Source organism: Strongylocentrotus purpuratus, unplaced genomic scaffold (genome assembly GCF_000002235.5).
Source record: "Strongylocentrotus purpuratus isolate Spur 01 unplaced genomic scaffold, Spur_5.0 spur5_scaffold_17, whole genome shotgun sequence".
NCBI classification, from domain to species: Eukaryota; Metazoa; Echinodermata; class Echinoidea; order Camarodonta; family Strongylocentrotidae; genus Strongylocentrotus; species Strongylocentrotus purpuratus.
Window position 1 is genome coordinate 17,560,110 of NW_022145602.1, and position 241,080 is coordinate 17,801,189.

At 37.5% G+C, this 241,080-nt stretch overlaps 6 protein-coding genes and 1 long non-coding RNA gene across 9 annotated transcripts; 2 read left to right on the forward strand and 5 right to left on the reverse strand.

The window, feature by feature from the left end:
• Window positions 1–5,340: 5,340 nt before the first annotated feature.
• Window positions 5,341–20,533, reverse strand: LOC115925092 (deleted in malignant brain tumors 1 protein-like). The gene is given in 19 exon segments (XM_030988270.1): window positions 5,341–5,675; window positions 5,996–6,340; window positions 6,646–6,883; window positions 6,885–6,967; window positions 7,292–7,622; window positions 7,947–8,257; window positions 8,582–8,902; window positions 9,227–9,523; window positions 9,526–9,546; window positions 9,869–10,189; window positions 10,512–10,694; window positions 10,697–10,831; window positions 11,155–11,475; window positions 11,801–12,161; window positions 13,439–13,686; window positions 13,788–13,935; window positions 14,384–14,539; window positions 15,131–15,306; window positions 20,323–20,533. Coding segments are annotated over 19 exon segments (4,401 nt in total). The 5' UTR covers window positions 20,393–20,533.
• A 14,711-nt stretch (window positions 20,534–35,244) lies between these two features.
• LOC591602 (protein O-mannosyl-transferase TMTC3-like) lies at window positions 35,245–50,086 on the reverse strand. The gene is made up of 8 exons (XM_030988271.1): window positions 49,976–50,086; window positions 48,285–48,433; window positions 47,365–47,448; window positions 43,932–44,069; window positions 43,172–43,388; window positions 39,566–39,720; window positions 36,517–36,637; window positions 35,245–35,466 (listed from the first exon to the last, which is right to left on the reverse strand). Exons 1-8 carry the CDS (start codon window positions 50,084–50,086, stop codon window positions 35,245–35,247), a joined length of 1,197 nt encoding a protein of 398 aa, XP_030844131.1.
• A 7-nt stretch (window positions 50,087–50,093) lies between these two features.
• LOC115925093 (protein O-mannosyl-transferase TMTC3-like) lies at window positions 50,094–56,273 on the reverse strand. Its single transcript, XM_030988272.1, has 6 exons — window positions 56,076–56,273; window positions 55,891–56,025; window positions 54,528–54,746; window positions 54,072–54,171; window positions 53,461–53,576; window positions 50,094–50,204 (listed from the first exon to the last, which is right to left on the reverse strand). Exons 1-6 carry the CDS (start codon window positions 56,271–56,273, stop codon window positions 50,094–50,096), a joined length of 879 nt encoding a protein of 292 aa, XP_030844132.1.
• Window positions 56,274–63,795: 7,522 nt separating this feature from the next.
• LOC105447546 lies at window positions 63,796–72,213 on the reverse strand. The gene is made up of 5 exons (XM_030987830.1): window positions 70,842–72,213; window positions 69,684–69,959; window positions 68,781–68,882; window positions 67,549–67,770; window positions 63,796–64,622 (listed from the first exon to the last, which is right to left on the reverse strand). The coding sequence occupies exons 1-5, from the start codon at window positions 71,752–71,754 to the stop codon at window positions 64,441–64,443; spliced, it is 1,695 nt and encodes a 564-aa protein (XP_030843690.1). The 5' UTR covers window positions 71,755–72,213; the 3' UTR covers window positions 63,796–64,440.
• Window positions 72,214–76,139: 3,926 nt separating this feature from the next.
• LOC577607 (galactosylceramide sulfotransferase) lies at window positions 76,140–89,467 on the forward strand. Its single transcript, XM_777822.5, has 2 exons — window positions 76,140–76,378; window positions 87,672–89,467. Exons 1-2 carry the CDS (start codon window positions 76,239–76,241, stop codon window positions 89,140–89,142), a joined length of 1,611 nt encoding a protein of 536 aa, XP_782915.4. The 5' UTR covers window positions 76,140–76,238; the 3' UTR covers window positions 89,143–89,467.
• A 12,771-nt stretch (window positions 89,468–102,238) lies between these two features.
• LOC105447545 (ubiquitin carboxyl-terminal hydrolase 47) lies at window positions 102,239–142,663 on the reverse strand. 2 transcript variants are annotated; one of them, XM_030987832.1, is made up of 27 exons: window positions 142,490–142,663; window positions 135,565–135,771; window positions 131,965–132,078; window positions 131,320–131,488; window positions 129,183–129,279; window positions 127,678–127,823; window positions 126,893–127,032; window positions 126,383–126,472; window positions 125,465–125,658; window positions 124,755–124,851; window positions 123,863–124,113; window positions 123,066–123,253; window positions 121,887–121,999; window positions 120,965–121,069; window positions 119,666–119,873; window positions 119,079–119,194; window positions 118,064–118,183; window positions 117,209–117,335; window positions 115,476–116,342; window positions 114,370–114,461; window positions 113,395–113,559; window positions 112,437–112,552; window positions 111,849–111,967; window positions 111,145–111,275; window positions 108,812–108,990; window positions 107,630–107,701; window positions 102,239–106,530 (listed from the first exon to the last, which is right to left on the reverse strand). In XM_030987832.1, the coding sequence occupies exons 1-27, from the start codon at window positions 142,526–142,528 to the stop codon at window positions 106,431–106,433; spliced, it is 4,362 nt and encodes a 1,453-aa protein (XP_030843692.1). In that variant the 5' UTR covers window positions 142,529–142,663; the 3' UTR covers window positions 102,239–106,430. The 2 variants fall into 2 exon arrangements, with proteins under 2 accessions (XP_030843692.1, XP_030843691.1); XM_030987831.1 differs by having other exon boundaries at window positions 115,476–116,345.
• Window positions 142,664–148,303: 5,640 nt separating this feature from the next.
• LOC577041 lies at window positions 148,304–155,473 on the forward strand. 2 transcript variants are annotated; one of them, XR_004064482.1, is made up of 3 exons: window positions 148,304–148,503; window positions 150,723–150,797; window positions 153,385–155,473. It is a non-coding gene; the product is annotated as an uncharacterized LOC577041 (long non-coding RNA). The 2 variants fall into 2 exon arrangements; XR_143681.3 differs by having other exon boundaries at window positions 148,306–148,506; window positions 150,725–150,797.
• Window positions 155,474–241,080: the final 85,607 nt, after the last annotated feature.

The following is a 241,080-nucleotide window of genomic DNA, read 5'->3' on the forward strand; positions in this document are numbered from 1 at the left end:
TGTGAAATCACGTTATTCATCATATCTTCATGATGCATAAGCAAAGGTCATTCATTTTCATATCACATATATTTCTGGTGAAGGGTCAGCAGGTCATGTTATCAAAGGTCACATAAAGGTCACGAAGCGCGCGTACGTGCGCGTCAAAATTTAAAAATGCTCAAAATCACTTAACTATTAAACGAGAGTACGAATCAGGTCATTTTAAGCATTTCAAAATTTTCCGTCCGTACGTGTCCACGCGCGCGTGTTGCGCGCGGTCACAACGCGCGGAAAAGGTCAAATTCAAATTTTTTACATGATTTAGATTTCTCTTACCGTAAATGACAATTTACACTAATTTCAGTCACCCTTGACCTTTCATAAGGCCATGAGCGCGCGTCAAAGTTCAAAATCCGCGCGTGCTGCTATGGGCAATATAATGCAAATTAGATCAAAAACATCCCATTTTAAAAATCAAGATACCTCTTCAGAAAGTCAATTGACCCCAACTTTTATATCATGGTTCAAAAAAGCATGAGTTGGAGATATGATTTCGTGTGTCATTTTACCCTCAATTAACTTATGACGTCATCATAATGGCCTCCGAACTCATAATTTTAATTTGCATATTATGACGTCAGCAGATTTTTGGAAAATTTATTGTATCTCTGTAAATATTGATCAATTTTCTTTCAAATTTTGATATGTTCTACCTGAGAATATTCTCTACAAATGCAGTTGTCACGATATTTCATTTTGACAATGGTATCATGGCGTATTTTCGCGATTAAAGGAGGCATGTCAATTTTTCACATTTTGCGTGTATTCTCTATGGGACATGACTTTTTCTCAAGACTGGATTCTACATTCTCGTCTTTCGCGAGCAATATCTCTGTCGTGTTATCTTTGTTTACGCTGAGCTTTAAGTATGTTGTAGCTGAGAAAATAAGCTATCACAAATGTGCCCTTCATTTTTCGATCAGATGCCGGGATCATGCTCATGTTTCACTTACAATGTGGGATTTGATAATTCCATTTTCCGTTTACGTGTAATCTCTATGGGAAATGTTTTGGTATATCGGTAACGCACTTGACTTCCGACCTCGAGGTTTTTTTTCTTCACTTTTTTTTCTTTTTGACCTTTCACTCTACCATCTCCTTTGAATTTAAAAACACGTACAATCGCAAATAATGTAATAAACAACCATATTTACTTTATTATTACCCTATTATCACTAGATCCATTACTTTTGGCGTGTAATCCTTATGGGAGATGACTTTTTCTCAAATCTGGATTCTACATTCTTGTCTTTTGCGAGCAATATCGCCGTTATTTCGGCTTGTTTTTGTTGATTTTTTAGTATGTTGTAGCTGAGACTATACGCTATCTAAATGTTCTTTAAATTTTGTTCAGTCTGATGTCATCGTGGTCTGTTGATGATAATCATCAACATCATCATGATGATCATCATCATCATCATCGTCATCAACATTACTATCAAGATCATCATCATGATCATCATGATGATCATCATTTTTTACATGTCTATATAACTTCTCCCTTTCTCAATATTATATTGAGAAAGGGAGAAGTTATATTATATTGAGAAAGGGAGAAGTTATATAGACATGTAAACAATGATGATCATCATGATAATCATGATGATGATCTTGATAGTAATAGTAAATATTATAATCTCTCATAAGACTTGAAGACAGACCACCTAATTCGTCCCCATGACGATTTAAATTTCTAGTTTTTCTTATTTCTAACCACTTTTTTGTGGACAAGATAACTTGGAAATGGCTGAAACAAATGCCTTGAAATTTGGCACACATATGTATAGGCATATGTACAAAGCAAAATAACTTTTTCGACATTGACCTGAACTGATGACGTCATCTAGGCGCCATTTTGTAAAATTTTACGAAAATCAATTCATGATCATATCTTCATAACCAAAACCTATTTACCATTCATATTTATCATAATAAAGGTTAATATCCGTCCGGTCAATTTCAGGTCAAAGAACGCGCGCGTGCGCGTACGTCCGCGCGTCAATGCGCGCGCAAAATTTGAAAAGGCTCAAAATCGTCTCAAAATCATTTTGCATACGTTTTAGGCCATTCTAAGCATTTTATAAAAATTCGCGCACACGCGCCTGCGCGCGCGTTTTCGCGCGTACAACTATTACACAACAATTTGCATATTATGATGTCAGCATATTTATGTAAACTTGATTGTATCTCTGTAAATATTGATCGATTTTCTTCAAAATTTTGATATGTTCTAGCTGAAACAATTTTCTACAATTTTTTTTTTTTTTTCATTTTGACAAAGGCATCATGGCGTATTTTTGCGATTAAAGGAGGCATGTCAATTTTTTCACATTTGACGTGTATTCTCTATGGAACATGACTTTTTCTACAAACTTGATTCTACATTCCCGTCTTTCGCGAGCAATATCTACGTCGTTTTAGCTTCATTTACACTGACCTTTGAGTATGTTGTAGCTGAGACAAAAAGCTATCGCAAATGTACCCTTCATTTTGTCTCAATTTTTTGTTGGATCGGCCCACCTATACTTGTTCCAAACAAGTATTACAAATCTAGTTATAACTGTTTTCCTATCTATTAGTCAAACAACTCAATGGTAATTTACGGAAACCTTGGATTACGCAAATAATATTGAATTCAGTGAAACGTTAACATAGATTATATGAAAATAGCTTAAAAAGGCCTAGTGTCAATCATGAAAGAAAATATTTAGATTATAAAAATAAATTAACAAATATCATAAGAGCGTCAAAGTGGAAATATTACGAGTCTTTGTTTTATAACTTAAAGAATGATATGAAAAAACATAGTCGCAGATCAATATAATACTTGGTAAAAGGAAACAGAATAAACTACCTGTAATGTGTTATGCGCTATAAAAGAACTGAGTATTATTATTATTATTATTACCTCAAAATATGTATCACGGAAATATAAAATTGAGTAGTAGGAAAGATATTGCAAAAGAGTTTAATACATTTTTTATTGACATAGGTAAAAAAAAACTATCAAAATCGATTCAAACACCTAATTACTCTCATGATAAATACCTTGTTAACCCAAATTTAAATTCATTTTATGTTAAATCAACAAGTATTCATGAAATTATCAAATTGTCTTCTCTGTTAAAAATAGAAAAGTCAAGTGGACCTGACTGCATTTCACCTAAAGTTAATAAAAATTGTATTTATTATTTTGTTAATCCATTGTGTGACATATTTAATAAATCTTTGAATAGTGGAATCGTCCCAGATAAATTAAAAGTTGCCAAAACTGTACCCTTATACAAAACAAATGATGTTAAAAATATAGAAAATTATAGACCCATAGCCTTGCTTTCTCTAATGCATGAAAGGTTGTATGATTATTTACTAAAACATAATGTTCTTTTTTCAGAGCAGTTTGGTTTTCGTAAAAACTATAGCACTGATCTGAGTATTGTAAATTTTACTAAAAATATTCTACATGAAATTAATAATGGAATGTTTTGTTATGAATTTGTTATATACCTTGAATATACCTTGAAGTCCACACCTCGCCATCGTGGTGATGAAGATCCCGTAGAAAGTGTAGTGTGGCAAGGTTAAGGGGGTCTCATGGGACCCATTTAAAAACCCAGGTTGGATAGTTGTTGTTGAAGCTTAGGAGTGTGGAGCTTATGGATCTATCTATGGCATTTGACACCATCGACCACCATATTTTACTTAAAAAACTGTACCATTACGGTATACGCGGTATACCTCATTAGTGGTTTTCTGATTATTTCTATAATAGAAAACAATATGTGGTGGTCGATGGTGTCGAATCTGATTATATGGATGTAAATACTGGAGTTCCGCAAGGATCGGTTCTCGGACCACTTTTATTTAATCAGCTCATCCAAATTACTTATGTTTTCATTATTTGCTGATGATACGGTTGTATATTATTCTCATTATAATGCAGCACACTTAATTTCTATTTTAAATGATAATTTAATACAATGGAATGATTGGTTTAAATGTAATAAATTATTTTTGAATTATGAAAAAACTAAATATGTAATTTTTCACACAAAGAAAAAGAAAGTTCCAAATGACACCAATCCCGTTAGAATAGCGAATGTAACTATTGAACGAGAACTAAGTGTTATTTTTGTAGGAACTAATATTGAAGAAACTCTAGATTTGAAATGTCATATTGATTATGTTCTAAAATTTCTATAAGTATTGGTGTCTTGTCTAGACTAAAGAATTTTCTCCCAAGAAACATATTAATGAATATTTACAATGCAACACTTCTTCCCCACTTAAATTATTGCAATATCATTTGGGTAATACTTACAAAACGAAACTGTTCAAGATTTATATGTTACAGAAACGTGCAGCTCGGTTAATAACAAATAGTCTTTATATGTCTCCAAGTTTACCATTATATATTAAACTGAAAATTATTCCTGTATATGATTTGATCAAACTTAATACAAGTATATTTATGTTTAAATTTCATTAAAAAAACCTGTTACCATCTGTTTTTAATAATATGTTCCAAACAAATTATTCTATTCAGAATTACCCCACTCGTCAAAGTCTAAACATACATCACCCACTCTGTCGTTCAACTTCACTGTATAATTATTTATCATTTGTTGGGGTACGGGAATGGAATTCCTTGAATCATGACCTAAGATCCAGTTCTACAATTACCAGATTTAAATCAATGTATAAAAAAAAAGTATTTTTCAATCCATGGTTAAGTAAGTACTTCTCTTTCCCATCTTCTTTCTACTTTTATCTCTTCCTGTCCTATTTTTCGCTCCTTTCTATTCTTTCTCTGTAACCTTCTTTATGGATGTGTGTGTGTGTTAATGTACGGGCGCGTACTTGTATTATTCAAGTCTTTTACTTTTTATTGTTAATTTATAATTTGCATTATCTTGTTATTGTTTGTTTGCAGGGCCTCGATTACAAGCAGATTTCTGCTTCTTAGGGGTCCTAACCATTATGTTGTATATTGCACATTGTATTTTCATTGTAAATTGTTTTTTATACTGGTTGAATGAAATGAAATGAAATGAAATATATTACTCAACATGTCATACAGAACGCAGGAATTGCATTTAAAGTTTACTTTGCGGAATCAACCAAAATGCATTCAAAGTTTACTTTGCGGAATCAATCACCACAAGTTGCTCCACTCAGATTTCTCGATGAACTAATAATTATCACTATAATGATACTCAACATGACATATGGAACACATAAATCACATTAGAAGTTTTACTTTACAAAACTGACCAATATGACTTCTTTAACAATAACTCATTTAAACATACCGTCAAGCACTAGACAACGAACTCCAGCATCTTCATAATGGCCACAGTTATTGACTCCAAGTCCTAGATGCGAGCATTCAAAGAGACTCGATTCGTTTCGAAAGCAATTGACGTCATCGAGGACGATGGTTCCAGTGCCTGGGCCGAATCCAGCTGATGATACAGCTTCAAGAGCACCAGCAAAACCGAGAGATCGACAAACCACGATGGCATCGTTTGTATCCCAACCATCATCACAAACAGTTCCCCATTCTCCGTTGTAGCTCACCTCTACACGGCCTTCAGAATCCGAGGTGCCTCCCACAAGACGTACCTCACCATCTGTAACAAGAGGAATTTATTTATTCTTATTGACTTTTATTTTCTTTAAAAAAATTATAATTCAGATAATCATTGCAACTTTCAATTGTTTTATCTGAATGATATATATTCCTAATCATCACTGTAATGAGCGTACGCGTTTATGAAAAGTCCAGAACTACTACATTTACATAAATTACTTCATTCAGATTCGTGATATAATAAGAAATATAACTATCATGATACTCAACATGTCATATAGAACGCAGGAATTACATTCAAAGTTTACTTTGCGGAATCATCCAAAATGACTTTATAACCAATAAGTCATCTAAACATACCTTCAGGCACAAGACAACGAACTCCAGCATCTTCTGAATGGCTACAGTTATTCACCCCAAGGCCTTGATTCGAGCATTCAGAGAGACTGGATTCAATTCCAGAGCAATTGACGTCATCAAGGACGATGGTTCCAGTGCCTTGGCCGAATCCAGCCGATGATACAGCTTCAAGAGCACCAGCAAAACCGAGAGATCGACAGACCACGATGGCATCGTTTGTATCCCAACCATCATCACAAACAGTTCCCCATTCTCCATTGTATCTGACCTCTACACGGCCTTCAGAATCCGAGGTGCCTCCCACAAGACGGACTTCACCATATGTAACAAGAGGAAATATTTGTTCTTATTGACTTTTATTTCCTTTAAAAAAAAAATTATAATTAAGATAATCATTGCAACTTTCGGTTGTTTTATCTGAATGATGTATATTCATAATCATTACTGTTACGAACGTATACGTTAGAGAAAACTCCAGAACTACCTCTTTTACTACAAATTACTCCACTCAGATTTCGTGATATACTAAAAAAAATTACTTTCATTATACTGAACATGTCATATAGAACGCATGAATTGCATTAAAAGTTTCACTTTACGAAACGGACCAAAATGATTTTTTTTTTTAACAATAACTCATTTTAACATACCTTCAAGCATTAGACAACGAACTCCAGCATCTTCTGAATGGCCACAGTTATTGACTCCAAGACCTCGATTCGAGCACTCAAAGATACTCGATTCGATTCCAAAGCAATTAACGTCATCAAGGACGATGGTTCCAGTGCCTTGGCCGAATCCAGCCGATGATAAAGCTTCAAGAGCACCAGCAAAACCGAGAGATCGACAGACCACGCTGGCATCGTTTGTATCCCAACCATCATCACAAAACAGTTCCCCATTCTCCGTTGTAGCTCACCTCTACACGGCCTTCAGAATCCGAGGTGCCTCCCACAAGACGTACCTCACCATCTGTAACAAGAGGAAATCATTTGTTCTTATTGACTTTTATTTCCTTAAAAAAAAAATTATAATTAAGATAATCATTGCAACTTTCGATTGTTTCATATGAATGATGTATTTTCATAATCATCACTGTTAAGAACGAACACGTTAATGAAAAGTCCAGAACTACCACTTTTACCATGAGTTACTCCATACAGATTTCGTGGAATACTAAGAAATATAACTACCATGTTACTCAACATGTCTTATAGAACGTAAGAATTACATTCAAAGTATACTTTGGGAAATCAACCAACTTGACTTCATTAACAAAAAATCATCTATGCATACCTTCAAGTACCGGACAACGAACTCCAGCATCTTCTGAATGGCCACAGTTATTGACTCCAAGACCTCGATGCGAGCATTCAAAGAGACTCGATTCTTCTCCAGAGCAATTGACGTCATCAAGGACGATGGTTCCAGTGCCTTGGCCGAATCCAGCCGATGATACAGCTTCAAGAGCACCAGCAAAACCGAGAGATCGACAGACCACGCTGGCATCGTTTGTATCCCAACCATCATCACAAACAGTTCCCCATTCTCCGTTGTAGCTCACCTCTACACGGCCTTCAGAATCCGAGGTGCCTCCCACAAGACGTACCTCACCATCTGTAACAAGAGGAAATTATTTGTTCTTATGACTTTTATTTCTCTCTTTTTTAAAATTATAATTCAGATAATCATTGTATCTTTCGATTGTTTTATATGAATGATGTATATTCATACACATCACTGTTAAAAACGTACACGTTTATAAAAAGTCCAGAACTACCTCTTTTACCACAAGTTACTCCACTCAAATTTAATGAAATACTAAGAAATATAACTACCATGATACTCAACATATCATATAGAACGCAGGAATTACATTCAAAATATACTTTGCGAAATCAACCAACTTGACTTTATTAACAATAACTCATCTAAATATACCTTCAATTACCGGACAACGAACTCCAGCATCTTCTGAATGGCCACAGTTATTGACTCCAAGTCCTCGATGCGAGCATTCAAAGAGACTCGATTCGTTTCCAGAGCAATTGACGTCATCAAGGACGATGGTTCCAGTGCCTTGGCCGAATCCAGCCGATAATACAGCTTCAAGAGCACCAGCAAAACCGAGTGATTGACAGACCACGCTGGCATCGTTTGTATCCCAACCATCATCACAAACAGTTCCCCATTCTCCGTTGTAGCTTACCTCTACACGGCCTTCAGAATCCGAGGTGCCTCCCACAAGACGTACCTCACCATCTGTAACAAGAGGAAATTATTTGTTCTTATTGACTTTTATTTCCATTTTTTAAAAATTATAACTCACATATCATTGCAACTTTCGATTGTTTTATCTGAATGATGTACATTCATAATCATCACTGTTAAGAACGTACACGTTTATAGAAAGTCCAGAACTACCACTTTTACCACAAGTTACCCCACTCAGATTTCGTGGAATACTAAGAAATATAACTATCATGATACTCAACATGTCATATAGAACGCATGAATTGCATTAAAAGTTTCACTTTACGAAACGGACCAAAATGACTTTTTTAACAATAACTCATTTTAACATACCTTCAAGCACTAGACAACGAACTCCAGCATCTTCTGAATGGCCACAGTTATTGACTCCAAGACCTCGATTCGAGCACTCAAAGATACTCGATTCGATTCCAAAGCAATTAACGTCATCAAAAACGATGGTTCCAGTGCCTTGGCCGAATGAAGCTGATGAGACTGCTTCCAGAGCACCACCAAAACCGAGTGATTGACAGACCACGCTGGCATCGTTTGTATCCCAACCATCATCACAAACAGTTCCCCATTCTCCGTTGTAGCTTACCTCTACACGGCCTTCAGAATCCGAGGTGCCTCCCACAAGACGTACCTCACCATCTGTAACAAGAGGAAATCATTTGTTCTTATTGACTTTAATTTCCTTTAAAAAAAAATTATAATTAAGATAATCATTGCAACTTTCGATTGTTTCCTATGAATGATGTATTTTCATAATCATCACTGTTAAGAACGAACACATTTATGAAAAATCCAGAACTACCACTTTTACCATGAGTTACTCCATACAGATTTCGTGGAATACTAAGAAATATAACTACCATGTTACTCAACATGTCATATAGAACGTAGGAATTACATTCAAAGTATACTTTGCGAAATCAACCAACTTGACTTTATTAACAATAACTCATCTACACATACCTTCAAGTACCGGACAACGAACTCCAGCATCTTCTGAATGGCCACAGTTATTGACTCCAAGGTCTCGATGCGAGCATTCAAAGAGACTCGATTCGTTTCCAGAGCAATTGACGTCATCAAGGACGATGGTTCCAGTGCCTTGGCCGAATCCAGCCGATGATACAGCTTCAAGAGCACCAGCAAAACCGAGAGATCGACAGACCACGCTGGCATCGTTTGTATCCCAACCATCATCACAAACAGTTCCCCATTCTCCGTTGTAGCTTACCTCTACACGGCCTTCAGAATCCGAGGTGCCCCCACAAGACGTACCTCACCATCTGTAACAAGAGGAAATTACTTGTTCTTATTGACTTTTATTTCCTTTAAAAAAAAATTATAATTTAGATAATCATTGCAACTTTCGATTGTTTCATATGAATGATGTATTTTCATAATCATCACTGTTAAGAACGAATACGTTTATGAAAAGTCCAGAACTACCACTTTTACCATGAGTTACTTCATACAGATTTCGTGGAATACTTAAATATAGCTACCATGTTACTCAACATGTCATATAGAACGTAGGAATTACATTCAAAGTATACTTTGCGAAATCAACCAACTTGACTTTATTAACAATAACTCATCTATACATACCTTCAAGTACCGGACAACGAACTCCAGCATCTTCTGAATGGCCACAGTTATTGACTCCAAGACCTCGATGCGAGCATTCAAAAAGACTCGATTCGTTTCCAGAGCAATTGACGTCATCAAGGACGATGGTTCCAGTGCCTTGGCCGAATCCAGCCGATGATACAGCTTCAAGAGCACCAGCAAAACCGAGAGATCGACAGACCACGCTGGCATCGTTTGTATCCCAACCATCATCACAAACAGTTCCCCATTCTCCGTTGTAGCTCACCTCTACACGGCCTTCAGAATCTGAGGTGCCTCCTACAAGACGTACCTCACCATCTGTAACAAGAGGAAATGATTTGTTCTTATTAATTTTATTTCCTTTAAAAAAAAAATTATAATTAAGATAATCATTGCAACTCCATTGTTTCGTATGAATGATGTATTTTCATAATCATCACTGTTAAGAACGAACACGTTTATGAAAAGTCCAGAACTACCACTTTTACCATGAGTGACTTTATATAGATTTCGTGGAATACTAAGAAATATAACTACCATGTTACTCAACATGTCTTATAGAACGTAGGAATTACATTCAAAGTATACTTTTCGAAATCAACCAACTTGACTTTATTAACAATAACTCATCTATACATACCTTCAAGTACCGGACAACGAACTCCAGCATCTTCTGAATGGCCACAGTTATTGACTCCAAGACCTCGATGCGAGCATTCAAAGAGAATCGATTCGTTTCCAGAGCAATTGACGTCATCAAGGACGATGGTTCCAGTGCCTTGGCCGAATCCAGCCGATGACACAGCTTCAAGAGCACCAGCAAACCGAGAGATCGACAGACCACGATGGCATCGTTTGTATCCCAACCATCATCACAAACAGTTCCCCATTCTCCGTTGTAGCTGACCTCTACACGGCCTTCAGAAACCGAGGTGCCTCCCACAAGACGTATTTCACCATCTGTAACAAGAGGAAATGATTTGTTTTTATTGACTTTTATTTCCTTGTTTTTAAATTTTAATTCAAATAATCACTGGAACTTTCGATTGTTTTATCTGAATGACATATATTCATAACCTTTATAGTTAATAACGTACATGTGTATGTCAAGTTTAGGACTACCATTTTCACCACAAGTTGCTCCACTCAGATTCTCGATGAAATAATAATTATCACTATCATGATACTCAACATGTCATATAGAACACAGAAATCACATCAAAAGTTTTACTTTACGAAACTGACCAATATGACTTTTTTAACAATAACTCATTTAAACATACCTTCAAGCACTTGACAACGAACTCCAGCATCTTCTGAATGGCCACAGGTATTGACTCCAAGACCTCGATTCGAGCACTCAAAGAGATTCGATTCGTTTCCAGAGCAATTGACGTAATCAAGGACGATGGTTCCAGTGCCTTGGCCGAATCCAGCCCATGATACAGCTTCAAGAGCACCAGCAAAACCGAGAGATCGACAGACCACGCTGGCATCGTTTATATCCCAACCATCATCACAAACAGTTCCCCATTCTCTGTTGTAGCTGACCTCTACACGGCCTTCATAATCCGAGGTGCCTCCCACAAGACGTACCTCACCATCTGTAACAAGAGGGAATTACTTGTTCTTATTGACTTTTATTTCTTCTTTTTTAAAATTATAATTCAGATAATCATTGCAACTTTCAAGTGTTTTATCTGAATGATGTATATTCATAATCGTTACTGTAAATAACGTACATGTTTATGAAAAGTCCAGAACTACCACTTTTACCACAAGTTACTCCACTCAGATTTTGTGATATACTGGGAATATATAACTATCATGATACTCAATATGACATATAGAACGCAGGAATTACATTCAAAGTTTACTTTGCGGAATCAACCAAAATGACTTTATAAACAATGATTCATTTAAATATACCTCCAAGCACTAGACAACGAACTCCAGCATCTTCTGAATGGCCACAGTTATTGACTCCAAGACCTAGATTCGAGCATTCAAAGAGACTCGATTCTTCTCCAGAGCAATTGACGTCATCAAGGACGATGGTTCCAGTGCCTTGGCCGAATCCAGCTGATGATACAGCTTCAAGAGCACCAGCAAAACCGAGAGATCGACAGACCACGCTGGCGTCGTTTGTATCCCAACCATTATCACAAACAGTTCCCCATTCTCCGTTGTAGCTGACCTCCACACGGCCTTCAGAATCCGAGGTGCCTTCCACAAGACGTACTTCACCATGTAACAAGAGGAAATCATTTGTTCTTATTGACTTTTTTTCCTTTTTTACAAATTATAATTCAGATAATCATGGCTACTTTCGATTGTTTTGTCTGAATGATATATATTCATAATCATTACTGTTAAGAACGTCCACGTGTTTGTCAAGTCCAGAACTACCCCTTTTACCACAAGTTACTCCACTCATGATTTCTATTATGATACTCAACATGTCATATAAAATACGGGAATTACGTTCAAAGTTTTCTTTGCGGAATCGACCAAAATGACTTTATATACAAAAGTCCGTGGGCCAAAGGGGGCTACCGTGCACCCCCTCCCCCTATGACCCTACTTCTTGTGTGTCATTTTGTTCATTGGGGTCCATTTTATCGGATAAATCCCTTTCTGGCATAATGGAAAACTACAGTTCATATCAAAAGTGGGCTCGAACATATGCAGATATGACGTTTGATGCTCACCGTGGATATAAACACAGAGAGCAACAACCAACTTAGATAAGGAAAAGTGAGGGATGTGTAAACAAAAAAGGCCATACATGATGAAAAGAGCTTCCTCGATCCGTTGATGTTGATGACAAGAATGGATTGTATGTTTTCTCTTCCAGTGCCCGCGTTCCAGCTGAGGTTGAGAAAGATGTCATGCATGTAGTTACCACAGGGAAAACCAGAAAGAGATGTTCATCAAAGAGCAATTAGAGAAAAAGACATCGTTCTCTGACCCCATCAAGAACCGGAAGCTCAAAACCGTGGCAGAGACCAACGAGAAGTAATAGAGTACAAGCAACAAAGGAACATTGGTTTCCAGCTGACGGTAAAGGCACAAAGTTCTGGCAGCCGACTTGATCTACGGGAAACCATGAATATTCTTTGACCCCCGTTCCTTATTCAATTCAATTCAATTCATTTCATTTATTTTTCCTCTTTGAATTGTTCATATTTACAATGATGGTACATTTTAAAATATTCACATATTCATATACATATACATATAGATCAGTTTGCACAAGACAATACATTAACAAAAATAAACATGAAATTGAAAGGGAAGGAGGGCCGACTAAAAAGCAGAGCTTGTAGGGTGTAAGCCCCCCCCCCCCCCCCTGTAAAAGTTATTATTATGAATTATTATTTCGTGAGAAAACTTCTTTGCTAAGACAGATAAATTTAAGGGCCTACACTAGCTCCTGAAGGATGTAGAGAACTCGCAACCTCCAACTATACTGACAAGACCTTGTTAGTGGAAGATGGTAATGCTATGTTCTACTACCTAAAAGAGATGCCTGCAAACTTCCACAATTGTTGCATCAAAATTCACAATATAGTGTCGTCCAAATGCGATGTCATCTTCAGCAAAGTCATACAAGCCAGAATCTGTGAAGTCACGTTGAGTGAATGATTCAATCCCAATGAAGCCGAGCAAACGACAAACCACCTGAGCGCTCTGGAGATTCCAAGAATCCGCGCATAGAAGCCCCATGCTTGAACCATCATCTATGAGAACGAGACCTCCTCCCGGTGCATTACCATGAAGTAAAGAGATGATCAGTCCTGCTTCCAGATTTTCTATGGTTAAGATTGAAGAATTTTTTATATTCCCAAAGTTAATTCATCTGACCCATAACACCCTTATAACGATGGTGGAGTAGTTTTAATGTGAAACCAACCTCGTACTGGTCCTTCTCCATATAGTTCAATACGTAGCATAGGCGCGGCATGATATCTGATTGGTAGCAGACGTACATACTGGCATACTTTAACCGAGGGCAATGTGTTATACACCACCGTGTTAGCGTCCGTATTGCCCACGAAGACCTTAAAGAAATCCAAAGAACATGCAATACTATTTCAACATATCTCATAACAAACAAATGAATCTGAATTTCTTTTAATCTCTACATAAAACAACAATGTACACAATGGGTCGCTGGGGAAGGGGTATATACGAGGACGTGACATCGATTTATTCTTACTTAATGATAATAATTTGTTTACAACATACATACATACATATAAAGATATATTCATATAGAGGGGAAAAAGAAGGTAGGGCAGAGGCAGTAAGAAAGAGAGAACATTTGAAGTCCTGGGACAGAAATACTAAATAAAAGCATAATATCTTTTTCTTTTCATTACTACTTGTCATTAATTATTGTATAAACCATTGACAAAATTGTTATATTTGGATGCAATTTTTCTTGCTCGTTTGTTTGATGCTTTGTTTTGTTTCTTACTTCTTAGGATACAGGAAATTGACACCTACCTTATCGGCTACGGGCTCGCTGAGGGCGTCTTGTACTATATCGAACGTAATACCGTCTATGCTGCATGCTACCTTAAAGCTTGTAACCCATTGGTTAATGTTTTGACGACCTTGTATTGCAACTCCAGTGATGCGATAAGTAGTAGACAGGTCAACCTTGGAAAGACGAATAATAACATACACCTTTTCCCAATATATTGAAATGAACTTGTAACATTAGGACAAAAGCAAATAATCATTATATAATTTTAATCGGCATTCTGTTTTAATTCCTATTCCTAGAGGTTTTTGTCTGCCAATAAGCCTTTTCGTAAATACTATCTGCGCATGGGCAGATAAAGGTAATTTCTGATAAAATTGTAAAACCCACCGACAGGAATACATGCTCATGTTCTGAATCATTAGGGACTTTTAGATTTGCACGAAGACAATGTGGATTGCTACAGTCGAAGTCCTTTTAATACACTGCCTTGAATGGACGTCACACGTATCAGTCCACGCAAATCTAAAAGTCCCTATTATTCATGTGTGCACCTACGGTACATTCTATGATACAAGAGGGCAAACAAAAGCTTTTCATGAAGCACATACATGACTTGGCATTGATTATTCTAAAATACCCAAAGTGGGACTTCTCCATGAGTAAAACATCTGTGGATATTTGGGGTCATTTGACCCATGTGCTAACTACGAAAAGGCTTATTAATATGTATCGGGAGACGAGAGAGAAAGGCGGACCGATCTTACCTGGATCCATTGTTGAGTGCTAGTAATACCTCCAAACCAGGCTGTACCTGTGTTCAGGCGTGCTCTCTCGGGGCCTAATCCCGGATGTACATAAGATGCTGTCAGGCTTGAATCCGGGATGGCTCCACTTTCCATACCCAGAGGAACCCCGGGAGGAGGAACATTCTGCAACGCTCCTGTTGGTAGAATTTGATATTAATTTTAAATTGTAGTTGTTTCAGAGAATGCGCAGATAGTTAACAAAAATATCACGGCCTCCCGTTATACGCCAGACTTCTTAAAGGTAAAACAAAGTTTTGGAATGGGGTCATGAATTTGGTTCAAATGAACATATTGGAAGCATATGCGATTTTACAATATTTTGTAATCGTTGTCGCAGTTGAAATCGAGTCTAAAGTTGTGAAATTTTAGATAATAAACTCTTTATGTTGTAAAGCTCCCTCTTGAGGCCAAGATAGTAATTAAGCTATAAAACAATGTTTCTTGACTAGAATCGACCGATTAGCTATTCCCGTTTGGAAATTATATATCACAACTACATATTCTGAGATTTTCATGGTCGCAGCTACCATTGTACGGCCGTAGTCGCTATTCAAAATTTACCGGGAGCACCGGTAAATTTTTATATTCAATTTTTCTCGAAAGCAGAAGTGTTTTAGGGACTAAATTGTCTAGTGCGTATGATACATCGACATGGGCATCCAAATATATCAAAATTGTAAAGAATCACTATCCACCCAATTTTCAAAATTCCCAAAACTTTGTATTACCTTTAAAAAACCTCTCAATGTGGCAGAGGACAAAGTATGTATAGTCTTATCCACAACTACATGACGTCGTTGTAACTTGCTTGCAACGCAAACGCTCATGAAATTTGCTTAAAGAGTCCACTTTTCCACAATATCTAAATGAGTTCATTGATTTTCTTGTATGAAAGCTGACCAAACTTGAAGGGAGAATCTCTTTATAAACGTTGACGTACTTAACTCAGATATGACTTGGATGTACATTTATCTGAGTGATATCCCTCTTACCAAAGCTGTAAGTGAGAGCTGGGATTTCCAAACCAAAACCAGGAGGAAAAATAAAAACATACAGCAAAACACTTAATTCATTTAGGATTAGGTCTCGTCGAGGCTGTGACCAATACGTTTGTGCCCGTTAATATGTATGATCCGATTTTCCTTCCCACATTGGCCATTGCCCCCACAAATGTAATTATTTGCGTTGAAGTTGAACGGAATGAGGAATGGCGAGAACGCGCTGGGTTTTTATAGCTCCCGAGCTTGGACGGGATTGCACACGCTCTAGGAGCGCGTTCGAACGCACTAAGAACGAGATGAGGACGAGTTGAACTGTCTCTGAACGGGGTGGTCGGGTTAAAAACTAGTGGTGAACTAGTTATAATGGGTTTGGACGTATTGGGAACGAGGTGGAACTAGTTAATAATGGGTTTAAACTGACTACGGACTGGCTTGGACTGCATGGAAATGGCAGATTTGCCCGGTCTGAACTTGATATGAACTGACTGTGGACGGGGTACAGACGAGATGGACGTATTGAGGACTGTTTATGAACGAACTAGGATCGTATTATAGACATTATTTACACAATTTGCCCCGTCCTCAACCCATTTTACGATTTTTTAGAACGGTTCCAGAACGTAGTGAGAACTAGTTTGGTGTGATGGTGGCTTTACTTACAAGCATGTCCATGATTTTTTTTTCCGCAGTGGGATTAAACAATCATCATCAAACAAACAAATGATGCATATTTTGTGACATGTGTATAAAGGAGGAAGAAAATGACAAGTGGAGTGTAATACACCCCCCAAAAATGAAATGAGGAAGTGCGATGAATGTAGGAAGCTTGCGTGCTGGGTCCATAAACGATGCCAATATCGTGTGCAGGGTTCATAAACGTTGCCAATATCGTTGTTATCATTTCGTTCATTATGTTCCACGAAGTATAATATTACACCTATATTTAGGTCCCTCGTGATTGATAATGCTACATATAGGAACACTCTCCTTGATCTTTTGAACTCGACACTTCCTCAATCGACGCAGAAGTCAACATTAGCAAGTTTAAAGGGGAATATTAGTAGGCATTACCACATGCATACAAGTTGTTACTAATAATATAACCCATGGTGAAAACTGGTTTCACCATTATCTTTGAAAGTGTACGTAGTGTTATTAATTAATAAAAAATGACATTTTATAATGTTATAAATACAAAATATACAATCCACTTGCTTCAATGAAGAACAAGTTTACCGAGCAAGGCTTTCCCCGTCAATTTCGCAATGTTTTTTCAGTCCATTTGATGGAACATTCTTTCAGTTTATCGTATGCACCATTTGAAGGTAGAGACTATCATTCAATTAAGCGTCGGAAATTCATTCCGTCTATAGGCACGTGTGCGAAGATTCACTCAAATTCGTCAGGAATGGCTGAAAGGTGATCCCAGGCATTCAGATTCGCGATTTGGCAGTCAATTCTTAATATGATCATTGGAATTAACATGTATGTTGTTTATGTAGACCCCACCTATTTTTGTTTAATTTCCCGAAAATCAAATGAATTTTAAATAGGCCCATATTCTTTACCATTGTCCTCACTGGAGAAGCTGTCTGGTGCTACAATGAAATATTAGTACCATTACTATATCGTCATCATCATTATCAGTATTACTACTACTATTATTATTATTATATATCATTATATATTATTACATACAAATAACTATCACTATTATTATTATTATTATTGTCATCGTCATCATTATGGTCAGAATAAAAGGCGATCGCACCCTACATCCTTCACTTGATCGATTGCCTTTTTCCTTCTCCATCGTCCGTTATCTTTCTAGTCAGATTCCCCCCCCCCCCTCGCTTCAATATACAATCCCACGTTACGCCACTGTCATTTCTCCCCAGCATTCGCATTTATAAGGAACCATTTGCGTTGTTATTCAAGATCCCAGTTGTATGCTTATTAATATCCCTTTCGTCAGACATAACAGTGGAATTGATAATTATATAAACAATACAAGGAAGAGTTCTTAAACGAAAAACTAAAGTTTAATTGGACTGTAAACAAGTTAAAGGAGAAGCAGATATCTTGATGGAAGTAACCAGGATTACTTTTGCTTATCTTGGCGCTCAGATTCATTTCTACCCGTTGTTTTTATAACGGCATAAACGTTTGCAAATTTGATATTATATATCATATACATTTGGAACCTAATTGGAAGGAATTATCAGCATTTGATGTCTAATTAATAGAGCAATTCCCATTGTGCTAATACACTAGTTCTCTTCTTTAAAACCACTTTGAAAAACACCGTTTTTCATTGTTCTTTCATCTTTACTCAGAAAAAGTGTCAGCTATGTATCATCGTATCCGGACACCTACCCCCTACACATCCACCCCCGGATAACCACCCCCAGTCAACTACCCCCTAGGGCAGCCACCCTCTAGGACGACTACCCTCCAAGAAAACTACCTCCGGACAACTACCCCCAAGACAATTACCCCCTAGGACAACTACTCCCTAGGATAACTACCCCCGGACAACTACCCCCGGACAACGACCCCCAGACAACAACCCCCTAGTATAGTTGTGCGAGGGTAGTTGTACTAGAGGATGGTTGTCGTAGGGGGTAGTTGTCCTAGAGGATGGTTGTCGTAGGGGGTAGTTGTCCTAGAGGATTGTTGTCGTAGGGGTAGTTATATGGGGTGGTTGTCCGGTAGTAGTTGACCGGGGTCAGTTGTCTGGGGGTGTCCTAGAACCGTGTATCATATGACCAATAATACAACCATGATCAAAGCTGTAACAAAAACTGGGTTAACAGTCATTTTTTATAATATTATTACAAGACATTTTCTTCCAAACCTGCTTTTCAAAGTTGAGTTTTACACTTTCGAATTATCTCTTTTTCATCTGTCTCCCTTGTCACACCCCCCCCCCCCCAACTTCTCTCTCTCTCTCTCTCTCTCTCTTTCACTCACTGTCTCACACACACACACACACTCTCTCTCTCTCTCTCTTTATCTCTTGCTTACTCTATCTCTATCTTTTCCATCCTCCTCCTCAATTTATCAATCTCTTTTCCTCTCTCCATCTTGTTCTGAACATCAAACTCGATTCTTTTATTTCAGTTCTAGAGGGCTCTACTATTTCTATTGTCAAATCTGACTGACATGAGCGCTATACAAGAACCCACTATTATTATCATACAACTTGATCCAAATCTGTATTTTCTCTGCGACCCCAAACACTACATTGGTGTCAGTTATGAAATTCCTTATATCACGAGTATGTTTGTATCATAGCGCCTGTACAGAAATACACAAAGGCACTCTTTAAAAACACTATTTTTTTTTTGTAAGTTCAATCCCAAGTGAGTTCCATGCAGCTTTTTCTAAATAGACCTGGGGGCTCATCCGAAATGTCATTGCTATTCATTACTTTCAATAAATTGTTTAAAAAGGGCAATTTTCCTGGTGATCTTGCGAACGACAATCCAGCTTCCTTGGATATTTCAAGGACAAAATGCTATAAAATCATAAACAAAGAAACGTGTGTGACGACGTGACAAGATCCCCATTATTGAAATAGTTGGGGTGTTTGAAGAATAAAATCCAGGATTTCATAAGATCACAATTTCTCAAATCTACGGTGTGGACCCATAACTACTATTCAGGGAGCATGCTTAAAATCTCGAATAAGTGGTTTACCGTTTAAGTCTAAACTGAGGTCGATATTTTAGTAATCTTTGTGTGTGCTACAGAGTAAAAACTCCGTTGAATCAATGCACAGAAATGATATCATTGGTAGGTCCACCGTTGAAGTATCTTTTGTAACTATAGTCGAGTCTCACAGCGGGGTAACAACCACTCAAAGAAAAGAGGCCACTGTGTAGATCAGTATAAATTATAGAAAATATTTTTTAAATATAAACAAATTACACATCAGAAAATAAGTTCCGAGGTATAACTGATCATTAGTTGACAACTTTCCTTTTCACATTCTCATAGTTCCTTGGCACGCAAATAATGTCTATAAATATTATGTAGGCTTCAAACTTGCATTTGAAGAATATCATGCAATGAAAAACAGTGTTACTTTAAAATGAGCAAGCAATCACGAGCTGCTTCTGAACCCGCAGTTATCGATTTACTTACCCCTTTGGCATAGACAAAGCGACAGAAATAAAATACGGCCTACATAGAAATGTTCGACTTGAATCATCATTTGTTCTGCCTTTCAATTCGAACAACAATCAATGATGAAATAAAGCGACAGTAAAGATGACAGTAAGAATGACAATCCAACAAAGTTCGCATCAGTGGACGACAAAAGTAGAACGAGATGCATTCGATTAGCCAGATTGTTGGGAAGTGGAAGTGAAAAAACATAGTCCTGACATGCGTATTCATCGTCGCTAATAATGAGGAAGAGTGTTATTCATGGGGAAATCCCTCCAGCTATATTGGCCTTCAATTTCCAAACAATGCTGGGCTATTCTCGGTCGGTTCACTCTAGGGGCGTCGATAGACCATTTGACTTAGTTGGGGCGGACCAAAGGTTCGGATTTAAGCGGCCCAGCCATTAACCCCCCCCCCCCCCCCCCCTAGTTTGCATAGCTATGTTATGGGATGTCTTGATGTGACAACAATTGCAACCCAAAAGGAGAGCGCTGGGAGAAAATTAGGAAAAAGGAAAAAGAACGTGACTCAATAATGAAATAGATTGCTCGAAAATGCTCTTCAAATTGGTACATGTATTAGGTGAATCAGTAATGTGGGAACAACATTTTTAAGTCTTAAATAAAATCTGTTATAAGAGGTGTATAACACGATTATCGAAAATGCTAAAGGGTGATGTGATTAGGTCTGCGTCATTGATGTAGTGTGCAGCAAAAAAGAAAAGAAATATGGTAAACAGAGGCAGTGACCGTTTCATTTTACAACCGGGTGCCACAGAGAGAAAAGTTTAGTTAAATTAAAGATATATTATGGAATAACGTTAACATAATGAAAATAAAGTATCAGAGACCGCAAATTGCCCGGATATTTTTTCATTTGGGGGTATTTTGACGAGGAAATAACATTTCAGAGATAATAAAGTGCCTTTTTCCGCCCTCGCAAAATTTAGAAACGGGATAGTTTCAGGCTGCGAGGTCCATGAATATCCCCCCCCCCCCCAAAAAAAAAAAAAAAAAAAAAAATCATGATGATATTACAATGTTCGGGCACCTTCCTGCTCGAAGGTCGTCATGGCTCGGGCAGCATATAACCCTATTTATTGTATCAAAATCAGAATAAATTTGGCCCAGTCTTGGTAAAGTAACAAGCACTGTGCACAAAATATGTATATGTGACTATACACAAAATGGTGTCGGGGCTACTAACCTTGATTTCCTAATCTTTCTATGCTCATTACTCAGCCAGTATACATTTTCTAACAAAATTGTTTGGCAAATGACATTAATTTGTAATCTTGAACATTCAGTGTAAGTTCGTTTGATTCTGTGAGAATTCAATTTTTTTTTTTAACAGAACTCATCTTTATCTTTAATGTGTTGGTAACATTATAACAATTGTTTACTTGTGAGCTTAACAATAATGATGATTTTTTTTTTCAGTTGTGGTTGTTACATTAAAAAAAAAATGTTGTAAGAATTGACAGTGGGTATTGGACAATATTTGGTGCAGCAGAGAGGGAGGGAGTTATTAAAATATAGAGTTAAAATTTAGATTAAAAAGAACAAAGAACTGAGCCCAAGTTTGATGATTAAATTTTGATTCAAAATGAATAAAGAAAAACGAGAAATATGCACCCGTATACACGACGTATAAATATATTTTATATAATTCAAAATAATCTAGATAATTTACTGCTGAATGTGCCTGCACTGAGTTTAACTCTAACCAGAACCCCTTCAAAATCTGTATCTGCCGCTCTTCCACAAGCTCTTCTGAGGGTTCATTTATTTTCCGAATATTCGTACATCGATAAATGGTAGACCCTATACATTTCATCAATGTACTATACATTATCATTTATCTTATTTGTCATCATTATTATCATTATTGTGATTATTATCATTGTTATCATTGTTGTTATTATTATTATCAATATAGTTATTAATATCATTATGATTGTTAGTATTATTATCATCATCATTATTATCACCATCGTCATAAGAATCAACATCTTCATCATTCTCCTTTTTTAAATTGTATTCGGCCGGATCTTTTTTATGGATGTTATACAGCACATAAATTGTTTTGTCAACACACTTTCACACCTTTCTCTTCTTTGTGTTTCATTTTTCCTGTTTTGGGGATATAACTGTAATGAATTTGTATTATTGCCTGTTTTGTTTTCGGTGGTATACACCAACACAATGAAAGGAAGTGGGTACACAGTTCAAAAAAACATTTCCCTTGAATAATGGCAAAATTTCAGTTGCAGCCAACGTGATCGACAATATCGGCATCATAAGCCTTTTGAAAAGATTTCCGAGGTTACATGGACCGACAACCCATGAGACTGACATACAGTGGCGTACGCAGGATTTTTTCAAGGGGGGGGGGGGGGGTTTCAACATTTTGAAATCGGGCCGAAAAATTCGCAACGACTCAGCCAGCCGCTGCATAAGCGGGGGAGGGGGGGGGGGGTAAGATGACACTCTTTTTTTTTTTTTTTTTTTGGTCCCCAAAAAATCGCAATGACTCAGCCAGCCGCTGAATAAGCGGGGGGGGGGGTAAGAGGACACTTTGATAATTTGACATTTTCTACGTTGGGGGGGGGGTAAGGTCATCTTTTTTAGGTCAGCCATGGGCATAATTTTTTTTTGTATAATTAAAAAAAACAAAAAACAAAGGGGGGGTTTAGGGGGGATTTCTTAAAAATACACACATAAAAATACCAAAGGAGGGGGTTTAACCCCCTAAACCCCCCTGCGTACGCGCCTGCTGACATATCAGTCTCCATTGCCTTCTGACAAATTTTCCGAGGCCGGAACTTTGTGGGTTCACAAGCTATTGGTGAACCCGGATATCCCTAAAATTTCATTTTCCCTTTTTGAGTTTATCGTTATTACTGATCCAAATATAAATTGTGTGAGAATAGGACGACGTGGCCAAGAGTCCAAGGAAGAAAGGAAAACATCGGGTTTGTCAAAGCACTCTTGGCATCGAAACCCCTGTGCAGGAAATAGATAAAAGTATTTGGTACTTCCACAGGGAAGCAATACAATTTTAACCATGCTTAGTTCTACTTACTAGAAGAAAAGTGCAGACATTGACACTTGACAATAACCTTCATGAAATTATGATATAGTGTTGTCGTTGCTTATGTACATAATTATGAGGGGCAGATATTAATAGACAGTTATGTATACTTTTTGTTTACCATCTTTACCCTCTCCTAGCGCTATAGTTCTCCTTAGAACTATATGCTAAGAAAGATAACAACAGTCCTTTTCAGGACTACACACCCCCAAGAAAGATTACCGAGTCAGAGTCCTTTTCAGGACTCCTCAACTCTCTCTCTCTCACATGGTGCACCCGCAAACCTACTGTATAGGCTATATAATATTTATAAAAAACATAATATGACTATTCCGTTGCAGCGCAATGCGCTAATATGCATTGTTGTAAATACTTACTTTCTTGCACTTGCAATTTTATATTCCCTACTTGAAGAAATAAAATTAAAACTTGTCACAGTGAATAAGTAAGCTATCAAGGATTTCATTTCAACTGTTTAAATCATTATATGTATAAATATATATATAACCCTTAATATTACATTAAACTGGAATCATAAAAACGGGTATATTACCATAACCCTAACCCTAACCCTGAATTCAAAACAAGATAACTAATTAAACTAATGATTAATGATAGAACCTTTTGTTTCTTGGGAGGTTTTTTATTTTCCTCTGCCTACAAACGTATTAGTAGAATGCGCAGTTCTTTGTACAATCGTTAACGGGACTCGAAACTGTCCTGCTAATGACCATGTCTACTTAATGTCTCATTTTTAACTACAGATGTTCTAGGCATGACGCTGTATGGTATATATGTGTATGTATTCAAAGTGCTTTAGAGTTAACATAATTATCATGCATAAAAATACCAGTGCCTTTTTTTTATCAATGTCTAAACCACTAATTTATCAGGATGTCCTATTTGAGTTCCTCATTCGTCATTTGAAAAGGGGACAATAATTTGTCACTGGTTTAGTGTTTAGACTTCCGTGAATCTTTGAAGGAAATAAACGAAATTCACATGAATAAACCGGTTCACTACAACTTTCAAACACAATATGCTAACATTTCAAGTGTGTATAATACAGCGTGACTCAACAAAAATAAGGAAACCATCCTCCTCCTTCATCCTGCAATATGTCAAGAACCGGTTAAAAGGAAAGAATGAAATTAGGAAACTAAATTAGAGCGATATATTGTTGATTCAATTACCTTGCAAAATGATCTCACTAAAATCTCTAATTGGTGCTTATCTAACCGTATGTCTCTAAATGTCTCCAAAACGAAAGTGATGAGAATATCTGCAGCGCGCAAAAAGGTTGACCCGCCTGCTTACTTCTTGAACGATCAGCCAATTGAAATTGTCCAGAAAACGAAATATCTTGGAATAATCATAACCAGTAACCTGAAGTGGGATTCACATGTTGATTATGTTGTCTCACGTGCAAATCGTATGTTAGGTCTCATCACTTCCGTTTCTGGGGGTCTCTCATCACCGGCCCTACTTTGCCTGTATAAATCACTTGTTCTTCCGCTTGTTGAATTTGGTATACCAGCCTGGTTCCCTGTCAATCGTAATCTATGTGACAGATTAGAAAGCATCCAACGTAGAGCAACTCGTCTGATACTAAAACAGTACCGACAACAGATGCCCTACAATCAGCGTCTAAGGTCACTTAACTGGTACACACTTGAGTCTCGTAGAAAGTACTTGCTGATGTCATTCATTTGTAAATCTCTTTATAGATTCATTGACTGTGATGTAGTTATACAAAATATTCTGATGATAACACGCCGCCCTAATGAACTGAAGTTTCATCACCTACTTGCCCGAGCACAGCGTTTGAATAATACCGCTTTGTATCTCTTTCCTCGCTTCTGGGATGAATTCCCTGTAGAACTCCGTAATGACTTTCTATTGTCCCAATATCAAACTTGGCAATCCAAATTGAAAAGCCAAATCTTTTCTCAGCTCTATTAGGTTTTTAGTATATATATATATATACATGTGTTTTATCCGCTTATTTTATTGTAGGATGATCAGTTATTATACCTTTTGTTTTTAGATGATAATACTGGTATACTCCTGCTTAACTTGATTATTACAGTAACTTAAAATTACTACTATCTATTATCTACCACTATGTATTACTATTGTCAATTGAACAGCTTCTGTAATTTCTTTGCCTTGAAAGTACATTACCCCCTGTTTTTCTATAATTGGTTTGATTTTATATGATTCTTGGTTTAAAAACGAACACTGTAAAGGAATAGTTTGTAGTTTACAATTCTTGCCAACCATTTGCATTTCTGCCCCTTAAATATTATCTCATATATAACACAAAAGCACATTTGTATATTTTAATTTTGTATAATTCAACCGTAAAATATTTATGTCAAATAACTGGACACCCCTAGCCTGTATTTTGATACCAAGACGGAGTCCATCATTCGTATTTGTTCCACTTTATATTTGTCCAATACGAAGACATGTTGCTTTTATTGGAAGGCTCTTTATAATTTTCCTTAAAAAACATATGAAATAATTTATACTTTATTGATTAATTTAAAAATTTGAGTTTCTTCTTTTACCATTGTCATATTGATTTTTGCTATACTCTTGTTACTTGTTACAATGTATTTATGTAGTGATCTCCCATGAGTACTGCAAGTCGGAATGTGGGACCTTCACGGTTTCGGTGATTTAGTTTGCCTGCCCCATTCCTGGCAACTTGTAATTGCTCATGGGAATCACAATGATTTTCATCCTTTGTTTTGTATGATTTTTTTCTTCTATGTAATCCTCTGTATACACTTTGTTTTGCCGAATAAATAATAATAATAATAATATATAAATATATATATATATATATACATATTATATACATACACACATATACGCACACATAAACACTCAGCACACACACACACACACACACAATTGGATACTTTTCATTCCTCAAGATTTTCATATAATCCTTAAATAAGATATAGTAAAATACATATCGAATAAAGGAGAAGTAATACTCTACCTACACCAACAAAGATCAAACATTCACGCTTGGATGGGCATATTCATTTATCCGTTAGAAGGTCGGTTTAATAAAATTGCAAAAAGAGCAACATAATCGCTCCGGTTGTCTCATTTTCGCTCGCTGGAACCAGGCGCGGATCCAGGATTTCTTAGGGGAGGGGGCCCAACTTTTTTTTTTTGTGCTCCCGAAAATTTGAAAATCGCGCCGGCCGAAAAGTCGCTCAGTGGGGGGGGGGGGGGGGGGGTAGTGAGCACATTTTTTTTTTTTTTGATCCTCAAAAAAAAATTCAATTTGCACCCCCCCCCCCCTTGAGCGCCAGGGCCCAACCCCCCAAAAAGGTAAAAATCACGTGATTTTACATGATTTTTTTTCTCAAGGGGGGGGGGGGGGGGCCCGGGCCCCCCGGCCCCCCCCCCCCCCTGGATCCGCCAATGGCTGGAACATTGCCAGCACAAACCACTGACCTCTACCTCCTGGACCGATCATCGCCCATTCCCATTCACTATACGTTACGTACTAAAAGGCTGTATTGTCTGACCGTTCATGAATATTCGTGTTTTTGCTAACCTCGGCAAATTGTACATACACACTCATACTGTATATTTTCCGACATGGCTTAAATCTGAAGTTTACAATAGATTCTTGATCATAGTTTTCCCCCTTTTCATCTCGAATCGAATTGAAAGATTTATGTGAATACATAAATCAAATTTTCTTATTCACATCACTTGTTACATATTAAAGACAGTAAGTTTCACAAATATTGAGGCAAATCCAGAATTTTCAGGGATAAGGGGATGCCTAAACTTTCGAAAGCCTACGATCCCTTGCAAATAAAGCAAGCATGGCTATAAAATACTTTCTTTTCGTTGGTTCGTGAGCCTTCCTATCCCATCTGTCACCTTCACATCAGAGAAACGTAATGCAATTAACTATTTCAATGAATTTAAACCCTATTATCCGAACTAATTTGTAATCAATACAAAAGGCAGTACTCCCCGCTAACCTTAATTGGAAGGAGTCTGGACTGTTAGTTTTTTATATTTTGTATGCATGAGCAATATGTTGATAATTCAAAATTCAGGGGGGTTATTAGTCATCCAACCTACGATAAGTTTTAATAAAAATACATCGGTTCAATTGGATTGATGTTGATGTATGAAATGCTGCAGGACGAGATCGAGATGGGATGTTGAAAATGGGTGTTAGGGTTCAAACTAAAATATGATGGATGAGATGAAATAATTTTTAATTCAATTCAATGTTAATACTCAAACATTAACATTAAATTAGAAGAAGAAAAAACACAGCCACTGAGATAGTTAACTTAATCCCACGGTTATAGGAGAATACAACAATATCATCAATCAAACTGATGTCCTCTTACTAAAAAAGGATTACTAAAACCTTTTTTTTTCATTAAACTCGGAAAGGGTAAGTATATGGGTGAATGTGAGTATCCTGTATACGCCTATTGGGCGCTCACTGGTGGTAGAACTGTTGATTCAATTTCCTTATAAAGTTGGATTCTTATTATCAGGACTAAATGTTTTTATTTATTACACTGTTGTATCATTATGCTGGTACTATTTTTACATTTCTATTTAATGTCACTGTCTTCACGAGAACAATATGAGAAATATGCTCGTATTAAACCATATTTTGGTTACCGGGACATTTCCCTGTTCTTTCCCCCTCTCTCGCTCTCTCTCTCTCTCTCTCTCTCTTTGTTTTCTTTTTCCCTGATGTCTCCCCACCTTATCGTTTCCTCGTCATACTACAGTACTAATCATTTGCAGTAATTCGAATAAAAAAACATTTAGGACAACCTCTACAGGGGCTGCGGAGCGTCTTTCAAAGTAAGTGTGCACTACCCCAAAAATGGCACTTTCTTGACAAATTTGGAACCTACAATGGGCACTCTTAAAGCGAAAAGATATTATCATTGGGTATGGTATATACCCCTACATTGTAATTAATACATTAACACTTATGATCATCAATATTCTCTATTTATGTTGTCCAGGATCCTCCTTGTATCCTCCTCTGTATGATAGTGTAAAGGATCATAAAATAATAGTGATGGTAGTGGTTATTTTACCTGACAGCTAAGAAAGCAATAAATTCTTGTTAGTAAGCAACCAGAAGACCGACGGCTTAATGTCCTCTCCGAGTGACCTGGTAATGAGGATTAATGACTTACCAAAGGGCACTAGCGTATCGAATTGGTTTCGAACCCGGGTCACCGGGTATCGAGACCACTGCTCTACCGACTGAGCCATCGCGCCTATTGAGTTAAAGGACTGTGGTAAAATACCAAATAAAATTTCCCTTTAATCTTGCCCATGTTGACTTCTGCGTCAATTGAGGAAGTGTCAAGTTCAAAAGATCAAGGAGAGTGTTTCTATCTGTACCATTATCAATCATGAGGGACCTAAATATGAGTGTAATATTATACTTTGTAGAACTTTAAACAAATATAATACACCAACCAATGATTTTTTTTTAAATTGAACTTCACCTACTTTTCCAAATTTGTAATCACTTACACTTTCCAAATAATATTTCACCATAAACTTAAAAACAAACCATAAAGAAATTACGTTGTATTTGTTACCTTTGAATGTGCATTTAATATAGTTTCCATAGACTGCATACTGTGCTATGTATAAGCTTTAACATATCGTAAGTAACATCGTCCACTTTACAGGCTATCACTAGAAGTTCTTAATTTATATATATATATATATTTATCTTGAAAAGGTAATATACACAATTTTGAAGGATTTTCGAAAATTTTCTAACGAGTTTACAGTGTAATAACAAATGAAAAGTTGTTTTAACCTCTTCACACTGTCCACATTTCCTGTCATTAAGAACACGCCATTTTAGCAAATGTGTAATGAAGGTAACATATTGTTCAGAAATTTAAAGTTGAATTGCCTTATCACATTTTGAACTAAAAAAACATTTTCCAATTGAAAGAATCTGGTAATGACAAAACAGTCGACCAAATTGATATAGTTGACAGTTGTTGAGAAACCCATAATGTACTTAATTTTGAATAAATCTTTTGTATAGTTATAGAACCGAGAGTTATATCATCTCCGGTTTTAAGTGTAATGAAATCATCTTCCATTAATTTAAAATTAATGTTATTTTTTCTAGATCTCATCTTATTAAAAAAGTAAACGGAAAAGGATTATTCTAATTTTGCATATTTGACATCAAATAATAACTGAGGGATATATCGAGTTGTTTAGTACACCTGGTTCCTTCCATTTACCGTCTCTATTCACATTTTTACTCTCACTATACCAGCCTGATTCCATTTTTTCAATATCAGCATATGATTATTAAATTTCTTATTACTATTGTTCCACATAATTTGATTTTCAATATATTTACTTCAAGTAAACCCACATACCTTATCATTGAACAAATGCATAGAATGCCATGATAGCAATTAGGTAACAATTTTTGTTTACAAAGATGATCCATATCTGTCATAGAAATATTATATTCAAAACATCAATATATATGAAATTTCCAACTACATTCACAAACACTAAACACTAAATTTTGCTTGACAAAACCAATTGAAAGTTACATTATCTAATTCTTTTGTCATCGAATCAAAGAGAGGGTACATGACCTGTTCGTCGTACTGTAGTGTACTTTTTACATTTTAAGATAGCTTAACCAAATATAGTGACACGAAAAGACACGTCAGTTCCACAAAAATGCACAATAGTTACTGATGTTTGCTATTTTTTTTACATATCTGAATGAAAGTTAAGCTTAAATTAAGCCTCATAAAGATGGTATATGCCTTTACTAACTTCATATCCAAATGATGCGCTTTTATCTCTGTGTGATTGAAATATGATTTTATTCAATTACGTATTTTGCGTTCCGGACAAGTCGTTTCGGGCCATTTCATTTCGCTAAGCTTTCTGTACACACTAATTTTCTTTCAGTGGAAGACTATGTATGACTACTACATTTGAAAGACAAGAAATCCTTTGAAAACACCTGATTCACACAAAATACCATACAAGAGTGAGATTAGTGTCAATACATTGCACAAAAAGGTGTTAATCGACAAAGAAATACATGTAAAGACTTACAATAAAATATACACGTACATCTCTACTTACCGATATCAAATGCAAGTCACTACCAACGAACATTTCAGCTAAATAATGCTCAAAATTGTCACAAATATCCCCCCGAAAAACCATTTAAGAAATCATAAATTTAAAAGAAAATAATTACTACTTCTAAGAAAGAGGCGCGATGGCTCAGTGGTAGAGCAGTAGTCTCTTATCCGGGTGTTCCCGGTTTCGAAATCAATTCAATGCGATAATGCCTTTTGGTAAGGCATTAATCCTTATTACCAAGTCCCTCTAAAAGGACTTAAAGCCGCCGCACAGTTGGCCTGGGAGGAACCAAGTGCGCCAAAACTCATGTTTGGGGACTTATTTTTCATAAATCCAGAGGAAATGTTTGGATTTCCAGGGATTTTTGCTTAAATGTTATTACCAACATCTTCTCTGATGTCTAAGCTTTAAGTTGATACCAGATTTGGCTGCCCGTTTTGGCCCGTTATTATGTTAGAGCCGTTTTCTTGCAACATTACCCCGAAAAAAGTGTTTATTTTGGTCCGCGGTGTCAGAACAAGTGTCACGCGCCCCCTCGCGCCGTGATTTATGACCACGAATCTTTCATGATTCAGCCGCGGACCCCAAAAACCCACATTTTTTCGGGGCAATGTGGCAAGGAAAATCGGCCCTAACATAACAACTGGCAAGATCGGGCAGCCAAATTTGGTATCAACTTTAAGCTTAGACATCAGAGAAAATGGTGGTATTAAAATATAAGCGGAGATCGAAACATTTCTTCTGGATTTATAAAAAACATGGATAATTAGTCCATCTTTCAGTGAATTACCCTATAATATATCATGACGATTTGTGTTTCTATTAAATTTAACCCATTCATTCAACGAAATGAACTATCAGGAATATGTGAGAGCAATTTCATATCAATAACTTAAAAACTTCATGTTGAATTGAAAGATTTATAAAATAAGTCACTTTTGTACTAAAACTGTGGATATGTGAATATGTAGGATTTTGCTGTTTGAAGTAGTAAATATTTCACTGAGGTATTCCTCTATGTATTACCTTTCAACTGGGTAAGAAAAAATTGAAAAAATTAAATCCCCCAAACTTAGTTTTGGCGCACTTTGGTTCCTCCCTGGCCCACTGTGCGCCGGTTCCCCGATTGCTTCATTACAAGCAATAACCTTCTTTCTTAGTAGTCAGGTAAAACAAATAAACCTCCCAACCAAATACCTGATCCATAAAGCTATAAGTGTTATTAATGCACTTCTTGTTTGGCAACTTTTGAATAAATCAATATATTTCAGTAACATTTATAACTGAAACATAATACATGTAGTTTACAGATTTTCTACTTCATTATTTTGTTAGTTCACATCAGAATCCTTGTCCGATTCCATCACCTGTTGCACAGACGACCTTTCTTTCATCTTCTGTCTTACGCTGTTCAGGGTGGCTTGGGTGTCTTCTGCATGAGGCGCCCTCTCTAGGATGTCTGACAGACAGTGCTCGGCCTCTTCAAGCAGATCTCTCCTGACCTGTATAACACAGAGGTTATGCTGGGCCCGCACGTTTGACGAGTCCAGGTCCAATATCCGCTGAAACAGCTGGTGAAAAAGAGGTATGATATCATGAAAACAACTATGTTCTTTTTTATTTTTCTTCTTCTACTTCTTCTTCTGCTAATTTTTAAAGGGCTACGTAGCCTATCACGAAGAAAAGTAGTGTGAGGAAGACAAAATGATTTTTTTAGTGGGATAAGGGTATTAAATGCCTGAGGAGTAGTCCCTGGAAATACTGAGAAAAAAAATGTTAGTAAAGGGTAATTCATCCATTGCAACCAGCTTATTTTTGAGGTAGCCAAACATATATGAGAAAAAGAATGGCAAAAGTTTTAAATAATCGACGAATAATAGAAAATTATTAATGTTTGAAGTACGAAATCAGCTAATTCTATGCAATCTTAAAGGGTTATCCAACCCATGAAATAATTCATTTGCATGGAAGCGGAAAATTAAGAGTAACGGAATGGTGAGAGTTCTAAAAAAAGTATGAAATCAACTAAATTACGTTTTATTTTTAAAATATAGCGGTAAAAGTAAAATAATGTTGCCAATCTGAAAAACAAAATGTGATCAATGAAGCCCTGAAAATAAATCTTGAAATTGTCAAACAAATCTAAAACTTACCTGTTGAGATTGGACTTCATCTTGAAGTGAATTTAGCAGGATTTCTCCTAGTAGGAGCATGCTTTTTGCAATTTCTGTGTGGTTTGGGTGATGCTGCAAAAAAAATATCAAAAAAATCAATGTCACTAATTTTTGTTCATCAAAGAATTTCATAAATTTCTTTTCATTTTGTATTTAATTCACAAACCATAATAACAATTACGATATGAATTAAGCCATGTTCCTTTCATTTTCTGCTTCTATTGAAACCAACTTAATATTAGGGTGGACTTCCCATATAAATATTCTTACAAATGAATAGTCTGGAGGAAGCCATACTGAAAACAGAATTATGACAATAAGAGTCCTCCTTTAAAGGTAGTATGTCCCATTTGCAGGCCAAAAAATGACAAGGTTAAATTCCAACGGCATTTGAAAGACAATACTAATTTAGAACTTCCCTTAAAAAAGGGGGGCTTGAAAATGTCTTTAAGTGGGAAAATAACGACTATTAGTTGTCGAATCGACTTAGGAGCTTTAGAGCCAGTAAGTAATAGTCTCATTTTTCAGACCATTGTACCGAATGGTCGTAGGTTTTATGCTGCGCAAAGATTCAATCAGTTTAATTTTGGCCATTACAAGAAGTGAGTTATGCTCATGTACCCTTTACAGCTCGTTTTATGCATGTTATTACCAAAGAAGAAAAAAAACCAATCAGTCACTCGATAGTGTCTGACAGTGAATTCTAGCAAGTAAACAGGTTTACTTGCATAATTTGAATATTAGGACACTGCTAACGTTTAAATTTCACAGATAGGATATGCATGACATATTCATAATTCCTGCAAAATTTGATGTTGGCTGCAAAAGGGACATGGTATCTTTAAGGTAATCAATACACCTAAAAAAAATATTTGGCTGACACGATTGTAAAGACCTTCACTAATTCAATCTCAGCCAATTTCAACAGCTCAACTGTATGTCACCTTTTGAAAAGTGAAAATATTCATGTATATGACCCGTAATACGGAAATGTAATCGAAATATGATTAAAGGCACGACGCATACACAATTGGGTATTGAAATTGCCCTAAGTCGTTTTTCAAAAGTCGTTGCGATCGACTTGGATGTAGATGTAAATTCCTTACCTTGAGGAGAGTTTCTAAATAAGGTTTGGCCTGGAGAGGGCGCTCTTCCTCAAAATGAATATTAGATGTGTTGACAAGAGCTTGATAATTAGACGGTTGGATCTAGGAATGTGAAAGGAGAAAAAAGGAGACTCTAGGCCTGTCAATCAAAAATCATTCTCAAATGGCAGTGATTATATGCCGCAGCTATAAAATCTTTTTATAAATGAAAGCCCACCACACAATGTATTGTCCCACTGACATCTGATTTGAGAAGAGATTCTAATTTCTGAGATAAATTAATGTATTTTGGAAAATCGTCCCAACAGTCACAACAATCATGCATTCAGAGAACTCAGATAAATTAAAGGCCCCATCGACTGCAAATCATAGTGATATTAGACCAGTCACAAGAGACAATCACCAGACGCAACTTCTGAAATCCATTAAAGGTAATACAAAGTTTTGGGAAATTTTGAAAATTGGGTGGATAGTCATTCTTTACAATTTTGATACATTCGGATGCCCCTGTGGATGTATTATAACCACTAAAAAATTTAGCCCCTAAATCGCTTCTGCTTTCGAGAAAAATGGAATATAAAAATTTAGCGGTGCTCCCGGTAAATTTTGATAAATTTCAAATAGCTCCTACGGCCATACAATAGTAGCTGCGACCATGAAAATCTCTGAATATGTAGTTGTGATATATAATTTCCAAACGGGAATAGCCAGTCGGTCGATTTTAGTCAAGAAACATTGTTTTATAGCTTAATTAATATCTTGACCTTGAGAGGGAGCTATACAGCATAAAGAGTGTATTATTTACAATTTCATAACTTTAGACTCGATTTCAACCGAGACAACGATTACTGAATATTGTAGGATCATTATGCTTTCAATATGTTCATTTGAAGCAAATTCATGACCCCATACCAAAACTTTATATTACCGTTAACAGGTTAATACTTTGAAAACAACAAATAGTGGTGAATGCAGACCTTTATCCTCCAACGCAAAGCAGTGCGTACAAAAGGCATGGGAAAATCTTGCAAAGTCAACCAGCTGTTGATACACAAATAAACAAGAACTAATGATCCTCCATACACAAGGAATTGTTTTTAAAATGTTCACCCCAAGGGCTTTCTTTTCAAAATGAACACATTTTGGTTCATTATTTAGTAAAAAGTGTGAAATAAAACTGTCAGATAAAAACGCCGGGAGAATTGGGAGCAGCCAACTCAGCACCACGGCACCCGTACGGCTTAAAAAACTGTCCCGGCGCCCGTCGGCACTTTACGGCAGAAAATTCCCAAAATGTCTGTTTTTACTCGACGTACGGGACCCGGAGTGTATATGTGAAAGCCCCATTAAGGCGACCCTACGGTGCCCATACGGTATCCTTGCGGTATGTGGCACAGCCTGCAGGCAACGTAATGCCCACAAACGGCTCCCGTACGCTCGATGCACGCCATCCGTACGGCCCCCGTGGCAGTCTGCGCCGTGCGTGGAGCAGGAATATCTCCCCGCAGCCGCCTTGCGACTACCTTGCTTGTCATCCTTAGTTCATCTTCGTGATAGACTGTATAGCCCTTTGAAGATTACCAGAAGAACATCAACATTTATCAATTCAACATCATTTACTAACATTTCAAAACCATAATGACCCAAAATTAATGTAACAGCCATCACTTCTTTTGGACAATTGTGTTACTGACGCTGCCACTTCAGGATGTTTGAATTTAGTCATGCGTGACTTCTTGATCATGATTTTGGTGTCATATCAAAGAAGAGAAATTGAGCTTACCAATCATATATACATTAACCAAGGAATAATTTGAAATTATCAATTTCTTTACCTGTGAAGTTTGGTTTCCTTTCTTCAGGGACACCCTGTGTATATATATGGTAAGTCATATATAAAAACAGCAGGTTGACTTTGCAAACATTTCCTCATGCCTTGTTATACACACAGCCTCGCAGTGCACGATAAGAGCTCTGTACTCATCGTGTGTAAATAGCTGTTTTCAAAGTATTTGGCTGTTCTTGGTTTTTCAGAAGTGGTTTATAACTGACAGATACATGTACCTTGCATGCTCCCATAATTATTATCCCATCACACTGTCCTCCAACTCAACTTTATCTAATTTAGCCCATAGCAGTTCAGAAATAAAATGAATCAGCTTTTCCTCCTCAAACTGGAGACAATCATTTTTATGTTCCACTCTCACAGTTTAAAAAATAAAAAAAATAAAAAATAAATCACACTGTCCTCCAACTCAACTTTATATTTAGCCCATAGCTGTTCAAAATTAAACTGAATCAGCTTTTCCTCCTCGAATTGGAGACAATCATTTATATTTTCCACTCTCACGTTAAAAAAAAAAAAAGTTGTATTGAAGTGAAAACGTGTGAATGAAAATTACAAAGAATGAACAAGAAATTGCCAATTTGTACACGAAAATATAGATTTATAAAGGTCACTCTGCATTGCTAACTTTGAACATTTCTACTCAAGTTTAATTTGTAATTCAAAGCATTCCGACTTGATCAAAAGATAAAGTAAAACATCAATGTTAAAAAAGTGACACTCGACTGCTATGGGCTAATATTGAAACAAGGTGTGAAGAATTTAGTCTTACCTCAAGTGCTTTCTGATAATAGTGAAGAGCTGCTGACGTGTCCTCGTCATCCATAAAAATCAAGGCTAGAGTAGAATAGACTTGGACACTTGGAGGATCTATCTCCAGCAACTTCTTTAATCTAAATAGGAATAAGGCAACACATTAATAGGACAGGAATATTTAAGAACTCAGTTTTCTCTTTCAAATTGGCATCAATGATATTTTTCTATAATTGCTATATTGTTCTCGTGATTGTTTTTTTTTTTATCTGGGAGCAATTATAGGGAAGAGGAACAACGATGGCAGACAGGTGAAGCATTGCCAATTTGTAGGGCCTGTTGGAAAATAGTGATTTTGAATTTCTCGTAATGTTACCATTTGGAAGCTTAATTTTCTTTTAAAACTTCCTGGTGTAAAGCAATACATGGTAACAGTGTGTACAGATTAAATTTTTTCTCTTCTTCAGTGCACTGAATCAAATGGAATGGAGCAAACGGGGTAATTGTCTCAAAAGAGTGACAATGACAACTGTGTCCAAGTTTATTGTACTTTAGGAATGAAACTTTTAATCAAATACTTAGCCGAGAGTGAGACTTTTGCAGCAAAATTTGATTTTAATCTACTTTTGGCCTCTGCAGACTTCTTAGGTTAAATTTCTTCTGCATTTTCTTTGATAGGCCCTAGCCATACTCAGTATTGGTTAAGTATATGGAATTTTGACGTATTTTCAAAAACGAAATTAAGTTACAATTTCCCCCAAATTAAAAAAAAAGGAATTTGAAAGGTGGCGCGTTCTACATGTCGTATCCAGCACCCCCTTGTTTTGTTGTTATAAATATTGTTGCAACAAGCCATTTTCGTAATGGTACCAAATGTATTGCCTGCATCTTTGTAAAGTGCCTCGGTACAAGACATTTCATTCATCCGTTACAAATAATTGTAGGGCCGCCGCAGCATTCCCACAATCACATACTGTAGCAGTCACTTATTAACTTAGGATAGCCACACGGCGTACTTTTAATTTTTAGAGACAGAAAACCTGCAGCTGCTGGACGGCCTTTGAAGTAATGACGTCGGTTTTTGACAAATACCAAGGCAGACACAAGGTAGCCGCAAGGCCACCGTACGCCCGACATGTGGTCGCCGTGGAATCGCTATACGGCATGGCTACGGTGTCTAATTCTCTAATTGCTACGGCGAACCTAGTACGGCCTGTAAAGATAGGGAGACGCCCTAAGGTGACCATGAGGCCCCCGCAGGTTTCTTTCGATTTCGGGGGCCTACGGCCACCATATCCTAGCCGTAGAGCAAATGTGACTGAGGCATTATGCCAAGGTCACCTTTGCCGCAGCGGCCGTGGGGTCTTAAATATCTACGGCCCATAGCAATTATAGGGCCGTCGCAGCATTCCAACGGTCACATACGGTAGCAGTCACACACGTTATGCCTGGGTTACATTTGGCCTGCGATTAGTCGGCAGAGCCCGTATCCTGCCCGTATCCCCTTTTCCGTGCTCCCTCCGTGAGACTTTAGTACGGATTCACGGGCTCCGCGGGGCTCTGCGGCCTCAACGATTTTGTTTCGCAGAAAGTTATACAAATTTGGAAAATCGTTAGCCCGTAGTCCGTAGACATGTCGTAGGTATCATTGCACGATTCCCGCACGGGCATCGCGCGGAGGACTCGCGCTGAACGTGCAGCAAACGAACGATTTTTCGGTGAACATGGAGGCAAAAAACGCTTAAAAACGGCACGGGGGTTGCACGGTCACCACGCCTTCTCCGCGCAACGTTTGCACGGAAGCTGCACGGACTCCGTACGATTTCCGTGCAGAGACAACACGGCTACTGCATTAAAATTGCACGATATCCGTACCATCTCCGAGCAGCCTCTGTACGGATTTGCCACGGCCTGCCCCCGAGGGCCAATACAAGAAATTGCACAATGTTCGTAGATAATGTAAACACAAACATCGTAGCCCGTAGCCTCCTACGATGCCCCAAAATCGCACGAAAAATAGTAGACTAATTTATCGTACGGCACCCGGGGTAAAAGTAATCCAGGCATAAGGGTAGCCGCATGGCATATTTTAAATTTGTGGAGACAGAAAACATGTGGCTGCCGTACGGCCTTTGAAGTGATGATGCACGGTCGCCTTAGGGCTTCCCTGCGGTGGCCGTACAGTTTTTTGAAAAATACCAAAGCAGACGAATGGTAGCCGCAAGGCCAACCTACGACCGACGTATGGTCGACGTGGAACTGCTCTACGGCATGGTTACGGTGTGTTTTATTGTCAAATTGCTACGGCGAACCTAGAAATAAAAAAAGTTATAACTCCGCGCTATAATCCCACGGCGTCCCGTCCGGCCTGTAAAGATAATGATACGCCTTAGTGTGACCATGAGGCCACGGCAGATCCTCTGCGGCCGTTGCAGGTATCTCTCCATTTCGGGGGCCTATAGCTGCCGTATCCTAGCCGTAGATCAAATGTGACCTAGGCAGGGGATCTTCATTTCTAGGTGCGCCGAAGCAATTAGACACACCGTAGCCGTGCCGTAGAGCGGTTCCACGGCGTACGATGGCCTCGCGTTTGCTGTGCGGCTGCCCTAGGGTCTTATGAATTACAATTGACTTTTGCAGACCCCCAAAAAATTGCAGCGGCCGCAGGAATTCCACGGGTGCCCTAGGGCAGTAGGCCATATGTGGACCGTACGGGGGCCTTGCGGGCGCCTTGGTATTTGTCAAAAAACCTAAGGCCCCCACAGGGACGCCCTAAGGCGACCGTGCGTCATCACTTCAAAGGCTGTTTGGCAGCCGCAGGTTTTCTGTCTTCACAAATTCAAAATACGCCGTGCGGCAACCCTAACATAATATGTGACTGCAACCGTATGTGACCGTGGGAATGCTGCGGCAGCCCTATAATTGCTATTGGCCGTAGATATTTAAGACCCCACGGCCGCCGTGGCAAATGTGACCTAGGCATTAAGAATTAGTAAAAAAATAAAAAAAAATAAAAAAAAAAGTAACCAAACACTTCCAACGGCAGGGCCTGATAATTTGCCTCATACCTCATGATAGCATCTTGCCTTCGAGCAACATTGCCAGACTCCTGGATGTAAAGAGCCGACTGCAGCAACGACTTTTTGTGATGGGGATCTATCTGCAAGGCGTGATCAAAGTATTTGTTTGCTTCTCGCCCCCTTCGAATGGCTTCCTTAGCAAGCTGATAAGAGATGAAAAACAAATTTTTACCAATTCAAAGTTAGATTTTTAAATTGTTGTTATACAAAGAACAAATGATCGGCACACGTAATTGGCTGAGTTAATAACTTTCAGATAATAAGCACAGCTTTTGAAAGGTAAGATCTCGCGATACCAAATTTTCACAATCAGAGATGTTATAATTAATACCGGACACCATTGTCCTGCTAACATTATCGCTATCATTACAATTATTGTCACCACATTATCATCATCATCATTATTATCTTCCTCATTATTATTAGTGTTATTAGTATCATTAATATTATCATCATCATTATTATCATTTCGATTATTATCATTCATTATTATTCAACTTATTATTAAAATCATGTTTACTATTATGATGATTATTATCATTGTTACCATAATCTTATCATTATTATTATTATCATTATTATCATTAGGAAAGACCAGAGGATAAACTCTCTTGCAGCTGACTCAAGCTTTAAGCTACGGTCACAAAAGTTCGTACGAACGATGCGTTTTTACGAATCAACCTGTTCGTACGAATTCCAGAGTTCGTAGAGATTCGTAAATCGGGCATAGTTTCTTACGTTCTTATTACGAAGTTCGTAAGAACGCCGTTTATTTTTTACATCTGAAGAAGAGAAAAAGTTGTTCTTACGTCAGACTTACGGCCAAGCTGGTCGAACGTGTAACTGACGGCATTCTCAAGTCATTCGTAAAAAGATCTTAATATTTTTTGTATATTTTGTAGGGTTGCACAAAAAGCGCTGCCAAAATTGCATAAATTGTGTACGAACACCTTACGAGCACCTTACTAACGCCTAACGAACGACATGAGTCCTTAGTACGAAGGCCATACGAATCTCCGTTCGAGAGCCCTATATGAACAATAAAATGCGTTTTTACGATCATCGTAGGAATTTGTGGCTTCTAGAATTGTCATCGACCCTACGAAATCTTGCGTGGTTTATTACGATGTTTTTAAGACGTTCGTACGAGGTTGAACAAAATCTTGGACAAGACCATCGACCAATCTGCGAACTTACGAACGGTCTACGAACGCTGGTTTCGTACGGCCTTCTTAAGAAGATCTTAAGCCTCGGTCACAAATGCCATTACAAACTGCAATGCTAAAGCCGGGGTAATAATTGTGGAGCGCCAGGAGTGTCAAGTTTGACGGACATGAGAGCTTATGTACCACAAGTAAAGAATCTCTAAAGACAAATTTAGTGAATGTTTCGAATGCCGAATTTCCTGAATTTTAAGGTTTAGCTGGTAACCAACGAATAGAAGTTTCCGGAAAAAGTCCCGGAACGTTAGCAGGGTGACCAGACGTCCCTAATTTTACGGGATCGTTCCCTATTTCAATCATAATTGTATGTCCTGCGGCACGAAACGAACATCCCATGGATGTTATTTCAGAATTGTTAGTTTAACTGGAATGTGTATACTCATAAATTGGCATACGTTTCACTACTAAATTATTCATACCCTTACCAAGTTTTATAATTGTTTAAATATGTGAAACATTGATTTGTCAAGATGGGTGTCTCTTGAGAATGCAACATATTAAAGCTTACGTTTAAAAGTATTCAGCAAAGGCCCTATTTCAATCAGTATACTAGCTATTTCTTGACTTACCAAAATCAAATATAAACATTAAAATTTACAAGGAGTATGAATAATGAAGTTGTTAACTGTATATGATACAGCAGAGAAACACCACCACAATCTGTCACAATAGGTTGGATTCACACTTAACAGCGCCCCCACTGGAAAGCAGCGACAGGCCAATTTTTCAGATCGCGGGTCGACATCGACCTTTCAACCAGTGAAGCACATCAACACGCAAGCCTTGATACGGCTCCCTCTCGCACTCTCCCTCAGTGACATTCTTCATCTGCATGCCATTGGTGATTGCGCAGGTGTCATTTTTTAAAATTTACATGAACGCAGCCAGCTTTGCGCAGATATTAGGCAATGGCTTGTTCTTATTTTGATTTGTTATGACGATTGACATTATTTTACAACCATAAAAGATAACATCGTTTTTAGGATTCTACCTCTGGTATACTAACATTCTTAAGTAATATGGCGGGTAGCAGGTTAGAAAATGGCGTGGACTTGCACACTACAACGGCTTATTTTGAATCATCGGATCATCGCGTCGGGTCGCTTTACCTGACCTTTGGTGAAAACATGTCCCTCTATTCACAAATGTCGGATGAAATGTTTGTGAAATAAACCCCTCTCATCTACAAGTATGGTCCAATTTACACGACACTTTATTAAAACCCTACAGCGAATCTACGAAAGGTCGCGTCATCCTCTGCTTTCGTTTCCTGAAAGGTCATGTAACGCGACCATCCGACCGGACGCGCTGACCCGATGATTCGAAGTAAGCCCAGTACAACCCGCACTTACCAGGTTGAGCAAACCTAGAGTAGGCGGTTTTATTTGGGTTGCTTTTTGATAGAGAGATTCCGCTTCGTCGAGCTGGTCTTTTTGTATCATGATTACTGCCAGATTGTGGTAAGCTATGTAATCTGGCTGCGACCGAATGACCATCTGGTAAAGCTGAAGTAGAGAGGTGTCACATCATATATTAAAAGGAGTAAAATCATGTGTGGTTAATAGCGGAGTAAAAAATGAACCATTTGATGTCTAGAGCATCTTCCACAAAAAATGACCCCTTTTTGCAACAAGTTCAAAATGGGCTCTAAAATATAGCCCTATTTGTCACAAATTATAATATGACCCCTTTTAATAACATTTCCTGCTCTTTTGAAGATAACATACCCTTCTTTTCTTCAAATCCATAAACGTTCAAATGTTAGCAAACTTCCTTCAAAATCACCCTTGTTTGTGAATTTTCTCTTTGTTATGCATCTACACAAAAGTAATACCATTGGGTGGAGACCATCCTTGAAATTAAAGAGAAAATCCAATCTTTGTACTCAGCTCATTTTTATATATGTATTTTTGAAAACTTGAGATTCTAGTCATTTTGTGTATTGGAACAAATAAGAAAGTTGTCCGCCACAACATTACAGATACATTACTGAGTCAGCCAATTTGAAGAGCCCATACCTATAGTGATTTCAATTTTCCAAAATTCATAATTTTCTCTTTTTTTGTCAGATTTCATTCTAACTTTGTCGTGTTTGCTTCTTAATTTTAAGATGTTTTTTAAAGGTTGGATTTCCCTTTGAAGAATGAAAGTGAAATGCACTTCATTTATGCTTTGTTTGGTTGGCCGTCTCAACAAAACCCCTGACCGTTGTTTGTATGGCAACCCTAATTTTCAGTATACCGTTTTTTACTCGTATATATATATATATATATATATATATATATATTTCATTTATTTACATATGTATTTTTAATGTATTTGCTGGAATTGAAATAAACGAATTGAATTGAAGAAGAACAAAAGGGGGTACCTCTTCTGCTTCAATGAGCCTGCTCTTATTCTGCTGTATTACGTGCGCCAGGTTGAGATACCCAGGGAGATGTTTTGGATCAATCTGCTCTCCTTTCCTAGGCTGTGGCATCAATTCTATCGCTCTCCTGTACCCTACCTCCGCCTCGTCCAGCTTACGGAGTTCCTGGTACGTACTCCCGACATTGATCCATGCATTTATGTAATCTGGCTGGAGCCTGTATTGAAAGAAAATGAGTTTTGGTAAAGCTGAATAAAATTGTTGAGCTTATGCTATTTCAGAAGATCGTTCGTTCGTTCGTGTCCCCTAAGATCAGATTAATGTTTCTTGATCTTCAGAGTAGTTGCTACAACCGGCCGTGTCAGACACGTTGCCCCGGGGTGCGAGATAGGTCTCTTGTAGCGTGCCCCCATTTTACACAATTATACAATAACAATTAACATTACATTTAATTTTAGAAGATTATCAAATGACACATCCTAGATACATGTATTTTCCATGCTTTTCTAAGCATTTTTGGATTGTGTTGTGGAATGTGACCATAAATTGACATAAAATAATATCCTATTTGATGGCTTGTCGGATCCAAGCTCTAATACGGCTATCATCGTGATGTACTATACCATTGAGGCATCATGCTAGCCCTAGGACACTGCTAGAGATGAGCTTTGCCTTGTAGAAATTATGTTTCTTTTGAACGCTGCTCTTGATCTGTCACAATAACTTTACATGAATGGGTTTTACTCCATGGAACACTTACGTTGTGGCCTTATTGAAATAGGTGATGGCATCTTCCAAGCGGTTTTCTTTTTTCAAAGCATGACCTTTGATATTCCACATCAAAGCGTTATTCTGGGTAACCTTCAGGGCGGAGTTGATCAGAGAATGATTGCTGTCCCTGTAATAGGTTTCATCAAATATAAGAGACCGTCATGAATAACACAAGATAAGATAAGATAAGATAAAATGTTATTCGACTCTATCGACCGCCTTCAGGAGGAGTATGAGAGCACAACATATTTACAATACAATATACAGAAAGATATATAAAACAAAGTAAGATATGATAATAAAATACATAGACATGATATATACATTTTGATGTTTCTAAAACACAATAAACACGAGCCAAAGACTTAGTATACACTATACAGTTTTAAGTTATAAGTCTAAAATATCACGTGGTTTGATTTATTTGCAACCTCGTCTCTGAATAAGCGTATTCATCCTTCTGACATTCTTTTTATAGTATACCAATCACACGAAAGGAAATCTTTGCAATATAATGTATGCAGCTACACGTAGAGGAGACCAGTTCTCATCAATTAGCCCATAGTACAAGTGATCCCCAATATTTTCGTTCCATTCATTTTCAGTTCTGAATACATAATAAAGTCAGTATATCTTTAAACATACATGGAGAAATATATACTTATATACTTAGTTTAAAGAGAATTGACCAGTGCTCCAATATAAGCGTAGCTTGATGCCTTGTGAACCTTGACAATTAAGTACATGCAAAATATGTAAATTCGGGGGTTCCTCGTGGTGCAAATTTAAACAAAACAAATAGGTTTTCAGGGCTCTTCCAAAGCCGTCAATGCTCCCAACAACTCGAAGCTGGTCAGGAAGCTGGTTCCAAAAGACAGGCGCTGCCGTTGAAAAGGCACGATGTGGTAGTAGTCAGGAGATTCTTTGTTGAGGAGCGGGGATTTCTACGGGGTATGTATAGTCTGGAAGCACAAACCCTGGTCAGTCGTAAAAGTGAGGCTGCACTATAAGACTACCATAGGCCATGTACTGTAGCTGCTCCTGACACAGGATATATTGACACAACCAGTAGGTAGCTGGGCTAGACTTCTCTCAAGGCACAATGATTTTTTTTATTAAGTGTCAAATTAGGGTCTGTGACTACAGACTAGGGTATGTTAGGGCAAATAATATCAAGAAGATAAGTCGGGGATTTAAGAATCATTTAGGGGGATTTAGGCATTAAATTACGGTCAGATAAGTATATTTAGATAACTTGAGTGACACTGGCTGGTCACTAATTGGCGGGGGCCCAGGGGACTAAGTCCCATGAAGCTCAGGTGTTTAAGGCATTTAATTGCTGTCAGATGAGCATCCAGGGGCCTGCCTTAGGGCCTTTGGTGGGGTCCAGGGGGCAGAGCCCCCGTAAGCTCAGGGGTTTTAGACATTTATTACGGTCAGATGAGCATATGCCATATTTTGATACTTCATTATTTTGTGACACTGGCAGGTCACTTATTCTTTCTTTCTCTCTTTCTTTCTTTTTCCCTTTAACATACTTTTTCAAAAAAGTGAAGGGGAGTTCTCGAGCCCCCGATCCTCACCGTTCTGCAGGCCCTGACATGAAGGCTTCTAAATTAAGCATATTCTTTGCCTAACTGTAAATTTGGGAAATTGTAATTTTTAAACAAAGGGCATTACAAAAGATAATTTACCAAAAAAATTGAGAAAAAAATCCGGGAAAATCATTTTATTTGTAAATCACTGGTATCGAATTAGAAACAAACCACGTTTGAATTTTATTTGCCCTCCCAAGCCCCCCCCCCCCCCCCATTATTACGCCAACGTTCAGGGGCTCATATCCCTACAACAAAAAAACAAAAACACAACGAAAACACACAATATTTCCACGATATGCGCGGATCGCTATTATAAAATCCTCCATTGATAAATATAGGGGCATGCAGAATGTTTAGGAAATTCAATTCCTGTTTACTCTCCTTTTCTTTGAATAGAATATCATTTGTATGTGATTCAGTTAATAATAATAATAATAATAATAATAATAAATTTATATAGCGCAGCTTTTATACAAAATATATTTAGCTGCGCTGGTTAAGAGCTCCTTTTTTACTAAATTATACAAAATAAGATCACTCAGTTGAACAAATAAATTTTTTAATTGGATTTAAAAACATTGAGAGATGGAGTGCTTTTTATTCAGTTCAGGTTTTATTATTTTTCATTTTCTTTAGGTTAAAAAATACAAACCATTTTTACTTCTTTACAGCTGATTTTGTTTGCGGGGGAGGGGGGGGCTTTTTTTGGGGGGGGGGTATTTCCGGCGCGCCTGGGTCGCCCCCTGGCAGGGGATATGCCCCCCTCAGAAGTAGAAGATTCTTTTTAAATTTATGCATAATGGCTCGGTTTGGTGCATCTTTTTTGCCAAATTAAAAAGAAAAACAGTCTTAAGTTCAACGAACAAGAGCAAGCTCAATTTTCCTCATCTATATTTTTTCTTTTCCCTCTCCCCCGCCCTTCCTAACGTCATACATTTTAACATTTTAAAGTTCTATCCCTCCTTTTCTTCCCCTCCATTTTCTTTTCTTCTCCTTCTTTTCTTTTTCTTTTCCTTCTCTGTTTCCTCATTCTCTTTCTCTTCCTCTTCCTTTTTATTGAAAATTATAGGGGAGGCCGCCGCCGCTGTCTTGGAGTACTGTTCTTAATCTAGAAAAGAATTTCGCAGATATAGATACATATTTTTGACATATCCATGATTTTTCTGATTATATACCACTCTATTTATCAATATATTTCTCAAATAAAGAACATCATGAACTTAGCGATATATGAACTACTTGCTACTATATAAAACACTGTCAAAACCTTCCATATAAGTAGATAACAATTGTTCATACTCGTGGGTGTTTAGAATGAGATATGTTTAAAGGCCTACAATGGCTATAAATGTGATTTTTTTTTTCCTGCAGTATTCTTCAAAATTAGTTAACTTATTCTCAGGAGTCATGTGTTTGAAAAGCATGGGGTCGGAGACTCGGCAAAACCTAGAAATATTCGTCCACTTTAGCCAAAAGATAGACAAACCTCGTTTTCCCCTTTGTCACCAGCTGAGCTTCATTTTTACTGATGTGTTCCTTCAACATATTTTCAAACAAATGCTGTGAGCGTCGAAATCGGCAGCCTAGCATAGCCGGGTAATGTTGGAGCGCCTTGAGGACCTTGCAAGGTCGATACGTGCGCTATATAAGAATCCAATATTATTTTTATGATTTATGACATATTGCTTGCAATACTTCTTAAATTACTGTTTGATACCAACTGTCCGGACGAGCAACCTCGCCGGACACACGATGTGTTGGTATTATACACATATGGGCTCCAGTTTTAAAATATATAAATAAACAGATTGGGATTCAACGTACCAGTCAGGATTCCTTTGAATAGTTTTCCCAGCATGCAAGAGTAGGATGATGGCAAAGATGACCCTGACGACATATTTCCTGGTCCTACGATGAAGGTAAAAGATTAAAACAAAGTAACGCATTAGAAGTAAAGTGTTTGAATCCCTGCCATGGCATAAAATCCAAAATGGCAAGGCATTAATCTACATTCGATACACTCGAACCAGGTGTAGGATTAAAGTGACTCGGTAACATTGTTGAAGGTTGATGAAAAAAATTGTTTAATTTTTGTATAAAATGTTACTTATTATATTCCTTCTACTGTACTAACCCTCTGACATGCACACAATCCTGGAAAATTCTCAAACCACGAAGATATCTATGGTTTTCTTTGAAGGCGTCACTGTGCAACCTCCTTTATAAGATGGTTAGAAGAATCCCTGCAATCTGATTGGTCAATTACCGTGTAGTTATTTTTACTGGATGCACGCGATATCAACACGACATATGCGATATTGGAATCGATAACACCGATATCCCGATTGTTTTATTTTTTTAGTGCTTATAATACATCCACAGGGGCATCAAAATATATCAAAATTGTAAGGAATCACTATCCATCCAATTTTCAAAATTTACCAAAACTTTGTATTACCTTTAAGGGTAAGATTATAGTTTTTGAGAGTTATATTGATGATTAAGTATTTTAATTATCTATTTCATTTCCCCCATTTTTTGTGTACAGTATGCGTTTGTCTATACCGTTTCTTAATGTACCGTGGTCGAGCCCCTAGTGCCGGATACCAGTTGGCATTTTGACCACTAGTCTTAACCGGTGTGCTTTCTCTAAACAAACCAATTAAACGTTCCAGTCATGTAAAGGGTTCCAGTGACTAGAAGAAAGTACTGGCAAAAAAAAATTGAATGCATTAGCATCATACCTATTCGCTTGTAATCTCTCCATCGCTTTGGCCACAAGCAAACAGTATCCTATACTAGGAGCGTAGAGCACCCTCTCGGCAACAACGAACCCAACTGGGAAAAACAAGTTACTAGCTGGTAAAAATGGCAGGACAAGAAACGACAAAGCCTGTAAAACAATGTTTGAAGCAGACAGAGAACGGAGAGATTCATGTATCAGAAAACCAATCATTTTAAATACTTTAGGACACAAGACATAGAGTTTGGGCAGGCTGAATAGGCCACGGACTCTAAAGTAATAAAGGCAGAGGGAATAAAATGATGAACAAGTATAGACTAATGTCTTGGTTCTTGGTTCTTGGTTGGTTAGTCCTCCAAAATATTCGTCTGAGTTTCAGCTGGAGTTCTTCATCTGATTACTGAATGCAATTAATCAATACAAATTCAGCTGTTATTGGTCCAGAGAAACAGAAAACCACTTAAAAAAAATATTTAAAAAAATAAATAGAATGAAACATCAGGCCCTCGCATATGTCTGACACAGGGACTTTTCTGCAAAATCCATCGTTCGTAGCCCAGACGCATAAGGAGTCACCATGGCTTCCTAAACAAAAAATAGTTTTTGTTTTGTAACATCGGTTTACCGTGTATCTGACTTGGGTTCCATTTTATGTTACTCTTTATTTTATTTGTATACTCCATAACCGTTAAAACCCTATACAAAATATCATTGCAGGGTCAAGTTTTTTGACGTTGATTCTATACATTTTAACTGTACAGTTTATTTCATAATTAGATGACTGGTATACTTAAAGTGGTTCCTGCCTGGATAATTGCCACAAGGTCTTTGCCATGACATCTGTATAAATTTAAACTCAAAATGAAATCTTGTCAATCTCACGCTTCTACATACTTCAACAAAAATTCAGTTTACATCCCTCCGGGACATCCCTCTTTTCTGAAGTTACTGCCGTGAAATTAATTCAGTAATAAAATCAATAATTTCGGACATAATGATGCATGGAAGTGTATAGTAAAGTGACTACTACATTCAGATGGACAACCTACAACTTTAATGCCTGTGAGCACTTCTAAGTGGAGGCTTTACAAATTGAAGAAATTAAAGGGAAAGTCCACCCCCAAAATAAGTTTGTTTCGATAGAGGCAGAATAATAAGAAAATCAGGTGAGTGAAAGTTTGAGCAAATTCTGAATGAAAATAAGAAAGTTATGAATTATTGAAGTTGTGATCAATCAAATACAAATTGGCAACTCTGTGACTTTTTATACGAGCTCTCCTTCATTTGCTTTGTGCATAATATTCCATAAAATCATGTTTTCTTCGTTATTGATGACGGAATATATATTTGTTCCTTGCAGGGGGAGTATAGAAACATATTTGCAATTATTATATTTAGGGTGCATGTATGGTTGAAATTTTTCTTGAGGGAAAATGAAAATTTTAGATTTTTTTAGTACTGAGCAAATGGAAGTTGAGCTCGCATGATACGTCATAGAGTTGCCAATTTGTGTTTGATTGATCACAACTTCAAAAATCCTAACTTCCTTATTTTTAATCGGAATTTGCTCAAACTTTCACTGACTTGTTTCTCTCATTTTTCTACTCCTATTAAAACTAACTTAATTTCAGGGTGGACTTCCCCTTTAAATATTGAAATTCTGTTTACCATTATAAGCTGGCATGAAGTTACCTCCTCTGCAAATACTGCATACAGCACCAGTAGGATGAGGCAGGACACCAGTAAAAGGGTTGCTAGGTTGCGAGGGTCACTGAGAGAGGTCACCAGTGGGATGGTTCCCATCGACCAATCACAGATCAGTGCTGAGGGATAGAGGAGGAGCCAAGCGTTGACTGGCAGAAGGTATAAGTGGGTCAGGTGACGGGTTGGGAAGGGGAACAGAGCAGCTGGGTTTGAATATCTTTGTAAAGAATATAAAAGAATTGATAGTTTTGGTGAAAAGAAACATGGAACAGCAATTGTAATGGTAAGTATACAGGTGCCAGGAATTGTCACTAAATCCATTGTTCGTTCTGATAGGCTAGCTATACCACAGTACTGTGGTATAGCTAGCCTAATGTCGTTAATGGTAATTAAACCCATTTACTCCTGTCAGCTAGGAGTACTTTAAAGACCGTCAATACTACTGGGCCAGAGGGGATTAGACCACACAGCGAGGTCACTGACAGGTGGCTATCTCATTAACTCAGCTCTCAACTAACATAAGAAAAAGAGGATCATGGTGGACCAACAGGCACCGATTGGGGAAGTTTTCTATATAAAGGGAGCAAGTAGCTACAAGGACAGTGGGCTAACAGCGTGTCCACACACAAACCAATTTATCGCGAAACTCTATAACGATACGTCGTATAAAGAATCATCGTATAAATTCCAGGATGTCCACACACAAGAAACGTCGTCACTAAAGAATCATCGTATAAAATGCCCCCTGTCCACACACAACATTTTCCGTGATTCTTTATAGAGTTTCGCGATAGTGGTCTCATTTCGCTCGAGGTCACGTTAAGCCCCGCCCAGTTAGTTACACTAGTTACACTCCCCCAGGGGGTCCCCCTGTCCACACACAACATTTCCGTGATTAGGCGTGATTCTTTATTGAGTTTCAGTTCGAAACGATGCCCAAACCTGCGTTTCGTTAGACTAGTTTCGTTATACGACGTATCGTTAGTGAGCGTCCACACCTACAATTTTGGTCGTAAAACTATCGCGAAACGGTATCACTATCGCGAAACGGTATAGCTAATCATGATTAGTCACGGAAAATGTTGTGTGTGGACAGGGGGTTAGATGGGAGAACTAAGCTAGCTTACTTTGGATCATCGTGTCGGGCCGGGTGGTCGCGTCATCGACCTTTTTGTGAAAACATAGCACTTTTTCACAAAATGTCGTGGGCAATGTTTTTGAAATAAGCCCCTCTCATCTACAAATGGTCTGGTCCAATTTCCCGGCACTATAGCACTTTCAAAGCGAAATATGTACTTGGATTGCTTCCCTTCATACTAAAGATACTCCAGTCCTTATTGTATATTGATAGCAGACATAGAGTCTTGAAAAACAGAACAGACGCATAATTATGTTAGGTATTGTCGACATGGAGTGTAATATTAGAAAAGAATCTTCGAGATTATTTATATTTTCTAACAATAAACACAACATCATCGATCAAGTAAACTATTCGGAACGGAATAGGGATATTTAAGGAAACCATACTGGCATTAGATATAATCAACGTAAAGGTAAAAACGACCCTTATAGCAAACAACTCGATTTAAAAAATCAAAACAAATCAGAAGAGCAGCCTGGTGACAGTCTGAACGAAATTTGACAGAAAATAAGAAAGTTGTGAATTTTCAGTTCTATTATCTTTTTGAAGCTAATTAACTGCTAACAGAGTTTTTAGATTACCAAAACTCTTTTAACTCCTTGTTAACTACTGCGCGCAAACCAATTAGAAAGTTCATGCTGTTCTAACTGCAAATTGTTAGCCCCGTAATAGCTGTATATCGTGAATATTAATTAATTCGCTCCATTGCGTAGTCCGGGACTATTTTTTGTTTCTGTTCTCATTCCTTTGCTAAGCACCACAATTGCGGAGTTAGCCCTGCTTTTTTGCAGGGCCAGCTAACCCCGTACTATAGGTGGGGCTAGCCCACTTTGGTAAATACGTGGAATAAGCCTAACCCCGGCCGGACTATAGGTTGGGCTAAGACCCCCCTTTAACCCCACCTATAGTACGGGGTTGAGCGCTAATTAAGTTCTTAACGAGCTGTTAGCATACCACCCCAGGAATTCAGCCATCGGCCCCCAGTTTAAAAGAAAACCCATGCCTTTATCTTTCATTACTTGGGAAAGGAGGGCAACTTTGCACCCATGATGATCAACCGTCCACATAATAACAGCCCAGATGATGCTATCAGGAAGGCCAACCTAGGAGCAGCCCGCCACAAAGCCTGATAAAAGGGTGATGAGCTCCGTGATGCCTTTGTAACTGTCGACTTGGAATCCTGTATTAATGCCTTAAATGAGAACTGGACATAAGAATATAAAATGTTATGAAAAGTTATACTGCATAGCAATTAAAAGCTGAAACAGAAAAGCAGATGCGATAGAAAATTAAAACCTAATAAATATTCACATATACATTCCAAATCGTGTTTTTTGTCATGTATTGTACATTTGCAATATGTTAAGTAAGACGAAGAGTTATGCGGACACTTAACAAAAATAAAGCTTTAACTCTTGCCTTGAGATTTAGCAAAATGTATGCATCAAATAACATTAACCATTATGAATATTTTTTTTCTTCTAATTTTGTTCGAAACTAGAATAAAAGCAAAGTATGTATGATGGGGGGAACCGGACGCTAAACGAAAAAGAAAATATGCATCAAATAGTACTAACCATTATCAACATTTTTCTTTTGTAATACTGTTGAAGTCTTAAAGTTTTATGAAATATTCTTCAAAGTTTTAAATCAACTTTCTGCATAACCAACCTAGCTGTGCAGACACACGATGGGTGGAAATGTTATCGATAAATTTATCATCTTAAAAGTTTACAATGTGCGAACTGTATAGAAATTTATATGAGCTTCAACATACAGGTTTGATCGATTGTCAATAAATAGATTCTATCGAAGTGTAACTGTGATTGTAATTTCATATCTACACTAACTTAAACAGACACAAATCAGTCTCCAGATTATGTATTACATTTCATTTTTTTTAAATGCATAACATGCTGTCAAGATATTTCACCTGTAATTATTGTGGAGGCTAATGTATAGGCTTTTAGATAGCGTGGTTTCTTTTCTCCTTCTTCCTCCTGTTTTATTGATATTTTTGTTTCTGTATGTTCTCATGTTCGTAGCTTCCCCTGGAAAGTGGAACTGGAAAGGGTCAAATGAAATCGCCATTCCTTTTTTCCTTCCAGGCAACTTCAGGAAATACAGCAGAGAAGGCTTAATCATTTGTTCTTAGTTTAAATCTCACGTCTTCTTTGTATTGTATCTTTTGAATACCAAATAGATAATAGTTTTATTTAAAAAAATATAAAAAATAATAATAATATAAATAATAATAATAAATAATAATAATAATAATAATAATAATGGTAAAAGTGTCATCGGATGCAATTTTAAACTTCTCTTCACATACCTTCTGTATGTAAAATATTTCATAGATGCAGCATATGCCAGCCACAGTAATGCCCTGTTCTTTAGAGGCAGTTGCCATAACGATGAGTAAAGCCGACCAGCTCATGTACTTCCAGTCTGTTAAAAATGAAGCAAATTAAAGGCCCAAGAGTCAACATTATTTAAAAATTTAATAAGCAAGGGAAATGGCAACATAATATATAAAAGCCAAGATATGACTGATGTCAGCTAGAAAGAGAGGAATGAGAACAAATAAATGAGTCTGGTCTCAGCGATTAAGTAAGAAATATATATATTTATTTTAAAAACAAACATTGCTTTATACATTTAATAATCAACAACTAATGCCCAGTAACAAGATATTACTCTAAAGACAGAAATTATATTGTAAAAATCATTGTTCGTCATTAAACATTGATATATTTTGCAAGCAGTTCCAAAAGGTTACATGCCACTTATAAAATAATCCAATTGCAAATGACACAACACTGACTTCTCACAATTCACCAAAGTTTCTGTGCCATGATAATGGATGATGTGTACAATTGTCAAGAGTTTCTGGCACAAAAGTAATCATGTGAACAAAATCCCCAGATAACATGAACTACTTACTTGTGGTGCTATTGGCCTCGGCTGCTTTGACGTAAGCCATGAACGATAGTAGCATGAAGACAGAGGACAGTATTTCAGCTCTTCCGACCACTCCAGTAACCTACATGTACATAGAAATGCAAACAAGAAAATATGATTACTGATTTACAAACAAATGAAAAACAGGACAGGCCTGTCAGATCAAGTAAATAGGTGAACGTCAAATGATGCTGACTTTTTCGCTTTCGGACAATTTTGGAGTATTAGCACAACATAAGCGTTAACAAATTTGAATCATTTTCTTATGGTGATACAAAGTCGCAACTAGTTTGAAGTTTGTACCTCGATCAAGTGTTTTTCACTTATCGGGAACTAATGATCGGGACTAAAAGATGTATTTTCCCTCAGAAACTGACCTCTATGACCTTTGGCCTTTGACCTACTTATTCCAAAATTTATCATCATCAATTGTCATACCGCTTCGGTGTGAACTGCATGTACTGCAAAGAGAAGAGATGCGTTTACACTGCTCTCTTCATCAATGATCTGTTTAGCCGCTTTCAAGAAGAGGACGCACATCACCCAGTGCAGCACCACGTTGACAAGGTGATAACCCCATGGGTTTAACTCTCCAAGAGCGTAGTTGAGACGGAAAGTAAGAACGCACAGTGGACGGTATGACTTGTGACTTTCATCCTGTCAGTTAAAGGGAAAATAGATGGGATGAAGTCTTTCGAAACTTTTGTTTAAAAAAACATCAATCTATCATGATATCTGGTCTGTATACAGTACTGCTCAATTTACTCCACTCCATGCATCATATAGCTGCTCCTGCCAGAGACTAAGTTGGGCTATTTATAGGTTCGAGAAGTATGGTATTGGGCTCGACACTAACATTAAAGTGACTCAGTAACATTGTTTAAGGTCTATTTTTGTATAAAATGTTACTTATTCCTTCTGCTATACTTACCCTCTAACAGGCAAAAAATCCTGAGAAAATTCTCAAACCACAACGACATTTATGGTTTTCTATGAAGGTATCACTGTGCAACACAGTCCTTCTAACAGTGATTAACAATAAATTCTACCAACCATTTTTGAATTTTCCCAACCGTTTTTCCTTGAAAATAAGTCATTAAACAGGCTATGAAAAATCTGTCAACACTTAAATGTCTGGAATGGTATATAGAGCGAATTCATTGCTCTGTGACGATTTACATTCACCTAAAATGTAATTAAATTGTAATAATATAGTTGGGAGTATTAAGGAATCGATCAGATAAGTAAACCCCAATTTTTATCATTAATAATGGTCCGTTTTCACTCAAACTTTCAGATTTTCTTTAATTAAACATCTAGCATTGCAGTCACTACCTTAACACCATTTTGTCTCATCTGAACAATGTTACTAAGTCCCTTTAACAGGCATCTGGGACACCCACGGGCACCCACGGGCACCCACAATCTAAGTCAGGACCTCCGCAATTTTGAATGTTGTGCATAGCTAGGGCTCGTGCATAATATACAGACTCTAGAAAGTTAAATCCCGATCCCCTTAAAAAAAATTAATAGTTTAGAGCCCTTGGTCCTTGTTAAAGAAAAGGTTGGGTTCTGGGGAGAGGTGAAAAATATTTTGTGATCGTTATCATTGTTATTATGCAAGTGAGGAAGAACATCAGAGAAAACATATCCCTTGAAAAGCATGGCTCTTCAAATGCCTTCATATTCTAAATATGACAAGTAACAGCTTAAAAATGAGGCCCAATTTTTCTGCCACATGTTTGTGTGGTCCCTATTATATTGCAACGCATGCACACATGCACGTGGATGGACGTGTTACTGAAGAATTTGATTTGTAGTTCGGCAAGTTGGTAGGATCGTAGTCAAGATCAGCCTCAGTCAGTTTGTAGGCGAAAACATCATAGAGCTTGACCGTACCACGCACATTACCGCGAGACCAACTCACATCTTGATCCTTTAGATGTTTGAGTCAACTCAAATATAACGAGATTCATAGTGACCTACCTTGTTCATGGGCACCCCCCAAAAATCATTGAATAACAATTTGGAGATAGATGAATTTGGTCGGAGGTCCTCGTTTTTTAAGATCGCGCCTTTGTCGTCATAGGCGAAACCACAGGAGATGGCGTTAGAGTAACATGCCAAGACCAGAGCCAGAAGCCCAGCAGAATAGAAGAACTCACGCTGTGAGGCAGTTGCCATGACTACCAATTCTAGTTTTGTGTTTCTGTTGATGCCCACAATCTAGCACGTCTCATCCAAGGCAACTCAAGAAGCTGATCGAGAGAAGGGATATAAAATAATTGTTTCGAACACCAACTTGTTATGTATGTTCATCAAGGTGTATTAAACAAAATTAAACTTGTATGATTATGTTCATGGTTTATCGTTTACCATATAAAACATTCAGGGGCGGGGGTTGCGATTTTTCAAATTTTCGGGAGAAAAAAAAAATTAAATAAAAAATAGTGTTCATTCCCCCCCCCCCCCCCATCCCACCCCACCCCCTTCCCCACTGAGCGAATTATCGGCCGCTTCGCCGCTAAATATTTTCTCGCGAATTGGGCCCCCCTCCCCCCTGCCGTCGGCTGGATCCGCCCCTGGAGGCAACTACAAAGCCCAACCTCAAAGGGAAAATTACAAAATCTTTAGACAGTGTAAATATACCCCTACATTATAATCAAAACATTATTTGATGATTTTCAAGATTTTGCTGTCGTATGATGGTCTGAATATTCATTTGCAAGCAACAAATTGAGATCTCTTTGCGATCTTGGATGCAGTAACCGAACCCAATGGAGTTTTGAGCTCTGTCTCATATGAAAGAATAAATAAGCTAGGCATTCAACAAAAAATATTTCTTCATGAGATAAACTATGAATGCAAGCGAGCATATATATATATATATATATATATATATATATATATATAGCGAGCAATTTTTCGGGTAAATTGCGGACTACTCTTTAAAATAGAAGTCCACCCTAATATTAACTTGGTTTTAATAGAAGCAGAACAATCACAGAAACAATTCAGTGAAAGTTTGAGAACATTCGGAAACAAATAAGAAAGTTATGAAACTTTCAAAATCATGAAAATCATGGAATCTTTAAGACAAATTGGCAATGCGGTCAGAAATTAGGGGCATATTACAGCCCCCCCCCCCCCCCACACACACACACACTTTTCAAATTATCCCAAAAGTACCTATTTGCTTCTTCTGATACATAGTACCCCTTTAGCACTTTATTTACTCTTACCGACATGGTTCGGCCAGCAATGTTTTATGTTGAACAGAACAAAGAGTAGAGGTGGTGGAGTAGCTATGTTAATCCATGATTCATTGAATGTAAAAGAAAGAGCGGACATAATTTTGGCGCAAAATTTATGTGAGTCTCTCTTTCTAGAAATTGAAAAATGTGATAGGAAAAATGTAATTGTCGGAATTATTTATCGTGATCCTAATTCAAATATAGCTGATTTTAATGATGATGTAAATACGTGCCTTAATAAAATGTTAAATGAAAACAAGGACATATATATTATGGGTGACTGGAATATAAACTTACTGAACGCCTCATCAATTGCAAATGTGAATGACTTTGTTAATATTATATATAATAATTCTTTTCGACCCTTAATTAACAGACCCACGAGAATAACACGAGGCTCGACAACCCTTATTGACAATATATTAACAAATGTCTGTGAAAAACAAATATCTTCTGGAATATTATATAATGATACAACTGATCATTTACCAATTTTTTCTGTTACCCATAATGCAAGGTCCTATCCTAAAGCTGATGACAATATAAATTTTACTGAAAGATGTATTAGCCAAGAAAATATTGATGGTTTTAATAAAGATTTACTCTCATTTGATTGGATTGATATACTATCATTACGTAATATTGATGATGCATATAATAATTTCTTTGAAGTATTCAAACTAATGTTTAATGATAACTGTAAAATGTTAAAGAAGAAAAAACCTAGGTCTTCGGCTAAAAAACCTTGGGTAACTCAAGGATTGTTAAATGTATTAATAGAAAGAATCGTCTACATAAATTATTTTGCCAAAATCGTACTAAATCGGTTGAAATGAAATATAAGAAATATCGAAACAAATTAAATGAAATCCTAAGAACGGCTCGTAAAAAGTATTATTGTGACTTGTTAACCAAGAACAAGCATAACCTTAGGAAAGTTTGGCAAATTATAAACGATTTAATGTGTAAGAAAAATAAAAAAAAACTGTCCTTTATATTTTATGAAAAATAATGTAAAAGTATATAAAAATGAAGATATAGTAAATGAATTTAACAATTTCTTTTCTAATATTGCTGCAAATACCTTAAAACAAATTCGTCATAATTCTAGAGAAAAATTTAGTCACTACCTTAAAAATCCATGTCAAACTTCTATGTATTTTTATCCAACCAATGAATTAGAAATCATCAAAATTGTTAAAGATATGAAAATGAGTTATAGCACTGGCTTTGATGATATCAATACTTTTGTTGTAAAAAAAGTAATCTATTCCATATTAACCCCTCTAGTCCATATAGTTAACCTATCTTTATGTTCAGGAGTAGTACCTAATAATCTGAAAATTGGAAAGATCATTCCTGTATTTAAAAAAGGCGATAAACATATTTTCCAATTATCGACCAATTACATTATTACCATGTTTTTCCAAAATCCTAGAAAAAATTGTTTATAAAAGACTAATTTCTTATTTGGATAGAAATAAAATATTAAATAATTGTCAATATGGCTTCAGGGCAGGACATTCGTGTGAACATGCATTAATTGATCTAAATAACATTCTTTTAACTAATATTCATAATAATTTTCACTCGTTTGGTATATTTCTAGACTTGTCAAAAGCCTTCGACCTCATAGACCACAACATACTTTTATATAAATTAACCCATTATGGTATCAGGGGAGCAGTGTGGGAATGGTTCCAGAGCTACTTACTTGATCGACATAACTATACTTCATTTAATAATTATAATTCCCATTACTCGACAGCCCAGTATGGTGTCCCTCAAGGCTCCATACTGGGCCCGCTCCTCTTCCTAATTTATATTAATGATTTATGTACAGCGTCTTCTTTTTTTGAGTATCTCTTATTTGCAGACGACACAACTATCATTTCAACCCATAGCAATTTCATTTTTTTATTAGAAAAAACCAATACTGAATTATGTAAAATAGCCGATTGGTTCGATGCTAACAAACTGATTGTTAATTATGAAAAAACTAATGTTATGTATTTTAGAAAACCTCATGTATCACACAATTCTTTAGATTTTCATATAAAAATGAAAGATGTTACTTTAAATCTTGTTAACTCTGTCAAATTTCTAGGCTTTATACTTGATGATAATCTATCATTTAAGGAACACCGTTTTTTTTATAAGTAATAAGATGTCAAAGAACATAGGTATATTATCTAAATTACGTAGTACCCTTACAGAAAAGCACCTGTTAATGCTTTACAACTCGTTAATACTTCCCTATATTTATTATGGCAATATTACTTGGGCAAGTTGTGGCACTACTAAATTGACCCCTTTACATAGACTGCAAAAAAAGGCTTTACGTATATGTTCGAATTCCCCTTACTTAGCTCCGTCACGCCCATTATTTGCAAGATTAAACACATTGACAATTTTTGATATTCATGAAATCCAAATTGCGATCCTGATGTATTACGTGAAACATAATTTAGCACCTCTTAATATAACAAATTTGTTTCAGTATAATAAAGACTACCACCAATATAATACCCGTTCCCGCTCCAAATTCCATTTACCATTAGCACATAATCAATCGACTCTTATTGCATTTAAATCTGCTGGTCCTCGAATATGGAATTCCCTCCCTTCTGATGTAATCTCCAGCACTAATGTTACTTCATTTAAAACCAAACTCAAACGTTCAATAATAACTACCTACGTCAAATAAACATGTAATTTCATCTCTCCTCCCTACGTTTTTTTAATTTTTTATTTCGCCTTTTCCTTTTCCCCTTTACCTGTATGTTTAGTGCTGAATGTTTTGATTTTTTTGTTGTTTTGTATAACTAAGTTTGTTTGTATCTCATGTTTTTAATGATATGTATATTTCTTTATGTATAGGGGGCCCCATTCATCAAGCCTTGGCTTTTAGGGGCACCCTGACCATTTACACTGTATCAATAATGTTCATACACGCATAATTTGTATATTGTTTTTTATTTTAAATGGTTAATAAAACGAATTGAATTGAATTGAATTGAATTGAATATTTTGATGAAATCCGAGCCTGTAATTCACGTAAGTTCTAAATGAGATGTTCATTAAATTACTCACGGCATGGTCGGTGGGCGTAAAGCTGCTACTTTATTAGAATAATGACGAATTCGAATAATAGTTTATTGATCCCTCTCCAGAAAATATCCAACAGCCATTCGTTTCCCAACCATGTTACAAATGTATAGTGTATAATATAGGCACGGCATGTAGGCCTGTTTTGCTTTTGTTTGTGTTTCTCATTTTGGTTTCTTACTACATGTATTTTTAACGCAGGTTGCAAACGTCATGTCAAACATATTCAAAAGAACAATAATCGTTCACAATGCAGTCCAGTGTTTATAATACATTTCCATGCTTAATTTCAAATATAGGACTTTATAATCAAATTCATAATAATGTATATAATTACCTATTTCAAGTTGTAATACGAATCGATCACTGAGGTTTCTTGTCCAAGAATTGTTTAAATCTTAATGCCCGTTTCGTTTCCTATGACCCTGTTCACAGGAATAGAGAAGATGAAATATTATCCACGGCCCGAAAACTGAGTTTTGCACATATTTCCAGAACCATTTACAAAGAGCGATCGTCACGGCATTTGAAAAGACCGAGTAAAAACACCGTTGCTGCTTACTCGAGCATGGATTAAATCACTGTGCCGTTTAAATTTATATTTGTTCTTTTGCCACATGTTAAAACACGGAGTATACGCGTACGCAACAAAGCTAGAGAATGAAAATTCGATCTCTTTTGGAGAAAGGGACGGTTACGAGACAATAGTTGTATTATTTTATTGTAGCAGATGTTGTGTGTTTAAAGGTGTCAGGGTTGAGGCAGAGAGATCGAGGCGGGTAGACAGAGAGAGGGAGAGAGAGAGAGAGAGAGAGAACGAGAAAGAGAGACAGAAAAAGAAAGCAAGATAAACACGGGGAAATAGAGAGTGGGGGAGAGAGAAAGAGAGAGGGGAAGAGGGGGGTGGAGAGAGAATTATTATAGAGAGACTGATATAGTAGAGAGAGAGTGGGACAAGAATGAGAGAGAGGGCGAAAGAGAGAGAGAGAGAGAGAGAGAGAGAGGGGGGGTAGGCGCCTTTTCAATAAATCTACAAACCGTGATAAAGGAATCAACAAGTATTAAAAGGAAATTTTACCCTGATGATACACTAAGATTGTTAATAGGAATAGAAAATAGGAACAAATTCTTTCTTTGTTTGAGGAAAATCCAATAAAACGGAAGAAAGTGATGAATGATTAAAGTTTAAATAGATCAAACGCAAAGTGGCAAATTCTGTGACTTACCTTTCAGAACCTTCCCCATTTCCTCTATACTACAACAAAAAAATCATAGGCCCGAAATTCAATTTCTCTGAAGAAAATATGAATATACACTCTCACACGTTTTACACAATCCATTCGTGAACAAAAAAAATGCGACTGCGTTCTCTAGCAGTGGCGGCGATTTCTTTTCATGACCGGGGGGGGCGAAATGAGAGGGACGAGGGAGCATAGTGAACGAGAGACGTGGGAGTGACGGAAATAGCTACCGCCTCACCAGTGGCGTAATGAGCAAAAACGTCTGTGGGGGCAGAAAAAAACATCCGCCACCAGTTCACCACTCTTACATGTTACATGCAGGCCCCACAGATCGTTTTTCAAAGTGTGGGGGGGGGGTGCTAAAGTATTTACGATCATGTAGAGGGTAGTGAGCACAGTGTGTGACGTTTTTTTGTGCAGGTCACCAATTTACGTGGTATCCAGGGGGCGGAGCCTCATTAAGCTCAGTGATTGTAGGCATTTAATTATGATCAGATGAGTATTCAGGGGGCCGCCTTAGGGCCCGCTGGTGGGGTCCAGGGGGCGCCAGTCCGGAAGCTCAAGGGATTTAGGCATTAAATTAGGGTAAGATGAGTTTAATTTGATACCTCATTTGTGACACTGGCAGATCACTTTTCTTTTTTTCTTTGTTTCTTTCTACTTCTTTATAACATACTTTTTAAAAATTGACCTCCAGTCAAATATCATGCATTTTTTTTTATTCATTTTTTATTCCTCCAAATAAACAGAACACAAAACATCAATAGCAAGTTCTTGAATATATTTATGTTTATGCATCATATAGAAAGATGTTCCATTACAGAAAGGAAATTACATATACATAACAATTTACATCAGATGATTGTAAACTGCGTATACGAACAATAACAATTTGAGGTTTTTAAACTAAGATAAAAAGAAAACAAAAACAAAAACAAACAAACACCCTCTATCCCCAACCTACCTACTAAACAAATATTTAAAAAATGATATAACCTTAACCCCTTTACCCCTAACCCCCCCTCCCCCCCCCCCCCTCCACCTAACCCACCCCTGCATACTCCCTCGCTCCACCTGCCCCGGAAATCTGCTCACATTCCTTTCGAGATTTTTTTTACAAATACATAATTCTCAATACTTTAAAATGTTACCAGCTCACGGGGGAAACATCGCGTATAAAGGGTTTATTCTATACTGCCTTACAAATTAAATCTTATTCTAATTTTACCTTTTTCCATATTTGTAAGTGTAACCATAATTTCCAATTTCTAATTGCTATTTTCTTTTCTTGATCCTTATAATCTAATAAGAATTCTTGTATTTTATCAATGGTTGGTATTACACCCTGTTTTCTAAATACAAATAAAATATATTTTACCATGAAAATGATTGTTACAACTATTTATTCTATTTGAATTACCTGACAATCCAACAAATAGCGAATCGCCCGTCGCCTCTGTGTATTTCGAGCGTAGTGACAATCTAAGATTATCTAACAAATATAAATTATCTCACCAATTTAAGTCCTATATTTCATCCAACTCAAAACCTTGTATCAAAGCTTGCCATATCATTTTAACATTTAAACAAAAACAAAACAAACGTGAATATGTTTCCCTTTCCTGTTTACAGTACGAACATATATTATATTCAACAAATCCAAATCTAGAAAAACGATCTTTAGTATAAATTGCCCCATGCAGTAATTGAATTGAAATTCTCTCTGCCTCCCTGTCATTAATATTATTCTTGGTCTTAAAAAATATTTACTCGTTTCTTTATCATTCTGCATAATTCGAATTATTTTGCCCATCCCTTATCTGTAAATCATATGAAATTGCAATTCTCTAATAAAATAATCATATATTTTTCTTGATGGTACTTCCTTAAAGCTTTTTTTCCCCAAAAAAGTCTAGATCTAAGTTTAAACTAAAACATGTGTGTGCTACTATGCTTATCAACTAGGGGACCTACGGCCTTAAGTCATAACTGGCAGAAATGAGCATGGATGCAAAGATACTAAAGATCGTTTTTCTAGATTTGGATTTGTTGAATATAATATATGTTCGTACTGTAAACAGGAAAGGCAATAATATAGCACATCGACACGGTTTTGATCCTGGGGTCTCACAGTTACGAGGCAATTGCTTTGCAACTGAATCATGACTGTACGCAGGGAGGGCTAGCGTAGGGGGCAACCCCCATAAATTAAAAAAAAATCAAAATACAATAAATTATCAATAATTCATTGCATTTTGCACCGGTTCCCAATATTACAAAAATCTTCTGTGTGGTCGTGCCTTGAACTATAATGCATCGCCGTAAAAGGGAATTTTTTTCACCGTACCACTGTCAAAGTAACAAGAGGTCACCAGTTCAAACTACAAAAGAAAAACGTAAATTCTAAATTGAGGCAGAGCTCTTTTTCACAGAGAATAGTAAACGAATAGAATGATCTCCCATCATATGAAGCAAAAGGTCCATCATTCAATTCTTTTAAATCAAATCTTGACAAGTACTGGTCACTGAAGAAGGACAAGTTTAATCCTAATGAATTATTCAACTGTCCATGTTCATCCGTTACTGCACAGCGCCAAATTCAAGAGTAACCTACTAGCGGTCACCGATGGTAAAATAAGTTCTGTCATGATCATGATGAATCTCATTCACCATAAACAGAATAAGAAAGCTCACAACCTATTTTTCATTCTTACGAGAACTTAACTTTCTTGTCCCTATGCTCCCATTCTACGGGCGATCAAGGAGAGGGACTTTCGATTTGATTACAGTGAACATTTTCTGCACGCGGGAATCCTCTTTGCTTTTCTTGTCTGTTTGTTCGTCTTCTTTAGCTCCTCCACTGGAATCCCCACTGTCTCGTTTATTGTCATGCGCTGCCATTTGCCCATCTTCAGGGGAAGGGGCCGCACCTTCACAGGGAGAGAAAAGGTGTGAGAGAGAGAAAGAGAGGTGTGAGAGAGAGAAAGAGAGAGAAAGAGAGAGAGAGAGAGAGAGAAAGAGAGAGGGGAAGAACATTTATACTTCATCGAAATAAGCTTACTCCAATGTATAGTAAACTTGACTCAAAAGAAGTAGATTGAATTACTTTTTAGAGTGTATTCCACTAGTTTGAACGTCCACTCCCTTAGGAAGCGGTAACGCCCCAAATAATGGATTTCTTCTATCTGATGTGCGTGATGTATACTCCAAAACGAAGTGATCCCTAATATGACTCTTAAAAGAATGGATTTCCACTATTTTTAAGCGTGAATTTCCAATAGAAGACGAAGTGATCCCTAATATGACTCTTAAAAGAATGGATTTCCACTATTTTTAAGCGTGAATTTCTGATAGAAGACGAAGTGATCCCCAATTATGACTCTTAAAAGAATGGATTTCCACTATTTTTAAGCGTGAATTTCCAATAGAAGACGAAGTGATCCCCAATTATGACTCTTAAAAGAATGGATTTCCACTATTTTTAAGCGTGAATTTCCGATAGAAGACGAAGTGATCCCTTATATGACTCTTAAAAGAATGGATTTCCACTATTTTTAAGCGTGAATTTCCGATAGAAGACGAAATGATCCCTAATATGACTCTTAAAAGAATGGATTTCCATTATTTTTAAGCGTGAATTTCCGATAGAAGACGAAGTGATCCCTTATATGACTCTTAAAAGAATGGATTTCCACTATTTTTAAGCGTGAATTTCCGATAGAAGACGAAGTGATCCCTTATATGACTCTTAAAAGAATGGATTTCCACTATTTTTAAGCGTGAATTTCCGATAGAAGACGAAATGATCCCTAATATGACTCTTAAAAGAATGGATTTCCACTATTTTTAAGCGTGAATTTCCGATAGAAGACGAAATGATCCCTAATATGACTCTTAAAAGAATGGATTTCCACTATTTTTAAGCGTGAATTTCCGATAGAAGACGAAGTGATCCCTTATATGACTCTTAAAAGAATGGATTTCCACTATTTTTAAGCGTGAATTTCCGATAGAAGACGAAATGATCCCTAATATGACTCTTAAAAGAATGGATTTCCACTATTTTTAAGCGTGAATTTCCGATAGAAGACGAAATGATCCCTAATATGACTCTTAAAAGAATGGATTTCCACTATTTTTAAGCGTGAATTTCCGATAGAAGACGAAGTGATCCCTTATATGACTCTTAAAAGAATGGATTTCCACTATTTTTAAGCGTGAATTTCCGATAGAAGACGAAATGATCCCTAATATGACTCTTAAAAGAATGGATTTCCACTATTTTTAAGCGTGAATTTCCGATAGAAGACGAAGTGATCCCTAATATGAACCCTAGAAGAGTGTTTTTCCACTCCCAAAGGAAGTGATTCCTAATATAACCGCACACAATAATGGATTTTCGACTATTTCATGTACGTTGAATTCTCCTCCGAAATGAAAATGATTATTCATAATGTGTCTTAAAAGAGCGGATTTCCACTATTTGAAGCTTGGATTCTCACTGATCAAATATGACTCCTAAAAGAATGTACTTTACTATTATCTGTTGTACCAGTTACAAACATATTTTACAGATATTGAATAGACTGTTGTTTTGTTTCTTATGGAATTCCCCAAAAGATCAAATTAAAAGTAATGTAATTATAAATGATATTGAAAATGGTGGATTGAATATGATTAATATTGATAGTAAAAGATCTTCAATTCGTTTGGCATGGAGGTCTCACTTCTTTAATGATAATGGCTCTAATTGCAAAAATATGTTAAGAAACTGGTCAAACAAAATAGGGGTTTGCCACTTTGTTTACAGTTCAATTGTAATTTAAAAGATATTAATTTATTATGCTCTAAACAAAACTTGCCAGAATTTTATGAAGATCTTTTTTGTACTTGGTCAGAATTAAGACTCATTGATATGTTTAAAGTAAGAAATATTCCAAATGAAATTATAATATTCTACTTACAATAAAAGCAGGAAAATCAGACACACTAATCAAAAAAAGTTTGAGCAACACCTGATAACTCATAAGAAAGTTATGAATTTTTGATGACATGAAAAACTTTAAAGATCACAAGACAGATCGGCAACTCACTCATGAGTCCGTGACGTCATTGCCTCACTATTCACTAATTGTTTTCTTTATATTGATAATATATATTTCCTATATTCCCTCTAAGAATCTTATTTCCTCACACCAGCATCCAAGTTAGATTGATAGTAATATGTTTTTGTGTGGATGCACTAATATAGAGTACTTTTTTAGTTAAATAATGAAAAAATTGAATTTTGATACTATTTATATAAAAATCAACAATTATGAATATGCAATATTCAGAAAATAGTATCAATTCTTCAAAGTTCATAAAAGATTATGTAAAATTTCATGCACGCAATATGATACAAATCATATAACTTGGGCAAATGCATGGGGAAATCAAGTTTTGGGGATAAAAAGGGAAATTAATGGAATTAAAATATATAAAGTAATTGATAAATGATGAGGACATGACGTCACAAACTGATAACCAAATTGGCAATTTGTGTAGTGATTTCCATGTTTCCAGGGTCACAACATACTTTTTCAAAAATGCATAACTTTCTTATTAGTTATCTGATTTTGCTCAAACCTTTTTTGATCGGTTTGTATGATTTCGCTTGAGAAAAAGAGAAAAAAGATACTCCCATATTAAGTCCTATACAAATGTGACTATTAATATTATTTGTATTGTTGTTATTATTGTTATCATTATTATCGTTATTATTATTATAATTATCATCATCATCATTGTTAATAGTATTTATTTCCACTCTTGTACGTTTAGAGAGTAGGCCTATGATAGAATTCCAATATTCACCTGTGACGTCATCCAGCGATGGAATATCAACTTCCTCATGTTTGCCCCTATCACCCAGCTCTTTCACCAGTTCGGGTAGAGTCTTCTTCATAAGGCTATCAGAATACAAGGGGAAATATTTATCCATCCCCATCAGGGCGCCAAGCCATCCTTTGGGTTCGAAGCCCTCTTCAAGCATCAAAGGGACGATGTCTTTCTTTTGCTTGTACGCGTATTGTGCTTCTGTGGATGGTGAGAGAGGGGGAAGGAGAGGGGGAGAGGGGGAGGGAGAGGGGAGGGAGAGGGGGAGGGAGAGGGGAGGGAGAGGGAAGGGAGAGGGGAGGGGAGGGAGAGGGGAGGGAGAGGGGGAGGGAGAGGGGAGGGAGAGGGAAGGGAGAGGGGAGGGGGAGGGGAGGGAGAGGGAGAGAGAAAGAGATGAACATTAAAAGAAGACGTCAATAATTGTAAGTCTTGTCATTCCTCTGTCCGGGGGGGGGGGTCAACTATATTGATGTATACACCCGCGACCAAAAAGAAAAAAAGAAAGAAAAAGTGTACAATTGTCGAGTTTGTTAAAAACGCATGGGGTACCATTGCCTGGACTTGTGTTTTCATACACTTTATAAAGTGCAATAAATGATATCGATAATAGATATTTTTAGTAAATATTTCTAAGACCTTGTTTTGAGGATAATTATGTTGGAGGAGTTAAACTTGTCTAGGGGGTAAATTTTTCGAGAAAGAGCGCACCCCCCCCCCCACACACACACACACACACACCCTCGAAAAGGGTGTGATTTTGACCAATGGATAAAGCTTGTTGGGTGCGGGTGGTAGAAAACATGTGGTCACGAGTGTGTACACCATATAGTCTGATCCCCCCTCCCATGTTCCTCTTGTTGCCCAGCTATTATAGTTCGAAAGATTATACAATCACTTACATCAGCGTTATGCAAATACTTTGAACTATATTCGGGAATGCATCAAGCACGGTGGGTTTCGAAGTATGGTTGTTTGTCTCACAATCTCATATTTTTAAAGATTCGTCGTTTCCATTCATGGTGATTATTTTATAGACCCACATTGAATTTTAGACTGAACTGAAATAATGTCCTCACAATCATCGCCGACCCTCAATAATATTTTAAAACCTGCATAATGTATTATTTGATAATGCAAAAATGGGTAAAAATAAACGTTTCCATTCCAATAATCACTGACTTTTAGACTGACGTGAAAATGAAATTACTCACCCGTGCGGCAGTTTTGACTCTCACTGTATTTCTGAGTTGCGCAAACTAAGACAACGGAAGCATTCTGTACTGCTTCGGCCATGGTATCCAGTATATTGCCCTCTGTTGGTGTAAAGCAGGAGAATATGATGCGAACTGGTGTGTTTTATCGAAAAAGGGGTTCTTTTATTTTTCTAAAAAGATATTCCAAAAATAGACATACATGTAAACATGAATAATTATGCTATTTATTTAGTACTATGAATTGATATATAAATACTTGTATAAATATGATATGTATGCACCCCACACAAACAATGTAAAATTGTAGCTTAATTTCATATCATAATGAGAAAAAAGCGAATCAGAAGAAGTTTTATGTTAACTCCACAATTTATTAACAAAACGGTAATATTAACATTCCTATACATGTGAACCAATTTCTCAAAATATCACATAGAACACATAAACAAAACATTCAAACTTCAATAAACACACTTGGATAACAGTACTGATCTAAACAAAGGAGGCATTGTTTTATCCAAAGACAATAAATAAATATAAAAATGAGAATGAGAATTTTTATCTGCAAATTCAAAAACCAAGAAGGTAAACAGAACTTCAAAAATGTTTCGAATCAATACTTGATTTTAACTGATTTATTTTACCATATATCAAATTTGAATCCCATTAACTAGTTATTCTGCCTTTCAAACCATAATTTGATATGCTGTTTTTTTTCCTTGTTTTTGTTTCTTCACATTTATACAAATATCATATTTTTGAAATGGGGTTTGCCATTGGTATGCCTGTGGCCTTTGCAAATCCAACCTTATCTGATTTTTTAGTGTTTTGATTTTTGTCATTATTGTTCTTTTTATTCAGATGTGAAAATAAAGTGAATTGAATGGAATATATTCTTACGCATCTGGTCCACATCCATCCATACATTGTAGCCATGTTTCTCCAGGTATTTCTTGACCTTAAGCATCCGTTTCTGAATGTCCCATTGATAGCTGACCATGATATGTTCCCTGTCCGAAGATTGCCGATCAGAGCCGATGGCCTTCGGCGACTTCGGGTTTCCTTTCGACTCCTCGTCGTCATCGCATTCGACAACGTCATTAACGAGGAAGAGCGCACCCGAGCATGCTTCCCGAAGACCTAGATTCGATGTCGTTTTCTTAATCCTCTTCAGTGCTGTAATCAAGGAGTAGATATCATTATACACTTCGGTTGCTATGCCTCTCGATCTGCACAGTCGCCTGTTTACCATAATCCAAATTGGCACACAACTATAATGGGCCATGTTTGTAATGTAACCAAATTTAATACTACATAAGTATTTGTGAAATGCCTCAATACAAATTATTTCATTCACCTGATTAGAATGATAGTATTTCAATAGTCAGAATGCAAACTGCATTATATCAAGTGTTGCTAGGTAGGGCAAGTCATAATGTTTGTCCTACCTGGCAACAACAAATATATGCAATTCGGATTATGTCTATTGAAATACTATTATTCTTATTAGGTGAATGAAGACTTCACAAAGGCTTATGTATTAAATTTGGTTACATTACGAAAATGGACTATTGAGGGAAGGATTGTTTTGTGCAAGAATGGCTTTGGAAAATTACCAGTTTCCGGTCAGGACTAGCTCCAAGACGATCCTTTCAACACTGCAGGATATAAATTAATCTTGCACTGGAAATGGTCAAATAATCTTGAAACCTTTATTTATCCCATAACAAATACAATGCGACACATGAAGGTTATGTGAGTGGCATAAGAAAAGGGTTGACATTGAGTACAGCAGTTGTTAAATGATTCCAATTGGCAAAGAAGTTAAAGATGGAATATTCATAACCTTAGAATTCAATAATACACATTTTCAGGCTGTCAAAAACAACCTGTTTTTGTAAAAGTATGAATAAAATGTGAATAAGTCAGTAAACCGGCTTATTAAGACACTGGCCCGATTTCTGAAGTCGTGTCTAATTTCTGTTTAAATAAACAGTTATTTAACTTTAGACATGAGTTAGACACGACTTCAGAATACGGGCCATTGTATTTACTTACTTGTTAGGAAGGTTTTGATTCGGCGTATCTTGGCTTTGTTTTCTTCTTTAAACGCCAGCTGCCATATGCCTCTCGCAGCCAAGAGCCTCTCCTCATCACTCGAGCCCCCTTCTGCCAGGATTCGCATCAGTAAGTCCAGCCCACCGAGTTCCGCTATGAGCAGCTTGTTGCTTTCGTTGACTGCCAACTGGTTGATACCCTTGGTGATCTCCAGCGCCGAGTAGTGGTACCTGCTTGGAGGTTTCTTCTTAGATTTACTCATGGAGGATTTCATGTGCACCATCAGGAACTTCACGCATGGCTCGTTAAGAGCCAGTCTATGCGCTTCCAATTTATCCACGATGTAAGAAAGGGCCAGGAAAGCGTCCGCCTGAATGTCAGGTGTCGCAGACAGCGCAAGGTCTTGGAGGACGTCAATATACTCTCGGCAAATGATTCGACTTCCGGGAACCCTCCAGCAGCAATTGTAAACAATGGTAAGCGCAGTTCTCGTGAGATCATCATCAAGCTTTCCTATCTTGAGATCCTCCATTACCATTCGCACAAGATCCCTTTCGCCAAATACATGACACATCTCGTCCGAAAGAACTGTAATTTTTACAATACACTCCAACAGACCTGATAGCTTCGTTGTGTCAATCACAGAAGATGTGTTGCCTTTTACTGTACTTTTCCACGCTAGGGTAAACACCTCAAAGATCTCGCCACGAGACGTTAAGTTTCGGGTCACAACAGTTTTAACATTGCCTAGTGACAGGTCAGTGATGTCTTTGAATATTACCCAGTCATCGGTCTTTGTAAGAGTCTTCAGATCTCGCTTCCGTTTAAATGCTTCTAAGTATGTATCGACCTTTTCACAACACTCTTTAACTTTCAAGTCTTCCTCCTCTGTCAGGTCTTGTTGTAATTCCATTATGGCGACTTTAAACAGTCTTCAGATCCCGAAGCCGTTTAAATACCTCCAAATATTTCCCGACCGTTTTTCACAATATTCTGTAACATTTGGATCTTTCTCCTTTGTTGGACTTACCCATTTATGAGTTATCCCTTACTTTGCAGACCGTGTTCATTGTGATATCCAGCTAGTCAACCAAGTCGTCAGCTGGTGTAACCAAATAGACAGGTACTTATTTATTTGTCAATTTTTGTCGTCATTCTACAACGGGAGCTTGAAATTTGACAAGATGATGAACACGAGTCAGGCCTATGATTTATTCGACATCTAATGTGAAGCGCATTCTATTCTTATTCACGAACTCTAATCTAAGGTAACTCATGACTCATAGTACAATCCACAGTACGCGAGGAAACAAGGACTGGCGCAGAGCTTCCGCTCGAAAGGTCAGGTCATATACTTCTTAAGTCATTTTTTTTAAAATTTCGAATTCATTGTTAGAAAGCAAAGAAATACCCAGTGTTATGTTGTCACAATCACATTCACCAAAATCTTAATACTCTCGAAGAATGTTTAGTTACCAAGGAGAATACTCCATTAACAAAATTCCACATGATTATTATTCCTTCCTAGTCTGATATGGCTGCTTTCTTGTACATTTTTTAAAGAATGAATTCTAAGTTTTATATAAAGCCGATGACATACTAGTTTATCTAGTAATTTATTTGTTAGACCTCCTTTAGTTCCGACGTTATCTAATTCGATCATTTAACGAGTTTAACTATTTCTAATCGAAGTAATTCTTAAATAATGTGCACCCCTCCCCCCCCCCCCCCCCCCATCATTGGGACATATTCATTTCACTGCCTCGTTGTTGTTGTTGCTGTTGTTGTTATTTGCGTTATTCTTTTTGCCGATGCTGCAGGCCTACTATAGGGTGTTGTTTTATGTTAGGGTTGTTGCTTTTAAAACATTTTAAGGGTGTACTTGGGGTGTAGTTTTTGTTATTGTAAAATATGTCTCTCTCTCTCTGTTTAATTATTCATTCGTGTATAGTGACTGTCGATATCATATTTCTATATAGTTGTATCATATTCTGGGCCCCCTCTAGATCGGTGGAACAGCGCCACCATATTGGTGGATGCTGAGTAGGGATATCATGCCGTTTATCTCTTATAGTATCATGTGTACATAATACTTGTGTAATGTTTCTGTTTTTGTATTTCTTTTTATACGGACATACATTCAAATCAAATCATATCAAATGTTTCGTTGTAGGTTCATTGTGGAATCTGTGTACATTGTTGATGCTGTTCTTAACAACTCAAAATACGACTGACTCAATTAAATGTGCACGTACTTTGGACTCCATGGAAGAACAGAGCCGTTAGGTTAATTGCACTAAAATGGACTATCCAACCGTTTTATCATTGTTATATAAGCCTTTGATTTTGTTATATTGTGTTATTGTTTTGTATGATGATTTTCGGAATTAAAACAAACAAACAAGGCGTGATTTTGCATATTTTGTTGCGCCCTTTATAAGTTTTGCCATGCTCGTGCCCCTACCCCCCCCCCCCTCCCCCCTCCCCCCGTAGATACCCCACTGGACACACGTTTTTAGTATAAACAGAGTTCCTATTCAAAGAATTGCTTTATGTATAGAGAAGGAGTACAGTATTAGCAAGCATTGAAATGAGCACGATTATACTTTCAAAAGGGGCACTTTTTGTTTTGTTTAATTCAGGGCATTGTCTTCCCTACTCCCAGATTCCCTGCCGTTGTGGTGGTAGTTCCCAAACAACAAAACTGTGTAAAGAGCGAGCCGCCGCTTCTTCTTAACCCAATAAATGATAATTATTTAAACCATGAGATACATTATTTTCTTTTTCTACTTCTAACTGTCTGACACGTGTTTTTTGTGGCAATTTTCAATTTTATTGTAACTGAATAGTCTAGAATTTATGATTCTAAATAGTTCATGTTGCAATAGTTCTGAACAGTTGTCTGTTGTAAAATATTTAATCTTAGAAGATTTAAACAAATCTTTGTTTTAAATATCAATAACGCTTATTCATAAACTGACAAATTTTCATTTCACATTCATATTGAAATATCAAACAAAATCAGATAATACATTGGAAAGTCTAAACAAAGGTTTACCAGGTTTAATGTCTGGCGTAATTGTATACGGGTAGCCAAAAGGGCGTTAATTCTATAGGTAACAGAGCCTGAAATTAGCATCCTTTGATAATGTAATTTTCAAAACTGTTATAGGATTAATTATGAAGATTCTTATTTAATAGGGTAGTTATGTACCTGTCATAACGGTAACAGACCTGCTCTATTAATGGTTATACGTCACTCAAATCTCATCTTTACATTCTAAAAACTGAAGTGTTGAATGTCAATTTAAAAGGGCCGAGGAGTGACCACTCTTTCAAAATGGCAGATTGTTTCTTTTAACATGCTGGATTCAACCTTTATAGTGTTGGATCGAGCATGTTCAAAGTGTTAATTTACCATATTGAAAGAGAAGTCACTCCTCGGCCCTTTTAAATGGTGATTTAACATTTCAGTGTTAGAGTATTATATTATTATTATTAGGGACAGGCCTGTGATAGGCCTTTGGCCTAATTTGACTCTGATAATGCTTTTTCTTATTTCTATCTATTGTAATTTTGTATGTTTAGTAAAATGTGTCACTTAAAGATAACCCTCGTGTAATCATATATGCTTTTGTAAGTATGTTAAATAAAATACCCTTATTTATACATAAACCTATGAACCGGGACCTACATAAATACAAGCTTTGCTTTTTAGTAGATCCCCCACTTTATTGATTGATTTATATGATTGTATTCTCTGTTACAACTATTTCATGTACATTATGTTTTCTATTTTGTATGTTTAGTTATAATCTTACCATTGTTCATTATGTTCAATTATGTTATCTTTGATAAAGTGAAATAAATAAAACTTAAAACTTGAAACTTGAAACAATCAATTTCATTGATGTTGAATTTCTTTATACCTTTATTACATTGCTATGTAGTTTGTTAGTATGTTCTTATTGTCATTTTGTATCGAATTGTGGAAAGAATAAATTGAAATTGAAATTTCTATAAATATATACCTCAGCTTTATTTTGTCATCTGTTACTGTTTGCTATCACTACATATTAGTCATGCTGGGCGTCAGAAGCTAAAGTGTGATTTATGAAATCAAAGCCTTTCTGGCTTTCAGCAGCAGAAATACCCAATCATATTGTTAAGGCCACACTGCACTACTTATAGCTACTTGCTCCCTCTATATAACAAGCAATGCATAATCGGTGTCCATTGTTCCCCCATGATCCTCTTTTTCTTATGTTAATTGAGAGCTGATTTGATGAGATAACCACCGTGTCCAGTGACCTTGTAGGATAGTGTAATCCCTCCTGTTCACTAGTATTTAAAGTGATTATGCACGGTTATTTTTAATAATTTATTTATTTATTTTATTTCCAGGCAAGATGATAACATACAAAGCATCACAAGGTTGACAAAATGATATAACATTAACATAATGATATTTAGCACCAGCCACTGATGCCTGGGGATCACCTAATATCTGTCTAGAGGCTCTCCACATTAGCCGGTACATACATAAAACAAAATATGAAAGATAAGGTCAACATATTAATGAATGTGTAACTAAAATTAACCCTCATATGAATTTGGTACATTAATGAACATATTGGAAGCATATGCGATTTTACAATATTCAATGATCGTTGTCGCGGTTGAAATCGAGTCTAAAGGGATGAAATTGTTAATAATAAACTCTTTATGTCATATAGCGCCCTTTCAAGGTCAATATATTACTTTAGCTTTAAAATAATGTTCCAGTCTTGACTACAATCGACCGATTTGCTATTCCCGGTATTATTATCAGAACTGCATATTCTGAGATTTTCATCGGGTCGCAGCTACCATGGAATGGCCTTAGGCGCTATTTGAAATTTTTGAAATTTACCGGTAAATTTTTGATCATTCATTCTCGAAAGCAGAAGTGTTTTAGGGGCTAATGTATACGGTGCTTTTAATACATCCACAGGGGCATCCAAATATATACAAACTTTAAAGAATTGCTATCCATCCAGTTTTCGAAATTTCCCCAAACTTTGCATTTGCATTACCTTTAAAGAAGAGAATCGGAACACGAGTCTGGGGACACCTTTTAGAAGAAATTAGGGTCACTTATCAAAACTAACAAAATTATGACACTTGTCAGATTTCAAGAGTCTGTGCAGCATGCACACTTATTCGTTATCACTTGACTTGAAATTTATTTTATTCTTGTCATGCATGCCGCGTAATATCTGCATGCAGCATGCTAGTACTGGGTAACATTATCTGTAAAGCACTTCCCGAGGGTAGGCCGCGCCGACGATAACAACGACGATGAATGTGCCATCAAATCTTCTGTCTTGAAACTGGGAGTGAAATTATGAAGAAAAGATGAGGACAAAGTTGCGATACGTGTTGCTGATCGGATCTGCAGTCCTGCTGCTTTGTTTTATGTACCTGCATTCTGGTTTAAAACATCCCGACGTCGATTCGAGAGGAGTTGATAAAGATGCTGACTCGGCTCGGAGAAGGTAAGTTGGCTCGCACCCTCACCGCTTCCTTCCCCGTAACTTCCCCATTCAGCGAGGGGTTGGGTTTGCTCGTTCGAGCGGCCTTAGGCCTTGGCTATAGCTCTATGCAGCTGCAGGGGCGGTTTTCTGAACCCGGTGTTTTCTCTAATATTGTTGTATCTTTGAAGATAAGACAAAGTTGGGGCGCTAGTTCAGAAGTCTATCCATACTTCTGAACTAGCGCCCAAAGTTGGTATTCTGAAAATTGTTGTATTTTGTAACCTTTGAGTTTGACTTTTTGTTGTATCTTTTCTCTCATTTCTTTGGCCGTGCCTGAACTCAAACTGTTTTGTGCGCTTGTATTTTTTGTGCATATTATTTACAAAATGGTGCTTAATCCTCATTTGCATATGCCATTATGACAAGATAATTGGTATTCTGGGTATAGACTAGGAGTGTCTATTGACTATTGTTTTTAGAGGACCTAAATATGCTACCTAAATGTAGACCTATAACCAAGATCTAGACGGTCTATAATATATTTTGAGAAGAAACTTACCATAAAAACAGAAGGTAATGATATTTTTGTACAAAGCAAATTGCGAGAGTTATCCGCGTCCTATGTACGTCACATTTCACCGACCAAACTACCAATTTGAGATTCGCATAGACTTAGTGATCTCATATTTCAAACATTCATAACTTCCTTTTAGTCCGCTTCATTTCAAACTTTTGCCATTCTGTTTCTTTTATTTTTCTGCTTTCATACAAATCAACTTATTACACGTACAAGAGTTGGATTGCCCTTAAAATATTTTCCCTCTGCCATAGTTTGTGTACTTATGGGTAGAAATCAGTACGAGAATACACCCGACGGTGGCCTGTACTTATAGCGAAGAAGAAGAAGAAGAAGACAAGCAAAGACATAAAAGTAATAAAGACAACAACAAATACATGTAAGTTCATCATTTTAGGGATGCCTTTTCAATCCCGAACTCTTTGACAGGTGAAAAGACAAATAATAATGTTGATAACCATGAAATATGTGCAACAACAAACATAGGCCTAGTGTACAGATGATGTACTGTAGATGCTACAAATGTAAAGTGCAGTGTGGTTTGATATTAAAATATGCTTAAAAAACCCATATATTTGAACAGTATCCATTCTACCAGTATTTTATTTGATTGCTTTCCACTCATTCATCCCTACAGTGTATGTTAATTGTTATACACAAATAATTTGTTTTTAAAGATGCTTGGTTCCCAACCAAATACGCATTTTATCTATGCACAGAGTGAAGAAACATGATCACTACAATGCTAATACTGGCCTTTTGCTGGGCCATGCTATAGCCGATGTAATAATTGTGGAATGCCAGGGGGTGTTTTACAAAGACTAAGATCGACTTTTAGTTGGACTTAACTACCGTATGGCAGGCCGTTCATGCCACTAGTTGCTCTCGCCATTGCCCATTGGTCTCCCAATTATGATCTTTAGATTATATTTTTTCCTTCAAAAATGAATTATCAAAAAATGTAAATTCTGTAGATTTGTGACCATGATTTGTAAGTCCCTTTTGATAAAGACTGATGCCAGCAAATGGTGAGAGCAAATAGTAGCATGAACGGCCTGCCATAGTTAAGTCCAACTTAAAATCGATCTTAGTATTTGTGAAACACCCCCCTGTAGTTCTGGAGTGTCAAGTCTGACAGACATGAGCGTAATACAAGAAACCACTATTATTATTATTACACATGGCTTGTATTAAGAAGTCACTTGGCCTATTGAATTGAGGTCCTGACAGAGAGGGAAAAAAGGTTTATGATGTATGGAAAATAAATTAACTGTCTGATATTCATTAGAAAGGAAGAAGTGGTCAAAGTGTAAGGAGGAAATGTCTAGTTGAAGGCTGTCTGTTAAAGGCATGTATCATACATATACACATCATGTACATGTTGTAGTTGCTTGAATACTACCCCCCAAAAAATGCAAATTTTCATGTTAAAGGGAGTGTATCATGGCAAATACTGGTTAACGCCATCTACAATGTACATCTTCTTTTAGACAACTGTACGTAAACGAATGGATTTGATTAACTGGGTCAGCGCACGCTAGGTTCGCGAAACAGACTGAAGTTCTCCTCACGCTTCAGTTTCACTTATGTTGCACGCAGATGAATGCTGTGGTCGAGTTGTCCGTAGTCGTATTATACATTACCTGATTGGCCCCGGGTAGAGGCACGGGAAAGACACATACAATGTAGTCTCGTCATGACACACTCCCTTTAAGAGATTCATTTACTGTAAGACCAAATTGGAGGTGTCTCGGTCTAGTGGTTCATTCACTTGACTCTCAATCCAAGGATTAAGGTTCAAATCCCAGCCTGGGTCTAACATCCTTTAGTAAGACATCAATCCATTTTTGCCACTCTCCACCCGAGTGTAAATGGGTACCCATTTTTACCCAATATATGCCAGAGCGCTACATACATGTACATGTGCCGCCAGCTGTGATCAGGGTTTCATGTTTGAGGGCCAAGAGTGTCACAAGGTGAAAGACATGAGCGCCTTAAAGGGGCATGTTCCCCGTATTCCAGAGGGCGTTCAAAATACGTACCCGCTGGCGGACGGTGCTAGCTGCCTATTGACACCAACAGAATACGGCCCTTACGCAGATGGCATGTTCCGAATGCCCGCACAATGCCGATTATTGCATGTTCATGTGCCAAAGTCATACCAATCGCAGTTCGGCTCTAAGATTCTGCTGCTGTTTCCACCCACTTTCGTGACGTCACTATCGACAGCGATCAGCTGGCTTGGCGAAGGCAGGCCAGGCCATGCTTTGATTGACAGCTGTATGCAAATGAGAAGTCGATCTTCGGAACCAAGATGGCGATGACTAGAGCAGCGATAACTATACTGGCGGAAACGTGCCCCTTTAAAAGAAGCCACCATTATTCCTTTTATTTACACAAAGTCACCTCTTTTTTAAAGGATATCATGGTTATTCTTTGTTTTGTTTTTTGTCTTCATTGAAGAAATGAAAGTTATCATTGATCTTGGAGGTTGAGCCTGTTTGAAGTTTGACCAGGAAGTACACGGTACATGTACAAGTGTACATGTTGTGTAGTACATTTTGTGTACTTCTGCATATACTGTACCTCTGAACATATGTAGATGTGGCAACTCTGAAGTGAATTTACATGGTTTCAATAGCTTCTTGCAAGTTTTAAAGGTAAGACTAATTTGTAAGAAAGATATTGATCTTTGAGCCAATGATTCACTAAGCTTAAAACTACACTCCTTATTACTTAAAAGGTTAGTATTTCACTTGATATGTGATAGCCTTCCCCTAATACTGTATATTAAATTACATGAGTCATAATTTGTCTAATGTATACAGTATGCTTACTTGTAATTTTTGATTAAATATTATTTCTGTCTTTATTTCTATTGTCTTCTACATTTGTATCTTAATTTTGAAATGTTTGTAAAGTGCATTGGTATTACCTTTGGTAATTATATGCGCTATATAAGAGCTAACTATTATTATTATTATATTATCTCATGAGACAAATACTGTAGGTGTTACTGTATTTCTCTTACTCTCTTTAGGGTATTAGTACTAGAGAACAATGAGTAAATACATGTAATTTATCATACATGGCAGGTTATCAAGTTTTCAATGGATTTTTAGCAGTATTCATTGTAATTCATTGTAGAAAATAAATTCCCAGATTTAAAGTTGACCAATCCTAGAAATAGATTGACATGAGTTCAGCCTTTCTGTGATCTCCTTTAAGCAAATTTATGATTTTCAAATAAAATTGCAGTACCATCTGTTAATATGAAAGTGAAACGTTGAGCTAGAGATTAAATTTCATACTTTTTATTAATCCAAAAAGTTGTTTGAAAAGGTCATAATGCAACAGAGTCATCAATTGTGGTTATCACTCATGGATGAGTTCAGTCACTTCAGTTTTACATTTATATGTTCTTTGTTATTCAATTATATTTTTTATGGAAAAAATGCAGAAATCAAATCAAATCAAATCAAACTTGTAATGAAGATGATTTGAAATTGATTGAATTTATTATTACACATTGTTTTATCAAGACAGAAAGGATAAAACAAAAATGAACAAAGTAGTGTGTACATTTCAAATAACAAAGTAAGATTACTTGTGAAATTATAATTATAATAATAATAATATGTCTTGTTTACCCAGGGTAGCCTCATCAGTATTCATACTGTTCTCCCTGAGGGCCCTGCAATCCTATTATCGCCCTGGTCATCGGATTCAGGCTTACCCACACACGATGTATGCACATTCTCCACTCTCTGGGGAGCATTCCAGACAGGCGTCATTTTTACAAGCGCACACTTGCTAATCTAAGCACATTAGCTTTCGCATCCTACCGAATAATTTCAGAATTCTCCCTTTAATGCTATGTTTTCTCGTTTAAAATTTGCTAGGCTGACTATGATATACATGTACAGTGTGTATCTCTCCATTATTTTATTACATTATAATGAAAGCAAACTTTGCTTCTGCATTGAGAGAATTAGAATGAGGATCATGTAAGAAGTAGACAGTATATTTAAGATGGAGGTTTATTATTTATCAAATTTAGTGTGTAGTGTGTACCATAATACATAGTGTGTGTACATGTACATGTATGTATTTGAATAATTTGACAATAGTCATTTCATTATCCAATTGTTGGGATAAATAACTAACCCCCCCCCCCCCTAAAAATTAAAAAAATAAATAAATAATTAAAACATGTACAGCTAAACAAATCAGATGCAGGTATTTCAAGTCTCCAGGATAAGACATAATATAATATACAGTTGGATGAATTGCCATTTGGTCTACAATCAGTTCGTCTAACTACAGAATTAGTCTAATCCCATAATTTGGTCTACACCCAACCTGTCTTCTATCCTGGTCTAATAATCAGTTAATCGTAAATAATAATCAATTAATCATCAAATGATTAATGCTTAAGGTCTCAAAATCATTTGATGATTATCATTATTTATGATTAAATGATTATTATATGGATAATGGACAAAATGGGCATCAAACAAACTGAGAATTAAAACGACTGGAAATTAGACTGAATGACCAATAGACCAAATGGGTTGTAGACTATTTAGAGATTAGACCAAATAATAAGTTGACAAGATTATTATTAGACCTTGTGGATAGTAGAGAGGCTGGGTGTAGACCATATGGGAATAGACCAATTGGGTAGTAGATGAACTGGTTCTAGACCAAAGGGCAATAAACCTATGTACTGTAGTTGTACACTTGTATAAAAGACAAAGTAAGAATGTGCATTCATGTATGTACAATGTACTGTACATGATTAATTAAGACCTGCCAACCAGTACGATTTAGGCGTACATGTATTTCGTACGATTTCCTACAAGCATCTCACATCGGCAATTTGAGGATGTTCATTGGTTTATCGAACACACCATTTGTGACGAAATCATGCATATTTAACCAATGATCCATACAAAATTCTCTTCTTTTGTGTACTGTAGGAACTATAAGAGGCATTGATACACGTAACAGTCCGTAAGAATACTACTTTTGTCAGTAAAATAAGACTTTTGGGGTTAAAGAATGCAGATTTTGAACTCCAGAGGTTGGCAGGTCTTGGCTATGTACATGTACAGTATATGGAGAACAACTGTTGGCCTCTTTTTGTGTGGGAATAACAGAAACTTTTCATTTTATATTTTAAACTACAGAGGTAACCATCCATTGTACATGTATGTATACAGTGTGAGTCAAAAAAAGTTTACATCTAGAAAATTACTAATTATTTTATAAATCATCTATGCGCAGTAAATTATTATACATCTTTTGAAAGAGTGTTTAATCCCGAATCATTAAATATCATTTTTGTGTGGTATGGGTTCACGCTTGGGTGAACAGGAGGCATTGTTTGCGAGAGTGCAAAAATCAACTTGCGCCAAAGTTGCTTATGTGATGTTTAAATAAAACAATTGGGATTTGGGTATTAATTCAGTCATTGCACACGTATCCAAATAACATCCCTATCAAAATTAATCATGCCACACATATCAAACATACTTTGATATTAAATATCATCGAGATTTTGTGCAGGTGTGTGTGTGTATGTGACTTAAATTCTGCAAAAGCATATGCAATGCATCTCATTTGATACATTCAATTCATTGTCTCACTTTAATCCCAACATATCAGAAACTGTAGTCGATTTTTGCACTCTCGCAAATAATGCCTTCTGTAAGTTCTGTTCATCCAAGCGTGAACGCATAGCACGCAAAATGATACCAAATGAGTTGGGAAAAAACGCTCTATCATTAGATGTATAATAATTTACTGTCATACATGATTTTTAAAATGATTAGCAATTTTCTACACTGTACACTGTACATGTACATGTAGGTGTTAACTTTTTTGTGACTCACACGTTTTATATACATATTATGTCACTGCCTGAAATGATTTGATTTGAGAGGTGAATTCCTTGTGCAGATAGTTGAACAAGTGGTCAGGGCTACATGTAATGTCTTAATCAGTTTAGAGGCAGAAGGGCGTTTTATTACATTAAATAGTCTTACCCTGGCACGTTCAGACTACCAAAAGTTATTGTATAGCTACAGTACATGTACGATTTAAGTTATTACAAGTTTATAGTGGGAACGTTGTAAGAAACGTCATATAACGAAGCGTTATGAAATAATGAAACGTTTGAGCATCATTTCAATTGAATTGTAATAATCAGAATAATCAAATTAAAGAAATTACGGTAAACGAAAACTCAAAAAAGAATTAGCCTCCTGTTCGAGTCTGAACAGTGTATCAAATTGAAATCGCATAACTGGGTGGGGCTAAGTGTGACGGCGCACTCATGATTTGCCAGCTGTCATGTCAACTGTCCTCTTTGAAACCAATGTACAATGTACTGTACACGCAAAACATTTCTTTGATGTAATCTAGTCTAGTGCTGTAGTCAAACGTTTAACCGTCCGGTATCCGACCGCCCATGGCGGATTCCGTTTTCAATTGGACGGTTTCGTTTTCCCCGTTTTTTTTTTTGTTGTTTTTTTTTATATAATTTTTTTTGTTTTTTTTTTGTTTTTTTTAAGTTTCGATTTATGCTCCTCCACCTGGCACTATGCCTGGCAATGTCTCCCAGCTCAGTAATCGGTATGATGACTTACCACTTGGAAACTAGAACAACACTCCAATTTGTCTGTCATCTTGGTTTGAAAGTAATCTTTGTAATAGATCTCAATATATATTCATCCAAGTTTAACACATGGTGTACCACAAGGTTCTATCCTAGGTCCTCTACTGTTTTTAATTTACTTTAATGATCTTACACATTATTCTAAAACGACATTGTTACTATTATTTGTGACTAGTTCAAAAGCACAAATCGGCGCCTTCAGTTAAATCACCTTCCTGCTTTTTCACACGGCCAAAAAAAAAACCCCAAAAAACAAAAAAAAAAAAAAAACAAAAAACAATTTTTTTATTTTTATTTTTTTTTTTTTTATTTATTTATTTTTTTTTAATTTTTTTTTTAATAAATCGTTTAACCGAAAACCGTCTGGTTTTGACAGGCGGTTAAACGGAATTGGAGATATCCGTGATGTTACAGCAGTAATCTAGTCTACATTGTATATTCATGTACATCTACTCCTTTCGCTATAAAATGATTGTTTATTTTTTAAGACGTTTCTTTATAAGTTTCAGATAAATTGCCCATAGTCTGAACAGGCTATATGTTAACGCCCTTCTGTCTCCCGGCGGAGGGTTTCTTCTGATGACCAAGGAAATAACCCAAGGCTATAAAAATGGATTAGCCCAATTCTTTAAGCTGTTATTTGAGCAGACTTGACCTCCTAGCAACGTTTTAATCTAGAGGGGGTGTGAAGTGCACTCCAAGGCCCCTAGGAAATACAGTGCACATGTACACATACATCATTTTGAAAGAGTTGGTCAAGTGAAAATGAATAGACCAGTTTACCAACACATTCAAATTGTATGCATATTTTTTTAAACTAAGGTTGTTCTGGACAACCTAAAAAAAAGCTTGCCCGACAAAGCAACAAGTAATATTTATGTATGCAGACCGGATCTGGAGTACTTGTATACTTTATTAATTAATGACAGGTTAATGGAATAACTTGTCACTACATGTGGTCCCACATCCATAAATTGGAATATTTGCATGGTGCATTCTTGTTGTTGTTGTTTGTTTGGTTGTTTTGTTTCTCCACGATAAATACCAGTATTCTCTCATCATTACCTGAGGAAGGCAGTGTACTGCACATGTTAATGTAGGACAACATTCAGCGTATGTCCTCTATATGAAGGCTTTAGAAAATGAAATAAAACGTTCGATGTGTGTACATGTACATGTATAGTGGTAAATGTAGATTAATGTCTTGCCAAAGGGAAATTAGTGCAGCACTGGGACTCAAACCACAAACCATGTGATCCGACGACGTATTCCCTAGAACACGATACTCCTAATAAGAATAATTATTGTCAGGTTGACTACTTTTAATTTTATATAATGAAATTGTGAGTGACGTCCAGCCTCTTTTAATCATTGAAGATATATTTTTTACCTCTCACTTGTTCAAACATTTATGTCTTTATGCGACATGAAAAGTGATGCTATGAAAATATTTGTCCAAGCTGTGCGTTCTTTATTATCTTGATATATAATACAATTATGTACATGAACTTTTACATGCCTTCCTTCTTAAATATTTACTTCACATGTACATGACACATGTACATTGTATACATGTAGTATAGATTTCATAAGGGATCATATTCATAGGCCTAAATTAGTTTTGCATGCACAGACCCTTGTCAGTCGCTGTGCGTATTAACAGTGTCTGCCTTTTGAGACTAACCTGATAGCATACTGCATACATGCTCTGTACTTTAGCTGCTCCGGATACAGCCAGGGACTGTCAGAGCTAGGCTCCGCTCAAGGCTATAGGAATTGTGGTAAAGTGTCAAATTAGAGTCTTTGCTTGTAGACTAGGCCTAAATAGAGAAAGGAGGAGAATTCAAAATCAGGGGTGAATTTGTATCAAAAACAGAGCAGGCACTTTCCAATGTCAAAGGATCAATTTGATTTGTCCAAGATGTGGTTTAACAAGAAAGTCAGAACAAGTGACTGGGTATTAGTGTATTCAGACTAGGGGAAATTCATATGTAACTCGTGTTTACAAAGAAAATAAGAAACATTGTATAGTCTAGAATCTGTGTAAAGCGAAAGAGGTGTACATGTATACTGGATAACAATGCGGTATTAAAAAAACATTGCGGCAACGATCACTGAATATTGTAGGGTTAAATATGTTTCCAATATGTTCATTTGAACTAAACTCATGGCCTCATACCAAAACTTTGTAATACCTTTAAGTTATTTATTGGGCTTGCATGTTGGTTTCGTTTCAGTTATGCCAAATTGCATTTCAAGGAAGGGGGGGGGGGGAGGGAAGGACATGGACGACATTATTTTTAATGGAGGGGCGCAGTTCTCAAAAATTGCTCAGTTGACTTTAGGGACTTTTTTCTTGTTGTGCACTTCAGTTTTAAAGCCAATTGAAGTTAAGGGGGAGCGGGGGGGGGGGGGGGGGGGGGGCATGCGCAAAATTCTGCAAAGGGGATGGTAGTATCTTGGTAAGTACATGTACATGTACCTTTTCATTTTTCTTTCTATACTTAAGTTTTTTTTAAATAAATGTATGTTATGAATTGTGTTATCTAATAGTATTTTTTTAATTGTGCACAAACCTGCAGAAGAACAGCCATTGACTGAAGTTGGTGCCATGCAAAAATAAAATAAAATAAACTGAACCGAACTGCATTAACCTTGTTATGAACTTGTAACGAATTCGACAACAGATGTGAATCATGTTTCAAATTTGATTTTGAAGTTGACTTAAACGGGAAATTGTAGGCGTCAGAATGTCATATAATCGTTAGTTGGATAAAAGTATATTTGCATGGCTTTGTTTGTATGTGCATTCAGTTGCAAGCAACAATTTTTTGTGATATTGTATTTCATTGATTTCTGCTTCTTGGCATTGCACTTTTTTTACAGCTTTAGGTCTACATGTACATGTTGAGTCAAATACAGGGTACATGTACATATCGCTCCAGCTACAACGATTGAAATATTCTCAAAGCAACTGCGATATAAAATACATGTACACTGTACCCTTGGGTTTGACAAAAGAAAACCTGTTCAATATCATTATCATGGGTTGGTTTGTTTTACCTGACTGCTGAGAAAGCATGCAAGTGCTTGTAAGTAGCAACCTAACACTAAAGAAAGAAAGATTACCGACAGTCCTTTTTAGGACTCCCTAAATCCTCCCCCCCCCCCCTTTCTCACATGGTGTAACCGTAAGCCTACTGTACAATTACTAATATGTTTTATTTTGTATGATATATTGCATACAGTATGTCATTTGATATTAATTTTGTGTAAGCATTCTTTCAAGTTTTGATTGAGTGTTGGAAATAAATCTATTTGAAGTGAATTGCATTGTTTACCCACATACATTGTAGATTGTGGATTTGCAGCTTTGTTTAGTACACCAACTGCCAAACTTATCTCTGGGGTGCCGGGAGACTGGTTTTGGGTACCCTTTTATTTTGGTGTAAATGCTCCAAACCTACCCAAGATTGCTTTTTACCAGAGAATCTGTCTTGGCCCACCTTCTGATGTAGTCTCAAGCCGCCCTGAGATATGGTTTGGATTTGATGCAGCATGTAGTCTCCACGCACAGACTCTTAAAAAATATAACTCCTATTAAATACAGGCTCAGAACTGTGAGATTGTAGACTGCGTCCTGTTTGATAATGTACATGTAGGCCCTTTACATAATATGTTCCTATTTTACATAGCTAGAGACTGACAAGTTTGAGAAGGCTCAAAACTTTATGGAATTGTTAAACAAACAGAACTGTCAAACAGAGCCTGTAACTGCAGACTATCCAGCGTATACAGGGAGAATTATAGTCTTGTGTGGCACTGCTAACATGTACATCTACAACGAGGAATCCACATTCAAAACCTGCCTCGGGTAGCTTTTGGCAAGGCTGTGTAGCAGGGTAAAAAAATCTAGACAACTGTTGGGTCAGTATTTTCGAGTAGGTCTTTGGTAGGTTATCTTGTTGTACATAAAAGAGGTCATGAATAAATAAAGTTTTAAATCTTTCCCATTCTCATGTTCCTGTCCATTTTTCACTTTCTTTTCTCTCCAGGAAACAAGCCCATGTGGACGATGGGAGACAGGACCACATCTATCAGCGAAGACAAGGCAATGACCTGATGGACAACAATGGCTGGGAAGAAGAAGCCGGACTGGACAACCCAGAGAAGGAAGATGTCGGTGGTGACGAAGAGAGCAACCTGGCCTCGCTGGAAGGAGACAAGGATCCCAAGAAGGCCGATGCCGATGCAGGTGATACGCTACCAAGACCAGACACTGTTCTAGATGAAAGCCCTCTGAAGGTGGAGAAGACGAAGGTTGGCGCAAAGACAGATTCAAAGGGAAAGTTGAAAGTCAAAAAGCCACCTGCTCCTGCTGTCGATCCCGTAGCGAGGTTTGATTGGAATCGCAACAACGGAGGAGCTCGGCACGTGGCGCCACAGGTCGGTTTAACCGCAGACAAGTGCACTCCGAGGACGAACGTCACCTTCCTGAAGGTCCACAAGACTGGGAGCAGCACGGTACAGAATATATTTCTCCGCTATGGCGATAAGAACTCTTTGAGCTTTGTACTTCCTGTGCAAGGACATCACCTTGGTTACCCGAGTTTCTTCGAGAAGAAGCACATGCTCAAAGTCAAGAATGGTGTCTACAACATCTACTGTCATCACTCGCGCTTCAGCAACGAGGTCAGAGAGGTCATGCCACCAAATTCTGTCTACATCAGCATCCTTCGCGACCCTGTCAAGGTCTTTGAGAGCGCCTTCACCTACTTCAAGCTCGACATGCGGATGAAGATGGGTGGCCAGAAGGACGCCATGAAAATCTTCATGGACAACCCTAACAAGTTCTACAATGACTTCCCCACCAAGGTGCACTCGCGGAATGGAATGCTGTATGACTTTGGTGTCCCGCAATCGCAATTTGATGATCTCACGTTCGTCAATCGTGCAATATCCATGATCAATGAACAGTTTGATTTAGTCATGATCGCAGAGTATTTTGATGAGTCGTTGATCCTAATGAAAGAACTTTTGTGTTGGAAGATGGAAGACGTCACAGTCTTTAGACAAAATGCCAGAAACGTGGATTCAGTGCAGTCTGTCAACGGTGACATGCACACAAAAATCCAATCATGGAACTCCGGGGATATGCTCCTGTATAACTACTTTAATAAAACTCTCTGGGAAAAAATTGAAAGGTACGGTCACGAGCGGATGGAGCGGGACAAAGCGGAGCTCGAGAAGAAAACCAAGTCGTTGTTTGACCATTGCATTTCAACAAATACTGCCCCCAGGGAAAAGGGGGATTATAAGGTCTGGCAGCCTCCGGGCGTCAACATCAATGCCTTTGTCTTACGGCCCGAGGCCAAGGGGAACAGACTGTGCGAGAGTATGGTGAAACCTGAAATACAATACACCATGGAGCTCAAGGTGAAACAGTTTCCAGACATGAACTTTAGCCGCGTCAAGCAGAAAAGAATTCCTTCCAACATGATGGGAGGGTTCAAACGCTCCCTCTAGAACTGTACTGAGCACTGTCCTGACAATGCTATCCAAGTTTGCCCATCTTCTTCATTTGCCCTACAAATTGTTCAGGGGATGCTTTGAAATATTCTCCGGCGATAATTGCTTTAGGCTTTTTTTTCTTCGTTGCAATTGGGTTTAAGGTTAGTTTTCTTGTAAAGGATTAGAATTAGGGTTTAATACATGGAGGTTTGGTGTATGGCACAAGGTTGAAATCAAGAATTACCGGTAGGTTAGTGTTAGCTTTAGACCACAGAGTCAGTGTGGCCTAAGCATGCTTGACTTGCTTCTGCATCCGTGCTACAGATTGTTCAACGGATGCTGCTACTTTCACAAAGCCTTTTCACAAAGCCTTTCACAAAGCCTTTTTATGCCTCCGTTACGAAGTAGCCGGAGGCATTATGTTTTCGGGTTGTCCGTCCGTCCGTCCGTCCGTCCGTCCGTCCGTACGTCTGTACGTACGTCTGTACGTACGTCCCGTTCTTGTGATCGCGTTATCTAAAGAACCGATTGATGGATTCCTGCCAAACTTTGGTAATGTATGTATCTTGCAGAGCCGATGAACTGATTAGATTTTGGGGTCACGAGGTCAAAGGTCAAAGGTCACAGGGCTCATTAGGTATGCAAAAACAGCTCGTGATCGCGTTATCTGAAGAACCGATTGATGGATTCCTGCCAAACTTTGGTCATGTATGTCTCTTGCAAAGCCAATGAACTGATTAGATTTTGGGGTCACGAGGTTAAAGGTCAAAGGTCACAGGGCTCATTATGTATGCGAAAACAGCTCGTGATCGCGTTATCTCAAGAATCGATTGATGGATTGCTGCCAAACTTAGGTCATGTATGTTACTTGCAGAGCCGATGAACTGATTAGATTTAGGGGTCATGAGGTCAAAGGTCAAAGGCCAAAGCGCACATTATGTATGCAAAAACAGCTCGTGACCGCGTTATCTCAAGAAGCGATTGATGGATTCCTGCCAAAATTAGGTCATGTATGTTACTTGCAGAGCCAATGAACTGAGTAGATTCTTGGTTCATAAGGTCAAAGGTCAAAGGTCATGGGCTCATTATGTATGCAAAAATAGCTTGTGAACGCATTCTCATTAGAACTGACAGATGGATTACTATTTAACTCAGGACATCTTGCAGAGCCAATGAACTGAGTAGATTTTAGGGTCATGAGGTCAAAGATCAAAGGGTCATATATGTATATGAGAAATTGCTTGTAATCACGATTTTCTGAGAACCTGTCAATGGATTACAATTGAACTTGAATTCGAAAAATTTCTTCTGTTTTGGTTTGTAAAATTGCTCTATGACGGAGGCATCATTTTCGACTGCGCGCAGTCGAATTCCATCTAGTTTCAATGACAAATGACAAAAAACAGTGACAAATCTGTTGATAACCAATCAGAAGCAAGTATTTCAGTAGCTTATAACAAAAACTGTCATTTGTCACTGATGACAAGTTTTGTGAAACGCCCCCCAGCTCTGACAACAATCACTTCAGGCCTTGTCTCATCAGAGATAAATGTCTGGGCTTATGGTCATGTTTCGGGTTTGGGTTTGGGTTAGGGTTTAAGGTTAGGAATGGATTTTAGTCCAGATTTGAAATCAAGAATCAGGTTTAGTGTGTAGATTTGGCTGCAAAACTGGTGTCACCAGAGCATGCATCGTTCAATCATTCAGGGAATACACAATTTATCACAAACATTAACCCACTAAATATGACTTGATTTATCATGCATTTGCTATGTACATGTAGATAGCAGCCTGAGTAAAGGCTCGTTCACATACAGTATGCCCCTGTTTATATTGGACCATGACAGTGTGTGTTGTGTATTGAATGAATGGCTAGTGGGAATGAGATATCTCGCTGTGCACACCAATGGTCCTGTACATATGTACCCACTTATCTGTGTGTTATAAGATGTACATGTATGTGAAGGGTAGTACGCTTAAGTACCCTTAAAAAACTGTATGATTTTGATTTATTGTGGCACATGCGATCAAATGTAATTTTAGGGTTTCAAATGCAACATGTTATTGAACATACATGTAAGCTGAATTAATATTTCATTAACAAAATTGGTTGTGTTTTTATGCTTGCAAATTTTACCCATGTGACGTTTTTGTTCTTTGAAATTAAGTTATTTAGATATTTTTTTTAATATATGTACAGTATTATGATTTGAGCACAAACTGCATCAAATGCCCAAACATTCTTTTGCCAAAAGCTGCTTATATTATTTATTAGATTAGATTTATTAGATTACATGTACATTGTATCATACACTGCATATCACAGTTGTTCTCTTACTGTTAAAAATACATGTACAGTATAAACATTTTATTAGAGGTCCACTTAAAAAAAAATATATTTGCTGATAGTTCATTCAAATACTCTGTATTTGTTCATGTATGTAGGTTCTACATTGTTTGGGCAAACTTCATGTTATCAGTCCTAAATCTACTTCTTCTGGTATTAGGTACTGTTTTGCTTTAGTTTAGAATACATTTCATCGATGTGATGATTTTTCCTGTTACGGGTTCTCATTTGCCAAGTTACAGCTAGAAAAACATTAAAGTAATTAATTTGAAGTCAAAACATTGGTTTTGTACACATGGTTTCAAGCTATTTGAATACATGTACATGTACCCAGAGCTCCCTTTTTTTTTAGTCGGGGAAAAACAGTCACCAAGCAGTCAGTTTCTGTCGTAATTTGTCTCATGTCAAAACAATATCCACTGGATAATTGGGTATGGTGGCTTTCAATGTGCAAAATGCCTTCTTTAATCATCTATGAATTTCGTAAAACTTCACTTGGGAAAAATCAGAGAAAAATGATGGACTTTGTTTTCACAAGTCGTTGGAAACCCTGTGTACATGATCCTGTATTGATGTGCATTTGACTGAGTGCTGTAACAGGAGTCCTAGTTACCACATCATGATTTATAAAAAAAGAAGAAGGTTTGGATGATTTAAAATGCATTCTCTACATATACTTCATTACTTTGTAACTTTAATAGAAAGCTAACAGCCAGTTTGCTAAAGCGAGCCTGATTTTACCATTAGATGCCATGATGTATTCTTTTTCACTTGGTTGCACATCGTGACACATAGCCGACGCTCGAGCGCTGGTGGCTCATAAATGATTGAAGCAACTGATTTATGTGTCTGTGTGGGGATGTATGGTGAAGCTCAAAAATGAAGATAAATGTAGAGGAACTGGCAGTGGATACTTGCCCCCGTTAACACTGAAATAGCTCCCCAAAGACCTCAATTATTCAGCCCCAATAGTGTTCTTCCAGGGGACACAACTTCTATAGACATTTGGAGTTTATTTTTATTTATTTTTCTTTTTGTTTTTGTTTTCTATTTAGAATATGAAGGCATTTGATGAGCCATGCATTTCAGAGAATAATTTTCCTCTAATGTTCTTCCACACTTGCATAATAACAACAAAAACGCTCACAAATTATTTTCACCTCTCAAACTCAACCTTCTCTTTAAGAGAGGAAGGGAGGGAGAGAGAAAATGTATTTGTATGCAACAATGTTCTCTATGAATATGAGTAATGAAGTCAAGATGAGTATTTTCAACTTTTAAGTACAGGATGAAATTGTACAAGTACATTGTATGCTCCTTTAAAGAGAAGGTTGAGTTCTGGGAAGAGGTGAAAAAAATTTGTGAGCATTACTCATTCTTATTATGCAAGTGTGGAAGAACATCAGTTAAGACATGTTCCCTGAAAATCATGGCTCTTCAAATGCCTTCATATTCTAAATATGCATGTAACATCGTAAAAATCGGGGGGGGGGGGGGGGGGGCGGCCTTTTACGCCACGTGTTCATGTAGTCCCATATACATCTTTCTGTGCAAGTTTTTGTAACTTTACCAAGACTTGGCCAAATTTCTTATCATTTTGATGATTCCAGAACCTTGCAATACACACAAATTCTTATATGCTAGATGATCAACCTTTTCTGGTCGGTTCCACACCGTTTCTTTCACAATGCAATCGCATGACCAGAACTCAACTTCATCTTTAACCTGCTTTAGAAAGCTGACAATATAGAGCTTGAATTCACCATAACTATGGCTACCATAGGGAACCGATATTCTTTGATTTAATTATGAGATGCCTAATGCATATTGTTTTCACTGGCCTGCACATCGTGACATACATATATCTCAGGATCGCTGGCGTGCATACATGATCAAGGCATCTGATTTATGCATTAGTGAGCACGGCTAGGAGAGCGCAAAATACACTTGTGAGGCAACTGGTACTGTCTGCCCCTAGTCTTATTACTTACAGTTCACAGAAGGCACGTCTTCATCAGCTCGAGATTGCCAAATAGCCCGCTATTTCTGATTTGGGAAATAATCCTGAAGTTACAAATCACATTTTCATCAGCTCGAGACTTGACCTCGAAACTTGAAACTCAAGCTCGAGAAATTAGCTCGAGATATTTTGCTCAGCGCTCGTGCATAGTGCGAGTCTTCGGGCTGGTGAAGACGCACCGGACAAATAGCAGGATATTTGGCAAGCTAGCCCAAGATTTCTTGGGATGATTATCTCGACCACATATCTTACTAATTGCAACTTCGGCCTGATGAAGACGCAACTTAACTGAATTTGCGATCGGGATAGTTCAAATAGCAGAATATTTGGCAATCTCGAGCTGATGAAGACTGGCCCAGAGACCTCAAAATGTTAACCCTTTCAGGACAGGATTTATATCAAGGGCTAAATACTGATCTTCAAATTGGCAACAATGATATTTTTCTTTTATTGTGTCATTCAAAGTGTTCAAACAATATATAATATCTCTGTAAACAATATACATGGGTAAGAATGTAGTCGAAAAGCTTTTAAAATGTCCATTTTCGATAGAAAAACAATGACTTTGAATATCAAAACGTGTTGCCAAATTAAGGATTGTAAAGGTTATTTTCCTTTTTATAGTCATGAAACAAAATGGATGCTGTGTGTGCAGACATTTTTGCCCTTTCTGCTCATGTTTCTGATTTATATTTTTGGGGCTCTGAATCCAAAGTTATTGAGCCAAACCATGAAATGTGGAATGATTGTCGCAAAAGTTTTACTACAGGACACAATTTAGGGGTGTAATAATATGAAAAATGTAGAGAAACACAAAACATGTAAAGAGGCTGAATCTCTACACTGTACATGTATGTATGCTTTCTACTTCAGGGGTTCTGCTACATATCCTATACATGTTTAGTATATTCAAAATATGAACTTTGTATACACGTAGGTTGAAATGCCAAAAGGGCACTCTGAATACAAATGATCTGTGAGTAGACTAGATGATGCACTTGCCATGCCAAAGCCAGGGTAATAATGTAGAGCACTGCACCAGGAGTGTCAAGTCTGACAGACGTGAGCGCTATACAAGAACCCACTATTCTTCTTATTGTTATTACTATTATCACATGCATGCATGCCTGCACACAGGTGAACTCTCCAAAACAACCTGTGTTATCTCCATAATGAAATCATTTCCCCCTTTATGCATTTTATTCATGGCTCATTTGAATGTCTAGCATAATCAAAAAATGTTTTGTGGGGGTGGGGTAGGGTGTAAATTGGTTTCATGTATCCAGATTTTACAATATAAATTACTTTTGGAGTAACTGATCCCCTATTTTAGTTGATGTTTATACCTTATACATGGACATGTATTAAAGTGAATGGTGATTATCTGTGTTGGAAGATGCTTTACATTCCACACCTGTTCACTTAAGTTTCTAGGAAAAACCATGATGTGCTTATGTCAAGCAAAACATATATTTTGGGACTTTTAGATTCTGCACGACGAGAACTTGACTGCCCTTTTAAGGCACTGGCAGTGACGTCACATTGCCTTAAAAGGGCAGTCCCCGTTCTCGTCGTGCAGAATCTAAAAGTCCCCATTGACTCATTACAGATGCCACTTTAGACATGGGAAAGCATTGTCAGTATTAGATGTTTGACACAAAGGCTCCACTTAATTATCATTTTTTTCTCAGGGAGGCCTAGATTGAAATTTTCAGGGACTGTATCAAGTGTCAAATAGTGCAAAGCTGAAAAATAGGAATATAGTCTACAAACCAGATAGTGACTTTGGGGCATTGGGGCTTTATATTAAAGGGGCATGCCATTATCATAACATTGGTGGTCTTTAATCGATTTGAGCCCTGCTTTATGCATGCATCCATGCGCGTACGCAGGGGAGGGGGGGGGGGTTAACCCCCCCCCCTCCTTGAGTGTTTTTAATGTGTGTATTTTGTGTTAATTTTTTAGCAACCCCCCCCCCCCCCCTCCCCCTTTTGAATTTTTTTTTTTTTTAATTAAAAAAAACACAAAACTGCATGGATCCCTATTTTGGGGGATCTTAAGTTAAGTCAAATATTTGAGCCCTTGTGCATGGGAATCCTAATAGTATTAAACACTGGGTATGGACACATAATTATATTCCTTACAGATTTGGACAAGCAAACTAGTATTTGGGCAAACTTTTGTCATTAATCATGCATGTTATTGCCGTCTCAGTTTTGTGTTTTATGATTAATATTCTTCATAAAGTATTTATATGTAAATGTAACCTTTAATGCATATATGTACACAAGTAAATGAACAGGTAGCAAGGGATTGAGCTGCAGGCACAGACTCTAATTTGACGCTGTACCTGTACCACAATTCCTTAAAAGCTTTGAGTAAAGCCTAGCTCTGTTGGTTTCTGGCTGTGTCAAATAGCAGCTAAAGTACACAGCCTAGTCTCATAGCGCAGACACTGTTGCACATAGCAAATGACAAGGGTTTGTGTGTGCAGACTACACGCAGTTAAAACTGTCACTATGTACATTTGCCGTGAATCGTTGAAACAAGGTCAGCTTTTAAGCACTTTTCTTGTCGCTTTGACAATCTGTATTTATGCACCCACGTTGCCAATTTGCACGTCTTGCTGTACTGTAGAAGTACAAGAAGGATGCCAATTTTGTATATTCCTGTAAATAATAAAGTCTTATATGTATTTGTAGAGCTACATCAATCTTTAATGTACTTGTGCTTGTTACTTTAATGGGATAAACTTGTATGTTTGAAAACATTTGATGCAATATTTGCATTTTTGTAAGAACAATTTTAAAAATGATCATTGAAGATTTTTTTTGGGGGGAGAGGGGCATAGCCTTATGGAGAAAGTGTAAGGTGATATATATGTACCTAGTTTTAATTTACAGTTCAGGAAAACATGTATTGCAATAGACTATTTTTATAATATAACCAATTTTAATGCATAGTCTTTCGAAGTGCCTTGATGCATTCATTCACCTGTTCCTAATAATTGTATTTCAATAGTCAGAATGTGATTTGCAGGATATATTACCGGTAGTAACTGTTAGGTAGGACTAACATTATGGCTTGCCCTACCTAACAACACGTAATGTATGCAATTCACATTCTGACTAGGGAAATACAATTAATCGTAACAGGGGAATGAAATAATTTGTATCAAGGCACTGCTCAAAAACGTATGTATTAAATTTTGTTACATTACAAAAATGGCCTACTGATACATACCGGTACAACTTACAAATTACAAGTATCATTTATTCTGGTGTCAGAAATGCTTCTTCAGTCTTTTTATGTGAAAGACATTGAATTTATATAACCATGAAATATTATTGTCAATATTGTTCATGTACAAATGTAGGTCTATGTAGTGAAAATATTTTATGTCCGTTTTGGGAAAGCTTTTGGTGTCTTTTGTTTTTTAAAGAGATGTACATGTATACATTTCTTTTAATATACTAAGCAATACCAGTCTTACTTGAAATTTCAGTATTTTCCCCCAACTTCATAAATTTTTGCACAATTAATACCAAATACATTTGAATGTTTAGACAATTCAACTTCAGCAGCAGGTTTTATAAAGGATATTAAACCTTTTAGATAGAATATTTTTTGTTAGTGGTAAACACAAAATCCATAATTTTTTTTTAAAATGTACAAATATGTAGATTCGCAGTGATCAGTACTGACAACAAATTTTGATGACTTTTCTTACTTTAATTTTATTTTGTCTAAATTCTGCACCTCCATTTTGACATTTTAATGAATTCTGATGATTTGTCAATGACAATTTTGATGACTTTTCTCACTTCAATACCAATATTCTTTAGTCAGATTTGTGCTCTAGTCATAGTTGTACATTGTATACCAGTAAATACAATGCAGGTAGCAGTTAACATTTTAGGGGGCTTTTTTATTCAGGAAAAAGGGTATGTCCCCATTTTTAAATGTGTGAAATTTTGATGTAGTCTAAATTTGTAGTAATATTATTATGAAGGTGTTTATGTACTTGCACATGTATTTCCTTTTTGTGAAAAAAGATGTAATTTTGCTCTGTAGATTACCGTAGTGATTTAAAGGTAGATATTGATGATGCAATATATACATTTGTCTTTATCATTGCTTTGCGTGTGCTATTGCTGTTATTGTACAAAGGAAAGTGTGTTATTTTGACTACATGGTTTAGATTGTTGAGAAAGGGATGTTATCAAACCGGGTATTTCTCTGAAAGGATTTGCACAACTTATTCATTTCTTCAATGAGGAATGACTAAAATGTCAACTTTTCAAATTCAAATGTTTAATATGACTTCAATTAGTATGTTCCCAATAATTGATGTACATGTATTTTCATGTGATTCAAATGAAGATGTGAAAACAAGATCATGGTGAATCAATTTATGGGATTGTAAAACTATGGCGTTTGCAGTCTTGTGGACTTTCCCTTTAATTGTTACCAAAATATGTCTGTATACATGTATATTGAATACAAAAGCTTTCATTTGTTGTTAAACTTTTCCATTTTGTTACTGCGGAGCCAGAAACTGGCAAATTTGAGTCATTGAAATTCGTGAAATTTCAGCATTAAGATTTGATTGAATGACAAGTGACGAAATGAAATATTTGCAATTTGGTGAAGTCTTTTGCTGTGAAAATGGCTGTCATTGTACAATGCATACAAACTATTTACAGCACTTTTTCCTCATGCGATTAAATAACATGAAATTGAAAGAGCCATGAATATTTAATTTTTTTTAAAAACTTTTTTCATGTTACAAATAATACTGTAATTATAATCATTGACGTTCTTCTGGTCAATATCCATTATTTATTTTTCCAGCTTTTTGTTTTTTTCAAGGTGCTGCATTTCAGTTTAAAATATGAATAGTCTCTGTGCTTATGTTTTGCTATAGATATAAAACAATCTTATTTTTTATGCCATTTGAAATTATAGCTTTATGTTTATAGATGAAATAAATATTGAGTGTTAATGAATGTGACTTTAACCCAGTATCTTGTCCTTGACTATCATGTTCTCTCTGCTCTTTATTAGTCTTAAAGGTATAGATTAGTTTTAGAAACGCCCCCCCCCCCCCCCCCCCCCCCTCTCAAAAATGAAATGGAAGCTCTTATTATCGGTACCAATCATGCGAAAGAATATGTTTTGACTAATATGTGATGACACAAATTTTGCCGGTAAACTGCCTACTAATTGATATATTTGGTAAATTATTATATCTATCCGGACTGGATAGATATCGCTTAGTCCCATATACTGATACATCTTTCTGTGTACTGGGCCAAATTGCATTACGTTTGTTCCCCTGCTATATATTATTTCCCCTTCTCAGCTATGGTTTCCCTCATTGAAAAGTAAAGGTTTTGTTAATACTGAATTAAAAGGTCTTTCCAACTAAAACTTGGTGCATGATACATGTACAAGTTTGCCTGGTGTGTCACATTTTCAAGAAGATGGCTGCGCCCATGGTATGCCAAAACGCATTACATCATGCCAAGAATATCTCAATTTAAATATCTCTTGTACACTTTCGTAAGGAATTTTGTACATCAAAGGGCAAGAATACATCTCATTTTTCAGAATATCTCCTCTTATACTATGGAAGGAGGTTTACTTTAAATTTTATTTCTGATCAGGCCATTGCAGTGTGAAAGAAACTGGAAAGCAATATGGACATGTTGATATTGTAGTGCATAAAGAGAGCCGTCTTTTTTTTCGGAATGATCCTGATTGGAAAGAAATAGTAGACCATTTTTGTAATGTAATTGAAATTGAATACACATATCATTGTTAGTGCCATGTTACAAATTATTTCACCCGTTATGAAAAATTGTATTTCAATAGTTAGAATGTAAATTGCATTACATTCCGTGTTTTTAGGTAGGGAAAGCCATAATGTTTGCTCTACCTAGCAACAACTAATGTACCGGTATGCATTTGACTTCGCACCATTGACATACAATGATATATATGTGTAAAACGGGTGAACGCAATATCTTGTCTCTAGGTGAACATGTATAAAATTGAATGCACTTTATAATTGGTCTATTCACCTGCAATACACAACAGCATGCCAGCGATGAAATCCACTTATTATACATTAGTAGTTGCTACATGTACGTCTGAGTTTGATAGAGAAAATTATGTTCAAGAAGCATGCATAAATTTAGTAAACGGGTCTATTCAATCAGCCACAAAGTTTTGGAGAGTGATTACCATTTAAGAATTATTCTTGAAATGGGCTTTTATCTTGTGTGACAAGCGTACTTTTTAAAATCTGTTTTTAAAGGAAATCTTTTAAGCCCTCCCCTCCCCCCTACAAAAAAGGGTTACATTTGACAATGATGATGCAAACATAGTGTCCAATGAAAGCTGCATTTATGTACTCTTGAAATATGATTGTGCGTTCTTCTTAAATGGTTGACCTCTGAACTTTGGTGACCTGTTTTATTTTTGAACAACATCAAAACACACACACACAAATAAACAAAGCAAAACAAAAACATATTTTTTTGTAATTTCTCATTTTATTCATCAATTGGCATCACAGTAACATAGGCTTCAGATACAATACTAATCTTAATAATCTCTTAATAATAATGAAGAATGTACATATTTCATTCTTTACATAACTTTACATTTTCATTAATTTTTTTTTTTTGCCCCGACATGCTTTTCCATCCCCATGCATATCAGAGAATATACATGTATCACACATCAATGTTATATATCTTCATGTAATATCCTTCACACGTCGCTATAATGTGTACACTTTTTTAATCCAATTCAACTCTTATCTACATATATTCTTTAGGAAATGAAATATTTAAACATTGATTGATGTTGCAAAAAATTGTTAAATTCTTTAATATAGCATGAAACAACTGATGGAACATGCAAGATATAAGAGAATATATCTCACATCATTTTATTTTGAGCAATGAAGATTTACAAAATGCAAGCTATATTTCATGTCTATGATCTGTGCATGTGTTCACGGAGAGTTTAGAAATGCATGGGTGTGTGATTCCATCAATTTCTGAAAAAGTGAAACTCTGAAAGGTCACAAAATCACAAAAGTTGTGTACCTTGAATTTTTGTGTTTAGACAGGTTCATGAATGATTTCTAAATGTCTGTGAAATTGAAACAAAACCCGACCCATTTTCTCTCTGCTCCTATAGGTCTTGACACAGCAACAATGTCTTCTGAATTCTAAAGGTATTCTCCTTCTCGTTCTTGACTTCATTTCATTGCATTCCAGACATTCATTTTAAATATCATATTTCAAATTTTGAGTTTTCCTTTCTTATCTTTCTCCCTTTTTTTGTAACCATTATAAAATGTTATTTTCTACAAAAAATAATTCTTTACTTCATATACATGGTGAAAACATTTAATAATTACATCATGTGAACTTCTCTCATAATTTATCCACAAAAACAAAGTTGGCCATTGACCATATTCATAATGTAATCAAAGTTAATGTATAAATCGCTGTAAAGTTACAAATTATTTATTATTTCATTCACGCGTTACAAATAAATGTATTTCAATAGTCGGGATGCAATTGTTGCTAAGTAGGACAAAATTCAATTCAAAACTCTTGAAAAACAATTATTCATAACAGCTGAATAAATAATATGTAACAAGACAAGGTTTACATGTACCTAAGTATTAAATGTGATTACATTACAAAAAGTGGTATATTGACAACAAATTTGATAAGCATCACACACAGCCAATACAATAATTGTATTTTAACATGCACCTGACACGATGTGTGCAAACAAGTATTAAATCGTACATATTGTAGTTAAGAAACACAACTTTGTATTGGTCTGAATGAACCCATAATTCAAGTTACACATGCAATGAAAAGATATTGATGCATGCACATCATGAGTTTTTAGTACGATTGCGAGAAACTTCATGCACAGCACATGCACCATTTTGAGTTAAACGTGTTATGGAAAATTCTTGATACCTGCACTTGCACACTGTTTTTTTGTTTAAACGATTTACAGGACCAATGTGCAGCAAGCGTCTGAACATACCCAACATTTGAGTTAGAAATATAATGTAAGAACCATGATATGTTGATATTACAACATTTTAATCCTCTGTGTCACCTATCTTGAGACAAGGGGTCTAATTGACTCGTAAACATTTGCAACAAATCTAATCAACCACAAAGTCCGGATTGCCAATTTGCTGAGTATAAAGAATAGTGATTGAGTCGAGATAGAGACTGATATCGAACTCAAATTTCGGGAACCATCTTTCTAAAAAGATTGAAGTGATCAGTAATTTGCCTCTAATCAAGTCTTCCAATCAATCGCAAAACGCAATATCCTATCTCTTATGTACATACACTGTATATGACCGATGTCAACCCAGAGTTACTTTCTAATCAATTCCAATCGTCTGCAACACTTTGCGAGACACTGCCCCAATATTGCATCATAGTATTATCAAAATACATATACATGTATACATACATTAACCGTTTCCATATGGACACTCTGGTATCACTTCCTGTAAAAATCAGAAAATCTTGCATGCATCTAACTCGTGTGTATACATGACTCGCAGAAGTCTCATGTTCATGCAGCTAAATCAGGGAAAATATTAATTTTTTCACAATTTCGTTAATGTTCTAGAACTTCTAGGCAATAGAACAAGCAATCTTTAACAATGAGCATTTCTTGTTGTCACGGTTTAAGAGTTTTCAGTTCAAAGAGCTATAAAACAATGATTTGCATGGAGAGAACAAATCATGTGTACATTCAAAGATTAAAGTTTTATTAAAGACGCATGCACTTATCAACTATTTTAGGCCTATGGACATCAAATGACCAGAAGGAAAATTAAATCACGGAGCGGTGATCGATTTAGCTCTCGTAAGCTTCAAAAGTGCTCAGTTAAATGGAAAAAACCAGCTCTGGTGAAAAACATCAAAATACTTAAACATCACTGTGAGAAAATCGCACTTCCTAAAAGATCTCCCATGAACAGAAAAGTATTTTTAACACTGATGACCAGGTAATGGTAATAAAAACAACAAGTGAAATATTTCTCCAAAAAAATTAAAAATTGTTGTCTATGTGTTTCACCAGATACAATAGATATGTGGAAAACAATAGGGCAAGTTTTTTAAATTTACTACGACGACTATCAATATGCTTTTAGATAACCATACATAATTCTTACTGCATTTTAAGATGGCCTCATGAGTTTATTTTTACCACAAACATTTCAACACGAAAATGGTCAAAAGTGACTTTAAGGTCATTCAAGAGGCATTGACTTCACAGGATTTCAGAATGAAGTGAAGATACATGTACAGGCATCTTTCTTTTATTGAAAGAATAAAATCTTGATTATATTCAATATATACTATCTCTCCCAAGTACCTTTGAAAAATCCTTTTCATTGAAGTCCTTAAAATTGCAATCTACATGTTTAAGCTAAATGTACATTACAAATGTAGATTACAATTACTACTTTTAGCAGTAACAACATATGATTGATAGTAATACTAAAATGATTAATTGGATTGACATTTGTCGTAAAAGGGGACACTCGTGTCCCTTTGTTTCTTATCTGTGAAAAATGTATAAAGATCCCAAATCATTACAAACATTAAAACAAGAAAGACTAATGATTTAAATGCAATTGATTTTCAAAATGATACTTTTTATGTAAAAATAAAAATGCAGGCAGGAAAAAATGCTCACGATCTTCGCATGATCTAGCAAATTAAAAATTATCTTTCATTAACGATTTATCACACAAGACGTAACGCTTAAAGGTACTACTCAACATTTCCAATAAATTGCGCAAACTTATCCAAATAATTATATAAGGGTAACATAAGAATCACACATGTACTTATCAGAAAATTGTAATTTGTATATAATCAGGTAAGGTATTATAACAGAATTTCTTTTTATGTCTGGCATAAGTACAAATTTCAGAAAACATAAATAGGTAAACTTCACTCTTGAAATACAATTGAAATGATGATACCAGGAAAACTTACTTTGCCTGCAACTTTCAAATGCTTTTGCTACCATTTCAGAAAGACGTGTGGACTATATCACTGCAGGAGAAGATGAGGTGTTAAATAGTGCCTTCAAAGAGTAATACATAGCAATATACATTAACCTTGATTATGAGTAATATACCGAAGTCTATTCATTCACACATATCTTCTTGTAAAATGAAATTGCACCAACTGATCATATTAACATTCACAATTTTCCCATTTGATAAGACTCTATTACCTTCTACATTTAAAAAACATAAAAAAATAATACAACATGCAAATTATAAAATAAACCCAAAGAAGTCAAAATGAGGAGAAAATGAAACTTTCCTTGGTTGGTTAGATTGGGGTTCGCTGTAGAGCAAGCCTTAGTTTAGGAAACGTCTAGAATTATCATAGCTTCTTGGGATAAGGGCAACTACATTTAGTAAATGTAGCTTAATGTCTTGCCAAAGGATATTAGTGCCAGGGTGGGACTTGAACAGCGGACCTTGTATCTGGTGACATATCCACTCAACCACGACACCTCTACTTATGAATTTATGTGACTAAAAGGTCTCATCTCATATGTGTACAGTCTGAAACTTTCTCTGACTTTAAAAAATGATCGGAGAAGAAATGTGACCATGTCTCAATTTATGGTCTACACACAGGTCGAAAATGTCCATGTCATACAACTCCCAAATTCTCATTCTGTTCATAATTATATGCGCACAGTAGCAGTGGTATCTTGATAGAGCTGCTTTTGAATGTAAAAATGGAATGAAATAATAATTTCAAAAATCATTGAGTCAACATTGGGCAACAGGAAAATAACAGGACAAAAGTCATGATTCAAATATAAAACAAGGGAATTACAGCAACTTTACAAAATCTTGGCAACACATATTGTCAGCTGTATAATGGAATAAAATCAATAATGGAATAAAAATTTGAAAAGCAAAATAAGAAAGGCAACAACAACAAAAAAAAGAAAGAGAGAGCTTTTCATGGTAATCATGATTTGAAGTACCGGTAATGACAGAAAAAAAATCCCACAGATTGAAAAAAACCTTACACTGAATTTCAAAGACGACAAATAAATGCTACCGGCCACATAAAATGGTATAATGTAGAAATATGTACATGTATAGATTTGTAAACTGCATCATGGGCAAGGCGAGGATGCAGTGATGGGAGAATCAAGCAACAGTTATTTTCCCCAACTATGTATTGTGCAAAACAACATGTGGTTTTAGTGAATAAATGTTCCAGAGGTTTCCATTATTTAGTTTCAGTTTTGCTCCTCCAAACAGCCGATCTACTCCATGAACAATGCAGGAATAATTGTTAAAGTTTATTTTATATCATGACTTACGGAGGACAAGCCATGCATTCTCAAATGAAAATAAAAATGCAGCTCTTTTTCAGAATTCAAGATTACATGTAGCTTCGACAACATACAGTATTAGGTTGAGATATCCCTTTAATATAAAAATAGGGCAAGTTCAAGTAATTTTTTTCCTAAAAAATATTGATTACATCAAAGATTGTGCATAATATTTGACAGGAATCCATATTCAATGACAGATACAATATCCATAGGCAAGCACACCTGCCGTTATTGGGTAGATTATTAAGAGGACTGTCTTTGCTTTTGGAAAATGAAAAATAGGGTGTATAAACAAGTATCGATCAGAGCAACCAACAGAGCAATTGGAGAAGTGTTCCACAAGTTAGCAGCTAAGTAAAGAAGGAGAAACACCTGTGCAGTGTTATATGTCTGTACATGGACCCTAAGAAAACATTATAGTTCATCTTGAGTTCAAAGGCATGGAATTGAATTTCAAGAGAAAGAGGCGATTCTAAATTTCACTTGGACTTGACTTATGTAATTTGAGATCGAGGCATGGGGTGTGGAATTGAATTTGGCGGGAATCAACATTACATTCAGAGGTTAGGGTAAGACAAGATTTCTTCCGGCTTCCATAGAGAATGTACAGCACTGTCACTTAATTCCTCAGTTTACTAAAACTATTGTTCAGATTTCATGAACTTGATGATTTGATGAGATCTATGTAGGCACCACCAAAAACCTTGTCTCATCGTCTTTCCCAGTATCATATCTGCATGTGGGCTGATCAGAAAGGTCGCCCTCTATTGGCTAACATTGTATAGGCGGTAGGGTCAATTATATCATATGTTTGAAGTCTTCAACATTCAGTGAAAGGTTATATTCGATTCTGTGAGAATTTAGTTTCCAGAATTCCAGATTTCAAGGTAAACCTTAAATTCAAACCACCTCCCTCATATTTAAGTACCATGGCTTTTAACTCTAAAATTCATATTACCAGTATGACTATAACAGCACATATGGGCAAAGCAAACTGTGAAAGCATGAATAAGGTAATATTAAACAGGCTACAACAACCATGGCCTCCCGAATGGGACACTTGATATTATACGACACTTGCCTGTGCTTTTGACAAGATGTGCTCTTGCAGTTGGGTCAAGAACGAGGCCAAGGGATATCAGGCTACTAACAGTTAACAATGGCATAGCACTGGGTGTCATCAGACTACATTTGTTTAGTGTAAGCGATAATACAGGACTGGGTCTTAACAGGATATTTGCCATTACCGAAAGTGTAGCACTGGTGTGATTTAGCCTTTTGGTGTTACTTTTGGTGTGTAAAAGGGTGTTATCTTGCCATTAAACATTACCTATGGTGCAACAATCAGTGTTGTCTCGCTATTTAGTGTTAACAAGGGTGTGGACTCGGGTGTTATCAGGATATGTGTGTTACCCAGATGTATGGTGTTACACCAGGTGTTATCTTGCTACACAGTGTTACCTATGGTGTAACACCAGGGTGTTAGTTGATTGCACTGTATGGAGGAGGGCTATCGGTGTAGATCTTGAGTGCTCTCTCCTTCCGAGGGGAGTAGGTCACCTTCTGACCTGTCTTGGATAACCTGGAGAGAGAGAGAGGAATAATAATAGAAAGAGTGGCGAGATAATGGGATATAAAGAGAGAATGGCAGAAAGACAGACAGAGAGAGAGAGACAGATATGGAGGGAGGGAGGGAGGGAGGGAAAGAGAGAGAGAGAGAGAGAGAAGTGAGAGAGAGAAGAGAGAGAGAGGGAGAGAGAGAGAGAGATAAGGGGGAATAAAAGACAATAGAAATGATGATTAAATACCATATTTATACTCATCGATATAATCGTCGATATAATCATCATCATCATCTTCATCAACAGCAGCAGCAGCAGCAGCAGCATCATCATCATCATCATCACCACCACCACCACCACCACTATCATCATCATCCCCACCATCATCATCATCATCATCATCATCACCATCATCATCATCATCATCATCACCACCACCACCACTATCATCATCATCCCCACCATCATCATCACCACCACCACCACCATCACCATCATCATCATCATCATCATCATCATCATCATCATCATCATCATCATCATCATCATCATCATCATCATCATCATCATCATCTTCATCAACAGCAGCATCTTCAGTATCATCATGGTCATTATCATCACTACAATCAACATCATGATGATCAAAATCAACATCACTATTATCATAACCATGATCATAATCAGCACTATTAAAACTGCCATTGCCATCTGGAACATTGTCATTGTCTACATCATCACTTCATCTTCAATTCTCGAGTAGCAATATATCCTTATTTTTAGAATTTTTGTATTTAGAATTTCTCAATTTGAACTTCATTTTCAGAAAGAGCATCAATTTCCTATAGGAGATCAGTGTTATTTTGCTCTATTTATTCAGATGGTCATATCTCAGCCAATACTTAACATATTCAATGGTTTTCGACATTTGGACATTATTTCTTATGCTCTTTCCGAAAATGAAGTTCAAATTGAGAAATTCTAAAAATAGATTTGTATGATGTCACAGCTTCGGTACTCTATGACAACAGTCATCAAACACCACCAACATTTACACTACCACCACCATTAAGATTGCCACCGAAACAACCTCAAGAAAAAATTGGCCTATCTGCTACATACCTTGCATTTTCCTTCTTCTGTATCTCCTTCTTCTCATCTTCTTGTAACTCCTTCAGCTCCTCCCTATTATCTCTGTTTAAAAAAACAAAAGATTTAAAAAAATGGATGCACACATGAATTTTGTTTTGAGTGGAATGACTTTTAAAGGCAACCGGTGGGGCAGGGATGGAGTAAATGAATAATATAGCACCTATCCAAAAGAGAGAGAGAGAAATAGAGAGAGAGAGAGAAAGAGGAGAGAAAGAGAGAATGATAGCCAGTCAACAAAATGTCCTCTCCAGACACATCCATGCTAACGTTGTGATGAGAGAAGCGCATTGCGTGTGGAAAGACTTATCCATTTTGTTTATAAAGTTTAGCTTTAAATGTTCACAGGGATGGGCTATTAACAGTTGAAGAAGGAAGGTTGTTCCAGTCCCTAACAGTATTTACAAAGAAGGAGTCCTGGAATACCCTAGCCCTATGCCTGATCTGGAGAAAATTCTGGCCATTCCCTTTAGTAGCTCTCGGGTTACGTTGAATAAATTCATCCAAATGGATATTAACTAAGCCATTCTTCATCTTATATAACATGGAAAGTCTTTGATTCCTAGTCATAGTCATAGATAAAAAAGGCATTCATAGACATCACCGACAGAAAATAGAGAGGAACAGGAATGTAAAAACAGAGACAATCACTATCTATCTACATTAAGTTATCTATCGTTCTATCCATCTAAATAAATAGAAGAACAAATAGATAGAGAAAAGAATATATCAATGAGTAAATACATAGATACTCCACCCAGGTGAAGTAATTGGGGAGCTGGTAGGTATTTATTCCTTGAAACGCAGAGTGCGTGACAGCTGCTCTGCTAAAGCCAGGGTAGTTATGTTGCATTATTGTAGAGCGCTTAGAGACTTCTGATAAAGTGTGAGGCGCTAACTCCACCCAGGTGAAGTAAATGGGGACCTGGTAGGTATTTATTCCTTGAAACGCAGAACGCGTGACAGCTGCTCTACTAAAGCCAGGGGAGTTATGCCGCATTATTGTAGAGCGCTTAGAGACTTCTGATAAAGTGTGAGGCGGTATATAAGCACATATAGTAATATGTACAGCACCATGAGCGTCAGAGCCTGGCGGATCCCGGCACTATATAAATATCCATATTATTATCAATAATAAAGGAAAACCCTTCTCACCTGTAGTAGATAACCGTCCCATCATCGGTGATGTAGAGAGGCCAGGTATTGAGTGCAGTGACCCTGGGTTCCCATTCCAAGTCAGTGTTCATCTCAAGGAGTGAGATCTCACAGGGGAACGTGCCCCGCCCCTTGGCAAACTCAATGTTCTCCAGAGGGATCTCGCTCAGCTCCGACAACTGGGGGAAGAAAATGAAATAGGAATTTAGTCAAGAGGAAGAAAACAAATTTTGATCGTTGTAGTCAGACACAGAGCTGAGGAGTCCTTAAAAATACACTTTTGTTAAGACTGAATATAGATGAAGTGAACGAGAGAGAAAGATGGTCGACTATAACCTCAAGTATAGAAAGATTGTATAGGTCATTTGAAAGTTCTACAGCAGCATCATGCAAATATTTTTGAGCTCATCACATAAATTATTTTCATAATTTAAATTTCAAATAAATACATCTACGTATTTGCGCATTTTATCATGAAATACTTTTTTTCTATCTTACGGCTGCCTTGAAATCCGAGACATTGGTATCGTCCAGAATCTCTTCTCAAAGTGATCCAACTTCATCTCTTAAAGGCGCACTCTCCTCATTTAAAATGAGTTTGTATTAAAGCAGGTTTTGTTTGTCTTCTAATGTCTTCTAACACCAAACAAACAATTTTTTAAAAATTTCATTCATCTTAACGCTGTCTTGAGATCCGAGACGTTGGTATCGTCAAGAATCACCTCTTCAAAGTGATCCAACTTCATCTCTTAAAGGCGCACTCTCCTCATTTAAAATGAGTTTGTATTAAAGCAGGTTTTGTTTGTCTTCTAATGTCTTCTAACACCAAACAAACAATTTTTTAAAAATTTCATTCATCTTAACGCTGTCTTGAGATCCGAGACGTTGGTATCGTCAAGAATCACCTCTTCAAAGTGATCCAACTTCATCTCTTAAAGGCGCACTCTCCTCATTTAAAATGAGTTTGTATTAAAGCAGGTTTTGTTTGTCTTCTAATGTCTTCTAACACCAAACAAACAATTTTTTAAAAATTTCATTCATCTTAACGCTGTCTTGAGATCCGAGACGTTGGTATCGTCCAGAATCACCTCTTCAAAGTGATCCAACTTCATCTCTTAAAGGCGCACTCTCCTCATTTAAAATGAGTTTGTATTAAAGCAGGTTTTGTTTGTCTTCTAATGTCTTCTAACACCAAACAAACAATTTTTTAAAAATTTCATTCATCTTAACGCTGTCTTGAGATCCGAGACGTTGGTATCGTCCAGAATCACCTCTTCAAAGTGATCCAACTTCATCTCTTAAAGGCGCACTCTCCTCATTTAAAATGAGTTTGTATTAAAGCAGGTTTTGTTTGTCTTCTAATGTCTTCTAACACCAAACAAACAATTTTTTAAAAATTTCATTCATCTTAACGCTGTCTTGAGATCCGAGACGTTGGTATCGTCCAGAATCACCTTTTCAAAGTGATCCAACTTCATCTCTTAAAGGCGCACTCTCCTCATTTAAAATGAGTTTGTATTAAAGCAGGTTTTGTTTGTCTTCTAATGTCTTCTAACACCAAACAAACAATTTTTTAAAAATTTCATTCATCTTAACGCTGTCTTGAGATCCGAGACGTTGGTATCGTCCAGAATCACCTCTTCAAAGTGATCCAACTTCATCTCTTAAAGGCGCACTCTCCTCATTTAAAATGAGTTTGTATTAAAGCAGGTTTTGTTTGTCTTCTAATGTCTTCTAACACCAAACAAACAATTTTTTTAAAATTTCATTCATCTTAACGCTGTCTTGAGATCCGAGACGTTGGTATCGTCCAGAATCACCTCTTCAAAGTGATCCAACTTCATCTCTTAAAGGCGCACTCTCCTCATTTAAAATGAGTTTGTATTAAAGCAGGTTTTGTTTGTCTTCTAATGTCTTCTAACACCAAACAAACAATTTTTTAAAAATTTCATTCATCTTAACGCTGTCTTGAGATCCGAGACGTTGGTATCGTCCAGAATCACCTCTTCAAAGTGATCCAACTTCATCTCTTAAAGGCGCACTCTCCTCATTTAAAATGAGTTTGTATTAAAGCAGGTTTTGTTTGTCTTCTAATGTCTTCTAACACCAAACAAACAATTTTTTTAAAATTTCATTCATCTTAACGCTGTCTTGAGATCCGAGACGTTGGTATCGTCCAGAATCACCTCTTCAAAGTGATCCAACTTCATCTCATAAAGGTGCAATCACCTCACTTAAATGCCTCATTTTAAATGTCTTTGTTAGAGGGTACTCAATGTCTTTTAATGTCTTCTGAAAATATACAATTTCTTTTATAACTTTCTTCATCTTACCGCTGTCTTGAGATCAGAGACGTTGGTATCGTCCAGAATGACCTCCTCGAAGGGGTCAAGCTTCATCTGCGAAGGGCGCCATCGCCTGACGTACAATGCAAGCTGGGATGACGATGCGACTAGCTCCGGTCCTAAAACAACAAAGAGTTTGAGACAAATGTTCCAATTATCTCATCAACTGAGTAAACAGTGCTATATTTCATAAAACTGTTTTTTAAATCAATAATAAGTCATATAAGCTACTGAAACTGGTTGGCTATGAGTGAATTTGTATGAGAATGTTAGCTTTTGTATTGTCCATAAGACACTTTATGAAACAGGGCACACATCTTTATTTTTTTTTAACATAATTAAAAATAGTTGAGTTTGTATCGCAGTATACATACGTACAAGAAAAAAGCCAACCTCATAGTTGTGATAATAATCAAGCGAGTAATGTTCTGGGAAAAGGTCTATCTCTATTGCTGGGGAGATTTTGTCAATATTAGCTGCAATTCATGAATAAAACTTGTATGATTTTCTTTAAAATTTCAAATGATGAATACAGGTGTACTTTTTAACTTTCCAAAACACAAGAAGAGGGAATCTAGGTTTCACAACTGTGGTTTAAAGGTCAAAATATAGGAAATATTCCTCAAAAATAGGAATGGTTGAGCAGGTATCGGAAGTGCCTTGTTTTCAAGAATGAAGAATAATTATCTTACTGTCTAGGAGCTCCACAAAGACTTCCCAGTTTGTGAAGATGGGGATATCTTCTTCATAGATGCGATCATTGAGGAAGATGGTGGCCGGGTTCTTCCACGACTTCTTGCGCAGACGTAACCTGTACAGGTAGAAAATGATGAAATAATCAATAGCTATGGAATTCAAATTCAGTGCAACTAATATCTTTCTTTTCAATGAAATTGACATTACTTCATAAGATCACTGTCTAACAAAGAGGTCATCAGGTCAACAATAATTACAGTGATAAGTAAAGCCGTTTCACCAAAGAAACTGGAATTGTGTACTACCACTTCTTGATTTTAAGTAGTTTTACTTTTCCTAGAGTAGAGTCCAAAACCGTGTAAAATCCCTAGTTTTAAAGTTGGTGGGTGAACCAAAACGTAAATAACATACTGACTAAACAAAAAAGTAGTAAATATTATGTATGTTTCAACAGAGCTATTGACCAGGGAATATCTTTTGCTGTAAATGACAAGCAGTCAATAGTAACATTTAGAGCCCTTGGTTTGACCAATCAGAGGCCTGGAATGTTGATAGGAGATACATAGTAATAACTATAAACTGACCTGTCTAGAGGGATGTCTATACTGCACTTCTTCTTGAGTTCTGGAAGAAGCTCCTTCTTGGACTGCAACACAGTCATACCTTTGGCAAACACCCAATCAAACAGATATCTGATAGGCTGTGAAGAAAACAAACAAACAATGCATGTTGCAGGGTGGTAAAAAAAGTTGAAATGTCTCATAAATTAAGTTTTGCCTCCAGTCAATCATTACAATATTTGCTCAAATTTAGTTTAGCTTAAAAGGCATAGCCAACTATGTTTTAGAAGTACTCTAGCTTCATGGTAAATCAATATCTAATATAGACCCAAAGTTTATTTAATGTAAATGTGATGTCCATATAATGCTGGTAGAAAAAAAAATGTATGTTAAATATAAAGACCAGCTATGGTCATGCCATTGCATTGTGGAAGAAACGTTGTGGAATCGATCAGAAAAGGTTGATCATCTAGCTTATAAGTATTGGTGTGTACTGCAAGGTTCTGGAATCACCAAATAGATAAGAAATTTGGCCCAGTCTTGGTAAAGTTACAAGCACTGTACAAAAGAAAGATGTATATGGGATTACATGACACATGCGCCAAATATATATAATAATATACCAAATATATCAATTACATGAAGTAGACGGTTTCCCGGCAAAATTTGTATCATCACGTATTAGTCAAAACATATTCTTTCACATGATTGGTAATAAGAGATTACATTTCATTTTGTGAGAGGGGGGCTTTTCCAAAACTGGTCTTTACCTTTTAGCCAAGATTTTGAAGAGAAACAACTGATAAAGGAATGATTCTGGCAGGGCACTACTATATATATATTCATTGCATAAAAATCTGCAACCGATGATTTTATCTTCTACATGACAAACGTCAAAAGAACATTATCATATTTTGAGCCCCAACCTCATGGAATGACCCAAATACAACCAGATACAGTTACAGGTCAAAACTAAACATACCTCATTTGAGTTGACTAGTAGTTGGTGAATATTCACTCGGTACTCTCCCTTCCTGAGAGCTCTGCCTAGTTTGATGACTATCCGACTGTCATCACTGTACGATTGCAGCGTCTCGTTCAAGCGGATACTCTCAAACTCTTGATTGTTAGCGTAGACTCTATACACCTGTAAGTGATTCAAAAAAGCACATCCTCATTTTATAATCATCTGTGTTTCAGTGTTAAATCTTTAATTAAATAGAATGAAATCTGAAGTTTATTCCTCTTCAAGTGGCACATGCATATAAATACATTAATTTTCAACTTTTGAATGATTTGAGGTCGACCATCTTGAATACAACCACCGACTATAAACATCACATTTCAATGTCAACAGTGAAAAATGCTGACTGCTAATTTTTCTGGTGACTTTCCAACTAGGGTCCTCCGTGATCTCACTACTGTGCTATGCACTTTGACTTAATTTCTGGCGATAATTTTAACCTCCCCACTCGAAGCAATCGATGTGCAGTCTAACCTGTCTAATAAGGCCACCAGAGGGAAACACAATAAGTGGCCACTGTAGACAGGTGGCCTTTCTAGAGAGGTTATTCAACACACATTTCCTTCTGGAGGGAGTCATTATGGGCGACCACTATGGAGAGGTGGCCACTAACACAGGTTTGAGTGTATATGTGTAATGCAGTCAAACCTGCTTTAGTGACCACCTGTCTACAAAGACCACATTTTTTGTTTTCCTTGAAAAGGGTTTCTCATTGAAACATGTACTATAGGCACCTGTATATAAAGACCACCTTCCTATAAAGACCACTTTAGTTGTCTCCCTTGGGTGGTCTTTATAGACAGGTTTCACTGTAGTACATTATATAGAACCAGTTTCTAGAGCAATATCCTACCATGAGCAAAAAATGTGTTTATAAAAGGTGCTATCATTGAGGCTTCATGAAACACTAAAGATTTCAATTCTTCAACATACCTTGAAATTGAGCGATGTCGTTCCTACGTGGGTTTCAACGCAAGATTTGAAGAATCCTAACGACATCCGTCTGTCAAGATTTACCAACAGCACTGGAAGAAACAAAGCAAGACATCACAATCAAAACGTTCTTTATATGCAAATATTTACATGTGCAGATATTTTGGCCAATGGTGAGACAAACTGACATTTTCATGAGATATTGATTTAGCTATCATCGACCGAGGTTGTTTTTACGATGTGCAACCCCAACTTCATGAAAAACAAAACCCTTGCAAAATAACGGCTTATATGATACATACTGAAAACTTATCAAGGCATTTGTGATCAAAGCATGCTACACTAGCTACACTGACTGTACATTAAAGGATCACCAATTATCTTAAAGGTAAAGACCAGTTATGGTCATGCGATTGCATTGTGAAAGAAACGTTGTGGAATCGATCAGAAAAGGTTGATCATCTAGCATCTGCAAGGTTCTGGAATCATCAAAATGATAAGAAATTTGGCCCATTCTTCGTAAAGTTACAAGCACTATACACAGAAAGATGTATATGGGACTACCCTATATCTCTCACAGACCATGAGAGAAACAAATTTACCAAATATATGAATTAGTAGGCGGTTTCCCGGCAAATTTTTTATCATCATGTATTAGTCAAAACATATTCTTTCACATGATTGGTAATGAGAGCTTCCATTTCATTTTTTGAAATTGGGGCGTTTCCAATACTGGTCTTTACCTTTAAGAGACACTGGAAATACAAGCAAGGTCTGTTTCAAACTATTTTCATTATCTCCATACCTGCTAAACTTTCACAGCAAAAATTAGGAATCTCTCAAGGCAAAATTAGGAATACAGTCTATTTTGTATGCTTTTCACACAAAATATTTCAGAAAAACAGAGGAATCTAGGGTTCAAAACAATAGCTTGAAAGCCAAAATAGGAATGGTTGCCAGCTATGTATCTTTTGAGAATTTTGAGAGTGAAAAAAAAAGAACAGTTACATGCAAGTTTGATTATTTTGGACAAAAAAAACAGCACCCCTCACCTACATGTATTTGAAAAAAAACAGGAAATGAAATGATTTTACAGCAACTCATACCTCTGCCTTCCTCCGTGTCCGACAGCTCTAAGGGCTTGAAGTACCAAATCTTCTTCTTCTTCAGTGCTCTTGCTGCGTCACTGACTTCCTGATCAGAGTCTACACTGGGTTCCACATACCCTAGAGGAGGTTCGCTTGGACCACTCTGCTCCACCCCGTCTCCGCCTCTGTCACACGCCTGGTCCACCGCATCCCTCCGCCTATGAATAGCATCCATGATCTGAGGGTTGAGGGGTCCGGGGAGGGGGCTCATGGCACGGGGGCGAAGGATCCCTGCGTCCGGAACCTGCAGCTTTCCGCATTCCGTGCACGACGCTGCAGACTGCGATTGCGACGCCACCGGCAACGTCAAGTGACTCTTGGCGATTTGTCTCTGACTAGATAACGATGGCACACGAGTGGTGGCACTCTCCCCTTTGTCTCTATGACTTGCATCCTTCTGCGGATGCGAGGACGGTGTCGCGTCACTCGTGATCGGTTGTGCTGCATTTAACGCATCAGTTAATTCCTGGGCATTCAAAGGGTCCACGATGCTTTGTTTCTCTTGAGGACCGTCGCACCCCCCATCGGGTTCACCGCGGAGTTCATCTCCAACTACATTCTCATCCTCTCCTGCTTGCTCGTCCGTTAGCCTGGCTTCATTCAGGGACACAACACCACTGTCTGTTTCACTCCCGACCAAATTCACACCGTTCTTCTCCAGCGGCTGATCATCGCTCAGTGTTGAGGAGCTTCCCGTGGGGCTGGGTGTAGGGATTTTGTTGGGAGAGAGGCCTCCAGTCTCGACTTGGAGGTCAGAGAATTTCTCAGCTACCGAGTCATTTGAAGAACTGGTCTCTGACACTTCCTCTTTGGCACTGTCCTCCTCTTCTGAATCAAACAAGCAAATAAGTCATTAAGGATCTGGTTTTACTCATGAAAATTGGTGAAAAAAAAACATTTGAAATATGAAGTTATCATTACCATTTTGATTATATAGTTTAGTGCGAAAATTCACTGTACTTGTAGACAATTCCAATAATACATTCTCATTATCAACGTCATCATCATAATCTAATAATCATCCACATCGTAACCTTCACCATCACCACTATTATCTTCTTGTTCAACAACATCATCTTCCGCCTCCTCCTCCTCATCACCATCATTACCACCAACATCATTATCATTATCAACATAATTGTCACGATGATAGCCATTATCATCCATATCTCATCATCATCATTATCATCAACATCGTCATCACCATAGCAACCATCAACATCTCTCATCATCACAATCATCATCAACATAATCATCACCATCATCATCATAACCATAAACCATCATCATCATCATCATCATAGTCATCATCATCATCACCAACATAATCATCATAACCATCATCATCATCATCATTATCACAACCATCATTGTTATCAACATCATTGCCACCGCCGCCGTCATTGTCGTCGTCATCATCGTCATCATCATCGTCATTGTTGTCATCATCATCATCATCATCATCATAGTTATCAACATCACCATTACCACCACCATCATCATCACCACCACCACCACCACTATCATCATCACCATCATCATCACCACCACCACCACCACTATCATCATCACCATCATCATCACCACCACCACCACCACCACCACCATCACCACCACCACCACTACCACCACCATCATCATCATCATCTCAATCATCACCATCACCGTCACCATAATAGTTTTGTCTTTACCTCCTGAGAGAGGCGGGAGTGATACAAGGAGACGGATCGTGTTAGCATATCTGTCCAGCAGTGTGTAGAGCTGGGAATGGGGAAAGTCAGTATCCATGTCTTCCAGTCCACTTGCTTCAACAAACACCTGTTAGGAAAAAGTTATCAATAATAATGATAATAATAATAATAATTGTAATATTTCTTGTTTACTCAGGGTAGCCTAATCTCCCTGAGGGCCCTGCAATCATATTATTACCCCTGCTTTAGCCAAGCTACCATAAAAAGATGCTCAAGAATTCAAGGATTTTCTTCTTAAGTCTCAGAAGCCTTCAGAGCCTTTGACTGGGCAACTAGATACTCTACAATATCCTGGATTGGATTTAGTAATCTCATTTAATCTACCAGAAGTACATGCATTGACATTAAACTGAAGGCTACCACCATGTTTTTTATACAATCTTGCTGCTTGCTGCACCCCTGTTTGCTTATTCAGAGGGGGCACATTGAGTGTGAATGAATCCGATGACCGGGGTAGTAATATCCGTAAAGCGCTTAGAGCCTGTATTTCGTATTTGTTGTTGTTGTTGTTTCTATTTCCGTATAATAAAATCAAATACAAATACATACAAAGTAATCATACAGAGAAAAGGGACCGTATACGGCTGGTAGCCCATTTTCAGCTGCAACTATATTGTATTAAGTAATATAAAACCAGAGAGGTGTTTCACAAAGCCTTTTTTTCAATAACAAGTGACAAAAATCAGTGACAAATTTGCTGATAACCAATCAGAAGCAAGGATTTCAGTAGCTTATAACAAAAACTGTCATTTGTCACAAGTTTTGTGGAACACCCCCCAGATCATTATTTCTTACCTTATTGCATTTACTGAACCCTTCTGTTTTCAGGTTCTTGCCGGGTACAGTGAGAAGACGAAGCTCGTTGTAATATTTCTCTAAAACAAGACGCATCTTGCTGGGTGGCAGACCAGTTAACTGTGGATGGAAGTAAAAAGTGAGAGATTGGAAAAGAGAGGCAGAGAAGAGAGAGAGAGAGAGAGAGAGAGAGAGAGAGAGAGAGAGAGAGAAGAGAAAGAGAGAGAGAGAGAGAGGGAGAGAGATTGGGTGAGAGGCATAGAGGACAAGCAAGTGAGATAGAGAAATAGAGAGGAAGACAGAGAGATACAAACAAAAAAAGAAAGAGATAGCAAAACAGAAAGAAAACATGTAAAGTGAATTATTTTCTAAAATAAACTTATTTTACGACTTCATAGAAAAACAAAAAGATAAAGAATAGAAAATATTAATAATACATTTTGGGGTGGAGCTGCATACCACAATGTCATTCTAATGTTACAACTGTTCTGTCCAATTATAGCACCCCAAAATACTTACATGTGTAATTACTTCAGTGTTGTATACATGGCTCTGTTCCACAGTACAACATTGGCTTGATCAAGCATTACATTCCCTCTAGACAGCTACGCTCTCAAACTCTCGCTTACTTGTTATTCCTAGGGTTAACACAAAGTGGGGGGAGCAAACCTTCGCTTATGCTGGGCCTTCATTATGGAATACTCTCCATCAACGGATTAAAATAGCAGTTCTGGTGAAGCGTTAAAAAATGATCTTAAGAAATATCTGTTTAATTTAGCCTGTAATTGATTACCATTACCTTTCAGGTCCGTACTTTACCTATTATACTTTTGTCTATTTATTATATATTTTATCTTTTGCAAAAGCTGCGCCTTGAGCATTTGATTGTCAAGTGGATTTGGCGCCTTACAAATCTTATGTATTATTATAATGAAAACAGGAAAAATGTCTTTCAAATACGTTTTAATCTGTATTTTGACTTAAATTTACCCTCTGAACCAGGAATACAACTTACCCCTTCGATCTGCTCTTTAAAGTCTGTGAGGGTTGTTTGATGATAAGCTCTGGTTGTGATAGGATTGTGTATCTCACCTTGCCTCAGGTCCACCACAAACAGTTTGATTGTCACACCTACACAAAGCAAACACAAGAATTTAATGACACTATAATATTGATGATAGGTCGATTGGTGATTGTTTTACCTGATTGTTCAAGGCCAAGTCCACTCCAAAAATAATTTGATTTTAATAGATGCAGAAAAACAAGAGAAATAGAGCTAAAAAAAATTGAGTAAAATCAGATAAATAATAAGGAAGCTATGACTTTTTTAATAAGTATGAAAAACTATGAAACTTAGAAAATCACTACACAAATTACCAAATTGGTTATCAGTTTGTGACGTCATTGCCTCACTATTTTTCGATTGCTTTATATATTTTTATCCCATTAATTTCCCTTTTTATCCCCAAAAACTTGATTTCCCCATGCCTTTGCCCAGGTTTTATGATTTGTATCATATTGCGTACATGACATTTCATAAAATCTTTTATGAACTTATAAGAATTGATACTAAAAAAAATTATACAAAAAAAAAATTCTCACCTCCTGGCTTGTAGCTCTGAAACTGTTGCTCCGCCGTCCTTGTCTCCATCAGAAGGTCAAACATATATGACCCCTTGACCCCTCCAAGGACTTGACCCATGGGCGTGTCCTCTTCATCCTCGTACGACCTCTCAAGCGACTCATGGAACTCGTCATACTTGACCAGTCGGCACTGCTCTAACGGTATGACTTCATCGTATCCAAGCAACTGCAAGAACAAGCACACATTTCATAAGGTACAATTGTAAGATACTATGTCCCTTTTGCAGCCAACATCAAATACACCAGTTTACAGTTGTGTGCGCCAAATGCGTAAATTAGGATTGCGCCCATGCAAATTTTGATAATATCACTGCCCTACGCGCTGCGTTGTGCGCGCGCATCATCATTTGCATGGGCGCAATCTTAATTTACGCATAAATACCAGAGGTCAGAGGTTATTGGCCCCGTTCCGGGGCCAATGACCCGAGGTCAACTGTCTGCGCATGCGCACTGATACAACTGTAAACTGGTGTATTCTGTAGAACTTTGCAGGAAATATGAACATTAGAAAGGTCCTAGTATTCATATTATGCAAGGAAACCTGTTTATCTTCTAGACTTCACTCTAAGACACTATTTTGAGTGACTGACTGACAACTTTTTTTCTTTGGTAATAATATTCATAAAATGAGCTGTAACATGTACATGAGCATTTGTGTAAATCAATAACCCACTACTTGTAATGGCCAAAATTAAACTGATTAAATCTTTGTGCAGCACAAACGACCATCCGGCAAAAGGGTCTGAAAATCAGACTATTACTTACGTGATTGCAATCACTTAAGTCGCTTCGACAACTAATGGTCCTCATTTTCCCACTAAAAGCCATTTTCAAGCCCTGTCGTTTTGAGGGAAGTTCTAAATTATTATTGTCGTTGGAATTTAACCAGTACATTTTTTTGGCCTGCAAATGGGACACAGTACCTTTAACTTTGAAAGACATTTCGTTAATTGGTCTAAATGGTTACGAGAGTCGAGACAGCAAGTTTCCTGTATCTATAAAGCCTATAGAGTACCGAAGTGTGACGTCAGACTGGCCAAGTTGTCTAGGTTGCTGGTTCCAAACAATTTTGTGCTAAACAACGGCGTGGTGATAAAACTTGCATTAAACAATGAATTTGCTCTAGCCCATTGCTTGAATGATATCGCAGTGAATCTCATGCGAAGGCTCCGTTGTTTGGAACCAGTAACCTGAACGACAAGCGGATATGACGTTAGCACTTTGGTACTCCATCGAATCACAATGACTAATGCTTACCTGATGACCCTGCTGTGTGGCCTCTGTTAATGTCCTGTCCTTGTGCACCTCTAGTCTTGTTTCAATCGTCTTTCCCGTCACTGGATGCACTCCAAACAGCTTGATCTGCAACAAATCAGCAGAGACATCATTAAAGGCATTGTTTAACAAACTTAAATCTGAGATGCATGGCCTTACGTGTTATCATCGAAGTGATATGGTGTAATATTGAAGCCCTAACAAAATTGCGCTTCAAAATCAGCATTTAGTGCCTCAAAAAATTTAAAATCTTTGAGTGACCAGTTTTACCATACTCATTTTCCCCAGTAGACTGTAGTGTTATAAAAACCGTTAGGAAAACAAATTTTTAAATCTTGATTTCCAATCATAAATATTTTGATAATCAGACAGGTGATCGGCTTGTAAAAGTCATGGGATTCCTGACTGACCTAAAGGTCTATAATTATCATTACAGCATGAGCTAAATCTAGGATTTTGTTTCAAAATCTGAGACAATGTTACCGAGTCACTTTAAAGGGATCGTTTAACAATATTAAATCTGAGATACACGGCCCTACGTGTTTTAAGCGTCTGTGATATGGTGTAATATTGAAGCTCTAAAAAAATTGCGCTTCGAAATGATCAAGAAGTGCCTCAAAAAAGTAAAAATCTTTGAGTGACCGGTTTTATCATACTCGTTTTCCCCAATAGACTGTAGTGTTATGAAAGCCGTTAGGCAACGGTTTTCAAAATTTGTAATTCCAATCATAAATATCTTGATAATCAGACAGGCGATCGGCTTGTAAAAGTCATGGAGTTTCTGACTGACCTAAAGGTTTATAATTATCATTGCAGCACGAGCTAAATCCAGGATTTTGTTTCAGAATCTAAGACAAAGATACCCAATCCCTTTAAAGGAACTTTGTATCTTTTGTTCACTTACCTTGCAGGTGTTCCTCTCTATCTCCCGTTGTCTCTTCTCTTCTTCCTCCTCCTGATAGAGACCCTTGGAGAGGTGGGAAATGTGACTCGGGAAATTGTCTGCGTTCATGAAACCTGTAGAGAAAGAAGAGAACAAGATAGTGATGATGATGATGATGATAATGATAATAATAACGAGTCAACGCAAAGCGTAGCATCTCCTTGCCGGGTACAAATGGCCTATATACATCAGAAAATCCATCAAAATCCACCCAAAATTACTTAAGTTAATCAAGCAACAACATTTTTGCATACATAATTACTGTAGCTATTTCTCATGTACATAATTAGCAATTTTTAATTAGCAATTTTTGCATATTCAATGAGCTGTGACCATTGACGTAATTATGCTGCATTATTGTAGAGCGCTTAGAGACTTCTGACAAAGTAAGTGTTAGGCGCTATATAAGCACTGTAATTATTATTATTATTATTATTACTCGATATTACTTACGTTTTTGAATGAAAACAGCATTTTCGCATATATAATTAGGTTTTTTTCACATATTTAATGAGCTTTGACCTTTGACCTACATCCTCTAAATTTGAACTTGAGCTGTATTTTGATACCATGTACCTTCATATCATAAAGATGTCGTTGACGTAGCTGTTCATGATGATCATGGCCCGACTGGAGATGCCGGTATTTGGATAAACCTGCTTGAGGGAACCTTAATTACAAGCATAATGCTTCAAAGGTGTCCTCCTCATTACTGCAGATTATTGTTAGCATCATTTGTATTTAATGACTTGCCATTAAATCGTTTTTATTACTGTTGTATCAACCGAAAATTATGTACATGTTTTGTTACCTTGTATATGCCTTACTTTGTAAATTCTTTTCATATGAAGTTAATGTGGAAATAAAACCTAAATAAAAAATGAAAAAATATATCAAATTTGATTAAAATCCGTCAAGCATTACTAAAGTTATCCAACAGAAACCAGATTTGTTACGAATGGACGGAAGGACGAACGGAAGGACGGGATGGACCGCTGCGCTACTACATCCCCTCCGACTTCGTTGGCGAGGCGATAATAATAAAAATGATGATCAGCTCCAATGCTGATCTTCCTGAGGGCCATGCAATTATTATTACCCCAGACATAGAAAATAATACAAGAAATCTCTACTACTCACTAGCATTGTGAAGTGGGTCGATCTGTCTGTACATCAACATGTATGCGTTAGTGGAGCTAGTGTAAGAGCTGGAGTAGTAGCCCCTGTAGTGGGTCGGCTCTCCCCCGTAGGTCTTGCGGATGTCATCATAAGTGATACGCGATACGTGCTGGTCATTGAAGCAGTACCACTGGCCATCAGTGAAGGACCTAAGAATAGAGAGAGAGAGAGAGAGAGAGAGAGAGAGAAACAGAGAGAGAGAAACAGAGACAGAGAGAGAAACAGAGAGAGAGAGAGAGAGAGAGAAACAGAGTGAGAGAGAGAGAGAGAGAGAATAATTGTTTAACACTGTTAGGATTGTCTGCAAATGAAGTGTATATCACTACTTCTTGAGCTTCAAAACATGAATTATTCATTTTATAAAACAGGTTTTAAATATCGATATAAGGAAGAGAAATAAGCATCAAACCTGATCAAAATACCAAGAATCGCACTGCCATGGGGGCCGCCATTTGCTTTGAATGACAACACAGTATAAGCGCAGCCCGACAGTGTAATAAAATTCTCAGTTGGTGCATCAATGTCCTCTGCCATTTGAAACTGTATGCATTTCATTGAGTCTTAATTTCATACCTGCCAGAAATACACATACTCACACCTTAGCCGTGTATTATCACTTTTAGCCATGGGTTATCACTTTTTGTTGAGAACTTTAGGCATGGCACAGTTTTTTTTGCAAGGTCATGCGGTGTCATTTGACCTATCAGATTGCCTATATTATAGAACCTGTTTTTATAAACATAAATGTTCATTCTCACTTAATATATGCATAGTAATGTCCGCCCGACGCCGTCCCAGAATGCACCATGATGGAGAAGAGCTCGTAGGTGTAGGGCCCCCTCGTCTGTCTCTCCTGATCATTCCTGTGATTGGTGATGGCTGTAGTCGAGGCCTGCTCCATCACGATCCCCTCGTCGAGGGCATCCTCCAGCGAGTTCTCCTGACTCTGACTGCTGGGGCTTCCATCCTCGTTCTCTGCTCCGCTGTCCGACTGCGTCTCACCTTCAACCTGCACCGATGAAACAAGATAAGAATAGATGCTGCTTGTAAGTATCGGCTTGCATGGTGATGTAGATATACAGTAGGCTTGCGGATGCACCATGTGAGAGAGAGGATTGAGGAGTCCTGAAAAGGACTGTCGGTAAGATAAGAATAATGATAATATTCTGGATTTGGATAGCCCTTAAGCCTATCTGCACTACTTTGGCGAGGGGGGATTAGACCTCCCTGCATCTCTCAATTAAGATAAGAAAAGGGGATCATGGGGCATGAACGGGCACCGATTAGGCTTTGTTGGCTATGTAGAGGGCGCAAGGCTCTACAAGTAGTGCAGTCCCACTTTAATCAAAATACCGTCTCTAAGCGCATTACAGATGTTATTACCCTTGTCATCAGATTCATTCCTGCACAATGAGCACCATCTTCACTCCCTGTGGAGTATTCCTACCATATGGTCACTGTGAGGGCATATGGCAATTACTAACACAAAGGCAGTTGTTATCCTATCAGGTCCCCATATCTTTTCTGGATATGGATAGGCAAATGGAGATTAATGCCTTGCCAAAGGACATTAGTGCTGTGTCAGGGGTCGACCCACGACCTTTAAATAGTGGAATGCTATCTATGGATGACCCCTACAGTCTGACTTACGTATGCTTGCACGGTCGTCTTTGTAGGCGGTTCCCCTTGCGAGTCAGCCTCGGATACGACAAATGCATTTAGGTCGAGAATCTCGGGGAACGTCATTCTAGAAGGCACCACAATCACACAAAGGTAAAGAATTACAAATTTAGTATCTATAGTGCACTCGATACACACAAAAATCAAGTCAACATGAAATTCATGTCTTAAGTTTTATTTCTTAAAATTAACTCATTCCAGAAGTACAATGACGTGTAAATGATGGAGTAAATATAGCTTACACTTGGTACTCAGTGGACTAAATCAACTAATAGTAATTATCATCATTATTTCTATCATCATCAATAGTGTCATTATAATGATTACAAATTTCATTTTATCATAAATTTTATCATAAACTTGTGCCTGAGCTTGATGCGTTGCATCATGTTATAATCAAATTTGAATTGTATGGGTTACAGCGTATCATCATAATCACTCTTATTATTATTACAGTGAAACTTGTATAAAAAGTCCAACCAAGGGAGGCAAGAAAAGTGGTCTTAATGTACAGGTTTTGTTTCACTACATATTTAAATGAGAAACAATATTCAAGGGAAACAGAAAATATGGTCTTTCTAAACAGATGGTCACTAAAGCAGGTTTCACTGTGTATCATCATCATCATCATGGTTATTATATTAATACATTAACATCAGAAACAATGAATGTAGACTCACTTGTCGTTGAGTTTGATGCGATGCATTGTGTTGTAGTCAAAGTCGAATCGTTTGAGTTGCAGAGTGAGGAGGTAGGGAAAGTGTTGGAACTTGAGGCCCTTATGAGCGTCGCATTTCATGTTGCATTTCTCACAGAAGTACTGGTTACTCTCATCCAAAGTCTCTGGCTCCACAAAGGCTCGCAAAGCCTCGTCCTAAAACAAACAAAAATTAGGGTTGATAAAAGAATTTAAAAAGTAGTACGAATCAACCACTTCATCATTGTAGATATCTTTCTTTTATTGAAATATGGGGGAGAATGATATCTGATTCCTGAATGTCTAGAAACACCAAAGCTTACATCCTTATCCTCTTTCCCTCCAAAATGGGTTTAAAGTTGTTTCTCTCCCATCATAATTTTGCCAATTTCTTTGTGTTTGGGAACATCAACATGTTTAACCAATCTTGTAACTTAGCTTCAACCAAACCAATACAATACAATAAAGAGATAACATGACCTGATTGAGTAGTGGTAGATTAAAGATATAGAACGGTAGTGGCAAAGTTGCGATTCAAGGGTTTTGGGTGCAAAATATCCATTCAATATTGTTTAAATATTGCCTTCAGAGGTTTAAATAGCAATACTTCAACCTAAATTTGCAAAAAAGCAGAAATATATGCCCAAATGTTCAATGTTGAAGTGCATTCGCGATATCTATCCAGGCCGGATCGATATGATAATTTACCAAATATATCAATTAGTAGGCGGTTTCACGGCAAAATTTGCATCATCACGTATTAGTCAAAACATATTCTTTTACTCGATTGGTAATAAGAGCTTCCATTTCATTTTTTGAGAGGGGGTGTTTCCAAAACTAGTCTAAACCTTTAAGCATTTTCAAACAACACATGTAGAAAATCAAAAAGCGCATTACTCACAACACTGCTGTAGACCTTGTTGGCACCGAATGGTCTGATCACCAATGGGATGTCCAGGAAAGCATCTGATCTTGCACTCTCATAGCCACACTGGAAAGAAAAAAAAGAGTTGTGGATTAAGACGGGATTAAGATTGCCATGTTAAAGTAAACCAGAAGCTTCTTATATATTTATATGTAAGAAAAAATCAGGTGTAAAGGTAAGGCTTTTTAAAAAGTTTCTCTGCAGCATATTCAACACAACTGTATTGATACAAGGTTTGAATATTTGTACTTTGATTTTATACCTTCAAGCACAGGACATAATGTTTCATCTGATCATAAAGTGGGTATTGGGTTACATATACCATTCATTTCTTTATGGAGATATTGCCCCTCTTTCACACTTGCCTTCAAGCATTAGAAATAGTCCTTCATCTGGCTAAGTGGATTGGTTAGTGTGCATAGTGTGAATAGGGTCATGTATCTAGTTCAATTTGATATGGGAGTATTAGCCCTCATTCACACTTACCTTTAAACACTTGACATAATCTTTGAGCTGACCCTGGTATAGTTGGTTTATAAGATTACTCTGATCCGTGTTCTTCCATTTCTTCTCCAGTGCATCAAACATGACCCTGCACAGTTCCTGTACATCATGCTGCTGCCAAGCTGTTTAAAAAACAATAGAGAGAAATAGAAAGAGAGAGAGAAAGAGAGGGAAAGAGAAATAGAGAGAGAGAGGGGGGAGGGAGAAAGAGAGAGAGGGAGAGAGAGAGATAACATATTAGTCATATGAGCAAGCTAACATTTTTGTCCTTTAACTTTCAAGGTGTTACTGAGCATGTTATCCCTTGTAATTTTGTGTCCTATTCAGTTTTTCTTCCATCTCCAGATTGTTTTTCTCAAGCTCCTTTGGCCTACAACCTCATTAAAGCTGAGAGCATGCACAAGCAACAAGACATATAGCGAGCTGTGACCACAGTATAAGCACACTCCAAGGGCGCCTTTGGTATTCACCGACACTGTCCCAACCACCAGTGCATACAGCCTGTCAACCTTTCAAAGCAAAATTTAGGATTACAGTCCATTTTGTATACTTTTTCATACAAAATATTTCAGAAAGAGAGAAGAATCTAGGATTCAAAACAGTAGCTGGAAGGCCAACAAATTTGAATTATTCCTCCAAAATAGGAATGGTTGGCAGCAATGTCAGTGCTGTATAATTGAAAGGCAAGGTATTATTACCATTAAGGTACTTTTCTTATGCAAATGCTCAGCAAAGAGGATTGAATTGTATTGTTTTACAAATCTTACCTTCACTGCTATCCCATCCAAAGCTCCGTGTGACATCCGTCGTCTCAATTGACCTCTTCTTACTGGTCTGCAGCTGAATGAAGAGACGTTGAAGATGATAGGGTATACTCTTAGATCTTTCCTCCTGTGTATCAGTATACTCCCATCTGACAGGGGGGGGGGGGGAAGGAAAATTATTTTGAATTCATTAGTTGTTGCTTTGTCAAGCTAACCTCTGACCAGTCTCTGAAATCATCTAAGACAACTTCTACACCTGTGTATCACTATACTCCCATCAGACACAGAAAAAAGAAAATAAAATCGTTTTGAATGTTTGAGTTGCTGCTGCGTCAGGCTAACCTCTGACAAGGCAGTGAAAGGACAACTTCTGACCGCAAACATTAAGATTTTAAATATAAATCATGAGCATGTATAAAGTCACTTGCATGACACACACTCAAATGATGGTTGCTCCGCGTTCAATTCACTACCCAAACTAAATTCTTCACTTTAGTCCTGGGCTGTTTCATAAAAACTTATTATCAATGACAAATGCTAAACTTCTATGACAAATTTGCTCTCATCCAATCAAATGCCATGATTTCAGTAGCTTATAACAGTTACTGTAACTTGTTATAGATAACAAGTTTGATGAAACAGGGCCCTTGAGTAAAAACTATATCTGACCCTACATTTTTGTAGAAATAAAGCCTGGGGGGTGTTTCACAAAAATCCTAAGTCAAATTTAACTTTAAGTTGGACTTAAAAATTATGGAGAGCCATTTGTAGCCTTAAAATTAAATATTTCCAAAAGCAGAAATCACAGTATTTTAGACTTTTCATAAATTCCACCTCAAGAACATGAAATCTCCCATCATAATAGAAAATATGAATCACTTGAATCAACATTTTATGCCTTTTAAAATAACTTTTACAAAGGTTTTCAAAGATGCTGATGGCTTTCCATAATTGTTAAGTCCAACTTAGAGATAAGTTCAACTTAGAATCTTTGTGGAACACCCCCAGGAGCACATTACAGCACCAGTAAATCTACTGGTAAATACTTTTTAATCTGGGCCCTGTCTTATGAAAAGTCGCGATTGATCGAAATAAATCGCAAGTCCTGCAATCAATCGCAAGTCCTCCAATCAATCGTCTGGTCTCCTATCTCTTATGTACATAATATTATGTCACTGGTGCAGTGGTCATAACCCGACCCCGACCCTGAATCGGCACTAATGTGTTTTGGAAAGGCATTGATCTACGTTTGCCACTCCATACCCAGAAGAGAGATAGGGACCTGGTAAGATGACAAAAGCCTTTGTTTTATTAATAGCCTTATGCCTGAATGGCGACCATAAAGTAGGAATACTCCCCAGGGAGTGGAGATGGTGCACATTGTGCGTGAATGAATCTGATGGCCAGGGTAATAATATCTGTCTGTAACGCGCTTAGAGACAGTATTTCATATTAAGTGCTTTATAAATCCAGATCATTATTATTATTATTACAGACATAGAACTTACTTGTAGACAGCATTTCTAAACTCTGGAGTCATGTAAAGTGTTTGCATCAAGCTGTTGAGATAACACGTCATTGCCTGGTTGACTAGACCAACAAAACCTACAGAGGAATAAAAGAAAGATTAGATGGATGGGAGTAGAATATTTAAATATTATTTACTTGCTTTGAGGGTGATACCAGAGCAATATAACTATATGTATCCCCTGAAAGATAAGGAAAGATCAGGGAAAATTACAGTAGGGCTACTATACCCTGCTCAACTTAGAAGGTTTCGGATGTTAAATGGGAAAAATCCATATCAGGCTCAATATTGACTGCAAATTTTGTACCCAAAGTAAATGGCAAAACCCAGAAGAGTGGAAATATCAGGGAACATTGCCCGCTTGGAGCTTCAACATGTAGTTTGTAGACTGTGCAATATGCATTTAGGTGCATGGCAAAATTACCTTAAATAGGTAATAATATTAAACATCTTATCACAACCACAAAGAAAATGATGATAACAATGTTTAGAAAAATGATAATAATAATAATAATGTAAGCTGATTGAGGTATAAAAAAAGATAATAAATCATCCATCGAAAGTGAGAAAGGCATCTGTGCTGTGGTACATGAAAGGAAGTAATGACCATTTTGTTCTGAGCATTTTAAACTTTCTATTAATTTTATTGTTTATACTGTTGGTTTCAGCTACATGTACCTGTTTATTCTTAAATTATCAATCTGATGAGAACAGGATGAAATGTTTCAATATGTCTTTATTTAAAGCTAATCTTCAATAGACTGGATTACTAACATAATACAATTGATGGATGTTTCTTTCCTGGGGACCTTGTGACGAGATAGTTCATTAACCTGTAATTAATGAATGAACTACAATACTTGGAATCCAGCCTGCGTACATGTGATGATATGCAGAGCAATTCTCATTTAGACATTAGTACCCCAGCGGGACTTGAACCGTGAACCATGCGATCCACAGCTCGGTGATGTATCCTCTAGATCACGACACCCATAGTACTATTATTAGAATAATGCACTTGTCATTTGTAAGACGCACCTCTTGACCCCCGGGAATGGTGCGTCATTGTACCGATGTGAGTCGTACATTTTGATACCATGACGCACCTTCCGTCACAGAAAGTGACACACCATTACATTCCATCGACGCACATTTGAGTCAAACATATGACACACCATTTCATGAAAATGACTAGCCAATGACGCACATTTGAGAAACACTTCTGCTTGGAGAAAGTGACGGTCCCATTGACACACCAAATGACGCAACGTGGTAAAGTGACTTACTATGACGCACATAAGGGTCAGTATTGTGACGGACATTTTGCGGCCATGACGGTACTGTGCGTCGCGATTTTGGGGAACATGACGCAACCATGACGCACCATTCCCGGGGGTCAAGAGGTGCGTCTTACAATTGACAAGTGCATAAAGTGATCACAAAAATAGTTCAGGGGGTGTTCCACAAAGATCCTAAGTCGAACTTAACTCTGTAGAGGTGTCATGGACGAGTGGATATGTCACCGGACTGTGGATCACAAGGTTCGCGGTTCAAGTCCCACCGCGGCACTAATGTCCTTTGGCAAGACATTGATCTACATTTGCCACTCTCCACCCAGGTGTTAAATGGGTACCCGGTAGGATGCGAAAGCTAATGTGGTTAGATTAGCATGTGTGCGCTTGTAAAAAAGACGCCTGGCTGGAATGCTCCCCAGGGAGTGGAGAATGTGCATACGTTGTGTGCGGGTAAGCCTGAATCCTATGACCGGGGTAATAATATTTATATCTGTAAAGCGCTTTGAGAGGGCCTTCGGTCCTGAAAAGCGCTATATAAGAACTAGCTATTATTTATTATTATTAAGTTGGACTTAAATATTATGGAGAGCCATTTGTAGCCTTAAAATAAAATATATTCAAATTTAAAAACTTCAAATATTTTAGACTTTTCATAAATTCCACATTAGCAACAAGAAACCTCCTTGATAATAGAAATTATAAATGATTTGAATTAACATTTTAAAATATCTTTTACAAAATATTTTCAAAGATGCTAACCACTTTCCATAAGTCTGAAGTTCAACTTAGGATCTTTGCGAAACACCCCCCAGAATATCTTACCTGTTTCTGATCTTCCAATGACAGCAGAGGAGTAAGGGACGTAGGAGGAGTAGTCGGATGATAGGGAGCTGGTATCAGATGTTGCAGTGATGATCGGGCTAGTGTCGTCCGTTGCTAGGTTCAAAGCATCTATTTCACTGGGAGATTTGGTTGTGCCGCTTGCCCCAGCCTAAAACATGAAAAATAAGACCAGGAACATTAACATAGTTCGGTTTTCAACAACAAAAATGAGAATAAACAGATTAAGACATAGGAGGCATAATTGAAGGAGAGGGAGCTGGTATCGGATGTCGCAGTGATGATGGGGCTGGTGTCATCGGTTGCTAGGTTCAAAGCATCTAGAGTGTACGACATGAATTACTACAGTGCCAGGAACTTTAACATAATGTTGCAGCGGCGCACGAAACGTTGTGATCGTTTCGATCCCTTGTTGACCATACACTGTACATGTACATGTACATTGCGAGACAAAAAAATATCACTAGCGATATTATTTCCGACACTATATCCGCAGTGAGTAATATATTTAGCAACTTTAACAAACAGTAGTTAGGTTTTCACCCCCCAAAAAGAAGAAGCTACGAGACCGAATGGGGATTGGACATATGATCATTGGATCAAATGGGAATAGTACATGTACTTTACCTGTATAGGGACTGGTTGTGCCCCATCCTTGTCTTGCAGGTTGAATAGATTCCTTCCTACAGTCAGCATGCCTAGCTCACCGAGTGACTTCTGACCCTTGTCATTCAAGAAAAGCTACAAGAGATATACAAGAAATAAAATATGACATTAATTTCTTGCACATGATATATCAAATCAACAAAATGACTGGCTTCTGAACCATTGCATGTATACGTGTATGTAAATGTAGATGTATCTGGGGCAGATCCCACATTATATTGTCAGAAAGTGTGGGGATTTTTCCTGTCAGTATTCCCCCCCCCCCCAACATGATTTCATGAATCCCATTACCCCTCTAAAGGCTTTCTCATTGGGGAGAGGAGAGGAGGGGGGGGGGGGTTAAGGAGCAAAAATATCAACACCCCCCCCCCCCCACCTCTACGGTAGCAATACTAGTAAACTACCATCCCCTCTCAATATCAGCAAGGAGTGGAGGCAGCTGGCGGTGTTTAGCCATCCCCCTCCCCCACCCCCCTCCCTCCACCCCTGAGATGACCACAATAAGACCTATTTCAATTTGAAAAATGTACATGTACATATCTTCAGTACATGTACATTGTACCTACAACTACAAGTACCTACAGATAGGTTCTTGGAATTAAAACCTACATGTTGTTGTTGTTGTTGGTGTTGTTTGGTTTACAAGGCTGTCCAAGCTGAAAATATTATTTCTGCCATGTATTATTCAATTATTGCATGGTCTTTTACATGTATGTTTACCACATACAATGTACATGTACTGTATAGAACACACATACAATAAATGCATGCGTTTATAATAATGAACAAATCCAAACAAATGAGAAGTGGATTTTTCTTCCTAATCCTCTATTATTTCACGCTTCCTGCTTTTCTAGCCTGGTTCTAACCAGCAAGTGCTATTACAGATTGAAAGATATGCAGATCTATTTACATGTACATGTACATTGTTCATGTACACAAAGGTTATGTGCATGGTACCATGATATTGTATACTGTGCTCACAATTAAGTAAAGGAACTACATGTACATGTATGTACATGTAGACATACATGTAAACGTAAAAAGCTTTGATCCAACATACGGAAAGAAAAATAACTTGTACACGTACTGTACATGACATCTGACAATCTCCTGAATTTTCGTAGAAATATAGATTTCAAGATGTCTCTGATTTCAGATGTATTTACTTGTACATGTACCACAGCATAGCATTCTTATTACTGTAAATCTCTGTGTATAAGGCGCACCTGTGTATAAGGCGCATCCCTATTTTTGAGATTAAAAAAAATCTTTTTTTTTCCTTTTGGGTTTGCTTTTTTGCCGACACCAACTGAATCGGCTCTTATTTCAGCGTGCGGTCCCGTTCGGAAACAAAAGCCATGATGCAGGAAATTGGGAAGGACTTTTTATTTATTACGACTTTACAGTCAAAAGGTCAAAGTAAAAAAGAATAGTAACAATGTTGTTTTTTAAAACTAAAGATGATAGAAAATTTGTCCTCCCGAGTCCAAACCGAAATTTAGACAGGCTAGTTTTCGAGTGGTGATTCGATATCCCCCGTGTGAGTGAGCTGCATGATACAGGTCAGTGAGCTGGAGACAAGGGAGAGCTTCGGCCGGCAAAGTGCTTTGTGAAGGGGCATAATTTATCGAGATTAAAAAAAAAAAAAAAAAAAAACTGTCTTCCCTTCAAATTAGGAACGTAGTTTAAAGTAAACAGTAGATCCTATTATTTATTTGCATTATGTAATTCATGTTGAGACACAGAGATTTTCAGAAACCACTAAAAAGTAGCATTTTGAGAACTCAAAATATCCTGTACCTGTGTATTAGGCACACCCCCGACTTTCAATTTTTCCCCGACGGAAAAAAAGTGCGCCTTATACACAGAGATTTACGGTATTTGTATTGGAAATCAACATAAATTGTTCTACACACATTGAATTATTTATTGTTCTTTAAATTCCTGGAATGACTTTTCTTTTCGAGGACAACAATAAGAGAATGCAAATTGTGACTACTGGTAAGCCAAAACATTTACTAAATGCAAAGAAGCAGTTTCTATCCTGTGTAAATAATTCTGTATACATTGCAACATGTGCATGTAATGTGCATTTAATGTACATGTACATACGATTACATGTACATACTGCATTAGTGTGTCAGCCTTATCCTTCATGTGATCATTTGGAATCATGTAGCAAAAGAAACACGGTGCTTGGAAGCTGCCAACTTTCATTTGAGAAAATATTGCTCAATTTCCTTCCAAGATATCATTACTGCAGGAAAGGAAGACTAGTATCAGCTCCCTTTTGGGCTTGAAAATCATAATATTCAAAACAAAGAAAAGACACCAACAACTCAAGTGCCACTGCTTCAACTTTCTGTATTAAAATAACAGCCCGGAAATTAGATCATGCTTTCAACAGTGTACTAAAAACAGGAAAAGTTTTATCCATTGCAAATATCTCAAAAAGTGATCACAACAAAAAAGTTGGCAATTGAATTGATGTTAGCATGTAGAAATGTATACACAGAAACAGGCCTACAAATGTAAGTATTACAGTGAATATTGTATACAAACATTCCTAAAAGATGAAGACCACCATAATATTAGGTTGGTTATAATAAAAGTGGAAAAATAAGAGAAACATGGAGGTCAGTGAAAGTTTGAGCAAAAACTGATTAAAAGTGAGGTCCCCTCCATTTTGCCCTGTACTAAAAAATAAAGTTAGCAAATTATAAAGCCCCTATTAAGTGTTGGGATCCCCAAATTTGTCAAAACAATTGATGGCAATTTTTCGCTAAATGTATCATAAAAAGTGAAAGAGGGTGTCATTTTGAAATACACATTTCCGCAAGGATTTTCAAAACAAACATGTTTTAAGACGAATATTGATGAAAGAATACAAAATTTGGGGTATCTGTTGTACGCAGAAAACCTAAACAGAGTGGCTTTGAGAATATTTCCCATCATACATAATTCACCCTAAATATAATTATTGCAAATATTTTTTATACAACCCCTGTATGAAACAAATCAATAACTAAGAACATAAAAGTTCACAAAATCTACTGTACAGAGCGAATTGGAGAGGAGCTCGCAAGATACGTCAAAGTGTTGCCAATTTGTGTTTGATTGATAGCAACTTCAAAAAGTCATAACATTAAAGATAAACTTTAGTACTGGTAATGCGATTGCATTGTGAAAGAAAAGGTGTGGAAAGGATCAGAAACAGTTGATCATGTAGCATGTAAGTATTGGTGTGCACTGCAAGGTTCTGGAGTCATCAAAATCATAATAAAATTGACCGAGTCTTGGTAAAGTAACAATCACTGTACACAGAAAGCTATATATGGGACAACACACATGGTGTCGGGGCTAGTACTACCTTGATTTCCTTGTCTTTCTATGCTCATTACTCAGCCAGTATACATTTTCTTCCAAAATTGTTTGGCACATGTCATTTATTTGTAATCTTGAACATTCAGTGTAAGTTTCGTTTGATTCTCTGAGAATTAATTTTCTTTTTTTTACCAAAACTGGAGTTTATCTTTAAAATGAAAGCTCCATCCTTACATTGTCATTGCCATCTTTTCCGGCCCTCAGCCAGTAGAGTTCAAAGGTATCCGGTTCGTAGTTAGCCTGGCGCGCCACCTCCTCGCACAGTTCTACCGTGGTCGTTGACGTCGGCAGGGTGACGGTGAACTTGCATGTCTGCCATTGAGGGTTGGTGATATCATAGATGATACACAGGATCTTGGGGAGGTCAGCCGTGCAAGTATCCTGAAGAGGGGAAAATAAAACAGGGAGGGGAAAAAAATTTAGTTTACGCATACAGGTCCAAGATAATAATAATAATAATATTCCGCATTTATATAGCAGTTTAATACATCGACGATGTCTTTGAGAGCTTTACAGAAACGTTATTACCCGGGTAATCTGATTCATACACGCACACAATGTACATGTATGCACATTCTCCGCTCCCTAGGGAGCATTCCAGCCAGGTGCCATTTTACAAAGCTGAGCAAACTACACTAATGTTCTTGACTTAATGAATCATCGGGTCTTGGCAGCGGGTCGGATGGTCACACTGCCCAACCTTTTGTGAAAACATGCCCCTTTATTCACGAAATGTTGGGGATAATGTTTGTGAAATAAACCCCTCTCATCTGCAAACGGTCGGGTTCAATTTACCCGACACTTTGTGAAAAAGTACTGCAAATCTACGGCTGTGTCCTCATCAACAAGTATCTTCACATGATCTTCTGTTTTCGTTTTCACGAAAAGTTGTGTAACAGGACCTGATGATTCAAAGTAAGCCCATTTTCAAACTGGTCATGACTTTGCATGACTGCTCTACATTGTACGCCATGAACTTTCGGTAGGACTGGCATTGACAATCCTTGTGTCAACATTTAGAGTGTACATGTACATGGCGAGGGAAGAAATTTCCAGCTATAAATACATGTGTATGACAGCGCTGATTTCCTTGAACTCAACAGAAGTACATGTATTTTCACAGCATGTCTTTACAGTTAACTTTAAAGGGATCCTTTAACAATGTTAAATCTGAGATACACGGCTCTAAGTGTTATCAGTGTCTGTGATATGGTGTAATATTGAAGCCCTAAAAAAATTGCGCTTCAAAATGATCAAGAAGTGCCTCAAAAAAGTAAAAAATCTTTGAGTGACCGGTTTTACCATACTCGTTTTCCCCAATAGACTGTAGTGTTATGAAAACCGTCAGGCAAACGGTTTTCAAAATTTGTAATTCCAATCATAAATATCTTGATAATCAGAAAGGCGATCGGCTTGTAAAAGTCATGGGGCTCCTGACTGACCTAAAGGTTTATAATTATCATTGCATCATGAGCTAAATCCAGAATTTTGTTTCAGAATCTGAGACAAAGTTACCGGATCCCTTTAACCCATTGCCTATGGAAACTGGCTGGTCCCTGTGTAATAGGAATAGGAAAATTCGGAAGTCAACAGGTTAATAAATGTTGCTGACTCTTTTATGATACTTGTTCAGTTCAATGGATTGAATGGTGTGTTACATGTAGACTGACCAAGAATAGACCAGTTCACGGTTAGCACATTACTGCAATGACACAGAATATCCACAGATCTTCAAAACATGAAGAGGTCCCACTTTGTACATTTTGAAATAATCAATCCAACAGCGATGGAGGTGCTACATACATGTAAATAGCCTTTGTTAGTTTGTTTCCCCTTTTCAAAGAATACTTCCACCTGTGTATCATGGAGTGCATAAATGAATAATGATTAGATAACTTTCTTGGGCACGTTTCCAGTATTTCGTCTCCGTGTATTTCACAATTTGTTCTGCAATGACCTTTATCTGCTCATGCTCAGACTGCAACCGTGAACTGGCTTATTACCGGTAGGTTTTGTTGACATAGAATACATGTACAGGTACATGTACAGTGGATCCCAACATTGGGATATTACGGCAACATTAATCATTAACACAGACAAATCAGTGCTCACAACAGCCTTAATTACATGTATGTGGGTGACTGAGACAGGCATCGTATCGCACTATGATAACCAATTTGGAAAGAACGATACGAGCAGTGACACTGCACTGCAGCAGAATACATGTGTAGGTGTACATGAAATTCAAATAAAATCCTGTTGTTTCTGGAGGGTATTTACATTCACATAAACACTCCTTTTTGTACAGTATAATATTTAACTACACTGTAGTTATCTTTTATTTTCATCACTAAATTCCCTACACTACATTGTACTGCACAAACCATGACATGCTACACATTATACAAAGCATGCATGCTGATATGAATAAATCACAAATTCCTGACATTTTCTATGTATGACACTCCTACATGTACAGTTAGCATTGTCTATTTGTGCTCATTTCTACGCTTCGTCAAACAGCTTTGCAGTTGAATCTATTTGTCATCATGATCAATCATATCACACTCACAGACAAAACGACAATAACAAAACCATACTCATGTACTGTACATGTATATGTACAGTGTACATCTAGGATATGCTTATTGGTAATATTAAAAAATTGTTACCATCAAATATTACTAACCTCATTTTAAAAATGATCCACATTAAAAAAAAGAGCCACATAAAAAAAAAAGAGCCACATTAAAAAAAAAGAGCCACATTAAGAAAAAAGGGCCACCTGAAAATAAAATGCAAACAGCACCTTGTTACAATACAAATGTAACAAAGCACAACAAAGCAGGAAGGAAGGACAAACGCCTTGAATAAATAATCTTGCACATGTTAATTTAACCTTACATTTTCAGCATGAACTTTGGAATAATACTACAGGGTGCTACAAAAAAAGTTTGACCATGTGCCCTACTACTGGAGAGGATTAAAGAAGCTGGGAACAAAATACTGATAATGATGGAAAATTCAACATCTATCTAAAAGGGATCGTTTAACAATGTAAAATCTGAGATACATGGCCCTACGTGTTATCAGTGTCTGTGATATGGTGTAATGATGAAGCCCTAAAAAAAATTGCGCTTCAAAATGATCAAGGACAAGAAGTGCCTCAAAAAATTTGAATTTTTGAGTGACCGGTTTTACCATACTCGTTCTCCCCAATAGACTATCGTGTTATGAAAACCGTTTGGCAAACGGTTTTCAAAATTTGTAATTCCAATCATAAATATCTCGATAATCAGACAGGCGATCGGCTTGTAAAATTCACAGGGTTTCTGACTGAACTAAAGATAAATAATTATCATTGCAGCATGAGCTAAATCCAGAGTTTTGCTTCAGAATCTGAGACAAAGTTACCGGATCCCTTAAAAATGTATTCTTGTACATATTAAGTAAACTTAGCATCTTCACTCTTCAGTATGAACTTTGTAGTAATACTACAGGGTGCTACAAAAAAGTTTTGCCACATGCCCTACTGGACAGTGATGAAAGAATCAGTAACCAAAAAACTGATAATGTTGGAAAATACTGTACATCTGCTATCTAAAAATGTCTCCTTGTACATGTTAAGTGTAAACCTAGCATCTTCAGTATGAACTTTGGAATAAGACTACAGGGTGCTAATAAAAAAGGTTTGCCATGTGCCCTACTGGACAGGATGAAATAATCAGGGTACATAACACTGAAAATGTTGTAAAATTTAAGTGCTTTCTAAGAATTTCTTCTTCACAACATACTGTACTGATAAAAATATAAAGATTTAAAGACAAAAATATTTTCTTTTATTCTAAATACCTCATGCTTCTTTTACTGATATTTACTTTGTAATCAAAATAAGTTTTGATATTCATCACTGCTGCAAGGTAAGTTTGAAATAGCCCCGAAAGAGCACAATAAGAAAGACAACAACTACTGGTACTCAAGTCAAGATTACCTATTTAGCAAATACTTAACTGGGACAAAGAATTCAACAGTTGTCTAAGAAATGCCACAGAAATGGTGATATTTGAGGAGTTACTAGAGTAACTACATGTACAGTAGGTTCATTTTTTTTTATAGGAAAGGGCCTGCTTGCATAGTAATTGCACATGTACATGTACTGTTTATGTTGATCCCTACACTAGAATCGTCTCTACTGCCCTCAGCAGTCAAAAGCAGTATAGTGGTCAATTTGAGCATAGTGATTAGCACCAACAATGGATGTGCAGCAGGCCCATTACAAAAAAAAATGTACGCATCAACTCCTCGAATATCACTATTTCTGTGGGATTTCTTTATAGAAGACTATTGAATTCTTTGCCTTAATAGGAAATTTGGATAGTTGTTGCCTTTTCCGATGTGTTTCATAGTATAGTATTAATGACTGCTTTGAGAGAAATAGTTGTTTTTATAAGCTCAAGGGAAGGTTAGAATTGTGCTATTGCCCGAGGCGTGCCAAGGGCAATAGCCCAATTGTAACCTTCCCGAGAGCGTATAAAAACAACTATTTCTCGAATATTAAAGCAGTCATTAATACTTTTATATGCCGAAAACAAAAGAGTCAACTAATGACAACACCTTGGCCTTTCTCTAGTTTATCTGCACGGTTGTTTTTTAACGAGTGTATCTTTGAGAGTAGACTAGATCTAGATTCTACTAGTCTAAGCAAGATATTTATACAATTTTGGGGGTGGGCCAGCCCTGTGGGTAATATGGAGAAGAACCTGGGCTTTCATATGACACCTCACTTATTGAGTATCACCTTCAGGATCACAACAGATAAAGGTTTGAATCTCGAATTGAAAAAAAAAAACATGACCTATTTTGCATGGTCGCGCAATGCACGTAGACTGCATAGAGACTGCATTGCGTGCAACCTCTATGGGAAGAATTTTAACACACAACATTGGGTGCGCGATCAGATCTATTTTCGTCTTCGTCTATGCTTTTTCAGCAACTAAACGAACATGTTTATGGATAATTTCACGTACCCTTTTTGTTGTTCTTGCTGTCAGCGAGTCTTGCATTTGATAAGTTGAAATCTTGGGAGAGTTTCTTTAGCCATTTTAGTCTTAGTGTTTGGAATTGTCTTGTCTTGTATGAAAATACTGACCAATTCTTCGCACACGTACGGTATCCTCGATCGCTCAAACCATTTTTAACATGTAAACCTATGGGTAACCATGGTTACTGGAATTTAAGAGCTATTTTTTAAAACAATTACATGGGTTTGGAATTTAACCGGGAATTTTACAGGAATAGTTAAAGTTTATGAATGCAATTTCGACCAATTCGATGGCTGGATTTCTTAAGTGAAGTATATAATTTTGAATGATATGTTGGTAAGATTACATACATGTATTTGTTTGGGTTTGTTTTGGCACATATTGCAGTTAATTGCCACTAATTCACTAAAAATCTGCACTTAAGTGAAAATTGATGACACCTAAATAGCAGTAAAATACAATCAATTCAAGTCATCGATGTTGGAAGAAATACTTAAAATTCTAAATCACAAGTCCATCGTCAATCTTGGCAGAGAGCCACTTACATGTAGTATTCATTGTGTGCATTAATTTCTTGGTCGCAGCAAACACGATGAATATCCGTGAAAACTTGATCCTTACAGTACCTAACTACAGTATGTCAAGCATATGTAAGATCCGGTAATGGAGTGTAGGGACTGAGATTTTGGCAGTCAATTTTGTTTTTGTTGATCATTAGCTGAAAACTTGATGCTTTCAAAACATCTAACGTGACTGAGGAAAATCAGCAACTGTTTCTTCAGTTTTTCGACGCAATTTTTGAGTTGTGCATCAGCTGGAAATTACAGAACTGATTTAATATGCTCATTTACGTAGCCTTCGTCATTCTGCACTAGACGGCGCGCTTGCGGACGTACTTGGTTTATGTACGTAAGGTGTGCTCAATTTTTGGCTGTGATCTGGCAGCATTGGTTTTGATAAGGGTGAATTGATATCATGTTTTTTAAAAAGTACTGCTGTTATTCTGCAAACTTGCATGCATACCTACATTTTGCACAAACTTACAATTTCTTGGGACTGCGAATTTGGTTGCTACCTACAATGTACCGCTTGAAAGCTGAAATTTCTTCGATTTTTCAGCACATAATGTTGGCTTATAATGGCCACATTTGGATGATCGAGAAATGAGTGGTGATTTTTAATATTTTGTTTGACTACTTTTATCATTCTCGTCTGATTTGACATGTTAGATTTGAATTGATTGATTTGTGTCGTTGTTCTTTTTTCTTTACACAAAGTCACAATCATGACAAAAAGTCTATTGTTGATAGCCAATACCTACAGTACAATGTAATTTGTAAAAGCCCAAGGACTAAAGAAAGTCTGAACTTAAAGGTTGAACAGGAGGGGCGATCGTCAAAGAATGAGGATCGTTTGCAAAAATGAGGATAATCTTGTAAACGCGGACAAATTGCGTCCTGAAAAATAAGGATCCTCTGCATTTTCTTCGGCGCTCTGCGAATGTACACGTAGGGTTCCCAATCTGCGCTGGCAATGCGTAATAAAATACCCCCAGTTCACCGTCTACTTTTGTCCGTCTTCCCAAGGATTTATCGTTCATGACGCGAAAATCTCTGTCCTGCGCCAATGAGAAATGCATCATATGGAGCATCGTCGTGGAATCCGTTTATTGCATCACTAACGTGCGTATCGGTAATACGGATCGTTAGAGGAAGTGCGGACGATTCCAAATTTTTTACTAAATTTTAGGACGCGATTTGTCCACGTTTACGAGGATATGCCCGTTTATGCGGACGATCCTTATTCTCGGACCAGCTGTTAATCTGAAAAAAATCAATCTTGAGAATACATTCACATTCACAAATCTCACAACAACGAAAATCCATGATTCTCGAACAATGTCGGTCATTGATCGAGTCATGTCATTGCCATTGCCATTGCACAACAGTGCAGTGTCAGTGGCACACATCTTGCAACACACAAATCACAATGATTCACCGAAATTCGGCGATCCTCCCTTTCACGAAATACATTTCTCAGTCAAAAGGACAACTTACGTTTGTTGGAACCAGCTGGCTGTTGTCTATCGGTACCATTCTTCAACCAAATCTTCTCAATTTAGTTTGCGTTGTCATATATTATTCTGAAACGATGAAATTCAGGCACTTTTTCTTCATAACATGACACTCAACGTGAAGAAATAAATATGACGATTCAGTGACCTACTGTGGTTCCGCTTCCGGGGTTAAGATACTTTCCGTGCGCTGCTTCCTCTGTTTTTAGTATTTCGAATGTATTCTATTTAGGCAAATGACAGCAGCGCAAAGACTTTGAAGCACCTCCATCAAAAGGCTATCTTATGAAGACGGGATATATCAGTTATGTTTCCAGTTTCACAATAAAAGCGGCCGCGTGCTACAAATAACAAGAGAGAGAGAGAGAGAGAGTCAGCGAGATTTTAATGAAGATGATGATAGAAAACTACTGTGAAATATGCCAGATAATAATAAGAAGTTAATACAACTTGATTAGTCTTTATTGATGATGATGGTGATGATGAAACTAGTATTACAACTACTACTTCTTCTACTTCTACTACCATACTAGTACTACTACTACTACTACTACTACTACTACTACTACTACTACTATTACTACTACTACTACTACTACTACTACTACTACTACTAATGATAATAATGATAATTATAATGATTTAGAAAATAATTGTAACAACAAAGCTTTGAACATTTGATTTCAAATGCATTTGGCGTCTTACAAATATCATATATCATTATTAGTATTGACATTCAAGGGTATTATAATAATAATAATGATAATGATGATGAAAATAATGATATTAACAATAACGACGGTGATAATAACAACGATGATGATAATAATGATAATGATAATGATGCAAAAAGGCTAGGTTTGACAAAGATCATTTTTTTTCTCTCTTTACCTCTTCAGAGGGACTTTATTATTACATTTTAAAATACATATAGACTATTTACAAAACAAGTAAAATGAAACTTGAATTATCACAAATCAAGTGTGATCAATAACATTTCTATTACTATCTTAACTTCTTAATTATCAAAGTATCTTGTATTTTTCTTGTATTTCAAATAACATTTCAATGATAAAATACAATTGTTTATTAGCCTCTTTGGATTGGTTGGTACTTCCCCGAAGTTCCGCTTTACGTAATCTTTGTATATTGCCAGGTGTGCATAATTTATCAAACTAAGTAAAATAAATTTTCTGTTATTTATTTTATATCCAATCAATAACATTTTCATATCATTTTATATTTCTATTTTAAAAATGAAACATATAATTCTTGAGATAATTTTCCAGAAAACTCTTAATTTCTTACAACAAAATATAAAATGCTCAATAATTTCTTTTTCACGACAAATTTCACATTGATTTCGTTAGACTGTACGATTTTCCATGTATTACATTAATCCATAGGATATTGCCCTCTAAGGACAATCTATTAGATTGTCCTTAGAGGGCAATATCCTATGGATTAATTTGAAATTATGTTTTTTGATATTATTGTATCTTATTATCTTATTAAATTTGAACTGAAATACATCTTTCCAAACAAATGTTTCAGGTAGGCCTAAAATATTTTGCCAAAAAATGAAACTTACTTTCTTTTTTTTCTTTTTTAGCATTAAACTATAGTAACTTTTCGCTTTAGTACATTCAACGTTGATAACATCTAAAGATGTCTCAATGTACAATGTTTCATTGAGACTTGAAGCTTTGTTTAAACAAAATTTTGTAATCAATATTTTGGGAATGCTTTTTTTTAATTTTGACATGTTGAATAAAAACAACAGATTCTTTACATCAAAATGTTTATTGAATAGAGAGTTATGTATCCATATACCTTGATTTATAACATGTTTAATTTGAAAAATTCCTTCTTTTATCTACGACGGGAAATGCAGAGGTGTATTATTAATTACAATATTTCATTGGGAATATCTTTTAATTCAAATTTATTTACATATCGAATTTCTGACCATGTGCAAAGTAAATCCATATAAAACATTGGTAAATTTCTTTTTTTACATATCATTTTCATGTGTTCGATATGTTATTATACTGTAAACATAACGGCATCCCGTCAACTCTTTCAGTCCAAAATGAAAATAATGTCTTCCACATTGCATCATCTGCATTAAAAAAAATAATATATATAACTTGGATAATCTAAGTCAATTAGCTTTCAAAATAAAAATCGACCATATTAAGTCCCCCTTCTCTTTCTGACTTGATACACACATTGACAAACATCATGGTTTCTTCTTCTTAGCTCCATACGCGGGGGGGGGGGGTCACATTATTCATAACAGTTGAATAACATAATTCGTAGCGAGGCACTAAAGAAAGACGGCGCATTACATATAGTTAAGTTAAGACAATGACCTAATAGTGATGATCTGCATGATATACCCTTGATTCTAACCCCATGCTTTAGACATGCACTGCCCGAAACGTATTTCTATCCCCTGTATATACGTTACATTCTTTTTATTCATCCTGCCATTGACTATATTATAGGGCCCCGCTGGCCCGCTCACAGGCTTAGCTTCTAAAGGGGTCCTAAAACCATTTATTTTATAATGTAATCAAGTTAATATATGTTGATTAATGTACTATTACCAGTCTCTTTTTCATGTGAAAAAAATTATCACGTTTTCTATGGTTTTGAATAAAAATGACTTTGAACTTGAACTTGATACTGATTCCCTCCCCCAGAAATGATGTCATGTTACATCACTCATTGCCTCCCTAGCTGTTCTTGACTACAAACTCATTGGCACGAATTCACAAAGGAGGTTTGTCGACAAACCTCCTTTTGTTTCGATAAACCTCCTTTTTAAATTTATAAACCAGGTTTTACAAAAAAACGCGTCAAAACGCGTCATATGACGTACATAAACCTCGGTTTGTCGACAAACCTCCTTTGTGAATTCGGGCCCTTGGGTCACGGGTTTGAAACCAATTCAATGTGCTAGTGTCCCTTGTCTTTGGTAAGGCATTAATCCTCATTACCAAGTCCTTCGAAGAGTACTTCAAGCCGTCAGTCCCCTGGTTGTTTACCTTCAAGCACACACATGTTTTCTTAGCAACCGAGAGGGAGGGAAGGGGGGCACTGATTCACCACTGTGTACCGATACATAGTACAAGACTGTATAAACCTTTTCACTCACATGCCTTTAGAAGCCAGAATCCTACATTGATAAACATATAGTTTATATAATTTTTTACGAATTAATATTCTTTAGTGCAAACATTTGCCAATCCTATTGTTTGTTCTTTTCCGCACAATCCCCAAATACAAACAGACATCTTTATGGCTGATTTGTATGCAGGGGCTTCGCGAGGGGGGGGGGGGGGGTTAAACACTCCTACTCAACATTTCTGTTGGCAAATTTGCATTGAGGAGAGGGGGAGGGGCAGTGTGTCAGTAGATTTGAAGATCTACATAGGCTACGTAGTGTTGTTGTTTTGCTGGTTGGAAAGTTTTTGATAACTTTTAGAACAGTTTAGTCCGACAATCACCAGAGTGATTTCCCTTGTTGTTATAATGCCATGATTTAGAGCTGAAAAGGAAATCAGGGGGGGGGGGGGGTAGTCCTCTATATAGGGCAATTTTAAGTGTTTTTCTTATACAGATTTTATAGATAGAATGATTGAGAAAGAATTATGCCACTGAGTGAAAAGTATTATTATCATTCGTCTCTTTTCCCCTCTCCTGTCTAATAAACTACTACCCGCATCCCCGTCCCCCCCTCTCTCTCTCTCTCTCTCTCTCTCTCTCTCTCTCTCGCTACATATATCTTTCTCCCTCTCTCTCTCTCTCTCTCTCTCTCTCTCCCCATCCCCTCTTTCTCTCTCTGCATTTAATGTATGTCTGTCTATATTTCTCCCCCCCCCCCCCCCCCCCCCCCCCCCCCCCCCCCCCTCCCCCCCCCCCCCCATTTTCTCTCCCTCTCTTTCTTGCTTCCTCCCCCTCTATCCCCTCCCATCTTTCTCTCCCTGTATCTATGTATGTATGTCTTTTTTCTCCCTTTATATAATATTTATATCTCTCTCTCCCTCCCCCTCTTCCCCTCGCTCTCCTGCCCTTTCTCTCTCTCTCTCTCTCTCTGTATGTCTGTCTGTTTCTTCCCCCCTCTCTCCCCGTCTCTCTCTCTCCCTCTCTCTCTCTCTCTCTCTCTCTCTCTCTCTTCCTCTCCACCCTCTCTCTCTCTCTCTCTCTCTCTCTCCCCCCCCCCCCTCTCTCTCTCTCTCCCCTCCCTCTTCTCGTTTGATTTTACGACGTTGGAAACAATAACATACTAATGAAGCACAGGTTTGTATTTATTGATTTTGTTTCACAAAACTACAATTCTTTTTCGTACATAACATAGAAGCAAGACATCTAAATAGCATAACATATAATTAACAGAAGTTGTTATCATTTGATAAACGAACGTAATTATACATTCATTAAATATACTTTCTTACAATGCATGTGCTTGAAATTTTTTGAAATATATAACACAATTATTAAATACTATGAAAATATTTCTGTACGCCATATTTCATGAACCAAATACAAGAACAAGCATTGCTGTTTTTCAGAATAAAACTTAATACTTTTAATAAAATTATGATATTCATATTTCCCAACATACACTTATTAAGAATTGAAGTTATGGGTCTTTCTTTCATCAACAAATGTCATCTACCCCAAAACCCTTCTTGAACAGTTCAAGAATCGAGTTAAAGAAAAGGGAAGGGAGTGAGATAAGACGTTAATAACTCCTTATCCTTCCTATTCTACTTTTGTGGATAGGGAATTTCAATTTTGGGACAGGTTTCTTTACTATCGAACTGACTAATAACTGTTAAATGTCGCCTTCGCCCCACATGTAGCTTGTTCTCACTATAACTTTTCGGTTTTCCTATTTTCTCAGATGCAGGGGAAATTTAAATATTACATTTTAGGGCCTCTCTATTTTTTCCTTACTCTCTCTCTCTCTCTCTCTCTCTCTTGCTCTTATATATATATATATATATATATATATATATATATATATATATATATATATATGTATCACTCCTCCCCCTTTCTCTCGTATATATATCTCCCTCTATTATATCTGTCTTCTCTCTTTCATGTCCCCCTCTATCTGTCTGTCTACCTGTTTGCCATTCTCCCATCTTTTTCTTTCTCCCTCTATCTCCCATACTCGCTCGGCTTATCCACCCTCTCTTTCTCTCTGTCTCTCGCTCTTCCTCTCAGTCGCTCTGTCTCTCTCTCTTATATATATTTCCTTCTATTGTCTTTGTCTTCTCTTTTTCATGTCCCCCTCTATCTGTCTGTCTCTCTACCTGTTTGCCATTCTCCCATCTTTTTCTTTCTCCCTCTCTCCCATACTCGCTCGGCTTATCCACCCTCTTTCGCTCTCCCTCAGTCCCTCTCTCTCGCTCTCTCTCTCTCTCTCTCTCTCTCTCTCTCTCTCTCTCCCTGTCTCTCTCTCTTTCTAACTCTCCCTCTCTCTTTATCCCTTTCCATTACAAAACTCTTTTGTACCTAAATCAGCGAACCGCTTCTAAACAAATATGTGACCTTACCATTTTCCACCCCGATTATGCATGGCGCTCATCTGCACACACAATTCCTGATAAACAAGTCGAGAGGAGAACACGCCAACCTGTTCCATTGTACCTCAAACAATACCCCATCTTTAGTCACCCTTGGCTCATAAAGAAAATGCAAAAATCTGACTAACAATAAGCACCTTATTCGTTCGACGACGCCCTACAAAAGTTATTGAAGTATGACGTAGTTTACGGGTGTAGAGTCCAATACGCAGTACAGAGTGCGTTTCACTTTGCATTTACTCGCAGTTACGACTTTTCTGTTAACGTTTCGCCATTTTGTTTTGGAAGAGGCGTTGTCTGTGTTTGCGCTTTTCTTGATTATTCTCGACAGTATCAATTTCGTCTTCGTTCTGCTGTTTTCCATTTCTTTGTGGGATAACTAATTACAGAAAAGGTATGTAGAAAATCGTTCTCTGACTAGTTTTGTAGTTTGAGTGAACTTTCGAGTAGTTTGTGTACATGTATATTCAACTGCAATGTGAACAAGAACAGGTCAATATATCACCGTTGTTTATTGTATTATATCATTTTTGCAAATTGACATCGATCATGGGTTGCGCATATTTCTATATATTTAGCTTTATTACAACTTTCATTTACACTTGCTGACTAATCAAAGGTACAAATCTAAACTGATTTCCTGGCAAACTGTAAGTTTATAAGATAAGAGTAGACTTTGTATTAACCAATACATCATGTAAACTGTCAATTTGTGTACAAAGCCACGAGTAAGAGGTAGCAACGGGTTATTAAGTGAAGGGAGAGGATCGAGAAAGTAATAAAATGGGAAGGGATGGAGAAAGAGGAAGAAGAGAGAGAGAGAGAGAGAGAGAGAGAGAGAGAGAGAGAAAGAATGGGGGCAAGGAAAAGGAGGATTGAGATAAGGAGAGAGTAAAGTGTAAATAGTATGCCAATGAGTAATGAATATTCCTCATGCACTTAGTTTCCATTGACGTTCTTCGATCTTCCTTTCTTTCTGCCCCCCCCCCTCTCTCTCTCTCTCCCTCTCTCCCTCTCTCCCTCTCTCCCTCTCTATCTGATAGCTGCAGTTTTGTGCAGCCGTCTGCGTATACGCCTGTGTTCCCCACTCTCTCTCTCTCTCTCTCTCTCCTTTCATATCCCTCTCTCTCCTTTCCCTCTATCTTTCTTTCTCTGTTTATTTCTTCTAATGTTGTTTAAAAGGTTAGCGCACATGACAGAAAACATATTTACATGTAACAAAATTATTATTTAATAATTTAGGCCTACATATATATATATATATATATATATATATATATATTATATATTCATCCGTTATTGTTATACATTTATATATTTTGTTTTTTGTTTTGTTGTTGCTTGTTTTGGGATAAAACTTTCGAAACAGTTATACATCTCAGGAACTTTTTGAGATTCTGGATCAATTAGTGAGGGAAAGTTAAAGCTAGTCAAAACGATGTGTCGGGAGAAATCGTAATTGAAGTACCAAATATCAAGTATTTTAATGGAAAACGAGGGCAAATATGGCGGGGCAAAAAAAAAGGTAGACGAAAAAGGAGATATATAATTAAAGTGAGAATTAGAAGATAGGAGGAGGTAGATAAGAAGACAAGAAGAAGAAGAAGACACACAGTTGGTTTATTTTAAAAAAAATATAAAAAAAAACTGCATGTAAAAATATTTTTAAAAAACGTTGAAGTATATGTTGAAAGAAGATGCAGATTGTAAACCAAGATATAGTTTTAAAAGAAGTATCTACAAGAAGAAAAAGAAGATTAAGAAAAAGACGACGAAGAAGAAAGATGAGGAGCGGGAGGGGAAGAATTAGGAGGAGGGGGAGGAAGAGAAGGAAAGCATAATGAATTTATGCCGTTAGATGGAGAAAGGTTAGGGGAAATGTAATGAATTAGAGATTAAATTTAAACAAGGATTTACATGTATCACATCTTCTGACACACTTTTGTAGGCTTTTCATGTCAATATTATGACAATCGTTCACCCACTCTTCGAGGTGATGATAAACGTGCTTTTACCAGTGTTCGATGTTAACTATGATTTAAATAAAATTAAACTTTACTGCATTCTTTCTGAAGCTAATCCCGATAGATCATCAGCTTACATTTCATGTTCATTCGTCTAATTTTCATGTTCATTCTTTCACTAATATTATTTTATTCAGGAGTAAATACAAATGAAAGTAGCACAGTCCGTCTTCATTGACGTAATTTTAACGAAAACATGTTTTTCATTCTTTTATCAGTATAGTTAAAATGGTTGGATAATGCATATTATCACTTTGGATGATCATTTTGTCATGCCCCTCCACACAAAAAGAACCCCTGTATTGTGCGTTTTGATTTTAATTAAAAACAAAGCAGGTAAAGCGCTTTGTAGAGACATACTAATAATTCACTTCGCATGAGCAGATAATACATGTAGGTGACGTATACAAAATAATTATGTGTTGATTTTTTTTTTTAAGTACGTGTTTCTAAAAAGGTAGTATACATACTTTAACAAAAACATATAGCACAAAGGTTATCTTTAATACATCGGTAATCGCGATGTCTTTAAATTGGTTATTTTAATTTTTAATCTTAATTTTTCTTCTGATTTTTGTTCTTCTTCAGATGGGTTTCAACATCCTCGCAGCTCTCGTTGTTTTCCTTGGCATGTGTGGAGCAGCCAATGCTAACCTAGCAAGTAAGTCAATGCAATTTAATTAGAAATTTGACTCTTTCACTTGTGTGACAACAATACCACTTGTATTCGGCCTATATTTCAAACCGCTCCTGACATGCCTGAAATTTCCATGATTTATAACTCAAAAGGTTCGAAATGATATCAATCCAGCATTTGCATAGTGCCAACTTTAAATCCCCCCCCCCCCCCACTGCACTAGTTTGGCCAGGATGGATTAGACCTCCCGGCAAGGTCACTGATAGGTGGCTATCTCATCAAATAGGATCTCAATTAACATAAGAAAAGGGGATCATGGGAGACCAATGGTCACCTGTTAGGCATTGTTTGCAATATAGAGGGCACAAGTAGCTATAAGTAGTGCAGTGGTAAACTTTTAATGATTCCCTTGAGTTGATCTAAAAACCTTTCCTAATATGATACTTTTAAGAGTGTTTTAAAGTTCATATTGAATCCATTTTGAAAATTCAAAGTCATAAATTCGTGTATCAGGAATCAATTCAAAACAAAATGCCGTTGTGAATTGCATCTGCCAAATTTCCAGGCATACCAAAAATACACTTTGCAACAGAGTAATTAACAAGTCATGTCACTTACGTTCATAGCAAACAGAAATATACTATAACCTTTTAAATATGTAGCACCCGTCAACTTTCAAATGTGCACTTTGAGTTATTACCTATCAATTGCGTTAAGTTTTGGGGCGTTTTTTGTTAATGTCACGTTTAGCCTACATAACTATTACATAGTCTTCATACAGTTGCTCATGTTTTAGTTGGAACAATTCCAGAACCGCAATCCTATTTCAATGACAGACACAAGCAACAGACACAAGCAACAAGTACATGTTATTGTACTCCTACGAAACTTGCATACGGACATAATAATGTACCACTCTGTGCAAAAGCTCCAAAATGCCGCCATTGTTTGTCTTACCTGACGTTTTTGTTGAGTTCCACGTATCATATCGTTGCTCAAATATTTTAGTGTCTCTAGTTTTTTTCAGTCAATTTCTGCTCCAACGAGTTCTTTTAGTCTCAGTTTCAGTTTATTGTTTCCATATTTCACATCATACACATGTCATATTTATCTTGATTATTTTTACTTACCTCCATACTTTCAAGCTTTCAATTATGTATTTTTTTTTTAAATATTTTATTTTGTGTGCATTAAGTTGTCACTCTTGATGTAAATCAATTATATTATATACTATTATTGTTATTTGAATGTTTTATATTTGATTTATCAATAAATGCAGAAACATCTGCTAAAAAAAAAAAAAATATTACAATGTAAAAAAATCTTTGTAAATTATAATCATACAAAAAGAAATTAGAAAAATGTAGTTATTGATCGAGTTATTTAACAGCTTTTACAAGAAGACGAATATATTTATTTGATGATAGCGAAATATGACGACGCCTAATAAAAAGCAAAGCTTGTAAACCACTGGTTCCGTTACATTGAACACGTATTAACAGAATTCCACAGTACAATACATGATTGGATACAAAGACACGCACTTCACAGTTCAACGGATCTTATTGAATAGACTTGGGGGTGTTTCACAAAGACTAAGATCAACTTTAAGTTGGAACTTAAATATGACAGGCCAGTCATGCCACTGTTTGCTATCACCTTTTACTTGCATTGGTCCATCAAGGAACGTACAAATCATGGTCACAAATCTACAAAATTTACATTTTTTTATAGTTCATTATTGAAGGAAAAAATATTAACTAAAGATCATAATGGTGAGAGCAAACAGTGGCATGAACGGCCTGCCATATTAAGTCCAACTTAAAGTCGATCTTAGTCTTTGTGAAAAGCCCCCAGTTCACAAATATCTGGCTGATTTCTGACCACAAAACCTCAGTGCTTTCTGTTTTTTACGATGCTTACAAAATCAGAGTACAGGTCAAGCATGGATTGTTGTGTCGGGAAAGTGGTGAATTGCCCTTTGGTCTGCAACTAGTTGTCACGTACTATCCAATTTGTTTCTTCCCATTTATTCTACATCCAGCCAATCTATTACCCATTTGGTCTAACTGCCAGTCGGTCTAATTTCCAGTTTGTTTAATGCCCATTCTGTCTTCTTAAATCATAAATAATTATAGTCATCAAATGAATATTAGACCTTATGGATGTTAGACGAAATGGGCATTAGACAAACTGGGGATAAGACCGACTGGCAAGTAGACCAAATGAGTAATATTCCAAATGGAAATAAGACAAAATGACTATTAGCCTTAATGGTCATTAGACCAAATGATAAGTAAACGAAATGACTACTAGTATTGGACCTAGTATTGGACCATATGGATAGTACTAGACGGGCTAGGTGTTGACTATATCATATGGGAATAGACCAAGTGGGTAGTATAGACGAACTAGTTGTAGACCAAACGGGAGAGTGTCGATAGATGCAGCTCCGGTGACAAATCGCTCTCGTGCTTTATTTCGTTGATAATTATAGAATAAGGGTTTGGGTTGCAACTGTCATTTTTGTTTCTTAAATTGTTACCCCTCTCCTTTATAAAAGCACAGATCTGCATCCGCTAAATTTTAAAATTGTTTTCTTAACTTGTAGCACAAATCTACACATGGACGGAGGTGTCCGCTGGGGTCGCCGGCGTGGTCGCCATCCTAGTCGCTCTCCTCGGCATCTCAAGATGCGTGCACGAGTTCACCTGCCGAAAATACCAGAACGAACCAGAGGCCCTTCGATCCATTGACATCGGAACCGGAGAGAACACCAAACTGTAGAGAGAATGGAGTGTTGAGGACTGGGGGCCCATTTCACAAAACTTGCCCTCAGTGACAAATGACAGTTTTTGTTATAAGCTACTGAAACCCTTGCTTCTGATTGGTTCTCAGCAGATTTGTAACTGATTTTTGTCATCTGTCATTGCAAAAAGGCTTTGTGAGATTGGTCCTAGGGCGTGGCCATGAAGGGGCGAGAGGTAGGGGTGGAACACGTAAGAGGGTAGGGAGGGTTACAACACAAAATCATTTCACGATGGCTCTTTGGAGGGGTGCATCACAATGGCCAGGGCGTGGTCATCAAAGGGTAGGAGGGAGGGGTGGAACACGTAAGAGGGTATAGGTTTACAACACAAAATCATTTCATGATGACTCTTTGGAGGGGTACACCGCAATGACTTTGGGTGTTCTGGATAGGGTGTGGCCAAATTACTGCGGAGGAGGAGGGAATTACGTGACAACGGCATTACCAGATACAAAAATATATATTTTTAAACAACTCTTAATACAAAAACCCATGATGGGCCGTCTAAAAGAACCAAAATGGCCGTGAATTAAAAAAAGTTATACAAAAACCGACAAAATTTCCATTTGACTTGCAAATCAGTATATGTTGAGCAAATGAATGGTGTATGTTACTTGTTTAAGGTACACACTAATGTAGTAATTTTACGTGGTTTGTGTGTGGGAAGATACTATACCGGCCTTTTTAAAGACCTTATACTGTATATATTCTACGTTTGTTATGTCACTGTGTTATCTATCCAGTACTATTAGAATGAAGAAGAAAAATAAGGTTTCATAGATTTTAATGAGATATTTCTGTTGTATTTGCACCTGTAGAAACTTTCCAATCACACTTAAGTCTTTGCATTAAATAGATTAGAACTTGAGGTATATATTATACTGTAAAGAAATGCATTTATCGAGATATTCTGAGTCAGTTGTGCCTGTATCACAGTGGTTTTAAATATGTTGCTCAAAATCGAACACCATAAAGATTCAGAATTTCAGTGGAAATTGTTCATGTCGTGATCTTAAATACAACTACAGTATGTGCTCTCATTTTGATATTACAATCTTTCTTAACGCTCCTGCTGCATTTTTATGATCACGTCATAATGCCTATCTTGAATAGGCATATATGCCATCTTTGCTATTCCATCAACATGCATAATGATATAGCATTCAAAGTCCTTTGATCTTAAATTTATTTTCAAATACCAAAACAAAATCAAAGTTCGATCTTAAAACGGGTGCAAAGTCAACTATTCCCCATGTACCAACAGGCTTGAGGCTGTTCATTTCGTCTTTCAAAGTAGTTGCTTTTTTATGAAGTGTAAACATTCGAAATTTTATCATCATCTTTTCATGTAGTTGTCATTGTAGATCCGTGTATTGTTTTTATTTTGTGCATATGTAATTTGTTTTTTTATTTGATCTTTATTTTTATTTTTCATATATTTTTCTCAATATGAAGGGGATGTACAAATAAACTTTCACTATATGGCTGACAAAACGATTAAATAAAATTAACTAATTGAGTTGGTATACATTTCAATATTTCACTACATTTTAATCATGGTAATATGTTTGTATCTCTTTCTCTCTTTTGTTTAGAGAGAATGTTACTTTTTCATATTGATGATAGTTAGTAAGTGGGATTTTAAAGTACGAATGTGCTTATGTTTCTATCTTTTTCCCCTTTTAATCATAGAGGAAATTCTATTTTAAAGAGATGTCCAAATCTTTTTTTCTTAGGGGGGGGGGCAACCTCAATCAGCAGAGTATCGAAGGGGCCGGGAATTTAGTTTTCATTGTTAACTTTATTGCCATTTTAGTGTCTTTCATTTGTTTTTATTTTTTAAAGTAATGAAAATTTAATTGTTAAATAAATTTGTAATCATTTCGAGTAATACGCTGTTGATTTCATGGTACTTTTTTTAAATTTGTATTATAGAGGAATATAAATCAATAGACCAACCTCGTAATGTAATGTAATAAATCTTTGTTTAAATGCCTTATTACAATTTATTTCATTCACCTGTTACAAATAATGGTATCTCAACAGTCAGAATGCGAATTGCATACATGAGTTGTTGCTAGGTTGGACAAACATTATAGCTTGCCCTACCTAGCAACACTTAATGTATGCAATATGTATTTTGACTATTGAAATACAATTATTCATAACAGGTGAATGAAATCATTCGTTTCCAGACACACTTCACGAAGACGGATGCATTAAATTTGGTTACATAACGAAAATGGCCAATTGAAAGGGAGAAAAAAAAAGGATGAGACTGACTGTACAAGTGAAGTGGAGTGAAGTGAGGGGCTAACGAGTGAAAGTTGAATGATGATTCGTAATGGATTGAAAATGGACATGAAATGAGAAACAAGTATGAAATGAGATGAATATTGTCAAATAATAAAATATCTGGAAGAGTCCCTTTGAAACAGAATTTGGTATTTTATCACAACTTTATATGGTTTGTTGATAAATAAAATAAAACAATTATTATCGGAGGGGGTAGGAGGGTTTAAGGGAGGGGCGTTGATGTATACGGGGCACATCGAGCAAAAGGACAGGGACGATAGGCGGGAGATTACCCCACAAATGAAGAGAGAAGGAGAGAGGAAGATAGACAGACGTAGTTTGTCGCATTTACTGAAATCGTTGTGCATGAGCCAGCTGGGATTGATTAATAATGTGTAAGCGAGTTCTATAAAGGGCGCCCCCTTTTGGTTATTCTAAACGCACTCACGTAAGAAGGGTGATAAAATCATGTAGCTCTTTTATTTCATGGATATTACTAGCATGATAATTGTATCTATGAAAAGCAAACGAACAAAGAAACAACCCCTCCCTCCCCCCCCCCCAAAAAAAAAGCCAGAGAAACTACAGCTCAAATATATTAGGTACCCATGTACTAAAAATGGGCAAATGCCTTTATCGAAACATTTTGGCCCTTTATTTCTTCTACTTATTCCTCCTCCTCCCCCTTCTTCTTCTTTTTTTCCCCCACTCGCTTTGAATATGAGTACATGTATGCTATATGCAGTGGTAGACTGTATTTCAGGGCAAATACTGTAATCACTTAGTTCATTTCTGCTTAATGGAAGTCTGTAAAATAGAATTTCCTTCCGCCAATTTCTTTACTTTATCCTAAATGCGTCGGGTGCGAGGAGAGAAGTAGAAGAAGTCTTGATGAAAAAGAAAAATAACACCGGGATGGGATGAACAGCGAGTCTCAAAGCTGATCATCATAATCTTGTAATGACGAAGATTAAAAAAGACACCAGGGAGCGCGATAGGCAAACGGGAGAGAGGTAGAGAGAGAATGGAAGGAGGAAGGGAGGGCTAGAAAAGAGGAGTAGAGAGAGATAGAGAATCGAGAGAAAAGGGGAAGGAAGAGATAGAGAGAGAGAGAGAGAGAGAGAGAGAGAGGAGGGAGAGAGAGAGAGAGAGAGAGAGAGAGAGAGAGAGAGGGGAAGATGTTATTTTTCATCCCGAATCTCGGTCAGGAATCCAGGTTTAGGTCGTTAAGTCGGGCAGCAAATTTGATTAATATATCGCTCGCATGACCTGACTCTCAATTATCATTATGTTCCCCTGATCAACCTGTCTTATACAGTATACACACTCCCTACCAGTGGTGTAACCACATGGATTGGTGGGCATCTGACATGGGGGTGGGGTGGGGCGGTCGGGGGATGCCTGTCACCATGGTTTGGAAAAGGGCAACACAAGATCAAATATCTCTCCCCATCCCGTTTAAAAAACAAAAAACAAACAAAAGAAAGGAAAAAAACACAACCGAGGCACCCTTTTTTTTTTCTTTTTGGCGGACCGACAAAACTGTCTCGAGGAATAATTTCAACATGAAAATAATTGCAATAACAGTGCTAGTAACTGTCGTGACTGTTAGGCTACTCTATAGACAGACAGTAATGCTCTCCAACATTCAAATATTATCTTGTTATGTTTTGCTCATCATTCGGCACCCAAGGCTCTATTTCTAATTAAGGGAGTACTAATGAGCTAAGACATAAAAATAAAATCCTCCCAGAGGCAGATGGGTTCCCCAGTACAGCGGCACGTGCCTTGGCATATCAATTACCCATCTTCGCCAGACGCGAGGTATGTTTCTCTCCGAGTAATGTCATAATCATATGGTGATGGTTGAGCTCAGTGGCGTAGCGACTACGAGGGTTGTCGGGGGCACCAGTATCAATCGGGGGGGGGGGGGGCGTGGAAGGGGTCCCAGTATCACACCCTTCTATCTTTACATGGCTTCTGATTTTAGGAAAAGGTGCGACAGGAGGTCCTATCTACTGATTTTCTCGTCCCCTTCCCATCCCCTGTTTACAAGGCATGTGATCATGCAGATTAGGAGGAATGGGGGGGGGGGGGGGGTTGCGAGAGGGGCCCTATCATCTTTCTTATTCATCATTTTTCCACTCTCCGTTTCATTGCATGGCCTCTGATTAAAGGGGGGTCCCACTACCTACTTTTATCACCCTTTTTCCATTCTCCCTCTCTTCACAAGGCATTGGATTAGCAATAGGGGCGGAAGGCTAGTCCCTTTCACCATTTCACTCTCCCCCTCTTTATTTGTTCCTTGTTATAGCCATTCAAATTCCCCGGTCCTCCCATTAGCTACGCCACTGCCCGCTAATATCTTTCTCAGAGGGTGAAGTCTGAGCCAGAGACATTAATGACATTAAATATTAATGACTAGATGACAAATTGCACATTCCACCTGCTTTGCGGTGCATTTGATGTTCATCTCTGAAAATAATGATAACACAAACTGTCATATTTATGATATTAGTCATGTAAAAGCAAAGCTTTACCATGTCATTCATTTGTATTATTCTCTTTAACTGGTTTCCCAACATTCTTTTCTCGTGATCAGAATGCCTTAATAAGGCCTGTATTTTGTTAAATAATTTATATAATAATTATTATTAAGTTATTCATCGGTTGTATTAGATACTTCATTATAATCAATCATCACCATCATCATCATAATATTCAATATTAGCACAATCATCATCATTGTCTTCTCTTCATCGTCATCTTGGTCTTCATCATGATCATCATCATCATCATAATAACAATCAACATTTGCATTATCATCATCATCGTCGTCATCGTCGTCTTCCTTATCATCATCATCAACAACACCATTAGCACCCCTTTCACAAGTATACTCACCACCACCACCACCAACACCACCACCACCACCACCACCACCACCATACTTATCATCATCATCATCAACATCATCAACATTATCACTTTTTCATATTCAACGCCATCTCCTTTAGTATCGTCATTAATATAAATTGTGTTGGTATTCGTAGCAGTAAATGACATTGTTTTGTTCTTTTATGCAAGCAAACAGCTCTTGTTTGCGGTAATAATCTTAACTCTTCTTCCTTATACATTAGTCTGGATAATGTTTGAACTCTCCTCCTACTGCGCGCGGCAAAAATGAACTTAAGTGCAAGAGCAGGCGATGCTTTTGTAATGTGTGTACGCTGTGATGCACTTCGCACGAGCCTTTCGCTTACTTAGTTCCCGAACCTTGCACTGTCAACGAGACAAGCCGTGAAAATACCTGGAATTCATGCAAGAAATGGAGATTCTAGTTGTCTTGTCTTGTGTTTGAAGGCTGTGGAGACAGATCTGCTCTTAATCTTGGCTTGAACAATGGATGCTTTCTGTAATTACGTTTCGGAGCCCAAAAAGGAGCATCATTTAGGAAGGAGCGGAGATTAGCAACATCGCACCAGGTAAGATTCTTGAACTTGGGTATTACTGTTTATGTCATGCACATGTTCGTAGACGCGAGACGAGTCGGCTGTACGTAATGTTGATGAATGTGGCTCACCTCGATCAACTCAAGTATTGGACTTACACTATGGGTACGTTTATGCTCAACTTTGAAGGCAGAATGAGCGATTTGAAACGCTTATTGTAAACGCTCATCGGAATCGCAGTTCCACGGTGTACTGTTTATGCTCACTAGTTCTCTGGCTCCTCCAGGCATGATTGTGGTTCTGCAGCTGGATTCGCTTCTCCAGAAACCATCTTTTTGCAGAATCGCCGATCCAAAACGTACCTTTTTGTGAGTTTACGATCGGCGATTATTATCCGTTTTTTCGGTGATTCTACATAAATGAGAAAGGACGCAACCGTGTTTTGAACTAAACGCGTAACAGATGCCTGATTCTGGCAAGAAAAAGTTGAGCATAAACATACCCTCGATCAACTCAAGTATTGGACTTCATTACATTTAGACTGTAGATTGTCCGTCATGAACTACTCCTTGTGTGCACAGTCAGCGCTAAGCAAATAACCTTGTCGTCTTTATAATGTCAAATGCTTGCAAGAAAGCTCGAGCAGCACTTGGAAGTTGGAAAGACAAATTTGTTTGATAAAAGGTGGCGCTTTTCATGCGTCAGTTTTGTTACAAAAAGGGAATCAATCTATTTCTGCGCCTCCGTAACCCGTGAGACGTTTTTATTCAAAGAAAAATGGCTACAGCAAAAACTTGAAAAAGAGAGAGAAAAGGTAAAAAGAGGAATGGGAGTGTCAACAGAAGACCGATTGGACACCCCCACTCGATCGCCTTGCTCCCTCGCATTTTAATTCACCGAGTTAAACAGGGGCGCCCCCTCATTGCTGCATTACTAAACAGTCTAAACGCTAAAGGAAATGTTCAAGTGCGAGATTTTAGTACAATGTTAACAAGACCAACACTGGTTTGGGGAGACACGCCCACCTTTTGCGATAATCATCTTTCCATATTTGAAGAAAGCTGCTAGAAACCCAAGATATTTCACCTACATGTACTCTCTAGCGTCTTTCAACACATTGTAATTTGCAGACGTTTCTACACGTATATAGCAAATCCCTGCTAAATCTGAGGACTAACACATTTTTGTGCGAATTTCACCATACTAACCGTGGACCTTTCTAAATCATTGCTTTAAAACCCTGCTACACATAATATATTTCCACTCCTTTTCTTGCGCTTTTCACTTTCACCACCTTGTCATTTGCGGATTTTTCTCACGTATCTTTCTTCAGGCTAAAATCCTTCTAAATCTAAGATATTTCACGCTTTTTCTTTGCCATTTACAGTTTCACCACAACCGTAACTCGAGGACCATTCGTGTACCTTGTAATGGGGACGCTCGAGTATTCCATTGGGAGGGCAATATGAGAGGAAAACCGTCTACATAATCCTCCCGATGGGAAAATCACCTGTGTGAGCGATTTACAGGCGCATTATTAGATTTCAGAAAGGATTTTAAATGCATTGAAAGGCTTAGATGGTGCGTTCGCACTCACACTGCGGGTTGTAAGATACGCGTCAAGACTACAAGGGGTATAAAATAGTCGTGCGGCCTAACGCAGGGTTCCGTTAGCCTGTTGCTGTTGTACGGCACATGCTCTTGCGACAATTACTCCGCGTCAATTTCCCTCACTAACCAAATTCTTAAGTTCGACCCTGGACCCACCATTATATCTAACCCAACCCTACAACTAATATAATTATGTGACGTGAGTTGGTCTAGCGACACGTTCACTTGGTCAGCTCTCTGTCTTCGCCTACAAACTGTTTCAGGCGGACCCCGGTTCGAAACTAAGACCCGTATTTCGGATGGTGACCTTAACGATTGGTCCCCAGACGTAAATAATCATACCTGATCAATACACGTCAGTAAAAACCCAACAACACACAAACACTCCCCCCCCCCCCCCACACACACACACACCCAAGCTATAACAAGTATACACCTATTGCAATCCGAACCCTGTACCTTTGACGGTATAAAGTCCAGAGCATTTGTCTAAGGAGCAAATCTTGGGTCATCGCCCGTTGCACATGAGGTGTCATTTCAATTGCGTCATTTAGTGCAAGCGCTAATCAAAGCTGTGAAGTTAATCGGCGCATACGACAGTACTTCAAAGTAGCGTCTGCAGTCTGAACTGTTCATTCTGCATCCACCCGGTTTTCGCACGGCGACACAAGTGCTGACTACGGGGTATTTAAATGAGCTCGCCACCCCGTACTAGGTCGACTGCCGACGCTTATACAGCTGAATACCGTCGTAGGTTTGGACGCTTCGCGGAAATTTTCGCTATGAGTGCGACCCCCCCCCCCCCCGCGAGGATTAGCGTTGTTGAAGGCCGCGTCGCCGGTTGCAAAAACTCGCTAACGTCACTCTGACGCAGTCCTACGTCAGGCAAATAACGTCTCGTGCACACAGGGTATTACGCAATACATGAACATGAAACGGATTTGATGCGTTTTACATTTCAAGCAGATGTTTTTTTAATGGTTCAAAATGAACTGCTGACCTAAGTACTGCCCGTTGGACGATTTATCTAACCCAACTGAAATCATTCCCGAAAGGAATCGACATTACATTCATAAATGTTTGCTCTGTCTGGCAAGCCTCTGCATGTTTTTAAATCGTCATGGTAAACTTCTGAAACAAGTCCAAGAGCATGAGGGAACATGGCTCATGTGACATATAGTAACATTGTGTGGAAAAGGTCGCTCAAGGGAGATAAGACAAACGGTCAATTCGAAATATTTCTCAAACAAAAGCAAAAACAAAAATGTTGTCTTTATAGACATTGTGTTAGTTCTACACTGGTGGTCACTAATGCAAGTTCACTGTATCTCATCATGGTCCCAGGGCCTGTTTCACTAAGTTCTAAGATGCGTCGTATGCATCCTTACGCCTGATTATAGGACTTAGGTTGCGTTTATCGACCAAAATTTTGGCTAGAATCAGGTTTCTCGAACGTCTTTCAGGCAAATTTAGAAGGTGATAAACGCAAAGCCTTTTTTAAAGGGCTTTAGATATGGGCATATCTAAAGACGCAAAAAGGTGTGTTTTGAATGTGACATACAGCCAGAATCACGTTTCTGAGAGATCGATAAACGCAAAGCTGTTTTGAACCTCACATACAAATAGGAATTCCCAGGCTAGTTTCCGGTTCGGAGAAATAGCGCTGAGTAGCTGCGAAGAGACAAGGCCTTTATTGGGAATCGTGAAGAGTCGATAAACGCGACATCCCGCAAATCACGATCGTATAGTGGGGTTCGATAGTGGAGTATGATAGTGGGGTACGATATGTACATATCTAGTGGCAAGCCCCGATAAACGCGCCCTAAGAGTACGACGTATCGCAGCGATCCTAGGTCGCGTTCTAATAAGAGCTGTCTAGTGAAACAGACCCCAGCATGGTATGGGCCCCGTCTTATAAAGAGTTGATATCAATCGCAGCTTATTTGTGACTGACATCAATCGCAACTATGTACATAAGAGATAGGAGACTGCAAACTTGCGATTGATTGGAGGACTTACGATTGATTTGAGTCAATCGTAACTCTTTATAAGATGGGGCCCTGATCTCATAGGTATGACATGGGCAATTGTGTTTACATTTGAAAATCGATGATGAGTTTCTTGACAATGTGAACGCACCCAATGCTTGTCCATCAGTGAAGGCGGTTTGGTGCAGCGAGAGACTTCAGAGCCCGTTTGATGGATGATCGTTAGGTCGCGGGTTCAAATCTCGACTGAGTGCTCTCGAGTGTTGATGTGCATTCAGTCGAGAGGGACAACCAAGTTTAGTGCGTGTGAAAAGCTAGCGAGGCAGAGAGTGTCAAATAACAAGAACGAGGAGATGGGAGATAAGAGGGGGTTTTGAATTTGAAAGGGCTTTGTACTTCCAAAGTTAACAAGATGCTGTGGGGTGATGGGGAGGCTAAATAGGAAGGGGTGGGACATGCACTTTTCACCGGGGGGGGGGGGGATGCAGAGGGCGACGTTTTACAACAGCATTCCTCCTGACGAGCAATAATAACGGCAAAATACATATGTAGATATATGAATTTAAAAAAAAATATGAATGAATGAATGAATAAACTGAAAGATAAATAGATAAGTAAATTATTAAATTAATAATTAAATGAATAAATAAATGCATAAATAAACAAATAAATAACTTAATGAATACATGAGTAAAGAAACATGTAACAAAATATATACAAACATAAATGAATGAATAAATAAATGAATAGATAAATGATGAATGAATGATTGAGAAAAAAATAAACTTGAGAAAAATAAAAATAAAATACGTAAATTTAAAATGTCCTCATATTTGTGAGACTTTTCACTGTCAGTATCTTGTGCATATAATATGAATAGCTAAGTCCACTGCCATGTACATGAAGGAAAAGGAGCAAACATTAATCAAAAGCGAAACAAATTTAAACAGAGAGGTAGTTTTGTCAAGTTCCATTCTCATCTACGTGTATATGAATATTGTGGGCATCAACCATCAATCATGAAAATATTAGATTTATATCATCTTAATATTCTTGATATCTAATCCTACCGCATTTTCTTTCAAAATCCAGTCGTCGCATCGATAGATGGATGGGTCGTCGTAGCTAAGTCGTAAGACATAGCGTTGTACGGTAGCCTTGAGGCGAAAAAGCTTTTATACACATTTTTTTCTTCTCAGAGAACTGATCATCACCTGGTTGTGAGTTTATGCTCACTGAATAATCCACACCTACGAATCAACGATCAAGGATCGTTGGATAATTGCCTGCTGATTTATATTTCATCTGAGCTAGAGGCTGGACATTGACATTTCAAAACTAAGAAAGGGGAAAACAAACAAAGAAAGAAAGGAGGGGAAGGAAAAACAAAGAAGTGCACCTTAGGATAGATCACGTGAAGGCAGGTTGCGAATGATTCGAAGAAAACGCAAGGAAAGGGAGTTATAAGAGGACATTCACATTATCGTTTTGTTTGGTTGAATAAATATGCATGCGTTTCAAAACAAATAGAAATACACCTTCTCGCACACCTTGATTCTCCCCCGCTTTCATCTCTTCCTCTTCTTAAATATATCTTTTTATTACTGCTTCCTTCTTCTACTTCTCCTCTTTCTGCTCCTTCTCCTCCTTCTGCTCCTTCTTCTTCTTCTTCTTCGTCTTCACCCATTTCCTCTGCCCTTTTCTCCGTCCACTTCTCCTTCTTTCTCTTAATCTTTTTTTGGAGGGGGGGGGCTGAGATTGTTGACGAAGATAAATTAAGCATGTTAATCGTATTACCTAAACAAATCTTTTCTGATATGAAACAAAAGATTGTACTTTGTTTTTATTAGGGAAACACCATTGACATGGAATATGAATATTTTGTTATACAAAACAGAAGCATAATAGTGAAACATGATTGTAAATTTTACCATGCAACAAACTTCGCAACGGATTGAGGAAGACACGACTGAAACCTTTAAAGGCCCACTGCACTACTTGTAGCTACTTGCGCCCTCTATATAACAAACAATGCCTAATCGGTGACCATTGGTCCCCCATGATCCTCTTTTTCTTATGTTAACTGAGAGCTGAGTTGATGAGATAACCACCTGTCCAGTGACCTTGCAGGGCGGTCTAATCCCTCCTGTAAACTATGGCAGATAAGCTTTAAGATGCATAGTAGTGGGCTTCCATGGGGAATTCGACACCATTTGGGTGATCACCCAAATAACAGGTCTTGTCAATCTTCAGGATTCGCCTTCAGTTTTATGATCAACAGGCCTATAACGTAATGCTCTGCATTTTCCGCCAATCGCCCCATATAGAAAAATAATAATCTTACATTTCCATCACCGGAAGACTCTCCGAGAGACTACGGGTATTTCTGGAGGGGACCACGGGTTTGCTGTGTGTGAGACTTGTACACTTGTTAATGGTGTTTTCATCAAGTCTGGTGTCAGCGAAAATTGACCTACCGCACATGGAAACGGACTGCCATCTATATTTAATTCTTTCGTCACTTGGATGTACGAATGAATGCACATTGGTTCGTGTGGCATTCTTGACAAAGCTCATTTGAGATTTCATGGAAAATCATACGACTGTTATGTTTCGATGACACAAAATGTACGAATGCAGAAGGCGTAAGTTTGATATAATCCGACCTGGCATATTTTCCGACCGATCTATTGTGATCTGATCTGGACCAAACTTTAAACTAGGTCATTTGGAGGGGGAAATGCCTGAGCAAAGCATGTTGAAATTATTGCTGTGTATTACGTGAAGCTGCTGCCTGTATGTAGACCAGTTCACGGTTAGCATAATTATGTCCCAAATGACCCCGAATATCCACATATCTTCAAAACATGACGAGGTCCCACTTTGTACATTTTGAAATAATCACTCCTACAGCGATGGAGTTGCTACATAAATAGCTTTTGTGTTGCAGCGACACACGAAACGTAGTGATCTTTTTTGATCCCTTGTTGACCATACATTGCGAGACAATTAATGTCACTAGCGATATTATTTTCGATAAATAGCCTTTGTTTCCCCCTTTTCAAAGAATACGTCCACCTGTGTATCATGGAGTACACTGATTGTGCAAAAATAAATACTGATTTAATACATAACTTTTCATGAGCAGTATCCAGTATTTTGTCTCTTCGCAATTTGTTCTGCAATGACCTTTATCTGCTCATGCTCAGACTGCAACCATGAACTGGCTTATTCAACCTGTAAGGGCAAGTGTCATCAACTACAGATATGAGCTTCGTCTTAGAGAGTTGCGATTGATCCAAATCGATCGCAAGTCCTCTAATCAGTCGCAAGTTTGCAGTCCCTATATCTCTTCTTTACATAGTTGCGATTGGTATCAATGATATCGATGACCAATGTCATAATTACGTTGGGACAATGTATATCAATTATATTGAAAGTACAGGCGAACAATTTAAATCATACCTTGTCCAAAACTCTTCTTGCTAGATTATTTTGCAGGGAAAATTATAATTTTACATTAATATCCCATATGTGAACTGGAAAAGAATTTGTATACATCTTTAAATTCGCAACGAGTACTGTTCACAAGCAGGGGCGTACGCAGGATTTTTTTAAGGGGGGTTTTAAACAAAACAAAGGGGGGTTTTAGGGGGGTTTTCTTAAAAATACACACATAAAAAATGCCAAAGGGGGGGGGGGGTTTAACCCCCAAAACACCCACCCCCCTGCGTACGCGCCTGTTCACAAGTGATGTTTTTAACCCGATATTCGCCTTTTACAATATCTCCTAATAGAGCGCTATGACATGAGTGTGTGTGTTGGGGGGGGGGGGGTTGGGTGCTCTAAGGAGGGGTAGGGTCCCTCGTTACATTAACTTTAGGGAGGGGCGGGAGAAGGAAATATGTAAGGGAGTGGAAGGAGAGTGAAGGAAGGATTGAAGTGAATTGAAAAGGGAAGGGAGGGGAGCGAAGGACGACTTGAAGAAGGAGGGAAGGGAAGGAAATGGAGGGAAGGGTAGGGAAGGGTAGGGAAGATAAATGAAATAGGGAAGGGGATTGGAGAGGGATTAAGTGAATAAGGCTGGGGTAGGGGCTCATTCCAACGATGCAAGCCAAGCTCGAAAAAAAAGAAAGGGTCACTGTATAACCATGAAGAAAACAAGCCGATTCTAAATCAACCACATAGATTCGTCTATGACATATACCAAGCCAGGGTAGTATAACAAATTTCGTTCACTGGACACGTATCAACAAACTTACCCGGGGAATTGAAAATAGACTTTTCCTTTCAAGAGGGCGGCTTGAAAAGCTTTTACCTTTTCGTCCCCTACTTGATTTGTTTAATATGTTTACGCGTTGCTCTGCTTAGCTCCTTGCTTCCCTTCATTCTTTTATCATTCACCCTTCCCAAACTCTCTCTCTCTCTCTCTCTCTCTCTCTCTCTCTCTCTCTCTCTCCTATACTCTCTTTCTCCCCCTCTCTCTCTCCCTCTCTCTCTCTCTCTCTCTCTCTCTCTCTCCCTCTTTCTCTCCCCTCTCTATCTAATAATATACCTTTTTTAAAGTTCTCCTATTCTCCCCCTCTCTCTTTCTCCCTATATTCTCTCTTCTCTCCATTTCTTAATCTGAGTCTCTCATTTTCTATCCTCTTTATCCTCTCATCTCTTTCATGCAATTCCTCATTCCCCTTTCTTTGAACACTTATTCCCTCCCATATCTCCCTTTCTCCCTGTCTCCATTTCTCTTTATCTCTCACTCCTCACCCCTTTCTCTTACTGAGTATCGCAGTTATATCTTCTCTTCTCTTCTCTTCTCTTCTCTTCTTCCCTCGACACCGCACATTCACTCCTCCACCATGCTCATACAATTCTCTAGGTCATTGCCTCTCTTTCTTCAAATAATATTCTTTCCTTTCCAATATCTCTCTCCAACCTCTCTCCCCATACCCTTTTCCCTTTTTCTTTCGAAGCGTTTGTTCTTCATCTCTCTGCTTCTCTCCCATAGTATGATCCCGCTCTTTCTCAATGAGTTTACGCTTACTCTTTCTTTAAATCTTTTAGCAAACTATTTCTACATAATATTTTTTTCTTTTTTCTTCTACCCTATTCTTTTTTCTTTAAAGATTCGGTTATCTTTCTCGCTTCCTCATTTGGTAACATTGACATAACATATCCTTTAATAACCATGTTCCTTTGAATAATGAATATGCCAAAACAAAAACCTTACTTGGGGTGGGTGGGGAGTGGGGGTCTCCCTGGTTATATAATGTTATGATTATATCTATTTCCTCATTTTTTTATCCGTTGTATGTTCTTTCCTTGATCTATCTTTCTGTCCTCTTCTTCCTCCTGTGTAACAATATTCCTTTCCTCTCCCTGACGTATCGATCTACCTCCCCTTCCAGTAGGCTTCAAATAGTCCTTTTCTCTAGCCTTTCACCAACATGCCTAGTTATACCTTGTTTTCTGTGACATAGTAGGTCACTGTTTTCTAGTGTGTTGCCTACAACTGAAGTAATATTGAGAGAGAGAGAGAGAGAGAGAGAGAGAGAGAGAGAGAGAGAGAGAGAGAGAGAGAGAGAGAGAGAATGATATATATATATATATATAGAGAGAGAGAGAGAGAGAGAGAGAGAGAGAGAGAGGGTGGAGGGGACAGGGGAAGCACACGGAGACAAAGACACACACAGGAAAGCAGGAAGGCAGAAAAGCAGATTGATATCACGAGGGACATAGAAACAAAAAGAGAGAGAGAGAGAGAGAGAGAGAGAGAGAGAGAGAGAGAGAGAGAGAGAGAGAGAGTCACGACGGAGACACCAGTAGAGACACCATCCCTGCCACGCCCACGGCCTGCCCCCTGCTCACTTACAATGTCCTGATGTATTCACTCATGTACGAGAGATGGCAGTTTGTACTTTTCTGGGAGTTCACTATTGATTCGGTCGACATCACAAAGCCACTGACATAATGGTCGATTTCAACCCATTCCTAGTCTTGAGGCACAGACCCTGATCTAAAACTGAAACGTAGTTCCATAAGGTCTTGAGCATAGCCTAGTTCTGTCATCCTCTGGCTGTCTCAGCAGTGCATTTAAGTACAGCGTCTATGGTGTGCACTAGACCGTGCAGTCATCATAGTCTCGTAGTTCAGGCTCTCTGTTATGCACTGCGACTGAAAACAGTTTGTGCTTGCAAATTAATCTATCCCCGAAGAAAACGACGTTTACACTTTCTCGTGAATGCTTGGACATGCGTAAGTAATACGAAACATGTCCTGGAGTCGTGAGAAATATAATAATATTCTCACCGTCGCGTTCCTGTTCATATTTTTTCTAATTTATTTTAGGACAGTCTATAAACGTGTTCAAAACATTTCTGCATGATAATGCCGACCTAATGCCTTCTGAAAGGTTACAAGCACTGTACACACAAATATGTATATAGGACTACACGAACATGTGGCATAAAAATCCGTCCCGATTGTTATGATGTTTACATGCCATATTTAGAATATAAAAGCATTTGAAGAGCCATGCTTTTCAGGGAACATTCTTATCTGATGTTCTTCAACACTTGCATAATACAATGATAACCCTCACAAATTTCATCTCTTCCCAGAACTGAGAACTCAACCTTATCTTTTTCTCACACATTACTCTTACCATTTATTTTCAATGACGAGATAATTCTCGTTATTAATCTATGGGGCCTATAATTAATTACAAGGACTGCTTTTTAAATAAGGCGCCTCCATATTTCACTTTTTGTTTAGTTCATTTTTGTTCAATAAACACCCCATGCAAACTGGCGGATATGAAGTGCTTATTTTCTGTTCCTATATTAGACACTATACACTGTACATGTTTATTTTTAATTTTAATGTATTTTGTGTGAAATTGTAAAGTTCAAATATGTGAAATATGAAATAATAAACTGAAACTGAAATACAGATAGAGTGACTATCAATATAATAATAATAATAATATTCCGTTTCTATATAGCGCTCAATACATCGATCTAACGATGTGCCTAAGCGCTTTACAGATATATTATTACCCCGGTCATCGGATTCAGGCTTACCCGCACACAATGTGTGCACATTTTCCACTCCCTGGGGAACATTCCAGCCAGTCGCCATTTTACAAGCAAGCACTTGCTCGTCCAACCACATGAACTTTCGCATCCTACCGGGTACCCATTTAACACCTGGGTGGAGAGTAGCAAGTGCAGGTAAATATCTTGTCAAAGGATATTAGCGCCGTGTCGGGATTCGAACCCTCGACCTTCGCATCTCGGGAAATATAAAATATTCAAAGTGAAGAAAAAAAGTTGACGACAAGTTTTACATCTTTTTCATGTGCGTGTGTTTTATCAGGAAAAAAACGATTAGAAGTATAACACATTGATTAGTATCCATTTAGGATTTGTCTTGCTTGAAACTTTCAAGTTGTTTATAAACACCAATATTAAAGATAATTTGATTATACGCAATGCAACAATGAGCAAGGGAAGAGTACATTATAATAATGTCGGATTCCCATGAGTTGGAAATAATGGGATAGAAATGTGAGGCATCGTCAAAATAATATCAAATGATTAGATTTATATAGCGCAGCTTATATAGGGGCTACTCTATTGCGCTGACAGTCCACTAATGCTATTTATAAACCATGTCTCGAAATTGCTTAAATCAGATTCTGAAACAAAATCCTGGATTTAGCAGATGCTGCAATGATAATCATAAACCTTTAGGTCAGCCAGGAACCCCATGACTTTTACAAGCCGATCGCCTGTCTTATTATCAATATATTTACGATTGTTTTCCTAACGATTTGTATAACACTATAGTCTATTGGCGAAAATGAATAAGGTAAAACGGTCACTTAAAGATTTTTACTTTTTGAGGCACTTCACAATCATTTTGAAGCGCAATTTTTTTAGGGCTTCAATATTACACCATAATTATCACAGACACTGATAACACGTAGGGCCACGTATCTCATATTTAACATTGTTAAATGATGCCTTTCAACTCACTTGTATATAGAAGACGCAAAGGTCTCCAATGTAAACCAACGCAGAACATGCCCTTCTAAAATTACCACAGATGCTGTCCATTTTGGTATTATCTTCAAAATGCGCTCCGACACACTGACAAAATGTCAAGGAAAATTGACATATCGTTTCAAATTACTGACAAAGCTTCGCATGGTAAATTTAGCAGACGACCGTTCGTGACGGATGCTTTTATAACTAAATCGATACAACCTGTGATTTTGATTTTCGTAGAGGGACAACATTTTGGCGGGCCGGTCATGGTTTCATAAATAAGTCGATAAGGCCTGGGTTTTTTTTGCAAACGACAGATCTAGGATGATTTTTTTTTTACATGAGCCTAGTTTAATTTCATTTCCAATCAAGAAATATTGGGGTGTGTGTGGGGAGGGGGGCGGCTTGATCCCACAAGCCCTCCCCCTTTAGAACCCCTACCGTGGTCATGCTTTTATATTAAGTCGATAAAATTAGTGATTTTATTTTATCAGAGATAGTCCAAATTTAAGGACCGGTCATGCTTTAAAATAAAAATATATTATCATGTTGTAGAGTTCACGGCAAATTTGGTGGAATATTCATGTTTTTTTGTTAATAAATCGATGAAATTCGTGATTTCTAGCTGCTCGGGAAAGTGATCCTGTGTCAACATTTGTTCAATATTTCGCTTCTTCCCGTCTCAGACTTACATGGCATGAAGGGAATACGGATTTTTGGACAAGGGAATAAGAAAGGAACGGGCAAACACGATGTCAATCAGAAACCGTTGCTATTTGCTCTACGCGGAGAAGCTCATACAACCATAATTTTCCTTGTAGTGTATGTTTAGGATGTAAACAATGCTAGAAAAATTGGAAAGGCAAAAAAAAAAAAAAAGGATGATGAATTTGACAAGCTGTCAACGTTTATTAAGTGTGACGAAAATAGTTGCAATGAATGCGTGTCAGTAAGATGGTTTTCTATACGAAAGAATGCGAGATGGGGAGGGAGGGAGGTAGCGAAGACAGGAGGAAAGGAGTGAGGGGAGAGAGGGGGAAGAAGTGATATAGTTATATATATATATAGAGAGAGAGAGAGAGAGAGAGAGAGAGAGAGAGAGAGAGAGAGAGAGAAAGAAAGAGAGAGAGAGAGGGGGAGGGAAGATGGATAGAGGAAGAGAAAAAGAAAGAGAAGGAAACAGAGAGACAAACATGATGAAGAGAGATAAAGAGTTAGAGAGAGAGAGGGAGAGAGAAAGAGAGAGAGATATGGGGTGGGGTGGGCCGGGGATTGGGGATGAGGTGATGAAATATAACATTTTCACCAGAAATCGAAAATTGTGTCTTTCTTATAGTAGAGGGAGGGCGGGGGGTCGCCAATTCGTAAGTTTGAATGATGACACCACCCCCACAACTACATAGACCAGCATGACCCATCTTGTGGATGACAAGAGGTCTGCTTCGTCTCGAGAGGACACACTTGCCTTATATATCATCAAGACTTTATTAGAACTCGAAATCTATCCCGTTCTATATGTGCACTGTGTGTCATTGTTTGCGAGATCCCGATGACACGAGTTTTCCCGCCAAAGTCACAAGATCTTGGCGGGAAAACATATTGAGTACATGTCACCGTTTGATTGGAAATGTAAATCTATCCGCACTTTTTCAGGATTTTGTTCTCTTTGTCATGAGAGAAAGGGCAGTAGGTTTGATATCACTGTCACCCATAAAGCAATCACATTGATAGAATGCGCCCAACTGGAGCTAGTTTGGAAAGACGAGCGTTAATCCACCAGGGCGTACACAGGCCTTTTTTAATAGGGGGGGGGGGGGGAGTACATTCCCGAAAAAATCTCTTCTAATCAAGCGAGCAAACAAGCAATAAACACAAAACCAGAACCAAAAACAAAACAAGCGAAACCCAAAACAAAGACATTAACAAACATTTGCAGGGACGTATCCAGGACTTTTTTTAATAGGAGAGGGTACAATCCCCCAAAAGTCTCTTACACTTATGCACGCCAGCAAGCAAAAAACACAAAACCAAATATGAATACCATATAGGGCTTTTAAAAAAGGGAGGGGAGGGAGCGAGGGGCCGTGTGTGCTCCATTGAAATGGTACTTTGCCTCACGTGATACGTACCACCGGTTGGGGTTGGGGCACAGAGGACACTCCTATGTATAATCAGTGAAATTAAATTCACATTTTACGTTTATTTTCTTGAACGGTTCAGTATGTTTAACACAATGAACGAAAAGTAATGGCTAATGAGTAAAGTAATTGTATCAAAAATCGAAGCAGGCGAAAATGGCCCGAAAAGAGATGTTTGCAATTGTAACTCAGAGTAAAATATAGGCTCGTTCTTATAATAGTACAACATACAGATACGGATACAGCTCAAAATTCGTAGGAAATAATTAATGTAGATTGTAACGGAAATAGCAATATTGCTTACTACAGCTGAAGGTCAAGTCTTTTAGAAAAACCGCCATCATTAATAATATAATCAAATCCAATACTTGTTCCTGTATAATCTGTGAAATAAGATGAAAATAACAATATTACCGATTTGCAAAGGATGGTCATATTCATGAAATCTTCTAGAAAATCCTTGAAGATGATCTTGGGGGCAGCGCCAGAGCAGAGCGTTTTTTTCAGGAGGGGGGGGGGGGGGTATAGGTCACGTTAATCTGGACAAATGGCACCAATTTTTTTTTCTTCTTCTGAAGTGTTATAATAAAGGGCTCGGGAAACTTGACAGACAAGCAAAAAAAATGCTTCTCATTTGTTTTCTCTTTTTCTTTTTCTTTTTCTTTTTAAGGGGGTGGGACATGCTTGCCAATCTAATCCCCCTGCCCCTCTAACATCACCCTTGACCAAATCCATGACTGGTTTCTAATACTTTCCCTGTACTGTATAGCATGTGAAATAGGAGACCTGGAGATTTCAATCATCTTCTTGGATGACGAGGGGTCCAATCTTTTCATCGAGATTTCATTACACGTGAGCATTGTAAGCTCACGTCTGTATATACAATGCGTCACCTCCAAGAGCTCTCTCACTATGCATGGACATTCACAGGGCCATATGTAATTTCACGTCATTTCATAGGGGCGTCTCTGTCCATTTGAATTGGGGGGGGGGGGGGTCTGTGGGAACAAACAATTGTTTTTCTTTCCAATTTTTTGGACCCTCCGACAGGCCATTTTATTGAAAATAAATCGCTGAATAACATATTTGAATACATCTACAAATGTATATCATGTAATGCTTCAGAATAAGATATAGGCCTACATAATGAATATCAACCATGGTAAGCGATGACCGAAAGCATAGCATATTGATAATAATAATATGATAATGATAATACTATACATACAGAACATGATGGTAAAAAATATATAAAATTCATTATACCCCCACCCCCCCCCCCCCAAAAAAAAAAAAAGAAAAAAAAAGAGCTTTTAAAGGTGACGCAATGTAATCAATTATTACATTTTGGAGGTTTCGCCTTTCTGTTTTTTATAGTCAGACATAATATCCAAACGAGCCTATGTAGTATGTTCGAATAAAATTGATAATGATAATGGTAATAATGATGATGATAATAATAATAATAATAATAATTACTTACAGCCCACCTGATAATAATGCATGAGATTTGTAAGGTTAATAAGATTAATGCTCAAGGCGCACTTGTGAAAAAAACAGAAGAAGATGTCACATAAAGGCATCTGCATTGTAAACAAAGGAATATAAGTAAGATAGAACATACCATAGTGACAGAACATGTATATAATTATAACGCCGAATTAAACAGATACGTTTCTCACTTATACATGTACTTCATTTCTGTTTCAACAAAAGAGAAGTCATTCACTCTAGGCCTATTTAATTTCCTCAAAAGACTTATCTGGTTTCTATGGTTTCCATGACGCTAGTCGATTACATTCCTATATGATGATATTTATAACACGGAACATTGATAGACCATTACACGTCATAATCAAAACATACAAGTGAAATAGCCTACGCATTTTAACATGCTCGTGAACTTTTGGCAACCTTTCAATGTATACATGAGGACTGTAAAATAAAAATCATAAACAAAGCACGTCGAAAGTTGATCGCGTGTTATGACTTCTGCCAATTATCACGTTTCTCTTGTAAAATGCGTGACCGGTTAGATTTTCACACTTTATGATTTGGCCAAAGACCGTGAAATCTGATTAGTTTTGTCTTAGAAACCAGGGGCGACCGTCGCGGGGGCACTGGGGCATTTACACCTTCAATGTTAAAGGGAAAGGTAAGTGTGTTTAAATTATTGCATTTTCCTATCTTTCCTACCATCCGTATGTATAGACGCTTCTGTCTGATGAATGTTGTTAAATTTTGTTGAACAATTTTGTGAGTAATAGTCACACCGTCAAACTGACTCCAAATCGACCTGGGGGTGTTTCACAAAGACTAAGATCGTCTTTAATTTGGACTTAGCTATGGCAGGCCATTCACAGTGTCACCGGTTGCTCTCACCATTGGTCTCTCAATAAGGATCTTTAGATCATATTTATTCCTTCAATAATGAACTATCAAAAAAGGTAAATTCTGTAGATTTGAGACCACGATTTGTACGTCCTTTGAAAGACCAATGCCAGTAAATTCGATCTTAGTCTTTGTAAAACACTCCCCAGTTCTTTATCATTCAAGTTAATGCACATTTATGTTTGGTCTGTGGACGGTCTGCAGGTGGCTCGTAGGTCTAATTGGGGTTTACGACCGCTGCCCCCTCCCCCAACAAAAATGTAGCACCTCTTTATGGCTAGGTCTACGCTATACCACCAAGACAATACCCCCTCTTCGTTTCTTCTCCTCCCTCCCCTCCACACCCCCTCTTAGCATCACCTTGAGCTTCCTTGTTGGTCCCTATAGAGCCAAGTCTGCTTCCTGTTCACTAGCGTCTAAATTTGAAACATCTTTGGAAGTCTTAGTAGACGAAATTAATCTCTAACGTGCGTTACTAGTCGTTCAGTCCAGCTAAATAGGGCCATGTCAATGTCAATGAAATAGTCTACCCCTCTACATCTCTTTATCTCTCTCTGTCTCTCTGTCTCTCTCTCTCCCTTCCTCTCTCTCCCTCCCCCTCCCTCTCTCTATCCTCTTCTTCCCTTTCGGATCGGGGGGGGGGGGGGTAGCGTTAACCTTGTTCCTTTAGCGACCACCAGGCACGTATCCACAGGGGGGGGGGGGGAGGAGCACGTGCCCCCTAATTTCCAAGATCGGTTGAAATTGTTTAGACCCCTCCCCAGGACGTCGATCAAGTACATGTATGTGCCCCCCAAACATCAAACTCTGGCTACGGGCTTGGCGACCACATGTCATAGCTTTGAACAAAATATTCAACCACTTTCTGCATTGCCAGATATCTCTCTAATAATATATCCATCTGATGACGGTATGTTCGAGATAAATATAAACATCTGTATAGACACTGTCTCACTCTGTCCCATCAACAAATGTGAACGGCGTGAGCGAAATAGCAAGTGATTGATCTCTACTTGCCACTACTTTTTCTCTCTTCTATCCTTTTCATGTCTTGAAATTGTTCTTTTCACGCCGTATCATTTGTGAATTGGAAACTCATATTTGCTTTAGGCGTTATGATTTTGTATGCACGAACGAATTTGATAAGAAACGGACAAACTGACAATTTTCTTAAGGTGAAAGGGGACCGGGGATGGGGAGAGGGTGGTTATACCCCCCCCCCCCATGTTCTCACTGTCTCACATCCCTACGGGAACCCCCCATACACTCTCCATCAACGATGTAACGACTGGGGCGAAATCCTACTGCTTCATTTCCTGCTATCGATCGCCATGTTGTGATAGCATGATTAGCAGAATCACATGCACGCGCGTAACCGCGCTTTCTTAATATCATTCTGTCGTCTGCTCATTTCTCCAGCCTCGTACATTGACTTCATTCTAAACTGAATACAGATTGAGAAAACCCAGGGACTTGATTGTTCGACACTTCTGAAGCATGTACAATTGACTTGCGTTCCCCTTTTGTGAATATTCATTGATATGGAATATAATCTTGACATTTATCCGCCTGCAGACGACGGCTTACGATCGCTATACGCAGTTATTGTACCGTCTGATTTTTTGTTGACAGGAGTGTTCGAGTGTTTCGCGCCTAATCCTGGATCGAACTGTCTGAAGATGATGAAGGTGAACTGCTCATTTTGAGGTTCCTTTTGGATTATTCATTATTTCCTGCTACTCTGCCCGATGTCAGATATAATTTCTAAGGTAAGAAGCCTTTCCGTTTTTCATTGATGATTGTGTCTATTATTAAGGCCAGGCTCGAAAAGTTTGTCTGAGGTGGCAAGTCGTCGCCAACTTCATTACCATCGCCCAGGCAACGACACACTTCTCATTGATGTTATTGTCGTTAGCGAATGGACTTTAATTGCACTTTGTCACCCGATGAAATATGTTTGAAAATAGCTATTTTTACTATTCATGATAAGTACGAGAGCCTTACATCGAACAGTAATGTGACGGGGCTGATCGAAGAACATTCAAGAAAAATCCAAGAACAAGCCCAAGCCCTGGGTGCATGTAACCTATATATTGATGCGTAGTAGGCCTAGGTTCAGCATTTTTAATAGGCCTATAGGAGGAGGGGGGGGCGAGGTAGGGGTCTGGTTATTACTCTTCATGCATACAAATATATATATATATATATATAGAGAGAGAGAGAGAGAGAGAGAGAGAGAGAGAGAGAGAGAGAGAGAGAAAGAGAGAGAGAGAGAGAGAGAGAGAGGGGGGGGGGGGGGAGAGAGGGGGGAAGGAAGTGGGAGGGAGGGAGAGAGATATGAGGGAGAAGGGGGAGTCGCCATATCTTTTTACATTTGGGGATGTTAATTGTTTAAGATAAAATATGCTAACTTGTACGTTTACGGCTTATGACTAAGTTGTAGTCCATCCATCAATTTGTGATCCGTCTATACCCCCCTTTCTCCCATTTCCAGCTTTCATCCATAACGTCTCTGTCATCTCTATGCTCTTTGCACAACTCACTTCCAAACGACCACACCCGACATCTATTCCCTTTCTTGGCTGGCCTCCAAATTTACTCTAAAATTAACTTTTTTTTGTTGAGGGGGGGGGTGGCTGAAAAATAATGGTCCAAAGATTCATAGACAGAATTGAGAAATAATGACGAAGAAAAAGAGAAGAGAAATTTAGTATATTGGTTTTGGCACCACCAGGTTGGATGAGTTGGGGGCAATGGGGCACTTATCCCCCTTCAGAAAAGTCTGCGCCGAGTGTTTTCTCTCTCTTTCTTTCTTTCTTTCTTTCTTGGCAACAAAAAAATAGATTAAAAAAATAAAAAAATTCTTTCCGTGAATATAATTGATTTAAAGATTTATTGAAAAGAACCCATGTCTTTTACCCCTTTTACCATATCCATAGGGCATTGATATGCACTGTGGACACTGCTGAAAACACACTGCACAGAACTAAACACACATAATTTGGTAGCGTGTAACTTACCATGCAACATGTTAAATTTCAGTAGCTTTTTTCAAGATGCATGATTGATATTGACATAATTATGTACCACCTTATTATTTTTTAATGAAACTTACTCCCTCCCTCCTCTCTTTCTCGCCTTCTTTCTTTTTTTCCAGCCTTTTTCTTCATAATTATTTCCGACTTCCTCTTCTCTGTATATTGTTTTATGCGACCTTACATGTTGAGATGTTGTAAATATGCTGCATGATAATGGAAATTGAAATGATAAACATCGAATCAAATCAAATCAAATCGAATCGACCTGATGAATGAAGAGTGCATTTTCTTACCCAGCTTATAATACGTTTTAGAGAAAATTACGATTTTAACATTGAACTTGGACAAAAGTCGGTGTAGCAATGCTTGTATTCATTTACAAAATATTTCATTAATCGAAGTTAGGAATGAACCATAAAATAATCACGATGAATAGAATTGTCTTCATGAGGAAGATTGCTCAGACAAATCCACTGCATATTGAAGCTCGCTTTCATTACACTGCAAATGATATGACTATCTTCAACAATAACGTCTGATAGTTTTAGACTAGGCGCTCATGACAATTGACCAATGGGAATGGCTACAATACAGAAGTAAAATGGAAGACAAAAGGACAGGAAGTATTTGCTTAATTGTTATTACTGCTAATTCCCTGCTTATCGTCCAGATAAGATAGCTGGGATTAAGTGAATTCGATTTAATTTCTAGTTCTTGCTTTGTACATTGTGACGTATGCAAGCCCTACGGAGCATTAGATAGCGCCTGAGTAATGCAATAAGATCATGAATGTATTAAGCCTGTCTTTTGTGTAAGATTCAGACTACATCGTTTTATAATCATCTTGATTTAAAGGGACAGATTGAGTTTTGGTAAAGGTGAAAATCCTCTGTAAGCGTTCTCATTTTTTCTAACTCTCAGTAGAAGTAATTATAGTCGCAATAGAAGAAAATGATTGCTATATTTCAAATAGGCCTATATGGCTACGGCTAGAAATAGTTTGCAACTTTTGAGAAAAATCTGATGAACAAAATATTTGTGTAGTCCCATGTACGCATATAATGTGCCTATTGCTTTTCATGAGTGATAATTTTGTTATAATTTCGATAATTCCGAAAAATCATCATAACAAAATATTTACAACGGAATCTGCCATCCATGAGAACTTTTAGACAATTTGTCTTTGCAGTTACGGTGATTAAGTTTGCCGTTGAAAGATTCGTTAAGTGCAATTTAATTCCTGATTGTAATTAAAATCATCGCGTGAAAGATCCGAATTTTAGTTGCTGGGAATATTTTTTCTTGTCCCATATTGCTTCAAGTTTTACTGTGGCATGCATGGTTAGTGATGTAGATATTACGTGAATTTCACCTCGACCGGACAATAGATCGTCTTGCTATGTTGGTCAAACAAGCAATCAATCAAAAAGACAAACAAACTAGACTAAACAAACAAACAATTAAATATGGCATGCGTTTTTGTCCACGCACAAACACGCATTTTTTTCATGGCAATAATAGTAAAACAAATAGTAAAATTTCAAAAGGGGGCAGAAGACGGATATTAATAGGTAGTTGCATGCACAAAGGATTATAACCAGCAAATGGAAAAAAGAATGAAATTTAAGCTCATACAATCTTAAAATTTGTCTACGATTTGGATGATTTTACCTTATAAAACTAGCATTTTAGAGAGCGAGAGAGAACGAGAGAGAGGGAGAGAGAGAAAGGGGGGGGGGGGGGTATAACTCAGGCCAATCACATGTAGCGATGGGTAGCCTATGTACGCGATATTATGATAGTATGAGGTTTAGGGACATGGATGCTATTTTTTTTTAAAGGACGGTTCTTAACTTGTCGACAACTTTGAATATTTGACAACTCGTTTTGACATCATTTGGCAAAATTAACAAAATGAAGACCTGTGTCATTGGCGATTCATGTTTTTCAAATAGGAAATAGATAAAGGTATTACATAAAAACTAAAATAAAGAATTGTGCAATTATTGACATGAATGAGAGCAATATTTGGAATAGAACTTTTTTGATAGAGGTTGGGGTGGGCTTATTAAAGGGATGTGTTGCCCTTCTAGCTATGTCGTTGCAAGTCTTTGCAATGGCTGTAAATGCCCATCGCTCAGCCATCACGTTATCCTTATCCTTATCCGACTCCATACAAATATTTCTTCTACACGTACGATATCATAACTCTCAGGCTTTACACCAAGAAATTATCATTCATTTTGGAACGGAAACAGTTCGGTTTTCAACAAAGGACGAGCTTAATTTCTTCATTTCCTCTCATTTGAATCGTGGGATGGTGACGAGAAAAGAATGATTGGGGGTGCAAGGATGGAAGGACATTATTGTAGGGCAAGGAGAAGAGTGGAGAGAAAAGGAGGTCCAAGGAGAGAGAGAGAGAGAGAGAGAGAGAGAGAGAGAGAGAAATATTGAAAGAGATAGAAGGAGGGAGAGAGCGAGAGAGAGTTAGAGAGAGACAGAGTGGGGAGTAGGTGTCGGGAAAAGGGCAATTTAGACGGAGAGTAGGATGAAGCGGAACAAAAAGCGAAAAAGAAAGTGAAATGTCTGATGGATGGATTGAGAGAAGAAGTGAGTGAAAGAGAGAGAGGGAAAGAGAGAGAGAGAGAGAGAGAGAAACAGAGATAGTTCCACCAACACCTGTACAAAATAAAAAGCCATTGGCGCCAATATACATGTACCAATTCTTAATTTCTAACCCAAACCAAGGATCATGATCTCTCTCTTTAGACATCCACAGGATGAAGATGCTAGTCACGTCTGCTCATCATGAAGCTAGTCTGCCGGCACAGACACTAATTTGACACTTAACACAATTCCATTAAAGGTAATACAAAGTTTTGGTATGGGGTCATGAATTTGGTTCAAATTAACATATTGGAAGCATATGCGTTCCTACAATATTCATTGATCGCTGTCGCGGTTGAAATCGAGTCTAAAGTTATGCAATTATAAATAATAAACTCTTTATGTTATATAGCTCCCTCTCAAGGTCAAGATATTAATTTAGCTATGAAACAATGTTTCCTGACTAAAATCGACCGATTAGCTATTCCCGTTTGGAAATTGTATATCACAACTACATATTCCGAGATTTTCATGGTCGCAGCTACCATTGTACGGCCATAGGCGCTATTTGAAATTTATCAGAATTTACCGGGAGCACCGGTAAATTTTTATATTCAATTTTTCTCTAAAACAGAAGTGTTTTAGGGGCTTGTTTTTTTAGTGCTTATAATACATCCACAGGGGCATCCAAATATATCAAAATTGTAAAGATTCACTATCCACCCGATTTTCAAAATTTCCCAAAACTTTGTATTACCTTTAAGTCTTGAGCACAGCCTAACTCTGTTAGTCGCTAGCTGTGTCGGGAGCAGCGACAGTACATGGCCAATGGACTGCAGTCCATGCGAAGTCTCCTCGCTCAGACGCTCTGCTGTGCATCACGAGTGACGAGGGTTTGTGCCTTCATTCTAATAATAGATTGGAGATGCCAGTCACGTATTCTCATCAATTGAAGCCTACAAGGCTTGTTAATAATTCCCAACGTGCTGTATCCCTTCAAGCAGACACTCGCCAAAATGCGTCTTAATTTCGTCGTTTTACACTTGCCTCGCGATTATCCAAATGTTATTTTCCAATCGGCAAGAATTGAAATGCTAATGGCCATCTCTCAGAGAAGTGATTTCCATCTAGTCTGTACACGCAGACGCTTGACAGTCGCAGTGTGTAATAAAGTGTCTGATCTGTGAGAATATGCAGACTTCACGGTCTGCTGCACTCCATATGCCCTGCACAAAAGCTGTTCCCATTTATTTTGACCCAGCCAGAAATCGACAAAGTTAGGGTAGGATAAAGGCTTCATGAATACGGTTTGTGTCTGTAGACTAATTTTTACCAGATATCTCAATCAGACATCAAGACAGTTTTTATAAAGAAAAAAAAATAGAAAGTCAGTTTTTTAATTTCCGTTTTGCCCCGTCAACCATTGCAAAATTTCCCCTGGTGTTTGGGCTCAGAAGCAGGGAATTCGGAGCAATATTTGTGAAAGCATGGCAAGGGATTGTTCGCACTTTATCCTGTAAAACATCATAAAGCAAAGATCAACCTGGTTTATGTAAACACATTTTAAAGCATACCTCACTTGGTTTATTTCCATTTGGTCTATTGCCAGTCTGCTAACTAAGAAAGTGCTGGAGAAAAGGAAATGCATGTATACTGTGATGTCTGTGACTGCGGAGTGATTTCATGTGCGTAAATGAGAAAATACTCCAAGGTAACGACAAAATGTGCATGAGGTTAACGGGAGTATGGGAAGGGGTATTCCCCCTTGCTGCATTCCCTTTCCTTGGCTACGCTATAACTCGTCCTACCTCACACAATCATAACTTGTAAGTAAACTGTGGCACATAAAGTTGGAATGACTTTTTTTTTTACCTCTCTTCATGAATATCAATGATATGGTTTATTCTCGATGGGTAAACATAGCTGCCAATCATTCCTATTTTGGACGAATGATTCCAATTTTTAGCCTTCCAGCTATTGTTTTTAATCCTAGATTCCCCTATTTGCTGAAATATTCTGTGTGAAAAGTATACAAAAAATATTGTATTCCTAATTTTGCCTTGAGAGATTCCTATTTTTTTCTCCATGTGAAAGGTTGTTAGGTTTGGATAAAGTTCGTATCTTCTCATAACTTTAATGATTAATCTCTATAGCTCTTCAGATTGATAAATATATATCTGAGAAGTCTTATTATACTATACATCTATCAAGAATAAACCATATCATCTCAATCATATCATGGAAAGATGTTTAAAAAAAAAATATTCAAATGTTATGGGCAATAGTCTACCTGCATGACTGGGATAGATAAAACTCGGTTTGTATATCCATATTTGGAAACACAAACCAAACAGTTTAATGGATGACATTCCATTGGCTTTGAAAGCTTATGCGTGGATCATTATGATAGAAGATGATTACAGATGATAAAGAAAGCTATATACAACAAACAATCGTAAACATAGAAACAAACAAAATAACTTATGATATACTAACTGACTGATTAGGCGGGGTCTGAACTGTGTTAGGTTTTTCCTTTGTTTCACGACGGGTATTTATGTTGTATCACACTATCATTCTCCCTTGGGCGTCGCTATACAGAGAGCGGGGAGGGGGGGGGGCACGGAGCATGTCCAATCGAATGGCTAAAATTGGGAGGGGGAGGGGCACTATTTATAACATCATGCATTGCTAACAGAAATATTCTAGACTGGTAATACGTTATTCACACGTATTACAAGTTCATGATGGTGGAGACTACTGTAATAAATGTGTTTGATTTTTTTGGGGGGAAAGGTTTAGCGACCGTCTTCTGAAATGAGAATGAGGTAAAATGATAGGAAGAGAGAGGGGTGGGGGCAACGTTAAGATGGTCTTTTTATCTCACATTTTCATCTACTGAGAATGATCCTATTTGTTTGGATTACAATCAAGACAATTTGAATCGAATTTTTGTGTCGTTGATCGAATCGAAAACACAACAATTCAGACTGATGTGCCGCCCCTACCATGACGCCCCTACAACTCAATAGCTGGACCAATGCTAGCTACGCCACAAATGCTCTTGATGTACGACCTGTGTAGGAAAACATATCAAAGCACTACTTGCTTATTTGCGAGGGTCTCGCGATTAATGAGTCGTAAAATGTGGAAGGTGACGTTATCAAAATGCCAGCGTACATAAAAGTGGTTATCGTTTTTATTTTCTTCTTCTTCTTCATCTTCTTTGGTGGGGGAGGAAGAGATGGGAATGTGGGATGGGGGTGGGGGATATTTAAGATTAATTAGGAAAAAAGATCGAGTTACGTATACCATGTATACAGAAGATATGACGAGCTTTGATTACGTTAATTAACTTGATTAAAACCTTTGCCTGAAATTGATCACAAACGTTTGATGGTGCAATTTTTCAATTATTTCCTAGAATCGAACGTAGAATGAAACGGCGGCCGCGCATGTAGTAGAGGTTGGTTCTTCGATTGATTAATTGATTGTATTTACCGAGTGTAAACAAATGTAGAGATAATAAAATAACATGATAACATGACAAAATGATCTGGAAAGGAACACCCTGCTCAGCTGCGCTATTACTAGCAAGGGCCCCTAAAAATGTGTCTAAAATACGATCTCGCTTTCAATTGTTGGTAACCTTTTTCGGTTGGAGATGTTAAAGTTAGAGGTCCCGCCTCAGCACAAATGCCCTTAGGCAAAACATTAATATACTCATTGTTAACATCCATTTTGGACCACTGCACACGAGGAGTCATTTTTCTTGCGTTATTACCTACGCCAATCAAGCCTCTGAAGGAAATCGGTTCATGCGCCAATAAATCAACGCAGTGTTTTCACAATCCACAATCCCTTTTTGAATGCTGTCACTCTCGAACGGAGCGTTAAAGACCACGCTAATCGCTGGCGCTGCCTTACGTCAGGAAAATGACGCAGTCCTACGTCAGGCAAATGACGCATCGTGTTGAACTACTGGCATCGGTCATCAGACATCTATCTCATTAGCAGACGTCTGTTAAAATCCAATTATCAATACGTGGTCATATCATGTATCCTAGCTTTAAAAGTAGCTGGATTCGAACGGCACTGGCAGCTATCCGTTTCAGATATTGACGTGTTTTGCGTAATGGAGATACGACAAAGCCATACTAAACAACACAAAGCGAAACAACAAAACAGAATAAAGCGAAACAAAGTGTTTAAGAGAAGAATGAAACTTAATCCAATTCAATCCAGCCACCGTGAGAATAACCTGGAGATTATTCCATAGCGGGAATTCAAATTTCCCTAATTGAATCGAGTCTGATTGTATAGCTGCGTTGCTATTCTTTGGAGAGATGAATTTTTCGATGTACGTGTATCAAGTTTTTTAGCTCTCCCCCCGAATGATAAAACGGCTGAGAATTCGCGTACAACCACTTGACAGCAATGCTGCGGCTCTTTACCTCAAAGCGAATGGCCTATTTGCCGAGTCGATTTGGCCGTTGCGAATAGGTGATTGAACTTTCGGGTTTTAGTCGACCCCACGCTCAAGCATTTTGTCCCGTTTTCCTGGATAAAATAGACCTTTGAGAAACTGAAATTGGTTTTAACAGGAGCTTTCCTTGACGTGTGGAAGCTTCTTTAAAGAGATGACTGAAATTTAATTTCTCGAACGGATTTTGGTCATCTTTTATTCATCTAATTACCGAGCGCCACTGACGTTGTCCCCTATTCTTGAATACAATAACAACCAAAATATTTGTCCTATCCTCTTTGTTTATTTTTCAATTCAGGTTTACGATTTATTTTTTTTCAATTTTGTTGTGTTTGCTGTTATTTAATTTTTTTTAAAAATCTTTTATGAATTCAACGTTAAAGCTTATCTGCCGTAGTGTACAGGAGGGATTAGATTGCCCTGCAATGTCACTGGACAGGTGGTTATCTCATCAGCTCAGCTCTCAGTTAACATAAGGAAAAGAGGATCATGGGGGACCAATGGTCACCGATTAGGCATTGTTTGTTGTAAAGAGGGCAAAAGTAGCTACAAGTAGTGCAGTGGGCCTTTAATAGATGAAACTCTCGCCCCAAGCAAAGCTTTCAGAGGTGTTTCCTCCATCCAAGTATTTTATATGTTTATGAATATATATTTTGTACGTTTTGTCAAAGAATATATTACATCATCTGTTGATCTATTACGTTGTATATTTATATTTGAAACGAACGTCTTTATGTTGGATTGAATTGAATCGAAACAAGTCCTTAACCCCAGCAATATATAGAGTCCTCAATAATATATTTGTTCTTTGAGACAATTTTATTAGAGTAATTGAAAACATGTATGCGGTGGGGAAGATAGATAAGCGAGCTGAAAAACCAAACGCTTCACCTGTTTGCCCTAAAATCAAATTAACTCAGTAACACAGGGGATATTCATCGAAAGGTACTTCTCTAAGGGGACCCCGACATGTTAATTTGTATTGACATCCTATTTTTTAACCGTGTCGGCCTACATAGTTATACTGTCGGTACTATAGCCTATGATTAAGTGGAGAGAGATTTTTCTTGACACCTTCCCTTAGCTCTATTCAGCCAGGGCGATTATGAATATGGCGTTTGCCATTTTCGACAATAACATGACCATGTTACACCCTCCCCGCCCCCCCCCCCCCCCCACACACACACACATACCCGCTTTCCCACCATTCAGGAGCCCGGCAACGATGAAATTTGATTTTATACCCCTTCCCACAATTTGTAACCCCATATGGTCGATTCACGTACGTGTTTATGGTTTGTGACTAGCGTTTCGTCTGTATAACATGTATACCGTAGGATGTATTACCGCCTTTACAGACTGAGATACATTAATGGATGATGAAAAAATAACAGTCCGTGTTCCAGATATAGGTTAGATATTCGGGAAATACGTCATTGCTTGAAGCCATCACAGTCCCACACATAACGATAGAGTGTCTGTTTTCATTAGATACCGACCCTTCTCCGACTCCCTCAATAACGTCTTTCGAAGAAGGCATTAATCATTAAATGTGTAGAGCCACAAACATTTCAGTGCTTTAATTGAACGTCTAAATGCCATGAATGTAATATCAGTTCATGAGGGTTTGTTGACGTTACCCACATCAAAACAAAAATGTTGTGATTTTAAAGTATGAAAGGAAGTCATATGAAGTTTAATATCTAAAGTCTTAATTGAGAGGTAGGCATAATGCCTGTTGCACATGAGAAATCATTTGCTCACGTATAGGATTGCGTCAGGGATCTCTGACACGTCATGTGTGTATTACATAGTACAGAGAGTTAATGCAAAAGAGTCAAAATTGCGCTGATCATGCTAATTACTAGCGCACGCGCTATTTGCTTTTACGTTATTTCTTAGCGTTTCAATCAACACAATCAATATAACACCTAGTGTGCAACAGGTAGAAAACCCGTTGACACGGTGCGTCATTAGCTGACGGAGGCCTGCGTCAGGTCTGCGTCAGCGACTGGCGTGGTATTTGACGCACCATATGATAGTGATATACTAGAAGTGGATGGATAGCGAACAATGCAAACATTAAGTTGAATTACTGGCGCATTCGCTGATTGGGTTTGATTAGCGTAGGTAATAACGCAGTCTGAATTACGCCTCGTGTGGATCGGGCGTCAGACTAGCCTGACGCTTTGTAGCGAAACTGCGGGTTTGAACTAAATGATTAAGTGAAAATATGTTCAAGTTTTTGTTGTTTTAAATGAACGAAGTTCGTGTGTAAGAAACGAATTCATTGTTTTATTAAGTCAAATACTTTCTAAAGATTACAGTAAAGTGATAATTCGTTTTGAGAAGATGCTCAAACCAAAGCTCCGAACAAGCGGGCAAAATTTGATTCAACAAGCTCCGAATGGATGTAAATGGGGCTAAATCGTCTCTTTAATTTTCGGGAATCAATTTATCGGACAGTTGATTGACTGTCCCGCAAAAGAATTTAATACAGAGGGGCCCCAGGAGAAGAGACTGGAGCACGTTCCCGAAATCCCATATCGGAATTAAATGAAGTTATTTGTTGACAACAGCCATCGTCGTGAGGTGATTACTGAGATTGGGTATTAACCAGTCTTCTTCACAAACTGGGGCTTGGGATGAAGAAAAGAAAAGACAAGACAGATGATTATGAAGAAGAAGAAAATAGAGAAGAAGAAGAAGCAGAAGAAGAAGAAGAAGAAGAGAAGAAGAAGAAGAAGAAGAAGAAGAAGAAGAAATAGTAAGAGAAGAAGAAAAAGAAAAAGGAGAAGAGGAAGAAGAAGAAAATGGAAGAAGAAGAAAAAGGAAAAAAGGAAAGAAAAAGAAAGGGAAGAAAAAGGAGAAGAAGTGGAAGAAAAAGGAAAGGAAGAAGAAGTACATGTATAAGACGGAAATGGCCTCTTCAGTTTCAGCCAGTATGAGCAGAGCGAGAAGTATTATACAATTGTAGAAAAGTTTAGATGAAATTTGGCTACAGGTATAACAGTTTTCAAATAAGTAAAAGAATACACAACAAAAATGTATAAGTGTTATGAGAAAGAGAAGGAGATAGAGAAGGTAAGTATAAAAGAAAATTATAAATAATAGGGAAAGTAAGGACAATGGGATTGATAGAAACCATGGTTATGTAAGATGGTGTGAGAAAGAGATTAAAGGAAAATGAAAAAATGAAAAAAGAGGAGCCAAAAGAGTATTACTGAAGAAGTGATACGAAACATTAACAAACAAACAAATTCTGAAAATATAAAGCAGATGTCACAGTTTGCAAGAAGAAAATAGGAGTTCATGTGCCGTAAATCAGCATAGATGAGAGAATATGAAAAGAAAGAAGTGGAAATACCATAGAAAAATACCGAAGAAAAGTAGGAGGATAATATACGCCAACATTTGTTATTAAATAAATGAGATGATGATTGAAAGGAATGAAGTTTGAGAGGAAGGTCCCGGGGAAAGAGATCAAGAAGAGTTATGATTTAAGAATGCCTCAGATTAAATGAGTATTACGTTGATCCGTTTGAAATTGGATACTCAATTCAGCGGCCGAAATGGTTTGCGCTGAGGCGTCATTACTTCGACTGGTTGGTCTAACGGTATGTTCATCAAAACATTATATCCATGCCTTCATCCAATATTGGATGCTTGTCATTCGGTCTAATCCCTTTTCTCTTTTTTGGCGTACCCCAAGGATCCTCTCTTTATATCTCACCGTCTCGTTTAGTATGTCAGTCAGTCTGTCTGTTCCTCTGTTCGTCTCTGTCTGTCTATCTCCTTTGGCAAGACATTGATCTACATTTGCCACACTCTACCCAGGTGATGTAAATGGGTACCTAACCGGAATTAATTCCTTGAAATGCTGGAACGCTGTATAAACGGCTGCTAGGCTAAAGCCAGGGTAATAATAAATGTGCCTCGGAATAGAATTATCTAGATAGATGGCGCTATAGAAATGCCTATTATTATTATTATTACTATTATTACCTCTTTCTCTCTGACTCGTCAAAGTGTTTCAGGCCATTTTGTTTTGGAAATTCTGGTGAAGGGTGGGGGCGGGGCGTTGAGAGTTGAGGTAGATGAATATGTCTCATTAGGCCATAGGATAACAGTTTAGTACATTCCCATCTCCACTCATTGCTTTTCGCTGTCAATATGAAAACAAACATTGGTGTGTAGACATTAACAGCAACAAATACCCCCCCCCCCCCCAAGTGTCATTTTTGGCACTGTGCCCCCTAATTAAACATCACAGATTTACACCAAGGCCCCGTCTTATAAACAGTTGCGATTAATCGCAACCTTTTTGCGACTGATTTCAATCGCAATTATGTAGATAAGAGATAGCGGACTGCTAACTTGCGACTGACTAGAGGACTTGCGAGGGATCATGATCAATCGCAACTCTTTATCAGACGGGGCCTTGCTCTACATTTTGCATGAACTTCCTATACTTTGAAACCCCAAATGACGTACTCTACCAATAATATTTTAGTGGATAAAAGGGGGTGGTTGCGAGGGAGGAAGGGGGGGGGGGCTTGAATTACCCCCTCGATGTGCCACTCATGCAAGCAAACAACCTCGATGGAAACCTCGTATAAGGAGCCGACTATCGCATCTCAAGGGGTTCACGAGGATACTGGATCGAAGTTTGGAGGACCGACTTTTCAAGATCTCAGCAAAGACCACTCAGTATCGTAAACTGGTGGGCCCAGGAGATTTGACGCTGTACTAGAAGGGAAAGGCAAAATAAAACCGATTCCTAGTTTCTCGTCCGGGTTCTTCTTTATAAATATGAAAGACATCATTTTTGCCAAGCTGTCTGTTGACAATAATCTATCACCATTAATCGGATGTGCTCCACCCATGTTCTTACTGGCAGAAAGCCACGGGAAATTAATGCTTTAATGACAGAAGGGCGGATTAGCAATTTTTTCGTCATGTAAAAGGCTGATGGGAATGTGATCCTGTACTTTTCCTTGACCTTATTTACTAACTAGGATCTGTCTCTCTTTTCTTTCTGATATAATTCTTTCAAAACCTATCACCGCTCTTTTTTTTTTACAATTATAACTGACACTAGCCTCAATGGGGAATGGGGGGAGCGGGGACTAATCCATCTGTCTGCAGAATATATATTTTGATCCCAAAGCCACATTAAAATGTGATAGACCCATTTTGGGGCTTGCAATACATTTTGAGGGGAATACCCTTTTTACTAAATACTGGATCGGCCCTTGATTACTACTTAGTAAAGATGACGACGGTGACTACAGTGACTATCATTACACTATTTATGTTTTTAAAGTTAAATTCATTATATGCTTTAAAACAATGTAGTGTAACACAGTTTAGGGCAATATGTTTAAGAAATGACCTTCCCCCATACCCCGAAATGGGAGGGGGAGGGGTATGGGCCTTCCCTTTCGTCCATCAGCAGAGCGTTTTCGCAAACACGACGGGAGAATTACGGCGATACAGCTCTTCCGTCGTGTTTATAGGGAACGAACGCTATCATGGCCGTGTACGGTCGTGAAAAGCAACAGGAAGGAGAAAATTCTGGTTCGCGCATGCGCAGATTGTTTTTTCGCTCGCATCACTGTCGTGTTTGCGAAAGCGCCCTAAAGCCTGAATGTGACACTGAAACTTTTTCTTTTATTATGACTTAAAATGATTGCAAATTCTGAACCTCGCTACTCTTGAAACATGTGAAAAATAAAGCGATTGCTTTGCATGGGAATACGAATCACGTGTCAGCTTTAATACTTGCATGCCATTTCAACCGTCCGTTGCTACCAAAAGCTGATTATTATAAAATAAAAGAAAGTAAAAATTGTCATTCATGGAATAACGACATCTTATCGTGCTTAGAATAATCAGGAAGAAATCTGAGAAATCGAATCCTCTAGTTTACGCTCTTTTTCTTTCAAGCGAGAAAGCGTGATCACCATGCAAAGCGATTTTGATGTAAATTCCTCGTCCGTCTTGTTCAAACCAAGGAATTCCTCTTTAAAACTCCTTGTTCCATCGCGATTATCTTATATTCTTTTCCTAGCTTTAGAGGGGATAAGGGTAGGGGGTGGGGAGGGGCGTACAGTGGACCGTCCGAAGAGGATAAAGTATATCCGTGGTCGTTGTTTCGGAGATTCACCGCTTCGCTTGGCCGGTCGTTGAGCGCTACGTTGAGGGTTGGATTACGCTCTTGTGGAATCGATGGCATGGGATGCGGGATGTGGAAAGCAAGAGAAGGACTTCTGAAGTCATCTTTTCCCAATCTCAAATTTTTATATTTGATCGATTGGGATTTGTCTTCTTCATTCCGTAGGCAAAATCACGATTAGTGTAAGCTCGGGTGGATTTGGAAAATAATATGGGAGGCAGTGAGCTGCGAGGACGATGGAGAATAAAGAGCGAGGATCGAGAGAGACAACAATTCTGTAGAAGAAAGAAAAATTGAGAAAAGAGAGAGATAAAGGATGGAGAAAGGTAAAAGGAAGGGGAAGGGGGAGGGAATAGAGAAAGAAAGGGAGGGAGAGCTGGAGGGAGAGAGAGAGAGAGAGTGATATATATATACAGACCGACAGAGACAAAGAGACAGACAGGAAAGGGGGAGAGAGAGAGAGAGAGAGAGAGAGAGAGAGAAGTGAGGTGCGTGGATGAAGAAAGAGAAAAATTAGAGAATTGGTGAGTTTGGGATTTTGGGTTTAGTTTACTGTACTACGTTAAAAAGCTCATTTTGATCACGAATAGTTAACAAAATGCGCTGAATACCTGACAAATATTGTACACTTTGATTTACAATTACATGTATATTTTGACATGGTTGAAAAGCTGTCTATTACAATTTCTTGGTAAAAAACTCCAACAAATGAATAAAAGTAAAGAAAAAGAGAGAAAAGAGGGGTCAGAGATTGGTGTAACCCCAGCCCATAAAATTTGAAAATTTTGCCCACAGAAAATTGCCAAAGGGGGTGTCACAACCCTCTCTAGAAATGCCCCCAAATGCCCCTGTCAATCCTGTGATGACATGTCGTACGTCAATCATCAGCGCACTCCCCATTGATTGGTTTCCTTTTGTCCTCTTACATTTTTAACAAGCTTGCGAACGCCTCCCAACAAAAAGAAGAAAAAAGGATAAATAAATGAAATCTCCTCAGACTTCTGATCTGCCGTCGAATACTGGATGTCATATTAAAACAAATTCCGACAGATCTCTACAAAATTGTCAACAAATTCCAACAAAAGGTAATGAGCTTTGACGGTGTATGTAAGTTCTTAATTTGTGCACAGGAAATTGTTAATGGGGGCGTCACATCCTCACAACCCTCTCTAGAAATGCCCCTTCATGCCCCTGCCAATACTATGTAAACAGGTCGAACGCCTCCAAACAAAAAAAGAAAAATAGATGAAGAATATTGGAAACTTTCCTCAGACTTCTGATCTGCCGTCTAATACTGGATGTTAACAAAAAAAAAATACCGACAGGATCTTTACAAAATTTCCAACAAAGTCCAAAAGGTCATTAACTTTGACGGTGTATGAAAGTTCATTTGTCTATAGAAAATTGTCAAAGGAGGTGTCACCCCCCCTTACAAGTTTCTCTACAAATGCCCCTGCCAATTTTCTACTGACCTGTCTTACGTCAATTCTCAGCAGACTCCCCCATCGATTGGTTTTCCTTTTCCTTTGAATATTCCTCGTCTCGTTTACATAAAGAGCGCCGTCACAAACAGCGTGAGCAAGGCAGGTGTTAAAACAGCCCCGAAATTTGGCGAATTCGGGGAGTATTTTTGGAGGTGAGGGGGCTCGGGTTGCAATCATTATTCCCAGTTTGTGATGGAAGGAGTGGATCAGTTTTGTTATCTGATGAGTGAAGTGCATAATATAGAACAAGAACACGGGATGAAGGACGGGGGGGGGGGTATTGAGGAAGCGGTTTGGGAGTAGTGAAGAGCTAATTTTTAAAACCCAACGTCTGCTGAAACAATGTTGTCTGCATTTACCATGTTTACCTGACGAAAGTGGTTAATATTTCGATGAATACTATAACAAGGAGAGCTGGGGAGAAAGGGATAGAAAGAGGAAGAAGGTAGAGGAATGTAAAGATATTCAGATTTAAAAAAAAATTGATTAGATTCATTAATTCATTTTTGAAAACGGTGTAAAAATATCCAGTTCAGCTACTACATTGGTTTAAGAGCCAGGTAATAAACAAACCCAGACAGTGCTAAAAGGTAGATGTAGGCAAACGGAGAGAGAGAGAGACAGAGAGAGAGAGAGACAGAGAGAGAGAGAGAGAGAGAGAGGGGGGGGGGGGGAGATAGAGAGAGAAAATGAAGGGGAAGAAAAGAACTGAAGTTTAGGGTAAAGAATTTGGGTTTAACCATCACGACTATGGTAACTTACCAGATGCCAGAACGAAGAAATGAATCATTGATATCATGAAGAAAAAAGATTGTGTCGATCGGTTGAAGTTGATAGAAAAGATTTCCCTAAAGATGATCATCGAGAAAGAAGAGAGAGAGAGAGAGAGAGAGAGATAGAGAGAGAGAGAAACACCATTCTCATTATAATACATCTGTTCCAATCTCGAAGTCGTGAGGAAAGAAAACCACAAATCGACCAGTGGGCTTTTACGAATTCATGGACACTTAAAAGTCCAAACCAGACAAAATAATTCGTGGTTTTGGAGGCAACGTCCTGACACTAAAAATAAGGAGAAAGATTTGTTGTTTTAGTTCACAAATGACGAAAACCCATGAATGTAATTGACGTTATCTTGACGATATAGGTTTAGTTTAAAATGGTAACATAATTGTTAGAAGTAAGATTGCTAGCACGGGATTGTTAGTAGGTAACCCATTTTCTTCTGCCACAATTTAATATTCAGGACTTTGTTTCATTAAATATATTAGGATGAAGATGATATTGGGTGTTAGGTTAGATTTAGCTTTAGAGCTAGAATTAGGTATAGTGTTAGGTTAGGTTAGGTTTAGCTTTAGAGCTATAGGGTTAGGTTTATCTTATGCATGGTTTAATCACATTAGCTCGCAATTAACATAAGAAAAAGGGGACCATGGGGGACCAACGGTCAACGCTTAGACATCGTTTGCTTTATACATTTGTAGAGGGTGCATGTAATCATAAGTAGTGCAGTGGGGCTTTAATGAGGACATAGATGGTCATAGAATAAGAAGAATATATATATATATATATATATATATATATATATATATATATAAACGGACAGAATCTGGATTAGAGGAAGTGTCGTACAACCTGTTAGCAATATAGGATATTGTAAGTGTTAGTATGTTACATATAAAAGGGGTTATTTTTAATTCATTTTTTTATTTTAGATATAGTTTGCACTGGCAGTGACACAGACACGAAACGATGTTCGATCTCGTGTATTCCAATCATTGCCCCTCTATCTTACGTCGACCTCTTCTCCTTCCTGTTTTCTCTCTCCCACACTCGTTCCTTTGCCAATTCATATTTGTCCCCATTTTCCTCATAATATGTCTGTTATTTGTACTTAGATTTTTCAAAGGAAGAGACCTTCTCTCTCTCTCTCTCCCCCTCTCTCTCTCTCTCTCTCTCTCTCTCTCTCTCCCTCACCTTCTCTCCCTCTTTCTTTCTGTCCCCCTCTCCTTCCTCTCCCTCCCCTATCTTTCTCTCCCTCGCCAACCTCATCTCCTCCTCATAACCATTTAATGCATTTATCAACGTTTTTTTTTTAAAAATACAATCATAACAGTACCGCTCACGGTGTCAACTCATTTGGAAATGAAATCCACAAAAGTTCCATTTCCATCTTATATCAAAGAAGCTCGATAACACCTGTCCAAATAGTCCATGCTTAATGGAATCCAATTTCATCTTCTTAAAAGCGATTTTATCAAGCTTATACCCATCTATTTGGTTTTTAAGAAAGCCAATAAACAAGATCCCTCGGGCCATGAATATTCGTACAATGAAGCAGAAAACGGATCGATATAGAGTATTGGAGCGATTATGTTTGACTAAAATATTGCGCATCTGCATGAATAGAGTATTAAAGCGGGAGGGAGGGAGAGAGAGAAGGAGAGAGAGAAAGAAAGAGAGGGGGAGGGAGAGAGAGATAGAAAGAGGGAGAGAGAGAGAGAGAGAGAGAGAGATAGAGAGAGGGGAGAGGGAGAGATAGAGATGCATGTAAACTTGACCTTGTGTAAAAATAACCCCCTCCTTGTCCTTGATTGAATACAGAAAGTATATCGTCTGATTGCGATTATGCTTATTTGAACACAATGTCTTTTGAAATTGAATTATGGAAACTAGCTTTCTCTGTGGTTTGAGACACCTGCCATGTCGCGGGGCACGTTGACAGTTACCGCATCTCTCCAACTTTAATTGTGACGTGGTAAATACACCACTTCATCGTAACTTCAACATGATGTTTGATATAAATGTGGTAGGCCTACAATGTGCTTAATAAGCTTCGCGTTCATGTTTTCCATCCCTTCATGATATCGATGAATACGATTTACAATATCAAGAGATAAGATGTTAAACTTGGGGGGGGGGGTATGATTTATACAAAGAAAGACATTTAAACGTGCCCCATCCCCAAGTCAAGTCAAGGCAAAAAGCCAATGCAGAATGGACCATGTTATTTCATGCATGTTACTTTAATAATTATCGTAATTAAAATGTGCGATACATTAATTGTGTAGAATTTTACAAGGATAATTACATTTACTTTCACTCTCCACCCTGTAACCACCAATGCCATCAATTTGATTAATTAGCTTCGTCATTCTTCTATCTCTACTTCTATCACGTACATGGAAAGCCTTAATGAACTCAGTAAGACATAATTTCCCTGTAATTTGGAACTCCATCCCCAGATAATAATAATGATAATAAATTGAAGCAGTTTCTTTCCCTTAAATATGTTTAAAGTTATATTCTTTTGTATATATTGTGCCAAATCATAATAAACAAAATATCCCTCCGTTGTGTAATATTATTTTATTTTGGGGTTTCGTTTGTTGAATATAATTTTCATATTGTGTGTTGGTATATTAGGGAACTAGGTTGTCCAAGGCCGGAGTGCTTTATTTATCTAGTTCCTCTGTTCACTTCCAAATTCTTTGTATTATTTATTTTTATTTATCTTTATTGTATTTTTTTTTATCGAGAATGAAAACATTAAATTAGTTGAATTGAATTGAGCTGATCGCCAATGTTTGGAACACACAAGGCAAACGAGCAAACTTTATCATTTGTTTTCTTCCATATTGATGGGTTCAAAGGAGGATGAAATTAAAGGGATAAGTAATGAAGTATACCTTCGTCACACACTGAGGTCAAAGGTTAGGCATAAAGGCTTAAGATAATATTGAGTTTAATTAATGCGGAACAATTTTTGAATTCTCACATGATACATTATTGTATCAAAATTTATATTGAGTGTCCAACGTTATAAGTAGAAAAACAAAAGTGATAGAAAATATTATATGAGAAATGAAAGTACAAATGTAAGTATCGCGGTGTTAGTCGAGATACATTGAAAAAAATGTCGACGCTTCATTTTGTTATTTGACTTTAGCAACTCACAAATCATTTACTAAAAAATGACATAAAAATAAACTTTTTAGTTTTAGCCAAATTTCTCTACAATCAGACTTCGCTGTATGTCAGATAGTTCAAAATCAGTATACCTTTAAGCGTCAATATAATTTATGCGGCCATTGTTTAGCCTTTTATTATACTTTCAAAATTTCTCTCCCTTTCTCATCGCTCTCTCTCTCTCTCTCTCTCTCTCTCTCTTCCTCTCTCTCTCTATTTCTCACTCACTCTCTTTTTCTCTCTCTTTCTCTCTTTCCCTCTCTGCATGTATCGTGCAATATCATAATTACCTTATAAATTGGATATGTGCCGATCATGTTCATGATACGTCTGTACAGAATTACATGTTTACATAATCTTTGAGTGCATAATCAACGCTCACTCATGGCCAAAACAATGAACGGAACCCTTGCTCGACAATGGGTAATGAAACTCCAAACCTATTAACATGATCGGATAAGTTTCAGATTGTCATTAAAATCATTCATACCCAACATGTTTGAATGGTTATCAATGGTCTGATTTATTTCAAACTTTCGCCAATTTGTTTCCCTGATCATGCCGCTTTCATTCAAATGAACTTATTACAAGGATAAGTTGCTCTCAACCCGTTGACAACTGAATTTTCTCATTCCCATGTAGTTAACACAGGGACCACCCGGTTCCCGTAGCCAAAGTGTTAAGATGTGAGCAGTAACATAGAGGTGGGAGCAAACAATAAATTATGAATACAAATTTGTTGAATTTCTTTCCACATTGCTGTTGATATCAATTAGTACATGTCCAAGATATTTGAATAATCATGTTTGCCAATCAAATTGTCATTATAAATTGTTGTTTATCAGTTTATCAGTAATTTATCAGCGAAAGTAAACGAAGTTTAACGGTCCCTTTTATACGAGATGGAGGGCTTGTCATTAGTTTCGAAAACCTAACTTAGCTTTTGAAGTTGTTAAGGTTTGTTGTTTTGTGTTTATTTTTCAACACTTGCTTGCTTACATTCTACTCAATCTATTATCTGTGAATCGAGAATCATTGAGACGTGAACTGTATACATTTTATTTTATATATTTGTCTATATTTTGGTAAAATGTGGAACAAATAAAACTTGAAAACTTGAAACATGAATTTTCAGCTTTTAGGAACCGGCGAAGTAAATATTGTGATGAAATTCATGTTTACTGACTCATCCAATCACTAACTTTGTGAAACATTCTACACCTACGGGCAGCATCTTTTAAGGGGCCTCATTTGAACCTTTACAATTTCTCTCAAACATGACAAATAAACGGCGGAGAATAGAACCAGCCTATATGCGTTTAGACAATGCAACCTTTCTTTTAATCAAGTCATGTCTCGCCTCGCCTCTTAAATGTGTTTTTATGGTCTAGTTTCCTGAGGGGAGAAGGGGAAAAGTCTTACGGGATGCATAAACGGAGAAAGAAAAAGAATTTGGTAATCAAGGACAGAGAGAAAACGATGCATAATGATGAATATAGATGATTAACAGGAGGGAGTATAGGAATTGTAAGAGTAGAAGAGATTTGAAGGCGAGGCAAACGAGGAGAGAAGAAGATACGTCACGAGGGAGAAGTTAAGAAAGGTAAGGAAATATTTAAATGTCTACAAAGATAAGAAAAAAAAAGCTGTTTGGGGTGCTTGCCCTCCCCTCCTACATGTCAATATAAGTGTCTGAAAAGGAAATAAATATTCCCTTGAAAGTGAGAAAAAGAAGAAGAGGAGATACCCCCTCAAACAAAAGAAGAGGATTGGCGGACAAGAGATATATCGGAGAAGTGAGAAAGAGACAGAAGACAATTATTTTATCATGGTCGTATTCCAACCAACGGTTGACGAAAATACATTGGCGCAAGACAAATGGCAGAGAGGGGCAGGTTGGCTTGGAGGAAATCATTTTCTTCTCCCGTTCCCTCTTTCTTTCTCTGTTCCTCTCAGATATCTTTCTTTCTCGTTTTGAAAACTAAATGTCATTCTTATTTTCCATTTTTGCCTCTGTCTATTTTTCTGCCCCCTCGCTCTCCTTCAATCTCTCGATTTTTCTTTTTAGTTTACAAAGGACCCTTGTATTTCTACAAATAGGGGGGGGGGTATACCCTTTAAGTCCCTGGCTCTTCGCCGCTAGATATACGTGGATATTATGCATGTTATTCCTGTTGTTGCCTTAACCTTTCCGAAGCAAGCGATTTGTCAATAATTATGCTCGAAACTTGTTCAGATCTAGGCCTTATCTCGTAGACGAATCTCCCGTTCCCAAAACAATATTGGAACTTACGGTGTCACAATAAGATTAAAACTCTCCCAAAGGAACAATTGCTTGAAGATTCTCCCATCGGAGCATGCAAATTGAAGCATTTTATTGCATCGATTTTTTTTCTTTTCTCGCTTTGATGTCTTTTTCTTCTTTCTTGAAAACAAGAATCGAAACAGATGGTTGCAGAAAACTCTAAAAAATGTCCAGTGAGTTCATATCTTATGATGAAGAGAATATTTTAATTCTTGGAATGTTAGAATCTGGTCATCATGAAATAAACTTGTTTTCAATTGTTTTAAGTACGTTTGGTCTAGTAAATTTATATTGCCTTTGCTGTAAGTGGCTTCTGAAAAGTTATTATGTAATGTGTTGTACTCTTTGAACTGCCCTGAAACTGCATATAACCGTATAATATTTGTCATTTCTTTGATTATATTTTATTGATCAAGTCATAAACTGCCGTAAAACAAAGGCACGATTTAATTATCACGGGTATAGAAATAAAACACTCGCTATTTTAATTCTTTATACAAATTTATATTGCAGTTATTTATCCATGTTTGGCTTTCTCTTTCGAAGGTAACCATATCACTGCCTACTGTCCAAGGCCGTATTCGGGGCATGTAGCCTGTTCCCCAGGCTTGTTGGGTATTACTCCCTAGTTCTGTGCCATTTGCTTTACATTTTGAGGTACTCTTGATGGTTTAATGACGATATACATGTATATCCGTGTACAATTCAGCCCATGGGCTGCCATGTGTATCCCCCAAAAAAATTCCTCAATAAAATACTAAATACCAACGCCAAATATCGAATAGATGCTGAATTGAGACTATCCCAAAGTGCAAGGTGAACAGACTGTTATGAAAGTGCAGACACTATCGAGGAAGTTGATTGGAAAATCATGTAATATTGATATTAATGCGTGTACCAGGGTAGTCGGGACGATTACGTAGTCTTGTAATGCAGACCGTTGATAACGAATCCCTTCTCGACAATAAGTTGTTCAGTAGGGTGCGGAGTATGACTATAGTGATGGCGTTTTATTAGCTTGGGTTCAGCCAATGATGAGGCTGTGGTGTCACGATGCTCTGAAGAAGAAGGAAAAGAAAAAGCACATTTCTGGAAGTTCTATTCCCACAATGGACACAATGATTGGATAAAATAACGAAAAGGAAAGAGATCTTAAGAGAGAATAACCCGAAAAACAGATAGCAAATGCATTTTCCATCCTCTTTCCGCCACGCTTTTTAGTGATTTGTCCATTCCTCGTTCGTATTTTTTTCGTTTTAGTAGACTACACTCTGCTACGCTCGAACGTGCTATGAACTAAGTGTAATGGGTATATTAATTTGCAACACGCGTAATAGGGGTTATCAAAATTAGTGTTCGTGTGGTATCTTTATCAGGACCCTATACGCCTGCGATGAAAATCCAAAAGTACTGTATACTGCCGGGTGCTAGTATAATGTCACATTCTCAGCTCGAATTCTCAACCTCTGTTCATTTAATGTATTCTCGGGCTTAATTCTACAACTTACATCATGTACTAACGAAAATGTTTGCCCCACCTCTTTTTAGATTTCAACTCGGAATTTCTTATTTTTAAAGACTTTTTGTTGTAAAGAATCTTTTTGTCGGGCTGCTGACCCCCCCCCCCCCTCCTGATCCACCACCTGCAGGCACTGTCATTTCGAAATACATTTTGAAACCTTTTAAAATCTTCTATTGAGCCTGGGCATCGTATGTCAAGGGAACATGGCTATAAATCATTCTGGATTGTTAATCCTGCTTTAGGTTAATTGTTTGAACCAGTAAAATATTATAAAATCACAAAAAAAACTTGTTGAAAATCATCTTCAATAAAAACCACAACTCTTGTAAATAGTGACCTGTGTTAAGAACACGGTGTCGGTATTACCTTGATTTTCCTATCTTTCTATGCTCGTTACTCTGCCCCTATACATTTCTACCAAAATCATTTGGCAAATGTCATTTATTTGTAATCTTGAACATTCAGTTTAAGTTTTGTTGGATTCTGTGAGAACTTATTTGCTATCATTACCAGAACTCAAGTCTCAAGCTCTATCTGTAAACTATCTGAAACTATAGACACAATTTCAATAAAACTCGTTGGCCTGCTTTGGTATAGATAAAACAGTGCCCATACTGTCTCATCGTCCTAATCATACTACATTTGGACGAGGGTTTGCGGGATAGCCGAGAACAATTTGTTTCGGTACATTAATGTTTGGTGATCGCAACGCTAGCCCTGTATGCTATACTCCATTAGTACCTTGTATTCCATTTCCCATTTAGGACGCGAGTATTGCATACTGGTATAAGAAAAGAGACAGACATAGACAGAGAGAGAGAGAGAGAGAGAGAGAGAGAGAGAGAGAAAGAGAGAGAGAGGGGGAGGGGGGGACAATACTGGTAAAGAGAAAGAGAAACAAAAACACTATAGTCTTGATTTCCATCATTTTGAATTAGAGGCATTTTCCTTTAAAACTCTTTTGCCTGCTTTGGTATAGATAAAACAGTGCCCATAAAGTCTCATCTCCCAAATCAGACTATATTTTGACGAGGGTTCGCGGGAACATATAGCCGAGAACAATTTGTTTCGGTACGTTAATGCTCGCTGATCGCAACGCTAGCTCTTTTACATTAGTATTCCATGTCCCATTTAGGACGGGAGTATAATGCATCATGAAGGACTAGGAAATACTGGTATAGACTGTATTTCCAGTAAAAAACGAACAAATATAAAATAGGAATCATGAGTATTATGTTAAACAAACTGTGAAAATGAGTAGCAGGAAAAGGGAGCACCTGAAGAAAGCTTGTTTTAGCTTGTTGATTCAGGCGTCCAAATGAATAAATTAATTACACAGATATAATAACATAATGAGTACTGCGCATGGATTCATCTACCCCTCCCTCCCCACCACCTCCCCCCCCCCCCCCCACCACCACCTCCACCAACTAAGAAGGACTTGTATTTGACCACACGATGTTACCATATGACAAATATGAGAGAATGAGTGAATTATTATTCATAAACAATACATTCCCTGGTAGATAATACCTCACCTTCGACAATAATCCTGTAGTTTTACTAATCTTTGGAGAGATCATGGCAATATGGGATTTCCATGACAGTTTTTCATCTATGAGAATACCTAAAAATTGAATATTTGAGACCTTTTCAATGATTGTTTGATCAATATACAGTATAATGGTGGAACTTGATTTGTTAATTATCTTTTGTTACACTGTTCTAAAAAGAATACATTTGGTTTTGTCTAAATTAAGCGATAGTTTATTTACCTTTAACCACAGAGATACATTCTTCATGTGTTCATTTAACTGGTCTATCGGTGAGTATAAGTTATTATGGCTTGAGAACGAAGAAGTGTCATCAGCAAACTGTACAAATTTTAAGGAATGAGAAGAGTTGCATATGTCATTCATATATAAAAGGAAAAGTAGGGGCCCTAAATTTGACCCTTGTGGAATTCCAGATTTAATCTGTAATTTGGTAGAACTGTATCCATTATATTCAGTAAATTGGTACCTTTGTGAAAAATAACTATTAATCCAATTAAACGCAATATAGGAAGAAAGGTACAGAGAGAGAGAGAGAGAGAGAGAGAGAGGGGTAGAGAAGAAAACAACTAAATGGAAGCATTTCCCTTTAATTTTTTGGTCTGCTTTCATATTGATAAAAACGATGCACAGAATTTCCAAAATCAGACAACATTTTGACGGGGCTATGGGGGAGCATGTAGCCGAGAACAATTTGTTTCGGTACATTAATGCTAAGAAATCGCAAGGCTACCTCTGCTCTGCTCCATTAGTACCGTGTATTCCATTTCACATTTAGGACGCGAGTAATGCATCATTGATGGTCTAGGGAATACTATAGAAAGAGAGAGAGAGAGAGAGAGAAAGAGAGAGAGAGAGAGAGAGAGAGAGAGAGAGAGAGAGAGAGAAAGAGGACGGAAGAAAAAGAGGAAGAAGAAGAAGAGAGATATAATATATATATATAAAGAGAGAGGTGTATAGAGGAGGGGAGGAGATATATATATATATATATATATATATATATACATATTGGGGTAGGGAGGATGAAAGAAGAAGAAGAGAAAGAGCGAGAACAAGAGCAAAAAGAGGAATTAGAAGAAGAAAGAAGAAAAAGAAAACAAAGAGAGGGAGAGAGAGAGAGAGAGACAGAGAGAGAAAGAGAGTCACATCGCCTATCAACAAGAAGCATATCCCTAAAGATTTCATTTGCAGAGAAACGTCTCGTTTTACACGCTCGTCTTTGAAGGCCCGAATATAACATTGAACCAGAGTAAATTAGATTGGCTTTCGAGTTAGCCCGCGCGTAATTTGAAAAGAAAACACAACATACCATCTGATGACACAGTCGAATCTGATTGCATAGCGAGATTGATATAAATACCTTGTATCGCAGACGCCGAGGAGACACAGATGGCAGGGTAGGACAAGGAGTGCAACGACATTTCCAACAAAGTACTGGAATGTTTTACTATTACAATATATAAAAACGACTTTTTTTTTTAATTAGACGAGCGTTGAAAGAGGGGTGTAACGTCATCAGATGTTACTTTTATTTGTGCATTGAATTTTTATTCACAGATAAGTGCGATGATGGAAGAACATAACAAAATCATGAAATAGAAAGCACCAGGATTAACAGAATGATTGATAAAAAGAATAATCATTTATGGTGGTGTCTTAAGCTAAAATTTTCGTTTACAGAACCATACCCTCAGACTACACCCACCAGTCCACCCCACTTTGTACCCCTCTCCCAGGGAAAGTTTGCATCACAGTACAGTCCAGCTAGCTATAGGACCACGCCCTCTACCACTCTTACCAGCTCCCCACTCCAATACCCTCGATTGTCGCCATACTCTCCCATCCAACTGCGAAAGTTCGCATCAAAGTGCACGGCGATCTTTAAAGAGTTTCTGAGGGGTATTAACGAGTTAGGTGAACTTTCTCTATCCCTCTCCTTATTACCAACCTTACTCATGTCTACCAATTAACAACCGTACTATACAGCTATCAGACCACGCCCTTCTGCTACCACCTTTCTTGTTACCGACCCCTCCTTTACATCTAGCTTCACCGGCAACCTTGCGTATATTATACCCACCGCGAAAGTTCGCATCAAAGTGCAGTGTAATCCTACTATAGTGTTCTGGGAGGGGGGGGGGGTCATTTACAGCTGTCTTGAATTCCCACCTACAAGACCACGCCCTCACATCACCCTCACCAGTACCCCTCGCCCTCCCCCCCCCCCCCTCCTCCCCATTTATTTTCTAGCATCGCACCCGGCGAAGTGGGAACCAACCGTGAAAGTTCGCATCACAGTGCATGGTGATCTTTCAAGTGCTATACGAGTCAAGGGTACGCTCTGTACCTTACTTCTCAGCTACCGGACCACACCCTTCTAACATCCCCTCTTCAGTTAGCCCCCCACCTCATCCCCTAACGCCCCACCTACTCCGATGCGGTGCATTACCGATTTGTCTATAACCAGCTCGTCTACTACCCAGTTATCCTATTTTCATATGGTCTGCTCCCAGTTCGTCTACTATCCACATGATTTCGTCTACTTTTCATTTGGTATAATTAACATTTAGGTTAATAGCCATTTGGTCTATTGCTCATAATAGTCTAATTTCCACTGCGTCTAGTTCCCAGTTTGTCTAATGCCCTTTTCGTCTACCATCCATAAGGTTTAATAATCATTTGATGAATATTATTATTTTTCATTTGGTATATACTTTTCATTTGGTATAATTAACATTTAGGTTAATAGCCATTTGGTCTATTGCTCATAATAGTCTAATTTCCACTGCGTCTAGTTCCCAGTTTGTCTAATGCCCTTTTCGTCTACCATCCATAAGGTTTAATAATCATTTGATGAATATTATTATTTATCACTAAATGATTAATAGGCCACATGGATAATAGACAGAATAGACATTAAACATACTGGAAATTAAACTAAATTAATTATAGACTAAATGGGTGGTAGACGAACTAGTTGTAGACCAAATGGCAATAAACCCTCTGCTGCAACCCCCTCCCCCCCCCCCCCACCTCGTGGAAGTTCGCATCAAAGTGCATCGCAATCTTTCCAGTGTTCCGGAGGGGCATTAACGAGTCAAGGGTAACCTCTATCTCGAGGCCCATATCAGACATCACCAATTAATCGATCTGTCAATAGCGTAAAGGTCGTGCGTGTGCGCGGCTATCTTCAAGCCTGTGAGGAGTGCACATTCGAGGAAGCTTGGCTATTTTTAAATACCATTCTGAAGAGCATTCGAGAAGATAAGTATTTTGACCATTTAGGGCAAAATTTATTGTCCCATTTAGGTATTGACATTAAACGAGCTTGATAAGGGAAGTCAATGCGTAACAATTAATTTTCTTTGCACAATTGGCAATAAATGTGAATTAGTGAGGATAACGTTGTCATTGATAATAATGATGATACTGCTGCTGATAATGATGATACTACTACTACTACTACTACTATTACTACTACTACTATTACTACTACTATTACTACTACTACTACTACTACTACTACTACTACTACTACTGCTGCTACTTCTACTACTTCTACTAATAATAATGATACTCATCATCATCGTCATCATCATCAATTAATCATAAGCATAAAAACATAACTTTGATGATAATAATCATAATCATAAATGATAGAAATATGATACTAGAAATTAAAGTAATCATACTATAGGAAGCCTAACAAAACAAAGAGATTCTCTCAAAAAATGAATTCCACGAACAACTTTAATGAAGGAAGATTCGAGATCCTTTGAGGGGGAAGTAAGATGGCATTATTGGTAGCTGTAAAGCGATGAACGGAACCTATCAATTACTTCTAGCAGACGACAGATAATAAGAGGACCTCTATCGTCAATGAGGTGCTGGGGTTGGACTAGATTGGGATTACTTGTTAAAGGTTTCTCTGAACTTTCTGGCCCGAATTCACGAAGGAGGTTTGTCGACAAACCGAGGTTTATGTACGTCATATGCCGCGTTCTGAAGCGTTTTTTACAAACCTGGTTTGTAAAAACGCGTCATTGGGAGCAAAATATGTTTGATGACTGGGCTCCTTTAAGAATGATGAGAAACCGGGAAGATAACCGGATGAGTTCACGATGAGGCCTTGAGGTCGGGGAGGAGCAGGATGACATCCTGAAGCTCAAATCGGCCAACATAGAAGCCATATACGATATAGCATAGGTATGAAGCCCACAATCATTCGGAGCAAATCCTATTTGGTTATTGGTCACCTTTAAGGCGACCTTAATAAGAAAGAAAGATAACTGGATGAGTTGAAGAGGACGAGGCCCAGGGGTTGCGTCGGATCAAGATTTCTTCTTAAGCGCCAGATCGCCCAACATGCCAGTTAGTGTGAATATAGAATACCGTCATAGAACCCCAAAAACCGTTACGAGCAGAATACTTATATTTTAGGTGATTGGTAATGAGTGTCATCTTTAAGGCTACCATAAGAAACCAGGAAGATAACTGGATGAGTTGAAGAAGATAAGGCCCTAGGCAGAGGAGGATCGGGTTAAAATCTTAGTCTGGGGTCGAACTACTACAGGCCATTTTAAAGATAGAAAATCTATCACCTACATTGAGCCAACGCATTTAGAGAAATATAGATTGGGGGGGGGGGGTTATTGGTCACCTTTAAAGGTATTGTCCAGTTTTGGAAACGCCCCCCCCCCCCCCCTCTCAAAAAATGAAATGGAAGCCCTTATTACCAATCGTGTTAAAGATTATCTCTTGCAAATACGTGATGATCCAAATTATGCCAGGAAACCGCCTACTAATTGATATATTTGATAAATTATCATATCGATCTGGCCTAGATAGATATCGTGAATGCACTTCAACATTGAACATTTGGGCATACATTTCTGCTTTTTGCAAATTTAGGTTGAAATATTGCCATCTAAAGGCAATATTTAAACATAATTTAATGGATATTTTGCACCCAAAACCCTGGGACCGCAATTTTACCACTACCGGTCTATATCTTTAAGACTCTCGTTAGAAGGAGGGAAGATAACCGGATGAGTTAGAGATGAGGCCATTGGGTAATCTCGGATCAGGATTTCATTCTAAGCCTCAGGTCGGCCAACATGGACGACACCAATCTGTCAATGACTGAAAGGTCATGTAGATTAATAACCTGTCGCAGAAGCGTTAAAGTGCGTGTAGTTTACCTCTGCACCTGGGGTGTGTAGGCGTGACAAGGGGGGGGGGGGTTAGAAGGTTTGATGGTGATGTGTTTATAATTTTTTGGTGGTAATTTGTCTTTAGAAAAAGGGATGCACGATTTGATTCTTGAATGAATGACTACTTATTTATAAGGTTTGATGCTGAAGTGCTTTGTAATCTTTGTGGTAATTTGTCTTTAAAAAAATGGATGCACGGGTGGATTCTTGAATAAATGACTTCTTCTTATATCATTTTGATTAACCACGTCGAACGGCGTAGCGAAGCTCTGCCATTGAGAGGGGTGGAATGATGAGTGGGGGTGGGATCACCGTGTTCATAAACAAAATTCGGATGGGTGAGAGCAAGTTAGATATAGTGGACCTAGAGGATACGAATGATATGTCGCCCATAAGTACATCAGAAATTAAGCGTCTGGTCTGGGTAAATAGAGTAAAAGAATAATGTCCGATGAAATTTCACGACAAATGTGCCGAAATTTTCTATTAAATATACATAAGTACAAATTCAATTCATTTCAATTCAAATTGTATTGGTACAAAAGGAAATTCGTTGCATTTACATGCATTATTCACACAGAAAAATAAATAAAATGTACATGTGACATGATACATACAACATTACACGAGTAAGCCTATACAGAGAAAATAAACATTATTATTATATAGATTTTTCCCCCGAATTTACATTATGGACAATTTTTGTTCCAATATCCAGAGAAATTACTTAAACAATATTATCATTATCATTATCATTATCATTTGTATTGTTATTATTATTAGTTTGACTTATTATATCATTATGATAATGAAATATATATAGACAAACAATAAACCAAAAATAGTTTGACAATCAAAAAGATTTATCATAAATAATGTCTATATGGTGGAAAAAATAACCATGTATATATTCTAGTAGGTTACAAATAATGTTCACCTCTTCTGCGGGAATGCAATACCATATTCTGATAGATCCACAACAATTATAGTCCCCGTAAATGAAACCTAACTATGAGTGCACTCAGTGCACTTTGTTTGCAATATGAATACCTATTGAAAGCAGTATGAAATAATTATGAATAAACTAGCAATATATTATGACATTATGAGTATAAATAGAAAAAAAAAACTTTTTCATTTCATTTGGGAAAAGATGGCTATTATAAGAAAGTAAATACAATTGTCGTAAAATAAATACACATAGATGTGTGATCATTCCCTCAATTAAATAGAAAAGAATATAATACGAGTGATACATTTTACATTGTCAATGGTCAGATTTGCATGGACCTATACTGTACTGTCTAGACCATCTCTCTCTATGATACTGCACCAATAAGTGACGGGAGGGAAGGGAGGGGGTAGAAATTGTGGATTAGGACGGGGTCGGTTGGAGGGAATGGTTTTTGCATGGATAGAAGTAAAATAACTATGAGAAATTTTAGGAGGCAAGATGGGCAGGTGGTTTAGAGAGCCAAGAGGAGAAAATATTGATTTAATAGGGTGATCTAATTTGTAAACGGTCATACAGAATATGTACTCGAAAATTGGAGTACAGCTGCAACTCCCCATCCGACCCCCACGAGATTATATTTCGATCGAGTATTAAAGAGAATTCTGAAAGAAATCTTTGTTTTTACCTGAGTTTACTTCAATTTAAGAAAATACAAATAATATGAGAAGCACAATCGTAAAGAATTATTTATTTATACAAAAAAAAAAATCAAATTATTAAGGCATTTTCAATATTTTAGACTGTTTATCCCATTTAAATCCCTTTTAAATATAAATGGAGGTTAGGTGGTGTAGTGGTTCATTCACTTAAATCTAAATCCAAAGGTTGAGGGTTCGAATCCCAGCCCAACACGAACGTATTTTAGCAATGCGGGTGTAAAGGCGTACCTGGCAACTGTTGGGATGATAGTAATCGCAGGGCCCTCAACGTGCCCAGGAAGCATTCATGCTGGTAAATGTATCCCTGGGTAAACATTATCAAGTTTGGATTACTTGAGTCTTGCCTTGTCATTGTAATGTTCACACGTTTCAAAAGGTGAGAGAGTTGACTTTTTGACAGTCTATGCGGGCATGGTGGCTCAGTGGTTAGAGCGCCCGCCTCATGAACGGGAGGTCGTGGGTTCGAACCCCGGCCGAGTCATACCAAAGACTTATAACAATGGGACCTTCTAGCTAGGCGCTCAGCATATTAGATTGAAGAAGGGTAGTAATTATGTTATGCAGGGCCCGCTGGAAGTGGCTACCCTGGGTAAATAAAACGTTATTATTATTATTATTATTATTATTATTATTATTATGTTGGTAAAGATAAGATTTTCAATCGTATTGCATTCAGATGATAGTCAATTGTGTCGATTTCCGAATGATAACGAGAGCTTTTTTGAAGTGCACTCTTGCTCATAAATTTGAATAAATTTCCCTTACCCTTTCAATTACATGATTGTGACAATATGATTTATTCTTGATATTTAAAGTTTATATCTTCTCAAAACTTCCCTGGTCAATAAAGATGAAAAAATAAAGATTAATCAACTAAGTTCTGAGAAGATAGAAACATGATCTCTCTATATCAACAATTATATCTTATCAATTTCCTGTTGAAAAACCCATAGTCAAAATGCGATTATAAGTAGTTTTAAATTGAGAGCAGTTGCTCAGTCTTAAAAATGCGCTTATATATCAATTATGATGATGAGAGCTAAAAGGGTGCTAACTCTGTATAAGATGATATTAATTAACGCCCTTCTTGTTCCAAGTGTCGTTATATTAAAGTCACATTCATTAATGAAATGAGGTGAGAAAAAATATTCGAACTTTATGAGCAATAGTGTGTAGGCCTATTTGTATGTGTAGAGCTGTGTAATTGTTTACTTTTCTTTCACTTTTCTTTGGCAAGCAATATCTATGATTCGGCGAAAACAGCATGTACGTAGTAAAGAGTAAAAGAATGAAATTCTATTTTATTTTTGATTAACTATCGTGAAGTATAGTCGGGTAGTCTAAAAACGAAAACTGGGATAAGTATTTGGGTCATGTATCACTCAGTATCAAGATAGAAACAACAATTCGCAGAATTTCATAAAACACAGCGTATCAATGCCGGGATTCTAGACAAGAGCAAGAGAATTAGATGCGGAAGTCTTTACATGCATAATTTCAAAATTGCTCATATTTATGCGTATTTTAAGGTTAGGTATAGTGTACGGAATCGCTGAAAATACTTTACTTTAAAAGATTGTGAGTTCTTACCGTGATGAAATAAGTAAAAAATAAAGAAAGAAGAAACAGGTAGATGGATTCGGTTTGACGATGATGAAACAATACAATTAAAACCCCTCTCCTTTTGTTTCTTTTTTGTTTGTTTTACAATTTTACTTGCAAGATTGTAGTGCTTGAGAAGTTAATCGAGATGTTCTCATTCGATTAATCCAACAAGTTAGGAATATAAAGTTAATATTTCATTTATAACAACGGCAATTATCATACAATTGTATCAATATTTGTTACCATATGTAATGATATTTAAGGTCTGGCATACACTAGCATAGTGTACATTTTGTGAGTTCATAAACACCACCACGAGGTAATCCGATATCTGATTCTTGGTTCTATCTTCATCAGTTTCATTTCCTTCTCGAATTTGTTGGTATCAGGTCTAGTGTTTTATAAAAGTTTATATCTAACTTCTACAGATGACTTGTAGCTTGTATTGTAAATCCAAGCAAGTAGTTTTCGGACTCTATCCCACTCTCAATTTGGAAACCGACTTGATACTTAAAAACACACCGAAAGCATTCTGAACTACCTTTTCAGGTCAATGGCAATAAAAACGGGAGAGCTTGATATTTTTGGAACGCTTTCGGAACCTTTTTAGTGGGTGATCTGTGAGGAGATGGTCAGGGGAAAAACAGGATAGAGGCTACACCGAGAGTTGACAGGGAACCTCAGTCCACTCCTATCAATCTAAAAAGACTTGCCTGAAAAAAACAGGATCATCCGCACAGAGGCGTAATATTCCCAGAAGAAATTACAAAAACAGAGAGTGGTGCTCAATTCTTGAGGGTACTAGGAAAGGCGCTATTTCGTGATGAAATGGGTCGGGCACCACTCTCCTTTGAGATGCGCTCAAGCTGAACGCGTCCGTGTGGAGAGAACTCTTACTGTTTTCTACGCGCTCCAGATTACAGGATCAATCCAAACAGCTTAAAACTCTGCTTTTCAAAACATGTCAGAGATCTATATAGAGTGATGAATCTGGACACTTTTATAATCTTCTTCTCTTCCTGCGCTCGATCAAACAGGGTTTGAAAAATGAGAGCACAAAATCGATCAAAAGGAAAGGTCGAAGGGATTTGTGTGAGATATATACACAAGCAAACGGGAATGAGAACTCGGCCAAGTAGGGTATACTCCGGTTTGTTGTATTAAGAGAAGATTCTTCATCCATTGATTTGTAGCTTTGGGACGGGGAAGTTAGGTTGAACTATTTCACATTCAGGTTGTGATCTCACAAGACTGTTCTCATGAATTTTCGAGTGTGAAAATTCGCAAGGGAATCGCGCCCTCACATAACCACGATAACACTCCATTGTCCAGTCGTGCAAATGTAACCGATGCTAGAGCACGAGAAGAAACCTTTCAGCTTTATCTTCCCGAAATCTTGTCCCGGATAATATTTCACGGTGTTTTTTTATTCTCATATTTCACACTATTCCATTTAGAATAAGTAGTTATTCCTCTTACCATGATTATCGTGCCATTTTCTAAATAAAAGTGTGTCTAAAAATTGTACCTGACCCTCTCCCCTTCTCTCTCTCTCTTTATCTCTCTTTCTCTCTCATTCTATGCTTTACTATGCTATGTTTTTAGTGTGACTGTATTGGTCTATATTCTTGTAAATTTCTCTACCTCTCTCATCTTCTCTCTCTATAAAGTTGTAAAGCCCCCGTACCACCTGTAACTATGCCAATGTATATATATTTAAAATAGGCGTATTTCTTGTAGATTTCTCTAATAACATCACATAACTTTAAAATGACACTCCACATAACCTTCTCCATTTCTCTCATCTCCTCTTCCTATAAATTTGCAAAACCCCCATAACCACCTGTAGCTACGCCACTGTATCTAAATGTAATATAGGCTTATACACCGTTTCCCATAACGTTGGAATAATTTTTTTTATCTCTTTAAATGAAGTGATTGTGAGAATGTAGTTTATTAATGATAGATGAAGTTTATATCTCAGAGTTTTACTCATCAATGCAGAGCGTCTTAGCGAGTGTTCAGTAAAGTTCTGAAAAGATATAAATTATATCATATTCTCACAATCAATTCATGAAAAGAGGTAAGAAAAATAATTCCAACTTTGCGGGCAACAATCTACATCTGTTCCATGGAATAATGAACCTGACTCGGATTAAAGTCAATCGATAGGCACTTCCCACTTCAATCTCCGCTCTCCCTTTCCGTACTCAGACGGAACTCCAAGGGCCATGTCCTATTTCGGGCATTTCCCCCAACTCTTAGTCAGCTCTCCTCCATTGAACTTTATCCCCGGATTGTCCTAGATTCTTTGCGAGATAATATTTTCAATTCCTTCCTTCCCTTTTCACTTACAGCGCTTACGGACTTGGTTAAGCAGGTCCGTACTACAGTCATGCTAAAGTTGCGTTCAGGTCATGCAATTTCACGATGAAAAAAAAAAATCTGTCTGGAACTAGAAGCAACATAGATTAGTTATGTTGCGTAAAGAAATTTTAGGTGAAGGCCTACTGTGAAGTTTTGGAATGATCAAAATATAAAGTTTATAAGTATAAAGTCAGTTTTTACTGACAATCACATCCACCACACACAAAAATGGGTATATGGGACTTCACACACATAATTATACACACATATGGCACGAAAGATTTGTCTCATTTTTTCAGGTTTTCATATTTCGAATAAAGTTTGTAAAAAAGCCTTTTCAGGAGACATTCTTCCAGACTGACATAAATAAACTTAAAAGATCACCAGTTATATTTTCATCTTGACCAGAACTCAATCATTTCTTTAAAGTTATTCTAAGAGTCTCTCTGTTGCCATAACTTGAGAAGATTCCTCTTCAGTCATCTTAGAAAACCGCATGGTAAACATGTTTACCCACTTGTACATCGGATATTTTAAGGCAATGTTTATTTTCGTCTAATCTACAAGGAAGCTTTTTTGTATATATTTTGTTACTTCTTTTGTTCGAATAAGCATAGTATCAGCATCGGTGACGAAGAACTCGTGCTGAAAACCACTTTCACTGGGCAGCAAAAACACACGTACACAAGGAATTGGGACATGGTATGACGATAGTTTGAAAATGCTGCTTAAAGGTAAAGTTGAGTTCTGGTCATGCGATTGCATTGTGAAAGAAACGGTGTGGAATCGATCAGAAAAAGTTGATCATGTAGAATATAAGTATTTCGGCCCAGCCTTGGTAAAAGTAACAAGCACTGTACACAGAAGATATTTATGGGACGACACAAACTTGTGGTATAAAAATGTGGTCCTCATTTTAAAGCTGTTACATGTCGTATTTAGAATATGAAGGTATTTGAAGAGCCATGTTTTTCAGGGAACATTTTTTCTCGGATGTTCTTCCACACTTGCGTAATAATAACAAAAGAAATGCTCACAAATTATTCTTTACCTCTCCCCAGAACTCGACCTTCCCTTTGAAATAGGTTTGGTGCCAGAAGGGCGTTAATTGACAGAGCTAACATCCTTCTGACTCTCATGATAATAATTGAAATATAAGAACACTTGAAAAGCAACTGCTCTCAATTTAAAACCACTTATAATCGCATATTGACTATGGGGTATTCCACCAGGAAATTAATGAGGTATATATATTTTTTTCCTTCTCAGTAATAAACCAGGAACCTCTAATATTTGCTTTAAACTGGAATCGTTTGGCAAGTTGGTCTTCAAAACACTGGCCTGAAGATTTATTGACCATAATACTAACAAGAAACGGCGAGGAATAATGCATTTCATTTTGTGAGGATGGTGCAACTGTCTTTGATTTGCTTGCCTAAGTGAGAAAGTATGATGTCTGATTAAATGTCTGTCAACCTAAATTTTAAATTTAAAAGGTTATTCATAATAATGGGGTCTTATTCTCCCAGGGTAATCAAACCAATATCAATACTGCTCTTTCTGAAGGCCCTGCAATTATCATAACCCTAGCATTGCCAGGCACCCATCTTCACCTGGGTGGAGAGTAGCACATGTGGAATAATATCATCTTAAAGGGACGTTAGAGACAGGCGGAGATTCGATCAAGATATATCACGACACCTCCACAAGTTGCGCTATGCCAGCGGATAAGCGGCCAATTTTTTTACCTAAATCGATCCATAAATAGGGTTTTTTTCTTGGCCTGAAACCTATGATAACGAGAAAATGAAAATTTGAACATGCTCACTTTACTCTAATTATCAGTTATAATTATCATTTCGTCAATCAATTAATTAATCTATTCATCCATCCGTTCATCCATTTATCAATATCCATCGATTTGAAAATGCGCTGGGATGTATTTTAGCCTGTCAATGAATCAATCAATCAACCAATCAAGCAATTAAAACCATAGGTCTTCCATTGTAAGGTTTTTAAGACTAAGAGTTCGTTCCCAAATAATGTTATGGTTGTCTTCCTAATTGAAGTGGACTGTGGAAGATTTCATAGTTCACGAGGTGAATTTTATTTTGTGAATTTGCGTGATTTCCTGTTTTTGTAGTGCATGAGATATTTACAATGCAAAACAAATTGTAGTTGGCGATTGATATTAGAACACAATGACTGTGGTATTTATGATAACAGCAGATTTACTATCATGGATAAACAACTATCTTTGACAATACGTATTACAGGTAAATATCTACTGCGCATGACCAAGAAACTTTGATGGACCACGTGATTGTGTCTCAATGCAGGAAGGATATGACGTAACGGAGGACAGTTTCCGACTTAAAACATACAATGTATATTACGAGTGTTTCTTTTTTCGTAATTTTTGGCTTATAGCTGGAGGTAAATTTTTCCTCAAGGTAAAGATATTAGAGAGTAGGTTCCTAAAGGTGTCGGCGCTCTAGCAGTCCCTATAATATCCTATTTACTTTATTCCCCTCTTTACAGTATTCTTTATAGTTAAAGTAAAATAATTATATATATATATATATATATATATATATATATACTATATTATATTTACGTTTGTATATTAGTATGACTTCTGTCATTTATTTCATATGAATATTACTGATAAATTGTCTGTGTCTTTAACTATGTATACACTCACCATGCTCAAAGGTGGTGTGATGGGGGTGGCACGGATGGTTACCCCTATGATCTCCAAAATCGAATGAAAAAAAGTGAAAAGAAGACAGGAAGAAAACACAAAATAACTATCATTGCAACACCACTCAACTGCCAATCAAATCAAGGTTCCCATGAGATTGAGTAAAGGCACATTTACCATCAATGCTATAATGCAGCGGGCCCCATTAAAAAAAAATCCGATATCATGTGGACATACATCACTAAGGAAGGTAAGAGATTTTGTGACACCCCCTTAAAATGAAAATGCTAAGAACCGTCCATGTGTACACATGTTGTACGTGCTTTGAGATGTGTGAGGCATTGAACTTCCTTCACGTCTGTAAACGTGCTCTGATAGTGCAAGGCACATTGACTTTATTGAACGTAATATGTTTGTTTATGATAGCCCTAACTACAATGAAGTGATTTATTTGATCTGGGAAGTTCCTGGGTGTTATATCGATAACACGATCACAACCGATTCCGGAAACTCAACTCAAGTGCAATTTCAATACCCTGTTGTAAATCCCATATAAATCATTTTCGGATTTTGTAATACGTCATTATTATGATCGCACATTTCAATAGGGATGTACGTCGCTATTAAAATTGCCTTAAAGGTACTATGTCCCATTTGCAGGCCAAACAAATGAAAAAGTTAAATTCCAACTGTATTTGAACGATAATACTAATTTAGAACTTCCCTAAAAAAGGTGGGGCTTGAAAATGTCTTCAAGTGGGAAAATAACGACTATTAGTTGTCAAATCGACTTTAGGGCTATAGAGCCCAAAAGTAATAGTCTTGATTTTCAGACAATTGTACCGAATGGTCATACGTTTTATGCTGCGCAAAGATTCAATCAGTTTAATCTTGGCCATCACAAGAAGTGGGTTATTGATGTAGACAAATGCTCATGTTCCCTTTACAACTCTTTTCATGTATGTTATTACCAAAGAAGAAAAAAGCCAGTCAGTCACTCAATAGTGTCTGACAGTGAAGTCTAGCAAGTAAACGGGTTTCCTTGCATAATTTGAATATGAGGACACTGCTAACGTTTAAATTTCACAGATAGGACATACATGACATATTCATAATTCCTGCAAAGTTCTACAGAATTTGAGGTTGGCTGCAAAAGGGACACAGTACCTTTAAGTGGATTTTTCAAAAGCAGTGAAGATCGTGCTCAATGCCCACTGAGCTAAAGTACCGTTTTTAGTAACGAGACATTATTTTGCAATACTAGTATGTATTTTTGTTGGCATTTATTAGAAAACTTCATTTACAGGGTACATTTAAAAAAATTGCTTAAACTATGAAAAAAGTATGTATAATGAAGCACATAATGTGTAACTAATTTCAGATACCTATATTCAGGTATGAAAAATATTACAGCTATGATTTTTGTGGACATGAAAATGATTGTACACTTTCTATTGTTCACAAAATACTATAATTTATGCAACAAAATAAATAATCAATTAAACCAGTCATGAAATAACAATGAAAATGTAGTTGGAACATCGTGCTCCATAAATCAGCCCATTACAAAAAAGTAAATAGATAGATAAATGAATTAAAATAATAATTAAAAAAATATAAAATAAATAAATAAATAATACATAATTGAAAACATTCACTTATTCACTCACTCACTCACACAAGTAATCATTCATTCAATCAAGCAATCAATCAATCAACAAATCAGTCAATTAGACACTAACTCTTACTCGCGCTCACTCACTTACACACCCAACCATTCAATAACTCACTCACTCAATCAATCTATCAATCAATCAACCAACGAATCAACCACTCACTAACTCTTCCTCACACACACACTCACACACTCACTCAATCATGCAATCACTCACTCACTCATACAATCACTCACTCTTTCATTCTAACAATTAATCCATCAATCAACCAACCAACCAATCCACTCACTCAATCTCAATCATTCACACACTCGCACACTCAATCACTCACTCTCACACTCGATCAGTCAATCCATTAATCAATCAATCAACCACTCACTCACTCTCCCTCAATCACATAATCAATCAATCAATCAATCAATCAATTAATCAATCAATCAATCAATCAATTAATCAATCAATCAACCACTCACTCACTCTCCCTCAATCACATAATCAATCAATCAACCAACCAATCCACTCATTCAATCTCAATCATTCACACACTCGCACACTCAATCACTCACTCACTCACTCACACACTCGATCAATCAATCAATTAATCAATCAATCAACCACTCACTCACTCTCACTCAATCACATAATCAATCAATAATTCAATAAATCAACCAACCAATCCACTCATTCAATCTCAATCATTCACACACTCGCACACTCAATCACTCACTCACTCACTCACATAATCAATCAATCAATCAATCAACCACTCACTCACTCACTCAATCACATAATCAATCAATCAATCAATCAACCAATCCACTCACTCAATCTCAATCATTCACACACTCGCACACTCAATCACTCACTCACTCACTCACATAATCAATCAATCAATCAACCACTCACTCACTCAATCACATAATCAATCAATCAATCAATCAACCAATCCACTCACTCAATCTCAATCATTCACACACTCACACACTGAACCACTCACTCACTCTCCCTCAATCACATAATCAATCAATCAATCGACCAACCAATCCACTCACTCAATCTCAATCATTCACACAATCGCACACTCAATCACTCACTCACTCACACACTCGATCAATCAATCAATCAATCAACCAACCAATCCACTCACTCAATCTCAATCATTCACACACTCGCACACTCAATTACTCACACACTCGATAAATCAATCAATCAATCAACCAACCATTCCACTCACTCAATCTCAATCATTCACACAATCGCACACTCAATCACTCACTCACTCACTCACACACTCGATCAATCAATCAATCAATCAACCAACCATTCCACTCACTCAATCTCAATCATTCACACAATCGCACACTCAATCACTCACTCACTCACACACTCGATCAATCAATCAATTAATCAATCAATCAACCACTCACTCACTCTCCCTCAATCACATAATCAATCAATCAATCAATCAATCGATCAATCAATCTGCCTCTTAAACCTACACGAAAGTAAGTACGGTTACATGAATACAGGCGTTAGATTTAATTCCAATAAAAGATAAAAATAGACATGCAGCATTATAATGTCCTCGTTTAACCCTGCACGTACCCGGAACAGGTAAAACAATATAAAAAAGGGACATTCTACTTGATAAAATGTAATTATCCGAAAAGATGAACAGACATATTTAGACAAGAATAACAAGGAAAGACAGGACTACACTATTATTATTAACGCGATGAACCATATCAAACGCGTGGATTGCTTGCGGTATACCTTATGTATTTTAGGAATGCCTGTGGTTTATAAAGCGATAATGAATGATACTATAAATTATGTCATCATTCATGGACTAAGAGAGAGAGAGAGAGAGAGAAAGAGATAGCGAGAGAGAGAGACTGACAGAGACATATAGATTAATAAAGAGGGAGAGAGAGAGAGGGGGGGGAGAGGGAGGGTATGATGCGAAAAGAACGTTTGTTATCAGGACCTGCAGAAGAATACAGGAAGAGAAAGAGAGAGAGAGAAAAAAAGGACCTGCAGAAGAAGAAGTAGACGAGAGTGATAAATAGAGAGAGAGAGAGAGAGAGAGAGAGAGAGAGAGAGAGAGAGAGGGGAGAGAGAGAGAGAGAGAGGGGGGGGGGGGGGGTGTATTATCTACCTCGATCAGCTCTCCACACATACAACGTCGCCACACCAACAAACCGCTCGCTTCCTCAGTTTACTGAACGCCACGGTCACGTTCGGCATGACCGAAACAGACGCTCCTGCAAGCGAACACAAATAATTAGCTACATTGCTACTCCTTTTTTCATTTTCTCTCTCCAGATGAAGCGAATTACCCTATAGTGGATTTATAACTGGTGATTAATTCTCGCGTGGAGCAGACGAAATAGCCATCTCTGGGATTTTTTCTCTCCTCAGCTCACCGGTAAGTGTTTTTCCTCTCTTTTTCGCCCATTTTCTTGGCAATTTTCGAAATGGGATAAAAGCCCCATTAGTAATCTCAAGTTCGATAATGTTAAAGTGTGCGTGCCGTTTGCACTTTGTTTGCTCTTATCTTTTGGCGACCCGTGCATTATGTTCCATTATAGCCATCGCCATGTCCGAATGCTTAAAGGCGGCATGCACTATGCAGTATGTGCTCGGCATAAATTGTAGTATTTTACAATTTTTAGTCGTTCAGTAGTTTTAAAAAGAAATGTCAAATCATCAGCATGGTTATACATGTACATAATACATCCAAATATCATTAGTTTATAACTTTATATTGTGAGGGCACTGTAGTGTATTAGTGAAGACTCCTTATTGTAAAATTGAGGTGTTCTGGCTTTGACCCTTCCTCATCAGTGCTTACATCATGCTTACATCCTTGGATGAGTCGTTTTACCAACATGACCAAATAATGTCCCTCGCGACTGAGGTGTTTTAAACGGGTACATGACAACGCAACGGTAATAATAACCGCTGGGCCGCAGTCGAGCAGTTTTTATACTGATAAATCTACACTAGGTTTAAACAACAAACAAACTTTGAACTTCAAGTGCATTTGTACCTCTGTTTTGGATCTAAATGTACAATATTCAGAAGTGTAAATTTAAATTGATATATTATAGACCTAAACTTCTACCAACCTTAACAGTTTGTAGACAAGCCACACAGTTTCTAGCTGTCTATTGCCGCGACATCACTTGCAGAGCCATAAGGTCGTTTACTCTATAAAGTTACTATTTGAATTACCAACTGGCTCTAATGAGACGGCATTTAGGTGTAATGTAAATTGAGGAGTTGATGAATATTAATGCGGGATGTTTACATATGTACATCCAAATGTCTTTTGCCCAGAGGCAGAAGGAAATCAATTTCAAAACTATTTGATTTACTAGTTTGCTTGCTCTGAGCAGACGACATTTATGTGCGATAAATAATAATAAGTTAGGGAATGATAGTTTCCCGCGTATATCGATTCCTGAGCGTCAGAAGCGCGTTAACTCAAATGTTCAGGTTTGTGAGTTACCGCCTTTTAGATGTAAGCAGACTAACATATCAGATATTAGTGAACAAAGGTGTCGTTATAAATTATTAGTTTCATGTCATTAATGTCTTTTTGTGTTTTGACTTTTGATTTACATGATTGGTGTAAACGAGTATTGAGTATCAGTCTATTCAGATGGATATTTCGAAAGCGAAACTGTACGGGTGAGAAATTAATTTAATGCCCTAAAGATTTAAAGACTTATTGTTCTGACTGATTTATTGATGTAATTTAGCATGATTCTTTCTGGGAGGACTGAGCAACCTTTTCACTTGTTTCATTACAAAATTATACCGCCAAAGATACCATAGTAAAGGTCAATCTTCTTTACTTTTAAGATCCACATCATGCGCAATATTTGAAATTTTAGATTATTTTGAGGTATTGAGATTATCTTTTGATTTCATGAAATGTAATTGAGCATTTTTTCTTTGGTCGCTCGTATTTCACCAGGTGCCCTGGACTTTAGGAAACTGGGAAAGAGAAGACAAATTAAAAGAAGATGGATAAAACAAAATTGAAAAAGCAGAACTAAAAAAAGGAAGGAATGTTGAAGAGGAAAGAAAGAGCAGATGAAGCTAGATAAATGAAACCAAAAAGATTAGCGAGGAATAGAAAACGTGAAATTGGAAAATAGAACAATGGTGTGAGAAAAAAAAGAAGAGGATCAATGATTGAGAGGAGGAGAAACTAGGAGAAAAGTGAGAGTAAATAAACAGGAAGAGAATCAAAAGTAGAAGACAATGAGAATTATGAGAGGAAATGAAGCTGAAGTAGAAGGTACGAGGGATGAGTTTCGGTACCAGGACATTTAGTGGCTTATCCATTTGGGGCATGGGGGTCGCCACCTCATTGCAAAGTAAGAAAAACATCAGAGAAACATAGAGAGAGAGAGAGGGGAGAGAGAGAGAGAGAGAAAGAGATAGATAGAGAGAGTAAAGTAACGGGATGTAACATGAAGACCCTCCCCTCCACTTTGAAAGTGCCCCTTCAATTCCCGGTGAACGCAGGCTACGCCACTGATCGGGACCCCCTCTTTCACTTTGATACAACCCCCTCAATTCCTAGAGACGTGCTACGCCATCGATGACATAGTGTATTGATTCTACGTTGTTTGATCAGGTTGTCTGTATATAGTGTAGTCGCTCTAGACAAAATACGATCAAAATCCATCACGGCCATGGCCGAGTAACTTCAAATATTGAATCCATTTATTTCATGTCCATAGGGACTCATACTCTTTGTTTCTATAAAAAAAATGCCAGAAAACATCTAGTCATGTTAAAGGAAGCAGTCGGAGAATTAAACGATTCATATGCAGGAGTAATTGTACGCTCCGGCTAAGTTAAGTTATATTAAAACAAGGAACTCAATTACAACTAACTCTCAACATATAATTATTTGTTGAAGTAGTAAAGCCCGGAGCAATAATATGTCGGATGACAGCAGAAAGAAGATACAACTTAGAGGGTCCAAAATAAAATGTTGTTGTAATATAACCACAGTTTTAGCATCACGAATTACAAATTTGATTTATTATGGTCCATTGTCTTCGGCTATGGAACTACAAAAACATACTAACATGCGATATTTTATCTAAATAATAATAATAATAATAATAATAATCCGTTTTTTTTTAAATAGCGCTTAATACACCGATCCAACAATGTGCCTAATCTGATGTAGGATTATACGATACTATCTAATGGTGAGATTTAGCTTGAATGAGCTGAGCATGATTACTCAAAACAAACAGACAAAGCTTAGGAAACGATGTAATAGGAGATGCTTCCTTCTCGAGATCCGGGGGGGGGGGGGGCGTACCGGCCTCCGTAAGATCGTATGTACATGTGTAGATCTCTGACCCCTCCCTTCCCCAAGGTTGAGAATTTTAATGTTCCCGGACATATATTTTTAAAGACATAACTCTGCCCCTATTTTTGCTAGTTCATGATTTTGAGACCTGCATGCATGCCTGTGCCTCGGTCAAAATGTGTTTTCTTGCTAGCTTACACGGCGATTTGAGACACATATGTAGAGCCCTCCCCGTGTAAAAAAATACTCCATTTTTGCCCTCTATCTCCTTTGAAAAAAGAGAATATTGACCTGAAATTGATTTTAAGTCAACCATGATAATATATTAAACCAGAGAATGAACTTCTTATTTTTAATCGGATTTTGCTCATGCTCTCACTGACCTGTTTTATTCATTTTTCTATTTCTATTAAACCCATCTTAACATCAGGGTGGAATTCCTCTTGAAAGAGTTAGGGGCAGTTAGTTTTCCCAGAAAGGGAACACTGAATGATACATTTTGCTTAAATATTAACTTAAAGACGTTGGCGTCAAATTGTCTGCATATCCTTTGCCAACAGGATGTCCAAAGTCATAACACAGGAAAGTGAAATTCTCTTCTTACACAGTTAAGATAAAAACCATTGACAAATTTCAGCATCTATAGATCCCCCCCCCCCCCCCCCCCTCCAAAAGAAACTCAATCAAAGAAAATACAGAGAAATAAGGAATACAAAGGAAAAGAAAAGAAATAAATATAATGAAGAGAACGAGAGAGAGAGAGAGAGAGAATTATATATGCAAGATTCTTTTAATTCATACAGGATTAATGTATAACCAACTGCAACCCCCCCCCCCCCCTAAAAAAAAATACATATAACAGATTTTACTTGTTGGAAACTTGGAACCATAGGTTGGAATATTTAACAATTTATCGGCAATTGCAGTTTTTTTCAATTTATTGGTACATTCGATGCTCGTACTTCACAGTCGACTAAATCTTTGTTCGAGTTTGATAGCTACCGTATAGGATTATCCTTTCTAAAAGTTTAATAAAGTACCCTTTAATCCAAATGACATTCGTGAAGTTGAGCTGGTAGTACAAACAAACATGCCGGTATTTAAACCGCACAAATATAATACCAGTTGTCTGCTCAACTAATTGCTTCCTTTTCGATCACTAATTACTCTAATCCCTTTTAGTGCTGTCTGTTAATTGCACGTGTATTGTTTTTATGTAATATTTTGAAGGGTTAATTTGGATTTATTTCAAGGCAAATCAGTGTAGATATATAAATTAGATTTTGTTTTCATCGCATAGTTTCTATTTATCCCAAAACTATTGAATGTTAGTCCTCTTCGTAAAGCTTTATGTAAATATTGTTAAAGATGTGTCGCCACTACCATGACACGAAATTGAATACGGGAGAGGGAGAGGGGGCCACAAGTCCATCTTACTAAGGTATTAAAAAGAAAAAACCTTTACGTTGTTATTGATTTAAAGACAACAATCAAGCCTGGAGCCGTTGTCGCCGGGGCAAATGTCGGATCACTATAACCCTAAACCTAACCTACATTTAAATCCTAATTGTAACTACGTACTTCTAACCCTACTACCTAAAACCTAACCTTAACCCTAACCCTATACCTTTAAAGAAATAAAGCCTGAGCAATTGTCGCAGAAACAAATGTGTATGGACCAAAGTGTGAACGGTCATAGCTAGCCTTGCACATGTTAAATGACGCCTCGGCCCTCGTCTGTCCAGTTAATTAGTGGGTTTTTTCGTTCACTAATGACCCTAATCAGCATTGTGTGTGAGGGCTGTTCATTGTTTGTTCCACCTCCTTCATTTTAAAAGGACTTTTGTAAAAGCAAATATGAGGAAGTATCACAAGGATTTGAATATTTTTTAGTCGTTAAATTTATCAGTGATTAACCTTCCTAAAGGTTTGTGAACATGATAAATATTATTATTTGTTGTTGTTAAAATATGCCCTGTTGAATGCCATTTCCGAAAATAATTAGCTATTAACAACAACACAAATGAAGTTAAAAATATATTGAAAAAAGGGTATCCTTGGTTTTTAAACTGAATTATGTCATGAACGAATTCTTAAAAAATATTCATTCAGATATTTATCCCCAATACTTCCATTTAAAAAATGTACAATGATAGTGAGTTGATCAAAACCAGGTATTTTTAATTTATGAACCGAATTATGTCAAGAATGGATTTTTTGAAAAGATTAATTCAGATACAGATGTATAATTATTCCCCCAAATATTTCATAAAGAAAAATGTACGATAATAGACAGTTATGTTTGAATTCGAAGACTAAACCATGCTAATGTCAGACCCATCGTCTATCGGGCTAATTTGCTTTTTTGCACTCACTAATGACTGTGATGACCGTAATCACCCTTGTGTGTGAGGGCCGTTGTTTGAAAGATCAAGGATGTACAAATTTGCACGATTTTGTTTCTAGTCCGTCCCGTTTCTCCTCCGGGGGAGATAATTTGATTGTTTTTCATTATGATGTTTGTATTGTTCACGGTCGTTGTGTTATACAGACACGGGTGTTTGCTTTTAAGCTGTCTTTGTTCGCATTCGTGCCACTCAAAACCGGTATCTATGCTAACACCAATACAAGATTGAAACAAACTAGGAATTCCAATACAAATATTTGCATCGAAACATACTTATGTTGATGATCAAGTTCATACAAATTCAATTCAAAGCATTTTCAGTTCAACTGGATTTGTCATGCAAAAAATAAATATTGGTATAAATAATATCGTATTAGGCCGTTTCCTTATCGGAAAGTTCATCTTAAATTCAATATAAAGGCATATAAAGAAATTCATTTTCATACCGGTATAACAATTTATGAATACGGAAGTAAGGTGTAAACATACATGTACTTGTAAAAATAAATGAACATAGTTTTACCAATATATTGTGGTACATAATGATTTCCCAGTATTTCAATATCAATATTTTAAACAAAAATCGCTACATAACTTGAGAAGCGGAGCATTCTTTGTTCTTTGGCCGTCATTATTATCATCTCCAAATTGAAAGCATTTCTCCATCCGCCTTTGTCATCTTGGATTCTTAATGATGCATTTTAATTTATTAAAAGCGAAAAATCAAAATAAGATAGCAATTTGGGCGGATTACTGATGAATAATGTAGATCGAGAGCGAGCTTATCCTATTTGGAAGGCTTATGAATTTACTGAAGCCGAAAAGAAAAATACAATTTACTAACATCGAAAAAAATGACAGATGCCCTATTATATCTGCTTGAGTGCGTTCCATGTAAGACTCCGTCCAGTAAGCCCCACCCATTTGCCATGATGTTAGTACAAGGAAAGGGCACGATGTAATTTTTCATCGACTGTCGACTGGGGGCTATGGGCTTTAACCACAATGGCCTCCAACGGCGCATTAATGCAATAATTGATGTACTGTCCACAAATTGGCAATTCTCGTCGCTTCCCGGGTTTATGGCTTTTGTGCATGCCGCGGCGCAATATTGTATGATATTGCAGCTCATCCTTTTTGTTATCAATGTCAACGGTTGCTCAGCGGTAAAATGAACTATCATTTATATACCTAATATGCTCTTACCGCAGACCTGTCAGATATAATTAAGTACTCAGTTATGTCAATATTCGGTACTTACAAGGAAATAGATTACTTTCATTATAGAGGACAACCTGGAAAACATCGAACTGTTTGCCGGTTCCTTCGAGATTTTCAAACAAAGATATTACCATGGTATATTCCAAATTATAATGATTTTGTTGGGAAGTTGGTGGTTGACCCTAACATATTCAGAAAGCGTATCTTAATGTTTACCATAAACGTGTGACGTCATTATCTAAATAGATATTGATGCAGCATTTAGTGATATAACAATTCAAATTTCAGGGGGGCGCGAAATCTGAGACATTACACAAAATGGATACTTTAGGAGAGGAACTGGGCGGAACACTTGGGGTACAGTGTTAGAACGCAAATATTTCTTCTCTGATGTTTCGATTGAAAATAATTCTCTCTTTTCATTAAAACTCTTTTAATGTCGTGTTTGTTGGCCCTAGATAATATTATCTTATTGTCTTTGTAAGTTAGCGGTTACACAGGCCTTACAGGGTAATCTTTACCCATTTCCAACGAGAACCGGGTAGCTCCTGTATTAAGTCAACGGCAATGAGAGCATTCGGTAGTCCATTGGTTAATAAGATAAAAACAATGATGAGAGATGTGGGTGAGTTCATGCGTCTTACAAGGATTTGAAGTGATGTTACCATGGTTACCAAGGCTTGGGATGGCAGGGATAATCAAGAATGTATACTGTTCGTAAAGTGTGGTGGTTTAGCTTAGGGATAAAGGAATTTGAATCGAATATTGATGAGAGTTATTCGGTGCACACGCCCTCGAAAAAATAACCCGATTTTGAAGACATTGTTTTCTTTGATTATTGTATCGAGGCTTTGAATTCCTCCCACTGCAGATATTCTTTCGAATCTGGGACACCAATCCTCTTGTGGGATGTGAGTGGAATAAAAATGGGGGACTCAGGGCATCTCCCCAATGTTATTTGGCGGGGGGAGGGGTACCCCTTTCCTCACTCCCTTCTTTGATTGCCTTTCACCCACCGGTGTCCTCCCCTCTTAATGCCCCCTCAATGACTGGAGCTATTCTACGCACTCGTGTGAAATGATTAGATAAGGAACTGACAATATTTCCCCGATATTGTTTGAGTGCTCGGAGGGGGCAGACTATTCAGAACAACCCCCTCCCGCACTTTGTTGTCACTAGCAGCCAAACTAAGAACTAAAGCCGGGCTCTGAGCGCATATTCACAAATAATGAGCCCTTTCACAACTTGGTGTCATAGAAGCAGCCGGGTACCCTGCCCACTCCTTCAACCTATCGTGGTATATGTAGCTGAAGTAGATACTCGCATACACCTTCTCATTACCAATTTTATTTACATCATTCGTATACTCCAGCTTTATTTAGATCCAGGAATCGGTACGTTCCGTTAATAAGTGCTCCAAAAATTAATCTACTCAACTATGGTTCGGTATATATACATGCGCATGTATTAGTGATAATGGTAAAGAGCTAGGGCGATGGCGGTCGGGGGGGGGGGGGAGTTAAATGTTGTGAGTTGTGGATTGATCGTGTCTTTCATTATTTTTCCCACCGTCCAGATTGGGGGCTTTTTTATCAGTCACGATCCCAGGCTCACTTATCAATGGATAATTGTACCATTATGAAGTCCACATGCAGGCTTTGGTATCGAGATGTCTGTTCATTGCGCAGACCCAGAATCAGTTCCACTTACCCGCTCTAATCAAGTAGTCTAAAGATACATACCTTATTCACATATTGTTACGGTGCCTGAAAAATAGTTGTCACTGGCATAGTAGATTCACTTTTTGGTTTGTTTTTGTTGTTTGTTTTTATAGCTAACATTACATGCACGCGATAGGTCGATTCCATTCATTTTAGAAAATTTAATTTAAATCTAGTTATTTTGCATAATCTATATTGATACTCGAATTATATTTTCTTAACTGAAATTCAATCAATATCAAAGCCCTCCCCTCTCCCCATCTAAGGGAACGAAAATCTTGTCAAACACACTTTCCCATCAATGTAGTATATGATTATTTGCGCTTTGTATCTTACAAAAAGGCGCTTTATAAATGCAATAGTGTACATAATAATAGGTGTGGGTTTTTTTACCAACAGCAATATAGCAATACATTTCATACCATGACTTTTACATTTACAAGAAGAAACACTATCGGTTGGTAAAAGGAACCAGATATATTCAACAGCACTGCTATTACTCCTTTACCTATGACAAATGTGAGAAAATCTGTCCAAGGTCTGAATATGGAAACTACCATTCATCCGATTCTTTCATGGTGTATTGAAAATTTTACCTTGAATGATCATTACGATGATTATGCATCGGAGTTTATTACCCCGTTGACTCCTGAATTTTCTCATTCTTATAGACTAAACACAGGGACCGCCCGGTTCCAGAAGATAGTGGGTTAATGAAAAGGGAGTCGAGTCGTTTTGTGATTCAAGAGTCAGTGGGTTCACTTTGTATATTATAATTGTGTACCCGGAAGGAAGTATTTTCAAATTCACGGACACTAAATACCACTGGAAATCTTGTTATCAGATTACGGTATTGCATATGATAATTTGTGCTCAAATAAAAAAGGTAGAGTTTGATGCAACATTGGACAAATAAATTATGCAAACTGTGAATAAGTATTGTATTATTTTAGTCTTTTGCTCAGACAGTGTGGAGCCAGCCGTGAACGTAACGAAAAACTACACCCGTTTAATGACAAAGTGAAAAATAATCCCCTCTGTTTTCTCCCTTTTTCGATGGGGGGGGGGGGGGCGGGGTACCTTGCTCGTAACTTTAGCTACTCCACGGTGTAGGAATCTAATGTTTCATCAGAACTAGCAATAAAGAAATATAATTTTCTTGAAAATCTGGAGGTGTTTTGTTTCCTATGCAATAGATCCCTCATCTCACTCTCATTTCAAAAAGCGATGTTAGTTAATTTCTTTTTCCTGATTGCTAAGAAAAGAAAGAAGATTCCGAACATGGAGTTTTACTTAGGTTTTCCCCAGCTCCTCTTAAATGTCACAGATAGTTTCAAAACCACTGATTCCCAACGCCTCTTATGTTACACTTTCTCAAAAAGACACCATAAAATGAACGAAGGGAAGTAATTAGCCAAGTGAAGTCATATGATGCACTGCTCATGATGTCCCTAAGCTATTCTACAATGGAAGAATATTTTGTAATCACAATCCTTACGTTTTTAGTCTGGCATACTAATTAGGGGCGCTTCCAGAAGAATATATATCTTTTTTGTTGGGGGGGGGCGAGTCTGGGGGTTCTTGTATTCATTTCCTAACCGTGCCACGCTTAAATCAATTTATAATCAAGATTTCTATTTTGTCTGGGAGGGGGGGGGGGTATTTTACTTGAGCCCCATAGACCCCTTTTAGAACCACTACTGATATACTAATTTCAGGCATGCCTATAGTTATAATTCCTGTTATCCTCTTTTCTGGTTACTAGGATCATTTTGTGGTTAGAAGAAAGACGACCAAGACAAATTCTAAAAGAGAAAAGAAAAACCCAAAGGTTATAAGTAGGACACCGTGACACCTTGAATAGTCGAGACTGACAGGCGTAGCCACGGTCGGTAGGGAATCCAGGATTCTATAGAAAGGGAGAATACAACCCCTAAAATATCTTGCATTGTAAAGGTGGGAAAAAGGTTATCCCATTTTTATGGTGTTCATATACTCCAAAAACGAATATTCACTGACAAAAAGCAGGCGTTTTTGTGTCAAAATTTGAAGGCACAAGCGCGCGATTCGGGATATGGTAAATTCGGCAGGTGATGCCCTTTCCTCTAAATCCGCTATGGGCTACGGCGAAGGGGGCATGGGGGCACTGCCCTCACTATAGGACACTAAAGAAAAAAGACGTGAGAAAAAATACTTTACTACCTTTGGTAAGGAATACCCACCCCCCCCCCCCTCCCCCCTCGTGGTCGGCCGCCCCTCCACTTCGCCCACCTGGTAAGATTTTTGCTCAACATCCATCGTATGGAACACTGCATATCTAAAAGGGATACAATCACATTATAGTGTATTTTGGTGAAAAGAACCATGGGAACGCCCGGTGTTATACATGTATTGGATTTATGGATATGAGATCAAGCGTGTAGACAACAATGACTTCATAACACGTGTGAAATCCCAAGCAAGGACAAGGTTTAGTTAAACATAGACAAGGTGAAATGTACAAAAAGAGATGTATCATTTTTGTCTAGAAATATTCAACCGGGAAATGGTTCTTCCTTTGAACTTTCAAGGAGTATGTCTAGACGGACTTTTATTATCCGCGTAGACAAGAGGTCAGTATACAAGTTATTCAGTTTAAGCGCATGTTTGTAAGATTCTAACCCTAAACCCTAACGGTAATCCTAACCTAACCCTAAAAATTTACATTTGACAAATTTAAATCCGGATCAATTTGATGTCGGGTCACCGCCTACAGGATGGCGTAACTTGATGATTAAAAAACCGCTGTATGGACACACCTTGGGATGTAGACATTGAACACACTTGTGCAGTATCCTTTGCTAGCTTGCTAGGTGCCTTGTCTGTTCCAGACATTAGCGATCAAGGCTTTCCATCTTCTTCTATCTCCAATTATTTGTAATGTGACGTCATTTCTGTTACCAGTCAGCACAATGAACTGAAATATCCATGTATTTGATGAGCCGTCTCCCTCTGCTTCTCTTCCCCTCAATGCTTTTTTTCCCGCAGCATGGATGCTGCAAAAGTGTGTTCTAGAGATGCAGACATTAAACACACGTTTGCAGGAAGAATCCTTGTCTGTCTCTTATCTTATCGATGTCGGATGTCTGATTCTATGTTTTTGATCGATATCGACTGATGTCCTTCGCGATCCATTTCTGGAGAGCATCCTCGGAGCCGGCTTCATTGGCAAAATAATGATTCTGGAAGATGTAGAATCAATATTATTTTGATGTCTACCGAGTAGATTGCATGCCGCAACCTGTATCAGACCATTCGTAGTATAGGTCCATAGGTAGACATACCAGATGCAGTGCGGTGTCATGGATACAGCTATATAATGGTGTAGTTCTGTATAATTGAATTGAAATTGTATTTATCATAAAATGCACTTGGTAGACCAAGGGCTGGATTGCATGGAGTTTAAAAAGTAAAATAAAAAGTGATTGTCTTACAAATCAATACATACATGAAAGTCATACAATGATATGAAGGAGAGGAACCAGAGAGAGAGAGAGAGAGAGAAGGAGAGAGAGAGAGAGAGAGAGAGAGAGAGAGAGAGAGAGAGGGAGATGTAAAGAAAGGGAGAGACGTGACAGGAGAAACAAGTGTACATTCTAGAGGAATAAGATAACAAATGAGTTGATTGATTAACTATAAAATAATCATATACTGCTAACGATCTAGATGGCACAATTGAATATAGTCTTATAATGCTTTAAGCTCGTTCGACTGATCAACATGAAGTTGTCTTTCGCATTTTTTGTAAATGTGAACATGAATAGATAAGTGCCGTTGACAGTATTGGTCAAATAGGGGTTTGATACATGTACATCTTGGACCACAACTTTTAACTAATTGCCGACTGGGACCGGGTGGTTCCTGTTTGAAACATATGGGGAATCTGAGAATTCAGTAGTCAATGGGTTCAGATGTTATAAATCCATTCGACTGGTGGGTCCCTATCCGTGATTCGATTCAGAAACCTTAGGCGTCTCGTTTCAGCAGTGTCCTTGGTGATTTCTGCAGTCGGCCTATATTGAACATGGATCTTTTTAAGTTTGAGACGGGGACTCTATTGTGACTCGAATTGCACTTCAGTGCCTCGATTCCATTATATGCTCTCCAATATCTATTACCCAGCATAACATGATACCAAACCCAGAGGTGTAGCGTAAGTCAACCCATTGGGGGGCACTGAAAAGACGGGGGGGGGAGGGCGGTCTTATTTAAAAAAAACAGAAAAAGGCTAATTAACGAGGCTATCGATTAGAAGGGGGTGCGGGATGGTCCATGTTCTTCTTTTTGTAGACATTTCCCCCTCTCCCTTTCCTTTCCTTCTTTTCTCGTTTTTTGGCCACTCGATTGGGGGGGGGGGGTATGTGTTACCCCGTGCCCCCTGTATCTTCGCCACTGTTGAAGCCTGTACTTCACATACCATCCCTCGCTTCCATTGTCTGGCCCACTTTGCTGACAAAAATCTATTTTGAGTGTAGTGCAAGTGGTCATGATAGCCATGTGTTTTATCGATAATTTCCTACCCGACGAAAATTGCCCACTTTTCCTGATGTTCTTCTCGACACGCAAGCTTTGGAAGCGAGTCAGTTTTAGCCTCGATATTTCCAGACTTTGAGGTAGTGCATGTACTTCTAGGTATTCTTGTGATTTTGTGCCGAATTGACGCGGGCATTCAAGCAACGTATGGACAGAAAGTACTGGTATTGATACCGAAAAAAGGAACTAGACACCCCCCCCCCCTCCACTCAATAAAGAACCCAAGATCAAACCACAGTCAGACAATGTAGTCTGATTAGAAATGCGAATCCCTTTCATTTGTTTCGAAATAACATTCTCTTTGATATTATATATATATATATATATACATTTTTATTTTTTTAAAGAGAGGGGAAAGAGAGATTGGATAGAAAGAAAGAGAGAGAGAGAGAGGGGGGAGGGTGGAAGAGGAGTGGGTACGACGAATGAAAGATAGGAGGGGAGAGGGGGAGAGAAGAGAGAGAGGGGGAGGAATTAACAGGTAGAGAGAGAGAGAGAGAGAGAGAAAGAAAGAGAAATATATGGATGACAAATTACAATTGTTGTCACGATGTTTCTGTCTAAAGACCTTCTCTAAATAATTTTCTAAATTAATGCACTGTTTTTTCCCGCCCTCTGACACGTTTGGCTAAAATGCGTGTGTTTCTAGTCAATCTCGTGTAATGACGCTTCTTACTGCATACAAATTGCGCCATTATAGTGATTAGGAGAAGTGAAATAATACCTGGATGTAAAATCTAGTGGAATAAAATGGACCAAACCCTATATAAAGGTCGATGAAGCGTTGGAATGTAGATTGTTCGTAATTGTTGAACAAATCTCTTACAAATTGGAAAAGATATTGGCTCTCTTTTTCTAAAGCTCGTGTAGGAATAAAATCAAAGCAAATTGAGGGGAATAGTTATTTTCAATCTTTTTTTGGGTATAATCATGGAATATATATTTTTTTGGAACAGTACTTGGAATGAATAAAAAAAACATGGCTATCTCACGTTATGAGTATGTGGGTTTGCATTATTAGCGCATGCCTTCGAACTTCTCGAAAACACGATCCTTTTTAGACGAGCTTTTTGGAAAGGAGAGGGATAGAGAAAGAGATAGATAGAGGGGAAAAGAGATGGAGATAGAGAGAGAGAGAGAGAGAGAGAGAGAGAAAAGGGGAGAGAGAGAGGGGGGAAAGAGAGGGGGAGGGTATAATATTTAAAAAAAGGAGGGAGGGGGAGAGCGAGAGAAAAGGAAAGATAGAGAACGAAGATGAGAAAGAAAGAGAAGGAAGGTGAGAAAGATAGAGAAGGCGGAGGGAGGGGGAGGTAGAGAGAGAGAGAGAGAGAGAGAGAGAGGGGGAGACAGAGAGAGAGAGAGAGAGGAAGGAAAAAGAAAGGAGAATGGAGAGTGGAATGAGATCGAGAGAGAGATCGAGATCGAGAGATAAATATATAGAGAGATAGAGAGAATAACAATAGTAGTAAAGTACATCCATATTGTTCGCTGTGAGTCACATAACCTTCAAGTCCACTCTGTACTATTGTCATGCGAAATCCGCTCGAAACTTGGACCATATAGAAAGCCATGACTCATACTATAATTCACTTTTCTTTCACATCATCCAAGAGCGTACAATAAAAATATTCCACAGCAATCATTCAATATTTTCATCCTAAACACATTAGAACCGTCGACTTCCCCCGTTTAATGCAGTCGATAAAAGCGCTCGGCTATTTCATACAAAATGGAAGAAAATGGTTCTGACACTGACGCGTAGTTTCCCAAATTATCGCTGACTCAATGTTGAAATATGTATACTTCGGGATTTTGTATAAGTACCGATGTTCCATTTTAAGTAATGAGCGGTTAATTGGTAACAACATAAGAATGAGCAACAAAAGAAAACCCGATGGCAGAATGTGTAATAACCTTGGGGCAGAATCAAAAGGACAGAAAATTGTAAAGAGAAGACCGCATTGTTACTTTTTACCGTAATGACATACGACATAAAAGAATTATTCATCAATGGAATATGACAAATCTCGTTCTCCACACTCCTTGTGATCCTTTTCAGAGTAGACGCCATTACGTTTTCAACTTTGAGGGTAAATGTAAATAGAGGTTCATTCATCGTGGTTTCGCTGATTCAGAGTAAAACTGTCGCCATTTGGTCGATTTTGGTATTTTGTTCAACTTGCTTCTGAGATTATTAACCACACACTGTTGCCCATAAATTTGGAATATTTTTGCTCCCATCTTTTCATGAAAAATGATTGCGACAATGTGGTTTATTGTAAATAATATTTTTGGGCCGTTTTTAGGTCCTTCTTTCGCCCTACCTATCACAGAAGCTAAAGACTTCTGAAAAATGGCACTGGGTAGTCCGAAAGAAGTTCTTTCGTTTGACACGTAGAAACATGGGCGTCATTGGAAGCATATCGTTGTGACACGATTGCATTTCTAGCTGTAAATAGACAATGTTTTTATTATTTTCTCAGAACTTTACTGAATTACTCTTTTTTTTTTAAATTGATCTACAAAGTTCTGAGAAGATTAAACCTTTATCTACCACGATTTAACCATAACTGTCATAACCACCTCATGAAAAGAGATTTTCGAGAAGAAAAAAATATTACTTTCTGTGCAACAGTGTATATTCTTTTAAGAATGTTATTTACATAAACTATATGAGATACTCAAATAAGTGATCACATATTATCTCTCAAATTGTTTTTTGACGAGTAATACATGGATGAGTTTCTCATGAGGATCCATATAATACATGCACATTACATGTTCAGAACATTGCCTTTGGTTAAAAAGAATTCAATATGCACCTGCACATATTACTACATGAATTTCCAAAACGCAGGTTCATATACGCCCAAGGGGGATGAATCGTAAATGTTTGAATTCTCATATCATTACGATTGTATTTAAATCAGACAAGTCATAAAACACCTTGCGGTCAAATACCACCTACTTCATATCGCAGACATCAATTGATGCGTGGTCCATTTGACTTTGAGAGTAGAAACAGAATCGCCCCTAACATTTTGAATAGATGATCACTCCCAGTGGTTTGTCACGTGTTCTTTCCAGCTTAATGCTGGATGTAGCCCACCTCCTAAGTATTTTATAGGTATAAGCCTGAGAGATTTGGTGTTGCTCGAGTTGAATGCAAATGGATTTTTCAAATTTAGCCAATTTCATTTGTGAACCAATTAACATAAATTCAGATTGATTTCTTTGACCCGATCATAAGCTAGTTTAGAATCAATCTTGCATACAACATCACTTGGCATTTGTATACCACCTTTGGAAGATCATTCACCATGACAGTAAACAATAACGGGCCTAAATTGGCGCCTTGTGGTACGCCTGACACAGCCATGATAGAAATTGATTAGCATAATGAATTTAACCTATTGTCTACTGAAACCGGGTCGTCTCTGTATTAAGCCTATGAAAATGAAATAATTCGGTTACCAATGGGTTTACTTGCAACTGAGGATAAGTATTGAGCGAGATTTAATCGTGCGATGTATCTTTCATTCAAAGTGTAATTCACAATGCAATTATCATAATTATCTTCAAATCTCGTTTAGTGAGGCATAACTACGTATGCCTCTCCAATGTCAATAAAGTTCAGAAGTTTGAAGCTCATTCCATATTTACCTCCATAGCCTATTAAACCCCTTTTATATGATAATCATAACGATAATTTCATCTTGAATTTAGGAATAGTGAATATGTAATATCCACTGTCATCGAAAACTCGAAAGTTCGTGTATTTATTCAAAGTTTGCAATTACATTTTTCTAAATCTTCATATCTCATTTAGTGCATAGGCCCGTATAAGGTGTCAGAAAAAGTTAAAACTATTGTAGAATTTTCTATAATTGAAAATGTATTCCATGTTTACTTAATTGCAAACTAGGATTTAGCTTACGATAAAGACTTACATCTAAGCCTTTATGAAAAATGCATTAGGGTATACTGACGATATCGCTATCTTATCTCCATATCTCAATTACCAACCAGATTTATATTCAGCTGCACGTTAAGCATGTAGAGATCCAAAGGATGCTGCCCTAAGGTGTTTGAGGAAATCTTAACCAAGACGTTCCTGTGTTTTCCCTCTTTTTCTTAAAGCCCCACTGCACTACTTCTAGCTACTTGCGCCCTCTATATAGCAAACAATGCCTAATCGGTGACCATTGGTCCCCCATAATCCTCTTATTCTTATGTTAATTAAAAGCTGATTTGATGAGATAACCACCTGACAGTGACCTTGCAGGGTGGTTTAATCCCTCCTGTAAACTAGTACAGATAAGCTTTAAAGGGTGGTGGTCTAGTGGATACGTCACTGGACTGTGGATCACAAAGTTTGTGGTACGAGTCCCTCCGCGGAATTAATGTTTTTCGGCAAGGCATTAATGATTTGTACATGGCAGAACCAATAATGTCTTTGGCTTTCCTAGCTGTCTCCACATTCACATGACATGTTTTTCAATGACTTGTACACTATGTTTTCTATTTTATATGTTTTTATGATGAATGAAATAAAGATTAATTTCAGTATATTTTCCACTGTTCACACAGGTATCGTAAATGGGTACTATATTCCTAGAATGAATTGAGCGCTATAGGGTAGCTGAGGGTAATCGGGTTTGTCCGTTTTTAAGTGTTTGTAGTGTTACATTTATTTATATTTTATTGGTCTAAACAAAAAAAATCGGTATGATAAACAGTTAGAATAATTCTAGGATTATACCTTTAACAGTTTAAGAAGAGATAAGAGGATAACAAGAAAGAGATAGGGAGGAAAGGGCCATAGAACAACCGGGTCGAATATGTATCAAGTGTGTATTTACCATATCATATCCCTTAGGGAGAAAGGTGGAGAGCCTCTTTTTACATCGATGAGGAGGGGGAGAAGGGGACATGACGTATGAGAGTTAGCTTGTACCCATAGTCAAATTAGGCACATTTGCTCCTGGGCTCCTTACCCCCTTGATTGCAGAATTGTTTAATACCCTTGGCTTAACGCAGGAGCCACCCGGTTCCAGTAATCATTGGGTTGGGTTATAATCGGCATTTGATTGTATTTTGCTTGTCTCATTTCATTTCATTTCATTTATTTTCATATTTTTCATGTTACATATACATTTCAAAATAAAGTACAAGCTGTTTTTTGTGTGACAAAATGACAATCAATAATACATAATAAATAACATCAAGATAACGTCATTTAACTGAGAGAAATATGATGGGACCTACATGAAAGCAAGCTTGTAAAGCTGTAGGCCCCAGTCTCGACACAATATCGTCATTGTTTGGTAAAGGATGGCCATGCAAAAGCAGTTCTGTATGATAATGAGATACAATAGATTCTTTTTTTATCAAAAATAGAGATGAAAATTGATTTTGTGTTGCAGGGACCCGTTGGATGCACATTAAAACATGGAATTCCCTCTCCTTACCCGGGTGATGTAATCAATAGGTACACGTACCACCAGGTAGGAAGACATTTCTTAAATGCTTTAGCGTCTTATCACAGACGAGGTGTCGTGGTTTAGTGGATACGACACCGGACTGTGGATCACATGGTTCACAGTTCGAGTCCCGCCGCAGCACTAGTGTCCTTCGTCAACACATTGATCTACATTTGCCACTCCCCACCCAGGTGAAGTAATTAATCAGTACCCGCTAGGAAGAAACCCCTTAAATGCTTAAGTGCCTTATCATTATAGTATTAAGCGCTTTTGTATCTTCTTCCAAAGTACTTTATCGATTAAATTATACTCTATTGTTGAGAGAAAATTCTTTATTGAAAAAAAAATAAGCGAAAATGCAAAAACAAAAAATAACACATTATCGTGAAGGTTAACAAAATCGAGGCTGGAGGGAAAGGAGACGTTTGAAATAAAACACCACAAGTAAATTAAGTTTATTAAACACTCATTAAAAATCGACACGTTGGAACATGATATTGAATATTATGACATTGTTTTCTGCTTTTTCCCTACGGCGATAGCTCGACCGTTCATGTTCAACAAATCAATATGCAATTTCTGTGATGTTTTGTTTATATTTTTATTTTTAAGTTACCTCGGCAAATATTTTCGTTTCATAACGATTGGGTTAACTTTTTTTCAGACTGAAATTGTATCGTTATTGCTATCGATTTCAGGATGTAAAACCGACACTGCATTGCATATACTGTACTTGCACGCGTGGCTTAACGTTTTTAGAAATAGGAGAAGGTGCATTGCCCAGAAGGGCCCTTTGAAAAACGGGACACTTACAAAGAGAGAGTAAATTTGATGCGATCCACCTTCACACAGGGACAGTCAATAAACCTTTCCATTCGTACGTCTACTTTTTGCTACTCACTTTAAACATAAATAGAATAAAAATCTTGAAGATTACAAAAGAAAGTGATTTGTGATCTCTTTGTATGTATGTCAGTTTTGAAAGAATGTCATATTAACAATGTTCCCTGAAAAAGGGTACTTTTCAAATTCTCTCATATTAAAAATATGAAGAGAAAAAGTTTTGGCCGTGCAACTTTCATGCTAAATGTGTGTGCGGTCGCATATATCAATTTTGTGTGTACAGCGCATGTAATCTTTAGCAATATTTAGTCAATCGACCGGTTTACTAACATACTTTCTTTCTCGAATTAGCTACCATGTTTAATGAAAGTCATCTAAAACTTGGCGAGTTCCTGGAAAGAGTCGATACTACCCCTTTAAGCGTGTCGTATGTCGCCTGGTGGTTATCCAGTACATGTATTTGAATTTGTTGAATATTCAGGGAGTACAAGTTTTCCCTCAAGAGGGTATCGAGTGGGAACAAAACGCCTCCGACGTGTCAGAAGGAAGAAGGTAAGATGGAGAAACAATAGATCACCAGAGATCGGTACTTAAGACACCTAAGATTGTGATCATGCTTGCACAAACGGAGTATATATCTAGCTCTAGAGACACGAGAGATTGAGGAGTGGATTGAGGCTATACGGGGCTTGGGAGGGACGTCGGGGGGGGGGCGTTCATTCGTTACTTGATTCATTCGTTAATGGGGGTAAATTGCCTCGATATGTCATTATGCCTCGTTTGGGGTAAAGTTATCCCCCTGTCTTGAATCTTGATGATATTGAAGGAGGGAATTCATGGCTTTATATCAGGGGGGGGGGGGAGGAGGGAGATATACCTCATTGTTGTGTATCTTAATTAAGACTATTTAAAGGAAAGGTGTTTTCTCTGGTGTTTAGTTTGGGGGAAAATCAACTCATCTGACTTGAAATTTCGAAGAGTTGATTTATGGTATTGTCATAATTGCTTTATATCATGATCGGGGTCAGAGTGGGGGGGGGGGGGGGGTACCCCTTTTATCGTGGTGTCTCCAAAAAGGGTTGTGACTGTATCAAACGGAAGAATGGGGTAAGCTCTTGGTATAACTTAAAGGGGTTAAGTGATTCCTGTGCCTGTTCTAATGACGTCTTAAAGTTGGATGAAAGAAAAATATATTTTAGATCCCTAGAGAGCGGAAGACACCAAGGTGACGATGCTCGCACAAAATGTGTTATCTAACCCACTTATCTCCTCTGTCATGTGTGTCGTAACTCTGAAAATGCTTGACACCTCATTAATCATGAGCGATAAATCTTGATCATGTATCCACAAAACGTGTTATTTTGATCTCATTTGCCTCTGATTAATGCCCCATCAAAGATGAATAATAGTATTTATGATAATAATGATAATGATAATAAAAACGATATTGATTATGATACCAGTGGTGTCTTGTACAGTGTGTCCAAAGAAAAAATGAAAACCCAAAACAAATTTGCAGCATCATTTTCCTAATTTTGATCATGAACAAAAGAAAATTGTTCTCTCCCATTTTTTCTTTTTTACTTTTTGTTACTGAGTA

Bases quoted from the DNA above. Each gene is read 5' to 3' on its own strand.
- LOC591602 (XM_030988271.1), bottom strand. From the start codon at position 50,086: ATGGGAACCATCCCACTGGTGACCTCTCTCAGTGACCCTCGCAACCTA. The intron at 39,721-43,171 runs GTACCCCCTTTT...ATCTCTTATCAG, and splicing joins GGCTCATTGAAGCAGAAGAG to CTTGCTAAGGAAGCCATTCG. The intron at 36,638-39,565 runs GTATGAGGCAAA...ATTCCTATTTAG, and splicing joins AGGCAAGATGCTATCATGAG to ATTAAAGAAGTTGCTGGAGA.
- LOC115925093 (XM_030988272.1), bottom strand. From the start codon at position 56,273: ATGGCAACTGCCTCACAGCGTGAGTTCTTCTATTCTGCTGGGCTTCTG. The intron at 56,026-56,075 runs GTAGGTCACTAT...AAACATCTAAAG, and splicing joins GGGGGGTGCCCATGAACAAG to GATCAAGATGTGAGTTGGTC. The intron at 50,205-53,460 runs GTATGTGAAGAG...TTCTTTACAAAG, and splicing joins AAATATTTTACATACAGAAG to ATATTCAAACCCAGCTGCTC.
- LOC105447546 (XM_030987830.1), bottom strand. From the start codon at position 71,754: ATGGAATTACAACAAGACCTGACAGAGGAGGAAGACTTGAAAGTTAAA. The intron at 68,883-69,683 runs GTAAGAATATAT...TTACACCAACAG, and splicing joins GATGGATGTGGACCAGATGC to AGGGCAATATACTGGATACC. The intron at 67,771-68,780 runs GTGAGTAATTTC...CACCATCCACAG, and splicing joins GAGTCAAAACTGCCGCACGG to AAGCACAATACGCGTACAAG.
- LOC577607 (XM_777822.5), top strand. From the start codon at position 76,239: ATGAGGACAAAGTTGCGATACGTGTTGCTGATCGGATCTGCAGTCCTG. The intron at 76,379-87,671 runs GTAAGTTGGCTC...TTTTCTCTCCAG, and splicing joins GCTGACTCGGCTCGGAGAAG to GAAACAAGCCCATGTGGACG.
- LOC105447545 (XM_030987831.1), bottom strand. From the start codon at position 142,528: ATGGTACCGATAGACAACAGCCAGCTGGTTCCAACAAAC. The intron at 119,874-120,964 runs GTAAGCATTAGT...TTGTTCTTGCAG, and splicing joins CCACACAGCAGGGTCATCAG to TTGCTTGGATACGATGAAGT. The intron at 114,462-115,475 runs GTATGAGTTGCT...TGTTTCTTCCAG, and splicing joins GGACACGGAGGAAGGCAGAG to TGCTGTTGGTAAATCTTGAC.